This window comes from Tursiops truncatus, chromosome 2 (genome assembly GCF_011762595.2).
Source record: "Tursiops truncatus isolate mTurTru1 chromosome 2, mTurTru1.mat.Y, whole genome shotgun sequence".
Lineage (NCBI taxonomy): Eukaryota > Metazoa > Chordata > Mammalia > Artiodactyla > Delphinidae > Tursiops > Tursiops truncatus.
In genome coordinates this window covers 32,147,025-32,415,162 of record NC_047035.1, presented here as the reverse complement: position 1 = coordinate 32,415,162, position 268,138 = coordinate 32,147,025, and the positions used below count along the sequence as shown (strand labels likewise).

Genomic DNA, 268,138 nt, shown 5'->3' with positions numbered 1-268,138 from the left:
GCACATGCTATGTGACAATTACATTTCTTATTTAGTCTTCACAATAGCGTCATGAGATAGGTACTATTGCTATCCTTATTTTACAGATTAGGAAAGTAAGGCTCAGAGAGGTTAAGCGATCTGCCCAATTTGCACAGCTGTTGATTGGTGGAATTGGTATTCATATGCAGGTCTGAGAGTCTGGGTATTGACACCCAGCCTGGTTCTATGCCCCTAACTGTGGTGCTGTGCTGCTTTGTTGTGTTCCTTGTTCTGCCTCATCCTACCTCTCTACTTACCCTGCTTTTTGAGACCAGGAAGCTTCAACTGGAAAAGTCCTGGTAATTACATATTTCTATCCAAATTGGACTGGACTGGTTTTTTTCACAGACTGAATACACCAAGCAACACAACAGCCCAACAATAAGGGCTGAGGGAATTTACTTAAGGGACACCGTAGCTTCAGCTCTAGCAAAATGAGCTGTTTTGCCACATTCTGAAGTGGCATAAAAATCCTTCAATCAGCCATTGCCCTTGACCCCAAAATTCTACTTGTAGAAAATTATCCTACAGAAATATGTGTTTGTGTGTGAGAAGGTTAGATGTAGAAGGATTTTCACTGCAGCACTGCTTGTAGCAGGGAAATGCTGGGAGCAACCTTCATGTCTATTAATAGGTGATTGGTTATGGTGCATTTAAAAGAATGTAGCCATTTTAAAAATATGGTGGTGACATGCTATGGAAGTGGCTGTAGAAATCAGCATTCTCCTCTCTTTTCTTGGAAATCAATCAAAAACAATAAGAAAAGTGGAGGGGAAAACCCACAGACAATATTTTTTGGTGAAACTCAGGGACAAATATAATTTGCAGACTGTAAAATATGTAAAAAGGCCTGCCAAATTGCCTGATATGAGGCAGAAATCCCAAAAAAGGAAGTGAAGGAAGAGGGATGAAATGTGACATGCAGGAGGGCTCAGAGGGCACAGAGGTGAGACAGCTCCAGAAATATCTACACCTCCTAAAGTTGGAGGATGCAGCCTCAAGCAGCTATGGGAACTGGGTGAGCAAAGCTGAAAGCAGAAACCAAATGTCTAGGTTCACACCACCAGTGGAGGTGGGTGTTTCGGTTATCCATTGCTGTGTAATGAACTTAGTGACTTTTTTTTTTTTTTAACATCTTTATTGGGGTATAATTGCTTTACAGTGGTGTGTTAGTTTCTGCTTTATAACAAAGTGAATCAGTTATACATATGACTTATTTTTGTTTTTTCTTTTTTTCGGCCTCACGGCATGTGGGATCTTAGTTCCCCAACCAGGGATCGAACCCATGCCCCCTGCATTGGAAGCACATAGTCTTAACCACTGGACTGCCAGAGAAGCCCCCAGACTTAGTGACTTAGTTAGAACAACAAGTTACTATTATCTTTCGCAGTTGTGGGATGTGACAGGCTCAGCTGGTGGCTTTTGCTGGGGTCTCCTCACACGGTTCCTGTCAGATGGTGCCTAAAGATGAGTCATCTGAAGTCTCCTTCACTCACGTGTCTGGTGCCTCGGTTTGTCAGGCCTCTCCCTCCACGCGGCCTCACTATGCAGCCAGCTTGGGTTTCCTCAGACATAGTGGTCTCAGGATGGTCAGACTTCTTCTGTGGTAGCCGACTTCCCCCAGAGCAATACCTCCGAGTGGCCTGGGCCAAAGCTGAAAGGCATATTATGAGCTAGTTTGGAAGCTACCCAATGTCACTTTCACCACATTCTATTTGTCAAGCAAATTACTAAGACGTCCCAGATTCGAAGGATGGGAGGAATAGATTCCACCCCTGAATGGATCAGCAAAGAATTGTGGCCATCTTTAATCCTACATGTGGGGCTGCACAAAGAATCACATGGATGGGCAGTAGTCATAAAAAGCAGGCCTGTGTCTGTGGCTGATGGAGGTGGGGAAAACCAGCTAGCCTGGAAGGCTACCCTGGCCCCTTCTGCAGGAGCCTCAGGCAAATATCTGGCCCATTCAATGAGTAATATACAGCATCAAACTAAAGTCAAAGAGGAAAAGACTAGCAAGAGTTTCCAACAACTAAAGAATACTCACCAGGAAATGTTGCCACAGAGCAGATGAAAACTGTCCAAACATTATGCCACTGAATTTTTTTTTTATTTATTTTAATTAATTAATTTATTTTGGCTGCACCGGGTCTTAGTTTGGGTACGAGAGATCTTCTTTGCGGCATGCGGAATCTCTTAGCAGCAGCATGCAGACTTCTTAGTTGTGGCATGCAAACTCTTAGTTGTGGCATGCATGCGGGATCTAATTCCCCGACCAGGGATCAAACCCGGGCCCCCTGCATTGGGAGCGCAGAGTCTTACCCACTGGACCACCAGGAAAGTCCCTATGCCATTGAATTTTAAAAAGTGAATGCAGTAATTTCTTCTATGAAGGAGGACTACAAAACAGAAGTACGAGAACACAATTATTTTTTAAAACTCATCATTTTGGAACCTCTAATGTAATGGTTAATTCAGGTAAGGATCATCAATAGATACTAAAACCTTTAGGTAAAATGTAATTGGGGAACAGAATATTCATGCAGTGATAGAGTATCACCTTATAGTTTAATTAGTAATTATAGAGGGAAGATACCTACTTTACTTTGGTGAAACCTGGCAGCTAGCCACTTTAACCAAGTGATCAAACTTGGAATTACTAATAGTGAGAAACCCAGACATTATGTGCTTCCTGATGGAATGCAATATCAAATGCACAATATAATTACAGCCAAAACTGTTTAATCTGAATCTAATATCTTTAGACCTAGCTAGCAGTTTATTGGAAATCCAAGTGTTAGAAACACAAATGAACTATAAAGAACTAATCAGACAAATCTAGAATGTGGGGCATTTTACAAAATAACTGGCATGTATTCGCTCTCTCTCTCTCTTTTTTTTTTAAAGGATGGAAGAGGTGGCTTCCGTGGTGGCGCAGCGGTTGAGAATATGCCTGCTAATGCAGGGGACACGGGTTCGAGCCCTGGTCTGGGAGGATCCTACATGCCGTGGAGCAACTAGGCCCGTGAGCCACAGCTACTGAGCCTGCACGTCTGGAGCCTGTGCTTCGCAACAAGAGAGGCCGCAATAGCGAGAGGCCCGCGCATCGCGATGAAGAGTGGCCCCGGCTTGCCACAACTAGAGAAAGCCCTCGCACAGAAACGAAGACCCAACACAGCGAAAATAAATAGGCCAAAATAAAAAAGGATGGAAGAGGTGAGCCTGGGGTGGGAAGTAGGCAGTGCTTTTTTTTTTTTTTTTGGCCTTGCTGAGAGGCCTGTGGGACCTTAGTTCCCTGACCAGGGATTGAACCTGTGCCCCCTGCATTGGAAGCATGGAGTCTTTTTTTTTTTTTTTTTTTGTTGTACGTGGGCCTCTCACTGTTGTGGCCTCTCTGGTTGCGGAGCACAGGCTCCGGACGCGCAGGCTCAGAGGCCATGGCTCACGGGCCTAGCCGCTCCGTGGCATGTGGGATCTTCCCGGACCGGGGCACGAACCCATGTCCCCTGCATCGGCAGGCGGACTCTCAACCACTGCGCCACCAGGGAAGCCTGAAGCATGGAGTCTTAACCACTGGACCGTCAGGGAAGTCCAAGGCAGTGCTTCTTATGTGACAGTTCTGCACTGCTTCCACACATAAGTTCAGCTTCCAAACTTCTATTGTTTTTATTGAAAGGCATGTACTCTTTTTTTTTTTTTAGTATTAGTTTTTTTTTTTTTATACTGCGGGTTCTTATTAGTCATCAATTTTATACACATCAGTGTATACATGTCAATCCCAATCGCCCAATTCAGAAAGGCATGTACTCCTAAATGAGTAATTGTTGTAACAGAAGTTGGGGGTCTGTTCTACATTAAAAGAGGCTAAAGAGGCATAGCAACCAATGCAGTATATGACTGAACACTGGATTTAAAGAATATCTAAAAACATTTTGGGGGTAGTAGAGAAATTTGAATATGGACTATATAATAGATTATATTATGGAATAATTATTAAATTAGTATTGTGGTTATATAGGAGAATGTTCTTGTTTTAGGGGATGTAGGATGATGTTTTTATGGATGAAGTGTCATGATGTATGCAATTCATTTTAAAATGGTTTCTAAAAAGTGTTTGTGTATTGTGTGTATGGAGAGAGCAAAAGCAGATATGGCAAAAATGACAACAACTGGTGAGTCTATGTGAAGGACATATGGACGCTTATTGTATTATTCTTCCAATGTGTTTGTCAGCTTGCAATTTTTCAAAATAAAAAGTTGAAGAGAAAAAGAACACAGGAAAAGAGATGGTGAGATAACCGGAGGAGATGAAGCATGGGCTGGCTGGCAGAGCTCAGGAAAAAATAAGTATCAGAGAGATAAAAATGAAATGGAAGAAATACAAATAATAGGCAATTAAGAAAACCATAATAAGGGACACAGAGGAGAGAAATGAGAACGGCACACAAAATAGAATGGAAATGAAGATTTAAAAAAAGAGTATAGAGAAAATGATAGATATAGAATACAGGAAAAGAAGATTTAATATTATTTATATAATTGGAGTTTCTCTAGAAGAAAACCAAAACAATGGAACATATCAAATAGGAACATGATTTTTGAAAATATAGAAGACTTTAATTTATATCCTGTATCAGGACAAATTAACCCAGAAGAGTTAACTTAGAGATAATGTCCTAGTAAAGTTGTTAGACTTCAAAGATGATCAATCAAGCAAAATGATCAAGTCTCTTATAGGGGAGAAAAATCGAGCTTGCCTCAGAGTTCTCTACAGCAACATTCACTGCCAGAAGATGGTGATGCAATACTTAAAAGATCTTCAAGGACAAAGTGTTACCCAAGGACTTCATATCCAGCCAAATTACCCTTCAACTGTAAAGACTACAGATAGTCTTGAACGTGAAAGAATTCAGCGAATATCAATTTTCTGAATGTTTCTTAAGGAAATAACCAGAGGATGAATGTCAGCCAACTAAGAGATAATTGAGGAAATTATGGAAAAAGCAAGTTTTGAATACATTGACTGTGGACTAATGCTAAAATAATTCTACACATTAGGGGGATTGAAAAGGATGTAAAAATGATGTGTCCTGAGAATATATAAACACTGTAATTAGCGAATACTTGCAGAGGAAGTGAGAGAGTAGGTGAAAAGTAGAAAAAGTTTACTGATTGCCACACCTTTAATAACTGGGAGTCAAAAAACATTCCTTAAAGCTGACAAACCAAGTAATAAAATAGCACTTTTAAATACAAAGATAAACTCTGAGAAAGATATTATTGACTAAAACCCACCAGGAGAGGAGAGGAAGGAAAGAAGAGGAAATGTGCTTACTTTGTTTTTAAATTGTTCATAGTAAGGAACTAATAGACATTTGTTAAATAATAGAAAACTAGAGGTATTAAAGTTTTCATTGTAAAAGTAACTTCCGAAAACTTCCAAAATTTGAGAATTGCTCACAGCAACAAGGACAAAGACTACATGGTAAAAGATTTTTAAAAACTGTCAAAATACAAAGTATAGTATAATATTCACATGATAGAACTAAGGCTAACATATGTGACTTATCAATAAATGTTTAAATAGGCTTAACTCACCTATTGAAAGAAAAAATAATTCAGACTGTATTCCTAGGCAAAACCGACCTTATGCTGTTATCAAGCAAATGACCCATCTAGGACAAAGTGTTTTCCAAAAGCCTGAAAATAAAAGTATGTATAACGCTGCATGAGGCAAATGCAAAGAAAAGAAAACCCAAGTCCTAACCTCAATATCGCATCAGGTGAAGATGAAGAGAGGCACTTTATAACATTCAAAGATGCAATTCACAATGAGGTTATAACAGTTATGAATGCCCGTGTACCAAATAACAAAGCACAATATTCATAAAGCTAAAATTACAGGAGATACGGAAGAAACAGACAAGCAAATCAAGAGTGGGAGACTTTAATTCACCTCTCTCAATCAGTGATCTAGATTACCTAGAAAAAATAAATTGGGATGTAGAAGGCCAAAATACCATATCTGAAGAAACACATACAGGTTCACAATTTCTTATCCAAAGCCCTCTGTAATTTTTCAAAGTTTGGAAAGGTGATATAGTACATATATCATACATTATATAACATCCCAACTGGGGTTTGGAGCAGTACCATAATCAAACGCATTGATATTTCTGTAGTAAATCATATGATGAGTTAAATAAAGACTATAAATCGCCTCATACCAGTTCATTATAGGGTTTGCTGTCAAAAGAATGAGAAAAAAACGTTCAGATTTCAGAGCATTTTGATTTAGGATGTGCAGAGTTGGGAAAGCGAATCTGTATTTGATTCTGTAACCGAGCGAGGGCTTGTGTGCTTGAGGCTCAGAAAGCCAAACCCTGACAGCAGGTGTTTGCAGCAAAGTAAGGAATTTTTTTTTTTTTTTTTTTTTTTGCAGGGCACTAAGCAAGGAGTGGGAGACAAGTATCAGACCCGCTCCATCTTGGTCTTTGAGTTAGGGATGTTTTAAAGGGGAAGAACAAAGAAACTGGAACTAATCATCGTCTTGTGACATTTCTGTGATATTTCTTAATCGTGGTTTCGGCAGTCAGGATGTCTTTGGTTTACAATTCTCTGGGCAGCTGGTCCATGGCTTGAGGTGTCTGTGAGCTCATCTTGCCCTGGAGAAACAACCTGAGTTTGTACATTAATGGTGATATCTATAATAGCAATTTTAGTACATTAACGATGTTATCAACCACAGCAATCTCAGTCATCTGACTCTGGTTGATTAGTGTTTAGTTAGCACCGGATTGAGGTCAGAGAGGACAAGAAAGGGATTGAGGCCAGAGGAGACAAGCAAGGAAATAAAGTTTTGGATAGAGAGAGTAATCGTAAACTCAATAAGGTAATCCGGTTCTGCGGGGCTCAGTTTCAATTCCATATAGGGGAAACTTTTCACCTGTAGCTGTCTAAAAAAGGAATGAAGTATCTTGAAGTGCCTGTCACGGGGCTGGGGGCAGGTGGGTAGGTGAGGTTCAGGCAGAGAGGACCATTTTTCATGAGACTCAAGTATCAAGTATCAATCCAAACAGAGACTCTAGGGTTAGACTGGTTGGGGGAGGGGAATATGTTAGAGAAGGGGGATGAACAGAAGGGGTTCATACCGTTGTAAGTATCGCCTGTTAGTTGTAAGTCTGTTGTGGTTAAAGCAAAATGGTACCTGCTCAGTGTTGTAACATGTGGTTGGGAAATGTGTATACACTAGGCAAGCACTATCTTTCAAACACTCTCAGAGGACTGATCTCATTACAGAGTAAATATGAAATGTGCTGAAAGGTACATGTGGGGTGCTGAAAGAAACAGCTATCTGGTCCTCGTGTTTCCTGGAGTAGAGATACCACTGGAGAGAGTGATACCACTCCTGGAGTATTTCTGGACACTTTCTAGTCAACAAAACACATCTGTAACTGTCTGAACTGGGGGCTTCATAGCTGGGGCCACAGCAAATTTTCAGGTAGTCAAGTGACACTGATAATCAAGGATGTGGCCCACCTCTGTGAGCTCAGAGGTCACGTGGATGCCCTTGAGAGGAGGCAGTGGTGGGTGGAGGGCATTAGGCCTTTGATGGACCGTGATTGGCTGACTTGATGATTATGAGCTAGAACTGGGGGATGAGGAAGACAGCTCCCAGTGTCTTACAACTTTTACCGAAGAAGTTCTTCCATGATCCTCCCAGAATTGCTCAGGCTGTGATTACCGTCACGCTCCGTATGGATCCTACACCACTCAGCCCGGAAAATGGTGAGGTTGGTTGAGTGGAGTTTAGCTTCACCTCCTGAAGCACTCTTACCTACATGTAAATGTAAGCAAATATTCCGTGGCCGGGAGAGAGCAAAGTGCATGGGAGACTAAAGTTCCCTGGGGGCAGAGAAACATGGACCCAGAGGGTCAGCAGTTCTTTATAACACTGATTTCTGTTCAGCTTACACAAAATTACACAAGGCGCACAGGTGGATTTTAGAGTAGGCAGAAAGTGACGATAAGCACGGAGAAGAAAATAAAAATCTCACCACCTGCAACGAGCATGGTTAATATTTCAGTCTGGTGGCTTCCAGCTGGGTTCCTGGAGGACCCAGGATTCTGTGGAGGTGCTTTTAAGACTCCATAAATGCTAGTTAGAATTTAATAAAAGACTGAGAAAAATGACCACATAAAAGTTGCAGTAAGCAAACATACAGCAATAACCTCGTGGGGACCACCAACATAGGGATATGTGCATCTCTCTGCTGGCTCTGGGCATTCACTCACACTTTGTCATAGACGTGCCCCTGTCGGCAGGCTGGAGCCTGGTGGGAAGGTGCACCCATGGGAAATCCCACAGGAGCACAGGCAGCTCACGGTGCAGGTCCGGATTAAAGGCCTCCAGGCTCAGGCCCTTCCCTTTCGCATGTGGATGTTCATCTTTCAGGGAAGTCACGGCTTTGCAGCAAAAGGTGAATTTGTAACACATCCTGATGCTGTTGCTGTTGTTGTTGTAAAATGATACGATGGATCATTTTAGCATCGGTCTTTTATGTTTATTATTGAGGCATGGTAAATATCTTTGAACAGAAATAACTTTTTATAAGTGGCAGGATGATAGTGCTGAATGTTAACCTTCCCCATCCCTAAACCCACACAGTCCTACATCCTGAGGTACTGCCCCTGCCTGGCCTTTAGAGGAGGATTTCAGAAATGCAGAGAGAAAGAAGCAAGGGAATACTCAGCTTTTTATTTGAAACTGAGAGAGGAGTCTTGATCGCTTTCAAGACCAAGGTCTGAACAACAGTCTCAGAGGATCTGGGAGTGGGAGGAAAGAGAATCAGAGAGGAAGCCAGAGAGAAATGAAGCCCCTTGGAAAGGGGTTGCATCTTGTCCCCCCAACCCACTCAGGGTCACGACCCCAGGTTGGGGATGGTCATCTGAATAAATCTGGGGGCTCTGGGGGCAGAGAGGACCTGTGATCTTTCCTGGGCGGGGCCTGGGGGAATCCACTGTGATCTAGGCAGCCCCCTGCCTGCTGTGGGCACAGAACCCAGGTTTAGAAAAGTAATTCTGAATGAAGGCTGCCAAGGGACCCTGTATCCTCATCGGGGTGGCAGGCCAACCCCAAACCCTGCTGGTTCTTGTCTATTTCTAGTGTGATCTGACCCTCCAACCTCCTGTGAAAACCCCTCTTTTCTTCTACCCCGCCCCCATTTTTGTTTAAGACCATCAGAGTTTTTTTTTTTTTTTTTTTTTTTTTTCTGTGGTTTTCAGTCAGGCACTCTGGACCACACAAGATGCAAAACATTGTTATATTGGATTCCCCTTGTTGGGGGTAGGGGATGGTGGGGGGAGAGATACAGCACACAGGGCCTTAGAGGTTATTGTCAGGGCTCTCTTTCTTGATCTGGGGGATGCATACTGAAGTAGGTATTTTACTGTTCATTATATACATGCAGTCTGTTCGGTGCAATGCTAGGTCACACTACCAGCCCTGACAGCCATTTGAAATCAGCTGAAATGCTGAACTCAAACAATCATGGCATAGTATTATCATAGATTTATTATCTACATTTTAAATCCTTCAATTTGCCTCTCAGAAAGTTGCCCAATTAGGAATATTGTAAAAGAAAACAGAAGAGGGAAGACATATAGGAAAGTTGGAAACATTTTGTCTACAAAGTCAGAAAGAAGATGCTTAAGCATTTTTGGACATTGTTTTATATCTGTGTGCTTGTAAATGATCTCTTTCCTTGGTTACGTGTGAATCATTAGAGCTTTACATGAGTACTTGGAGGAGATTTCTCACTTGAGCGTAAGGAATGATACAATTTCTGTTTTTATTAAATAGAGAATCCCTACTCCAACTAAAAATATGTTAAAACAGGTTGAGGGGTCGCCAAGTTATCATCAACTGCCAGGAACCCAGATGTCCCCATCTGATTATGGGAAGGAGTGCGGGTGTGTTGGTCACCCTTACATTCCCCGTAACCCCTAGAGCGCTGTTAAATACATGTATGCTGCAACTGCAATCGTATTGCAATGTATAAATGTATCAGCTCAAAATGTTTTACACCTTAAACTTACAGAATGTTCCATGTCAATCATATCTCAATTTTTTAAAAGATGCTTTGTGCGTGCTAGATCTCATTCTGTCATTTTTACCAGAAAAAGCAAACGAATACAAAATTTTAGCTGCCCTTACCAATGCTGCCACCAGATGGCAGCAAGTCACCTCTGATGGGATTGCCCTACACCTAGGACTGCTGGGGCTTGGGGACCAGGGAGTAAACAGGGGTGTGTGTAGAGGCCATGAAAGGGGTACGGATGGCATTTTGTTTGTTTGTTTGTTTTATTTTGTTTTTGTTTTGGGCCATGCCACGTGGCTTGCGGAATCTTTTTAAAATGTTTTATATTTTTAATTTTTACTTTTTATTGACGTAGAGTTGATTTACAATGTTGTGTCAGTTCCTGCTGTACAGCTAAGTGATTCAGTTATACATATATATATATGTGTGTGTGTATATATATGTTCTTTTTAATATTCTTTTTATTATGGTTTATCACAGGATATTGAATATAGCTCCCTGTGCTATATAGGAGGACTTTGTTGTTTATCCATTCTAGTTTGCATCTGCTAACCAACCCCAAACTTCCAATCTATCCCTCCCCCGCCCCCTCTCCCCCTTGGCAACCACAAATCTGTTCTCTATGTCTGTGAGTCTGTTTCTGTTTTGTAGATATGTTCATTTGTGTCATATTTTAGATTCCACATACAAGTGATATCATATGGTATTTGTCTTTCTCTTTCTGACTTACTTTACTTAGTATGATAATCTCAAAAGGCATTTTTAAATGCATAAGTTTAATCTGTGACATATCTATAGTTATTGGCTACCAGTTTCTTGAGACCCAGTGGAAACTTCCCAAGCCCTGATGGAGATGGCCAGCCAGGTACCACTGGCTCTGAGCCATGTCTCCAGGTGGCCCCTAATTTCTGCCAGGGGAAAGCTGCATTTGAGGAAAGACCTTGATTTCCTTTAGATCAAGAAAATTTCTGGGCTTCCCTGGTGGCGCAGTGGTTGAGAGTCCGCCTGCCGATGCAGGGGACACGGGTTCGTGCCCCGGTCCGCGAAGATCCCACATGCCGCGGAGTGGCTGGGCCCGTGAGCCATGGCCGCTGCGCTTGCGCGTCCAGAGCCGGTGCTCTGCAACGGGAGAGGCCACAGCAGTGAGAGGCCCGCGTACCACAAAAAAAAGAAAATTTCTGATTGTACGAGGTTATCTCCTGCTTTATGCTTCTGGGCTTATCGCGTCTTGAGGATCTTAGAAGCAAACGGGTGATGCTTGCGGGATCTTAGTTCTCCAACCAGGGGTCGAACCCGGGCCCCAGGCAGTGAGAGTGCTGAGTCCTAACCACTGGACAGCCAGGGAATTCCCAGGATGGTGTTTTGATATAGGAAATTCTTTGTAGAAAAGGCAAAAACCTGTTAGAAGTATAACTCAGCCTTACACAATTCGCAGCGTCTTACAGCACTATGTATAAACAACTTTTTTGTTCATTAGCCTAATTTAAGACTATTTTTCTACACATCCATATTTCCTCTTCATCTTTTATGCACAGTAGTTCTGAAATATCATAAGCTTCTCTTGCTTTCATGGTTTAAATATTCTCTTCCAAATTCCAACACTTTTAATTGATTTGTAAAAAGACCATGAAGAATTCAAAATTGGCTTCCTTTCCCATTTAAGAAGCACCTATAACCTTTGTGGAAGACGTACTTTGTGTGAGGCATTTTACATATCAAGTTCCTTTTATTTCTCACAACAGCACTGTGAAATATTTACCATTAACCCCATTACACAAATGAGAAAACTGAGGCACAGGGAGATTTAAAGATTGGTCCCATAACCAGTCAGTGGAAGGGCTGGGGGGCTGAACCCCAAACCTGTCGGCCTCCACACTCACGCTTGTCTCATAAGGTTTTTCCACATCAGCACTGCTAACACTTTGGGCTGGATAATTCTTTGTTGGCAGGGCTAGGGGTGGGGGCAGTGTGGTCGTTATCCTGGTTATGGCAGGATGTTTAACAGCACTGCTGGCCTCTACCCACTAGATGCCAGCAACGCCCCTCTCCCGACTTGTGCCAACCAGCAATGTCTGCAACATCGTCAAATGGCCTCCGGGAGGCAAAGCTGTCACCAGTTGAGAACCACTGATGAACTGGAGGCTTTGGCTGGGCTTCTGGGTGCTGCCTTAGAGCAGGGAGACAGGGCTCTGCCAGGTGCTGGCTGTTCGAGAGTCCTGCTCTGGCTGCCTTCCAGCTGCTGCCCTCCCCACAGGGTAAGGAGTCCACGGAGCCAAGGAGACATGCCCCCCTGGAGCAACCCCACCCTTCTGGACCATGTTCTATTGTCCAGGGCCCATGAGGACTTACTTCTAGTTCTCCCGGCAGATGGAGTGTGCAAGCCTACCCCCGAGAGGTGGCCCAGCATGTTGGCTGAGTGGGGAGCAAGGCATCCTAGACGTGCCAACTGTGTGTTTTGGACACAAACATGCACACAAGGCTCCTCCGATGAAGGATGGTGGTGAAGGTGGGAGAAGGGTGGTGGGCTATGGGCAGGGGCCTCCCCTGGAATCTTGTGCAATCAGCCTGCAGATGTTTGGGTGGCCTTTCCAGACCCCAGCTGCTGGTGTAGCTGGCGGGCGGTGTGGTCGTAGGTCACACATTTTTGACCCATCAGCTTGAAGACCTCAGAATCACCATATTTGCCAACAGAAAAGGGCTCTTAGGCTCCAGGCTTTCTCCTGAATTACATTTTCTGTAGAGAAATTTTCACTGTATTTCTTCCTCACTTGGTGGTCACTTCTCACCAAGAAACAGCGTTTTTCTCCTGTAAAAGCAGAAAGGAGTCAAACCAACAAAGACACACAGAGAGGTGGGGCTCAGCTGGGCCGTCTCACCCACAGCAGGCTCCTAGCGGGTACAGCCAGCTCTGCAGAGGAGAGATGATGGCTTGGAATGATGGCCCTGCCCCAGTTCCCCCAAAATGGATCTATCTTGAGGAATTCACACTGAGATGACCTCCAGGTATACTTGGTCACAATTAATACAGGGGTGGGAATGTTTTATCTCATTTGGAATTACTTAAAGTACAAAGCCTACCTATAATCCCCATGAATGGATATTTATAATGTTTTCAGTTAAATTTTTTTATTGAGATATAATTGACACGCATTATATTAGTTTTAGGCGTACAACACGATATTTGTGTATATTGTGAAATGATAAGTCTTGTTAACGTCTGTCACCATACCCAGTTACAGAATTTCTTTTTCTTGTGATGAGAACTTTTAAGATTTATTTTCTTAACAAGTTTCAAATATGCAATACAGTGTTATTAACTATGGTCACCATGCTGTACGTTACATCCCCATGACTTATTTTATAACTAGAAGTTTGTACCTTTTGGCCCCTTTCACCCATTTTTCCCACTTCCCACCCCCCAGCTCTGGCAACCACCAGTCTGTTCTCTGTATCTGTGAGCTGTTTTCAGTGTTTTTAACATTATAAATAATACATGTCTGTCAGTGGAGGACTGGTTATTCATTTATAGTATATCCACAGGCTGGAAACCAAGGCAACCATTACAACCAGTGACAAGGTTTAAAAGACCAGCTGAGATTCATTTCTTCATTTACCCATATAACAGATATATTCTGAGCACACAGTATGTGCTGGTGCTGGGTTAAGCACTAAATAATAAAGAAATACATGTTTTAACTTGCAAAGATGTCCATAATAGAAGAGTAAATTAAAAAACTCCAGCTCACAGTGTATAATAAAATCACATATATGCTATCATGTATTTGTATAACCATAATAGTAACCATTTACTGAATGCTGAGATCCATTATGCCTGAAATACTAGGCTAAGAACTCAGACATGATAATTACATTTAATCCTCATATGTATGAGGACTGTATTATCCTATCCATTTTACAAAAGAGATAGCTGAGGCTTTAGAAGGTTAAGTAGCAGGGCTAAGGTCCTCCGTACAACCTTAAGCTGTAGAGTTGGGATCAGTTCTGACTAAAGAGCCTGAAATCTCTGCCACTGTGCTTTATAGCTTTCTCAGAAATGTACACACACGTAAGATGATCCAGTAAGACCGTCGAAAGAAGTAATCTGTGCTGTTTAGGATCATGGGCAAATTGCAGATTACACTTCCTTTCTATATTTAAATGAATTATATAATAAATTTGTCAAGTTCCAGAAAGAAATTTGGGATTTGGATTAAGATTGCATTTAATTTATAGAATACTGTGGATAGAATTACCATATATAACAGTCAGAATTCCTATCTAGGATTATGGTGAACTTTCCCATATATATTCAAGTTATTTCTGCCCTACACTTAAATTAGGTGTGATAATTTAAAGTGCCTGGACCTCACATCTTTCCTGTTAAGTTTAATCCTAGGTAATTCATGGTTTCTGTTGCTGCTTTAAAATGGACTTTCCCTCCAGTTTCCTTTTCTAACTGGGTATTTCTGTTCTATGTCAAGGTAACTGATTCTTAGGTGTTAATTTTCCATTCAGCCACTGTATCGACCATCTTATTTTTTAAATTGATGTGAAATTCATATAAAATTAACCATTTTAAAGTGAACAATTCAGTGACATTTAGCACATTTACAGTGTTGTGCAACGCCCACTTCTGTCTAGTTCCAAAACATTTAATCACCCTGAAATCAACCCCCATGCCCATTAAGCTATTATTCCCCATGAACCATATTATTTTTTTGAATTGATTTTTAGGAACTGGGCTGTGAAACCCATGGATGTCCTAGGCTACTTGTCATTGCCACCTGGTGGAGGTGGTAGTGATGGTGCTGTGACGAGAGAGGCTGTGGATCTCCTTGTCTCCTAAAGTGTGCAAAACCCCACAGATGTGGAATTTTTTCCATTACAGAACCTCACTCGGATTCCAACCTTCCCTCCTTACAGCTGGCCCTCCCCAGTGCCAAGATAAAGCTGAAGCCCTGCTGACCTGCTTCCTGGGCTCTGCACTGCCTCTCCTGTCAGGACTAACTCCTCAAACTCCATGGAAAGCCCTGGACATGTGGTTTGGGATGCGCCAGGTCAGGAAATGAAACGGACCTAACGTTTCTCCAAGTCTTAGACTCAGCTCTAGGCCCATTCTAAGTCTGCTTGAAAATAAATTGTTCAAGAGAGTCACACTGAAATGACCCTCAGACCTCCTTTGGCCAGTCACAAGCCTGGGTCTTGCTGCCAAGGATAATCAGTGCTTCCGCACGGCTGGAGCCGAGCTACGTGCTGCCAGGATGGCCAAGAAGCCCTGGGGGCTTGGTGAAGGTGGAGGTTTGGGAGTGAGGGCAAATGCCTGGAAAGCCTGTTCGGTTCGTGATTGTCAACACTCAGGGAATATTTGCATGATGTCTCATTTGTATAAACTGAAATTTATTCTTCATTAAATCTCCCACATTCTTTAAAAAAATTATGTTTAATGACACAAATAATACATGAAAACCTTCCAATGTTTTTACTGTTATTGTAAGTCTGTTTCCTATTCGACGTTTCATCCATCACTGGGTCCAGGTTGCTGTGTGTGTGTGTGTGTGTGTGTGTGTGTGTGTGTGTGTGTATTGATCTGGGTGCCATGCCCGGTGCTAGGCTGAAGATATTAAGACAATGTTTTTAATGAGCTTCTTTTGGGAGGACTAGATTCCCAACTCCCTTGGCTTCCACCTCCATCCCATGTGACTTCTCTCTCTTTCTTCACATGCAGCCACAGCTGAGGTTGTGGGACTGGATTAATTACATCGAGCAGAGATGAGGTATGAGGTGAAGTAGGCTCACAAATGAAGAATCAGCTCCCAGTGGATCCCAGTAGTGCCGGGAAACTTGTGACTCTTAGCGAGTGTGTGGAGACCCTGCGCTCTCTCAGCCCCTGCCTTGGGGTTTGGTGTCTGTTACAGACTGAATGTCTGTGTCACCCCCAAATTCATATGCTGAAACCCTACCTACCCCCAAAGTGATGATATTAGGAAGAGGGGCCTTTGGGAGGTGATTAGAATTAGATGCGGTCATGAGGATGGAGCCTCATGAATGGGATTAGTGCCCTTTAAGAGTCATTAGAGAGATGGTTTCCTGTCCCTGCTTTCCACCGTGTGAGGATACAAAGAGAAGCTGGCAGTCTGTAAGCCAGGGGAGGACTTTCACCAGAACTCAGCTGTGATCTCAGACTTCCAGCCTCCAGAACTGTGAGAAATACATTTCTGCTGTTTATAAGCCGCCCAGTCTACAGTATTTCTGTGTTCATAGCTCAAATGGACTAGGACGGTATCTAATGCTGGTATTCCAGCAGTACCATGGGTTTGCATCTAGGCAGCAGTGGGTGAAGACCCCTTCTGGGTGGGGCAGGAGACTGATCCTAGAAGACCTTCTAGATTACGCCTGGACTGGCTGGTTCAGTTTTCCTTTCCATCCCCTTCCTGGAGTAACCTCAGAGTCTATGCTGATGGCCCCTCTACCTGCTGGTCTCACAATTCCTACCTAACCTCTCCCATCCCCTCACTTGCTCTCTTTTTCAGTTGTGTATTTTCTTCGTGGATAATTTAACTTAAATTTTCTGAGAGGTTTAATGTGTTGAGTAAATTAAGCATTCAATAATTTGCCAATGATCTTACTGTATTGAGGGAATAAATATCAATGGTAAAATTTTCGGTCATAGAAAATACAGTGAAACAAGGTTTAAAGTGGAATCAAGCAACAGAGAGCTGCCACGGAGGCAAAATGATCCACAAAGGTGAGCATTGGAACCCAGGACTCAGGTCATGAGATCTCAGTTACACCTGTTACCTCATATGTTATGTCTAGAGTTCTACCTATATGTAAGTCAACAGAAAAACTTTGTGCCGGCCTTTGTAACTACCATGGCCAGTAGAGTATGGGGGAAAAGATGCTATGTGACATCTGAGGCTGGTTCTTGAAAATGCCATGAACATTTATTGGTATGTTTCTTTATATTTTTCTTGCAAATGTTATAGTTTCTTCCTTATGAATGTGGTTGTTGTATATTAATAACTTTATATCTTCATGGTGAATTATAGGCTTTAGCATCATACAATGCTCCTCTTTGTCCCTTTTAATGTCACTCCTCTTGTTTTTTACATTTATGTATTCCCTGCATACCTTTGTCCATTTAAAAATTGTTAACCCATCTGAATTTCTTTGTTTTAGGTGTGTCCTTTGCACATAGCGTCCGTAGGTTTTCATTTTGCTTTGTTGGCCAATCTAAAAATCTTTTCCTTTTCACATGTGAGTTAAAAGAAAAATGATATGATCAATATGTTTGGCTCATTTCTGTCATATTATTATGACATATGTCACATATCTCTTTTATCTTTCATATGTTTTGTCATATAACTTTCACTATGCAGACTTTTACATTCTCTCTTTTTTTTTTTTTGCAGTACGCGGGCCTCTCACTGCCGTGGCCTCTCCCGCTGCGGAGGACAGGCTCCGGACGCACAGGCTCAGCGGCCATGGCTCACGGGTCTAGCCGCTCTGCGGCATGTGGGATCTTCCCGGACCAGGGCACGAACCCGTGTCCCCTAGCATCTCAACCACTGCGCCACCAGGGAAGCCCCCAAATAGTACTCATAAGGCAATCAGCATGCTTATTCAACTTTTCATACCCACTCTCCATTCTTATCCAGTTTGATAGTTGCATTTTATTTACATTGTCAGAGCATGTAAGCATCACATGCTATCCTGTCTCACTTATAACCATCATTTGGTCTTAATTTTACAGGTAAATATACATTTAGTGCCTACCACCAGTGCTCATGTGGGTATCTTTTCAGTCTTTTTGTTTGTTTGTTTTCTAAAACTAATTTTCTAGTAGATTCCTTAGGAAAGGATCATGGAAAAATATTCCTGAGTTCTTGCATGTTATCAAAAGTTTTACCTGTGGCCTTTATACTTGAAGGTCAGTTTGGCTGGATATAAAATCCACAGCTCACACTTTCTTTTCCTGAGTGTCTTAAATATGTTATTCCGTTGTATTTTGGTAAAAAGCATCACTGTCAGAAGGTCTGATGACAACCTCATTTTCTTTCCCTTGTAAGTGATTTGGTCTTTTTGCCTGGATGTTCAAACAATCCTCTTTTTTTTTTGTGGGGGGCTTGTCATGTGACTTGCAGGATCTTAGTTCCCCAACCAGGGATTGAACTTGTGCCCTTGGCAGTGAAAGCACTGAGTCCTAACCACTGGACCACCAAGGAATTCCCAAACAATCCTTTTCTGTTACTACTATTTTTTTTTTTTTTAAAGCGAGTTGAGCATTTTTGGAGAAAGTGTTGAGTCAAAAGAGTTTTGTAGCTTCTTGGTTCTAGAGCTCCTTCTTCTGTTCTTGCAAAGTGATAAAAAATATGGTCTGGCATTTTCTAGCGTTTCCTCTACTTCACTCTCCTACTTTTATCTGACTTTATCCTTTGCTCCTATTGTCCAGTCCTGTTCTATTTGGATACTATTTCCAGCACCTCCTCTTCAGTGTGGGGCTTCCTCTGGAAAGAAGTTTTGGCTTGTTAGTTTTGAGAGTTCACAGGGCCCAGCCTGCTCTAGCATCACCAGCCAACACTGCATTGTGGTGCCCTTGTCCTGACCTGTGAATGGGTCCTGCAGAAGACCCTCTAGGTTTCAGCTACTCATCTAAGATCGACTTGCTTCATTTTCCAGTGAATTTTTAGGATTTGGGGGTACGTAGTGGTTTGGGGGGTACCTTGTCACTTAATACTGTTGTAGATGTTGTCTGGGGCCTCTGACTTTGCTCTCCTGAAAACTCCATCTGTGTATGGGAGATTAAAAAACTGTGCCCCTGCCACTGTTTTCTCCGAATCCATTCTTACCCCCACTTTTTAATAATAAACTGTATATTTGAAGACAGTTTTAGATTTACAAAAATATTGTAAAGATAGTACAGAGAGTTCCCATATATTCTGCCTCTGGGTTTTTCCTCTTATTAACATCTTACATTAGTACAGTACATTCATTATAATTAATGAACCAATATTGATGCATTATTATTCATTGAAGTCCATATTTTATTCAGATTTCCTCACTTTTTACTAACGTCGTCTCCTGTCCCAGGACCCCATCTAGGACACCACATTACCTTTAGTCGTCACACCTCTTCACGCTTCCCTTGGCTGTGGTGGTGTCTCAGACTTTCCTTGTTTTCGAGGAGTATCGGTCAGGTATTTTGTAGAATGTCCCTCAAGTGGATTTGTCTGATGTTTTTTCTCATGATTAGACTGAGTTTACGGGTTTGGGGAGGAAGACCCCAGAGGTAACATGCCATTCTCTTCCCATAGTAGCAAGGGTACAGGCTGCCTCAGTTTCCTCGCTCGTTCTGATTCCTCGGCCCAGCTTAGAGAATACAAGATTTATTAAAATTGCATAATATCCCAGAGGTAGAAAGTGGCAGAATCCAGGAATCCAACCCAAACTCAGCCTGCTTTACCTTGGAGCCTGTACCCTTAACCACTCTGCCATGCCGGTTCTAGGAATTAAGTCATTAACTTAGCAAAGGCCTCACACCACCGTCTCTTTCTAGTTCCTGCACTGTGCCCTCTCCCCAGAGCCCCTCTCATCCAGGGGACATGCCTCCCCTCCTGTCCTTGCTTTATTCCACTCTTCCTCCCTACCCAGGGGCCAGGCCATTTCTCCCTTGCCCACCTCCCCCCATCAAGCTGCCAAGAGGCCCAGTGATGAATGGGAAGGGAAAGCGGAAGGGGAGGGAGGCGGGGAGGAGGAAGAGGGGGAGGAGGGGGTGCGGAGCAGGCAGAGTGGGATGGAGGGGGGGCCAGAGTGGCAGAGCCACAAACTCTAATTTAATCACAGGGCCCATGCTCAATTTAACAGACACAAGGGCTCAGAATGGGGTCCCTGTGTGACGGAGGGGCAATCAGCCCGCTGCGGTTCCTGGGAAAGCATTAATTGCGGATGACAATGTGTAAACAGTGGGGATGAATGGAGCGTGCAGGTGTGAGCGGCTGGGGCCAGCGGGGTTGTTTTCACACGAGCTGCAGCCCCTCCACTGCTGACCTGCTCCCCAGAACAGGATTAGTGGCAGCAGTTGGGGACCGTTGAGAGTGCTGGAGTTTGGCACAGAGCAAGTGGCTGAGAGCAGAGGGGAAGCGGGGGAGGGTCTGGGAGGGCAGAGGCCTGGGACGCGCGCGCGCGCGCGCACACACATGCACACACGCCTGACCTACCCCCCAGCCAAGGCACCGGCTCTCTGCAAAGCAAGGCTGACCTTTAAGTAACAGCTGAAGGTGTCAGGGCCCGTCCACCGGGCCTGGGAAGCTGGAGAGAGGCCCCTGAGGTCTTGAGGCCTGAGGGTCTGAGGGCCCGGAGGTGTCTTGGGGAAGACCAGGCAGTGCTGGGGCCTCGGAGCAGCTGGGCCCTCCTGAACCAGCATGAAGACGCCCAGAACATCTGGGTGGGAAAGCAGGGGTGCTGTGTGGAATTGGAGAGTTGCTGAGAAACAAGTCCAGAAAAGCCTTGATATTCAAACATCTTTCATCTCAGGATCCCAGAGCTCCTTTCCAAAGCTGTCTCCACTTGACAAAGGTAAAAAAACGTAAATTCCCAGAGTGTGCAGGATGGGGGTGGGTTCTCTGTCTGGCCACACCTGGCTCCTGGAATCTGCCTGCTCCACGTAGAGCAAGCACCTCAAGATTTTAACTCATAATATCCTATAACAATAATAGCGCTCTTTGTTACTATTATGGATTCTGCTTAGTGAGCTATGCACCAGGCCTTCTGCTAAACACTACTTCTATAAACCTCTGGGTCTGCTTCATGGACAGCTTCCGATGTGTCTCTGGTCTTCCCAGTTCTGTTGTGACTTTCTGGGGCCAAAAGCAATGCCCCCCATTTCTCTCGTCTCTCCCACAATTTCTAGAACTCAGCTGGGCCCTCAGGAATCCCAGGAGTGCTTCAGCCTTTACCCGGTAGGCACTGGAGGTCCATGGCCTGTTTCGGGTAATTGTCATTGGGTTTCGGATGACCCTGGCCACTGTGATGACTGAGAGGATGGAGGAATGACTTGGAGGAAGACAGGATGCAACAATTATTTTGTGAAGAAACTGTGAGCCCAGTTCCACCAGGAGCTTCTGCAGCCTTCACCAGGGTGTCTATCCAGAGAAAACTATAATTCGAAAAGATACACGCACCCCAATGTTCATCGCAGCACTATTTACAACAGCCAAGACATGGAAGCAACCTAAATGCCCATTGACAGTTGAATGGATAAAGAAGATGTGGTGTATATATACAATGGAATATTACTCAGCCATAAAAAGGAACGAAGTTGAGTTATTTGAATGAGATGGATGGACATAGAGTCTGTTATACAGAGTGAAGTAAGTCAGAAAGAGAAAAACAAATACTGCATGCTAATGCATATACATGGAATCTAAAAAAACAGTACTGATGAACCTAGTGGCAGGGCAGGAATAAAGACACAGACATAGAGAACGGACTTGAGGACACAGGAAGGGAAGTGTAAGCTGGGACGAAGTGAGAGAGTGGCATGGACATATATACACTACCGAATATAAAATAGATAGCTAGTGGGGAGCAGCCACATAGCACAGGGAGATCAGCTCGGTGCTTTGTGACCACCTGGAGGGGTGGGATAGGGAGGGTGGGAGGGAGGGAGACGCAAGAGGGAGGAGATATGGGGATATATGTATACATGTAGCTGGTTCACTTTGTTGTACGGCAGAAACTAACACAACATTGTAAAGCAATTATACTCCAATAAAGATGTGGAAAAAAAAAAAAACCCAACACAGTGAGATACGACTACATACCTACTAGAATGGCCAAATTTTTTTAAAAAAGATGATACAAGTAGTGGTGAGACAGTGGAGTAACAGCAACTCTCATACATTGCTGATGGGATAGCACAAGGGCACAAGTCATCTTGAAAAACACTGCAGCAATTTCTTAAAAAGTTAAAGACACAGTTATCATTCAGCCCAGCAATCCTACTCCCAAGAGAATTTAAAGTATTTACCCAAGGGAATTAAAATATATGTCCAAACAAAAGTCTGTAAGTGAACGTTCAAAGCAGCTTTATTTGTAATAACCAAAAACTGGACACCCAAAGGTCCATCCACTGGTAAATGGATAAACAAATTACAGTACGTCCATCCATACAATGGAATGTTCCTTAGCAATATAAAGGAATGAACTCTTGATACATGCAGCAACATGTATGCGTCTCAAAAGCATGATGCTAAGAGAAATAAGGCCAGCTCAAAAGGCTACATATGGCATAATTACAATACATTATATGACATTCTAGAAAAAAGAAGACTGTAAGGGCCGAAATCAGATCAGTAGCTGTCAGGAGATGGGGGTGGGAGAAGGGGCTTGACTACAGAGCAGCACAAGGGAACTTCTTGGAGTGATTAAAATATTCTATATTTTGATGAGGATGGTGGTTACATGACTGTGTGCATTTGTCAAAATTCATCAAACTGCGTCCCTATAAAGAGCAAATTTTACTGTGAATAAATTATTGTACCTCAATAAATCTGAATTTAAAAGAACAAAAAAAGATGTGGTACATATATACAACGTATATAAAAAAGAATGAAGTAATGCCATTTGCAACAACATGGAAGACCCGGAGATTATCGTACTAAGTGACGTGAGCCAGACAGAGACGAATATCATATGACGTCACTTATATGTGGAACACCCTCACTCCACACATGATGTACGTGAACTTATTTACAAAACAGAACTAGACCCATAGACATAGAAACAAACTTACAGTTATCAAAGGGGAAAGGGGGGTGGATAAATTAGGAGTTTGGGATTAAGATATACACACTACTATATATAAAATAGATAACCAACAAGGACCTACTGTATAGCACAGGAATCTCTACTCAGTATTTTGTAATAACCTATAAGGGGAAAGAATCTGAAAAAGAATATATATATATATAGATGGGAATCACTGTGCTCTGCACCTGAAGCTAACATTTACATTTACGCGACATTGTAAATCAACTACACTTCAGTAAAAACAAAGGAGTTGCAACAAACCAGATGGGGGTGAGGACAGATGAGGCAGTGGCATTGTGGAGGAGCAGGCAGCATTGACGGACATGGAGGAGATGAATTCCCAGGACTCCAGGGCTGGTTGGCTATGGGGTGTGACAGCCCAGGGCGCTGGTTTGAGTGACTGGCAGGGCATACAGACTGAAGTGTGGGTTCATAGTGCAAGATAATGAGTTGGGTGTAGAATGACTTCCTTTCTGATGATTACTGTGGGCTCAAGGTGGGTGAGCATGAACTGAAAGCCAAAAAAGAGTCCCATGGGCATTTCCTGGAGGACAGTCAGCATGCTGGGTCCCCACATCTCCTTTCAGTCGAGAGCCCTGGACCAGGCTGAGTCCCCAGCAGGAAGGTTTCCTGCCTGGGAATGCCAACCTCATCCTGAACACCTGCTGGGTGGCAGCCAGTAACTGGGGAGCCAGAGCAGGGTGAATTGATTATACAAACTGACGACAGGCCAGAAGAGGAAAAGAAAATCAAGCTGGCTCTAAAATATCTCATGTATAACCGAAGGAATAACACACGCAGATGTGAATTGAGTTCAGGACCTTGAACCTGCGCTTTTTTCAGGTAGACTGTGCCCTCCCTCCCCACCTGTTTGTTTTTATTTCCTTTTTTAGAGAAAGAGATGAATTATTTTTTTCCCCTGCAAGACACCTGAAGTGAAGTGACTTTCCAGCCAAAGGAAGGTCACTGGTAATCCAGGCCTAAAATACTGGGTGTGAGAAGCTGGGTACTGAGCCCTATCTGTATTTTGGGGTCATTTTCCTATTTTAGTTTTTAAATAATGGTTTCTGGTATAGTGGTTCTGGAGTCAGAGCTGGGATCAGATCCCAGCTCTATCACTTGCCAGCTGTGTGATTTTGGGCAAGACTTAAGCACTCTCTGCCTTAGTTTCCCCACCTATAAAATAGGAATAGTAATACCTACTGCATGGCCCTACCGTGAGGACCACGGGAGTTCATGCACATACTTGCTGAGGAGTGTGTCTGGCTCATCCTAAGTATCACTAAATATTATTATGACAACGGGGGGTTTCTCAGCTTTTCCTGCTTCAGCCCAAGAAGGGCTCTTCTCGGGGACCCTTCTGGCTTTTCTGCTCCATCGGTCCCTGTACAGATGGTGCATCAGCTTCTGGGGCCCTCAAGATGAAGTCCTAAAAGGAGGTCAGGGCGGTCTAGGAATTCATCATTCCCACTCTCATGTGAGATGGTTTAGCTCCGTGGGCCAGACTTGAGCAGTGGTTCCTCCATGTTGAGATTTATTAAATCAGATTTAAAAATAAAAACTGATAGATGGATATAGAGTATTTACTATCTGGGGAAGTGGGAATATTAAAGAAAGAATAATCATCATTTCATGCAGGGACATTTTAGCACCGAAAATGTTGAAAGGGAACTTTGGACATTGATGAGTTTTGACCACAAAGCAACCATTTACCTGCTTTAGGTAACAGCCCCTATTTTGGTATGTCCATCTCTCCCCAACAATCAGCCCCTGACTCAGAGCTGAAGCCTGGGACAGGTGTAAGCCCATCAGGGCTTCTCTCACTTCGGGCCCCAGCAATGCGGCTCAACCAGATGCAGTGAGGCACAGAGACTGACCAGCATTCTGGGGAAGAAGCAGCTGCTCCTTTCTGCTGAGCTCTGACCTGAGAGTACCCGGCGTGGAGGTGGTGCCGCCATATTGCTAGCTTGGGAGCCTGAGGCCAACGGGCAGGAAGGCAGAGTCAAAAGGTGGGCATGTTATTGGAGCTCCAAGTCCAGCCACGCCTGAAGCCTCTGGATTTTTGTTTGAATATAACCTTTTTGATTTTAAAATAGTTTTAGATTTACAGAAGCATTGTGAAAACAGTACAGAGAATTCCCATAGATGCCATACCCAGTTTCTCGTATTATTAACATCTTACATTAGTGTGGCACATTTACCTCAATTAATGAACTGATATTGGTACATTATTATTGAATGAAGTCCATATTTTATTCACGTTTTCTTAGTCTTCCCTAATGCCCTTTTCTGTTTCAGGGGCCTTACTTAAGGAATGGTTATATTTATTCTTTAAACACTCTTTCAAAAAACCTTAAGGATGCCTCACTTTACAATGGCTGGACACTGTCAAATTATTCTTTTATCGCCCTTTCCATACTGTTCCTTTTGGAAGGAAGTCAGTATGTGCAGCCCATGCTTAAGGAGTGGGGATTTGTGTTGCTTCTTTTTGAGGATGGAGTATCTACATAAATTATTTGGAATTCTTCTGTATGGGAGATTTCTCTTCTCCCCCATTTATGTATTCATCATTTATTTATATAAGTATGGACTCTTGCATATTCATATTAGACTTTGGGATAGAATCCAGTGCTACTTTATTTGTTTTGTTGCTCAGACTACTCCAGCTTTGAGCACTGGGAGGGTCTCTCAGTTGGCTTCCATCATTGTGGTCACCTGGGCTTTTCAGTGACACGAGCTATCAATTTCTATTTAGTCCAAGTCTTTTTAGTCTTTTTATACTTTTTAAGTCAGTTTAAGAGAAGGTTTCTGTCGCTTATAACCACAAGATTCTTTTTCTTTTCCCCACTCAGAACCTTGATATGTTTATTTAATTAATTTATTTATTTATTGGGGTATAGTTGCTTTACATGCTGTATCAGTTTCTGCTGTACAGCAAAGTGAATCAGCCATACATATACATATATGCCCTCTCTTTTGGATTTCCTTCCTATTTAGGTCACCACAGAGCACCGAGTAGAGTTCCCTGTGCTATACAGTAGGTTCTCATTAGTTATCTATTTTATACACAGTAGTGTGTATATGCCAAGCCCAATCTCAATCTCACAGTTCATCACCCCCCTTCCCCTTGGTATCCATACGTTTGTTCTCTACGTCTAGCGTCTCTATTTCTGCTTTGCAAATAAGATCATCTATAACCACCAGATTCTTCACAAATCTTAAGAGAGAGTGCTCAGATTGTATTACTTGTTGAACATTTCACATGTTGCCAATCTTTCTCTTATGTCAATGCAGCTGAATGACCATTTTACCCTGGAAAGAACCCTTGGGCTGTGGCGACCACTTCGCTGAGCACTGTGATAATAGCAGGAGGCTTGGGAGACCGGGGCCGTGTGTGGTTCAAGTTTCAGCCTCGTGCTCATAGACAAGTCACGTAACCTCTGAGTTAGAAAAGGGGCACAGAGATGAGAGGGGATTAAGTGACATCACACCGTTGTGGTGTCATCTGGAGGCCAAGACTGTACCCCTCATCTGCTGAACTGGCTGCTGGGGAGTATGAATGAGGCTCCCCCAAACTAGGCTGCCAGATGAAATACAGGACATCCTGCCAGCTGTGAATTTCAGACAAGTAATGAAGAAGTTTTAGTACAAGTATGTCCCAAATATTGCACAAGTATATTGTGTATAAGCACAATATAGTTATACTAAAAAAAGTATTCACTGTTTATCTGAAATTCAAAGTTAATTGTGTGTCCTGGGCCCCTGCCCCAAATGCCCTCCCATGTTTAGACTCCTCAGGGCGTGTACTCCAGGAAGGTAACTCTGCAACTTCAACTTGACCACATGGCTCAAGCTATGTGGTGTCCTGGGAAGTGTAAGCCTTTGTCAGACTCTTATGAGTTCAAATCTCACTACCCCCTGCGTTGAGCAAGCTGCTTGACAATTCTGAGCTCAGTTTCCGTACTCCATCGTGCAATGGGCTGATACTTCATGGATGCCATTATAAGACTTTATAGGGTTTCTTTTTCTCTTTATATATATATATATATATATTTAATTAATTAATTTATTTATTTTTGGTGTGTTGGGTCTTCGTTGTTGCACATGGGCTTTCTCTAGTTGCGGCGAGCAGGGGCTACTCTTCGTTGTGGTGTGCGGGCTTCTCATTGCGGTGGCTTCTCTTGTTGTGGAGCACAGGCTGCAGGCGTGCGGGCTTCAGTAATTGTGGCATGCGGGCTCAGTAGTTGTGGCTTGCGGGTTCTAGAGCACAGGCTCAGTAGTTGCGGCGCACGGGCTTAGTGGCTCCACGGCATGTGAGATCTTCCCGGACCAGGGATTGAACCTGTGTCCTCTGCATTGGCAGGTGGATTCTTAACCACTGCACCACCGGGGAAGTCCCTTTATAGGGTTTCTGTGTGGATTAAATGGTCTGACATTTAGTGGGCACTCAGTCAATGGTGGCTGCTATTGATGTTACTCTCATCTGGACAAGCGAACAGAAAGTCCTGAGAAGGCAAGAGAGGAGATTCAAGGTCATGGCAAGTCAGCCTCCTCATTCCTAACCTGTCCCCCTTCTCTGAGCCAGAGGGCATGCCGAATCCCAGAGGCAGAGGCTAGGGGTGCAGATGCGGTGAGGCTGCTCTGTGAGAACTTCTCTGGGGCCTGGGCTCTGTGCTGGAGCTCTGCATTCCATCGGGGTCCAGCTTTCCAAGACATTGGGATCCTCCAGGTGGTGCTGGGCTTGAGGCTGAAGGCAGGAGCCTGTGCTGATAGGGTTTGCAAGGGACTAGTCCTGGGGGACAAAAGAGGAAACTGCTTCCTGGGGAAAGCTGAACTTTCTTTTCATAAGCAGGGCAGGTACACAATAATGAGGATAGCTAAATTTACTGAGCACTTAGTATGTGCCAGGTACTGTTTTAGGCACTTTTATTTCCAGTTCTTTTTTTTTTTTATCAGCTTTGAAATTTATTTTTAAAGGTGTTTTGCAGTATGCTGTATTATGATTATTTCCAATTTTTTTGAATTTTATTTTATTTTTTTAATATACCAGGTTGTTTATTAGCTATCTTTTTTTTTTTTTTTTAAAGAAGATGTTGGGGGTAGGAGTTTATTAGTTTATTTATTTTTGCTGTGTTGGGTCTTCGTTTCTCTGTGAGGGCTTTCTCTAGTTGTGGCAAGCGGGGGCCACTCTTAATCACGGTGCGTGGGCCTCTCACTATCGCGGCCTCTCTTGTTTCCGAGCACAGGCTCCAGACGCGCAGGCTCAGTAGTTGTGGCTCACGGGACTAGTTGCTCCACGGCATGTGGGACCTTCCCAGACCAGGGCTCGAACCCGTGTGCCCTGCATTAGCAGGCAGATTCTCAACCACTGCGCCACCAGGGAAGCCCTTAGCTATCTATTTTATACATATTAGTGTATATATGTCAATCAGAATCTCCCAATTCATACCCTCACCCCACTTGCCCCCTTGGTGTCCATACGATTGTTCTCTACATCTGTGTCTCTATTTCTGCCTTGCAAACTGGTTCATCTGTACCATTTTTCTAGATTCCACATATATGTGTTAATACAGGATATTTGTTCTTCTCTTTCTGACTAACTTCACTCTGTATGACAGTCTCTAGGTCCATCCACATCTCTAAAAATGACCCAGTTTCGTTCCTTTTTATGGCTGAGTAATATTTCATTGTATATATGTACCACATCTTCTTTATCCATTTGTCTGTTGATGGGCATTTAGGTTGCTTCCATGACCTGGTTATTGTAAATAGAGCTGCAGTGAACATTGGGGTGCATGTGTCTGTTTGAATTATGGTTTTCTCAGGGTATATGTTCAGTAGTGGGATTGCTGGGTCATATGGTAATTCTATTTTTAGTTTTTTTAAGGAATCTCCATACGGTTCTCCACAGTGGCTGTATCAATTTACATTCCCACCAACAGTGCAAGAGGGTTCCCTTTTCTCCACACCCTCTCTAGCACTTGTTGTTTGTAGATTTTCTGATGATGGCCATTCTGACCAGTGTGAGATGATACTTCATTGTAGTTTTGATTTGCATTTCTCTAATAATTCGTGATGTTGAGCAGCTTTTCATGTGTTTCTCGGCCATCTGTATGTCTTCTTTGGTCTATTTAGATCTTCTGCCCATTTTTCAATTGGGTTTTTTTTTTTTTTAACTATTGAGCTGCACGAGCTGTTTATATATTTTGGAGATTAATCCTTTGTCCATTGATTCGTTTGCAAATATTTTCTCCCATTCTGAGGGTTGTCTTTTTGCTTTGTTTATAGTTTCCCTGGCTGTCAAAAGCTTTGAAGTTTCATTAGGTCCCATTTGTTTATTTTTGTTTTTATTTCCATTACTCTAGGAGCTGGGTCAAAAAAGATCTTGCTGTGATTTATGACAAAGAGTGTTCTTCCTATATTTTTCTCTAAGAGTTTTATAGTGCCCGGTCTTACATTTAGGTCTTTAATCCATTTTGAGTTTATTTTTGTGTGTGGTGTTAAGGAGTGCTCTAATTTCATTCTTTTACATGTAGCTGTCCAGTTTTCCCAGTACCACTTATTGAAGAGACTGTCTTTTCTCTATTGTATATCCTTGCCTCCTTTGTCATAGATTAGTTGACCATAGGTGCATGGGTTTATCTCTGGGCTTTCTATGCTGTTCCATTGATCTATATTTCTGTTTTTGTGCCAGTACCATATTGTCTTGATTACTGTAGCTTTGTAGTGTAGTCTGAAGTCAGGAAATCTGATTCCTCCAGTTCTGTTTATTTCCCTTGGCTATTTGTGGTCTTTTGTGTCTCCATACAAATTTTAAGATTTTTTGTTCTAGTTCTGTAAAAAATGCCATTGGTAATTTGATAGGGATTGCGTTGAATCTGTAGATTGCTTTGGGTAGTAGAGTCATTTTCACAATATTGATTCTTCCAATCCAAGAACATGGTATATCTCTCTATCTGTTTGTGTCATCTTTGATTTCTTTCATCAGTGTCTTATAGTTTTCTGCATACAGGTCTTTTGTCTCCCTAGGTAGGTTTATTCCTAGGTATTTTATTCTTTTTGTTGCAATGGTGAATGGGATTGTTTCCTTAATTTCTCTTTCTGATCTTTCATTGTTGGTGTATAGGAATGCAAGAGATTTCTGTGCATTAATTTTGTATCCTGCAACTTTACCAAATTCATTGTTTAGCTCTAGTATTTTTCTGGTAGCATCTTTAGGATTCTCTATGTATAGTATCACGTCATCTGCAAACAGTGACAGTTTTACTTCTTCTTTACCAATTTGTATTCCTTTTATTTCTTTTTCTTCTCTGATTGCCATGGCTAAAACTTCCAAAACCATGTTGAATAATAGTGGTGAGAGTGGACATCCTTGTCTTGTTCCTGATCTTAGAGGAAATGCTTTCAGTTTTTCACCATTGAGAATGATGTTGCTGTGGGTTTGTCATATATGACCTTTATTATGTTGAGGTATGTTCCCTCTATGCCCACTTTCTAGAGAGTTTTTATCATAAATGATTGGGTGTTGAATTTTGTCAAAAGCTTTTTCTGCATCTATTGAGATGATCATATGGTTTTTATTCTTCAATTTGTTAATATGGTGTATCACATTGATTGATTTGCATATACTGAAGAATCCTTGCATCCCTGGGATAAATCCCACTCGATCATGGTGTATGATCCTTTTGATGTGCTGTTGGATTCTTTTTGCTAGTGTTTTGTTGAGGATTTTTGTATCTATATTCATCAGTGATATTGGTCTGTAATTTTCTTTTTTTGCAGTAACTTTATCTGGTTTTGGTATCAGGGTGATGGTGGCCTCAGAGAATGAGTTTGGGAGTGTTCCTTCCTCTGCAATTTTTTGGAAAAGTTTGAGAAGTATGGGTGTTAGCTCTTCTCTAAATGTGTCATAGAATTCACCTGTGAAGCCATCTGGTCCTGGACTTTTGTTTATTGGGAGATTTTTAATCACAGTTTCTATTTCATTACTTGTGATTAGTCTCTGCATATTTTCAATTTCTTCCTGGTTCAGTCTTGGAAGGTTATACCTTTCTAAGAATTTGTCCATTTCTTCCAGGTTATCCATTTTATTGGCATAGAGTTGCTTGTAGTCAACTCTTAGGATGCTTTATACTTCTGTGGTGTCTGCTGTAACTTCTCCTTTTTCATTTCTAATTTTATTGAGTCCTCTCCCTCTTTTTCTTGATGAGTCTGGCTAAAGTTTTATCAATTTTATTTATCTTCTCAAAGAACCAGTTTTTAGTTTTCTTCATCTTTGCTATTGTTTTCTTTGTTTCTATTTCATTTATTTGTGCTCTGATCTTTATGATTTCTTTCCTTCTACTAACTGTGGGTTTTGTTTGTTCTTCTTTCTCTAGTTACTTTAGGTGTAAGGTTAGATTGTTTATTTGAGATTTTTCTTGTTTCTTGAGGTAGGATTGTGTTGCTATAAACTTCCCTCTTAGACCTGCTTTTGCTGCATCCCATAGGTTTTGGATGGTCGTGTTTTCATTGTCATTTGTCTCTAATTAGTTTTTGATTTCCTCTTTGACTTCTTCAGTGATCTCTTGGTTATTTAGTAATGTATTATTTAGCCTCCATGTGTTTGTGTTTTTTACATTTTTTCCCCTGTAATTGACTTCTAATCTCATAGTGTTGTGGTCGGAAAAGATGCTTGATATAATTTCAATTTTCTTAAATTTACCAAGTTTGATTTGTGACTCAAGATGTGATCTATCCTGGAGAATGTTTCATGTGCACTTGAGAAGAAATTGTAATCTGCTGTTTTTGGATGGAATTCCTATAAATATCAATTAAATCTATCTGGTCTATTGTGTCATTTAAAGTTTGTGTTTCCTTATTAATTTTCTGTCTGGATGATCTGTCCATTGGTGTAAGTGAGGAGTTAAAGTCCCCCACTATTACTCTGTTACTGTTGATTTCCTTTTTTATAGCTGTTAGCAGGTGCCTTATGTATTGAGGGGCTCCTATGTTGGGTACATATATATTTATAATTGTTGTATCTTCTTCTTGCATTGATCCCTTGATCATTAAGTAGTGTCCTTCCTTGTCTCTTGTAACAGTCTTTATTTTAAAGTCTATTTTATCTGACATGAGTATTGCTACTCCAGTTTTCCTTTGATTTCCATTTACATGGAAAATCTTTTTCCTTCCCCTCACTTTCAGTCTGTATGTGTCCCTAGGTCTGAAGTGGGTCTCTTGTAGACAGCATATATATAGGTCTTGTTTTTGTATCCATTCAGCAAGCCTGTGTCTTTTGGTTGGAGCATTTAATCCATTCACATTTAGGGTAATTATCGATATGTATGTTTCTATTACCATTTTCTTAGTTTTTATGGGTTTGTTTTTGTAGGTCCTTTTCTTCTCTTGTGTTTCCCACTTAGAGAAGTTCCTTTAGCATTTGTTGTAGAGCTGGTTTGGTGGTGCTGAATTCTCTTAGCTTTTGCTTGTCTGTAAAGCTTTTGATTTCTCCATTGAATCTGAATGAGATCCTTACCAGGTAGAGTAATCTTGGCTGTACGTTCTTCCCTTTCATCCCTTTAATATGTCATGCCACTCCCTTCTGGCTTGTAGAGTTTCTGCTGAGAAATCAGCTGTTAACCTTATGGGAGTTCCCTTTTATGTTGTCGTTTTTCCTTTGTTGCTTTTAATAATTTTTCTTTGTCTTTAATTTTTGTCAGTTTGATTACTATGTGTCTCAGCGTGTTTCTCCTTGGTTTTATCCTGCCTGGGACTTTCTATGCTTCCTGGACTTGGGTGGCTATTTCCTTTCCCATGTTAGGGAAGTTTTTGACTATAACCTCTTCAAATATTTTCTCAGGTCCTTTTTCTCTCTCTTCTCCTTCTGCAACCTCTATAATGTAAACGGTGTTGTGTTTAATATTGTCCCAGAGGTCTCTTAGGCTGTCTTCATTTCTTTTCATTCTTTTTTCTTTATTCTCTTCAATGGCAGTGAATTCCACCAGTCTGTCTTCCAGGTCACTTATCTGCCTCATTTATTCTGATATTGATTCCTTCTAGTGTATTTTTCATTTCAGTTATTTTATTGTTCATCTCTGTTTGTTTGTTCTTTAATTCTTCTAGGTGTTTGCTCTTCAATTCTTCTAGGTCTTTGTTAAACATTTCTTGCATCTTCTCGATCTTTGCCTCCATTCTTTTTCTGAGGTCCTGGATCATCTTCACTATTATTATTCTGAATTGTTTTTCTGGAAGGTTTCCTATCTCCACTTCATTTAGTTGTTTTTCTGGGGTTTTACCTTGTTCCTTCATCTAGTACATAGTCCTCTGCCTTTTCATTTTGTCTGTCTTTCTGTGAATATGGTTTTTGTTCCACAGACTGCAGGATTGTCGATCTTCTTGCTGTCTGCCCTCTGGCTGATGAGGCTATCTAAGAGGCTTGTTTATCTAAGAGGCAAGCTTCCTGATGGGAGGGACTGGTGGTGGGTAGAGCTAAGTGTTGCTCTGGTGGGTAGTGCTCAGTAAAACTTCAATCTGCTTGTCTACTGTTGGGTGGGGTTGAGTTCCCTCCCTGTTCGTTGTTTGGCTTGAGGTGACCAAGCACTGGAGGCTATAGGCTCTTTGGTGGGGCTAATGGCGTACTCTGGGAGGGCTCATGCTAAGGAGTACTTCCCAGAACTTCTGCTGCCAGTGTCCTTGTACCTGTGGTGAGCCACAGCCATCCCCTGCCTCTGCAGGAGACCCTCCAACACTAGCAGGTAGGTCTGGTTCAGTCTACTATGGGGTGACTGCTCCTTCCCCCTGGGTCCTGATGTGCATACTACTTTGTTTGTGCCCTCCAAGAGTGGAGTCTTTGTTTCCTCCAGTGCTGTCGAAGTCCTGCAATGAAATCCCTCTAGCCTTCAAAGTCTGATTCTCTGGGATTTCCCCCTCCCGTTGCTGGACCCCCAGGTTGGGAAGCCTGACGTGGGGCCCAGAACCTTCACTTCAGTGGGTGGACTTCTGGGGTATAATTATTCTCCAGTTTGTGAGTCACCCATCCAGCAGTTATGGGATTTGATTTTATTGTGATTGCGCCCCTCCTACTGTCTCACTACAGCTTCTCCTTTGTCTTTGGATGTGGGGTATCTTTTTTGGTGAGTTCCAGTGTCTTCCTGTTGATGACTGTTCAGCAGTTAGTTGTGATTTTGCTGTTCTCACAAGAGGGAGTGAGAGCACATCCTTCTACTCTGCCATCTTGAACCAATCCCAATTTCCCTGTTTTACTGAGATATAATTGACATAATATTGTACTCGTCCAAGCTGTACTACATAATGATTTAATAATTGTATCTATTTCAAAATGAGCACCACAGTAAGTTCAGTTAACATCCATCACCTCCCAGTTACTATTTTTTTTCTTGTGATGAGAACTTTTGATATTTATTCTCTTAGCAACTTTCAAATCTACAACACAGTGTTGTTAACTAGAGTCACCATGCTGTCCATTACGTCCCCAGAACTTATTCATCTTATAACTGGAGTTTATACCTTTTGATTTGTTTCACCCATTTTACCCACCCCCTCCCTCTGGTAACCACCGATTTCTCCTCTTATCTATGAGTTTCTTTGTTTGTTTTTAGATTCCACAAATAAGTGAAATCATATTTGTATTTGTCTTTCTCTGTCTGATTTATTTCAGTTAACAGAATACCCTCAAGGTCCATCCATGTTGTTGAAAATGACAAGATTTCATTCTTTTTTACGGCTGAATAACATTCCATAGTAAAGGTTGTTTTCATGTCTTGGCTATTGTAAATAATGCTGCAATAAACATCGGAGGGCATATAACATTATCCTGTTCTTATCTTCCTTTGGGTATATACCCAAAAGTGGGATTCTTGGATCACAGGGTAGTTTTAATTTTTTTAAGGAACCGCCATATTGTTTTCCATAGTGGCTGCACCAATTTACATTCCCACAACGGTGTGCAAGGGTTTCCTTTTCTCCACACCCTCACTAGAATGTGTTATCGGTTGTCTTTTTGATAATAGCTATTCTAACAGATGTGAGGTGTTATGTACTTTTTATGTATGACTTCATTTAATCCTCACAACTTCCTATTTTATTGGTGGAGAAACTGAGGCACAAAAGAATTAGGAAACTTGCCCAAGGTTACACACTTAGTAAATGGGACAGCCTGGCAGCTGTGTCCTAGCCACACTCTGTGCCCTGTAAGCCACAGGGTGAAGCTTGCCCTACATTCCCCTGCCAGCCCCACTAGCTTGGTGGGAGCTGGGCCTCAGTTAACAAGGAGGGATGTCTAGGTGCTAGCCATCCGGGAAGCCGGTTGCATATCTTGTTTCATTTAGTTCTCACAACTGCCCTCTGAGGTCAGTAGGATTGTATCTTTATTGTGTAACTGAGGACTCTGTGGTTTATACAACTTTCTTGGGGCCATGACTTCACACGTGAATTTCCAACTTGGAGGTGTCAGGGAGGGGAGGAGGAGGCCAGTGATGACCTTTCCCCTTCGCGCCAGCCCTCAGAAGAGGTGGAAGAACGTTCCTTATGCCTTTGATTTAGAGTGGGGCATGGGGTTTCGTTCCACTGTCAACTTAGGAAGCCACTTGAAGATTCTATTAAAAGAAAATTGCCTTGTAATTTATAATAGTGTGTGTGTGGGGGAAAGAAACCAAAAGACAAACCCCAAGCAAAGAGGAAAACAATTTAAATGATCAACAATGGGGGAACCCCTTCACTCAATTATGGTACAAGCCCTTGATGGTGTATTTTGCAGCCATTTAAAAATATTTTCAAAGACTATTAACATAGGAAAATGCTCCAGATAAAGTAGAAGCAGGAGATAAAAACTTTCTACCACATACCTGAGTAAACGATGATAAAGTTATATGTGACTTATTTTTTTTTCTGATACATTTACTTCTAATCTTTTTTTTTACATTTTATTTTTTTAATTTATTTTTTTACATCTTTATTAGACTATAATTGCTTTACAATGGTGTGTTAGTTTCTGCTTTATAACAAAGTGAATCAGTTATACATATACATATGTTCCCATATCTCTTCCCTCTTGCGTCTCCCTCCCACCCTCCCTATCCCACCGCTCCAGGCGGTCACAAAGCACCGAGCTGATCTCCCTGTGCTATGCGGCTGCTTCCCACTAGCTATCTGTTTTACCTTTGGTAGTGTAAATATGTCCATGCCTCTTATATGTGACTTATTACACACAGAAAAAGGCCAGGAGAAAAGACACTGTAATATCGATAGTGGTTCTCTCCCCGCTGTGAAATTAGCAGCAATTAAAAATCTTTAAATTATATTCTTATGTACTTGCCACATATTTTACAACACAGAGACCACTGGAGTTGAAAGGCATCCAGGTGGCATCCAACCACGGCATTTTAAAGGTGGGGAAACTGAGGCCCGAGCCTGGGAAGGTGGTTCAGGCTGGCGGGGAAGCCAGGCTCCTTGCCCTGAGGCCCTGCCCGGAGGGGGTCAGCCTGCACCTCCAACTCGCCGGATGGGGGCGACTGCGTGGGGCGCCCCCTCCAAGGGGGAGGGATGGAGCACAGGGGAGGGGAGGAGCGAGGGGAGAAGGTGGGTGGGGGCCCGCTGGAAGCGAAGATGGGGGACCTTTCAAAAAATGGAAACCAGATGAGCCGTTCAAAGGGGAGCACATTCTCCACGGCGCGCTCCTTTGTTGAGAGCGTGTGAGGCGGTGGCAGCTGCGCGCCTCACCCCCGGCCCACGGCCCGATGGGGCGGACACGGATAACTGCATTAGACGCACTCAGCTCTTTTCAATAAAACGCTCTTGTTGGCGGCACAATAGGGGGAACGAGGCAGCAACCCCAGGCCGGGCCCGGGGTGCCCTGCCCTCCCCGCGGAGAGCCCAGAGAGCTCTCATTTTTCAGGGCTCTGCTAATTGACGTTTGGTCGCTGTGGGTTCAAAAGAAAAGGCCGAACTCAAGTCCACTTCCACCGGAAATGAGGCCGCCCTCCCCGCCCCCCCCTTGGGTCAGTCTCTGGGGGCGCAGCTGGGGGCCACAGTGCAGCTGGCCACAGGCGGCGTGGGAGACGCGCACCCTGCAGAATCCTTTCCCCAGTGTTGCTTTGATCGGAAGATCAGGTGTCCAGAAGGTGTCTCCCCAAGGGCTTGGGCGCCCCGCCTTCTAGTTTCTGTGGGAGAAATACATCTGGAGAAGGGGGCTGGTGACAGCTGCGAGTGTAAAAGACAGTTTCGAGGCTGGAAGACTTCATTAGAGTTCACCAAATGCCACATTCTTTTAGTGATTCTAATAAAGATAGCCCAGAACATTCTTTATAAGTTAAAAAAAAAAAAAAAAAAAACAAAGAATGAGTACAATGCTTTATCTAGGAGTGAGGTATTTACCATCCCTGTTTTACAGATGTGGAAACCAAGAGGTTGTTGACTTGCTAAAATTGCAATTAGGAAATGGCCGAGCTGGAGTTTGAACCCAGGTCTGTTGACTTTAAGGCAGCGTTTCTCAACCCTGGCACCATTGACATTTGGGCCTTGATAGCTCTTTGTTGGGGGACTGTCCAGTGCACTGCAGCACCCCTGGCCTCCACCTTCTAGATGCCAGTAGCACCCCTTCCTGGTCATGGCAACCAAAATGTCTCCAGACATTGCCAAATATCACCTAGGGGGCAAATTCACCCCCTGTTGAGGGCAATGTCTTAAAGCAACCCCTGCGTGCTGCACATCCTGGTATGCTGGTTTACGTTGGGCTCAGTATTTCGTCTTTTGGGGAAACCGATTGGACCAGCAATGTGGGATTCTCTTCATAAAGATCAGCTGTGTGGTTTGCAGATGGTATGGCAGAAGAAGAGTTGGCTGAATCAGACAAAGGCCAAACTGTCTGGACACCAGAACCCAAAGCTATGTTGAGTGCTGGGGGTATTTTGAATTGGGTGTCTGTCTGTCTGTCTGTCTGGAGTGGCCCTCAGACCCTTCAACTGTTCTCTCCATTTTTCTCTGCCAAGACAGTTCCACAGAGGGTGAGCCAACCTCCCGCCTCCATTCACTCTGTCAAAGAGCAAACGTAGCCTTGTCCACTAGAAGGGCTAAAATTTTAGGGAATGCAGTCTGTGAAGGCAGCATGGAGGAAGGTGACATTACCCGTGCAACACAGAGCCTGAGCTTTACTGTGAAATAAGAGGACCTTGTTGTGGGCAGCCAGCTGCTCTGTTGGCTCACGATGATGGGAAGGGGCTTGAATCTGACTTTTGTAAGTAAGTGCTCACAACATTTCTAGCTGCAACTTACGTGTGACCCTTCCTCCACTTCCTCGTCCTGCTGTGGCCCGCTGCTCCTTTAGCTTACTCAGTGGTTCCACTCCCCAGTCCCCAGAGCTGCTTGGGTCACTCCAAAGCCAACCCCAGGCTCTAGGGCCATACTGAACTGAGGCCTGTTTCAGTCCAACTGCCTCCTTCTCACTTAAAGTTGATTGATAACTGAGCTCCATCATATTTGTTTTTCCAGTTCTGACCTTCCTACCACCCAAATGGCTGTGTTGACTTTTTACTGGAAATGCCATTTACAAAAGACCCTCTGGGAGGAGTGTCAGGTCCACAGGGAAGTCAGAGACATCAGGGCCTACCAGCCTTTACCCTTGTCCCCAGTACCCTCCCGGGCTGCAGTTCATGGGGGGGCGGGGGGCGGGTGGCTCAGAGACTCGGGGATGGGGTCTTATCTTTTTTGATGGAGCCCCCTCAAGAAAGCATAGAGGATAAGGACTCAGAAGAGTTAAAAAAGAACAGACATCTGGATAGAAAGGAAGTGGAAGATTGGGATAGTAACGAGCAATCAACATTTCAGATAATGAAGGGTTAGTACTTTCAATAATTGAAGTTTGTATCTTGCTCTTCCTCTAACATGCCCATATGCCTTTGGGGCAAGCATAAAAACGTGTAAGCTGTCCCTCAGGATTGGTTCCAGGACACCCCCCACCACACCAAAATCCACAGATGCTCCAGTCCCCTATAGAAAGTGGTGTACTATTTGCATGCAAACTACTCACATCTTCCCGTACACTTTATACTTTAAACCATCTCTAGATTACTTATAATACCTAATACAATGTAAATGCTACGTACATAGTTGCCAGTGCAGCAAATTCAAGTTTTGCTTTTTGGACTTTTCTGGAATTAAAAAAATATATATTTTTGATCTGCAGTTGGTGGACTCTGTGGATACAGAGGGGGCAGACTGTGTGTGCATCTCTCACACACACACACACACACACACACACACACACACACACATCCTTAGTTTAGTTTGGCCCAGGACTCACATCTTTTCTGTTTCCCCTCTTAGCCAATAATACAGATTCGGTGGCCACAATTTCCTTCTGAAAGGACCATGTTGAAGAAGGAAGACACGAAAATGAGTGTCTGTGCGCCTCCACCATAGGTAACTGCTTTTCTCTGCTCATTCCCCCTCCCCTGGGTGGCTCACACTGGCCGCCCTTTTGCTGAGATAATTTGCACTCTCCACCTTCATTAGTTGCAACCCCATCCTGCCTGGGACAAAAAATAGGGCCAAACTGTTCAAAAGAACACATGGAGACCCCATTAATGCGGGCCCTAATTGTGCCAATTCAACCCCCTCAAGAACTCTAATTAAAACCTGTCTTGTGCGGGGCACTGAATGGCTACACAGCTGTTATTTCAGACAATCCCATGACAGAGCTATGAAAAAAAAAGGGCTGCAGATGCAAATTTTGGGTGGTGGTTGTTATGCAAAGGGTCAGTGGAAGAGGATTAAGACAGGGGTGCAGTGGGTCTGGGGACCTTGAAAAAGTCTTCTCTGTCAGGTCACAGTTTGAAATCCAAAGACCTTTAGCTTTTCCCGCTGGCTTCCCCCTCCTTTTTCTCCCCCCAGGGCAGGAACACCTGCACACTGACTAGAAGGGGCCATGACCACCAGACACATGGATACCACAAGTTGACTGAAACATATGAAAGAAAAGGAAAAAAACAAAAAACCAAAAACCCAGCCAACAAAATCACACACCCAAACCCCAGAAAGAGCTTTTTTCTCTGCTTCCACCCTTGTCTGTTAGGACCCAGCTGCACTTTGCTGGGCACCGTAAATAACTCTGTAATTACATTAATTGGTTGCATATTTGTTGACACTGAAGGAGCAGCCCTTGAGGTTGGGGGAGGCGGGTTCTGACTGCCACTTAACACTCTCCGCCTCTGCCCTCCCTCCAGGTCTGATCTCTAGCCACCCCGGTGGGTTTTTCTGGATGGAGGGAAGCAGTGGCTGCCAGGCCCATTTCTGAACGAGCTTTGACAGCCCCCAGTCACACTTATCTGCTGGCTGTCCCTGGATCTGTTTGTCAATCCACTGGGTTTAGAAGTTACATCCCACTGTGGGAGAACTGAGAGATGGGTTCCTGGCAACACTCGACAGGGTTTAATTCCCTTTGGGGGCAGGGGGTGTGGTGGGCTTATTGTTTGGATCAAATGAGAACTGGCTAGACCTTTGTCTGAATCCCCAAACCCATCTTGGATGCTTCCAACGGCTTGGCCCACACTATGGAGTCTCTTGAATTCCATTCCTTGGGAAGCAACAGAATCTTAGTTACCTCATTCACTCTACCTCAGTCAGTGCGCAAGAGCAGGAGAGTTTGGTTTTGATTTGAAAACCAGCTCTCTGTTATCAGGGAGGATTTCACAGAGTGCGGAGGAGAGCAAGGTACTGAGCGCCAGCTAGCAGTTGAAAGTTGGCTGCGGACCAGAAACTCGGGACTCATTCTCCTTCTGCCAGAACCAGAATGGGAGGAATTCCTCTGGGGTCCTGGCCTGGGGCTGGAGGGTGAGTGAGAGTACATGTGACACCCTGAGGATGTGTGTCTTGGAAGTGGCCCTGCTGAGTGATTGGAGCCATCCTTGGAAGGAGAGACTGTGTCTGTCTTATTCATCACTGTATCCCTACAGTGGCCAGCATGAGCCCAGCACACAGGAGGCTCTCAGCTAACCCTGGACGGATGGATGAAGATCTGAAGTCTGGTTTCCTGGTGCTCTGTGCTCTTAAGAAGGAGGGAATTACATCAGTCTGAAGTCATATGGTTTACTTTTACATGGCATGATGGAAAGCGCATAGGCTTTCGAGCTAGCAGACCATAACTTTAAAATCCCCACTTTTCAGAGACATTGTAAGGATAAATAAGGTCAGGTAAGTAAACACAACAAAAATTACTTCCTTTTCCTCTCTCTGTGAAGCCAGCGACCAGAAGAACTTTCTGAATCGAGGTCTCTGATTTCCTCACTGTAAAATAAGGATAATGTGGTCCTGAAAATTAACAAAAGGGAAATCAGGCTTGAGAACCTGAAAGGCAGGCCAACCTGGTCTCCAGGCACACTCTCACCATTAGGTCTTTGTATTTGCCGTTTTCTCCCCCCGGAATGCTCTTCCCCCAGATCTCTGCAGGGCTCTGCCCCTCACTCCTTCAGGCCTCTGCTCAAATGTCACCCATTCAGAGTGTTCTCCCTCTAGCACCCTACCCAAAATAGCACCCCTCTTGCCCGTCACTCTCTAGCTCCCTTACTGCTTTATTTTTCCTTGTGGTGCTTATCACCCCTGTCATATTACATATTAGTTGTTTTGTTTGTTTTCAATCTTCTCATTACATTCTTAGTTTTATGAGAATAAGAACTTGTTTTGTTCATTGCTGTATCCATGGTACTTAGAACAGTGCCTGGCACCTAATAGGTGCTCAGTCTTTATTGAATGAATGGATGAGGGGATCAGTCTCTGATCACCTACCAGGAAGAAAATACTTGGCCCTAAATATTTGCTGGGTCAAGTTATTTCATGAGAAATGCATCGTAAGAAGGTGGTGCTTCTCTTCTTGGTTTCCAATCTGGGGTTCCTAGAGCAGGGGTAAGGTCACGGCCTTTGGAGTCAGGTAGCTCTGCATTCAAATCTTGGCTCCAACCCTCAACAGTAATTCGAACCTGGGATATCACCCAGCACCTCTGAGTCTCAGTTTCCTCCTCTGAAGATAGTAATAATAGTCCCATAGGGCTGTGGGGTGAATTGAGAAAATGTTTGAAAGTGTTTATGACGATTCTTGGCACAAAGTATGTGTACAACATATGGGGTACCATTGTCGTCATGGTCATCTTCATTATCTTGACGCTGAGATGCTTCATAACTGCGAGTGGGGCTGGTCTAAGGCCTGGCAGTACCGTGCGGTACTGCAGTGTAGACTGCTATTTCGAAATCCTCTCCCCCACTAGTCACACTTAGGAGGACGCACCAGGCCGTGTTTTGTTGCCTCTATTCCTCTGTTCTCTTATTTTTAAAACTTGCACTTGGTTGCCAGTCACTCAGTCACGTAGGTGCAGAGGGACCATAAATTCCTCCCCGAGTTTGTTCCCTCCAGCTTGGACAGCTGGTGCAGAAGGTCCCAAATGGTATTTGGGCCATTATCACCTTGACAAGAAATTTGATTCCTCTTCAAACAAGAACAGTTTTCTGTCCAAGGCTGGAGTAAATGCCCATCCCTCCAAAGAGGCCAAACAGATGAGTCAGAAGCAGACAAATCTGTTATTTTTCAGTGTCCCTGGGAGGTTATGAGTGGGCATACCCTCATTCCTCACCGGCCACCAAGAGCTGGTCTCAGGTGTGGGCCGAGGAGAGGGTCTGCTCCAGGGGCTGTCAACCTGTCAGTCCGTGTTTGGACCTATGGCTTTTCTGGGACATGTCAGCATTTCCCCACTCAGTTCCTTATGTACCCATTCACTCTGTATTCAACTATACTGCACGAATAGATATGTACGTTTACGTGCACATAAGGAAACACACGTTATACATGCAAACCCTAGTCACTCCCTTCTTTTGGAGAGCTGGAAACAGTGTGGGTTTTGGAATTATCTAGACCTCAACTTCAAATCCTAGCTTTGCCATATAGTAGATTTGTGACCCAGGTCAAGTCACTTACTCTCCCTAGAAGTGGAACTGGTTGAAAGGTCCTAGATGGAAAATCCAATGCAGTTCCACCCGTGTGAACACTTCATACATTAAAAGGAGCTCTCCTTATTTCTCCTGGCAGGAGAGGTGGGGCTGCAAAATCTAAGCAAAAACTGGGTTCCTGGGGAGGGGAAGAGGGGAGGGGAAGGGGACATGTACTGTGGAGAAGGGAGGGACCTACTGGGTGTGGAGAGTGGGGATAAAAGAGCAGTGGAGAATCATTCCCCAGAGCAAGCCTCCGCCCCCACTCCGGCTCACCCTGTGAGGCTGGGGTCGGCGGCCCAGCTGTGCCCAAGGGCACTAAGTGCTGCTCACCCCAGACAGCATGGCCCTTCGTGGTGTGCAGACCCCAGTGCAAGACATGACCTTGGCTCAGCTCTCAAACAGGGCGTGCTGAGCAGCAGCAAGTGGATTGAGGAGTAGAGAAAGATTCCTATTACGGAGACACTGGAGCATCAAAGAACTTTATTGATAAGGAGATTGCAGTTGTTGCTCAAAGGTGGCCCCAAGACAGTCTTCTGGACAGTCGGAAGAGAAGAGTAGAACTTCTGTTTGTAGTCTTCCTAAAGACAAGAAACCCAAGTCCTTATTAATGTTCAATCACAGAGTGGCTCTTATTCCCTCCATCAGTCCATACATCAGATGCTTTGCGCCATGCCGGCTGTGTGAGTGGAAAGCTATGTATCAGGAGGGAGTGCCCTCATCCTTTTCCATGCTTCCAGCATGCTGTGATATATTATAGTATGCTTGAGCCTGTTAATAATCATTTACGAAGTATAATATTTAGCTTGAACTAAAAGCTACCCTCACAAAGTAGACAGGCAGCCTTAAAAGATTCCTGCAAAAGAAAACTATTTTAAAGATAACATTAATAATCTAATATGGTTTTGCAAGCAAAAACAAACAGCGACAATGGCTGAGCTGAGACTTCTCTAGCTTTTCTTATAAATTCTTCTTTTCAGCCATATTACGAGGTAAAAACAATGATCTGGCAAGAAATCAGTGACAAAAAACAAATGGAAATTATCTTAAGTCTACTTGAAAAATGGATTTAAGCAACAGTGAAGAGTCTTGTCCTAAGAAAATATTTTGCCTTGAAATATTAGTGAGTGATAAATTGAAGCCATTATGGTTAATAAAACGTAAGAATACCATCGATTTCACATTTATTTTATCGTTTAAAATTCTCTGTATGTTGTGTCTGGAATATATCAGTACAAACAGTACAGTACAACTAGAAATACGTATAGTGGGAATGAATGCTCAAAATGTTTTTACTGAGAGAGGCATACAATAAAAAAAGTTTGGAGCCCACCCATCCAGACTGCCCTTCTGGTTGTAGAGATGAAGTAATTGAGGGGAAAGAAATCAAGCCATGTGTTCAGGCTCTCACTGTAAGCTAGTCCTGGGTACCACGTAGGCACTCGGTCTCTGGTGAGTGCCTGTCTAGAGCTTTTTAGTTGTATGGGATTTTGTTGTTCTTAAGGATATAGCACCTCACAGCTACTTACTATGCAATCGGGGAAAGAGTGTAGGGTGTTTTGTTCTCTCTGCAGTTCAGCTACATCTATAAAAAATGAGGTGGTGCCACTGACCGGATTGTGTCCAGAAAATGTCACCTCAAGAATAAGGACCTTTAATGGTAACACGTGCACGCTCATAACCAATATACAAGTTATATTTAATTCATATCTATTAAAGACTTTAAATGCTGTTGTCCTGTAACTCTTGGTAGGTAGTGTATATTCTATTTATTTATTTATTTTTGGCTGCGTTGGGTCTTCATTGCTGCGCGCAGGCTTTCTCTAGTTGCGGCAAGCGGGGGCTGCTCTTCGTTGTGGTGCGCGGGCTTCTCATTGTGGTGGCTTCTGCACGGGCTTTAGGCATGCGGGCTTCCATAGTTGTGGTGCACGGGCTTCCATAGTTGTGGCGCACGGGCTTAGTTGCTCCGCGGCATGTGGGATCTTCCCAGACCAGCGTTCGAACCCATGTCCCCTGCACTGGCAGGCGGATTCTTAACCACTGAGCCACCAGGGAAGCCCAGGTAGTGTATATTCTAGAATGCAATAAAATCGAATTTCTTTAGACACTTTCCATTCACCAAGTATTTGGAAATATTCCATTCATCAGGGTTTTGAGTGATGGGACTGCTGTTCCTCCTTTGGGGAAGAAAGAGAAAATTTTACTGGAGCTCAGAAAAGTGCTGGGCACTGAGAGGAAGAGGCTGCTGCGAGTGAGCTGGACAGAAGGTATGAAAGGGAGGTGTGGGTGGCAGCACAGCATGGAGGGAGAGAGAAGAGTGAGTCTAGGAAGAGACAGCTAAGCATGGTGGAGGAGCAAGGTGGAGAGGGGCCGGGAAAGGGTGGGGAGGGGGACCCTGGGGAGGGAGGGCCACTGTAGTGGGCTCACTACACTCCCGGCTTCTATTAATCCAATTAAAGTGTTGAAAATCAGATCACATGTGAAGCTTTTAACATGTCATTATGTCATGGGAGGGGGTGTGTGGAGGAGGGAAGTAGGAAGCACCAGAAATCGTCACATGGGGATGGGAAGGGCTCCGGTCCTCTCGAGGACACTCAAGCCTGTGTGACGCTGGGCCTCTGGTCTCCTCCCTCAGGTACCTCTGCCCTCTCTTTCTTTCCTTTAACCTCTGACCGTCCCATTCTGTGGGTAGGGCGCTTGGCAGAAAGGGTATTGGTGTTGCTGATGACGACACTGGGTCCCAAAGGCAAAGGAGAAAGGAGTAAGATACCAATGCCTGCTACCATATATTGAACCCCCATCTGCTTCAGGACTTGGTGTGAGAAAAATAGCTCAGGAACCCCAAGCACGCAGAAATGTCCCTTCTGATCCTGGGAAAACATCACAGGAAAGAGAAAAGGTTCACTCAGGTGGGAAGGGCAGCTCTCCTTTCCCTCGGCGGCTCCCCTTCCATACTTTATGCAGGCGACTAAAAAACATGTACAGGCCAGACTTGACGCCTGGCACTGTGCTAGCTGCCGGGGCTCCAGCCCTGTGCTTGCAGCATCCTGTTGGGTGAGACAGACCGTGACCAAGTGAGCAGACACGTTCCTTCAGATTGTCCTGCGTGGGACGAAGGAGATAACCCAATCACACATCTCACTGGTTTCCGGTCTTGCTTCACGGCCTCCCTAGTTGGAGAGCAGACAGAGGGCCAAGCTGGGGCAGTGGTCCCAGGTCACCCAGTGAGCTGGTGGAGCCCGGATGAGAACCCAAACTATGCCTCCTTTAGGTTCCCCCTCGGACCCCGGATTTCCCTCCAAATTAAGTTTGTTGTGTGGTAAATAAATCTGGTAAATTAAAAAAAGTCGAGAGGGAAGTCACATCTGGCCACGTTCAGTGTGGTGCCCTGATCTTTCCAGGGAACTGGCCTCTGCGCCCTCCTGGGTCTGATGGAGGGATGGAGCAGGGCCGTGGTGAGGTGAACGAGACCCTGGTCACCGGGTGGGCTCTTCCCCTTGAACTCCCTGCTCCAGGCTCCCTTCCCCTTCTGCGTGAGGGTGGGGCACCCTCCCCGCCGCATGCATGGGGTTTAATCTCTGCCAGGCCTCCGAACGCTGGGCCTGCTGCTGTGTGGTCTTCCACACTGATGTGCCCCTGCAGCTGGAACTAGTGAGGAGGGAGGGGATTGCGAGCTTAAAACCCTGGCGCTTCTCAAAACAAAATGAATGACTCCAGCTTTTAATCAGTTTAGGGCTGAGGCCGGGGAATTGCATTTGGTTTTACATCGACAAAGCCCTTTTTTAGGTCTCTGCTGAAATTTCAGAGGAATCTTCAACTGCCTTTTCTGCAAGTGGCCACAGCAGCCTGGGCAGGAGATGCTGGGGCTGGTTCAAGCTGGCCCTGTGGGGAGGAGGCCAGACCCTGGGGCCCAGGGTGGTGATTTGGCCTTTATCAATGGGGCCCCTCTGTCTGCAGTGCCCTCTGGTATGCGTGATCGCCCCTCCTGATCTCCGAAGCCAGGAGAAGCACAGGTTTTGGGACCGTGGCTGTCACTTTGACAGGTGGGCGCCTTCAAAAGTGGGGCTGTACATTTAAGTTTTTGTGTGTGTGTGTGGTACGCGGGCCTCCCACTGTTGTGGCCTCTCCCGTTGCGGAGCACAGGCTCCGGACGCGCAGGCTCAGCGGCCATGGCTCACGGGCCCAGCCGCTCCGCGGCATGTGGGATCTTCCCGGACTGGGGCACGAACCCGTGTCCCCCGCATCGGCAGGCGGACTCTCAACCACTGCGCCACCAGGGAAGCCCCTGTACATTTAAGTTTTAAAAACGAATTTCTATGTTAAGACTGTTAGAAGAGCTTGCTATTTATCAGAACTCAGCTCAGTGAAAGAATATATTTGTAAAACAAAGAATCCTGTTCCATTTTCTGCTCTCCCACCCACGGCCCTGTCCAGATTTTTAGATACCAGGATGTTCTAGGATCTGTAATCGTGGTAAACTGACTTAGTGTAAAGTAGTGAAGGATGAGTGGTACCCCTGGCCTAGGGTTGCTACATTTAGCAAATAAAAATACAGGAAGCTCAGTTGAATTTGAATGTCTGCTAAACAATGAGTAAATGTTTAGTATTAGTATGTCCCTTGCAATAAAACGGTTATACAGTATTTGGGACATACTTATTGCGTTGTTTATCTGACATTCACGTTTAACAGGGCAGCTTGTATTTTTCTGGCAGCTCTGGTCTGGTCCTCTTTCACATGAAGCCCTGCAGAGCTTTTTCCCTCCTGATCTCTTCTAGGGCCTCTTCTTTATATCCTGTGGTGCTTCTGGGACTTCGGCCTCCCTGGGGCCCTGTTGTCCCTCTACCTTTTGGTGTGGTTGTAATCCCCTCACGTCTTAGTCTGGGGTTTCTCTACTCATCTCCTCCTTGTTCAGTCCTACTTGTAGGCATTGGGCTGGTCAAGATTCAGTCACTGGTCTTGAGGACTAAAGCCAGTAATGGCAATTTAGTAAGCCCGTACTATGTGCCGGCACTGTCAGCTGTTTTACCGATGTTAATCCCTTTAGCCCTCACAATAAAACTACAAGGAAGGCATTCGTGTGTGTGTGCATGTGTGTGTGGTAACAAATATATATAACATAAAATTTACCTTTTTAAAGAAATTGAGGTATAATGGGCACACAACATTGTATTAGTTTCAGGTGTATAACATAATGATTTGATATTTGTGTGTGTTGTGAAATGATCGCTACAGCAAGTCTAGTTAACATCTGTCACCATACATAGCTATGGAATATTTTCTTCTTGGGATGAGAACTTTTAAGATCTACTCTCTTAGCAACTTTCAAATATACAGTACGGTATTATTAACTATAGTTGCCTTGCTGTACCTTACATCCTCGTGACTTATTTATTTTATAAATGGAGGTTTTTATCTTTTGACTCCTTTTACCCATTTACCCACGCCCAACCACCCATCCCTGGCAACCACCCATCTGTTCTCTGTATCTATAAGCTTGACTTTGTTCTTGTTGTTGTTTTAGATTCCACATATAAGTGAGATCGTATGGTAAGTCAGTTTTTGCATCTGACTTATTTCACTTAGCATAATGCCCTCAAGGTCCATCCATGTTGTCCCCATATGTCAAGATTTCATTCTTTTTTTATGGCTGCATAGTATTCCACTGTATATAAAATTTACCATTTTGACCATTTTTAGGTATATAGTTCAGTGGCATTAAGTATATTCACCTTGTTGTGTACCCATTACCATCATTTATCTCCCAAACTTTTTCATCTTCTCAAACTGAAACTTTGTACCCACTAAACAGTACTTCCCATTTCCCCTTCCTCCAGCCCCTATTTTCTGTCCATGAATTTGACTATTCTAGATACCTCATATAAGTGGAATCATCCAATATGTGTCCTTTTGTGTCCAACTTATTTCACTTAGCACAATGTCTTTAAGATATACCCATATTGTAGCTTGTGTCAGAATCTCTTACCTTTTTAAAGTAGAATAATCTTCCACTGTATGTACACATACCACACTTTGTTTATCCATTCATTTGTCGATGGACCTTAGGCTATTAAACCTTTTGGCTACTGTAAATCAGGCTTCTCTGAACACGGGTGTACAAATATCTGTTCAAGTCCTTGCTTTTGCTTCTTTGGGGTATATGGCCAGAAGTGGAATTGCTGAGTCATATGGTAATTCTATGTTTAATTTTTTGAGGAACCGCCGTACTGTTTCACACAGCAGTTGCATCATTGTACATTCCTAGCAGCAACGCACAGGGTACCAGTTTCTCCACGTTGTTCCCAATGCTTATTTTCTGTCTTTTTTAAAAAAATAATGGCCATCCTGATGGGTGTCAACAAGGAAGGCACTTTTAATTACAATATCACAAATGAGGAAACTGAGGCTCAGAGAGGTAGAATGACTTGTCTGTGGTCAACCAGCAAGTCACAGAGATGGAATTTGAACCAAGGTTTGTCTAACTCCCAAATTGGGACTCTTAACTGTTATATTTCCTGCCTCTAATACATGCTTCCAAATGCAAGTTTTTCTGTCTCTGTGCAGATGTCTAATTGTGCAAGACATCTGGTAAAAGCACAGACGTAGGAATGAAATACGTCCAAGAAGTTTTCACATGTTCTTATTGAAAATACACCTCTCACTTGGGAAAACGGTAATAGCAAATAATTTCTCCTTAATCTGCATTTCATCCTAGTTAATTTTCAAATAATTTTTTCAATTTGGCCGCCCCATAGCCCCTTACCTCAATGTCATCTGGCCATTTAAATGGCCTAACAGGTGTGATTGAGCATGGATTTTGACTTTGGAGGGGGTAAGGTGGAGAAGCCAGAACATAGAAGATACGGACTCCAACCTCAAGATGTTTGTGATCTAACTGGCCAGAGAGATGCGGCCACCTGAGAGGCATTATCCAGCAGCACAGACACAGGGCCACAGGAAGTGGTGGGCTGCTGGGAGGATGAAATTCGGGAGGGCTGGGGCTGATTGCAGTGACCTTGTGGACAGACAGGGAGTGCTCCTGGCCGAGGGCAGGCTGCCTCCTTGGCTGGGTGCAAAGCCTGGGGTGATTCCAGACAGTTCATACTACAGAAGGTGGCTATGGTTGGTGTTGCCCTACTTTTCTAGACCCTTCCTGAGTGTACAGAGGCCATCACTCCCAGGTTGCACCATTAGCTTTGAACATAGGTCCCATGGAGACTACATGGCTCCTGTCTCTGGCGCCAGCCGGGCTGTTCGACTGCCTCATAGGAAAAGCTCCATCTGGTTTTCCAGTTCTTCCAACACAGACTAGTGGTGATGAGCATGGGCTTTGGGGTCAGACATGTTCAGGTTGAAAACAACTCTGCCTCTGTAGCTGTGTAACCACAGGAAAATGTCTCAGCCTCTCTGAGTTTCAGTTCCCTCCTCTGAAACATGGGAATTATATCAGGGATAGTAATGTTGTCATGAAGATGAAATGAGATGTCTGTAAATTGCTTGGTATATCGTAAAAGTCATTAGAATGCATACACATGTAAAGTGGAAAAAACCCACTAGATTTATATTTATTTCTCCCTGTTGTTGGACAGTTTTGTCACTAGCTACATCATCACGGCCAACCTCAGTGGGAGGAAGAGGCCAGCTGACTTGTGGAAGAGGAGAGAAGATGGTCTAGGTGAGGATGGAGGCTGACTTCTCTTCTGATCTTGCTGCTGGTGCAGGTGCTGAGATGGGCTGCTGCCTTCTCCCCGCCCCTAGCCACACACAAGCCACTGGGCCTCCCCTAAGACCTGAGCCCTGGGGCCCAGCTCTCTGCCTGTCCTGGTTCTCTCACACAGCCACCCCAGGGTGGGAACAGCTCCAGGAGATTTGTGAGTCAGAAAGGTCCCAGCCCTGTCACTGCCCAGACACAGAACGAGGGTCCCTCTACCTCTCCAGTGGCCAAATTCCTCTAAAGGAGCAAAGCTGCTTATAGCACGAGAAAGGGCTTGCTATTCTCTTTTTCCCAGGACACGATGCCTACTGACCCTTCATTTACATGACTAAAGGGGACTGGAGTGACTCTTCGGAAACGAGGCTATCTATTTTGAGGTGGGCGCCTGCACCCCAAGCTAGCTGGCAAATTACCTTGCTAGAGAAGATGAAAACCACAGAGCATTCTACCACAGTGCACGATTTTATTTATTACTCCCAGCAGCTCTGTGAAGACTTTACGATCCCTCTTTGGTAGAGAGGGAAATTGAACTCCGAGGGGCCTGGATTGGAATCCAAGTCCTCCGTCTCCACCCTCAGGACTATCCCACTGCCCTAGGCAGTTTCTTAAATGAGATCAGACTGTCCCTCTGCCACCCCGGGAGCCCATTCCAACTTTCTGTTAAACGGAGAAAGCATTTCTGATGGTTTTAGACAGCTCCTTATTCTAAAGACCTCTAAAAGCATTCTTTCTCCTAAACTGCAGTCTACCGTCATTAACTAGTCTCCTCTCTGGCTTGCTGGCATCAGCCCACTCTGCTCTGTTCTGCGCGAGGCCTCCAGGTAGAGCAAGAAGAGCCCTGCGATGGATGTCTGGAGCTGCAGCTATTCTATCGTGATGCGGTTTCAACTTGTGTTTTGGTTTAGATTCTCCAAATGGCATATTCTTTTTTGCTTCCCCCCAATGGCAGGTTCTAAAACAAGGAATTTCAGTGCAAGTAGTTTATGTGGAGGGGATCCAAGGGAGCACAGTAAGGCGGTGGGGAAGTACAACAGGGAAAGGAAAAAGGACAATTAATGGTTCATTAATGAGAGGGCTGCTGCTGTGGGCAACTAGGGCTTAATCCTGTTGGGGGCCCACTGAGAGACTGTGGGACACACCTCAGAAGGACACACCTTGCTGGGGGGTGGTGAGGAAGTTGGGGAATTTACCCACTAATTCTGGTTCCGCATTGGTTGAGGGTTGCACCTGGGGGGTGGGTGGGGGGCTATTATCTTCCAGACACTTCCAGCTGCTCTCTACAAAGGATGAGCTGGTACCTATAGCCAAAGGAAACCCTCAGGCAGAAGTCAAGGGGATGTGGGTCGGACATGAATAGTATCTGCTTCAGGTCCTGTCACTGGTGCCACTTCTCCCAAATCTACTGGGTTAGTTATATTAATACCATCCAGGTTCCACTGGATCCAATTTTGTTGATTTTCTTAAAGCACTTGTATCTTTTATAAAGCATTTCTTGTAAGTATCTTTTCTTGACTTTTATTCTTTTAAAGATATCTTCCAAAGCACAAAGATAAAATTAACTTATTTTTAAAAGAATAAAACTCATTCTATCTTGCAATTATGATATGGGTACATGGGAACTCTTTTATAAATGTAAGATACATTATGAGATCTTAGTGATCTTATTTTTTCTTATGTTGTGAAACATTTTATCATCCTAGGACTTATCTTACCATTACTCATCAGTTATTCCCAACTATGCTGAAAAAGACTAAAAATAATACGAAAACTGAAGAATGATGGAATTACCTAGAAGAATTGTGCAATATTATCAGAAATCATCAGCATTTTATCATCCTTCAGGTTTCTTAATTCACTGCCTAAAGTATTACATCATCTTCCAAGAAGATATAAAAGACTGGAGATACCATCTTTGTGGCCTGCACTTACCTTTCATTGGAAACAACTGAAAATTCTAACTTTTCATTTTCTACTTATACAGGCAACAAGAAAAAAATTGATAGAGGAAGAGGCTTCAAAATTATTACATAAATCAAAAGATGAATGCAAAGAGACAGTAGCATTCTAGAATATAAGCAAATGATAGTGAAATTGATTATGTAAGAGAAATCTTAGCCTCTGAATCTTTAGATGATAATATCCTAGATGATTTTTCCCAAACTCAATTATCAGTGAATTAAGAATATATTTTAAGGACAAAAAGGAAATATGGTACTTTCATCCATTTATTCACTCAATAAGATAGACTTAATTACACAATATTTTATGACAAGAGCCTGAACCTTCCTATTTTGCAAAAAAGACGTATGATGTTATTCATTAATCTTCTAGATTTTTGTACACCAAAATTTACTTGTAGTGTTTTTTTAAATGGACAAACGTTGAAGGCAGGTGTCTATGCAAAGAATAAATAGATGATGTAGGAATGAAAATATTAATTGGATTGAAGATTTTAAATTATGTTTCTGAGCCTGGAAATGAAAATGTTTTGCAATTAGGGAGCAAAGAAGATGGCCATACTCTCTTCAACAAAATTATGAGCCACCAAAACTTTCAAAAGTACTGTTTTGATGATGCAAATGCAGACAGAAGAACCATAAGGAATGATAAGCTAGACCAATTAGAGATACATTTGAAATCTGGAATCAGTATTTACAAGATGAATATGTTCCAGGCTCGTGACATTTGATGGTTTCAGTCAAAATTTGTTGTCTATTTCAGGTATGTTACCTTCAAAACTAGGAATATATGGAATACAATTTTGGGTTTATTATATTTAAATTCTTGTTAACAGTTCTGACAGAGTTGTTTTTCACTATCTGTGGTCATCAGTCTCCAAGACGGCTCCCACTGAGCCCCGCCTCCTGGTATTTACGCCCCTAAAGTCCCTTCCACATTGTACCAGGTTGGCCTGTGTGACCAATAGAATATGGCAGAAGTGATGGTACGGCACTCTGGAGATTAGGTTATCAAAGACTGTGGCTTCCATCTTGGGCTCTTTCTCTTGCTCTGGGGAGAAGCCAGCTACCTTGTGAGGACCCATGTGGAGAAAAATGGAGGTATCATGCCAATAGCCAGTGAGGAACTGAGGCCTGCTAACAACTGTGGGAGTGAACTTGGAGGTGGGTCTTCCAGCCTTAGATGACTGTAACACTGGCTGCTAGGTTAACTGAAACAAGAACCAGCTACATAATTGATGGGGTCCAGTGTAAAATGAAAATGGGAGTTCTTTGTTAAAAACTTATTATAAATTCAGCAACCACAGGATATTAAGCTAAATGTGGAACCTTTTTTTTTTTTTTTTGGCGGTAGGCGGGCCTCTCACTGCTGTGGCCTCTCCCGCTGCGGAGCACAGGCTCCGGACGCGCAGGCTCAGTGGCCATGGCTCACGGGTCCAGCCGCTCCGCGGCATGTGGGATCCTCCCAGACCGGGGCACGAACCCGTGTCCCCTGCATCGGCAGGCGGACTCTCAACCACTGCGCCACAAGGGAAGCCCTAAATGTGGAACTTTTTATGACTGCACAGCTTGCACGCTTATGACGCCGGCCCTGGCTGTGACCTCAGAGACCCTGAGCCAGAACTACCCAGCTGAGTCCCTCCCAGACTCCTGACCCATAGAAACTATGAGATAATGTTTGTTGTTTTAAACTAAGTTTCGGGGGTAAGTTGTTACATAGCAATAGATAGCTAATACACTATCCCTTTATTCCTACCTCTGTAAATTATTTGTAAAATGACTTAAAAATATAAAACGTAAAATGAGTCCATCAGACTCAGATGGTAAGTGGTGGTAACTATCTTTTCTGGGATACTGAGAGTTAAAGGGATAAGAGTGACCTAGTTGAAAATTTACTGCTATGTTTTCTCTTGCCTCCGTGCCTTTGCTCGTGCTGTTTGCTATGCCCAGAATGCTCCCCTCCCCCAATCTTTGTACAGCTTAAACCATACATCTTTTAAATCTAAACTTAAACATCACAACCTCAGGAAAGTTGACTCTCCAGACTGAGTTAGGTGCCTTTTTTTTTTTTTTTTTTTTTTTTTTTTTTCGGTACGCGGGCCTCTCACTGTTGTGTCCTTTCCCATTGCGGAGCACAGGCTCCGGATGCGCAGGCTCAGCGGCCATGGCTCACGGGCCCAGCCGCTCCGCGGCATGTGGGATCTTCCCGGACCGGGGCACGAACCCGCGTCCCCTGCATCGGCAGGCGGACTCTCAACCACTGTGCCACCAGGGAAGCCCTAGGATGCCAAAACTTTTGATGTGCAAGCCAAATTTCAAGACTACCCTTGGTAAAGTAATCTACGTGGTTAAGCCTCAGTCCTTCATCTGCACAATGGGACTAATAATACTGACTTCATATGCTGAGCCTGAGGGATGAGATCATGTAGGGAAAGTGCTTAGCAAAAAATTCAGCTCTTGATGGAATAAGGTGGATTGGGCTCAAGTTCCGATTCTGCTATTTGTTTCTGGCTGAGTTATGTAACCTCCCCAAGTTTCCGTTTCTTCATTAACAAAATGGGGGAAATGATGGTACCTACCTTGTAGAGTAAATGCAAGAGTGTGTGTTAAAGTCTTTGTGTTACTGCTGTATTAGTAATTTTGAAACCAGGTCACAGAAAAGTAGCCAGGTGAAAAGAGAGATTTCCCTATAGGTGGATGAGGGAGGGAAAGAAACAGAAACAGAAGAATACAGCCAAGAATATTTTCACAAAGATAGCATTATTCCCGATGGTCCTAATTGACTGCTGGTCTCTTCAGGGGGCTTCTTTCTTGCCACCTTGGCACTACGTGGCTTGAGCTTCATCCAAGTATGTTCTCAGATCCTCCCACTTGAAGGTGCCTAAGAGAGGGAAATACCAGAAGTAAATTTTTGTGGCATCAAGAGTCTGCATGTCTGGCCCTAAGGTTATTAATGTTTTGAGCATGAGGGAGCTAGATGTGCAGAGCTAGAGGAAAGCCACAACTAAACACTCTGGACTGCATTGCATTGTCCATGGTTCCTTCGCTTGGCAGCTCAAGATATGTTAATGATGATCATGATGTTGATGATGTTATGTTAACAAGGATGGCCCCTACTGCCAGATGGCCCCAGGATTTTCTCCTTCCTTGGTAACATAAACCCGGATTTTCAGCTGGATACATGTGGCCACCTTGAATTAAGAATACAATTTTTTTTTTTTTTTTGGCGGTACGCGGGCCTCTCACTGTTGTGGCCTCTCCCGTTGCGGAGCACAGGCTCCGGACGCACAGGCCCAGTGGCCACGGCTCACGGGCCCAGCCGCTCCGCACTATGTGGGATCTTCCCGGACCTGGGCACGAACCTGTGTCCCCTGCATTGGCAGGCGGACCCTCAACCACTGCGCCACCAGGGAAGCCCAAGAATACAATTTTTTTAGCCTTATTTGTAGCTAGATGTGGTCATGTCACTAAGTTCTAACCAATGAGATACAGTGAAATGTGACTGCTGGGAGTTATCCTTAAAGAGACGGGCATGCTATTCTTTTCCCCTTTTTCCTCCCTGCGGGCCAGAAAACAGATGTGATGGATAGAGCTTGAGCAGCCATCTTGGACTATGAGGGAGAAGCTGCTTATTAAGAATGACAGACTGATACTAGAAGGAGCCTAGGTTAGAGAGCGCTATCCTAGACTTTGAAGGGAGTTTGTGTGCAAAAGAGATAAATAATCTTCTAAATTGTTTGTCATTCTAATTATTTTTGTCATGTATATATATATATATTTTCAGCTTTATTGAGGTATAACTGACAAAATTGTAAGATATTTAAAGTGTACAATATAATATGTATACATTATGAGAGGATTCCCCCCAACGAGTTAATTAACACATCCATCACCTCACATATTTACTTTTGTTTGTGTATCAGTTGTCATGTATATTTAAAGTGTAAGGACTGACCTTGGTAAGATTAACTTCTGTGGGTCAATCTCACCTGCATAATGGCACTAATAATAACTACCTCAGCCCAATGTTGGTGTTACAGCAAGTTGTCCTAAATTCAGAAACAGACCCCAGGATTCTTGATGTCCCAGGCTTCTGAGCTCAGTAGTATACTTGAAAAGAGTCCTGAACTTTAGACATCACTCACCTTTCTCTGTCCGTAGTGGTGTCACAGGTGAAGCAAGTATGAATCAAGGTATGTTTATATTATAGAAGCACTTTTTTCCAAAGCACTATTAAAGACCTACCTTCCTGAAACCTTCCCTGCCCATTAGGTTTATAGTGGGTCCCTGCTCTCTGAGTCCCCAAAACACACTGCAGTCTTTGTTCTTAAATACGGTCTCCAGGTATCTGTTTGCTGTGTCTTAAATTAGATTATAACCTCTCAGAGGGCAGGGTGTACATCCGAAGATCTCATAATAATGAGCATTGTGCTGGGCACAGAAGGAGATTCATCAAAATGCTTGTTAAAATGAATAGAAAGATTCGACTCTGAATATGAGACAAGACTCCTGGAGTGGGGCTTCCCTGGTGGCGCAGTGGCTGAGAGTCCGCCTGCAGATGCAGGGGACGCGGGTTCGTGCCCCGGTCCAGGAAGATCCCACATGCCGCGGAGCGGCTGGGCCCGTGAGCCATGGCCGCTGAGCCTGCGCGTCCGGAGCCTGTGCTCTGCAGCAGGAGAGGCCACAGCAGTGAGAGGCCCGCGTACCGCAAAAAAAAAAAAAAAAAAAAAAAAAGACTCCTGGACTATACAAAAACATATATTGAAATGGGCGTTCCTAGCTAGTACTAAATATTTGAGGCCCTCAGACCTCAGTATGGGATATAAAGTATTATTTTTCTTCACTGAAATATCCCCTTGCAAACAGAAGTCCCACAGGACAAGGAGCATGGCTGAAACTGGACAGACCAGATGCCAGGAGAGATAGATTTATTTTTGGACCATAAGCTTGGCCTCCAGGGAAAGAAGGAACTTGTCAATTTCACTTTTTTGCTTGGATCAGACGATTGAGCCTGGCAGAGAGACACTCTTTGGGACTAGTAGTTCTCTGGAATTTCTAACCTTCTCCGGGCTTGGGAGGAGTTGGGAGAAGAAAATGCATCATTTGAATGATGGCCATGGTTACGGCAGGCCTCGCATGCCAACCAGAGGGAAAGAAAATACTTGCTGAGCAAAGTAACTGGAAAGCAGTTACTCATATTTTAAACTAGGCTACATGGTTGAAATCCAGAATAATGTAGACTTTTGGACCAGCGACTACTTGGAAATAAGCTTTCTGGCTGGAGAGCAGCCTCTGGTGTTGTGGATGGAAAGGACTATTGCAGTGTCTTTTCCCTCGGTGCTTTGCGCTGCCAGATGCTGGGGGGCGGCATCTCAAGCATTTACTTACTCCAATAGATGTCTCAATAATTCCAGCAACAGAAAGGAGTTGACCACTTTGATGGGGGTGCATGTGGCCATGTGGTAGAATCAGGACAAGCCCGTCAGACTGCTGAGCCTGATAGTGACATTTTCATCCCTCCAAGACCCTGGTGGAGGAGCACTTAGGCGGACACAGGGAAATTGATGTAAGTGCTTCACAAGGCACAGGCGAAATGGACAAGTCCAGCTGGGCAAATTCCCAGGATGCCAGATCATAAGGGCTGTTTCCAGGAAGGGCTGACCCTTGCTGGAAGGGCTGACCCTTGCTTTTCCCTGAAGCTCAGTGACGCTAAGAATCTCAGCTCCCTTGCAGGCCACTGAAAAAATTCCCAGTAAGCACACAGGAACTGTTGAACCCTACAGCGTTTGCGATTGCAATTATCAGATGATGGAGGAAGAATTAGACTCTGAAAATCTGGGCTTGAATCTTCCCTGTCATTTACCAGCCAAATGAGGCCAGGCAAGTCCCAATCGCATGGAGTATCCGTTTACTTACCTGTCAAGTTGGATCTCTCTGTCTACTTCACAGGATCGTTCTGAGGATAAAATGAGATGAGGCATTTGTCCTGCCCTCTTCATATGCCAGATGGTGATATTTATAACTTAGTCATTCTAAGGGCTTTATATACTCCATCTCCTTCAATCCTGAGAACACCTCATAAGGTGGACACTATTTTTATCCCCATTTTACAGACAGGAAAACTGGACCCCAGATTAAGTAAAGTGACTGATGCAAGGTTACACCACTAGGTGGCAGACCCAGGATTTGAACCCATCCTGACTGGCTCCAGAGAGCATGTCAGACTGTTGCACTATTTCCCAGCAGAGGAAGACAGGCGATTCTCTTAGAGCAGTTCTTCATTTTTGTTTGGAGAACAACCAGTACTTTGTTATTGTTTCAGCATCCAGTCAGGGCTTTCTGATCTGAGGGCGCTGGGGAAGGTTGAAGCCTTTGAAGCAGAGTGTGGTGATTCAGGTCTGCTTTTTGGAAGGATGGCTAGCTGCCTGGTGGAGGCTGGATGGCAGACAAGGGGAGTGGGCAAAAGTGAGTGCAGGAGTTGGGGGAGAAGCTTGTTTATACAATCCAGGAGAGACGCAGTAAGGGAAAGGAGTTAACCTTTGTCTGGACCTCTCAAGCCCACGGGGAGAGGAGTTAAATTCTGCCACTGCTTCCAGGCTGGCTGGAGAAAAGTATCCCTCCCCTTGAAGTGAGTGGTCCATAGCAATGAAAATAAACACTAAGGGCTGTATTCCACATAAGAAGGTAAACCATGGTTCTCTTGGGTTGAATGCAGCAGACCACCTGGTTCCGTTGAGAAGCTGGTGTGATGTGTCTGTGACCATTCCCAAGATGAACCCCTGGGGACTGCCCTGGGCAGAGCCTTTCAACATCCTACGGGCACTCAGGAGAGGTCTCCCTCCCTCCTCTGACCCATCTCTGGGGTCTTTGCACCCACAGACTACCCCTCCTACCAATGCTTTTTCCTCTCTCTCCCCCCACCAGCAAACCAGCTCCCCTCTAACCTCTCCTCCCAGGGCTCCTAGGCCACAGAGAGGCTGCCTGTTGGCCCTCCAGTTCCAGGCAGGGAGCCAGGACGCTTGGGTTCTAATCCCAGATCCACCACAGGGCCACGGGTCGGCATCATCCCATACCCACAGCGGCCCTCCCCAGCAAGGAGATGCCCAGCACGTGTTTTCTCTCTCTTCTCGACTCTGCTCCCGGGGCAGCCGCTGTAGGACTTAAGTGTGTCACCCGCTGGAATCTTGTTTGCAAGCAGCGAATGCGCCTAATCCCCACGCCCAACCCCGGTCACAGCCAGCGCTCTGTGCAGATGACCTGGCGACTTCCCAGTTGTTCTTGGTGTTGATGCAGCCAGGAGGCAGATTTCTGAACCCCTTTGCGCCCTAGTACCCTCATCTGAAAAAACGAGGCGAGGAGTGTTTTCCCTGCCTATTTCATCCGGCTGACGAGTCACGTACTCGTGCAGAAAACTGTACATGCTTAAGGTGTTATCATTAGCCGGGCGGGCATTCTGGTAGGTTCAGGCTGCTGGAGCTCTCGGAGGCTTCACCAGACCCAAGGGCCAAGAGGAAGTTCCTCTTTATCCCGCTCTCTCCTGGAGCCCACTTCGGCCAAGCCACCGAGAGTCGTTCCTCAGTGGGGACGACCGCGAGCCGCCCCTCTTTCCTCTCTCCCATTGGCTTTCACCTGCCAGAGGGGCGGCTGCCACGGGCCTCTCTGCCCGTCAGTCAGGGCCGTCGGGCTCCGCCCCACCCCTCCCGGGGGTTTATAACGGGAATTCCCATGGCTCAGCTCTGGCGTCCAACCTGCTGCCGCCGCGGCCCGGCCGAGCGGAGAGCACCACACGCAGAGCACACGCTCGCGCTCAGCTCCCCTCCGGGGCGGTTCATGAGCGCGCGCTACGACCGCAGCCTCCGCGAGCCCGCGCCGCACCGCCGCGGCCCGCCGTCGCCAGGGCCCCCCGGGGGAAGGAAGGCAGGAAGGCCGGCGCGGCCGTGCGCCCCGTGGAGCCCGCCACCCCTGTCCGCAGCCGGCTGCCCGGCCCGTCTGGCACCATGCTGCCCGCGCGCTGCGCCCGCCTGCTCGCGCCCCACTTGCTGCTCGTGCTGGTGCAGCTGTCCCCGGCTCGCGGCCACCGCACCACGGGCCCCAGGGTAAGTGAGCCCCCAGCCGCGCGCCCACCTGCGGAAGGAGACCCAGGTCGCTGACCCTCCTCCTGGTGGTGTGGTGGGGGGAGGTGGCGGAGAGGGGGAAGGGAGGCGTCAGACCTCGTCCCCCTCCTCACCTACTACCCAGTCCCCCGTGGGCTTCTCGGCGAAGTTGCTGAAATAAAAATTTCTCCCATTGTTCCCCCCGCCCCCCACTCACCCATTCTTTCTTGCAGCACCGATTCTGCCCGCTCCCTCCTGCCCTCCTCCCCCGCTGTCACTGGTGCGTTCTCTCTCCCAGTCTCTTCTCCCAGGGCCTTTTGCTCCAAGACCCTTAGAGGTGCCTTCCGCCTCCGAGGTGCCTCATGCTGCTCGCGGTCCCGGAGCGCTGGTGCTCTTGGCAGGCGGCGGTGGGGGGCAGCTCTGCCTCCAGGGTTTTAGGTTACCCGAGAGCCACACAAGGACCTTGTGTTGTTGCTGTTTTAAAAAGCGATCGCTGCTCGTAAAACCCGCAGCAGATAATTTTAATGCTCCCTCCCGCTAGGCACAGCGGCGGAGGAGGGGTAGAGGTGGAGGCTGGGGAGAGCTGGTGGAGAGGAGCTGGCAGTGTTCAAGGGTCTCTTCCCCTGCGTTCGGGCGCGGGAGGTTGAACTACTTGTTGAACCTTGGTCTGATTGGAGTTCCTGAACGATGTGAAACGTGCCAGTTCTGTGCACAGGACAGGCTGTTCAAGGCATTCTAAAACCTCCCGGAACCGACAGCATTGTGTGCATTGCTGGGCTAGGTTATTGCTCCCATGCGCCCAATCGGTCTCATGAAGGATTCCACTGGCTTGAAGAGTGTCCTCTTAAACCACTTAGGTGTTCATTTGATCAAATTTATCCAGGCAACCTCTGGCCGCGGAGTAACGTATGTCAGGGCAGTTGTCTATGGAGATAGCTGCTCGCCTCCGCCAGGCAGTGGCAGAGTCCATGTGGAAGTAGCTGGGATCTTTGTGAACAGGTGGGCTCCTGAACCAACTCACGCTTTCCTGGGTATTGTTCGGCCTAGCCTGTTGCCACCTGTTCTGACTGCAGGTTCTTTATTCATAGCTCTTGCTACCACGAGAGTCATCTTTATAGCTGTCGTGTGTGTGGGAAAAGCCTTGCAAAGCTTGATGAGCCGTAATGACCGCCCAGGTGCTGGCTGATTACATCCGAGCCCGGCTATCACTGTGAGATCAGATTTGCAGCCACTTAGGAAAGAAAAGTGTTTGTCCCCGTGTTGGGCCGGCCCTTGCTTTTATGACCAGATGTGCAACAGCAGCAGTTAAAGTGCGGCCGATTAGATCCAGGGCGTGTCATAAATCCTCGACAGCAGGCGTTCCCGAAGCTGGGGCAAGTCAGGGCTCCAGGAGTGACTTTTATGAATGCAGATGAGCATGCCTTTTAAATGAAGCTGCTTGGTTTGATATTAGGACTCACAGCTCTTAAGCTCTGAGGTCAGGAGAGCCATGGCGTTCCCTTCAATAATTAGGAACAGTCAAGACAAGAGACGCAGACCAGAGCACCCCAACTGAAATCTGTATGCCCGCCCACATGAGAGGCCCGGAGACAAATGGCGGGGGGCTCATTTGCTGCCGGGCGGGTCTAGCGTCTCAAGCCATATGGCTCTCCTTCCTTGCCTCCTGAATCTGGGGGAAGCAGCTCTTAGGGGCAAGCTAGGGACTTCAGGGGAAAATAGAGACATTGGTTCGTTTTCCCTCCAGCTTCTTTAGTTCATTAATTTGACAGAAATGGTGGAACACAAACAGGAACTGTAAATAGGCTTGTGTGTCCCAGCTTGCATTTCCTCTCTCTCTCTCCTTTCCTCGCTCTTTCACACACACACACACACACACACACACACACACTTAGAAAGCACCAAGAGGAAGCTACCGTCTTGAGTGTGTGGTTACCTGGATGCATGTATAGGCCCCATTGAAAGCCACCACTTATGAGTTCTTGAGCCGGGCACTTTCCATGATCACTTATGTTTATAAGAACAAGAAGATGGGTCTTTTTAGTGTCATTTTGCAAGTGAGACTTAGGGAGGCTAAAAGCCTTGCTTGAAACACTCATGGTGCAGCCACAGCAGTGGGAGCCAAATCCCAGTTTATACGGATGTGCAGGTCGTGTGCTTTCCATACCACCCAGAAGCTGCGGGGAGTGTTCATCCGACTAGTCATGCCGTTCCTGTTAAATGGGCATCAGGCGAGTCTGTAAGAAAGCATTACTGATACTTTTGGGTGTCTGTATCACTAAAGGGTGATGTCTTTGAGTTTCAACCTATTCCAGAAGACTGCAGTTCTCTTCTCTGTCTTCTTGGTGGCCTCAGAAATGTGGCCCTGGTTGTGAATGGCAGTGTCACAGGAGGAGCAGAAACATCTGGCTGTTGCAGTATTCCCTTGGGCAGCCCTGGGTCTCTTCTGCTAATCTTTTGAGTGACAGAGGCTTAAGGATTGGCATCTTTTCTAGCTGGCTTTCTAGGAAACCGAGAGCATGCCCTTTCGGTTTAACTTTATCTGGCTCACTAATTGAGCTCCCCCGAGGCCTAGACCCCAATCCTTGCCCCTTTATTTGTTTCCTGCCTTCATAAAATGCCTGACATTTGTTTGACTCTGGAAACCAGCAGCTATCAAGTGTCAGATTGGAGGCTATTATGTAGGAAGCACCTGATTTCTTGGCCTCTCAGCTCCGAGCAGCCGCGTGGCTACCTGGGATGCTGGTCAGGAGCCTTTTAATTACGGAGGAGGCAGCCATTTCTTTAATCCTGCACACTTTACTGAAAATCTTTCTGGGGAGGATTGAATGGGGGAGGGGCTCTGCCAGGCTGATGGAGTCTGACTAATGCCTGTCTTTGTCTAAACCTCTGTCTGCCCGGCAGACTGGGAGCTGGGTGAGGGCAGGAATCGTGCCCGTCTTGTCCATCGGTGTATCCCCAGAGCTCAGCACAGGGCCTGGCACTTGTGAAATGAACAAATAAATGCAGATAATGCATGTTTAACAGTGATTCACAGGTTCCACCTTCCTGGTGCAGGACTGGAGGCAGGAAAGCGCGTCCGGAGCCTGTGCTCCGCAACAGGAGAGGCCACAACAGTGAGAGGCCCGCGTACCATAAAAAAAAAAAAAAAAAAAAAAAAAGTTTGAGAAATAAGAGAAAAGGTCAAGAAGTCTAAGAAATTTTATTTCTTAATTGTTTTAGCTATATTCTTTAACTGTCCTCTCTCCTCTCACATACTTGATTCATCCTTTAAAACCTAGTTCTAGCATCACTCTGTGGGAACTTTCCTGCAAAAAACCATTTTGGTTAGAATCAATCACTCTCACCTTCGTACAACTTCGGTATCTCTTTCACTTGTCTTCCAGCTTTTGCTAATTCTTCTACAGTGAGCATCTTGAGATCAGACCAGCATCTTCATCTTCTCAGCTCTAACTTGCCCCTTCGGCACTCCATGCATAATTCTGTCTTGTTAAGTGAACAAGCTCACAACCTCTTGAGGGCAGAATAGAGATGTTATTTGTCAGTGTGCTGGTCACACTGCAAAGCGTTCTGTAAATATTTATTGAAATGAATTCGACTGTACTGTGATGTCCATGCTGGACTCCCTGCTCTCATTTAAATGTGAAATTGGTTACTTAACAAACTATTATTTTTTTTCCATTTTAGGCTTTTGTTCCTTGTTTAAAAATAAGCATGTGGAGGGGTGGAGGAGGAGAGACTGAGCAAGCGGACTTGGATGGGGGAACAGGCTTTGACTCCACCTAAACCCTTTTTAAAAAATCTTGCGTTTGCCAACTGTGAAGCAGCTTGTAGACAGTTCCCTCCTATTTGACTAACCTGTCTCAGTGTCTGGACCAGGGTGTGTCCTTGTGTCTGCAGAGATGCCTTTCTTATTGTCTGTGTTCAGGACAGAAAGCTTTTTTTTTCCACATGGGGGTTTTAGCTGAGGGGCTACTCAAGGTGTTAGACCAAGAATTTCATTTAAATATTTTGATAGAGCTGACATGTGAAATTTAAAGAAATAAAACTGAGGAAGACAGGAAGAGGAGACAATCATCTTAGAAACTCTAGGAAATTCAATCAAATGGAAAACACTTTGATATTATCTCATTATCTCCTAAAGTTGAACATTCACTTTTTTTTTTTTTTTTTTTTTTTGGCCGCCCCTCTTGGCTTGTGGGATCTTAGTTCCCCGACCAGGGGTCGAACCTGAGCTCTTGGCAGAGAAAGCACGGAGTCTTAACCACTGGACTGTCAGGAATTCTTAACCACTGGAGCGTCAGGAAATTCCCGAACATTCACATTTCTTACAGCCCAGGGATTCCACTCCTAGGTGTATATGCCCAAGAGAAACTTATGTCCAGAAGGAGACATATGCAACCGTGTTCACACTATCACAAGCCTGGAAAGAGCTCAAATACCCATCAGTAGGAGGGTAGATAATAAATTGTGATGTATTCACACAATGGAGAATTATAGTCAGTCAAAACAAATGAACAACAGTGACATGCAAAAATATGGACGCATCTGGGTAATATGATATTAAGTAAAAGAAATGCACTGAAAGATGCAGCGTGACATCTTTTATAAATTTATAAATAGCTAAAGTTAAATAAAAACACTTTTAGGAATACATATAGCTGCAAGAAAACTATATGAAAAGAAAAACAAGGTACACAGGATCGGGGGAGGTTAGGGTGAAGCAGAGGGTTGGATTGGCCAGGAAAATCATATGGTTAGTGTAAGTTAGTATCAATACTTTATCTTCTTTTTTTGGGGGGGCGTGAGTTTGGAAGTATTTGTCCATTGGTAAAGATCAATAGCTTATTTAATAAAAAATAAGAGTGGCTCCTGCTTAGACCAATGTTGAGTGTGTCACGAGCCAAAGATTATGTTTAATTCCATTCTTTGCACCTGAGGTCAGGCAAACACAAATTCCCTTTGTAGAGACTCCTTTCTTGCCTCCTCTGCTCCCTCCTCCCCCTTTCCAGATGTGCATCTTAGAAAATACCACGTTGGGGAGTGATGATTGGTTTTTCTTTGAATTCTTGGCTGGTTAGACCAGGGGCCCCAACCCCGGGCGGAGGAGGACTGGTAGGGGTCCGTGGCCTGTTAGGAACCTGGCCGCACAGCAGGAGGTGAGCGGCGAGTGAGCGAGTGACGCTTATCTGCCACTCCCCATTGCTCCCCGTCGCTCGCCTTACCGCCTGACCCATCCCCGCCCCCCATCCGTCCGTGGAAAAATTGTCTTCCACGAAACCGGTCCCTGGTCCCAAAAAGCTTGGGGACCGCTGGGTTATACCCAGAGCCGGCCCAGGCTCCGGCGTAAATATCTACATCAGCTGGCCAATAAGCTCATTTGTAAAGCTGAGCCCGCGGTAGGCAGTCTTCTCTCTCCCTTGCTCAGGGGGATCAGCCCTGTACATCTGAGTCCCCAGCCCTGCAGAGTAGAAAAGTTCACCAGCTGACGCTTGGGCCAGAAGCCTTATTTGCCAGCGGGGGTGGGGGAGGCGTGTTTCGGACTGATCGCTGCCTTCATTCCAACCTCCTCCCTCGCCTGCCCTGGCAGAGGCTGGGGAGGGGAGCATGGCCCCGCTTAGCAGGTACAGGGCACCCTTTCTCTCCCGACCACATAGAGATCTATTGTTTAAGCAGCCAAGTTCCTGGCATTGCTGGGGGGTGGGTATGTCCATGTGGAGGGCCCCTTCCTCCTGAGCTTGTCACCGCGGAGCAGTTTGGGAGAGGACAAGGGTTAAGCTGCGGATGGGAAATCGATCGGAGCTGCTTGTGAGGCATGCCAAACAGGGTTAGCATTGTACATATGTGCCGTGCAGGAACCCTGAGTCACTGAGGGGATAGGAGAACTGGATCTCCACCAACACTCCCAACGGCCTCACAGAGACGCCAAAGCGACATAGGTCAGTATAGCAATTAATTGGATTTCCTTCTGCACCTGACGTCATTCTAAACTCAATCGCTAGATCACAAATTAATCTTACCTTTGGCAGACATCTAAGCACGTTAGGTGTGGAGCTCTATGTACTTCCCAGCCGTTGCCTTGGTTGATGTCGGCCTCCTTTTTCTGGAGCCAAAGCAGGGCAGCCTCTACAAAGCAGGAAAGGCCACTCAGAAGAGCTGGAGCCTCAGAAGAGCCCCTGCCACCATCACGGAGGACCGGGATGGAGCCAGGTTCTGGGAGATAATGTGTCAGGTGCTTTGAAACCTGACAAATACTCTGCAAATGTGAGCGACTGTGTCCCTTCCCCTAAAAACCATTTCTCACTGCAGCATTGATCTGATTCCGTTAGATAAGGGCCAAATTTTTTTTTTGTTTGTTTGTTTGTTTTCAAGTATTGGCAGTGGAGAAAAACTGGACCCACTTCCCAGAATGGTTCATTTTTAGGACTAGATAACATCTCTAAGACAGCGCTGGGAGTTAAAAATATTTTGGGGGCATGTTTATCATGCATCTCTTCTTGAAAAATTCTGCAAAGGCCCAGGGGAGAGGACACAAAAGCAGTAACAAGTAAGAGGGTGAGGTGGGCAGTGTTATAAAAGGACATTGAGCCTGCTTTCAGGTGCACAGTGCCCCTGACTGGCTCAAAAACAATGACTCCAACGACTCCCCTTCGTCAGTGGTGCTGTCCGATAGACCTTTTCGCTAGGATGGAAATGTTCTACATCTGCATTGTCCAATATTAGACACATGTGGCTATTGAAGGGTTTTTTGTGGGTTTGTTTGTTTGTTTTTGTGGGGTTTTTTGCTATTGAATTTTAAATGTGGTAAGTAAAACTGAGGAACTGACTTTTGAACTTAATTTGATTTCAATTAAGGGTAAATGTTAATAGCCACGTGTAGCTAGTGGCTGTCATACTGGACAGTGTCAGTCTCTCACTGAGGTGCCCAGCCTCTCACTGTATATCCCCACCCTCATGTGCCCCAGACTTTGGTTGCACTGAACTGCATTGCATTTCCTGACCTCTCCTTCCCTCCTCATCTCTGTCTGTCCGAATCCCGCTCATCATTCAAAAGCCTCCACACAGTCCTCCCAGCCTCGCCCCAGGAAGGGTTCTCTCACCCACTGTGCTTTGCTTACCCCTAGGGTAGTGCGTGTCCCCATCTGCCCTGTGTTCTAGCTGACCGTAGAGGGAGGGTAGTGGGGCAGCCTCAGCACAGGCTTTGGAGGTAGACAGATCCAAGTTTGAGTCTGTCTCTGCCACTGTGAGCCTGGGCTAATAACTTAACCTGTTGGGTCCTTGGTTCCCTAGTTTGTCCAATGGAAGGCATAGTGTCTATGTTCCAGGGTGGAGGAGGATGAAGTGGGAAGTCTTAGCTTCCTATTCCTGTTGTAACACGTAGCACAAACCTAGTGGCTTAAGCAACACAAATTTTTGGAGGTCTGAAGTCTAAGACAGATCTCACTGGGTTAAATAATCAGCAGAGCTGAGTTCCCTTCTGGAGGCTTCAGGGGAGAATCCATTTTCGTGCCTTTTCCAGCTTCTAGAAACTGCCTGCATGCCTTGGCTTGTAGCCCCTGTTCACCTTCAAAGCCAGCAATAGCTGGTCAAGTCTTTTTCATGCTTCCATCTCTCTGGTTCTGACTCTTCCGCTTCTCTCTTCTCCACTTAAGGACCTTGTGATTTCTGACCCCTGGGCTACCAGGAGAGCCCAGACTGTTCTCCTTATTTTAAGCTCAGCTGATTAGCAACCTTAATTCCTCCTTGCCATATACTGTAGCACTACTAGGATTAGGACATGGGCATCATTCGGGGGGCCATTATTTTGCCTACCACATTCATTAAGGGTCTGATACAGTGCCTGGCTCATAGAGGGTGCTTGATAAGTGGGAGCCATTATTATGACCTTCATCTATGAGTTTCTTTCGTTTTAGCCTGGGAGTCTTGCAATGGTGGTGTTGCTTAATTTTCTTTATAGACTCCATCCTGTTCAAGAACAGGTGCTTAGTAAATATTTATTGAATAAAAGAATTTTTGGTAAATGTAGATTATTTCTTTCCTTGTAAAGAAATATTACACAGTAAAAAGAAGTAAAATGCAACCCAAAATACATAATCCCCTTTGTGCAAAAAAAAAAAAGTTGGCTTATGATTTTTTACGGAACTAGACCAAAAAAATCTTAAAATTTGTATGAAGACACAAAAGACCCCGAATAGCCAAAGCAGTCTTGAGGGAAAAAAAATGGAGCTGGAGGAATCAGACTCCTTGACTTCAGACTATACTACAAAGCTACAGTAATCAAGACAATATGGTACTGGCACAAAACCAGAAACATAAATCAATGGAACAAGATAGAAAGCCCAGAGATAAACCCATGCACCTATGGTCAACAAATCTATGACAAAGGCGGCAAGGATATACAATGGAGAAAAGACAGTCTCTTCAATAAGTGGTGCTGGGAAAACTGGACAGCTACATGTAAAAGAATGAAATTAGAACACTCCCTAACGCCATACACAAAAATAAACTCAAAATGGATTAGAGACCTAAATGTAAGACCAGACACTATAAAACTCTTAGAGGAAAACATAGGAAGAACACTCTTTGACATAAATCAAAGCAAGATCTTTTTTGATCCACTTCCTAGAGTAATGGTAATAAACACAAAAATAAACAAATGGGACCTAATGAAACTTAAAAGATTTTGCACAGCAAAGGAAACCATAAACAAGACAAAAAGACAACCCTCAGAATGGGAGAAAATATTTGCAAATGAATCAATGGACAAAGGATTAATCTCCAAAATATATAAACAGCTCATGCAGCTCAATATAAAAAAAAAACCAACCCAATCGAAAACTGGGCAGAAGACCTAAATAGACATTTCTCCAAAGAAGACATACAGATGGCCAAGAAACACATGAAAAGCTGCTCAACATCACTAATTATTAGAGAAATGCAAATCAAAACTACAATGAGGTATCACCTCACACCAGTTAGAATGGGCATCATCAGAAAATCTACAAACAACAAATGCTGGAGAGGGTGTGGAGAAAAGGGAACCTGCTTGCACTGTTGGTGGGAATGTAAATTGATACAGCCACTATGGAGAACCGTATGGAGGTTCCTTAAAAAAATAAAAATAGAATTACCATATGATCCAGCAATCCCACTACTGGGCATATACTCAGAGAAAACCATAATTCAAAAAGACACATGCACCCCAATGTTCATTGCAGCACTATTTACAATAGCCAGGTCATGGAAGCAACCTAAATGCCCATCACCAGACGAATGGATAAAGAAGATGTGGTACGTATATACAATGGGATATTAGCCATAAAAAGGAACGAAATTGGGTCATTTGTTGAGACGTGGATGGATCTAGAGACTGTCATACAGAGTGAAGTAAGTCAGAAAGAGGAAAACAAATATTGTATATTAACGCATATATGTGGAACCTAGAAAAATGATACAGATGAACTGGTTTGCAGTGCAGAAATTGAGACACAGATGTAGAGAACAAACGTATGGACACAAAGGCGGGGAAGTGGTGTGGGGTTGAAGGTGGTGGTGTGATGAGTTGGGCGATTGGGATTGACATGTATACACCGATGTGTATAAAATTGATGACTAATAAGAACCTGCTGTATAAAAAAATAAATAAAATTAAATTTAAAAAAAAAACCAATACTAAACTTTCTTTGGGTTATTTGTATGGAAATATGTTAATATAAATGTTTCAGACATTACATGAAATTCCTAAAAATCTTATATGTTCTGGTATAATGTTATAAGTCATAATTCTAGTTATTATTTTAAAATGTGTATCTCAGAAATAACTAAATTTCTTGTCAATTGCATTATTATGAACTTTCATCAAATCTTTAACCGTGGTCATTTTTAAGTCTTTTGTCATTTACAGACAGTTCTGGGTGTACTCTGATGCTTTTGCAAAAATGTTCCTATAAAAGGGTTTCATCTTCAAGGAATTCATGGAAAAGACTCTGACAAGTACATGTTTCTGGTAACTGACTATACTGCTGAACTGAATGAATAAGCATTTTCAGAACTCTAATGGAAAACTGATGAATTTATAAAAGTGCTAACAAAAGATCAAGATAAAAAAAATTAATTACATGGGACTGAGTGAACTGATGAGGATGATTATAATTTTTGTGACTTTCTGTTTGAATAAAAAAATTGATGACTAATAAGAACCTGCTGTATAAAAAAATAAATAAAATTAAATTAAAAAAAGTTGGCTTATGTATAGAAAAATTGTGTGGATTATATGTCATGCTGTTAATGGTGTTCATCGGGGGATATTCCATTTCTATAAGATGCGTCTTAGTAATTAAAATAATTTTGTTTACAATGAGCATATTTTAATCTTAGAGGAAAATAATGAAGATTAAAACATGCATGATTTAAAGAAATCCCCAAAGCTGTCTCAATCCAGCCCAATCCCCATCTACATAAGACACAGCCAGCTCGTGTTCGTGTTGGGTTGATTTTTAGGGTTAGTAACTATTAGTACCAGGCCTCCGACTCAATTTCTGCATGCTTTGAACTCAGTCTGCTTTAAAGGAGAGTTTTCAATTAACCTCAGCAGGATGTAACTGTAAAAAATGCATTTATTGATGCTGGTGGGAATATAAATGAGTCCAATCACTTTGTAGAATTACAGTTGAAGTTGCACACACTCTTTGAGCTTGTAATTCCACTCCAGCATATACCCTAGAGTAACGCACTGACATGTATACTAAGAGACATGTTTAAGGATGTTCACAGCAGCAATTTTTGGTAGTAGCAAACATTGTAAACCAGCTAACTGTCCGTCAACAGGAGATGAGAAATAGAAATTTTGGTATATTCAAATAATGGAATATTACACGGTGCTGAAACTGACTAATATAAAGCACCACTCATTATTATGGATCAATTTCATAATCAAAATGCGGGGTGAAAAAAGGCAAATTGTAGAATACATATGTTATGCTGCTATTTATATGAAGGATGAAAGCATGTGACAACTATACGTATTTTATTTAGGGGTGCAAACATATGTAAAAAATGTATGAAGGGTTTTCCCTGGTGGCTCAGTGGTTGAGAGTCCGCCTGCCGATGCAGGGGACACGGGTTCGTGCCCCGGTCCGGGAAGATCCCACATGCCGCGGAGCGGCTGGGCCCGTGAGCCATGGCCGCTGAGCCTGCGCATCCGGAGCCTGTGCTCCGCAACGGGAGAGGCCACAAGTAGTGAGACGCCCGCGTACCGCAAAAAAAAAAAAAAAAAAAAATTCTGAAAATTGAGGGCGATGGTAACTCTGAAGTTCAGGTTATAGTGGTTACCTAGGGTGCGAGGGCAGGAGGGAGAGGAGCATCGGTTGGAATGTTTTAGGTTTTTAAAATGGAAGGTGAGTGCACAGATATTTAAATTCCTTTTTGTATGTATTACATAATACATCATAACATTTTCCATAAAAGATAAAAATGCATTTGGATAGATCACAGCAAAGTTTTAAGAGCAAATAATAAAAGTGTTGCTTCTGCACGGGGTCGTCTGCTCCAAGCCTCTGATCATATTTTTTCTTTCCCCTGAAGACAATGCTCAGGGCCATTCAACCAAACTTGTGACCCCATTGCCTCAAGTGCTGGCTACCTCCCTCCTGCCCTCGTGAGGCCCTAAGGTCATGCCTCCTCCCCTGAGCTCCAGGTGGGCCAGGTGGGTGCAGGTGCAGTGTCCTTCTTCCACCCCTGCCTGGTGGGACCTCTGCTCTTTTTGCTGTATTTGCTCTCCCTTGATAATTAGAGCTGAGGTTGATCATTTTCTCAAATTTATTGGCCATTAGTTAGGGTTGCCAGAGTTGGCAGATGAAAAGTAGGATTGCCTAAATTGTAAATTGCGTAAATTGGAATTTAGATAAACAACAAGTAGTGTTTTAGAATAAGTATGGCCCAAATTATTTGTTACTTATCAGAAATTCACATTTAACTGGGTATCCTATATTGTATCTGGCAGTCCTACATTAGTTCCTTTTCTTCCGGGAATCATCTGTCCTGAATTTTGGCTGATTTTTCAAACAGGAGTGGTAGTTTTTTTTTTTTTCACCTCACAGACTGACTTGGGAAGAGGTTTTTTGTTTTTTTAAATACTAGATATTAATCTGTTTTGCTGTCATGTCTGGCAAATGCCTTTCATTATGAAAAGACACTGGTTTCAATCTTCTGAAGTTTACATCTTTGCGTAACTAATCTGTCCTTATGGTTTCTGTCTTTGGTGTCAGGATGAGAAAGGTCTCTCCCTGCTAAGGTTATGGAAATTAAGGTGAATAAGTTTATGAAGGCTCAGACTGCACAAGCAGCAACAAATACACTACACAGGTCAGACACTGATTTAATGTTTGATATGAATTTATATAGTATTTTCTGCGAATTAAACTTCTTAATGTAACCCTGTGGGAGGAGTGCTTGTCCTGTGTTTCAGAAATTCTCAATAACATTTGGAAAGAAGATGTGTCAACCAGAAGTATTCTGTCAAGGTAATTACTTGGGGAAATTTATATAGAAAGTGTTACTTTGAGTAAACAGGCTTTCTTGGAAATGACACTAGGACTTTGGCAAAGAGCTTAGACTCTCCTTCATCTTTGGGTCCTTTCCCTTCATTAAAAAAAACCTTTCTTTGTTATGAAAACTTCCAAATATATACAAAAAAGCAGAGATTAGCATTAGTGAATTCTTATGGAACCCTCACACAGTTCCAACAACAGCTCGATTCTTCCACCCGTCCTCTAGTCCCCTGATCATATTATTTTGAAGCAAGTTCAGACATTATATCTTATCATCCATAAATATTTTCATATATATCTCTAAAAGAAAAAGACATTAAAAAACACCTAACCACAAAACCACATCACAACCAAAGAATATTAACAACCATCCCTTAATACAGGGATTACAATGTAGAATTCAATCAACAGTCAAATCTCCCTGATTATGTCTCAGATCAAGATCCACTTAAGGTCCACGTATTGGCTTCTCTGTATCTTAATCCTCTTTTAATCCACGAGTTTCCTCTCCACCTCCTTTTAACTTTGTAATTTATTTGTTGAATAAACAGGTGTTCTAGGATTTTCCACACTAACTTTTGCTGATTACATTTCCATAGAGTTGTGTAACATGTTCCTGGAAAATGATAGTGAGATCCGGAGGCTTGATTAGATGTAGGTTTTATATTTTTTCGGGCAAGTATGTTTCATGGCAGTTGGTGTGTACTTCCATCAGGAGGCACATAACATTTGTGATATTAGCACCCAGCGATGGTCATTTTGGGACCCATTAATTTGTTAGCTGTTGTCACTGATTTTTTTTTTTTTTTTTTTTAGGTACGCGGGCCTCTCACTGTTGCGGCCTCTCCCGTTGCGGAGCACAGGCTCCGGACGCGCAGGCTCAGCGGCCATGGCTCACGGGCCCAGCCGCTCCGCGGCATGTGGGATCTTCCCGGACCGGGGCACGAACCCGTGTCCCCTGCATCGGCAGGCAGACTCTCAAGCACTGCGCCACCAGGGAAGCCCTGTCACTGATTTTTAAACAAGTAATAGGTGATACTGAAAAGCACTTCTACCTTTTGTGTGGCATTGCCGTCTTTCGGTCTCTGTGTTGGCATGGAGGGGTACAGAGGAAGGGGGCCTGGGGGCCAATGTTCCCTTCTCAGCATTGGCCTCCCAGTGGGGAGGCTGCACGTGACCCCAGCACTGTGAGAGAAACTCTGCCTGAATTCTTGGTTGGTGGCCTAGGAAGGGAGTCTCCTTGGTTTCTGGTGGAAATAGTTAAGAGCATGAGGGAGCTGGTTTTACTCTCTGGTGCTAATCGGGAGGCCTTTGAAGTGTAACTGTAGATCAGCTTTGTGTGTGATCTTTGGTACGTACACATTAGTTGGGAATTTATCTTGTAAGAAACAGATACCATGTTTTGAACTGGCTTATCCAATGAAGGGGATTCATTGGCTCAAGTAATAGAAGGTACAGATACAAAGTAGGTTTCAGGATTGGTTTGATTTGGTGACTTAACGGTGTTATCAAACACTCAGAGCATTTATGTCTCTTCCCTCTGCCTTTTTGTGGTGTCTGTTTAATCTGAAGCCTAGCTTTTCCTGGTGGCAGAATTGCTGCAGTGGTTCCACGCTTCATAGCTAAACATCACACTTTCTAGGGGAGGGAAGAGAGAATTGGCTTCCAGTCACCCTTTCCTAGATACTCTCAGAAAACTTTGGCTCTTAGCTTATTGATCTAAGTTGAATCAAATGCCCATTTTTAACCAACCCCTTTGGCCAGGAGAGTGTCATGCTGTGAGTGACGTAGGCCTAGATTCCTTAGACTGATCTCTGTGCAGGGTAGGAAAGAAGATACCCATTTCTGGAGCTGGCAGTCAGGTTATTTTTCCTACCTCCTCCTGACCACATGGCTGTATAAGGAAGGGTGGAAAGGATGATGGGGCAACAAGCACAGTATCCATCTGGGGATCTGTCACATTCGTAGCCCAGCAGAGTGGTGGGTGGGACGTGTGGTGAGAAGCGTGCAGACATTCATGGTCAGAGCCCAGAGAGGGAGCTCTCCTGTTACTGTGTGACCAGTTCCCTCATCATTACAGGAAGGATTACAGGAAGAATTACAGGAAGAATACAGGAAGAATAAGTGACCTCCAAGGGGACCACCAGTGCAGGCATCCCAAGGTTAGGAGCTGATAAGAAAAAGCGAACGTAGGAAAAGTTTGGATACTTTCAGAGTAGAATCGGCCGAATGAAGATGATTCCAGAGGGCCCCCAACATGAAGAGAACATGACCACATAGTCCCATAATTGGAAGGAATCTCAGGGGTCCTTCATTTTACATTAGGTAAGGACTGTCCTGAGTCCACACAGCTAACTGGTGGCAGAGCCGGAGCCAGAACCCAGGTCTCCACTCTCCATTGCTCTGTCCCTGACTTTTCCATTCAAAGATGTCCTGGAGAACTTGGGAAAGTGGCAAAAATCTGGCCAAGGGGAGGAAATAGCCTGAATTTTAGGAGAAGATTATATTTCTGAGTTGCTTTTGGCCAATTCACCAATGTACAGTGGTTGGAACATGTGGCCAAAAAACTCAGGACATGCAGAATCTTCACCATCCATGTTATTATACCTTCCATTTCGTAGGGTTCTGGTTTCTCAGTCTCTAAAAGACATGGATTCCGGTTTCTGCAAATTCTGAAGGTTTCAGTTAAGAAATGTGCAGCTGAGCAAATAGAACAAGTAACCCGCGATAGATACAGTTTGAAGCGAAGGTAGATCTTGGCGTAAGACTCTCCATGCTTGTCAATAGCAATGCAATCAGTGCAGACGTGCCCAAATTAAATGGCAAGCGGTCTGGAGCACAGGGAATGTGTATTTTGGTTGGCACAATATTTTCCTGGGAGACCTTTTCAAATCAATACTCAATTTGAGGGTTGAAGTGGAAACCCTTTATGTTTGTTGAAGAGCGTCTGAAAATGCCCAGGGCTCTCCTTCTGTGGATGGTTTTTCCCTGCCTCTTGGGGCAGATTCACATCTGCACTGGCCCAGGCAGCCTGAAGTCAGGAGCTACACAGAGGACAAGATGCATCATTTCCATCCTTCTCATCTTTTCCTTTGCTTTGAGGATCACGTGCCCTCTCCTAGTGGTGTGTTATTGTACTTTCTTCTGCCGTCAAGAGAGAGGCTTAGAAAAAGACTGGGCCCACATCTGTTGCTGATTCGCAGTTTGTATCTCTTCTTTCATTAAAGCTGCATTTACCTGGAGAATGAAATGCACCTTCCGTCTCACTGTTGGGTGATGGGAGAAGTCTGAGCTGCTACCATTTGAGGCTTTCTTGCCCATCCAGAGTCGGTGCAGAGTAGTGGTTTGGGGGCCAGAGAGACCTAAGATTAAGCTACTTTCTGCTGGCTCTGCTGCTTTCTAGCTGTTGTGTCCTTGGGCAAATTAACTAACCTCTAAGCTTCAGCTTCCTTATCTGTAATTTGAAGATATTATGTACCTCATTGGGTCATTGTGGAGCTTAAATGAAGTAATGGCAGGAGGCTCAGTAAATGTTAACTATTCATAAAAAGAACAGAGGTAACAAGAAAGATGACTCCTATGAGAACCAAACTTTTTTTCCTATAGTTTTCCCCCTTGGAATTAAAGCTCAAAAGCTCATCAATATGTGGAAGATGTCTAATTTGTGGTTCTGTTTCCTTTTGTTTAAAACAAAGCTAGTTTTTTTGTGTGCAATAAATCAAATATCTCCCTCCTCTTATGCCTTTACCATGAGGTCAGGAGGACCCCCTCATGGAAACGTGTGGAGGAAAGATGCTCTTCGGCGAGGTCTTCCTCCATAGGCCATGTGGCCATGTCTTCTCCAGACAACTGTACACTGTCTCCTTCCTGAAGTCTTCTTTCATTTTCTTTCTTTCCTGGCATGGTAGGTTGCTGGTAAGAGGTGACCAGAAGGCCCTCCTCATTATTTCTGAGCTCAGGGTCATAAGGGTCAGGCTGCCCAGTGACTGCCCAGTACGTGCCCAGATCTGGTCCCCAGGCAAATTCCATGGAGCTAGAGGAGCAGCGCCTGGTTTTTCTAGGCCTCCTCCTCCGCTCACTGGATGCCTAGCTTTCCCTTACCTGGAGTTGGAAAGCCAGTCCCATCAGAGCCTGTGGGTGGGCCTGCATCTGATCTCCAGGCTGCTTTTACAGCATTTCAGAAACTGTTAGCATGTTGCTGTTAGCATGACTTCCTGGAGGGCTCTTTCCAGATAAGGCGGCTTTTGCCAACCACACGCACTTTTTTCCATCTAAATACTTTTAATTGCTGTATTTAGACCATTGACATTTAAAGTGATTATTGATATCTTTGAATTAATATCTCCCATATTTGCTACTGTTTTCTATTTGTTGTTCATGTTCTTTGTTCCTATTTTTGTCTTCCACTTTTTTTTCTGCTCTTGTGTTTTTAATTGAGCATTTTACATGATTTCATTTTCTCTCCTCTCTTAGAATATCAACTCTCTCTCTCTGTCTGTCTGTATATATATATATATATATTTTTTTTTTTTTTTAACTTTTTTTGTAGGTGCACTAGAATTTGCAATATACGTTTACAACTAATTCAAGTCCACTTTCAAATAACACCATACTGCTTCATGGGTGGTGCAAGTACCTTATATAATAACAAAGTATTCCTAATTCCTCCCTCCTGTCCCTTGTATCATTGCTGTCATTCACTTCACTTATACATAAGCTATCATCATTGAATACATTGTTGCTATTATTATTTTGAACAAATTGTTATCTGTTAGATCAAATAAGAAAAATAAAAATTTTTATTACTTCTTTAATGCTACTCCTTTCTTCATATAGATCCAAGTTTCTGACTTAAGTAATCTTCTTTCTCTCTGAAGACCTTCTTTTATTATTTCTTATAAGGCAACAAATTCCCTCAGTTTTTGTCTGAGAAAGCCTACTTCTTCTTCATTTTTGAAGGATAATTTTGTAGGATACAGAATTCTAGGTTGATTTATTTTTTTTCCTCTCAACACTTTAAATATTTCATTTCACTGTCTTCTCACTTGGATGGTTTCTGAGGAGAACCCCAATGTAATTGTTATCTTTGCTTTTTTATAGGTGAGGTGTTTATTTCTTCTGGCTTTTTAGAAGATTTTTTTTCTTTATCTTTGATTTTCTGCACTCTGAATATGAAATGCTTAGGTGTAGTTTTTGGAATTTATCTTGCTTGGTGTTCCCTGAGCTTCCTAGACCTGTGGTTTGGTGTCTGATGTTTATTTGGGGAAAATTCTCAATTTTTGTTTCTTCAAATATTTCTTCTGTTCTGTCTTTTTTCTCCTTCTGATATTCCCATTACATGCATGTTATGCCTTTTGTAGTTGTCCAATAATTCTTGGATATTATGTTCTTTTTTTTTTTTTAGTCTTTTTTTTCTTTGCTTTTCAGTTTTCTGTTTGAAGTGTCTATTGCTATATCCTCAAGCTCAGAGATTCTTTCCTCAGTTGTGTCCAGTCCATTAATAATCCCATCAAAGGTGTTCTTAATTTCTGTTACAGTGTTTATCTCTAGCATTTCTTTGGGATTCTTTCTTAAAAGTTCCACTTCTCTCCTTACATTACCCATCTATTCTTGCATATTGTCTGCTTCTTCCATTAGAGCCCTTAGCATACTAATCATAGTTTTTAAAAAGTTCCTGAGCTGATAATTCGAACATCTCTGCCATATCTGCGTCTGGTTCCAGTGGTTGCTCTGTCTCTTCAAATTATGCTTTTTCCGTTTCAGTAAGCCTTGTAATTTTTAATTGAAAGTCAGACCTGATGTACTGGGTAGAAATGATTGTAAATAAATAGACCTTTAGTGGTATGGTGGTGAGGTGCAGGGGCCAGGGAAGTGTTCTACAGTCCTATGATTAGGGCTCAGTCTTTTAGTGAGCCTGGGCCTCTGGACTGTGAACTTCACAAGTGCTTCTCAGTGTGTTCCTCTCCTTAGGTGGGTAGGATGGCTAGAAGGGGCTGGAATTGGGTATTTCTCTTCCGCCAGGTTGGTTAGGCTCTGATAAAACCCCAATGAGTTAGGCCCTGGTGAAACAGTTTCTCTGGAGGGCCGGCCTCGTTCACAGCATGAACAGAATGCTCTGGCTGTTTCAAAAAGGCTGCTTCTCCTCCTGCCGGAAGCATGAAGGGATTTTTCTCTGATGTTTGTTGTGAGACCCTGGGACATATTCTTGCCTGTCCCCAACACCCAAAGGCTCTCCCCTTGTATTACGTGTGAAAAACCTGATAACCAGGTATTCCCCAGAGCTAAAGCAAGTCGGTTGTGCATCACAGTGTAGATTGCTTGCCCATACCTGTCCTAACCAAGGCTGGTTGGGCTCATGACCATATAACCCCAATAGCTTGGTCCAACTCATGGAGCGTTGAATTTTGCCAGTTCTGAGGAGCTGAGACCCAGCAGATAAGAATCTTGTTACATCCTGTAGATGTGCAGTTCTTAAAGAGTATATTTCCTAAAGTATAGTCTGTAGCTCACCTGAGATGCTGCAGGGTCCAGGAATCTGCATTTCTAAAAAGTACCACAGGTGATTCTCATGCATACTCTAGTTTGAGGCTTCTTTAGGCTAAAATTTTAGAAAGGAATAAATGGACTGGAATCCATGGCTTAGGCAACCTGTGACTTAAAAGAACATAAACAAATATAAGTTCCATTTGCTCTTGCCAGGAGTTACTTACATATATCAAGACAAGCTCCCTGGAAGGAAGGGAGCTTCTTGAAGTCTCTGGCCTCTACACTCCCAAGTGTTATGTTCATGTTTGAGGGTAGAGGAGCATCTTGTTTGGGGTTTGGAGACGTTCCTGTACTGGCATGAACTTGAGAATCTTATCTGGGCAGCAGTTCTAAAAGGTTAGTGTCCCATTCCGTGGAAGACAAGTCTTAAGGGCCACATGCACCTGCCTTACCACATGATAAAATTTAAAACGAAGATTGCTTTTTCCAGTTCCTTGTCCCGTACTCAGGAGAAGTCCATGAAGATGAAAAGATGAAAGCTCCAGGGTAGATTAGTACAGCAGAGTCCAAGAGCTTCCAAAGAGACAGACTGGTTGGATTTCTCCATGACCGTCTTTGCTCCCTGTACCCGAGGGCTTTGGATCTGAGCACAGCTGTAGTTAGGGAGGGGTATTTTGATTCATTCTCTCATTCATTTATTCATTCATGAGTTGGCCCTTGATGGGACCGTGGGAGGCAAAGGGGAGATCGTGTTTGCATCTGATCCAGAAAAACCACTGAGTTAAAAGACAAAGCATTCTGCTTCCTACTAGGGAGGGGCATCTTTGGGAGCAATGTGACAAATGCCCAAGAAAGGACATCTTTTGCCAGATGGAAGAATTGTGCAAGTGCATGGCGCCAAAGGCTTTGTCTGACGTCTTTGTTTTTCAGATGTGCAACAAGTCATTCAGTGGTTCACATACTACCCCACTGGGAAACGGGCACTTTTCAGCTGGCCTGGTTGCATGATGCATTGGGAGAGAGCCATTCACTGTATTCTGTGGGGAGTCTGCCCTGTGACCTACTGAGAAGCCTATTGTAGTAAACATCTGAGGTTTTGGTCTGCTTAATATCTACTCGCTCTTTCCTGGTAATAGAATCTCTACCTTCTTCTGGGAGAAACCTCTCCCTTACTCTCAGTCCCCATCATCGAAGTGCACTGATCCCCCCTCCCAGTTGCTGGGTGCGGGTGTGACCTGGGCTTGGTCAATGAGTGTGTGCTCTCTCTCGGGTCAGGGATGGTCACGAGACCCAAGCTGGGCCCATGAATTCAATTCTGGGACTTTTCGTTGCAACTGTTGGGGAAGAGAAACTCTTGGTTGGGCTGGGACACTGTGAGGATGTAGGCCTAGAGTGGTTGGTGGTCACTTGGTCCTGACGAATGAACAGCTTGCCGGAGAATAAAGCCAGCACAGAGCAAAACAAACCTGAGAGATGAAAGAGACAGATTTCTGATAATATGTTGTGAGCATCTGGATACAGCTAGGCTTAAAGCTCCCCTGTTTCTCCCATTTATATGTGCCAGTAACTTTCTGTGGTGGCTAAAGCATGGCCACAGTTTTTTTGTGGCTCCTTCCATTAAGAGGTGGAGCCTATGACCTCACCTCTTGAATCTGGGCTGGCCTGTGTCTTGCCTTGACTCATAGAATGTGTTGAGAGCAACCCTGTGTGAGCTCTGGAGACTGGGCCTCAAGGGGCCTTGCAGCTTCTGCCTTCACCCTCTTGGACTTTTGCCCTGAGGCCACCATGTAAGAAAGTCAGTCTTTCTTACATGAGCGGCCATGTGCAGGAGAACAGGAGTGCTCCAGCCAACTGCTGGTACCAATTGTCCACCATGTCAGGAAGGCCAGCTTGGACCTTCCAGCCTAATGGGCATGCCAGCTGAATACAACTGCATGAGTGAAACTAGCAGAGGAAGATCCCAGTCAGCCCACAGAATCATAAATTATTTCAAGCCACTAAATCTTGGAGTGGTTTGTTATACATCAATAAATAGCTCATATACTTTTTTGGCTTAAGTCAGTTTGATGTTAGTTGCTGTCATTTTCAACAGAGACTGATTTGCAACAGTTCTGACTGACGTAGTTATGTCATAAACTAAGCTTTACAAGAAATGAACTTTTGTGGAACTTCTTCCCACCTCTGCCGTCGAGGCAGTGAAATCAGCTGTCTCCGTTTAGATCTTCACTTGTTAGGTGTGTGCGTGAACTCACTTGTTGGTGGAATGCATTTCTTGCTCGTGTTAGGAAACTTATCTGAATGATAAGTGCCACTGTCTCCAAAAGGACAGATTTCTCCAGCACATGCACCTGAGGGGAGACCACTCAACAACTCTTTGAGTCCTTCGTGGAACAGAGAAAAACTATCCCCACTGTGCCGTTTCTGGATTCCTGACCCACAGAATCTGTGAGCATGGCAAAATTGTTGCTTTAAGTTACTGAGTTTTAGAGTGTTATGGATTGAATGTTTGTGTCCCCCACCCCACATTCATATGTTGAAATCCTAACCCCTCAATGTGATGGTATTAGGAGGCGGGGTGGCCTTTGGGAAGTGATTAGGTCATGAGGGTGGAGCCCTCATGAATGGGATTAGTGCCCTGATAAAAGAGACCCCAGTGAACTCTCTTGCCCCTTCTGCTATGTGGGAACATAGTGAGAAGATGCCATCTAGGAGGCAGGAGTTGGGTCCTCACCAGACACAGAATCTGCCGGTAAGGACAATGTGCCACTAATTCAGTGACAGTCAGTAAAAATGAGGGTGGATAAGACAGAAACAGAAGAGAAGAGTTAAGAACGAACCTAAATAGAAAGTAGGTAAGTTGTGGCATAGACCTGTGGCACAATCTATAAAAATTGTGCTTTGTTTTTGACATGGATAAGTTCACAATGGATTTAGTGTGGGAAAAAATGGAGGTCCATCCATTGTATATAGTATTGTAGAGTCCCATTTTGTAAATGATAGATATGCACAGAAAAAGAATACACATTAAAATGTTGATAGTTTCCTCTGAGTGGGGGAGTCATGGAGATTTTCGTTTTCCTTGTTTAAAAGGAAGTTGCAGTTCTTGTGTATAAAAACAGTTAATAGAAATGGAGCCGCCACTGAAGCTGCATGTCTGTTCGTTGCCAACGTGAATGTTGACCGATAGGATTGCACAGTTATCTACAGGCAGGAAGGTAAGGGCTGGCTGTCGCCTTTCCTGACGTTTTGTCCCCTCGCATGAAGCCGTGTTACACCTTCTTGCTGGCTGCTGCTCAGAGGATGGTGGGAACCAGGACAGACTGGCCACAGGACAGGCTGTGTTTAAATGCAGAGAAGGAAAGAACACAGCTAGACCCCTGAGAGTTTGCTAGCCAGACTGGGAGGGCCTGGGCCTCAGCATCCTTTCTGCCCTCTGTCTCATCTGGCCTTTCTCCCGGTTCTTTGAAAAATATGTGTATCTTGGCTGCTTCTCTAACTCTGACGGTGCCTTGGGTTCTGCGGGTGGCACGCTGGCCTTCCAGTGCCCTCCGACATTCTTCCTGTTAGAGTTGGGGGCTGGAAGAGGGGACCATTTTGGTCTATTGCAGTAACCTCCTCAGGTACAGTTAGGACTTGGGGCGGGCTGGGCTTGAAACGGTGCAGGGGAGTGGTTTTTTCGGTTTTCTTTCTCTTTCCTTCCCCCTTTTCTCCTGTTCATCTGAGGTATTGGTGTGTGTGTGTGTGTGTGTGTGTGTGTGTGTGTGTGTGGATTTTGTGGGAGAATTTTATTTGGGAGAATTCAACTCTCCGGACTGTTTCTTTGAAGTGCCCCTCTCTTCTACCTCTCTGTCCCCCAGCACTTTATACACTCACCTCTGCTGAAGCCCTCAATGGTGATGGATTGGTTTGTTTGCTGTAATTTGTCTTTTTGCCTCACTAGACTGTGGGCTCCTTGAGGGCAGGAACCCCATTCCCAACTACGTCAAAAGAACTCAGAAGACAAGAGACCTGTCTTCAGTTTCTATATTTCCAGGCTCAACATTGTATCGGGTGCTGAATAACCACCTATTGGTAACGGTACCAACCAGCATTTCATCCTAAGTGTGTGAGTTTCTTGTAAGTCTGAATCATAGTGCATGTTTACTCTGTATGCTGCGTAATTTAACTAGTGTGTGAAACATTACCTTATGATCTGAACAGGTAATAAACTCCATCTGATAGCAGGGATTGGGTCATGCCCTTCTCTATTTGTTGGAAACTTCTCTAAGCAAATGCATGTCTCTGTTGGACTTCACATTGATTTTATAGACTGATACATTGAATTCCAACTTAGGAAATTCCCCTTGCTGTGTCTAGGTGGTGGAAAGTGTGCCTGGGGAGAAAGACAGCTTTCATTTCAGAGTGTAGCATTGGGGTAACATGATTTCTGGTGAGGGTTTGTGTAAGTTTTTCAAAATTGTGACTGTATCTTTCATGAATGTTCATTCTCTTATTTTTGTGAAGAGCTATTTTCCATTGGAAAACAATTTTGGGTTTTAAGTTATGCTGTGTAAAAGGTTTCCAGAAAATGTCAGGGCGTTTTCCAAGAGTACCCTAGGAGGTAGGAGCAGTTAAAATACATTTAAAAATCTGTGTTCTCATGGACCTTAGCCATTTAATTTGTTTTTCATTGATTCTTGGGCCAAAAGGAATTCTACCTGGGTGTGAATGAGGATGGGGGGATCGAGAGACCAGAGGTTTATTGGTCTAACACTCCCTAGGAAGGGACCCACGTGATTATTAGTCAAGGTGACACATCACTAATTATTAGAGAAATGCAAATCAAAACTACAATGAGGTACCACCTCACGCTGGTAAGGATGGACATCATTAAAAACAAATGCTGGAGAGGGTGTGGAGAAAAGAGAACCCTCCAACACTGTTCGTTGGAATGTAAGTTGGTGCAACCACTGTGGAAAACAGTATGGAGGCGTCTCAGAAAACTAAAAATAGAATTACCATACGATCTAGAAATCCCACTCCTGGGTGTATATCCAGACAAAACTATAACTCAAAGAGATACATGCGCCCCTATGTTCATAGCAGCATGAGTTACAATAGCCAGGACATGGAGACAACCTAAGTGTCCATCGACAGATGAATGGATAAAGAAGATGTGGCACATATATACAATGGAATACTACTCAACCATAAAAAAGAACGAAATAATGCCATTTGCAGCAACATGGATGCAAATAGAGATTATCATACTAAGTTGAGTAAGTCAGAAAGAGAAAGGCAAATACCATATTATATCACTTATGTGTGGAATCTAAAATGAACCTATCTATGAAACAGACACATAATCACGGATGTAGAGAATAGACTTGTGGTTACCAAAGGGGATGGGGGTGGGAGAGGGATGGATTGGGAGTCTGGGCTTAGCAGATGCAAACTGGTATATATAGAATGGATAAACAGCAAGGTCCTACTGTATAGCACAGGGAACTATATTCAATATCCTGTGATAAATCATAATGGAAAAGAATATGGAAAAGAATGTATATATATGTATAACTGAGTCACTTTGCTGTACAGTAGTAATTAACACAACATTGTAAGTCAACTATACTTCAATTTTTAAAAAAAGGGGACACAACTGGAGACCAAGTTTCTTTTTCTTCCCTCACATATCAGTTACCCCTTTGAACTGGGTTCCCTGACTTGGAGCAGATGGTTTCCTCCTGGCCTCTGATCATTTGCCTCTGCTTTCTGTGTTAGCGATGTTTTCAGGTTGACGTGGGTTAATTCCAGATAGAGGCAATTACCTGGGGGAAAGCATTCTTAAGTGTGATGAGCACGTTTTATGAGTCAAGTCTATGTTAGATGTTTTACATAGACTCTCATTTACTTCTGTCAACAGTCCTGCAGAGGGGACCAGTTATCCCCACTGATAAGTGCGCAAGCTAAGGTTTGAGAAAAGTGCTCCGGCCCTAGGAAGAGACTGGACTTGAATCCAAGTCTGTCTATTACCAAGCCCTTGTGTTTTCCAACACACGACTCTGCCTTCATAGCACATCAGAGCGGGCTTCAGGTTACCAAGCATAGGTGGGTGGAAAGAAACAGTTGGGAAGAAATCTTTCTGTGAAGGTTTTGACTGTATTTCAAGCATGTAGGGTGGAGTTTATGATGGCCAGGCAGGAGGCCTGAAGCTGGCGAGCTACTCTGGCACCTTTTGCCCACAAGACAGGCTCTGTTTATTTCATGCCAGCTAATGTGGAGGGCGCCATAAATGATTTATGTTCGAAGGGTTTCTTTTTTTGGTTGACAAAAGTACCCCTATTGCAATAAGTCTCGGATACTCAATTTTTAGTAAACCAGGCTTAGTAGCTGCATAAGGTTAAGAGAGACACACTGTGTTTATACAGAGGAGGTGTCTAGTCAAGTGTGCCCCTGGTCGGAATCCCTCCTTAGCTGATGGATTTTCCATGGCTTGACTCTCACGGCTTAACCCTGGACATTCAAAGTTTTAGGGTACAGTGTCCTCTGGGAGGTCATCAAGGAAAACTGTTAGGAAGCCTGAAGCTGGGGGACTCCAGTGGGAGTGGGTCTGTTGTCTATATTATTACCAGGGGGTTTCCAAGGATTGAGACCGTTATGAGCTATAGATTTAACTGACATATTGAACTGTATCCAGACTCCACGTTACCCTGGGCAGATCCTCAAGTCCTGGCAGTTGGGCAGCTGCAAAGGCCAGTAGCAGGGAGTCACCATGGAACTTGTTGCTAATGTTTATGCAGTGGCTTGTATGGGGCCGCATACAATATGGCTATTGTTCTGAGTTTCAGGGGTGCCAGTTAGTGGCTGGTGTTAAAATGTGTCCAGGATTTGGCAGAGGATCCTCTCTGCCTACCACTGTATTAGATGCGGGGGAGGGGACGTCCAGACGGTGTCTGGGGTGGGGACTGGGGATAGAATAGGTTGGGGCGGACGTTGAGGCTGGAGCTAAGGAGAACATCCCAGGAAAGCCATGCCCAGACCTATTTTCCTGAAGGGCATTCATTTAAATTTTTTTAAAATTTATTTTAAAATTTACGTAGAGTAAATGAAACGCTTTTTGGTGTACAGTTCTATGACTTTTTGGCAAATACACAGGGTTGTGTAACCACCACAATACAGATACAGAGCAGTGCTACCAGCCCCCAGAATTCTCTCATGTTGCTCCTTTTAATCGACCCATCCTCCTTTAACCTTTGACAACCGCTGATCTGTTTTCTGTCCCTGTAGTTTTGCCTTTTCCAGAATATCCTATAAATGGAATGATGTGGTCTTTTGAGCCTGGCTCCTTTCATGTATTATTATAGTGCATTTGAGATTCATCCATGTTATTGCGTGTATCAATAGTTTGTTCCTTTTTATTGCTGAGTATATATCATGGTTTGTTTATCCACTCACTACTTGAAGGACATTTGGGTTGTTTCCAGTTTGGGGCCATTTTGAACAAAGCTGCTAGAAACATCCACGTACAGGTTTTTGTATGCACATGAGTTTTCACTTCTAAGAGTGGGATTGCTGGGTCATAGGGTAAGTGTATATCTTACTTTATGAGAAGCTGTCAAACATTTTTCCAGAGTGGCTGCACCATTTCGTATTCCCATCATCAGTGTATGAGGGTTCTAGTTGCTCTGTGTCCTCGTCAGCACTTGGTATTGTCATGATTTTTTATTTATTTGTATTTGTTTTCAGCATTCTAGTAGGTATGTGGCATCTCATTGTGGTTTTAACTTGCATTTCTATTTAAATGTTTTGGATATTGCTTCCAAATGAGGTTACAGTTTTCAGGATTGAAAGAGGTAAACAGCACAATTATAGTAAATTGCATTTTATGTGTGGAAAAAGCCCATTCATTTGTCAAGTGTATATATTTAAAATGTAATACAATTTTGGTAACCTTGTTTCAGTATATCTTTATATTTTGATATACCCTGAGCCTCTAGTGTTTAGGAGTGGTGTCTGGCTGCAATTAACAGAGACTCAACTATTGTCAAGGCTTCTTTATATCTGGATTTATTCACTCACATAAAGGAACTCCAGATGTTTGGTGGTTCGACATCATTAGGGACCCAGGTTCTTCTATCTTTCTATACCATCATCTTTACACTGTGGCTTCCTTTTGCAAGGTCACAAGACGGTTTCTAGAGTTCTGGCTATAGCCTTACCTTCTAGGCAGAAGAGTAGGAATGGGAAAAGGCTCTTTCAGCTTTTTCTCCTTGACTTATCCCTTCCCTGTTAAGAGAATTTAAAAAAAAAAGAGTTGTGTGTCTTTTTCTCGAATAACTGTTTTTACATTTGAACCTAAAGTTAGAACAGAAAAGCTCAAGTTTACTACAGAGTCATGAATAAGATCTTCATGAGATGAGCACAGTAGACCAATGTGGACATATTCAGGGTTTTTTCTCAACCAGTGGTTCCCAAAGTGTGGTCCCTGAACCAGCAGCACCAGTATCACCTGGGACCTTGTGAGAAATGTAAACTTGGGCCCCACCCCAGACCTATTGAATCAGATACTCTCAGTGCTGGGCCCAGTAATCTGTTGTTTTTTTTAAAAGATTTAATTATTTATTTATTTTTGGGTGCGTTGGGTCTTCGTTGCTGCACACAGGCTTTCTCTAGTCGTGGCGAGCAGGGGCTACTCTTCATTGCGGTGTGTGGGCTTCTCATTGCAGTGGCTTCTCTTGTTGCGGAGCACGGGCTCTAGGCACACAGCTTCAGTAGTTGTGGCTCACGGGCTTAGTTGCTCTGCGGCATGTGGGATCTTCCGGACCAGGGCTCGAACCTGTGTCCCCTGCCCTGGCAGGTGCATTCTTAACCACTGCGCCACCAGGGAAATCCCCCAGTAATCTGTTTTTAACAAGTCCCAGAAGAGGTTCTGATGCATGGTAAAGTTTGCAAACCATTGCTCTAAATCAGAGGTAGGCAAACTTTTGGGTAAAGGACCAGATAGTAACTATTTTAGGCTTGCGGGCCACAGGGTCTCTGCTACTCAACTCTGCTAATTGTAGTGTGAGAGCAGCTACAGACAATAAGTCAAAGAGTGGGTGTGGCTGTGTTATAAAGTCAATACAGCTTTGCATTCACAAAAACAGGGAGCTGGACCAGATGTGTCCCCCGGAGGAGTTTGCTGACCTCTGCAAAAACTACGACGCCTTCAGGGTAGTCAGCCTTGCTGTTCCTTGCCTCTTCTATGCGTTGACAGATGTGAAATGCTCCTAAACAGCCAGTCAGAAGTGGGAGGCACCAGAAGGAAGAAGGAAGAAAAAACAAAACAGGGCTGCCTGGGTCTGGTGAAGTAGCTGCTGTCATAAGACAAGGCTCCCTCTTGAGGGGCCCAGTGACTAGAATGTCTTGGTCCATCTGTAAGTCTTACCCTGTTTCCAACTGGAATGCTCACTGGACACTGATGCTCACTGATGAGACCCTTCTGTTCTCACTGAAATTTGTTCCCATTTATCCCAAGGGCTACCTGGCAGTCCTGTTCTGTGTCTCTAGCCCATTCAATCTCCCTTTGTTCTAGAAGACTAGTCCACACATTCTCCCCTCAACCTCCAGCACATCCACCTCCCTCCTCATCCTCAGGTCATGGCCTTGCTTCTTCTTTCACTGAGAAAATATAGGCAAGAGAAAAGAACCTCTGCGGTCTGCCATTCCTACATCTCCAGACCTGGAGGCCATGCCCATCCCCAGAGGCTCCATCTGTCCTCCCATCACGGCGGATGAACTGCCCTTGCATCTCTCCCAGGCAGGCCCTCCGCTCTGGCACTAGATCTCATCTCCCTGCACTTATGAGGACATCATTTTAGCGTTTGCCTCCCTGTGTTCTCTATCACTATTTCTCCTCCTCTCTACTGGACCATTTCCTCCATGTCCACCCTGCTATAATTTCTCCCATGTGTCCTTCTTGCTACTACCCTGTTTCTCTGCTGCCCTTGACAGCAAAACTCTCTGGAAGGGTTGTCTATTCACACTTTCCCCAAGTCCTTGCCTCTGTCTTCATTTTGAACTCACACCTATCAAGCTTCCCTCTTCACCTCTTCTTTGAGACTTGTCAATGTCACATTGACCTCCAGGCTGGCTAATTCCACGGTCGGTTCAGTCCCCATCTTACTGGGCTTTCAGCAGCACTTGACACACCTGTTCTCTGCCTCCCTCATGATACACTCAGTTCTCATCTTACCTTCCCGGATGTTCCCCATCCGTCTCATCTCCAGTTCTTCCTCATCCCCTGGTTCCGCCTCTGAGTACTGGAGCTCCTCAGGGCTCGGCCCTTGGAACGCCTCTGTATCTATACTCGTTCCTTTGCTGATCTCATCTAATTGGAGAGTTTAAACAGCATCCGTATGCAGAGCGATCTCAAACCTATGTCTCTAGTCTGGATATAGCCATACACCCACGTCCTACTCAACGAATCTCCACGTGGATGTCTAACAGGTATCTGAAACTAATAGTGACCAAAACCAAATTCCAGATTTTTCCCACCACCCCACCAAACAAACCCATTTACCCTGTCCTCTTCCAAACTCAATCAGTGACAAAGCCATCTTCACACTTGTGACAAAACCATTGGAGTCATCCTTGATCTTTCTCTTTCTCTCACCCCCCAAATAATATCCGTCAGCAGATTTTATTGACTCTAAAGTGTGTCCAGAATCCACCCACTTCTTACCTCCTCTGCCACTTTACCCCGGTGCACGCCTATTACTCTTAACAGGATGACTGCGATAGCTGCCATGTGGTCTCCTTTCTTCAGCCTTTGCCCCTCTTCACTGTCAACACAGCAGCAGAGTGAACCTTCTGTGACCAGAATCGGCTCAGTCACTGCTCTGCTTCCCATCTTCCCATCTTACAGCGGCTTCCAAAGCCCCGTGGGATTTGCTCTCTGCTGCCTCTCTGATCTGACCTCCTGGTGCTGCCCCTTTGCTCCAGCTGCTACGGCCTCCTCGCTGCTCCCTGAATACTCCAGGTACACTCTCTCCTCAGGGCCTTTGCACTTGCCATGCCCTCGGTGTGAAATGGTCTCCTTCCAGAAAACCACAGGGCTCACTCATTCAGTTTCTTCGGGCCTCTGCTCGTGTGTCACCTTCGCAGAGATTCTTCCCTGACCAACCTGTGGCTAAGAACTGACATCCTGTGTCTGGCTTTGTTTTTCTCCCTAGCAACCTCCATACCTGTTAGATTAGAGATTTACTTGTTTATTAGCTATGTCCTTCCACTAGAATGAAAGCCCAATAAGGGCAGCGACCCAGTGCCTAGAACAGTGCCTGAGATCTAGAACATGCTGGCAGCATGTGGAACGAATGGTTTCACTTCTCAGACTTAAACTGCATTATTATAGGGCAGTGACCTTCAAACTTTTAAAAAGCAAGATAATTCTTCTTCCAAAAATTTTGGAAGGAACTTCAATCTGCAGGACAGATATCAGTGATATTTGATTGGTTCGAAGTTATCTGATTTTTATCTTGTTTTTGTTGTCTTTTTGTAAAGTGTTGAGAAAGTCTGGATTTACATTGCAGTAGCAGAATGCTTTTGAGTTAAACTGACCCAAAAGTATGAAGGAAGGATAGTAAGATACTTTTTATTTCAAATTACTAGTAGCATTTAACAGCTGTTCATTCTCCCCGCCTCCCCCCATACGTCAGCCAGGGAAGAAGTATCCAGGTTTGTAATAGAGTCTCAAACTGTCAACAGCGGGCTGTTATTATGACGTGTTAAGTTACACATTCGTGGGTTCTCAAGCAATTGACCCAAACGCTTTGAGGAGAATACTTGCTGAGTACATGTGCCTGTGCATTTGACCTAGTGCACATGTGCTGATGGAGTGACCTTTACTTGTTTCTAGAATTTCACGTGAACAGACATGTGCAGCCTGAATGAAAACAAAACACAGACCCATAGTTTCTTAATCAATGAATGACACATTTAGGAAGCATCTAAATATTGCACAGCAATAACCTGGGAGAAGTTCTGTGACTGAACGTTGTGCGAAAGCCTCGTGTACAGCGTGAGACAGCACGCTTGCAGTCTTCTGTGTGTTAACATTTGGACTGCAACACATCAGCCCGTTTAAAGAATGCTTAACACAGCTGTACTCTTCTGACTTACTCTCTTTCTTAACCCTCTTTTTTAAAACGGCAAACACTGTTTTTCTGGTTTCTACATGAACAAAATCCTCTGAGCAAAGTGCAGTAGGCCAGTGAACTTGGATGTCTTTTCCAAAGGGCTTTTAGGGACGATTCCAAAGTCTAAGCACACAGTAGACGCTCAGTTAATGAACGTTAGATGTTGAATGAACACAACGGAAGTCAGAAGGAGAGACAACATGAAGTGTCCTCTTTAAAGGACAAAACCTTACCTCACCTTCCTTCATGCCTGTAGGATGTGGTTTTGACCATGAACCCTAGCGTCAGACTGGTTGGATTCCATTCCTGGCTCCATCACTTACCAGCTGATGACCTTGGCCAGCGAACAGAACTTCTCTGTGCCTCAGTTTCTTCAACTTTAAGTTCTGTAAAAAAATACGTGTCCCACAGAACTGTTTTGAGAGTTAAATGAATTAACACATTAAATACCTAGAACGATGCCTCGCAATACAAAATGTTTGTTTTTCTTATTATTACTATTATTATTCTGAGAGGTAACACTTTTCATAGCTGCCCAGCTGGCAAAGACCGTGGGATATTGAGAACAAAGTTTCTCTGTCCCTTCCGACATGTAGCATTTTGTGGTGTTTTGCGTAATTCTCAGGGCACCAAACACACCCAGGCAAATGATACAGGGATGAGGACGCGTCCTCTTTCCATTAACGTGGATATCAAGGGGGTGGTGATTGTGGTGCCTTTGATTCCTGCTTCTCTAGGGTTTAAGCTGTATGTTTTCTTTGCTGCTGCCTCTGGGGGCCACACCCTTGGGGTGGAGCAGTGCCGACTTAGGGCTATTTTTATAGAAGGGGGTAGAATCTTTTTTCTCATGGAGCCGGCTTTCCATTGGGAAACCCTGTTGCTGCCTGGTACAGCCAGGTCAGGCCCATGGGAAGAACTGGACTAAGCAACTCTCTCCCATCCTGGGGCAGAGTGGACGCTCAGAAACCCATGTGTTCCTACGGGCTGAAGAGTGACACCCAGCCCCCTGGTGTGGCCCTCCCAGCCCCTTCCTCCCATGTTGGACTCTGCCTCCCAGCATTTCACGTCCCTTGTCCAGCTTGTGTTCCAGCCCATGGGGGGAGTCACTGTTCCCCACACATACCCTGAAAGCTTCGCGTTATGTACTTTCAAAAATGATGATGATTATTATTTCAACCACAGCAGTTATTACTGCTAATACTTACGGAGACCTAGAAGGTGCCGGGCACATGCAGTATCCTCACAGACCTATGATGGACATACAGAGGAAACTGGGCTCTTAAACTTGACCTAAACCCAAGAGCACTTGGCTTGTGAATGTGAAACTGGCCTTCAAGCTCTTATGGCAACTTCAGATTTCATGCTCTTAACCCACCATTGTCAGACTGAAGTTGGGCTCGGATGGACCTAAGACCCACAGGGAGTTCTACTTCATGCCGTCTCCTGGCTTTGAGGAAACCAGTGGAAACCTGCCAGAAGTAGATTTGTCAAAAAGTGTGTTTTTATTATATAATTATTCAACATAAATTTGGAGGATTAGCCAACATAGAATTAACACAACCATCTGGACTCAACTGTCCTATTAAGACAACACACAGACACACACACACAGACACACAGACACACACACACACACTCCTGGAGTGGAGGTAAGACGCAAACATCATACCTTAAGACCAGCATGGGTGCCTGCCGTACCCACCGTCTCCTGGGCGGTGTGGGTGGGCTTCCTCTCTCCGTAGTGGCTGCCAACGCTGTGGCTGTAGAATGGATTCATTCTGAAGGATCGCATCAGAGCGAGGCCCAGAGCCCTGATATTCTGTTGTGGGAAACTCCTTTCATGACTGGTGTCTCCAGGGCTTTGCTGTGATTGACTCTTTGTGAATGAATGAACCCTAATGTGCTGATGAGATTAGTGCCCAGGCCGGCTCTGTCCTTGACACCCACCTGGCTATAGGTTTTACCAATATGCAAATTAGGCAGGTGCCGATGAGAAGGGGGGTCCTTCCCTGGGAGCCTGCGGCCCCCGTGTTAAACATTGGTTCATTGATTGAACCAATGATTGACAGCTGTTGCCACAACTGGGTCTTAGAGTCGTAACTCAGATGCTCATGCATCATGGCCTCTTCCTGCTGTATCAAACTATTTGCTCCACCCCAAACGCCATTGCTCTGTCCTTCCAACCTTATTCTAACGTTCGCCCAGCACATTCGCTTCTGCTCTGTGCCAGGCTCAGCCCCAGGTGGGGATGCAATGATGATGGCGAAACAGACGTGGCCCTCAGTCGTGGAGTTGCTGTCTAAGTCAGGGATGCAATAGAGTAATCACAGAAACAAAATACAGCTTGCGCGTGGTGAGAGCTACAGAGGAGAGCTGCTTGGCCCCAGAACTTTGACCCTATCTGGAGCGTCAGAGGGGCAGGAGGGCTTCCCTGAGGATGCGCTGCTCCAGGTGAGGTCTGGAGCGGGGGGGTGGACTTGCTCAGTGAGGGGAGGGGAGGGGAGCGCTCTAGGCCAAGGGCAGGCACGGGGAAAGGTTTGGAGGCTGGAGGTGGCCTGTTGCAATTCCACCCACCCTTTAAACCAGTTCACAGTCACCATGCAGATGGGGAGCCCTGCTCTGTGCTTTTTAACACTGGGTTCCTTAGGGTGTTCGACACACCCTAGGTCCTTTGAGACAATTCCTAGGGGCTGAGAGCCCACACTTCGTTGCCGGGAATGGGCCCTGAGCTACCCCTTTCACACCAGCTTCCTGCCGCAGGGCTGGCCAGATGCCTCCTGAGCTCTGCTTCCAGCCTGAGTCACAGCTTGGAGAGGCCAGGGGCAGCGGGGGAAGTGAGCTTAACTCTGCGGCCCGCAGCGCCACAGCCTTCTGCCTTGGTCACTCCATTGTGGGTGAGATCTTGCAGGCTTGGGGGGAGAAGGAGTGGCCTGAACAGCCCCTCGCATCTCACGCAGTGTGCCTGGACTTTCCCAGGTCACGAAGCTCACAGCCTGCCCTGTTTTCCATTTCCACTTACTCACCGCAAAATTTAGAGCGATGCGTTCTTCTCTGTTCTGGGCCAAGTTTCCCAGTAGAGCAGAAGGAGACATCAATTCATTCAACAAACATTTATTGCACACCCCTGATGCGTCATGTTCCGGGTCTCTGGGCTCTGGGTCCCGGGGCCTCAGAGGTGAACACGCTCCACCCGCTGTCCTCTTGGGCTCCCATCCTGGTGACAGTGCCAAAACCCTCCCCCTCTCTGGACTTGTCTGCGAGGTGGGTGAATGAAATCCCATGTCTTTGCAGGGCTTTGTATTCTGGGAAGGGAGACGGCTGACATAAATCCCAGGAGAATCTTATTAGTTTTCTGTTTCCAACGAAAGAGCATTCCCAGGGGCTGGGCTGGGGCCCTAACTTGGGTGGTCTCACTGCGTCGTCTAGCTGGAAAGTGAACCAATGCTTCTCATGTGTTTCTTTCCTTTTATAAAACGCTCCGTCAGTCTTGAAGGCTCCAGTACTTTGTGGTGAAAACCAGAAACATCAGGCTAGGCATCAGAATGGGGAAAAACGGGGGCCGAGGGAAGAAGGCCTCCTCTCTACCCCAGGATCCCTGAAGTGCGCCTGGTGAATTGGGCTGGTCGTGGTCATGGGATGCCCCACCAGGCATACTGCTCCTATCTGCCCGACCCCCTCCCTCCCGGGACCCAGTGCTCTGTTGCAGAATCAGGCAGTGCCCAGCGCAGAGCGACTCCATTAGCTCATCAGATGTCAGGACGCAGAGTGCAGGCTTCCGGGTGGGACTCCCTTTGTACCGGCTGTGCTGTCCTGGATGAGTAATTTAACCTCTGCAGCTTTTTCGTTCGTAAGATATAAGTGCAAATACGACAAGCTGTACAAATAGACTGAAAAAGGCACTTCATGTCCTTCGCACGGGCCTGGCATAAAGTCAGCGAACTCGATAGACAGAGGTGGATGTGGCTACCTGCTTCTTCTACTCTTCTTAACATGCTTCAGGCTGTCAAGGTTCTGCACATCACCATGTGCTCAGGCACTGTACGTGCTGTTGCTGGAAATGCTGGAGTAGGGCCCGGGGTTAGCTGAGCCCTGCCTGCTGCAGGAACAGGCTTTTCTGGGGGAAATCATGGCTCAGGTTGACCTCCTGCTGTTGCCTTGGACCCTTGCTGTTGGGTGGAATGTGTTCTCTGCACCCTTGATGCTCAAAGTGTGGTCCCCAGCCAGCATCACTGTCATCCCCTAGAGGCTTATTAGAAATGCAGCATTCTGGGTCCCCTCCAGACCCACTCAATGAGAATCTGCATGTTTATTAGCTCCCAGGTGATGCATATCCCTTAAAGGTTGAGAAGCACTGCTCGACATTGTTTCAGCTCATGGGCATAGAGGGCTCACTCTGTTTTTGGTGTGTGGAGGAGAGGGTACCTCTGAGAAGAGGAGGGGAGTGGAATGAGCAGATGAGATAACTGAAAGCCAACAGAACTTGACCCATGACTTTCTGCATCCCCTCAGTTGTCACACTGAACCTTGCTTACCTGCTGGCTCTCTCCTCCCCTAGGTGAGCTCCCGGGGCAGGGTCTGTAGTCTTTTGTTTTGTTTTGTTTTTGCGGTATGCAGACCTCTCACTGTTGTGGCCTCTCCCGTTGCGTAGCACAGGCTCTGGACGCGCAGGCTCAGCGGCCATGGCTCACGGGCCCAGCTCGCTCCGCGGCACGTGGGATCCTCGCGGACCGGGGTACGAACCCGCGTCCCATGCATCAGCAGGCAGACTCTCCACCACTGCGCCACCAGGGAAGCCCAGGGTCTGTAGTCTTTACACCCGCCACACTGGCTCACTGCCTGGCTCACTGTGGGATTCAATAAATGTTTGAGTGAACACAGCAATTCTATTTCCACGGAAATGTAGTTTCCTCTCCTTGGTTCTGAAACCTGGGTGCAGATGGTGGGTGTGGTGGAAGCGTATGGGGACTTAGTGTGTACTAGAAGGAGCGAGAGACTTGCTGGCCCTCCTGTGATCTCGCTGGGTTTTCCTTGTCAGTCTCCGTGGCTGCCTCCTCCCACTCTGCCCCTTCTCGGTGTGGGGTTGCCCCAGGCCTTGGTCCTGGACCCTCTGTCTCCAGCTATATTCTTTCCCCCGATGATCTCATCGAAGCCCATGGCTTTACATCTGTGCCCTGATGACTCTCAAGTTTCCATCTCTAGCCCTCACCCCCAGACTCCTATGGGACGTCTTTGTTTAGGCCTTGTCTTAGTTGTGTTCCCTGGTTTCAGACAGAGCCTGAGACAGGGATTCTGGCGCAGGATTTATTGAGAACATGCTCTCTGAGGAAAGGGAGTGAGGGAAGCAGGATAGGGCGGGGAAGAGGCTAAGCAAGGACGTGGTGCCACTCCCTTACACGTGGAATCTGAGAAAGTCAAACTCATAGGAACAGAGAGAAGAGTGGTGGTGGGGTTGGGGGAGGGTGGGGAAGGTGGGGAGATGTTGATCAAAGGGTACAAACTTCCAGTTATAGGAGGAATAAATTCTAGGGATCTACTGTACAGTATGGTGACTATAGTTAATAATAATGTGCTGCATACTTGAAAGCTGTTGGGAGAGTAGATCTTAAGTGTTCTCACCACACAGAAAAGGTAACTACGTGAGGTGATGGATGTGTTAATTACCTTGATTGTAGTAATCATTCCACAATATATATCTTTTCTGAAACATCATGTAGTATACCTTAAATATATACAACTTTTGTCAATAATACTTCAGTAAAGCAGGGAAAAACTGATATGGTGCCAGGAGATATCTGGCTTTGGCCTGAACTACTGGATGGGTTTTTTCTTAACCACCCACATCTGGTTCATCAGCAAATCCTGTTGCACTGCATCCCATCTGCAATGACTTCTTGCTCTCTCCACTTACACCATCCTGCTCTGAACTGATATCCCCATCTCTTGGGCCTGGATACCCTCAATAACCTCACTATTTTTTTTTTTTTTTTTGCGGTACGCGGGCCTCTCACTGCTGTGGCCTCTCCCGCTGCGGAGCACAGGCTCCGGACACGCAGGCTCAGTGGCCATGGCTCACGGGCCCAGCCGCTCCGCGGCATGTGGGATCTTCCCGGACCGGGGCACGAACCTGCGTCCCCTGCATCGGCAGGCGGACTCTCAGCCACTGCACCACCAGGGAAGCCCGATAACCTCTCTATTGATCCCCTTGCTTCTTATCCTTCTTCACATAGCAGCTGGGGTGAATCTTTTTAAAATTTTTTTAAAGACTATTTTTTAGAGCAGTTTTAGATTTTGAGCAAAATTAAAAGGAAGATACCGAGATTTCCCATATACTCCCTGCCCTGACGTATGCACAGCCTCCCCTATTATAAGTTTCCCCCACCAGAGTGAGACATTTATTACAATTGATGAGTGGACATTGACGCATCATTACTACCCAAGGTCTGTTGTTTATATCAAGGTTCACTCTTGGTGTTGTACTTTGGGTTTGGACAAATGTTTAATGACATGTGTCCATTATCATATTTTGATACGAAGTATTTTCACTGCCCCAAAAATCCTCTGTCCTCTGCCCATTCATCCCTGTCCTGCAACTCCTGGCAACCACTGATCCTTTTTCTGTCTCCATCGTTTTGCCTTTTCCAGAATGTCCTATAGTTGGAATCATACAGTGTGTGGCCTTTTCAGATCGGCTTCTTTTGCTTAGTAACATGCATTTATGTTTCTTCCATGTCTTTTTATGATACCTCATTTCTCTTTAATGGTGAATAATATTCCATTCTCTGGATGTACCGCAGTTTATTTATCCATTCACCTACTGTTTCCAAGTTTGGGCAATGATGAATACAGCTGCTACAAACATTCATGTGCAGGTTTTTGTGTGGACATAAGTTTTCATCTCCTGTGGGTAAATACCAAGGAGCATGATTGCTGTATTGTATAGTAAGAATATACTTAGTTTTGTTAGAAATCACCAGAGTGTCTTCCAAAGTAACTGTACCATTTTGCATTCTCACCAGCAGCCGGCAAGAGTTCCTGTTGCTCCACATCCTCACCAGCATTTGATGTCAGCGTTCCAAGTTTTGGCCATTCTAATGGCACGTAGTGGTATCTCATTGTCGTTTTAATTTGCATCTTTTCATGTACTTATTTGCCATCTGTATATCTTCTTTGGTGAGATGTCTGTTAAGGTCTTTGGTCTACTTTTTTTTTTTTTGCGGTACGCGGGCCTCTCACTGTTGTGGCCTCTCCCGTTGCGGAGCACAGGCTCCGGACGCGCAGGCTCAGCGGCCATGGCTCACGGGCCCAGCCGCTCCGTGGCATGTGGGATCCTCCCGGCCCGGGGCACGAACCCGTGTCCCCTGCATCGGCAGGCGGACTCCCAACCACTGTGCCACCAGGGAAGCCCTGGTCTACTTTTTAATTGGATTGCTTTGTTTTCTTATTAGGGGTGAATCTTTTAAAAAAAAGTTTATCAAATCACATCATCTCCTTGTGTAAAACCTTTCAATGCCTTTCTACGGCACTTGGGATGAAATTCAAACTCCTCAACCTGGGCTGTGTTGAGTCCTACATAATCTGACTGTTGCCCCCCTCTCCCCTCCCCCACCATCTCCCACCTCCTGCATCAGCTAGGATATGGTAAGGTAGGTAAGGTGGGATGTGTCTCTTGTGTTTGTGCATCTTTTCTCCTCTACTAGACTGGGAGGCTCTTGAGGGGAGGAGCCCTGGTCTTCCCCAGATTTTGTGTGGGCAGCACATTCTTGACATGTAAGTCTGTGCTCAAATGTCATCCACCCTCCAGTCTTGCCTTGACCACGTGACCCAGTCACTTGCTGTACCATCAGCTGTTTTATTTTCTGCAGAGAACAAATTCCTGGCTGAAGGAGTATGTCCATTGCTTAGTGTACGTGTCTGTCTGTCTCAGCCCCCTAAGATGTGAAGCCCATGAGAGCAGGGGCCTGCTGTGTATTTTGCCCACCACCGTATCCTCAGCACTAACAACAGTGCCGGGCACACACTAGGTTCAAGTATGTGTTGACGGAATGACTGAACACTGGGAGGAGTGAACCAAGAGACATGAGGGCTGCGAGCTCTCTGGGAATCTATCTCCAGGGGCCCATTTAAGGTCAGGCAGCTCTATCCAGAAAGTTCATTGTAGGTTAGAAGTTGTTCTTTTTCCAGCTTTCTTCTTATCAAAATAAGCAGAGAAGGGAACGCAACCCAGTTTCCTGCTTATACCTCAGACCACCAGGAAAGACAGATGGATCTGGAAAGAATCTGAGCACACACAGAAAGGGTGTCCTGGCTCCTCCCAAGTGAAGACATACCTCCCCAGGGATGGCTCAAAGGGGCTTGTCTCAGGGACCCTCTGGCACTGAGGCCTAGGAGGTGGTTAACATCACAGCCTTTTTGAATTTTTTTCCCATCTCCCGACTTGGTATTACCAAAACCCTGACAACGTCTGGAAGTCGCACGTCCAGAGAACAAACACACATGAACTACGTTCTCCAAATGCCAGCTTTGTTTGAAGAGCAAGAAACAGGACTTTTCTGATGGGAGAGCCTTAGGGTCGTAATGAAGCTAAGCCGGCCAGGCCTCTGAATTGTGTTCTGAGGAGAAGTTCCAGAAGGAGAGGCCTCGGTCCTAGGACCAGTCAAGCCCCTGAAGACTAGGTTGGATTTCAGTATTGGATTTTGTGCCAGGGGCTCAGGGAGGACTGAGCCAGCCTCCCTGCTTCGAGCTGCGGGTCAGGCCCTGGGGCAGGAAAGGTCCTTTTTCCTCTGAGAGCATGGGGAAGGGGAAGTGGAAAAAATAGGGCTCCAGTGGCCGGGCAGCGGATGCAGGAGAGATTTGGAGTCCTTCTCTTGCTGTATCTCTCTCTCGTGACCTCCAATCCTAGAGGCTCTGCCGAGGACAGATGGCTTTTTCTTTTGAGGCAGCTGAGCCCCGCTCTGTCCCGCAGCCAGCACCTTTGACCAAGCCTGTCCAACTGCCCCCAAACCAGCGTGCTCTCTTCACACGTTCTGCTCCTCCAGGGGGCGTAGTCGGGGACCACGTCTGCCTTGCTAACTATTGTAGCCCCTTGAGCAGAATGACGCATAGGCGTCAAGCATTCCTGGATGTTGAATGGTGGGAAATACGTTGGAGGAAGAAGACCTCACTGAAAGCTCTGTTCTAGCCCTTCTTTCCGTGGTGACCTTGAGGAAGTTGCTTGACCTCTCTGAACCTCCGTTAATCTCTGCCAGGTTGCTGTGAGAGCCTGAAGGTGGTTATGGTGGTGACAAGAACAATGGTGAACATTTACTGAGAGCTGTCTGACGCCAGGCATGATTTTACACGTCTTCACTCGCATTTTATTTCACTTAAGAAGTATCCTGATGTGGTGGTTCTATTATCACGTGCATTTTACAGATGTGGACTACGGCACAGGTACCTTAAACACCACGTCCAAGGCCACAGACCAGAGCTAGGGATTGAACCCACGCCTGTATTTCACACAGCCAGTTGAGGTAGTACGTGCAGGACGTGCTTTGGCAAGTGCTGGCCAACTTCCGGTTGCTTTGGTATTACATATCCAAGGAGGCCTCGCAGGGTCCAGGCCTTGGGTTTGGTCTTGGAGGTCATTGACAGCTGAGCATGTGCCGTGTGTGTGCTGGGCCTGATAAACGCCAGGCAGGAAGGGCTCTGCAATCACTTGAGAGTGAGAGGGGGCCGGCAGGATAAGGAGCTGGACTCAGTAAGGTGGTAAGCGGAAACCTCTTCCCTGTGCCAGGGAACCTCAGGGGAGGTGCAGGATTGCTCAGGGCCAGGCTGCTTCTACAGCCATTGCTCTGGTTTTCTGGACGGAGGCTGGAAGGGCCTGGTCCTTCTTGCTCGCAGCTGAACCAAGCAGTTGGCAGGACTGCTCAGCCAGCAGGAGCTCCAAGCCACCTTGGCCAGGGGGAGTGGAGCAGAGTTCCTTTCTGTCCTGTAACATGAGGTTAAGAGAGAGCCCTTGATGAAACGAGAAGGGGATTAAACAGAGGCAGGGGTGAGTGTGGGGAAGAGAAGGTGACCAGGAACCGGGCAATGAAGTCAAGGAGGGCTGCCGGGCCTGGTGCAGTGGGATTCCTGCCAGAGTAAATGCCTTGAGTAAATGCAGGAGGCTTCAGACCCGAGACCCAGATGGGAGAAGAGACTTACCCAGGGCCAGGCCTGGAGGAATGTCTGTGGCTGGCACCCAGGTCGGGAAGCAGGAGGTCAGGTTGACCTCGAATAGGCCTCCTCTCCGGGAAGCAGGCTTTATCGTGCCCGTGTGCAGCGCTGATTCTTTTTGAGATGTTCCTCATCTGTATCAGAGATGATTTTTCTTGGCAAGCTGCAACTTTTTCAGAAAGCAAGACTGCAGTCTCCTCATAGCCTGGGTCAGGGTAATCCCCTGTTTGTTTCTGCAGGCTCAGTGTGTTTGAGGCCAGAGCCAGAGCCAGCCAGGGGTGAGGGTCCAGCCCAGGCCAGACAGCTTTGTAGCTGGATTTACAAACTCCAGGGCGGCTCCAGCTCTGGATCCTTCTGATCTTTGGTGCATGTAGTCTGGCTGGGTCTTGGGTTTTCTATGTGCCCTACTTTGTGGTGCTCCTTGGTGGGCCCTTTTTCTGCTTCCTGGGACCTTTATTTCAGAGTGCAAGTGAAATAAGAACCTGCCTCACGTAACACCTTGGGAGGAAAATCTAGATTAATTCATTTTGCCCAATTCATGTGTGCATCTGGGTAGAGTGATTTACATTACATATATTCAGAGCCCAAATAGTTAAACCACGCATATAGATGCATCCTATGCTTGCATTTATTCTTGTTTTCCACCTTTATCATAAACTCTCCAAGAGCGAGTCAGGAAACATAGCTCTTGAACCAACAAGTGGTAGATGGTGTGAGTGCTGGGATACTTGACGAGGACAGAAGCGTTTCTGGACAGGGAACCATCCTCTGGAAGTCCCTCTACACTGGAGAAACAACTCTCTGGAGGGTCTGGATCTCTCAGGAAGACCTCTTTCAGGGACAGGAGCCTCTTCAGGAGAGACAGGTTCTCAATGATCACAGGAAGAGGCCATTTTGGGGCCAGCATCCGCCACATCTGAGGTTCCTGGAGGCTCTATGCTGACCCTTAGCAGAGCAAGAGGAAGGAGCCAGCTGGAGCCACCCATGTGCTGAAGTCTTTCTTTTCAATTCCCTACTCCCTATGCCTCCCCGGTCCTGTTTTGGTCTGAGGGCAGTGGGGTGGTCCTAATAGACATAGCTACTGTTTATCAAGCGTCTACAGTGTGCCAGGCATGTGCTGAGTGCTTTATACGCATCATTTCACAGGTTCTTGTGACAAATCCATGGAAGGGTGTTATTCTTATTTTACAGATGAAGCAACTGAGGCTCAGAGAGGTTAAGTGACTGTGCCAAGGTCACACAGCAAGTGAGTGGTGGAGCTGGGTTTTGAAATTCTGCTCTGCCTGATTCTAAAGGCCATGCTCTTAAATATTGTGCTGCACTGGCCACAGAAATGCCTGAGAAACAGAGTGCCTTCTGGGATATTGGGGTGAGTGTTTTAGAGAGATGTTCTGGAAACCATTTGAGAGTTAAGTCTGGGACACAGGGCACTGAATCTTGGAGGCTTTAGGAACCTGAGCTCCCAGAGAGGGAGGGCTGAGAGAAGTGATCTCCAGGGGAAACTACAAGCCAATCAAGAGCTTCTTGGGTCTGGATTAAACACAGGTGGGGCTTCTTAGTAGTACTAATTGGGAATTTGGCTAGACTCTGTGGGGCTTGTTTCTCAGTGTGGACACGGAAGGTGACAGGCCCAGGGGTGTTGGGCGGGTGAAGGAGGAGAAAAGTCTTTTTACAAGGAAACCTCTTTGAGGTATCTGGACCGAGCTGGACACAGTCTGTCTTTTGGAGGTTCGACCAGGGTCTGGTGCAGAACTTGACAAGGGCCCACTCAGCTCCGCACCCACAGTGATCCTCCTCTAAGGAGGTCGGTGGGCGTGGGGTGGGTGGCCAGGGGATGTCGCAGGCCCTGAGAGAGGAGCCCGACCCCCAAGTCCACCTTAGAGACTGGGCTGCGACATCCACACATGCTTCTGCTGCCCTTGCTTCTGGATCGTTCCTGGCTCTGTTCTATCTTCTCCCTCCCACCTCCCCTTGGCCCCTGGCGACAGACACCCCTGGCAGAAGGCTTCCCACCTCTGCAAGTCTCCAGTGGGTCCCGAGAGGCAGCTGCTGGGCCGCCTCACTCAAGAAGCGCGTGTCGCACTGGCCTTGTACCGAGGACATTTCTGAGAGCAGACGGATGTGTCCTTGGGGCGAGGGTCAGGGGATACCCAGTCGTCTTTTGTGGGACATTAAATTGCCTGAACCAAACTGCGGCTTTGGGGAAGGTGTCTTTTTCCCTTTGGTGGCCGACAGGGTGCAGAGTAACACCACCCAGCCACTTCCAAAGACTTCAGGGTGGGAGCCAGCAGCTGGGTCCCCGGGCTAGCGTTTGGAGGGCCTGAGGTCTGACGAGGGTCCCCCAGGACACTAGAGAATGAGTCAAGGGCCGGAGTTGCTGGCCTCCGGGGTTGGGCTTTGGAACGGTAACTCTGGAGTTACCGTTCTGCGGTTTGGGGGAGGGGGTTAGGGTTTTTTTTTTGTTTCTTTTCTTTTTTTTCTTTGCTTTGCGTTAGGATGCTCTGATCTGGCTTATTTTTGTTTTTGTTTTTGGGGTTTTTTTTTTGCGATACGCTGGCCTCTCACTGTTGTGGCCTCTCCCGTTGCAGAGCACAGGCTCCGGACGTGCAGGCTCAGCGGCCATGGCTGACGGGCCCAGCCGCTCTGCAGCATGTGGGATCTTCCCGGACCGGGGCATGAACCCGTGTCCCCATCGGCAGGCGGACTCTCAACCACTGCGCCACCAGGGAAGCCCTGCTCTGACTTTTTTGATATGAACACAAAGTGCTAGATGCGCTTGTTGACTTCCAGCAAATGGGATGGGGGAAATATAGCAGTTCTTGGTAAATTCCTTTATAATAATGGTTTGATTTTTTTATTTCGAGAGAATCTTCTTTTCCAATGTATGCTTTTTTCCTTTTTGCCCGGGCGGCCTTGGAGGGACCGTTCCAAGAGGAGCCTGGCTGGAGAGAGGGCACTTGTGAAGCTTGCTCCTGACAAGCTTACACATCCTCCAGCGCCTGAAGCAGCTCTTGGCCTGGAGCGGGGGAGGCAGGAGGTGACCCAGTTGCATCGCATTTACTGAAGTGGGCTGGAAGCAGCAGATGGTGATAGCCATTTCCAGAATCTCGCTCTACACCGTCTCCCGAACTGATTCTTTCTTTCCATCCCCCTTGCCACTGGGTAGCCCAGATCCCTGTCAGCACCTCGGGTCTGGTTTTCTGCCAGTGCCTCTTAACGGTCCATTTTGCATTTATTCTCTTTCCCCTTAAGTCTCTTCTACCCACAGTGGCCAGAATGACTAGCTGAAAATACCATTTTTATGAAATGACTTTCCTGCCCAAGCCTCCCAGGGTTCCTTCCGGCCCGTAGGACCGAGGGAGCCCGCCCCGTCCTCACACAGACATTCTGCTGCAGCCCCTTTGGTGTCTCCTCTGTCCCCTGCACATGCCTGGTCCTTTTGCTCAAGGTGCTCTGCCTTCCTTCTCTCAGCCGTGAGCACAGATCACATCTGCCCTCCAAGGAGGTGCCCACGTCCTCTGCTCTGTGTGCAGTCCCCTCAGCTGCCCCAGCTTGTACCTCTCCTCACCCTGTAGCCCGCTTGCCATCACTGGTCTTGGCAGTTAGGGGATGAGGCAGGCAGGGTCTGGTGCCTTCCTGTTTGTCCATCTTTTCTCCTCAACCAGAGCACTGGCTTCTGGAAGGAAGGAGCCAGATCAGGTTCTCTTGTAGCCTGGGGTGGCCCTGGGTCAGGCCTCTAAGGGCGTACTTGAGAAATAATTGTTGGATTAATCAATAAGAAATATTAACCAATAAGAAATATCGCAGTTTAAAAAGCTTAAACTGCAGTGTGAGGGATTTATTTATTTATTTTTAATATTTGTTTTTTTAAAATTTATTTATCTATTTGGTCGCACCAGGTCTTAGGTGTGACCGTGGGCTTCTTAGTTGCAGCATGCATGTGGAATCTACTTCCCTGACTGGGGATCGAACCCAGGCCCCCTGCGTCAGGAGCCCAGCGTCTTAACCACTGCGCCACCAGGGAAGTCCTGTGAGGGATTTAGATTAGATTTAAGGAAGGCTTTCTAGACGGCAGTTAGATGTTTCAGATGTTTCGAAACGATGACTGGGGAAGACTGTAGCAGTACTAGGTCTTATAACGTTTACGAAAAATAAGAGAAAATTCTCCTGCGAAATGTCGTCAGGGTATGTGGTGGCAGTAGTGGCAGCAGCAAAAGGGGGTGAAGAAGAAAACGGCCATGTCCGATCGTAAGCCTCCTGTTTACAGAGGCTCTCTGCCTCTTCACTGCCCGCTTCTTGACATCGGCTCAGGGCTTTCTTGGCTTTTCCCTCTTGTTACCCAGCCTTGGTGTGGCTGTAAGTGAATTGGATTCAAGGGGTGGGGAGAGAAGGGGAGAGGAGGCCGGTGGGGGGCAAAACCTGGCCAGGGCCAAAGCCTCAGAGCCATTTGCATGTTCTGGGCGTCCCCAACCAAACAGTGGCTTTGCCATCCTGTCCCCTGAAACGTGAGCTGTTCATCAGCCAGCAGCCAGGTGTGCAGCCGTTGGAAGGTGCTGGCATGCTCAAAGGAATGGAAACACCACTCTTCACCACTATCCCCGCATTTCCCCAAACTCAAGTTGGCCACCAGGGAAGTGGGAGGGCTTTGGTTTGCCAGAGATGTGTGGAACCACGGGTTTAGCTCCTCAACAGTCAGAGCCTCTCAAAGGGCCTATTTGAGGAGTAGGTGTGACGTATTTTGCAGTAGAATGCATGCCTGCCAAGCTAGAACAGGCTGTGCCCCAGGGGTGACCTTCCTTTGCTGTTCGGGCTGCTTTCGGAGCACACTTTCAGACTACTGCCTGCTCCCCCTGTCCCCAACCCCGTGCTCCCCTGTCTCCCCACGGGTGGGCTGGGGGGCACTGAGGGAAGGGAGTGGGAGACGGCAAAAACAAAGGAGTCAGGAGGAAAGGGGTAGTGGGAGCCAGAGGAGCCTTTTGGTACCCATTTGGGTTATAGACGTAGCATCGTTCACATGGGTGCAGCCCTTTTTCCCTGCTCGCAACGGCCAGATTAGGTGCGTCCAGTGGGCCTCTGCTGCTCTGTTCATTCAAGGGCCGTTCTGTAGGTCTGGGGACTGACCCTTCTGCTTTGGGAACCCCTGGGCCTGAAGATGAGAGATGCTGGCTGGCAGGGCCGTGTCGGTTGTCTCCTGGTGACCGCAGGAGCTGGGATGGGGAGGATGGAGGGAGGGGGCAAAGGTGCTCTGTCAGGCGGGGCTGAAAGATTTGGGGAGACGGGGATATTGGTTCTCCTACTGTCACCTTCTGTTCACCCCACAAGGAGTTCTGAGCGATTGTGAGATGAGCCACATAAGACCAGACCAGCCTAGGGCAGCAGTTCTGAGACTTCTTGGATACATGGCACTCTTACATTAAGTCACACCATATTTTAGTGTGTATAGGGGGACACACATATTACGATGTACAAAGTGAGACTTTAGAAGTGATATGCTTCTCTGACATTCATGTTGCCACAAAGCTGTACCCTCTGCGCAAGCAAAAAACGTACAGTTTTGTTGCAACATGAATGTTTAAGTTTTTATCGTACTCTTCAAGCCAGTGACCCTTACTGGAAAGAATGAGGTCTAACTAGAGTGTTTGGAGGAGTAGTATTTACTTGTTGTGGGAGTCAGATGGCAATTGTGGGTTTGTAGTAATATTATTCTCCCATTGAAAACTATTCATTGTTGCCCTCTCCATAAAGACATTTTGATTATAGTTAGTAATTGTGGCACTGTTCTTTAACTTGAAACTTTTTGGAACTTAAATATTTTCCACTTCTTTTTGCCGTGGTTCTGGATGATACTGCTGTGAGTTGAAAATCACTGTACTATAAAATTAGAAAGAAATGCACTCACACAAATGGAAAATACAAAGAAAATGGGCAATTTCACAAAATATCCAAAGTTTACCTTTGTTTGCCTAACAGTCCCCAAGGGTCTTTAGTGAGAACATGTGAAACTCAGAATGCAGTTTGAACAACCCTGATTTAGTTGGTAATAGAAGTAATAATATAGTAGTAGCTAAGATTTATCAAGAACTTTTAAGATACCAACCTACTTTTTTTTTTTTTTGCGGTACACAGGCCTCGCACTGTTGTGGCCTCTCCCGTTGCAGAGCACAGGCTCCAGATGCGCAGGCTCAGCGGCCGTGGCTCACGGGCCCAGCCGCTCCGCGGCATGTGGGATCTTCCCGGACCGGGTCACGAACCCGTGTCCCCTGCATCGGCAGGCGGACTCTCAACCACTGCACCACCAGGGAAGCCTACCAACCTACTCTTTTATTCTCAGTTCTACTTTTGATAGAACTGCTACATTTCCAGTCTTAACAGATGAGGAAACTGAGACTCATACAGTATCTTGACCGAAGTCCACAGTCCAGGGACTGGATCCCGGGACTCAAAGTCTCTGCCTTTAACACCTGCATTTTCTGCCGGGTACAGAGCACTTTCCAAATAGAACCTTCTTTGCTGTGTCCTGTGAAAGGCTCAGATCTGGTTGCTATTACAAATGTCACAGCTGCCTGACAGTTGGGGTATTGAGTTAGTTTGTCATCCATCTTCTCCCCGACTCATAAAGAAGGACAACCCCCTTTCCCCACATCAGAAATAGAATGGCATTGACTCTGAACTTTACCCCCGTTATTTTCACCTGACTGTGTCAGAGAGCAGCTCCCTGAGAGAGACAGAGCAGCCCCCAATCCAGCTGGAGGAGCTGGGAAGATGGGACTGAGCTAGACCACAGGGGTGGGAAGTGTGGGGTACTGGGAAAAGTGCCTCTGGGGACCAGCTGTTGCGGCCTGTGAAGGATCCAGAGTCTTTGTTTAGTCCTACTCTTCCTCACTGCCCTCCTGTCCCATCCTTTTATAAGGGGGTGGGTGGGACGCAGTGAGACTGTGGTGACAGGGTATTAGAAGTCTACGTCTTCTTTACTCAGTTATGTGTGAGGACATAGCCACGTCAGATTGCATTTTTCGGACTGCTGAGCATTTATGTAGACCAAGGTTAGATCAGGTAACTCTTGTGGGTCCTCAAACGGTTCTCTGGTCCTTGCTGGCTGTGATATTATGGAGTCATAGCTGTGGGCTTGGATTCTGACTGTGTAACCTTGAGCAGTTGCTTAACTTCTCCGAGCCTCAGTTTCCTCACCTGCCAAGTAGGATGCGAAGTATTATCTCTTGGGTTGTCAGGGTCACTGAAAATAATTTACGCAAGATGCCTTGCACTGTGCCTCGCACACAGAAGTCAATACAACAAATGAGAACCCCCTCTCTCTTTTTCCCTGCAAGTTATTTCTGTTATGGCCCCATCCCCTCCAACTTTCCCTTAGAGTGCTTTGAAATTTTAGCTGTGCAATTAGGTGTTTTATAGCCTAGGTTAGATAAATATAGTCTTCTTTTTTGGAACTTCCACACTAAAATATAGGGTTTTTAGGCAGTTTTCTGGTGGATACTGAGACCCCAACAGATTTACATCTGGCATGGAGAATCTATTTAAAGTAAAGATGCTTCGACTTTAAGCATCTTCTTCAGAAATGTTTTTTAAATGCGTTAAGACTTGGGAGGACACACTCTATTCAGGTAAAAAGGGGCAGTTGGGAAATTGTCTTTTTCTGCTTTCCCTACGAAGAACAGTTTCCTCAAGTGCTCCAGCACGTTACCTTAGCCCTGTCTTTTTGGAGGCCAGGCTGGGAGGCAGTCCCCCCTGGATCTTGACACTGTCTGACCCTGAGCAACGTCAGGACTTGGTCTGGGGCCCTCATGAGTCCCTCTAATAGCCAGTTTTCTGGGCTCTCTTTAGGCCCGATCTGTTTCTCTGGATAAGCTCAGGAATGGCACTGTCTTCTGTGTGTGGGATCAGCCGTGTTAGGGTTCAGACCAAGAAGAACCTTTCCCGAGGAGTCTGTTACGTATGGGTGGCATGTCCTACTTTGGCTTATTCCGACTCTGAAACCTGTGCCTGGGTCTCGACTCTGTAGGGCTTGGGGGTACCTAGGATCTAGAAGAACATTATCTGTGTGTGAACTGTGAGCAGGAGGGTTGTAGAGACTCAGCACAGCCCTCGAGGGCAGGGACCATGTCACTGTGGCCCTCACTGTGCCCAGTGCCCAGCACCAAGCCGGATCCATAGAAAGGTTAGTAAATATTTATCCCATGAATGAATGCGGCAATTTGTGGAGCCAGGATACAGAACTACTTTGCAAGTTTTTATTCATTTTGCAAGGAAGGAAATGCAAGGACATTTTTGTTCTAAAAGGCATCTTGCAGGAATGATGGGAGAGCAGATGGTCCTCTCTTTCCCTCCCATACCTGAAGCCACAGCTGCTTGTCCCCCCAAGGCCTCATTTTTAGCCATGGATTTTCACTCCTCCCCCATCCCCACAGATGACAGCATACTCACCACCCGTCATCACCCTGCAGTGTGATGGTTGATGCCAGCTACATGTGTGCCTTTGGAAGGCTGCTGAAGGCTGCTGGCAAACCCTGTCACTGCATCGCTTTGGACTGGAAGATTAGAGTTCATGCCGATGGGTGAGATTCAGAGTTCCTTCAGTCGGGAAGGCTGGAGACTGGCTGGGCCACCTGAGCTGAAGCAGGAGATGCCGTGGTGACAAGGCTGTTGCCTGGAGGGATGCTGCTCTGGGATCATCCGGCCCAGCATGACACCCCGTGGCAAGGATGCTGAGTTGTTCTGTGTCTTCTTTACGAGAGCTGTGTGTGTGGCGCAGAACAGGAAATCTGATCAGACGCCAGGAGATAAAGAAGCCCAGAGGAAGGCACCCTGCCCTCCCACTCCCAGCTAGGGCAAGTTTCTCCCAGTGCCTGGCCTGGGTGGACCTCTGGCTCTCAGGCTTTGATGATCCTGAAGTGACACCAGAGCTTGGGCTAGAGTTTTGAAGGCAACTTTGCTTAAGGGGCAGGCCTGGGTCAGTGGAGTTTTGTGTGTGCTTCCCTTTCAAACTCCCTTGAAGCAAGCATATTGTAGGAACCTTGGAAAATAAAGAAAAGTGAAAAGGAAAATACCAGTCAAACACATCTATATTCCCAGCATTCGGAGATAGCCACTGTTAACATTTTGGTGTATTTCCTTCTATCTTTTGTCCTCTCTCTTTCTCTCTGTCTCTCTGGAGTGGAAGGAAGATATACCTGAGTACACTTGTGTACATGTATGTATTATGTATATGCATGTGTGTGTGTGTGTGTATATATACATGCATGTTTATCTATCTCTCTAGTATTATCTATCTGCACACACATATATATGTTTGATATTCTACTTTGGTTTTATTTCACTTTATACTGTGAGCATTTCCTTGGCCTTGAGACGGCCCTTGGGGCCTGGATTAACAGTCTTCATGCGCAGTCTTTGTGGGCACTGTACCTCACAGCACAAAGGAGGAGTCCCATTCCCTGGGAGTGGGCGGGCTTGCTCTGTGGGCCCTGCAGGCTCTGCTGAGTAAATCTAGCCTGCCCCTTGCTGCCTCGTTTCCACAGGATTGCTTACCTGATGGGATCTGCTAAGTGCAAAGGTAGATGTCCTCTCAATCAGGTCACCTCATCCAACATTTGAGGGAGATCTGAACTTGAGGGTTATAAATGTCTGGACTAAAAGAAAAAGGTCCTCACAAGTCAAATACAAGTTTTTATCCTTAAAAGAAAGACTTTCTCTGTGCCCGAGACCTAAAAGGGTTGGAAAACGGAAGAACCATTCTTTCGGTCTCTCTCTCTCAGGAATGGGCTTGTTCTGGGTTTCCACTCAAGACCATCCCTGCCTGTAGAATTTGACATGGTTTTATTGACTTTTCCTTGGCCCAGTTTGGGCAGGATTTCTCTCCTGCCCAGAACAGCCTCAGACTTGTGTGAAGTAAGATGTGAGGCCGGGCTCTGGACAGCAGTAATTAATCCTTGTCTGAGCTACGCAGTGGGGATTTTCAGCCCGAGACAATGTGACAGCATCAGGTTTAACGTGGCACATGGCAGTCCCACATGGGCCCACCTCTTTCTTCTCTTTTGTCTGTAAGTGACTTTAAAGGCATTGGGTGTGTGTGTCTATGCTTGTGCGTTTGGTGTTTGGTGATCTGGAGGCCAGCATACTGCTGCAGCAGGATCTCAAGATGACAGTGGAAAGAGCAATAAAAGGAAACACACAGTTTAAGCACACACAGCCCCGACATAATTCGATGACATAGCAAGACTGGGATTTCCTCTTCTGTTTGTTTTAGTCTGTACTTGCTCAGCTCTCATCCCCAGGGCTTAGTGCTGTAAGGGAGTGGATTTCCTCAAGTGCTGTGGATAAAACGTTTCTTCCTCTGTTATCTCCCTTGTCAATATAAATTGCTCCACTGTGTAAGTAGAGACGAAGATGCGCCTGTGTGTATATGCCATCGTATCTGGCCCAAGCGAAATGGGCATTAAAATGACATTTTCCTCCGCGATAATCCCGTGACATTGAAAGTATACCAGTTTCTCCATTTAGTTATCGTGGAGCCATGGAATAATTCCCAGGGGCTGGGAGGGTGTAATACTCCTGCCTCTCCTTCCCGTTATGTTTATACTTTGTGTGGAAGCCTTTTATCTTGGGTGGGCTGTGGTGAGGCTCTTTGGGGCCCTTCTGTGGTGATAAGGGGAGCAGTAAGTGGAAAAGGCTGGAGGACTCACTGCAGAATAGGCAAGTGGACAAATATCTTCTAAGGGCAGAAAACTAACAGCAGCAGCATCAAGAATCCCAAGTGGCGGATGGTGAGGGCTAAAGGTGGCCCTCTAGCAAGATGAGGAAGGGAACGCGGCCAAGATGAGGGTCTGTTTTTCAGGTTAAGGGGTTCAGTCCCAAAGGGGGCTTTGGGGCCTCTCCACCACACAGGATGCTGCGGGCTCTCGGTGTGAGGGGTGTGGACAGGAAACATGCTGGTTGGGGATCTCACCTGCACAACTCACCCATTGTCAGGGGGAGGGGACCAGGAGTGTCTGATCGTGACCTCTCTGGGTGCAGGAGTGTCTGATCGTGACCTCTCTGGGTGCTGTGGGGTTCAGTAAACAGTGTCCATTCCCCTCCTATGGGGAACATTTGGTGGTGTTGAAGGACTTACAGCTGACAGCACAGAGCAAATCCACAAGGAGAGGAAAACAAAGACTTCCAGAGTCATTGTTTTTGCACGTAACTTAGCTAGCAGCTTTCTCCCCTAATGTTCTTCACTCTGCACTCTCGAACCAGAGGTGGTAATTGCGCCCCGCAAAAGATTACTTGCTAAGGGCTCTTAGTAAGTGCGAGTGTGTGCACACACATGTGCGTGTGTCCGTACAGTGGACACACTCAGGTCTTAGCTCACGAACAGGTTCAGCTGCCCAGCCCTTTCATTTGGGGGACTACCCGACTCCCACCCCTCTGTTCTGGGCTGTGTGTTAGTCGCTTTATTTTAGCCACATAATGAGGTACTGAGGCATTTTGTTGACCAGCCTGGGAGCCTGACAACCATATCCAGTGTTGCCATTTTGGAAACTGGATTTCTGGATGCTCAGCTGGCCTTTGCAAATTCTCCTTAAGTTCAGGCTGCTTGTTTTGACTTCGGCAGCCTGCTAAGTGGGCCTGCACTCCTTCTAGCGTCTTTCTTAGAACTGGTATTTCCAGGTCTCTTCTGTCTGTTGAGGACAAAATGGTGACACATTGACCTTTCCTCCCAAATTGCAATGACTACAAGACCCTCATCTACTCAAACGGCAATTCCTCTCAGTCCCTTCTTTGGGGTGCTTTACATATTTCCACAAAGTAGTCATAATTTTACCCTTTGCCCAGAGGAACCTCATTGCTGGCAGTGCCCATAATGAGAAGGCCCGAGTCTGTGCCAGTGGAACTATCTCCGGCAGCTGCCAGAGTTGTTGGTTCAGTTGCCAGAGCAGGGCTGGGTTTCAGGCAGAGATGGGGAAAGGTCCTGCCTCATTTCCGTGTCTCTTTGTCACCTAGGCCCTGAAATAGCTGTGTGTATGCCTAGAATCTCTCAACGAGATCTGGAACCTCTTGAACACACCCTTTTCAGATTCTGCATCTCCTACTTTTCCCAGAATCTCACCCAGCCTCCTGTGAAAACAGTTCTGTTTGTGGACCTTGTCCTTCCAGCCAGAGGGTCTCAGTCACTGCCCAGCACCCAGCTGGATCAGGACCAAGCCCAGTCATCTCTCACCATAGTCATTACCCCCAATCCTGACCAGTCTCCTTACTCATTCCCCTGGTTATAAACCAAATGTCACACATCACAAGGCATAAAATGCTACTAGTGAGGGTGGGACTGAGGATGGTGGGGCAGGGCCAGGATGTGCAGGGGTCGTGTCTGGGCCCCATCGCCACGAGCCAGGATGCTCAGTGACGTGTGAGATAGCTCCGTTCTTAGTAATACCCACTGGAAACTTGAAGCATGTCCCTGGGCAGAGCCTGTGGGAGTGTCCAAGGATAACCTTGTAAGGAACCACTAGCCTTGGTGGAATAAATTGCTCTTGCCAGGTAGAGAGATAGTGCTAATTTAGCAAACACTGACTGCCAGACGTGTGTGTCATTGAGATGAATTGGCACTTAGAGCAAAACAGGTACTTAGGAACACCTTCGCTGTCCTCTTTGCTTTGCATCCCAAGTCTGAGTTCTCTTGTAATCCACCATCTCTTGGGTGTACCCTGAGTACAAGACCACTTTGTTGTTCCTTGTTAATATCATCAACGTAACCTTTATTTTTTTCTGGGGCTAATGGGCTGAGAGAACTGAAAAAAAAAATCTGGGTCCTGGAGAGCACTCTGTTTATTTGATTTGGAGAGCAAGGTGTTTTTATTTACACTGGTGGCAGAGTTTGAGGGATGCGGGGTGGGGGGATGGGCCAGTGACTTTCTCTATGCCCTCGCTTCCTGAGTTCCACTGGCTAGAATTTAGTGACTGGGGTCTTGCAAGCGGGAAACAAAAATAAATGCTTTGTGCCTCTGATCAGAAGGCTTGTCGCCCTGTCGGTGATCGAGGAGGGCTAAAACCTAAACGGTTTTTAAGCCAAGGGATTCCGCTCGTTCAAAGAAATATTTTCATCTCTACCTGTTCTCCGTGTCTCCTTCTTCCTTGCCGACACGTGTGCTTGTGGCATCCCCCTGCCCCGACCCCCCGGCCTTTCCCTTCCTAGCCTCGTGGAAGTCCCTCCGGGCTGTGATGGAGAACACAGAGCATCTCCACCGGGCCGCAGTCCCACTCCCCACAGACAGCTATTTGGTTCTTGGTGCTTTTATCTCACCCAGTTGTCTCACGCAGCCACTTCCTTGGCTCATGTAGGCCCCCTCTTCTCGAAATTCCTCCTGCCTTTATGTTCAGCTATAGTAACCCCCTAATCAGTCTCTCTGTTGTCTTTCACATCCCTGCCAGAGGTTTCTAAAGCTCACGTCTGATCTTGTCTTTTACTTTTTTCACTGGCTTCCAATTCTTTAAGGAAACAAAAGGCAAATGGGAGTTTTAAGACCCTCCATGATCTCACCCCAAACCTGGCCCTAAAGCCTTATGGCTTCCATAAATGGTCATTTCAAAACTATCTTTCGAATTTGCTTCTTTACTTTTGTGTACCTGTTGCTGTTGCTTAGAATGCCCTTAACAACCCTTCCTGCTTGTCGAAATCCTTTACCACCCAGTCACGGCCCCTTTTCTGAGAAATCCTCCTGCATCCTTGCAGTCTGCATTAACCTCTCGCTCTGACCCCTCAGAACATGGGGCCAGCTGCTCTGTCCCCAACACTCAGCATAGGTGCTCAGTTATTCTTTGCTGAATGGATGCCTCTTTTTCCTTCCTCTCCTCTCTCTCTTAAAGAGTTAGCCATCTTACATCTTGGACTTCCTGGCATCCCATTTTCAAATAGTCTGTTTGTGACTTAGGCTTTGATTCCTGGTTGCTGGTTTTGAAAATGATGTCCTGATGGAGTTAGCTGTACACATGTCCGTCTTGGCAACCGGATCCACTTTTGGGGGCAGGGCCTTTGTTCTTGTTTATTTTCATAACCCCCAATGCACATAGCCTGATGCCTGGTCATTGAAGGGGGTGGGAGGAGAAATCTCCAGAAACCTCTTTGTGTACCTATGGGAGGTCTGATGTTTTTCTTTAGTTTTGTGCTTTTCTCTTTTTTGTTTATTGAGATAGGATTTATACGTAGTACACTTCACCTTTTTTTTTTTTTTTTTTTTTTTTTTTTTTTTTGCGGTACGCGGGCCTCTCACTGTCGTGGCCTCTCCCGTTGCGGAGCACAGGCTCTGGAGGCGCAGGCTCAGCAGCCATGGCTCACGGGCCCAGCCACTCCGCGGCATGTGGGATCTTCCCGGACCGGGGCACGAACCCATGTCCCCTGCATCGGCAGGCGGACTCTCAACCACTGTGCCACCAGGGAAGCCCCACTTCACCTTTTAAAGGTGTACACTTTGATGGTTTTTAACAAATTTTTGCAGTTCCATCACCACCATCATAATCAAGATAGAGGCTACTTCCACCTCTCCCATTCTCTCATACTTCTCCCCCTACCTCCAGTCCCCGGCAATCACAGACCTGATTTCTATCCGTATAGTTTTGCCTTTTCCAGATTGTCACATAAATGGACCCAGACAGTATGTAGCTTTTTGAGTCTGGCTCCTTTCACTTGGAAGAATGCTTCATATTTTGGAAATCTGATGACCTGGGCCCTAACCCACACTTGATCTGTGCCCGCCTTTCTAATAGGCTGGCATGGGGCATGGTTTGGGGGTGTGGACAGGGTCTGTGTGAGTTAGAAGCTTTACCTTTGCAGCCTTGTTAGTGCCTCTTTCCATCCAGGGTCCCAGCTGCTATGTCAAACCCACTGACCCTCCCCCACCCCTCCCCCACAACGGCACCTGATGTAAGACAGCCTTGTCCCCTGGGTCCTGCTCCATCATTCCTGTACTGTGGGGGGCGCAGTGGAGGAGGGAAACTGGGTGGACAGGCTGGGGTGACCACGAAATTCCTCCCTTGGGGAGGGGGTGGGGCTGGGGTGACAGGGGTCAGGCCTCTCCTGGCTAAAGCAACAGAAGTGGTTCCAGCTGCCAAACAGCTGGAGGGGGACGTCTGCTTTCCCTCAGCAGCGTGAAAAGCCCTTTAATCGGGCGTGCTGTTGTCAGGCCTCGCTCGTGGAGGTGTGGAGAAGAAGAGCAGACGCCGCTGATACTGCAGACCTCCCCTTCCCTTTGACCTCCCTTATCTCCCCTCCTCCATCTCCGGGAGCCCCACTCTGAGGCCGGCCCTGATCGAGGCCCTCCTTTGCACCTGTGTAAATGCCGTGGCTCTGGGGTCAGGGAAGGGTGAGAGCGAGCTGGCAGAAATGGGGATGTGGATTTTCAGGGCAGATGATGGATTAGATAGAGGGTGGGTGAGTGATGTTCTCATGTGAAACGGCTCCTTGTTCCCAAAGACGCGGTCCTTGGAGAAAAAGGCCAAAGTCTGGTTGTGAGGATGGTGAATCCGGTGACGGGAGGCGGACAGTGCCTGATTGGAGAGTGAGCGGCCGAGCTGCATGCAGCTAGACGTCTGGAACGTGGTTCTCGACTTTTTTTTTTTTTTTTTGCGGTACGCGGGCCTCTCACTGTTGTGGCCTTTCCCGTTGCGGAGCACAGGCTCCGGACGCGCAGGCTCAGTGGCCATGGCTCACGGGCACAGCCGCTCCGCGGCTCGTGGGATCTTCCCGGACCGGGGCACGAACCCGTGTCCCGTGCATCGGCAGGCGGACTCTCAACCACTGCACCACCAGGGAAGCCCCTGGTTCTCGACTTTTTGTTCCAGGCACTGCTATTCCCCCTTTCAAGAGCAGATGTACCTCCCAGAAATGCTATTTAGTGCCTGAGGTCTAAAAACTTGAGCTGGACTTGGACTTACAAACATAACGGGGAAAAAAAAAATCCCTCCTTGTGGAAAGCTCCCTTTGCTTGCCGAGTCCTCCTCCTCTGCTGTCCACCAGAGGGGCCGCCGCCAAGACCCCAGCCACTGATGCCAGAGCTAACAACAGACAGCCCCCAGCTCCACCCTCCGGGGCTCAGCGCTCGCCATCCTGCCTTGAAGGAGGCAGTGAGGTGTAGCAGAAAGAATCTGGGCCACTGAGTCAGACTGAGAGGCGTGGTCTACCACTTACTAGCTCAACCTGGCCAAGCCTCAGTTTACTCTTCATTCATTCACTCAATAGATATTTATTGCATCTATTGGGCGAGGCCCCTGCTGGGCACTGGGGATCCAGCAGGGTAACACCCAGCAGATTGTGGTTCCTGCCTGCAGGGAGCTTTCAGCTTAGTGGGGAGGAGGGGCAAGGAACATATAATTAAATAGTTGGTTATTTAATTACAATCGTGACCCAGGCCACAGTGGAAAGTGCAGGGTGTGTGGAGGCTTATCACAGGGTCCTGACTTAGCAGAGAAGTCAAATGCCCTGAGGAAGCGGCATCTGCACTGAGACTGAAGGATGAATAGGAGTTTATGAGGTGGAAGCACAGTCCAGGGAAAAGGGCCCACACGTGCCAAATCCCGAGGCAGGAAGGAACAGCACGAGGGGGCCAAGGATTTCCACCCAGTTCGGGGGGCTGGCACTGGGGGCCTTGACCGTGCCCGTTACCTACTCAGCAGGCACACGGGGTAGGGCTCCTCCTTCTCTTCCTTCCAAGTAGACATTAGCAGATTGGGTTGGGACACTCACCATTATTTATAACATTGATTCTATGGAAAAAATAAATTCAGGGTGTCAAAAATATGATTAATAAATGAATCAGGCTGTTGTTCTTACTCAAGTACGTGCATATGGTAGCTCAGAAAAACCAGAGTGCTAATCACATTGGCTGTTAAATTGTCAGAGTTTCCTGCCTTAACATAACTCACTTCAGGCTTCGCAACCTTGGGCATCTCAGCTGACTGCCAGACTTATGGGTGACATGACTTATCTGCAGGGTGGTGGAAAGCCTTCCAAGGCTTTGTGAGGAAAATTCTCAGGCTAAGGCCAGTTTCACTGGGAATGAATTCTAGGGACAATTACTGATGATATCTTATGATGATACTGTGGGTATATGGTTACTGTCTCAGCCGCTCAGCTACATTCTCTTCAGTGACTCAGGGATGTTTTTTTCCTTTCCTTAAATTCAAGGGGAAAATCCAATGGTTAATGTATGGCTTTCTTTATCTGATAGATTTTTCTTAAAAGAAAAAAAAAAGGGACCCAACAGCTTCCATTATTCTATGCATTTGAGAGTGTTAAGCTTTTGGTGGTGGTTGGACAAAGAATATCTCTTTTTATAGTAAGTGATAGAAAAAGGATATCTTTTAGGTAAGGTTTGATATTCACCCATTCATTCTTCAAACATGTATTGAACAACTGCATTGGATCAGGCACTGGGTTAGGCCCTGTGTATATAAAGAAGAATAAGACACAGTCTTTTCTAGACATGTACCTACATAAATGATAATGAAGTATATCAAGGGTTTTGATAGGCATATGAACACAAGGCAGCAGGAACTCCAAGGAAGTTAACAGTAGTGTTTAAAACATGAAAGCATTTGCTTCTTAGGATGATGACTTCAGTGGCGGTGTGGAATTGGAACTTGGGAGAAAGTTTGGTGGCAAAAAGTCAAACATCTATACATGAGATTTAGGATTGAAAGAAGTCATCATGGATAAAAGAAGAAAACCTGCTGGAGAGAGAGGCCCAGCCAGGCTCCCTGCCACTTCAGGCACTCCAACTAGGCACCAGTGCCTGAAGTCACAGTGTATGCTCCAGGCCCCAGCCATGCTCCCAGATGAATGCAGCCTGGTTGTTATCTCAGCTGAAACCATGTGGATCAGAAGAACCTCCCAGCTGAGCCCAGCCAACCCATAGAATTGGGAGAAACGATGAATAGTTTGAAGCCACTAAGTATGGGGGTGGTTTGTTTTCCAGCAATTGATGAGTGAAACAAAAAAGTTAAAAGCGAGTAGCCGAAGCTGTGTTACGAATGAATTTATTTTTAAAAAAACCCTCAAATTATTTGAGTTTGGCCTGTGATTTTTAGTCTGATATCATAAAGGGAATGCCACTTGCTCCTCCAACTTGTGGACCTCACACTTCCAAACCATTGCCCTGGTTGTAGAGTACAGTTCCTGCCCCCTCTTCTATACCTGGGAAAAATATAGATATAGGCATGTTTCCAGCAAGATGCCTTTTTAGAATTTTAGTTGCTGGTGAAATCAGCATGGTACAGGTGGAAGTTAAGGCTGTGAAACCAACTCCCTATTATAAAGAATTGAACATCTCCTCCCAGATGGAACCTTAGGCTGCCTCTGTTGTTCCCTCTATTGTCATGGAAACTTGGCAGTCTGTCAAACCTAACACAGCTTGTGGTACTGGAGTGGTCTCCCTGAGCAAAAGCTGTGGCAGGGTTTACATTCTACTCTTCTGGAACCTGAGGGCAAGGATCAACGTGTGCGCATTTCAGACAGAAGGGACTGTAGGTCTAACATTGATTTCATTTACCCCCATCTCTTCTCTGGTGAACACAGCCCCCATCGGCAGCTTACTTTTCCGGTAGGAAGGATGGATTGTTTTTATGTATTTCAAGTGCTTGTCCTACTTTACAAATGCGAGCAGAACACAAAATGCTGTGTGTTTGCTTTGGAATCGCTCACTCCCCAAGGAGAGAGGGAGGGAATAGGAACCGTTTGCAAATGCACAATTGTCCCGGCCCCTTTTGTTTGGTTTCTGTATTACACAATCATACTTAACATAATTATTTTGTTTTTGTTGTCTTTTGGTGAGGAAGAAGGAAGGGAATGGATGTGAGGATTTTTATGAAAATACTATTTCCTCCCCAGAGGGAAATGGTTTAGCGTCTGCCTCGTCGGGGAGACAGCTTGCCTCTGCCCAGCACCAAAAATTTCCACCAACTCTGATTGCTCTTGAGCCCACAACAGACTTCTGTGGCCCGGGGGTTCAGTTCCAGCAGGGTGACTCAGACCCTTCAAGCTTTGTCTGTGGGCCGAGAGAAATGACCCAGTCATGGGAGGTCCTGGGTACTTGCAGCCTGTCCCTCTTGTCTCCAGAAGAGAAGAAAAATCTGTCTTTGTGACTGCAGGTGGACTGTGTTGAACTCCTGGGATGTTCTGCTGTTGAAACCCATAATAACGAATTCATGATTTCATGTCCAGTTTCCAAATGCAGATATTATCGCAGGATCTGCTTCTTGGTCCAGTCTGTCGTAGCTTGGCTCAACTAGGAGAAACTCCAGTGAGAGTGAGCCATTCTCTCCCCACCGCCTCCGCCCCTCCCCACAATAGCTGTGCTCTTCAGTCTGGCAGCCACTAGCCACATATGGCTAGGCAAAGTTAAGTTAACTAAATGCAACTAAAGATTTAGTCCTTCAGTTGCATTAGCTACGATTTAGTGCTTCATAGCCACACGTGGCTTGTGGCTTCCACACTGGATGGCACAGATATAGAACATGTCCAGCACTGCAGAAAGTTCTTTTGGACTCTGTGGCTTTGTAGCATTGCTGAGTCCCAAGTATGAAATCTTCTCTTGGTCCTGTGGTATCCTGTTCCCTTGCCGCACGATCGATGTCAGGTTGCTTGTTCTCTCCACCCTAGAGTGCAAGCTTGTTGAGGGCAGGACTATGCTGGCTGTGTTCTGCTTCCCATGCCTTGCATGCAGGGGGCATCGTAGTGCTTGCTTGTTAAGTATAAAAGTGGATCAGTGGATGGCTGAACAAGCAGTGTTTGTGGACCCAAGTAATGCCCTAGGGTCCCTGGAGGTTTGGGTGAACCTATTAGGGCATAGTCATTAATGGACAAAGAAGATGTGGTGTATATATATATATACATATATATACATATATACATATATATAATGGAATACTACTCAGCCATAAAAAAGAATGAGACGTTGCCACTTGCAACAGCATGGATGGACTTGGAGGGTATTACACTTAGTGAAATAAGTCAGGCAGAGAAAGACAAATACTGTATGACATCACTTATATGTGGAATCTAAAAAATACAACAGACTAGTGAATATAACAGAAAAGAAACAGACTCACAGATATAGAGAACAAACTAGTGGTTACCAGTGGGGAGAGGGAAGGGGAGAGGGGTAAGATAGGGGTAAAGGATTAAGAGGTAAAGACAGCTATGTATAAAATAAATAAGCTGCACAATATAGCCTTATAAATAAGGCTATATTGTACAGCACAGGGAATATAGACAATATTTTGTGATAACTATAAATGGAGTATAATCTTGAAAAATTGTGTATCACTGATTGTACACCAGAAGCTTATTCAAAATGGTAAATCAACTATACCTCAATTAAAAAAAAAAAAAACCTCCATTTTATAGAACTCATTGTCTTTTTTGGTTCCTAAAATAGATAAAAATTAGTCACCACAGATGATTGGAGATGGTCTTTAGCAACGGTCCTGGACTGTTTCAGAACTTTTTCCCTTGGCCTTGGGGGCCAGTCATTTCTAGATGGACCCTTTTGGGAGCTCTTCTGAAGCTGGAAGGATCTCCATGTGTGGAGACAGGTGGGGCTTCTTCTGAAGCTGCCTTTAACCTGTCTGTCTCCACGCAGTGTTCCCCTAGTTATGAAGCTGGTCTCCGGCAGAGCTGCCATGGCATCTCTGTTGGCCCAGGGCAGACCATTTCCAAACCAAATTTATGGCCTGTTCTTCAACACCACAGGGATGCCTGCAGCTCCCCTCTCCCATGAGCTGTGAAGAGACAACAGGGCAACCTCTTTGAGTTTGAAAAGAAACCGTGTCTTCCACAATTCCTCTTTTTTGAAGGTGAACAAAGCTGTATGAGGAGCTTCTCACAGTAGGTTTAAAGTGCCTGGAGGGCAGGGCTGTCTTATCTGATCTTCAGCAGTTGGTGTCTCACATGGAGTAGGCTCTTGGTAAACAGTTTTTGACTTGGGAATCCAGTTGTTTGTTTGTTTGTTGTTTTTCCATTAGAGTTTATTACAAGATATTGAATATAGTTCCCTGTGCTATACAGTAGGACCTTGTTTTTTTGCTTTTTATATAGTAGTTCGTATCTGCTAATCCCAAACCGAATCCAATTTTGCAATTGGGTCAGAGTTTCTGTTTGCAGTGTTACTCTGTGATAATTCAAGGCAGTTCAGTGTAGTGGTTAGGAGCGTGGCTCTGGAGCCAGGCCCTGGGTGTCAAGTTCAGCACTGACGCACACTTAGCGTACCCTGCCTCCTAGGGCTATTGGGAAGGTTAAATTAGTTAACGTATCGTAAGTGACGTATGATTATCAGCACTTATTATTATCACTCTTCAGACTTAAGGTCTGGCAACCAGATCCCTCTGTGACCAAGGATGAGTTCCTTGATTTTCCCAGGTGTTAGAAGATACGGGTATTTCTCTCCTTGTGTGATCGTGAGAACAAAGGGCATGCTGTTCCCTGGCTCCTGGGGATTGACATGGCAAAATAACTAACAAATAGGTCTTAAAAGCAGGGTCTGACTTCATGTAAGTAGCCCTGACTTCCACGGACCAGGAGAGAGTAGCGTGACAGCAGTGTCTTGATCTGTTCTTGGACAGCTTTGAGGCTACTGGTTGGCCTGCAAGCCAGAGTGTGAGAACACTGATCCCAGCCTCTGGCCGGCGCCTGCTGCTCACCAGGCAGAACTACAGAGCCAGGTCTGGCTGCATTTCTAGGCTGCAGACAGATGAGGAATGAGTCTGAGGGAAGAAGAGAGACTTCTAGTCCAGCTTTGCTGGTTGCAGCCACCTGGGTCCTGTGCGCATCCAGGTGCCCACAGCCGGGGCTTCCAAGCCTGCATCATTCAGCTGGACCTTTGGGTCCCAAGTTTTCCCTGGTGCCCAGTGGGTCGGAGGCTTAGAGGGCTGTAGTGGCAGAGGGGCCTGGGTTGGGGATGGAGAGAGAAGAGACTCACCTCTCAGCCTCGGAGATAACTTACGTTCTGAAGTGGAGCTAGGGCAAGAAGCTGTGGCCCACCTCTGCCCACCATGTAATGTGAGAGGGAGGGGAAAAGCTTAGAAAGGGAGATGGGGGGTGGGGTAGGGGAGTGGCCCAGTGATCCCCGGGGATGGCAGGAGCCTGGGAGACCAGGCCTGTCACGTCACACCAGCTGGTTTGGAGGTAAATGCTGTGTGGGAAAGGCTGCTTCAGGGATGCGTTCATCCCACAAATAATCAAGTACTGCAGCATTGTGCTGGATGCTGGAGATGTATTCACGGACAGAAGAGACAGAATCCTTGTCTTCTTGGAGCTCAGAGTGGGGGATTCCATTGCTAATCAAATCACAAAATCAATTCATCATCAAACTATGTTATGAGCCCTGAAGGAAAAGTGTGGGGTGGGTGAGAGGTTATTAGAGGGGGACCTGTCCTCACCTGTGAGAGTCAGGGAGAACCTCCCAGATGAACCCAAATCTGAGCAGGGGTGGGAGGAAAGGGAGAAGGAACAGTGTGTCTAAAGGCCCAGGGGTAGGAGCAAATGTAGCCCATTTGGGAACTGGAAAGTAGGCCAGTGTGCCCGACCAGCAGGGAGCAAGGTGGGGACAGAACAGGAAGAGCTGAGGCCAGAGAAGGGGCCCCAGTGTCAGATCTGCCAGGCCAGGAGACCATGTGAAGGTCCCCAGGGACAGAGGGGCACCACTCAAGGGTTTTAAGCAGGGGCAGCCTGAGGGAAGTTGATCCTGTGCAGGGGTGAGTTGTGGATTGTATTGTCCAGTTATTGTTTTCCAGCTGTATTCTGCAGTTGTTAACAGGGCTTCACTGGGAAAGGGGTTCATGGTCAAATAAGTTTGGGAGATACATAATCACATATGCTCTTGATCTGGTTATCTATTGCTGTGTAACAAACCACTCGAAACTTAATGCCTTGCTGTACGCCTGAAACATTATAAATCAACTGTACTTCAATAGAAAAAAATTTTTTTAACTTAATGGCTTAAAACAACAACTTATTAACTCTCACGGTTCTGGCGAGTTGACTGGGCTCAGCTGGGCGGGTCTTGCTCAGGGTCTCTCAAGCAGTTACTCCTTTTCATCTCTGTTAGTTGCAGTCAGATGATTGCTGAGGTTAGACTCATCTGAAGGCTTCCTCACTCACATGTCTCTGTGCCCGTGTTGGTTGGGCATTTCTCTCTCCATTTGGTTTCGCCTCATGTTAGCTTGGGCTTCCTCCTAGCATGGCAGTCTCAGTGTTGTTGGGCTTCTTACATGGTGGCTGGTTTCCCCCAGAGTGAGTGTTGCAAGAGGCCCGGGAAGAAACTGCAAGGCTTCATGTAACCTTGCTCAAAAGTCCCAGAACATCACTGCCACAGCATTTTATTGGTCAAGCAAGTTACTGAGGCTGGCCCAGATTCAAAGGAGGGAAATTAGACTCCACAGCTCAACAGGAAGAGTAGCAAATACTTTGCAGCTATGTATCTTTAATCTGCTATACCTCTTGGAGATTCATAATGCGTACGAATGTACCAAAGGTGTCTGGGAAGTCCTGCAGTAAAGAAAACTGTTTAACTCCGCATTTCACAATCTGATGATGATGATATATTAAGTCAGGAAATTCCTTTCTCATAGAAAATTGCTTAACTTGTATTCTGCCAGAGAGCAGTGGGCAGAATGGAAAGGTGATAGATTTGGGGGCTCAGTACTACTTTCTAATCAATAAAACTTTCCAAAGATGGAAAGTAGAGATTGCTAGTGAGTTCCTGGTTTGGGGAGGTACCCAAATAGAGCCAAGTGCAGAGACCGTCAGCATGGACCAGGAGACCAACTGTCCCGATGGTGAAAGCTTGGATTTGACCTCTGACCAATCTAGGTTCAAATTCACCACTTAGAGCTGTGTAAAAGCCGGCAAGTTACCTCTCCCTAGCCTTCCGTTTCCTTACCTACAAAGTAGGTATTTCCTATTCCATAGGGTTGTGAGGATTAATGAGACCCTGTATGTGAATTACTGAGCACAGGATGCCTTCCTTGGTTAGAGTTTGTGGCTGCTTAGTTTCCTACCACTTCTAGGGCTTAATAACTTTCGGTTTATTCTGGACTTGCTTCCCAAGGGCAAACGAGTATTGTAAGTCATGGACTCATCCTTACTTTTCTTGCAAAAGTAACCTCTGTACCCTTTCACTTTTTTTCCAACCTAGTTTCTCATAAGTGACCGTGACCCTCAGTGCAACCTCCACTGCTCCAGGACTCAACCCAAACCTATCTGTGCCTCTGACGGCAGGTCCTACGAGTCCATGTGTGAGTACCAGCGAGCCAAGTGCCGAGACCCAACCCTGGGTGTGGTACATCGAGGTAGATGCAAAGGTGAGTGTGCACATGCCCAGCAGAGGAGAGATACCTGAGCACCATGCTCCCTGCATGGGGCACTCCCCATAGGGAGAGCTCAGAATGAGTCTATATTCATTTCACTTGCCAACCTCTCCCCATGTCCTTTCCACCGGGCAATGTGGGAAGGAGGACTGGCCCAGTGAAGGATGAGTACTTTTCTGGCTTTTACACACCGCCACCAGGGCTTAGAGAGATGTGCTATTTGGCTAGTGCTTTTATTTTTTATTATTATTATTTTTTTTGTAGAGGTGCTTAAAATGGCAAGACATTGTGGCTGGCTCCTAAATAGGGATTCCACATTGTTGGCCAACAGATGTATTTTGTTTGGTCAGCTCACATGTTTAAAAATATTTAAAACATTTGAGACAGCATTTAAAAGTTGGGAAATTCAACCTAAAAGTCTGGATTTTTGTACTTCCCATAAAAAATTGGAAGCTCTGGTGATGTTACTGAGTTCCCTCCTTCAAGGCAAACATGTGGCTGGAGCTGAGTAGTAGCTACGTCCTCCCGTTTTCCAGTTTGCCACAGTCCTCAGCACTCCCTATGGTGTTGCCAAGCTGAATGCCGTTCTTCACACGCCCAGCCCCTTCTCTAATTTATATCACTTTCCTACGCCCTGTAGGTATGTGAGTTTGTGACCCCTGGACTGGTCAGAGCTATTATAGGAATTGTGGGAGGCTAAGCCAGCTGCTCTCGAATTCTGATTTCCCAAAGAAAGTGCTTGCAGTTCTTGAACTACAAAACATCTTTGAGACTCCTTGGGCTTGCGTGTTTTTGAATAAACCCAGTGAAAAATAATAGAAGCAGAACATTTTTTTCCCTAGGAGGGCCTGGGGATACTTGGGAGAAAAAGAATAAACAGACCTTCGTATAAATATGACCACCCCCCACCCAACTTTTCTGAGTACCACTAAGAGGAAGGTGAGGCCACGTGGCACTCACCAGCCCCTGCCCTTGTGCCCTTGGAACAGCCAGCTGGCTGTGTGTGGGCCCCCTGCACGGCAGAGTGCTTTTCCCCCAGCATTTCTAGAACCAGCAGCTGCTTTGTCCATGGCTCCTGTGTGGGATCCAAGCGAATCTCAAATGCACTCCTCCCTCTTTTAGACGCTGGCCAGAGCAAGTGTCGCCTGGAGCGGGCTCAGGCCCTCGAGCAAGCCAAGAAACCCCAGGAGGCGGTGTTTGTCCCGGAGTGCAGCGAGGATGGCTCCTTTACCCAGGTAGGCCTTGGCCACGTCTCTCAGGCCTGGGTCCTGGGCTGAGGCTGGGGGGAAGGGCCTGGGAGCAGGAGGGCCCTGAGAGCCTCGCTTTCTGGAAACAGCTGAGGACTCTCTGACACCCTCCATGTTGCTTTCTGGGGCCGGCCTCCCCCTCCTGGGCCCCATGCCACCCCTTGCCAGCTGGCAGTGGGTCCTGAAAGGCTCATGCAGGTACGAGCCAGGAAACTGGCATTGCTTGGTCCCCATCCTCCCTGCTGGCCGTCTTCATTTTTCTCTTCTGTCAAATGTAGGCTGATTATTTTTTCTTATCCTCGCCAGTTTCCATTGGCAACCCCCGTATTCCCTTCACTGTTTATTACGACCCGTTTTATATGCCCCTCCTTCCCGCCCCCAAACCTCTAACAAAGCTCTGCTCCCTTTGAGTGTAAAGTGTCTGGGGGTTGTGGAGTGTGAGTGCATGTGTGGGTGTGTGGTATCTGTGTGTGTGTGTGTGTGTGTGTGTATCTGTGTGTGCGTATGGTGTATGTTGTGTGGTGTGTGATATTGTGTGCATGTGTTGTGTGGTTTCTGTGTGTGTGTGAGGGTTGTCTGTGTGTGTGTGTGTGCGTGTGTGTGTGCGGTGTATGTGTGTGTTGTGTGGTATCTGTGCATGTGTGTCTGTGTGTGTGTTGTGTGGTTTCCGTGTGTGGGCGGGGTTGTCTGTGTATGTGAGTGCCTGTGTATGTGTGTGTGGTATATGCGTGTGATATGTGGTATCTGTGTGTGTGTGTGGTGTCTGCATGTGAGTGCATGTACACTCGTGTGTGCATACACTCAGATTCTAAAATTTCCTTTCAGGCAGTCCTACCTCTGATCCTGTATGATCTGCTGGATAGAGCTTGTGTAAAAGTAATGCTGGCTATGTTGAAGTTGGCACAGACTGAAACACGGGCAGCATGGGACAAGGGGTGGTAAAGCTTTCAGGCTGCAGGTGGGGACACAGTCTAGGGGTGGAGGTGGCTCTAAGAAAGTGGGGAGGACCACTGGACAAGGGTGGGTCAGCACTTGCTTGGGACGGGCCTGGTGCCCAGACTCCCTCTGTGGAGTGGAGTAGTGTCCAGGGACTACTACCTGAGGGCTGGAAGCAGAGGCCTCAGGACTTACACAGCTTCCCAGTAATCCTGAGTCTTGGGGCAAAGGCTGTAGGCTGGCCTCTGGTCCACTGGGTTTCAGGTTTCATTTCGGGGCTGGGCCCAGGGGATTGCTGATTTCAGACCGAGGGCAGGTGGAAGTGGAAATGGGAGGGGTGGTGAGGTCGGGACTCCGTATTTTTTAAAGTTTCCCCGCTGATTCGAGTGTTCAGCCAGTTAGCCATAAAAAGAAACGAAACTGAGTTATTTGTAGTGAGGTGGATGGACCTAGAGTCTGTCATACAGAGTGAAGTAAGTCAGAAAGAGAAAAACAAATACCGCATGCTAACACATATATATGGAATCTAAAAAAACAGTCATGAAGAACCTAGGGGCAGGATGGGAATAAAGACACAGACCTACTGGAGAATGGACTTGAGGATATGGGGAGGGGGAAGGTGTAAGCTGGCACAAAGTGAGAGAGTGGCATGGACATATATACACTACCAAACGTAAGGTAGATAGCTAGTGGGAAGCAGCCGCATAGCACAGGGAGATCAGCTCGGTGCTTTGTGACCACCTGGAGGGGTGGGATAGGGAGGGTGGGAGGGAGGGAGACGCAAGAGGGAAGAGATATGAAAACGTATGTATATGTATAACTGATTCACTTTGTTATAAAGCAGAAAGTAACACACCATTGTAAAGCAATTATGCTCCAATAAAGATGTTTAAAAATAATAATAATCCATAAATAAAATTAAAAGACAACCAATAAAGTAGAGTTTTAAAAAAGAAAAAAAAAAAAGTGTTCAGCCAGGATCGAGAACCACAGGGTTAAGCTGACCTTGGCTGCCCGCCCTGTGAGAGGTGCTTTTATTCATTTTCTCACTTAAGTCTCACCACAAGCCTGCCAGGTAGGTGTTAGCGTCCTCATTTACAGAAGATGCAATCACAGCGGGTCGCAGAGTGGCCAGGGAGCTGGGAGTCCAACTCAAGCCCTCAATACTCTTGCTGTTCTCTGAACTGGCAGCTTTAAAGGAGGCTCTGAGTGCTCGCTTCGGCAGCACGTGTACTAAAATCGGAACGATACAGAGAAGACGAGCATGGCCAGGGGTGACACGCAAATTCGTGAAGCGTCCCATGTTTTATCGTGACTCCACCCCGTCTCAAAATTCTCCCAGAAATGTGACTCTTTAATGTGTAGCTATCATAATAAATAAAATAAACGTATGGTGCAAAATTTTAGATGAAATGTATAAAAATATTAAAATTCATATCTATATAAAAAACAAATATGTACTAAAATTCCATTCTGAGAGGTTTAATCAAGTTCTCTCCTTTAACTTGAATATTATACTGGTTTGTTTCTTTTCTATAGAAATAAAAATGCCTATTAAAAAAAAACAAAGGAGGCTCTGAGGTGGAGACTGGAGGAAGGCAGTCTAGTGCAGTGGTTAGCACACTGCTCCTGGAGCTAGATGGCCTGGGCATGCATGCACGCACCACCTCAGGCGCGTCGCTGAACTTCCCTGGGTCACAGTACCCTTATGTGAAAAATGGAGACTGTGATCTCCATTATCGTCCTATGTGGTAATAATTATTATTATATTATATGTGTTACATGTTACTATTATTATTACTATTATTGAGTATTACTGTAGCTTACCTCATAGGGTTGTGATGAGGATTAAATGAGTTAACACATGTAAAATCTTTGGAACACATAAATGCTATATGGGTATCTGTCATTATCATCATCATTATCCCCATCTCTACTCTGGTTCTACTGCTCAAATCTTCCCAAGATGTTACAGATGATGTCACCTAAGGAAAAGAAAGTCTTTTGTCGAACCTTCCCCCCCATCAATTCTTTATCATTTTTTCTAGTGAAAAGAGTGCAGGTGATCTTTGTGCTGAGAATTCATGTATGCGGGAGAAAATCAAACCCCTCACAGCTGAGTTTGGGGCTGAGACGGGGGTAATAAGGAGGAGGCGGAATCCTTTTTTTCCCCTTTCTCTAGACCTCTGTAATTCTGAGTGTGTTACTTATGAGAACGGTTGACCCCTGCCCCCTTGGTTCTGAAGCGTTTGCTGCCTCGTGACAGACAGCCGCTGGCCAGCTTTTGTTTCGGTGAGGCCAGGCTGGACCAGGTGGTGTTTGCCGGGGAGGGGAACTTCCAGATTAGTCCAGGCAGAATTGCTAAGTGAGGGGGCCCCTGAAGTGCAGCAAAGGGTGGATAGACAGTCAAGAGCCCCCTCATTTGTTTGACACGCTAAGCACTGCCATGTGTCTGCAGGCTCGAGGCTGGATCACCCCGGTGGGCAGCCAGGAAGCCAGACAGCTGGTCAGTCCCCGTTACAGGGATTGAAATGGATGTGCCTTTCCCCTTGATCAAAGACACTGCAATAACTTCACAAAATGAGTGTGCCTCTTTGAGTGTGCTTCAGTTGTACTGACAGGCTGCCAAAAGGCTAGGAGAAACAAAATGCTTTTCTCCCTCCTCCAGCCTCCACTGTCTCTTAGCTGGACTTCTTTGTTTTTGTTTCTTTTTTAAGACCAAAACCCAGAGAGCAGATACATTGTTTTAATATTGTTTAGAATATTGACATGCATGCATCCTGGTGTTAATAACATATTTTAGTCCTGTGAATTATTACTCAGTAACATGTTCTTGAAGTTTACGGAGGGAGTGAGAGCACCCTAATGGGACTGGGTTTGTCTGGCATGGGACACAGCTTGGGACCACATGACTGGGTTGCCTTTAATGGGGTTCATGTGGGATGCAATGGTCTCTGTTCTCTAATTTGTTTCCCCTTGACAGCTTCCCTCGATACCCCCCAGCCCAACTCACACAGCAGAGTGGTAAACATTACATTAGGTTTTTAAAAACCTTGATATCTAGTCCACATCTCAGACCATTAAGTCAAATTCTGGGAGAGGCACCCAGACATGGTTATTATTTCAAGCTCCCAGGTGATGCCAGGGTTCGGTCCAAGTTGTGAATGACCTGCTGTTGTAAGGGCTTCATCACTCCTGTTCTTGGTTGTGTCACTGGAATGTGGAGTTAAGGCTTTTTGCTGACCTGTTGAGTAAGGTTGGGAGCTACTGCTTTTGTCCTTTGGTGTGGTCCTATCTGTTTTCCCTTCTGGGTATCAGGAATGTAACTCCTGACATCTGGTCTACCGAGTCCTCTGCCAAGCTGTTTTCTGCTGCCCAATATGCTGAACTGAAGTCAGAGCCGTAGTAGCGATTTCAGCAGTGAAGGGTATGGGATCACCACCACCAGGATGTTGGCTAGAGCTTGTCAAGCTTATGCAGCACTGAATAATAATGATGGCAACTCTTTATCGAGTGCTATTTGGTACCAGGCACTGAGTTTTACACCCATTAATCTTTACTAGGACCTTTTGAGGTAGTTATTAATACCCTTATTTATACTGGAAAACTGAGTTTCAGAGGGGTTGAATAACATGTTCAAGGTCACTAAGGATTTGTGCCTAATTTCAAGGCCTGTGCTCTTGACTTTTTTATGCTACAGAAGTGTCCTTGATGCATATGTAATTCATTTTCATTACCATTGTTATTCCAGAAGTCCCCTCTCTGATGCTGTTGACCAATCAATCAAGCAGACATTAAAAAAAAAACTCCTTTTGCTTATGGAAATTTTCAAACATACAAAAAAGTAGAAATAATAGTATAATGAACTCCATGTACCTACCTGTCACCCAGATTCAACAATGATTAACATGTGGCTGATTCTGTTTCATCTTTACCCTATTTTCATCTCCCACCCCACACTGGATTGCTTCAAAGCAGGTCCCAGACACAATATTTTTTCATCTCAGACATTTTGGAGCTCTGCTACGTTCTGGGTTGTGAGCTAGTTGGCTATGGTGGAGTCAAGAAATGTCACGGTCTGTGCCTTCAAGGAGCTTACATGCAGAAAAGATATGAGAACATGTTGAAGTAGCTAGTTAGTATACAAGACCCTAAATGTACAACGGGGTATATTTCAAATGCCCACTTACAGGTCAGTAATTTGGAATTCTGAGTGATTTTATTGCTGAGAAAATATATACAAATTAAAAATTTCTGAACATAAAAAATGCCTTAAACAAAGCAAAAAGGCAAATGACGTATTTTAGCCTTAATGACAAAAGGCTAATATTAGACAAAAAACTCTTACAAACCAGGAAGAAAAAGATCCTAGTAGAAAATTGGGCAAGAGATATCAATAAGCAGGTCACACAATAATAACAAATAGACAATAAGTGACTATGAATGATATTTTCCTTAGTAATTAAAGAAATACAAATAAAAATAACGATGTGTCATTTTGCTTACCAAATTGTTCACACTTGGAAAAGAGATAGTAATATTCAGGCCTGGGTGAAGGGAAAAGGCTACCTCCACACTGTACTTGAAAAGGTAAATTGGCACTGACATCTTATGAGATAATTTTGCAATATGGGTCAAAAGTCCTTAATTGTGCCCACATCTTGAGCCTGAAATTTCACTTCTAGGAATATATTCTAAAGAAATAATTAAAGATACGTGCAAATATTTAGCCACAAGGATTTCCATCAAAGTTCTGCTTATAGTTGCAAAAATTTGGAAGCAATCTAAGTATCCACAATAGAGAAGCACTTAAACAAGTTACGGCATAGCCATACTTTGCAGCTAGTAGAGTGACGTGTTGTGGATGCTTATTTTACATAGTGTGTGTATATATGTATATTAGAGACTTAATCAAATAATCAAAAGAGAAATATTTTCATTTTTTTCTAAATAGAAAAGCTATATACACTTTGTAAAAAAAATTCCGACAATACAGATGTACGTAGGTAGAAAGGTAAAGTCAGTGATTTCATCTCTTTGAAGTAGTAACAATTAAGTCTATAACCCACTAGTTTTTTTTTTTCTTTGTGTACTTATCATTATTTAGGACAAAAATGATAAAATGTCATATATCGTTTTCTAATGCTTTCTTATACTAATTATATTGTGGACTTATTTCCAGGTTAATTACACATAACTCGACCTCATTTTTTTTAATGGCTGCATTATATTCCATTGTATGAATGTACCATGAATTCTGGAAATTTGGGGGTTAAATTTATGGAAGTTGAATAGGGGGTCAAAAGGACATGCACTTCTTAAGGCATTTGATACATACTCCCAAATTGCCTTCTAGTGTTGAGCAATAATGTGGCCGATTAGCGGTTGTTACCAAATACATTCCCAGTCCATTTTAATTTTTTTGTGTAGATGGATTGTAGTTCTAATAATACTGTACAATATAAAACACCATTCATAATGTCACTGCTACATGAAAAAATGTACTATGTTTCCCACTTTGAGCCCCATGTTCCAGAAACAGCCTTTCTTGATATAGCTCTGTTTGGCACCCACGCTTTCCCCATTTTTCCTCATTCTTTTTTTTTTTTTTTAAACATCTTTATTGGAGTATAATTGCTTTACAGTGGTATGTTAGTTTCTGCTTTATAACAAAGTGAATCATTTATACATATACATATGTTTCCATATCTCTTCCCTCTTGCGTCTCCCTCCCTCCCACCCTCCCTATCCCACTCCTCCAGGCGGTCACAAAGCACCGAGCTGATTTCCCTGTGCTATGCGGCTACTTCCCACTAGCTATCTACCTTACGTTTGGTAGTGTATATATGTCCATGCCTCTCTCTCGCTTTGTCACAGCTTACCCTTCCCCCTCCCTGTATCCTCAAGTCCATTCTCTAGTAGGTCTGTGTCTTTATTCCTGTCTTACCCCTAGGTTCTTCATGACATTTATTTTTTTCTTTCCATATATATGTGTTAATATACGGTATTTGTGTTTCTCTTTCTGACTTACTTCACTCTGTATGACAGACTCTAGGTCTATCCACCTCATTACAAATAGCTCAATTTCGTTTCTTTTTATGGCTGAGTAATATTCCATTGTATATATGCACCACATCTTCTTTATCCATTCATCCAATGATGGACACTTAGGTTGTTTCCATCTCTGGGCTATTGTAAATAGAGCTGCAATGAACATTTTGGTACATGACTCTTTTTGAATTATGGTTTTCTCAGTGTATATGCCCAGTAGTGGGAATGCTGGGTCGTATGGTAGTTCTATCTGTAGTTTTTTAAGGAACCTCCATACTGTTCTCCATAGTGGCTGTATCAATTTACAATCCCACCAGCAGTGCAAGAGTGTTCCGTTTTCTGCACACCCTCTCCAGCATTTATTATTTGTAGATTTTTTTGATGATGGCCATTCTGACTGGTGTGAAATGATATCTCACTGTAGGTTTGTTTGCATTTCTCTAATGATTAGTGATGTTGAGCATTCTTTCATGTGTTTGTTGGCAGTCTGTATATCTTCTTTGGAGAAATGTCTATTTAGGTCTTCTACCCATTTTTGGATTGGGTTGTTTGTTTTTTTGATATTGAGCTGCCTGAGCTGCTTGTAAATTTTGGAGATTTATCCTTTGTCAGTTGCTTCGTTTGCAAATATTTTCTCCCATTCTGAGCGTTGTCCTTTCGTCTTGTTTATGGTTTCCTTTGCTGTGCAAAAGCTTTTAAGTTTCATTAGGTCCCATTTGTTTATTTTTGTTTCCATTTCTGTAGGAGGTGGGTCAAAAAGGATCTTGCTGTGATTTATGTCATAGAGTGTTCTTCCTATGTTTTCCTCTAAGAGTTTTATGGTGTCTGACCTTACATTTAGGTCTTTAATCCATTTTGAGTTTATTTTTGTGTATGGTGTTAGGGAGTGTTCTAACTTCATTCTTTTACATGTAGCTGTCCAACTTTCCCAGCACCACTTATTGAAGAGGCTGTCTTTTCTCCATTGTATATTCTTGCCCCCTTTATCAAAGGTAAGGTGACCATATGTGCGTGGGTTTATATCTGGGCTTCCTGTCCTCTTCCATTGATATATATTTATGTTTTTGTGCCAGTACCATACTGTCTTGATTACTGTAGCTTTGTAATATAATCTGAAGTCAGGGAGCATGATTCCTCCAGCTCCGTTTTTCTTTCTCAAGATTGCTTTGGCTATTCAGGGTCTTTTGTGTTTCCATACAAATTGTGAAATTTTTTGTTCCAGTTCTGTGAAATATGCCATTGGTAGTTTGATAGGGATTGCATTGAATCTGTAGTTTGCTTTGGGTAGTATAGTCGTTTTCACAATGTTCATTCTTTCAACCCAAGAACATGGTATATCTCTCCATCTGTTTGTATCATCTTTAATTTCTTTCACCAGTGTCTTATAATTTTCTGCATACAGGTCTTTTGTCTTCTTAAGTAGGGTTATTCCTAGGTATTTTATTCCCTTTGTTGCAGTGGTAAATGGGAGTGTTTCCTTAATTCCACTTTCATATTTTTTATCATTAGTGTATAGGAATGCAAGAGATTTCTGTGCATTAATTTTGTATCCTGCTACTACTTTACCAGATTCATTCATTAGCTCTAGTAGTTTTCTGGTGGCATCTTTAGGATTCTTTATGTATAGTATAATGTCATCTGCAAACAGTGACAGTTTACCTCTTCTGGTTTGGATTCATTTTATTTCTTTTTCATCTGTAATTGCTTTGGCTAAAACTTCCAAAACTGTGTTGAATAATAGTGGTGAGAGTGGGCGACCTTGTCTTGTTCCTGATCTTAGTGGAAATGGTTTCAGTTTTTCACCTTTGAGAATGATGTTGGCTGTGGGTTTGTCATATATGGCCTTTATTATGTTGAAGTAAGTTCCCTTTATGCCCACTTCTGGAGGGATTTTATCATAAATGGGTGTTGAATTTTGTCAAAAACATTTTCTGCATCTATTGAGATGATCATATGGTTTTTATCGTTCAATTTGTTAATATGGTGTATCACACTGATTGATTTGCATATATTGCAGAATCCCTGCATTCCTGGGATAGACCCCACTTGATCATGGTGTATGATCCTTTTAATGTGCTGTTGGATTCTGTTTGCTAGTATTTTCTTGAGGATTTTGCATTGATGTTCATCAGTGATAATGGCCTGTAGTTCTCTTTTTTTCTGACAACTTTGTCTGCTTTTGGTATCAGGGTGATGGTGCCCTCATAGAATGAATTTGGGAGTGTTAACCCCTCTGCTATATTTTGGAAGAGTTTGACAAGGATAGGTGTTAGCTCTTCTCTAAATGTTTGATAGAATTCACCTGTGAAGCCATCTGGTCCTGGGCTTTTGTTTGTTGGAAGATTTTTAATCATAGTTTCAATTTCAGTGCTTGTGATTGGTCTGTTTATATCTTCTATTTCTTCCTGGTTCAGTCTCAGAAGGTTGTGCTTTTTTAAGAATTTGTCCATCTCCTCCAGGTTGTCCATTTTATTGGCATATAGTTGCTTATAGTATAATCTCTTATGATCCTTTGTATTTCTGCAGTGTCAGTTGTTACTTCTCCTTTTTCATTTCTAATTCTATTGATTTGAGTCTTCTCCCTTTTTTTCTTGATGAGTCTGGCTAATGGTCTATCGATTTTGTTTGTCTTCTCAAAGAACCAACTTTTAGTTTTATTGATCTTTGCTATCATTTCCTGCATTTCTTTTCCATTTATTTCTGTTTTTTTTTTTTTTGTGGTACACGGGCCTCTCACTGCCACGGCCCCTCCCATTGTCAAGCACAGGCTCCGGACGCGCAGGCTTAGCAGCCATGGCCCACTGGCCCAGCCGCTCCGCGGCACGTGGAATCCCCCCGGACCGGGGCACGAACCCACTTCCCCCACATCGGCAGGCGGACTCTCAACCACTGCGCCACCAGGGAAGCCCTCCATTTATTTCTGATCTGATCTTTATGGTTTCTTTCCTTCTGCTACCTTTGGGGTTTTTTTGTTCTTCTTTCTCTAATTGCTTTAGGTGTAAGGTTAGGTTGTTTATTTGAGATGTTTCTTGTTTCATAAGGAAGGATTGTATTGCTATAAACTTACCTCATAGACCTACTTGTGTTGCATCCCATAGGTTTTGGGTCATCGTGTTTTCATTGTCATTTGTTTCTAGGTATTTTTTGATTTCCTCTTTGATTTCTTCAGTGATCTCTTGGTTATTTAGTAATGTATTATTTAGCCTCCACGTGTTTGTATTTTTTAAAGTTTTATTCCTGTAATTGATATCTAGTCTCATAGAGTTGTAGTCAGAAAAGATACTTGATATGATTTCAATTTTCTTAAATTTATCAAGGCTTGATTTGTGACCCAGGATATGGTATATCCTGAAGAATGTTCCATGAGCACTTAAAAAGAAAGTGTATCCTGTTGTTTTTGGATGGAATGTCCTATAAATATCAGTTAAGTCCATCTTGTTCAATGTATCACCTAAAGCTTGTGTTTCCTTATTTATTTTCATTTTGGAGGATCTACCCATTGGTGAAAGTGGGGTGTTAAAGTCCCCTACTATGATTGTATTACTGTCGATTTCCTCTTTTATGGCTGTTAGCATTTGCCTTATGTATTGCAGTGCTCCTTTGTTGGGGGCATAATTATTTACAATTGTTATATCTTCTTCTTGGATTGATCCCTTGATAATTACGTAGTGTCCTTCTCTGTCTCTTGTAATAGTCTTTGTTTTAAAGTCTATTTTGTCTGATATGAGAATTGCTACACCAGCATTATTTTGATTTCCATTTGCATGGAATATCTTTTTCCATCCCCTCACTTTCAGTCTGTATGTGTCTCTAGCTCTGAAGTGGATCTCTTGTAGAGAGCATACATATGGGCCTTGTTTTTGTATCCCTTCAGCCAGTCTATGTCTTTTGGCTGGAGCATTTAATCCATTTACATTTAAGGTAGTTATTGATATGTATGTTCCCATTAATACTTTCTTTTCTTTTCCTTTTTTTTTTTTTTTTTTTGCGGTACGCGGGCCTCTCACTGCTGTGGCCTCTCCCGTTGCGGAGCACAGGCTCCGGATGTGCAAGCTCAGCGGCCATGGCTCACGGGCCCAGCCACTCTGTGGCATGTGGGATCTTCCTGGTCCGGGGCACGAACCCGTGTCCCCTGCATCGGTAGGCGGACTCTCAACCACTGCGCCACCAGGGAAGCCCTCTTTTTTTTTTTTTAACATCTTTATTGGAGTATAATTGCTTTATAATGGTGTGTTAGTTTCTGCTTTATAACAAAGTAAATCAGTTTTACATATACATGTATCCCCATATCTCTTCCCTCTTGCATCTCCCTCACTCCAATCCTACCCATCCCACACCTCTAGGTGGTCACAAAGCACAGAGCTGATCTCCCTGTGCTATGCGGTTGCTTCCCACTAGCTATCTATTTTATATTTGGTAGTGTATATATATCTATGCCACTCTCTGACTTTTTCCCACCTTACTCTTCCCATTCCCCACATCCTCAAGTCCATTCTCTAGTAGCTCTGTGTCATTATTCCCATCTTGCTCCTAGGTTCTTCATGACCTTTTTTTTTTTTTTAAGATTCCATATATACGTGTTAGCATACGGTATTTGTTTTTCTCTTTCTGACTTACTTCACTCTGTATGACAGACTCTAGATCCTTCCACCTCACTACAAATAACTCTATTTTGTTTCTTTTTATGGCTGGGTAATATTCCATTGTATATATGTGCCGCATGTTCTTTATTCATTCATCTGTCGATGGACACTTAGGTTGCTTCCATGTCCTGGCTATTGTAAATAGAGCTGCAATGAGCATTGTGGTACATGACTCTTTTTGAATTATGGTTTTCTCAGGGTGTATGCCCAGTAGTGGGATTCCTGTGTCGTATGGTAGTTCTATTTGTAGTTTTTTAAGGAAGCTCCATACTGTTCTCCATAGTGGCTGTATCAATTTACAATCCCACCAACAGTGGAAGAGGGTTCCCTTTTCTCCACACCCTCTCCAGCATTTATTATTTGTAGATTTTTTGATGTTGACCATTCTGACTTGTGTGAAATGATATCTCACTGTAGGTTTGTTTGCGTTTCTCTAATGATTAATGATGTTGAGCATTCTTTCATGTGTTTGTTGGCAATCTGTATATCTTCTTTGGAGAAATGTCTATTTAGGTCTTCTGCCCATTTTTGGATTGGGTTGTTTGTTTTTTTGATATTGAGCTGCCTGAGCTGCTTGTAAATTTTGGAGATTTATCCTTTGTCAGTTGCTTCGTTTGCAAATATTTTCTCCCATTCCGAAGGCTGTCTTTTCGTCTTGTTTATGGTTTCCTTTGCTGTGCAAAAGCTTTTAAGTTTCATTAGGTCCCATTTGTTTATTTTTGTTTTTATTTCCATTTCTCTACAAGGTTGGTCAAAAAGGATCTTGCTGTGATTTATATCATAGAGTGTTCTGCCTATGTTTTCCTCTAAGAGTTTTATGGTGTCTGGCCTTACATTTAGGTCTTTAATCCATTTTGAGCTTATTTTTGTGTATGGTGTTAGAGAGTGTTCTAATTTCATTCTTTTACATGTAGCTGTCCAACTTTCCCAGCACCACTTATTGAAGAGGCTGTCTTTTCTCCATTGTATATTCTTGCCTCCTTTATCAAAGATAAAGTGACTATATGTGTGTGGGTTTATATCTGGGCTTCCTGTCCTCTTCCGTTGATATATATTTATGTTTTTGTGCCAAGTACCATACTGTCTTGATTACTTTAGCTTTGTAGTATAATCTGAAGTCAGGGAGCATGAATCCTCTAGCTCCGTTTTTCTTTCTCAGTATTGCTTTGGCTATTTGGGGTCTTTTGTGTTTCCATACAAATTGTGAAATTTTTTATTCTAGTTCTGTGAAATATGCCATTGGTAGTTTGATAGGGATTGCATTGAATCTGTAGATTGCTTTGGGTAGTATAGTCATTTTCACAATGTTCATTCTTTCAGCCCAAGAACATGGTATATCTCTCCATCTATTTGTATCATCTTTAATTTCTTTCATCAGTTTCTTATAATTTTCTGCATACAGGTCTTTTGTCTTCTTAGGTAGGTTTATTCCTAGGTATTTTATTCTTTTTGTTGCAGTGGTAAATGGGAGTGTTTCCTTAATTTCACTTTCAGATTTTTCATAATTAGTGTATAGAAATGCAAGAAATTTCTGTGCATTAATTTTGTATCCTGCTACTTTACCAAATTCATTCATTAGCTGTAGTAGTTGTCTGGTAACATCTTTAGGATTCTCTGTGTATAGTATCATGTCATCTGCAAACAGTGACAGCTTTACTTTTTCTTTTCTGATTTGGATTCGTTTTATTTCTTTTTCTTCTCTGATTGCTGTGGCTAAAACCTCCAACACTATGTTGAATAATAGTAGTGAGAGTGGGCAACCTTGTCTTGTTCCTGATCTTAGTGGAAATGGTTTCAGTTTTTCAGCATTGAGTATGATGTTGGCTGTGGGTTTGTCATATATGGCCTTTATTATGTTGAGGTAAGTTCCCTCTATGCCTACTTTCTGGAAGGTTTTTATCATAAATGGGTGTTGAATTTTGTTGAAAGCTTTCTCTGCATCTATTGAGATGATCATATGGTTTTTATCCTTCAATTTGTTAATATGGTGTATCACATTGATTGATTTGCATATATTGCAGAATCCCTGCATTCCTGGGATAAACCCCACTTGATCATGGTGTATGATCCTTTTAATGTGCTGTTGGATTCTGTTTGCTAGTGTTTTGTTGAGGATTTTTGCATCATGTTCATCAGTGATATTGGCCTGTAGTTTTCTTTCTTTGTGACATCTTTGTCTGGTTTTGGCATCAGGGTGATGGTGGCCTCATAGAATGAGTTTGGGGGTGTTCCTCCCTCTGCTCTATTTTGGAAGAGTTTGAGAAGGATAGGTGTTAGCTCTTCTCTAGATGTTTGATAGAATTCACCTGTGAAGCCATCTGGTCCTGGACTTTTGTTTGTTGGAAGATTTTTAATCACAGTTTCAATTTCAGTGCTTGTGATTGGTGTGTTTATATTTTCTATTTCTTTCTGGTTCAATCTTGGAAGGTTGTGCATTTCTAAGGATTTGTCCATTCCTTCCCGGTTGTCCATTTTATTGGCATATTGTTGCTTGTAGTAATCTCTCATGATCCTTTGTATTTCTGCAGTGTCAGTTGTTACTTCTCCTTTTTCATTTCTAATTCTATTGATTTGAATCTTCTCCCTTTTTCTCTTGATGAGTCTGGCTAATGGTTTATCAATTTTTTTGTATCTTTTCAAAGAATCAGGTTTTAGTTTTAGTGATCTTTGCTATCGTTTCCTTCACTTGTTTTTCATTTATTTCTGATCTGATCTTTATGATTTCTTTCCTTCTGCTAACTTTGGTGTTTCTTTGTTCTTCTTTCTCTAATTGCTTTAGGTGTAAGGGTAGGTTGTTTATTTGAGATGTTTCTTGTTTCTTAACGTATGATTGTATTGCTATAAACTTCCCTCTTCGAACTGCTCTTTTTGCATCCCATAAGTTTTGGATCATTGTGTTTTGATTGTCATTTGTTTCTAGGTATTTTTTGATTTCCTCTTTGATTTCTTCAGTGATCTCTTGGTTATTTAGTAGTGTATTGTTTAGTCTCCATGTGTTTGTATTTTTTTTACAGATTTTTTCCTGTAATTGATATCTAGTCTCATAGCAATATCTAGTCTCATAGCATTGTGGTCAGAAAAGATACTTGATACGATTTCAATTTTCTTAAATTTACCAAGGCTTGATTTGTGACCCAGGATATGATCTATCCTGGAGAATGTTCCATGAATGAGCACTTGAGAATGTTCCTGGAGAACGTTCCAAGAATGAGCACTTGAGAAGAAAGTGTATTCTGTTGTTTTTGGATGGAATGTCCTATAAATATCAATTAAGTCTATCTTGTTTAATGTATCATTTAAAGCTTGTGTTTCCTTATTTATTTTCATTTTGGATGATCTGTCCATTGGTGAAAGTGTGGTGTTAAAGTCCCCTACTATGATTGTGTTACTGTCGATTTCCCCTTTTATGGCTGTTAGTATTTGCCTTATGTATTGAGGCGCTCCTATGTTGGGTGCATTAATATTTACAATTGTTATATCTTCTTCTTGGATTGATCCCTTGATCATTATGTAGTGTTCTTCTTTATCTCTTGTAATAGTCTTTGTTTTAAAATCTATTTTGTCTGATACAAGAATGGCTACTCCAGCATTATTTTGATTTCCATTTGCATGGAATATCTTTTTCCATCCCCTCACTTTCAGTTTGTATGTGTCCTGAGGTGTGAGGTGGGTCTCTTGTAGACAGCATACATACGGGTCTTATTTTTGTATCCATTCAGCCAGTCTAAGTCTTTTGATTGGAGCATTTAATCCACTTACATTCAAGGTAGTTATCGATATGTATGTTCCTATTACCATTTTGCTAATTGTTTTGGGATTGTTATTGTAGGTCTTTTCCTTCTCTTGTGTTTCCTGCCTAGAGAAGTTCCTTTAGCATTTGTTGTAAAGCTGGTTTGGTGGTGCTGAATTTTCTTAGCTTTTGCTTGTCTGTAAAGGTTTTAATTTCTCTGTCGAATCTGAATGAGGTTCTTACTGGGTAGTGTAATCTTGGTTGTAGGTTTTTCCCTTTCATCACTTTAAATATGTCCTGCCACTGCCTTTTGGCTTGTAGAGTTTCTGCTGAAAGATTAGCTGTTAACCTTATGGGGATTCCCTTGTGTGTTATTTGTTGTTTTTCCCTTGCTGCTTTTAATATGTTTTCTTTGTATTTAATTTTTGATAGTTTGATTAATATGTGTCTTGGTTTGTTTCTCCTTGGATTTATCCTGTATGGGACTCTCTGCGCTTCCTAGACTTGATTGACCATTTCCTTTCCCATATTAGGGAAGTTTTCAACTATAATCTCTTCAAATATTTTCTCAGTCCCTTTCTCTTTCTCTTCTTTTTCTGGTACCCCTATAATTCAAATGTTGGTGTGTTTAATGCTGTCCTAGAGGTCTCTGAGACTGTCTTCAATTCTTTTCATTCTTTTTTGTTGTTGTTTTTTGCCATTTAATATAATGTGTTTTATTTAATATAATGTGTTTTATTTATTTTATTTTATAATAAAAAGTTTGGTTTTTATTTTTAAACCACCATAAGCAAAGTTAAAAGACAAACTGGGAAAAACAATGTACATCTCGTATTATGAACAGAAAACTAACATCCACCAAATGTAACAATTAGCTCCTAGAAACTGCTAAAATTATCAAGAAGCCAGTAGGAAAATGAATTGCCACAGAGTTCCTGGCCCTTCAACAAATTAAAAGACTCACTCTTGGAAAGATAATGGCAGGTTTTATAAACCTGAATGGTCTCTTGAAAGATTTCTCTTGAAAATCTAGGTCCGATCCTTTTTACTTTCTGGCTTAAAACCTGCCAAGTGCTGCCCATCTACTCAGGTGTGTGTGTGTGTGTGTGTTTTATCGATGAGTTATCATTCTGTCCTGATCTGTTAGCTGTGTATGGTTTTTTCTTCCATCAAAATCACTTGTAAGGATATAGTGAAACTGAAGCACCTACCTCTTGTCCTTCCCTGCCACTAGCTGTGCAATATTTCATCCTTTAATGAAAAACCGCAGCTGATTAATGCATCAGGTTGTTACAGTTGTTCAGTGATATGAACTAACCTAACACGTTTGTGCCTGCCTGACATGAATACGTCCTGAGACAACACAACTCTAGAAGTGGTTTCATAATAGTGACTTTCAACATTACTCACTTTGCCTCTTCAAACTTCCCCACCTAACAAAGTTGGAATCATGCAGACCAGAGAAGTATTAAGGAGGGAGGAACAGCTGGGGTGGGGGGCAATCTGTGAAGGAAGAAGGCCTGAGATAATGCAGCCACATCAAAGAACAGCTGTGCTCATTGCCTTGCTTCTGTGGTGGCAGGTCAGGGAGCCCCGGGCTCCACTGCTTGAGTTTCTCCTGCAGCCCCTGGAGCTGGCTTCGACCCCAGTCGATGCGGATCTGAAGGCTGGCCATGTCTGCAGCCAGCTGCAGACCCTCCCAGAAGCTGGCTTGAGCTTGCTATAGACTGTGAGGAGCCAGGATTCTAAACCAGTTCAGAGGGTCCTGGGGAACTGGGGAGCGGTCTGGCTCTGGGGTCCTCGTGAGGCCCTTGTGCCTGTGCAGAACTGCCTTGTGGGGTCCCACGTCCTCTGGAGTCTGGGTGCCGGCTCTCACATTCAGAACCTCTGGAGTCCGTCCTGGGCCTCGCTGGTGCAGACATGGACCTGGGGCTCCATGTGGGAGGCATACTGCAGAGGCCCTACCGACTTGGCACCCATGGTGCAGTGAGCTTTGGAGAGTGAGAGCCAGCCCTCCACCCGGGCATTCAGTGCCACCCGCTTTGCCTCCAGTTCCTCCAGGTCCCTGATCAGCTGCAGTAGAAGCGAGTCCAGCTTGGCTCACAGATACCGCGCCACCATGGGCTCTGTACACATTCCTCTTTTCATTCTTTTTTCTTTATTCTGCTCTGTGGTAGTTATTTCCACTATTTTATCTTCCAGGTCACTTATCTGTTCTTCTGCCTCAGTTATTCTTCTATTAATTCCTTCTAGAGAATTTTTAATTTCATTTATTGTGTTGTTCATCATTTTTTGTTTCCTCTTTAGTTCTTCTAGGTCCTTATTAAACGTTTCTTGTTTTTTCTCCATTCTATTTCCAAGATTTTGGATCATCTTGACTATCATTACTCTGAATTCTTTTTCAGGTAGACTGCCTATTTCCCCCTCATTTGTTTGGTCTGATGGGTTTTACCTTGCTCCTTCATCTGCTGTGTGTTTCTGTCTTTGTATTTTGCTTAACTTAATATGTTTGGGGTCTCCTTTTCACAGGCTGCAGGTTCGTAGTTCCCGTTGTTTTTGGTGTCTGCCCCCAGTGGGTAAGGTTGGTTCAGTGGGTTGTGCAGGCTTCCTGATGTAGGGGACTAGTGCCTGTGTTCTGGTGGATGAGGCTGGATTTTGTCTTTCTGGTGGGCAGGACCGAGTCCAGTGTTGTGTTTTGGGGTGTCTGTGAACTTACTATGATTTTAGGCAGCCTCTCTGCTAATGCGTGGGGGTTGTGTTCCTGTCTTGCTAGTTGTTTGGCATAGGGTGTCCAGCACTATAGCCTGCTGGTTGTTGAGTCAAGCTGGGTCTTAGTGTTGAGATGGAGATCTCTGGAAAAGCTTTTGCCATTTGATATTACATGCAGCTGGGAGGTCTCTGGTGGACCAATGTCCTGATCTTGGCTCTCCCACCTCAGAGGCTCAGGCCTGACACCCAGCCGGAGCACCAAGGCTCTGTCAGCCACACGGCTCAGAAGAAAAGGGAGAAAAAGAAAAAATAAATACATAAATAAAATAAAGTTATTAAAATAAAAAAATTATTATTAAAAATTAAAAAGTAATACAAAAAAAAAGAAAAAAGAAAGAAGAAAACAATTAAACCAAAAAACCAATCCACCAATAATAACAAGCGCTAAAAACTATACTGAAAAAAAAGGAAGCTGCCGTTTCTTGGTGGCTGCAGCAGCAGCCTTAGCATTTCATGCCCGTCTCTGGGGTCTTTGCTGATAGCCACAGCTCGCGCTCGTCTTTGGAGCTTTTTAGGTGGTGCTCTGAATCCCCTCTCCTCGTGAACCACAAAACAAGGGTCTCTTGCCTCTTAGGCAGTTCCAGACTTTTTCCTGGACTCCCTCCCAGCTAGCTGTGGTGCACTAGCCCCCTTCAGGCTGTGTTCACGCAGCCAACCCCAGTCTTCTCCCTGGGATCCGACCGAAGCCCAAGCCTCAGCTCCCAGCCCCGACCTGTCCCGGCGGGTGAGCAGACAAGCCTCTTGGGCTGGTGAGTGCTGGCCGGCACCGATCCTCTGTGCGGGAATCTCTCCGCTTTGCCCTCCGCACCCCTGTTGCTGTGCTCTCCTCCGCGGCTCCGAGGCTCCCCGCCTCCGCCACCCGCAGTCTCCACCCGCGAAGGAGCTTCCTAGTGTGTGGAAACCTTTCCTCCTTCACAGCTCCCTCCCAGAGGTGCAGGTCCCGTCCCTATTCTTCTGTCTCTGTTTATTCTTTTTTCTTTTGCCCTACCCAGGTACGTGGGGGAGTTTCTTGCCTTTTGGGAAGTCTGAGGTCTTCTGCCAGCGTTCAGTAGGTGTTCTGTAGGAGTTGTTCCACGTGTAGATGTATTTCTGATGTATTTGTGAGGAGGAAGGTGATCTTCACATCTTACTCCTCCGCCATCTTGAGGGTACCCCCATTGGATATTTTTAAAAAGTAAAAACGTATTTGATATCTTCCCCCTGAAATGGAAATAGAAGTGAATGAACAAGAGGTGTCATATTTGCTGTTTACAAAACCTGGGGCATTTTAGGCACCAAATCGGAGGGCAGAAGTCAAGAAAGTAAAGTTTTTTGTGTCTCTGAAGCCCTAACACTAAGATTTTAAAAAATACCTTTATGTGTGTGGTGGAGGGGATGGTGTTCGCACTTTTTGGAAAATACAAAAAATGTTTTTCATCATGTATTTGGAAAAATGGTCCTAACACTGACAATTAGGTACGAGTTCATAAATTTCCACCTTACTCTTAACCAGCGAAAGTTCAACTTAGGGCACAGTTGTAAAATCACAGAACTTTTGGGTCACAGGGGACCTCAGATGTATCTGGTTCATCTCCTTCCTCTCCCTGACCCACCACATCCAGGGACAATCTCTCACCAAGCAGTCCTCTATCTTCTGCTTGATTGCCACCAAAGACAGGAAACTTATTACCACCAATGACAACATAATGCATTTTGGGACAATTTAGTTGGAAATTCCTTCCCTACATTGACTGGAAAGTTGTAATTTCCAACAGCTGACCCCCATTCTAGCTAAGGAACTTACAGATTCCATAGAAATCACACTTCCCACAGAAAGATATGAAGACAGACACCATTATGTCCTTGTGAAATCCTGTCTTATAGCCAACAAATATTTCTTTTCACCCTGGCAAAGATCTTTAGTTCTATAGCTCATTCCCATATCACAGGGTTTTATGTCTCTCTTTCCTCCTGGCCTCTTTCCTCTTAATTCAGTTTGCTAAGGTGCCCCTTATAGAGTGTCCTTCCCCAAACTGGACACAGTATTTCAGACGCGGTCATAAACAGCTTGGGGAAGAATGGGATTATCTCTTGTTCTAAACACACTACTGCTTGACTAATATCACGTTGGCAACCACATTACACCATCGACTCATAAAAACCATAGTCAACAAGGACTCCCACATTTAGGAGGATTTGAAATTGAGGGATTATCTTCCTTCCTTGCATCTTCTCCATTGAAATCTGGAGGACGAGGCAAATACTCTAAAAGGAAAATCCCTCATTCCCCAGCAGACAGTCCTCCCTAGACTTGGCATAGAGCAGGAGACAGTGTCTACAGCCAGCAAGAATAGCAGTGCTTTTAAGTTACAACCTACATCCTCTCTGTAAAACGGAAGGGGAAAGGGATGAAATCTGCTTGTGCTGAGTACATACTCTACACATGACACTATTTTAGATGCTTTATATATCTTGTCTCATTTTGTCTTCTCAGTAACCTTCAAGGTAGACACCATTAGCCTTATTTCATAAATAGGCTCAGAGAGGTTAAGTGACTTTGCCAAAGTTACACAGAGATGGTATTTAAACCCAGCTAATTTTGACTCCAAAGCCATGTTTTTTTTCTTCTGCATCCTGTTGCTTCTCAGCAAGACCTGACTAAAGATGAGGGGGAAGTTTGTGGGATAACCTCTTCTAAACAGAGGGAGAAACAGCTCATGCTAGCCAGACCAAAAGGATTACACCATCCCTCCTGTCTCCCCTGCTCGTCTCACTGCAATCAAACTTTCTTCCATGTGTGAAATCACCCAGAAGATTTAATGCCACGAATCACTAGACCCATGAATTAAAAGACCACATGTCATCAGAACAACGGGAACAGAAAAACTTTGGAGAGAAGTATTGTCCCAAGGCCCCTTGCTCCCAAATTCCCACCTAGAAAAGTATTTGTTTCTTGAGTAGTTCATGATAAATGCCAGAAAGGATAGAGTGACGAAGTGTCTTTTAAAACACTGGTTCTTGGAGTGTGGTCCCCGAACCAGCAGCAGCATCCCTTGGGGACTTCTTAGAAATGCATGTCACCCAGATGACCCCAGAACTAATGAATCCAGAAATTCTGTGGGTGGGGCCCAGGAATCTGTTTTCATAAGCCCTCCAGGTAAATCTTACTGTGAATGCAATAAACAATGTTCTCCTGCAGCTTCTGATGGAGAGAGAGGTTCTAGGGGGATGAGTGGCAACCTCAGATGGCCCAGGGACTCAGTCATCCAGCCAGGGTACATGGCACCCATGGAAAAACAATTTCTTAGAGGTCCTATAGAGTATGCAGACAAAAGGAAAATGTGCCTGCTAAAAATACTGCCCTGAAACAAAGTTATTGGGTGGATCTACTGCAAGATGCTTAACTATCACTGTGCATTAGCTTAATCCAAAAAACCTACTAACCGATTTGGAGCAACTGAAAGATTATAAAGAAAAAAAAAAAAAAAGGTCTCATACTCCCACTGCCAAGGAGAGTTAGAGAAATAGCCACATGCCTTCTGCTTTTAGTTTAACTTTTTCCCACTAGGAGATGTTCCGGTACATGATAGTAGTCATTTCATTACAAGTTTGGTAGTTGCTAGAAGAATGCTGAATCAAGCCTGTCCCTTTGCATATGGTTCACATTTTTCTATTTTACAAAAGAAGTGCAAAGAAAAGGGGTGGGAATGGGGTGATGTAGCCGCAGGGTAGAGGTGCCTTGGAGGGGATCCCAGTTGTCAATGAAGGTCTAAGGCAATTCAGGATGGATTTCTTAATAGATAGGGCATGAGAAAGCATTACAGAAAAGGAGGTGGGGATTTGCCAGAGGAAAATTGTTTCAAAAAAGAGTAAACTAAATGAAAGCCTGATACCTGGATAGTGAGAAAGTATGACTGGGAAAAGCAGAGAAATATAGCAAGGCCCTGCACTTCATTATACTGCTTTTTGTTTTCTTTTTCTTTCTTTTTTTTTTGAAAAAAATCATGTTTCAGAAAACACTAGTACTACCACGGAATGCTCCCTGTGTTACCAAACCAAACTTGGGTCCATTTGCCCTCACCCATGTGCAGCAAAGCCAATCCACTGATACCAGGTTATGGTGAAGGAAAGTAGAGCATTTATTGCAGGGTGCCAAGCAAAGAGAATGGGCAGCTCACGCTCAAAAGACCTGAACTCCCTGACAGCTTTCAAGGAAGGGTTTTTAAAGGCAACATTTGGGGTGAGGCTTGCAGCTCATGGACTTTCTTCTCATTGGTTGGTGGTGAGGTAACAGGGTGATGTTTCAGGATCTTAATCAGCAACTTTCTGGTTCCAACCAGTCTGGGGTCCACATGCTTCTATTCAGCTTGTAGTCACCATCCTCTGCGGAACAACTCAAAGACTTGTGTCAGATTGTTATGTATATCCCTTGAGGAGGAACTAGGACTCTGTTTTACTATCACTGAAGTATTGTTTAAGCTATCATTACTTTTCTTGCCTGACTGCTTTTCCCTTATTTCTGTACTCTCTCACTTCCCTAATTAGTAACTGCTTGAGTCTGCTCTTTGGAACTCAGAGAAGGCCTAGGAGACTAAAGCCTTTAGTTTAGTGTAGTTTTCTACAAATAAGAAATGGGGCTTTGGTACCTGGAAGGGCCCCGCAGGGTCCTGCTTGGTTTCCCCCTTTTCTTTGATACTCCTCAATCCTGAGGGGAACAAGGGTGGGACAAGAAAGGGAATAACGCTTTAGATAGAGAGGTTAAAAATAATAAACTCAGTGTTAGGGGGATTCGGTTTCACCCACACAAAGTTAAGGGAGGGTCCCACAGTTAATTGAGTTATGGATTGCTGCAAATGATATCTTCCTCTCAGAGCTGAATCATGAACTGATTTAAGGCTCTGAGAAGTTCTGCAGTCAAGAAATCTTTTAATTTTATTTGACCCAATATTCCAAAGTTATTTCGGTAGAGAACCCTTTCATCTCCAATAATTCCCAGTCACACCCAATAGGACACCAACTGTATTCATCACTGTATCAAAGTGACAGACATAAAGGTGGAGGAAGAGCAGCTTCACATTCCAGGAGAAGGGAAGGAAGTGGGCACACGCAAGGGAGACCGTTCTCCTAGGGAAGCTGGTAGGAAAACCAGCAAAAGTCCAACAACAAAGAAGCTACTTTAGGATGCAAGATCCGACCCCTGTCTGAGAAGCCCCCCAAGAACAGCCAGAAGAAAGCAGTCTGGCCGGGGGGCACAGCAGAGGCCCGCATGCTATTGTCCGAACTACTCCAGATATGGCCTCTCACTCAAACTGGAGCAAAAGACTCTTGATTTGAATATTTATCTTACCTCCTCTCCCTCTCCCCCAAGAGAGTTCCATCTGCCAGAGAATTACAGGGCACAAAGACAGTTCCCTCAGACACCAGCACTGGGACCCAGGCCTTTCTTCATCTCCCTTCTAGGTCTGGGGGGGTACTTCTGTCTGCCAGGACTAGGTTCTGGCCATGATGCTACCTCTCTTGTCTCTGGGTCTCAGTTTCCTCATTTGTAAAGCGTTTGGATGAGACTGGTGATCCCTAAGGCTTTTTCCAGCTCTGTCAATTCTGAAATGTTATGAGAGCTTGGAGATCGGTATCTGAATTCCTGTGCTGTTACGAACTAGCTGTAACATTTGAACAAGTAACCTCTGCTCCCTGTACCTCTCCTAGGAAAGATTTGCACACTGGGTGACCTTGAGACCCAAAAGAGATAATGTGTCTGTCATGGTGGTGATTGGAAAGTCATTGTGAATGTAGAAGGTGTTGTTTTCCATTTGGGGCGTGGCACCTGAGTGATCCTTGTCTCTGTACATGGTCCATTGTCTCCCTTTTTCCTCCAAAGCCCCATTGGCTTTGCCCTGTGAGCTGGTGTTTGCTCTGTTCTCCTCTGCTCATCAGTCACTCAACTGCACTCACTGGGAGTGCTGGCCTCCCGCGTTCTTCCAGGTGTCTACAAGTTGACCTAATGTAACAGGCTTAAAATAATTTCAGATTTGCCTTAATTTGGACAGAAAGGTTGACCTGAAGTACACCGCTGGGCTGTTTTTGCAAAGGGCTTCTTGCCCAAAATATTTAAGTATATGAGTCAGAGATGAAATTTACCTACCTAAGAACACACTGTTTTTAAAGCACCTTTAGGAGTACCAGATATATATGCACAGCGTAGTTACAGTACAACCAGAGAGTAACCTCACTTAGGTTGATGTAAAAACACTTTTTGTCTCTTAAGGAAGACCCATCAATTTACCTTTTAGCCTTCCCAGAATATTCCAGAGTGGGGTAGGCACAAATGCCATGGTTTGTATCTGTACCTTTGTGGCTAGAACACCCCTGAGATTTGAACACTGCACTAGATGCTAGACACTAGAAATAGTCAGTTGCCTTGTCAGCTCCTCTTGGCCCATAGATTAAGTCTGAGAGTTGATTAGTTTGAGGCTGGTGTGTGGGCTGCGGGACAGAGATAGAGCAAAGGGGATTACTTACTAATTTAAAAGAATAAATACATTTGCAAGGGAGAAGGTGAAACTAGGTAGGATTTACCTCTTGATCACGTATATATAAACCATCGATTCCATAGAATTTACATCCTGATTGCTTTTCTGCAAGAAACCTGACTTCTCTCATCTGACAGTAACAGAACTATTTCTATATGAAAACAAGCTTCCCCTTCCTTTACTCAAGCTTGTTCACACTTTTTGCTGATTTCAGATCACCCCTTCCCTTGGGGCTGGTCAGAATAGAATGTTCTTTAGTTTCTACCAGAGAATCTGTGCTTTTTTTGAGTGTACAGAGAGTTGGCTAAAAAATAACATAATTATAATAAAAATAAATAGCTAAGTTTAACTGGGCACTTACCATGTGAACTGAGTGCTTTATTTACATTATGTAGTTTAATCCTCCCAGCAACTGAGTGAGGGAGGTATTATTATCTCCCCCTTTTTAAATAGTCATGGACAGGCTGAAGCTTGGTTTGACTGCGAACCTTTCCAAAGCTGCAGAGGGCTGGAAAGTTCAGTGGTTCAGTTAAAATGAAGTGGCAGAGCTGTTCAGTTAAGGAAGGTGGGCTGCAGTCTGACTCCGTGACCATTGCTTTCCGTCTCTTCGTAACTTCTTTTTCTTCAAGAAGACATCTTGGAAACTCCCCAAGACAACTTACAAACAACCTCTCAATTGAGAACCATGGGTCCATTCACTCAGTGCTCCTTCAGCAAAGGGAAGTGACCTTGCTGGGCACTCCCAGCACTTCCTGCAGGCAGAGACCCTGCCTCCATCCTCTGGGTCTTCTTTTGTTCACTGTTGTTCCTTCTCCTGCAGCACACCTGGGGCAGGTGTGCCCATAACGGTGGATTCCAAGCCTCAGAGGAACATGGCAACAATTCCTCATTCAATTCCAGTTATAAAATGCTGAAGGACTTGGAAGCAGCTTTCAGCCTGAGGATTTTGTCATCTGGAGCCTGTTCCTTGGAGCCTGGCCTGAGGAAAATGCCGAGGGCCCTGGGGAGAAAGGGCCCGTGTTTGGGCCTGTGGGCCTGGCTGGGGGCTGGGAGGCAGTGGCCCCGAGCCCATACGGATGCAGTGGGCGCTCTCAGTGAGCATGTGGCCCTTGGGACCTTCTGAGCTGCGAGGTCAGATTAAATCCGCCAAAACAAAGCTTTGGTCTCAGTCTCTTCCGCAGGCATGTGCTCTGTCCCCAGCAGGCTTGGCTGGGACTCTGCAGGCCCAGGAGGAGGGGCGCTCTGTGCAGCCTCGGAGCTGGACTTGGGTGGGGTACCATCCTCACGGAAAGGGAGGCTGGCCTTGGCCGTGGGAGCCAAGGGGCCCGGGGGTGAGTCGGTGTGGCCACCTGGCCCCAGAGACAGGCTTCCCCAGAGGTGATTATTGGCCAAGGAGGAAGAAGCAGCAAGCCAGGCCCCATTAAAATGCTGCCACTGGCAAGGAGACCTCCCTCAGAGCCATCCCCTGTGGGCTGGACAGAATCTGAAGGGGCGAACTCCAAGTTTCCAGCAGTACTTCCCACCTGAACCTCTGGGGGTTCCCAGGGGAGCTCTGGCCCGCTAGGAGGCCGGCTTGCCGGGTGTTTCTGACACAGCCGAGAGCAATCATTGCCGCAGCCATCCTGCATCCGGCCACCGGCCCGTGCCAGGCACTGGACTCACACTGTTTTCATTGTCAGAGCCCTTCAGGCTTGGCGCTGTTATCCCCATTTTATAGATGGGGCTCAGAGAGCTAAGTAACATGGCAGCTCGTAACTGGCTGGATGAGGATTCAAACCCAGGTCTGTCTGGGTTTCTTTCCACTCCACCCTTAGGCTTCCTCAGAAGGTAGCACTAACCTGCCTTAGGACATTGACCTTGGGTGAGAATCTGGGGTAGGAACCATGGCCACGGGGTTAGGGATTGTCTCCGCGAGAGGAAGCAGGAGTGAAACATGGTCCTGGGGTAAAGGCATTGACTACAGTTTCCCTGCATGGACAGTAGAGGTAAATAAAAACACTCAGTTTTTACTGGTAGGAACAAGATGCCCTACATCTTGTTCTTATCCTGATTTCTATGGGTAGGTCTCAATGAAGCAACTAGTTTTGGGGGAAGCTGCGATGTTTGGTACCCACACGAGAGCAGAAGCCTTTTCTGTAGCTTTTCTGTCTTGCTGATGACTTCTGGATTTTACCCAGGCTGTCAAATCTCTCCTTTACCCCTGTACCCCTTGTATCCCTCACCACTTGGTTTGTATGCTGTTATTGTCTATCCTCAATTCTAATGTGTCCTTGATCCCAAGAGGCACCTTTTCCGCACAATTTAATGCCTGCACAATTGGCACACATCTCGTAATTGAGGTCTACATTTAATGTGGCAGGGCTGTTTAAATTGTTGTTATATTTTTAGAATGGATGGAGACCAAGAATTTAGGAAATATGGTAATTCATGCATTTATTCAACTCATCAAATGCCTACAATAAACGTCAGGCATTGCGCTAGATGCTTGGAATATAGAAATAGCCGGTATTCAGTCCCTTGCCTTAGGGAGGTCACAGTCTAATGGGGGAGATAGACTAGACAGATCAGCAGTTAAGCTCATTGTAATAAGGGCTCTGAATTTGGGGAACCAGGGTGTGTGGAGGGTCGGAGGAAGGAGGGAGAGGAGGTGGGGAGGCTGGGGGCACCTTAAGGAGAAGGTGCATCATGAATGGGGTGGGAAGACAGAGGGTTTGGGAGTGTGCTGGGATGGGTTGGGGAATAGTATTCTGGGCAGATTGACCAGTTGGAGCAAACAAAAGTTCAGAATCATGAGACACTAGGATGTGTTTGTGAGCCTCAGAGGCTCATTCCAGCTTGTGGCTGGAATGGTGGGTGTGGAGACCTGGGAGTAGAATGAGGCTGTGGGGATAGGCAGGGGGCAGATCATGGGGGCCCTCAAGCTCGTGCAAATCGGCATCATCTCCATCCTGAGTACAATGGCCAGTCATCGAGGGGTTTTACGCAGGGGGATGATGCCCTGATTTGTGTAGAAAGTGGGTGGGAAAAGGATGGTGGGGCAGGGTGGAGGACGTGGACAGAACGACAGCTATTGAGAGAGAAAGGAGAGTTACTCCGAATGAAGCCAAAAGCCTCATTCTTATTTACTGTTCCCAGGCAGCGTGGACCTGATCACGGAGACTTGAGGAAGATCACACAGTGGTGCAGCAGGGCATCTAGAACTAGAATCTGCAGGCACAAGTGGCCTTGTTTTTACCTTAACCCCATCACATGTGCCCTTTTCTCAAGAAAGCCATGTGATCAATAGGCAGGCTGACTGTAGGAACGGATGCTGGGAAAAGCTAGAAAAAGAAGAAAAGCTTTTCCCTTGTCTCTGCTTCTTACAGAAGGGTCATATCAACCTACAGTGGTGACATTCCAACTTGTACTTGCCAAATTAGTTCACCAATCAATTTTTTACAAATGGATGGAATACACAGCGGACGTATCCGAGTACGGTATAAGAGATTAAACATAAAATGTCGTAAGGAAACAGTAAATTGCTATGGTTGCTCCTGGGGGGTCACACAGAAAATGTAATCAACGTTGTCTGGCCAGCCTTCTAGGGACACTCGGGGGAGGGATGCTGGGTGAGAGGTAGAAGGAGTTCTCCGCTATGCTGGGGATGCTTTGAAGGAGGTAGGAGGTGATTGTGGATACTGTGACCCAAGACTTACGGTTCTTTTCCCCTTCCCACTTCCCCGAACAGGTGCAGTGCCACACTTACACGGGGTACTGCTGGTGTGTCACCCCAGATGGGAAGCCCATCAGTGGCTCTTCTGTGCAGAATAAAACTCCTGTATGTTCAGGTACCGTAGGGAAGGGCGGGAAGAAAGAAAAGGGTGGGAGAGGGACCCCTTGGATGGTCTCCTGAATCTTGTGGGTGCACTTTTGAAAGATTGGTGGTGGTTATGAGCCCTCTTCCAGGTCAGGGAGGAGTCTACCCAAACATGCTTGCTCTGTTGTCAGCTGGGTGATAGGGTCAGTGTATGTCTGTGTGTATGTATTTATTTTGAGTTTAAGTTTCTGGTTCAGTGCTCTTTTCTCAAGCATCGGCCATAACCTCTAGAAAGCATGGCATATAAGTTTGTACCTTGTGTGCTCTTGGTTGGTAGTGGCCCTGGGTGCACACTTTATTGAGATAAATTTCAAGACTGTGTTGGAGTTCAACATCAAAGGCTGTGACAACCAATTAGGGATGTCTTTCACGGGTGCAGGAGAGGAGAGTGGTGGTCTACGTTGCCATATGTTTGCAACCCCTGAACAATGTAACGTATGGTGATGGAAAACATTCATAACCGCGGCCCTCAAATCTGGCTGTCATCAGCAGTGCCTAGGGAATTCAAAAAGAACCCAGGTGTGGAGGCTTCTCCTTCCGTGTTCGGATCCATGGAGACTTGGAGTCCACATGTTTAGGAAGCTTCTCAGGTGGTTCTCATGATGAGACAAGTTAGGGAACCACTGCTTTGTAACAACCCTCTGGGTGAGTCCATAGGAAAAATTAAGTCCTTTTTATTTCCAACTTCATAGGCATAGAGAAATTTTGTTCTTAGTTTTGTGGGATTGTGCATTACGGATTTAGGCAAGCTTCCCACTTCCCACTTCCATTCAGATGGGAAGGGACTTCAAGACACTCCCTTAATTCACTATGCAGCTCAGCCCACGTTAACAAAAAAAAGCCTATCCCATCCACCAGCTGCTTCCTATTTCTCTGTAATCTGTGTATATGAGATTTTATTTATTTACTTATTTTTAAGTTTTAAGTGCAAGCAAAGTATAAAACATTCTTCTAAAACCTCTGGGAAATTCCAAAGGCAGTCCTGCTGTCCTAACGTTTTCCTTTTTTCCCCAAATTTATTCATTTTTCAACCAGCCCTGCTATATAAGGGGAAAAGTGAGTGGAAAGGGCAGTAAGTATCTCCATTAGGAAACCAAAATGTGCAGCCAAAAAGGAAAGTTTACTTTATTTGTGGTTTACATGGAAACTGGAAACCTTAATTGAGCTTGGTGTGGGGAGGGGGAGGAACGAGGCCTCCTTGCAAATGACCTGGAAAGTTTCATTTAAAGCAAACAAATGTGCTAGAAACAAGTCATGCAGGGAAATATAATTGAATTCGCACAAAGCTAGTATACGGAGAAGGGGTTGGATACGGACTGCGATGTGTTTCTCCTCTTTTGTCGCGGGGACTTCCACAGATGCCCTGGTGTGCCTCGGCTGGCTGTGCCCTGCATGTGCGGGGTTGGGTGTCACGGGAAAGGCAGGTGCAACAGGGTCAGGACCGTCGGATGGCGGCACAGGGCATCCGAGCACGTGCAGGGCAAAGCGTTTGGCCAACCCCCCAGACTGCCCCCTCCTTGAGGAACACGCTGCATCTAGAAAATTGCTTCCATGCCTCAGACTATTTTGGCCCATTCATTACAATTGGGCCAACAATTTTCTACTTAATGCAGATGGAAAATCGCCGATTTCCTGCCCTAACCAGCGAGGGATGTCAGTCATTGCATTTGCAGCGAGAGGGGTTTTCTTTGCAGTTGGCCCCCCTGGCTGGATAGGGCTCAGAACATGGAGTTGGTGGGAAGTGGAGGTGAGGGGCAGTCCGTGGAATGTTCAACAAAGGAGTTATGTGGTTGTGGAATTTTGTAAAAATCTGGTCAAGACTATTGCCAGGGAGCCTGGAAATCATTGTTCATCTCAACAGTGCTGTGATACCGGTGACATTGATGTTAAACAAACACCAGTCGCATGTGTGTCTGTACTCACTTTGTATATAATGTTCCTAGATGTGTATACAATATATATATACATAACCACATGCTCATAACATCAGGCTTTACCAACTCTTTGAAAGAAACCAATCGCGACGCATTCTGAATGTCTGTGTTTTTGTTTCCCCTCTCACCCAAGGTTCAGTCACCGATAAGCCCGTGAGCCAGGGTAACTCAGGAAGGAAAGGTGAGTGGAGTTTCACGCTTTATCTGAATGTTTGCTTCTAAAGCCAGTCCAAGCAGGCATTCTTAGACAAGATGGAAGGAGCCTGGGGCGAAAGCTAAAAGTGCCCTGCAGAAAATTCCCATTCTTATTCTGTGTTTCCTCCCAGAAGCCCGGAGGTAAGTAAGGCTCGTACGGTGGTGGGGACCAAGCTCCCAGAATTTCTGAGAGAGGTGAGCAAGTGCAGTGCACAGAGCTGGCAGGGACCCTGAGACTCTTGGTTCCTGGGAAGTTCAGTCAATAAGCTACCAGTGTAGCCAGCATTAAACAGAAAAGCACAACGAAGGCAGGGATGCCCAAGTCTGCCCTGACTCTTTTATTTTGGAAACCCATCTGAACATTTTCTCCTCCTTGATTTTCCTTGATAATTGTCCCAGCACATCCAGATTCTTTTCACTAAGACTAGATGCTTCATGGGCAGGTGACTTATGCAGCTGTTATCTTGAAATTCTTAATTATTTTCCTTTGAACTTGGGTTTTGTAAGTATAGTCCAGTGGGACAAAGAAGTGTGTGTGTGAGCAGAAGAGACACGTGTACTATGCCTACCTGCTGCAGCCTCATTGGCAGAGGGCTCTTGTGATGCAGGCTACAGGGCTTCCATAGTACACTTAGAATTTTCATTTTTCATTACCTAGAACAACACTAAATAGCAAATTAAGAAACATCGTGACAAGTCAGGAGAGAGACTGTGGAAGAGAGGATAAGGCTTGATATCTTAGTGTCTTTTGTGGCACCTTTTTCCCTGCTTTTTGAACAAAAGGCTCTGCATTTTCACTTGGCACTGGGCCCTGCAAATTGTGCAGCTGGCCCGACTAGGGCATCTGTCTGAGCGCTGTTTAGTGGACCAGCCAACATGAGGAATAGGTCCTTGGGATGGGGTGACCATACTTTCCAGTGTGCTGACACTAGGCTTCACCGCTTCTTACTTCTAGGACAGCATACACACTGGTAGTTGCATGGAAAACAGGTATCAGTTTTAGTGTCCATGCAAGCACTTCAGAAGCCCCATTTTGTGTCCTCGGGTGAAACTCAGACTGGAGGTGTCGACTGAGTTTGAGCCCTCCCACCTGAATCTGGGCCTTGGGCACTTCAGGCTCGTAAGAACCCACGTGGAGAGCTGGGCACGCAAGGATCAGTGTGGGATGTACAGGCTTATCCTCCACCGCGGTCACAGGGAGACCAAGGCCAAGCCTTGGACCTTGCCCCAAGTGCTTATTCCTTGGGGACCAGAACAGGAGGCAGAGTCCCACTGCCTGAACGCAGGAGCCGAGAGTCTGGAGAACATGCTGTCGCTGCATGCTGTGCCTCCAAGAAGACATGGAAGTGGAGCTTGGTGATACCACCACCCACTAGAAACCACGGACCAAGCGACCCTACGGGCTGCTCCCCTTCCAGCGAGCAGGAACGAGTAAGTGCGTGAAAGAAGGGAGCAAGCACCTTTCCAGGTCCTTCCAAGCACAGGGGGAGACAGCCTCAAGTGTTGGTAGTTCCCTCCTAGGAGGGAAAGGAGGAGAGGGGATGAACGTTTCTTTCTGCAAAGATCTGAAATCATCAACACTGTGAGTGGCGTGTCTGCCTGTAATTTATTGGGGTTGGAAAAGGGAGCTGCCTTCAGTTTTGCTTGTTGCAACTGAAGTCTTCAGGAGCATAGCCTTTATTCCTGGGCATGAGGTCCTGGTGGTAGGGAAAAAAAAGAGCAATCATGCAAAACGGACCACCCAGACTTTCCCCACCAAAGGGAACGGAGTGCACGATGCTGAATGAGGCACCTGCAGCAAGAAGGGCCAACCAGAGGGTTTTGGTTCTTCAACTGCACAGAGAAGTACTTCCCCGCTTGTCCTTTCCAGTTGGTTGTGGCTTTGTACCCTGTGGATAACAGTAAGAACTAGACCTGTGGTCACGGCGGGCTCTTGCTGATCCAGTTGGAAGAAGGCGGGGGAATGCAATTCCTCCAAGGATGATGCAGGGAACAGGGGGGTAGAGTCTGAAGCCGCGTGTCAGGGGGATAAGTTTCCAGCAGTTTCTAGCTCTTTGCTCCCTTACCCCGGGGGGTTCCTCCCTCCTAGATGGTTGTGTGGAGGCTTCCTTTTTGGTGCAAAGGGCTGGCAGAGGGGTGGGGGAGATGCTAGGGCTGACTCGCCCCTGGACACTTGACTTCCGCCCAGTGGCCTCTCTTTCCTTCTACTTCAGAGGGTCCACAGAGGTGTTGAATCTCTTCTGTTTGTCTGCCATGGGCAGTGCAGTGAAAAGCAGGTTCGGGCCACCTGTAGGAAGGGCCACCTGAAGCCACACCTGTCCAGGAAGCTGGGGTTTGAATGGGACCAGGGTGCGAGAGGGCATTTATAATATCCTGTGTCGGCCCCGCCGAGGTCCCTTTTTCAGCTGCCGCTTAAGAATGGAATGTGCTCCGGAGGGCAGCAGGTGGGAGGACACAAAGGGCCGTTGTCTGAGCTCATGCCCACATGTGGGGTCTCCTAGAAGGCATCTCCCTGGAGCCGGAGCTTGCAGCCCAAGACCTGCCCAGAAGGATGCTAGGCCCGGAGGATGGCCAGAACGGGGGCGAGGCCGGGGGTCTGGGTGTGTGTGTTGGGGGGTTGGTGGTGGGGGGGAGGAACGGACCCAGCTCCTTCTTTCCCCACCCTCTTGCCTTTTGAACATGCTCCACGGATGGGGCTTGGAGGGATCAGTTCTCTCCACCGGGTTGGAATGAAAAGGCGTATTGTGCGATGGAGGGTCTGGTTGCCAGCCAGGAATCAGTCCTCCAAAGGAGAGGAGGAGAAAAAGGAGAAAGGCAGAGCGGGAGGAGACTGGGGGAAGAGGCCCAGGGAGATAGCGGGAGGCAGGGGAGAGGGAGAGAGGCCAGGCGGTAGCAGGTCACAGCCGTCTGGCTCGCAAGGAGGTCTGGGTCGCTCCTGATCCTGGGTCCACAGGTGTGGGCCTGAGGGGAGAAGTGGGGGACGGAGGGAGGGAGGTCCGGTTATCTTACCCAGATGCATGTGCTCCGGGAGGGGAGGAGGGTCAGAACTTCAGACTATTTACTTAATCCCTTGGAATGTCCTTGCCTCGCTCTGTTCTTTGGGCCCCTTGTGTTTCACAGACTCCTTTATGGGCACATGTGTGGTAATTAACACATGCAGGGTAGGTCCCGGGCCATGTGTTTGAGTTTCAAATATCCATTGATCTGGGGCACTCCCATCCTGCTGCCCCTCCCTTCTCCGTCGATCCTCGCCCTTGGAGAGAGATGGAAGGAGTATGTGTGTGTTTTGGGGGGTGGAGGGCACACGTGCATCCACATGTGTTTTATTGATGCTACAGAGGAATATCAGAAGAGAGGAAAGGACCCCCAGCAGCCCCTTGAGCTCTGACGATCTGCTGCTAAAACAGTCGAAAGCTGCAGAAGTTGAGAGACAGAAAGGAATTTTGGGTTTCCATTGAAGCAGGAAAGTGGATGGGAAGCAAAATATGTTTAGAGATGGTGGTTTTACCCTGAGAAGCTTTTCCTGGCGCCCCAAGGCTTGTGGATTTTCCTGAGGTGCCTCTTTTAGGGGTCTTGATGCTAACAAGTGTGGGTGAGTTGGGGGGTTTCCAGGATAACCAAATACAAAGTCAGGGGCTGGTCCTGAGCTTCATTACTTATGAGGTGTGGAAGGGAAGTTCTCAGCCTCCAGTGGGGTGTCGGTGGGGCGGGTGAAGAATGATTAAATGGGAGAATAGCGGGAGAGCGCTTGGGCAATGATTTCTGGCAGCTCTCTGGGAACTTTTTCTCCCGAGCGCCCAGGACCTTATAGATCCCAGGGTGATGCTTCGATAGGTGGCAAATGAAAACTTAGGGTTATTGGGAGTTTTCTGCAATTTTCTCTTTTCCTGCTTCTTAGAGGTCTGGGAGTGAGCAGTGTAAGGAAAATGAGTGAAGAATAAAAACAATAGCAAACTGCTTACACTTTCTGCATGGGCTTCTGTGTTTGTCAAACCAATCTTGGAGAGAAGCGAAACTTCCAAAATCCAGCCTACCTTTAATTTGCTGAAACTTCTTTTAGTCCCCCACTGGCTACTCCGTAGTCTGTGTTCCGAGTCAAGAGTGAGTCACAGTTATTTCTCCAAGGTCCCTCTCTGGGTCTCAGTTTTTAGAATCTCTCCTGACGTCTGGTCTACAGGTTGGTGCCAACTTGGAGACCTTTGTCACTCAAGGGACGGAGCTAGCGGCACTCTCACTCAGGGCTGAGGGAGGTGCTTAGGGCAGGGATGGTGGATGGCGGGTCTCCCAGATGAAGAGGACCAAGCAGCCTCTAGCCTCCACCCTCATGGTGGTTAAGCACACCTGCAGGAGGTTTACTTCATTGCCTCAAGCCTGGCTGAGGTGTGCCAGGCTGGATATCTCAGAGCATTCTACACGTGGAGCGTCACCCCTGTTCACGTGAATGTAACCTCTTCCCAGCTACCTCTTTTTTCTCTTCCCCCAGCACAGGGGGGGAGGCTGGATCCGTAACTGATCTGTCAGCCTTGCCATCAGATAGCTCAAGTCCATTACCTACCAGCCTGGGCTGGATTTATTTTCTTTCTTTTTTTAAATATATGTATATATATATATATATATATATATATATTTGACATCTTTATTGGATATAATTGCTTTACAATGGTGTGTTGGTTTCTGCTGTATAACAAAGTGAATCAGCTATACATATACATAGATCCCCGTATCTCTTCCCTCTTGCGTCTTCCTCCCTCCCACCCTCCCTATCCCACCCCTCTAGGTGGTCACAAAGCACCGAGCTGATCTCCCTGTGCTGTGCGGCTGCTTCTGGGCTGGATTTGAATGGAGCTGGGTCTGTGGGTTGGCCTCGGCTCACACTGGAATTCCCTGTGGAGAAGCATTCATTCTGATACGTGCCTACTACAAACTGTGCCTAAGCAGCTCCAGGCCCACGAGAGGTGGCTCTTTTCCTCTCTGCATGCACGTTACTGCTGCTTTCTGGCGTCTGAGCCACCCTGGACCAAGCCTGGCTTATCACGATATCAGCTTTGAAGAGATGGGTTGTAGAAGGAGTGTGCGCGAGGGTGCTTGAGTGTTCATGCATGTACCACATCTCCCTCTACCCACGCTTAATTACTGCCCCAGCAGGGCTCCGTCTACGCATCCCCCGCCCTCCATCTCAGCCCCTATTCTGTGGTCTCCAAAAGAAAGTTTATGCATGGAGGATGCTAAACGAAGAGTGTGGATCCTTGCCGTATCCTGATTTCCAAGGACTAGAGAGGAGATGGGGTTTAGTGATCTGGAAAAGCCTTCTAGCCATGGATTCTAATGAGTCCCTGGCGTTGTTAGTAACCATTCGTGTTTTCGTACTTGGCTCTTTTATTCTTTCATTCAACACATTTTCACTGAGACCTTACTAAGTGCCAGCTTTGGTCGTTACTGAGGATCCAGTGACAAGTGAAACGATAAGAGCCCTCGCCCCGTGGAGCTCACATTCTAATGGTTCTTAGCCTCTTCTTGTAGAGGGTATCGTCGGGTGGAGGTGAAGCCTCCCAGAGGGGCACAGACCTCTAGATGCTGGGATGCTTGGAAGCAGGGGAGGGAAGGCAGGTGGCGCCTGCAAACGCCCTGGTCGGCAGCTCCCACGGCCAGAGCCTCTAAGGAAAGACCCTTGGAGGAGGTTGCCTGGGATGAGCATGGCCCACCGGCAAGTTCTTGATTCCTATGCCTGGTACCTTTGTGGTGCCCCCAAAGTCCAGGTGAGACAGCCCAGAGCTTGGCAGGCCACTGAGAGTATGTCCATTTGCTCACTGTTCCTCGGATGAATGAGTTCACTTCCAGCTGTGGCCCAGCAAGCTGGAGGGAGCCAGCGATTGCAGCCTGTGGGTGGACAGGCCTCACGGCCACATCCGAACTACTTCTCCAGCTCTAAGCGCCACGTAGCTCCTGTGGTCAAGGCCGAGGAATTGTCACTCTTCGGTCCTGTTGCACCCGTTGAAAGAAAGCCATGAGTTTCAAGGGCTGTTTATTCTAAAATTGATGTGGAAAGGCAATGGAACTAGAGGAGCTAAAACAATTTTCAAAAAGAAAAAGAAAGTGGGAGGAATCACTCTATGTGATTTTTTTTAAACCAAGAGATCTTTAGTGTTTTATTCCCTTCATGACCCTTTATGAATTTTCAGTCCATGCTTCCGTTTGATCATCTGAACAGATGTGGTGACTCCACAGCTTTTTCAATGTTTATTTTATTTCTTTTTGTTTTTTAATGACTTAGTTTTAAATTTAAGAAGAAGGTACAGAAATTTTCCATATACCGCCTGCTGCCACACATGTGCAGCCTCCCTCACCATCAATATCCGCCCCCAGAGTGAGTACATTTGTTACAACTGATCAACCTAAATTGACACATCATTATAACCCAAAGTTCACAGTTTATATTAGGATTCACTCTGGGTGTTGTACACTCTGTGGAACGGACACATATGTAGTGATATCCACCATTATAGTATCATACAGAGTATTTTCACTGTCCTATTGACCTAGAGATCAACGGAACAGAAAAGAGAACCCAGAAGTAGGCCTACACAAGCATGGCAAACAGATTTTTGACAAAGGTGCAAAAGAAATTCAGCGGAGGAAGGATAGTCCTTTCAACAAATGGTGCTGTAGCAATTGGGCTTCCACAGACAAAAACAAAAACAACTCCCCAAGACCTTCCCTAAATCCCACACCTTATACACAAACCAACTCAAAGTGGATCTTGGACTTAAATATAAAATCTAAAGCTATTAAAACTTTTAGAAGAAAACATAGGAGAAAATCTTCAGAACTTACAGCTAGTGAACCTTGAGCTTTGGTGTGAGAACATCAAACACGTGATCCAAAAATTTTAAAAATTGATAAATTGGACTTAATCAAAATTAAAAACTTGCTCTTGAAAAGATCTTGTTAAGAGAATTAAAAAACTACAGACTGGGAGAAAATACTTACAAACCACCTATCTGACATAGGACGTGTGTAGAAGATACAGAGAATGCTAAAAAACTTAACAGTTGAAAAACAATTTAATTTAAACATGGGCAAAATAAATGAATAGGCATCTCACCAAAGCACATATGCAGAGGGCAAATAAATACACAAAAAGGTGTTCAACATCATTAGCTATAAGAAAGTGCAAATTAACCAACAAGGGCCTACTATATAGCACAGGGAACTCTACCCAATATGATGTAATAACCTATAAGGGAAAAGAATCTGAGAAAGAATATATATATATATATATATATATACACACATATATACGTATATAAAAAACTGAATTGTGCTGTACACCTGAAACTTCCATGATATTGTAAATCACTATACTTCAACAAAAAAATTTTTAAGTGCAAATTAAGACCATGATAAGATATCACTACACACCTATTAGAAGAGCTAAAATAAAAATAATGACAATACCAAATGTTAATGAGGCTGCAGACGAACTGGATCTTTCATACATTGTTGGTAAGAATGTAATTTGATACAGCCACTCTGAAAAATACTTTGGAAGTTTCTTAAAAAACGAAGCAACAAAACATATGCTTACCATATACCCTAGCAATTGCACTCCTGAGCATTTATTCCAGAGAAATGAAAACTTATGTCCACACAAAAACCTGTACACAGATAGTCACAGCAGCTTTATCTGTAATGGCCAAGGGTGGAAACAACCCAAGTGTCCTTCAATGGGTGAAACAAACTGAGGTGCGTCCACACCATGGAATACTACTCGGTAATGAAAAGGAACACACCATTGACACATGCAGCAACAACTGGGTGGATTTCAAGGGCATTATGCAAAGTGAAAAAGTCCGACCTCCAAAGGTTGTATACTGCATGATTCCATTTATATAACATTGCAGAAATGACAAAATTATAGAGATGGAGAAAGGATTAGTGGTTGCCAGGGGTGAAAGACGGGGTGGAGGAGAGGAAGTGTGATTATAAAAGGGTAGCACTTGGGAGATCTTTGTAGTGATGGGCTATTTCTATATTTTGATGGTGGTGGTGGTTGCATGAATCTGCACATGGATAGAATTGCATAGAACGACACACCACCCACCCACCCACCCACAGACAAATAAGTACATGCAAAAACTGGTGGAATGTGCATAAGGTCCCTGGATTATACCAATATCAATTTCCTGATTCTGATATTATACTATTATGATGTTATCCGTATAATTATGTTAACTATAAGGATGCTATCACTGGGGGACACTGGGTGAAGGGTACATGGGGCCTCTTTGTTTGCAACTACCTGTTGCAAAATCATTTGTATAATCATTTCAAAATAAAGAGTTTTTAAAAAATTAGCCCCGTCTCTGGGTGAACCCAGCCCTGAACCAACTCTGCTGCTGCCAGTGCCACCTCTCCCCTACTTCTCCTCCGCTTTGTCACCACGCCCCCTTCTTCCATCTCTGGTCTACCTTTTTCACCAGCCTCTTGTTTCCGTTCTTACACAAGAAAATGTGGAGCTTGACGGTATGGGCAACTGCTTGCAAAAAGACAGCTTTAAGCTTTTTTTGGGAAGGAGTGTGCAAGTGGGTAGATGGCATGTAAAAGATTCATCTCTTGCTCTGGAAAGGACCCGAAGTACCCAGATAACTTGTGTTCTCCAAGGTCAGAATCAAGACAGCTCACAGTATATTTTTGAGCCTCGCTGGTCATGGGACATACATCTCAGGAAAGGTTGAGGTTAACTAACATTCCATCCTCCTCCTGGTATGATTCAGGCCAGGTTCTTAAGGGACATTTTTGCAAACAGGCACCACTGTCTCCCTGGGAGGCCCAGAATAAGTCATCTTGACTTTCACACTGGGTCCCTGAGTCGCATGCTGAGGGGGATGTGGCTCTGGCATAAATGTGGTCCCTTCAAAAGCAAGAACCTTCCAGCACTTCTACCAGGCTGAAGCGTATCGCCATGTCTTGGTAAAAGACGGCCAATGGCAGCCTAAATGAATGCAAGAGGGAGGGTGGCCGGTGATGGACATGGTTTGGGCAAAGCCCAAGAATTAAAGGGGACTTGGGATCATTGAGAGACCTTCCGAGTCTCAGGACGGGGGTGGTGGTTTCTTTTTCTGTCATTCTCCAATGTTCCTCAGTCTCAGAGACCCCAAGAGATGCCATTAATACAGATTCCTCCTCTGGCCCCTTTGACACATTTGCTTTTGAAGGACCTGGAAGAGAAAGCTCTTTGTATGTGGTCAGAATAAACTCATTGTACACCCAAACAATTAACTCCTCAATGGACTTGCCAGCCCCTTGAAAGGCCCGGCCCTGCTTCCTTGGACCTCTTGGGCTCTATTCAGTCCCATAAGCACACCAATGTTTTGGGGGTTTTGTTTTGTTTTGTTTGTTATTCTGAAAAGTCTTTCCCTGAGAATAGTCAGAGCCGGTCAACATTGTCCTCAGCCCCGCATTTATCTCCACTCGCCAGCGAATGTCAATCAGGAATCAAAAAGCCAAACAGAGGAGGCTTTGAACGGTGTCATCAGGGGTCGAAGTGACTTCCAGCTGTCTGTGCGTGGGCCAGGCCTTCTCGCAGGGCAAAGAATTGTGCTGTCACACAAACCCACTGTCTGGATAGGCTCGAAGAGCCCGTGCGGGGGCTGCGGCTTTCTGGGGCTGCACCTGCAAGGAGAGGCGTGGTTGGGGGCTGGGGGATCTCGTGCGGCCAGACGCCCCGCTCTGGGCCTGGGTGGTTTCCAGCGCCGCTTGCTCACTGCCTCTGGAGCCTTGAGCAAATCACTTTCTTGCGCTGAAACTCAATCTCTTTTTATCTGCCTGGTGACTTCCTCTGCCCTGGCCGGTGGTGAGAATAGATGAAGAAAGCCACCTGCCAGAAACTCTGAGTGTTGCAAAATGTGGTAACACTTATTATTGTTGATCTTGACATCATCCTTGAGAAATTCTCTCAGATTTGCCTTTTTTTTTTTTAATGTTTCCTAATTTACTTTTTTCTCCCTGTAAAAGAAATGGTCATCTTTGAATCGGGTTTTTTCAGTATTCTATGTTCTTCTCGGTCTGAAAGAGTATTATGGTATCAAAGAGAAAGAAAGTCTTACTATTTGAGGTCTAAAAGAATCACCAAGATTAAACATACACACACATGAAATCATCATATGCACTCATGTAAATTGAGATTCAGATATAGTTTTCTTTAAGATATACAGGAGAGTCTCCCCCCAAATTAAGGATTGCTCAGATAATCTAGCTACTGCCACCTGACGATTTACCTGTGATGACTTTGGTACTCCATCCCCGCTTTGTTTTAAAAACTTTATTAAGGTATAATTACATACCATAAAATTTACCCATTGTAAATGTACAAGTTAATGAATTTGGTACCGTTATAGAGACGTGCGGTCATTACCAGAGAACATTTCCATCACCCCCAAAGAAACCTTGTACCCATTTATAGTTATACCCCACTCCCTCCTCCAGGCAACCGTGTATCTGCTTTCTGTCTCTATAGATTTATCTTTCCTAGGCATTTCATATGAATGGAATCAAACAATACGTAGAATTTGCACATGGCTTCTTTCATTTAGTATAATGTTTTTGAAGTTCAGCTATATTATTACGCATATCAGTAATTCATTCCTTTTAATTGCTAAGTAATATTCCATTGTATGGGTAGATCACAATTTGGTTATCTCTTCACCAGTAGACGAACATTTGGATTGTTTCCAGTTCAAGGGTATTACGAATCATGCTGCTATCAGTGTTTGTATACATGTCTTTGGGTGGATAGGTCTTTATTTTTCTTAGATAGATTCCCAGGAGTGGAATTTCTGGATTGAATGGTAAGTTTGTGTTTAACTTTTTAAAGAATTTGCCAGACTCTTTTCCATCATGGCTACCAGTTTTACATTCCCATCAGCAAGGAGTGAGGGTTTGAGTTTCTCCACGTCCTTGTCTCTTGATAGTGTCTATTTAAAAAATTTTAGCCATTCTAGTAGGTATGTGGTGGTATCTCACTGTGGTTTTAATTTGTGGTTTCCTAACAACTAAAGATATTGAGCATCTTTTCATGTATTTATTAGCTGTCCGTGCGTCTTTGAAATGTCTATTAAAATATTTTACCCATTTTAAAATCAGGCTGTTTGTCTTCTTATTGAGCTGTAAGGTTTACTTTACTTTTTATTTTTAAAACTTTATAGAATTTTAATTCTACAAATCCAGTTTTAAAAGCAAGCAGTTGGATAAGATGATTTAACACTCGATGATTTAATACCTTCTTTAAGAGGCCTTTAGAGTCTTTTACAGCTACCCAGTGTCCTGAGGCTAGGAGTGCAGCCATCCTTCACTTTTAGAAGAGGATATCACTGCCCAGAGAAGAAAAGTGAGGGGTTCAGGTTACCCAACTTAGTTGGTTGCAAAGCCGGTATCTGCACTGTGACCCCACTGGAGACCGGGAGGCCAGGGGCACATGCGGAAGCTTTTCTCTCTCCCCCGGGCCCAGTGTAGGTACTGGTGTCGCCCCAGGGCTTGCCAGGAAGCAGGCCTGATGTGGACCTTGGACCCAGGCCTTGGACCTGTGTTTGGTAGAAGGGTGCGCTTGTTTGCTGGGTTGGATGCCAGGTGCCCAGGTGCCCGGAGATGATGGTCAGAGGGTCCTATTGGCTTTGGCTTGGCTGCCCATCCTTGGGGCATGCTGGATTTCACAGGTGGCTCTCCTGGCAGCAGGGCACTTTGTCTCTTCTCACTTCGTAAAGATTTCCAGCTAGGGCCTCCACGGTGGCAGTGCAGCTGTGTGTCTTCACCCTCGGTGACCCTACCCTGCAGGAAGATTCACTCCCTGCACGTGGCTTCATGCTATGTGGGCTTCTGGGCCTGCATCTGGGCAATTGTGGAGGTCCTCGACTTCCCCGGGGAGACTGGAAACCCTCCTTCCTCTCCTTGAGCAGCAGATTTCTTTACTGATTGCTGGACCAGATGGGCAGTCCCAGACTCTCATGTGGACGATGGGAGAAGTAAACAGAGTATTTTCTGTCGTCCTGCTCCAGAGGGAGATACAGCTCTTGGAGTACGGGAGGATCTCAATTGAATATTAAAATATCTCATAAGCCATTTTTCACTTGGCTTGTCATCGCCGTCCCTCTGAGAATGTTTGATTTCTCACTTTCCCTTTGTTCCCTTTAAGACTCCTGACATGAAGCCGCCCTGTGTGGAGGGGCTGAGCACACTGTGCAGGTCTATTTAGACTGTGAACTCTGCATCCGGCAGCAGCAACCAAATGTGCATTGCAGCTGCCAAAAAACTTCATTCAGTGGTTCACTGAATTCAATGGAAAGAGGTGTTAATAGAGTCAGGGAAGTGATGCCATTTTTAAAAATGACACTGTGTGGCTCTGCTCTGTGTTTCTTCTCCCTCAATGACTTCCAGATCAAACGTACACAGTTTGGCATCAAAAGGTGGCTCTTCTGGATCCCAGTTTGAGGCAAATAAGATATTCAGCCTCATTACTCCTCTCCTCCTGCCACGTCTCACGTCTGCGGGTGATTGTCGGATAGGTCAGGATCACCCTGGCCGCTGCGGGAGTTGGGTCTTACGTTGGCACATGAGAATTATAGCAGGGTCAGGTGTCACACAACTGCCAAGTTGCTGGCCTCAGCCTCAAGCGAGGGTTAGGGTCTCCATAGCTATTGAATCTTAAGATCCCAGAGGTGGGGTGTTGGCGTAAGAAAGGGATCAGGACTCTGTTCTTTCTCTCTCCCATGATAAGATGCAGGGAACTCTGCCGAGAGTTCTGGGAGCTCCAAATGGTGAAGGCTGTCATTATCGATGATCTGACTGGCGTTGCAGGCTATATGAGAACTTGCATTCTCCATAGTTAATGCTTGGAGAATAGAGCGTTCAGTCCTAAAAGATCTCTGGGGGTCTTGGGAAGAAGGGATTGTGTAACCACGGTGTCCGAGACCACGGTGCTCTTCTTCCCTCCCCCTCCCAAGGGAGAAAACAGAAAAATCTCGGAAGTATGTGTTCTCAACACAGGTAAAGATGCCTGCTCCCAGCTTTCACCAAGGAGGTGGAAATTGGTTCTTAGGGCACAAAAGAGCACTTGCTCTTTTTCCATATAAAGCACAGATATACATACAGTACACAAACAGGTATGCAATGTATCTTTGTTATTAACATTTCACTAGGAAATTAATTAGGAGAAAAAGTCTAAAAATACTATTTAGATGGGCAATAAAAAAAAAAGGTTGAGAAACATTGTTCAAAATTAAGCTTTTGGAATCTTGATGAACATAATTCAGAGTCCTGAAAGGTAAATAAAGTCTGAACTTACTCTGATCCGTAGAGGTTTTTGGTCTACAGAGAGAGCTGCCAACACTACTAGGACCATAAGTATTAGAACTTTGTTACTGAGAACTCCCTGCTCCTATCATCTGTGTTAGAAATTTCAAAGCAAACCCAGGGTGCAATTACTCATGTTTTCTCCCATTTTGTTTGCCCCCACCTCTCTTTGGGAATTGGGGTGCATGCTGTTTCAAGAGTTCAAAGTGTTCTAAGGATTCCCCATTCTTTGTAGTTCAGCATGCTGGAGAGAGAAATGTCCTTCTTACCTTCACTTTGCTTTTAGATGAGGATGGAGAAATAGCTGGGACTTCGGGAGGAAATGGCACCATGTTGTCTTGTTTTCCTTAAGCTCTTCAGTGAAGGCCACTGAAAAGGTACCGGCTAGTACCTTTTGCAAGAGGGCAGGAAGGAGCTGGGGACATCAGAATTTGATGCCACAAGTGTGCCAACATCTCCTAACACTTCTGGCCAAAACTCAGGGCTGCTGGTGAAGATAGCGCTCCCAGCTCTCCTGAGGAAAGAGCGAGGGCTGACGGAGTCACGCTGGTACAGAGTTATGAGAAGGGGCCCTCCAGAGCCATGACAACTTGGGTCCCTTCCCTGGAATGGCAAGCACACACCTGGATTGTCTTACTGTTGGTGTCTGTCTGTGATTCTCTTTTCCTTCTTGTTCTTTTCTTCTTTCTTTTCCTTGTCTTTGGTCTGTTCACTGGGACTTGGCCGGGCCATGTGCAAACCCCAACCATTCAATAGTGCTGGAGAGTAGATAGTATTTACCTCAATAATGGTAGTCTCTTTTCGATTCTTTTTAACCCTCAATTCAGATGACGGGTCTAAGCCGACACCCACGATGGAGACCCAGCCGGTGTTCGATGGAGACGGTAAGCTCTTGTATTACTTCAGATTCGAATTCTCCCACCCGTTTTCGGATTTGGGGAGGTCTTTCCTTCGGTTGTGTGTTTAAGCTTTACTATTATTGTTTTTTTTCTTTTTTAATTTGTATTTTTCCCAGTTTAAGCCAGGTTGTTTTAACCTTTAAAAAAATGCAAACCCTCCCAGGAACTAGTACACCCTCCACTTCTGGAAAGGCCCTCTCTTCTCGCCAGGCTTCCTGCCTGGCTCTAACGTCCAATAATAACACAGCCTGGATGGACTCCGCGGGCTGCCAAGACCAAGGAGCCGGGGCTGAGAAAGACAGGCCGGCAGCATCCCTTTTCTAAATGAATCAGCACTTAACAAGTTCCTGTAGTGCTCTGTGCCCAGCATTGTGGGAGGCCTCTGGGGGACAAAGGAGAAGTAGACGAGATGGAAGCCCTTGCTCTCAAGAGATCGGCAACTATAGGAGAAATTTCTGTATGGAGCTCTATGGTCTCAGTTGTTTGTTTTCTGTAATAGACACGTATGGAAGAAAGAGATCACAGTGGTATGGGAAAAGATTCTGTGAAGAGAGGGAACGTGAGCTGGATTTTGAAAATGTGGGAGAGGAATCAGGGTGTTCCAGGCAGGGGCACTGGCGTGGGCAAAGGAGAGAATATGGTGGAGATGGGATATAGTGAGGAAAGTAGCAGGAAAGAGACTGATGTATGGAGCTGGTCTGGCTGAGTCGTAGGGACCTTGAGAGTTGAGTCGAGACATTTGGGAGAGGAGAAATTCTAGGTCAAGAGAAATAGTGGTGGTTGGTGGCAAAATAGAGGTTGGATATCTCTGGAGGTATGAGGAACGGACAGGAGGAGCTTGGGTGCAGAAGACTGGCTTTGATTTGAGTTTGAGCTGCTCAGGGCCTACATTCTTCCGTGTACTTTGCTAAGTACTCCAGGCTCCCATGAGGAGGGGCAGGAAACTCGGCAGAGTGCGGTTTCTAGAAAGTCTGACAATGAGTTGTGGAGCTCAGTGCAATATATGGCAACCTTTCAGCAGCTTTCAGCCGAGTACATCCAGGCTTGGATCCTAAGACTGGACAGTGAGACAGAGGAATAAAAAGAAATGATGCCACTGGTTGGTTCTGTGGCTAAGGATGTCTCTAGCCCAGGCTCAGCTTTAGATAGAAACGTGAAATATCCTTTGCAACTGGTCATGGAGTGGAACATATGTGTGTGTTCATGCCTAGAAGTTAAAATGTTTCTGTGATCCACAAATGTCCTAGATCATTGGTAAGTCTGGGACCCTGGAGGATTGACTGGGGAGGGGGGAGTGGAATGGAGACCATGTCAGCTTGGAAGACCTTCCCAACACACTCATGGAAGATCTTGTCACTCTACAGTGTGTTCAGGGTCATCCTCAGACTTCCATGGCACCTGTCCACTGGGTGACCCCACCCCTGGAGAGCCTGGAGGCACGCTGGAACTCTCTGGATGGAGGAATTCAGCCTCTGTTCGATGAGAAACTATTAGAAAGGGGATTGAAGCACACATTAGACCCATTACTTTCTTCCCCATGTGAAGCAGAATCTCAGCAAGTTAAAACCTGCTGCGGCTCAGCTGTTTCCTCTAAAATGGTCTCTGTGGTTTCTTTGGCATTCGTTTGTTGATTTACCCCCTTTAAATCTTCTTCCAGGGAAGCAGCTGAGAAAGGCTTGGCTTGGCGCGTGTTCCTCACCTCCTGGGATAATATTTTTATTCCTGGATGGAGTGGCTCAGTGCCTCTGGACTCTGACCACTCGGCTTCCCAGCACAGGAGGCCCTGGTTGGCTCCTATGAGCTGATGGGGAGATGATCTTCCATAGAAAGGAAGCAAGAGGGTGTTGGGACAAAGTGGATATGGGATGAGGGAGATGGCTCAAGCCTTGATGCCTCAGGCTTTTAGAAAAGCTGTTAAAAAGTCTGGGGGTTACACTCCAAGTTACATACTCTCTTTGCCCAGACATTATTTTCTCTCTCCTTCTTTTTTCAGAAATCACAGCTCCCACTCTCTGGATTAAGCACTTGGTAATCAAGGACTCCAAACTGAACAATACCAATGTAAGAAATTCAGGTAAATAATCTGCCTTGGATTATGTATTGATATGTACTTGATCTGTCCACGGGTGCTGTATGGTTGCTTCGTGACTATCACTGTGTGGGCTTGGGCAAGTCATTTAACAAGTTTGGCCTTCAGTTTTTTCCACAGCTGTAAAATGCGGAGATGAGATGGGATTATTCCCTTCCAACTTTGTCTTCAATTAATAGTTTAGGGATCGTCTTTCATGAGTAGCTGATCCTTTTAGCTAAAAAAAAGTTTGATGGTATGTTTTAATATTTTAATTGACTTTCTATATGCCATGCAGAAGAATTTGAAAGAAGAATGGCTGGGCATAGAGAAGTTGGACTTCAAACCTTAAGAGCCTTGGATCTATGTGTTTTTAAGGCTCTAAATAGCTGCCTCCAATCTTACCTTTCCTGGTTTGATCTTTTGAGGGTCTTGTGAGTGTTCAGGTTTTGGTACTGGGTGAACCCTTGTAGAAAGGTGGTAATTTCTGAAGAGTGGTCAGATTAGAGTTCATTTACCATCAATGAAGACCAAAGTTGATAAAGTTCATTTACCATCAAAAAAGACCAGATGTCCATCGACAGGAAAATGTATTAACAGATCCAATCTGTATCTCTGTCCGGGGTGGGGATCATCCTTCTTTCAGCCTCAGACTTCGTTGTGAGAAACGCTACTTGGCGTATTTACGCCTGGTTGTTGAATTTAGCCATATCATCGTTTCCTGATAGACAGCAAGGACTGTAAACTAAAGATACATCCCTTTCACCTGGCAGGCAGGGTTTTGCATGACCATTAATGAACGAGTGTGCTGTCCTTGCCCCCCTTTTGGTTTATCTATATAGTATGCCAGCCTTGTCCTAAAGGTCATGGGGACTGGAGTGCACGGAATGGTTTAGACCATGAGGTGAAGTCACATAGCCCTGGGTGATTTTTTCTGCTGAGTACCTCGGCATGTGTCTGGTTCCCTGCTTGATAGAAGCTGGAGGAGGTGTGGGATGCTGGGGTGGGAAGGAGCCCATGTGACGTCCCGTGGGCCAGAGTCTTTGACAGAACAGTGCCATGGTTAAAACACAGGCTTTGGAATCAGCAAACAGGGGTTCTCGTTCTGGCTCCAACACTTAGTAAGTGACCCAGTCAAGTTACATGCCTGCCCCACCCCTGCCCCGGCCACGCCCACAGAGCCTCAGTTCTCAGCCAGGATCATAATCTCTCCCTTAAAGGACGGTGAGTAAAGATTAACTGAGTTAGTCTGTATGGTACTTAACCAATGTCTGGCTAAGTGATAAATAGTATGTGCATGATAAATTGTAGGTACAATTGTATTTATTATTATCATCATCATTGGTAGGGAAAATGGGACTATTAATGATACTTCTTCTAGTGAGAATTCTTCAATCGAGAAAGCATTTGTGATTGTCACCCTAAGCAAAAACATCTATTAGGAAGCTTCTTAGATCCTTCCTCCACTCTCCCTTCACTGTTAGGCAAATATGATAAGTCAAAGAGAAGTGGTTTTGGTGCCTGTGGTATCTGGAAGTGATATCTGCAAAAGGTCCCCGCATTCCCTGAGCCCCCAGCAGGTCTGCAGAGCCCCAGTAGGAGGCTCAATTCTCATACGGTGACCAAGGGGTAGAGAAGAGGGAGAGCTCTCTCTGAAATTACACAGCACCTTTTGCCTGAAGCATTCGTTTGACATTTAGCAACTGCTTCCATGATCTTTTTCCGCCTACCAGTGGTTAATTTCTCTACCCAAGTTATACTCTGTGAAGGCAAGGGCTTTACTGCCTGTCTGTTATATCTATTAGCAAATCTAGCTCAACGTGTTTGCTTTGGAGAAGGATGAGGAGAAAAGATCATCATCAGTAAAGTCAGAATCATCAGTGTCATCATAGCTAGTCCGTATCAGTTATGTGTTATCTCATTTGAGTGTCACCATAACCCTATAAGTATTGTTATTATCCCCATGTTACAGATGAAGAGTCAAAGGATGAGAGAGAGGAAGTAACTTGTCCTGGGTCACAGCTAGTAAGTGGTGGGGCTGGAGAAAATGATTTATCTTTGGGAATAGAGCGCCTATCTTCTTGGGCTGCATTCTCTGTGTATAGTAAAGAGGCAGTGTCAAGTTTGGTGATGTTTCTTCCGCTCAAGTCCTTCCCCTTCCCACTCATTCTTCCCCTGTGTAGTTTCCAATTGCATGAGTATGGGATCATATTGAAAAATGGTTTCCAGGCAGGTACAATCCCCTTCCTTTTGTGAGAGGCACCCAGCCACCTTTATTTTTTCCTGGTTTGCCCCAGTTATGTCTGTAAGTTTAGCGTATAGGACAGGATAGTTGGAGGAGAGCTAAAGGTTCCCTGGGAGTAACTGAGACCAGCAATCATTATCAGAGGTTGATACCATAGGCATTTTCTAATAAACTAGGGACGTTCTCCATCATGATCAGGTGGTAAAACTGACTGAGTGCCTGTCAACCTTTTTGATGTAATTAGGTGTGAGGGACACTGTATCACATAGGCATGTAACAGAGGTTGGCAAATGGCCGCTTGCCTGATTTTGCAAACAAAGTTGTCTTGGAACACAGCCATGTCCATTTCTTTACATACTGTCTATGGCTGTTTCCATGCTGCGACCATCGAGTTGAAGAGTTGTGACAGAGACCGTCTGGCCTGCAAAGCCTAAAATATGATCTGATCCTTTACAGAAAAAAAGTTTGCTGGCCCCGTTATATAAGATTGAAGTAGAAGCATTTGGGTGGGAGCGTGTGTAGGGGGGTGTGTCTTTCTCAGGTTTTGGGGCCCCTTTCCTAGAAGTAGGGACTGTGCCTCCTGAGATGTTTCCTGACATGCCTGGGGAAGCCTGCATCAGCGCAAAACTCTTTAGGCAGCTCACGTTGCACTTTCTGCTCTCACGTGAGCTTTAACATCCTGTCCTGTGTGTGCTCTCACAAGTGGGTTGCCCAGGAAGCATCCTGAGGCTTGGCCTTCATAGGTGGGGGGTAGGGAATCTTTCGTACGTAGATGAGATCAACCACGTAATGGTAGAAGCCTGGGCTTTGGTATCAGGCAAACCTATAGACCTGGCTTCTGATGCTTGCTCCCCACTGAGAGGCTGGGTTACCTTGAGAAAGTTAATTAACTACCCCGAGCTTTGATTTCCTTACTTATTAGTTAAAATCATTAATGCCTTGCAGAATTTTTCTGAGAATTTAATGTATCTAAAATGCCTGGCACATAGTAGGTGTACGTGAATTATTGAAAACAAACTCAGTGGAATATCCTGATGTATTGTGCTAGCCACTTTTCACATGATCTCACTTGGTCTGATGAGAAGTCAGTAGACTTGTATGTTAACTTGGGTCCGGGCGGCTGGTTCTGGTATGGACTAGAGCCTCTGAGTCAGGCCCCTGGGACACTTTCCCATTAGAGTTTAATGAAAGATTCTGGGTCCAGGAGAGCTTCTGCCCTTGCCTCTGGGGAGGTTGGAGTGGGGCTCTGAGAGCCAACTGAGTGAGAGCTCTTCTTCTCAGCTTTCTCTCTCTCAGAGGCAAAAAGGCATCCCAGTTTCTTTTACACCCCAAACATCCTTTTTTCACACTCAGACCCTGTGACGCCAGGTTTGTCTTCTGGCCTGGGGACTGTTGATGTTGGAAAGGTTCCACTGGGCAGCTGAAGTGTTGCAATAACATGACACACATGCCTGCAGACTTATCCTGTCTCCTTCCCTCCTCCTGGAGGTTTTGGCCCTCGTTTTTAAGGCTTTGTCATGTGTTCATCATGGTCAGTGTCTCCTTCTGAGTATGTAGCAGGGTCAGCGGCAGCAGGTTTGCCTGTTGGACTTCTGTTTGATTCTCGCCTCCATTGTACCAGGACTTCTTCTTGCAACCTGGCAGACAGCACACCTGGCGGCGAACATCCTAGAATTTGAGAGACAGCATCTTCTCCTATGCAAGCTGGCCAGAGACTCTGTTCTGCTTTTATAAGAAAACAGGAACTCTTGCTGAGTTTTTGGTATCAGGGGCTAGTGACAAAGGCATTTCTCAATATAACTAGAATTTCAAAACATTGTAATCATCTATAATACATCTTAGAGAAGAGAGTAAAGAGATTAAGGAAATGACAATAATTAGGCTTCATCTCATCCTTCATCCGTATCTTACTGCTTTGGATTTTACTACATGCCGGCACCTTCCCACAGCTGTGATTGATAGAAGTCTTGTTTTTTCTCTCTTTCTGTATGACAAAACTCTGTGCTTTCTCCTCTGGGAAAAGGCCATCTCCCAGGAAATGTGGTCGCGTGAGCCTTCACTCTTTTCTTATCGCATACCATGCCCTCAAGGCATGTACGAAGGCCCCTTGCCTCTGTCTCCGCCTGGTTCCCTCCTGTGGCCACCCTGAGGTCACTGGACTTCCCTTCTTCCCCCCCATTTCTTTCTTTCCTTTCTCTCCATCTTTTCTAGTTCACTTCCTTCACGATCTGATCTGGGACTCCAAGAAGCCCTAGAACCTGGCCCTGTGGGTTAAATCCAAAAGGACCACGGCTTTCCTTCCTTACCTCCTTGCCCAGCAGACCCTCCTTCTGTAGATCTGTGAATGCAGCGGCTGGTGGTAACTCTGCTCCCTGCAAACAAGCCATCAGCGGGGACACAAGGTGGAGATGCATTTCTTATAAGTTCTGCCATGACAGTGACCCCTGTCCCCCTGGTAAGTGAGAGTGTTTGCCTCTCTCACCATCTACATCACAAGGAAGCTGTTTACAGGCTCCTGTCCTGACCTGCCAGGCTCGGATCGGCGCTCTTCTAGGCCTGCTTTCTGGGCCCATTGGTCACATTTTGTATGCTCCTCCCTCACCTGGAAGCTCCTGCTGGATTGGCTGCTGCTAGGACTGGGATTTGGGGTCACAGAGGCAACAGCACCTCCTGGCTGGATCCCCCACCCCCCAAACCAGTGCTCTTGGCCTGCCCAGAAACCGCGGGGTGATGTAATAACCTTAGGCCTGGAAAAATAAACAGTTCTCAGGGAAACCAGCGGTAGCTGTTGTAAGCAAATACCTCACAGCCACCTGGAACCTCACACACAACGTGGCTGGAAGGAAGAACGAGTCATCCACGAACGTTAGCCGCCGCGGATGGGGCTGGGCTCGTGTGCATTTAAAATACCTGTATAAAAACAGATCCTTGGTGTTTATGTCTATCACTGGCCTTCTGGACGTCTGCCCATCTATCTTATGCAGGTGTCTTGGTCCACCAGGGCCAGTAGAATAGAGTCGGGGACAGGCATGGGTGGCCATCCCTATGGCTTTCTCCCTGGCAACAAAGGCCTTTCTCAAGTTCTCCCTTTGCCAGGAGGAGCTGAAACACGTCTGGAGGCCTCAGAGAGCCTGGCTCCACAGTCCATCTTAACCTGGTTTTAAAATTAGTTTTCCCTGTGGCCTTGCTCCTGCACCCCATGTTGTCTGCTTGGAACACAGAGGTGCAGTGGTGGCTGGGGGGGTCTGGAACTTGCTCCACCAGCAAAGATTTTATTGAGTATGTATGCTTTGTGGCGTTAAGGGCAAACCCACCACATCCCAATGTTCTCCTTTGGCCTCTGCTGCTAAAAAGACCTAACTGAAGGCCCTGCCGAGGTATTGTAATCGGCTTCTGCCACTTTGCTAGAAGGCAACTACTATCGCTGCTTTGGTCCGAGGGTCCTCATTCTGTGTTTATTTGTAAAATGGCTTTGAAAGTAAACAGGGTATATATCTTACTAACACACTCACATGTGCAACATTATTGTTTGGGGGATGAAGTGTGAAGTTATGATACTTTATTTGACACATTAAAATATATCTCTTCCATCTCCCCGCCTTGGCCCGTGACCCCTCCTTCCTTCTCGCCTGAATTTTTATTTGCTAGCTCTTGTCCTTAAAGGACAGAGCTTATCAGGTCAAGGTCAACAAAGTTACTGAGAAAAACTAGAAAGACGCCAGCTTGCCACTTCTCAGTACTTGTCCCTGCGAAACCACTCTGAAGCGTTTCGTATTCTTTTTGGTGGAAGGGTCATATGAGCTCACTTAATGGCATGAGTCAGTAGAGGTGGAGCCTTTTCTAAAATTTGAGTGGATGTGAGTCAGTGATGCTTTGGGGGAAAAGTTTGGAAAAAAATGCCTATATACTATATTGGGACAATCCATCCTAGAAGAAATATCTTGTTTTCCTCCACTTCTCCGTTTCTGTCTGTGTGGGAAGGACGAGGTCACTGCTTCAGACAACAGTGAACAGTGCATGGCCATTTTAGGTGCCCCAGGGAGAAATTATTTAGACAGGCTGGTTGGTTTGTAATTGTCCCTTACACCCCCTCACCCACTACACTTCATCCCAACACTGTGCCCTATTTACAGAGCCCCCTGCAAACGTTCCTGTGAGTGGGTGCTTCGGGGACGTGGGGCAGGCGTTGTTAGTTTTGTTCTGGGGGGAGCCTCTGAGCCACAGACGGCTGGACACAGTATGACCGTGGAGAGGGGTGCCAGGCATGGGGGCGAATCTGAAGGCCCCCAGCAGCCTTGCGCCTCACTCAGCCACTTGCTGGTGCTTGGGCTCCCCTGGGGTGGGGGAGGCTGAGCTGGATCCCCCTCTGAGCCGTGGGGAAGCTCTGGGCTATGGGAACCGTAGCCTCCAGTACCACCGCTTCATTTTATTTTTTATTTTTTACATCTTATTTTTACATTTTATTTTTTACATCTTTATTGGAGTGTAATTGCTTTACAATGGTGTGTTAGTTTCTGCTGCATAACAAAGTGAATCAGCTATACGTATACATATATCCCCATATCCCCTCCCTCTTGCATCTCCCTCCTACCCTCCCTATCCCACCCCTCTAATTGGCCACAAAGCACCGAGCTGATCTCCCCGTGCTATGCGGCTGCTTCCCACTAGCTATCTATTTTATATGTCCACGCCACTCTCTCGCTTCGTCCCAGCTTACCCTTCCCCCTCCCCGTGTCCTCAAGTCCATTCTCTACGTCTGCGTCTTTATTCCTGTCCTGCCCCTAGGTTCGTCAGAACCATTTTCTCTTTTTTTTTTAGATTCCATATATATGTGTTAGCATACGGTATTTGTTTTTCTCTTTCTGACTTACTTCACTCTCTATGACTGACTCTAGGTCCATCCGCCTCACTACAAATAACTCAATTTCGTTTCCTTTTATGGCTGAGTAATATTCCATTGTATATATGTGCCCCATCTTCTTTATCCATTCATCTGTCGATGGACACTTAGGTTGCTTCCATGTCCTGGCTATTGTAAATAGTGCTGCAATGAACATTGTGGTACATGACTCTTTTTGAATTATGGTTTTCTCAGGGTATATGCCCAGTAGTGGGATTGCTGGGTCATATGGTAGTTCTATTTTTAGTTTTTTTAAGGAACCTCCATACTGTTCTCCATAGTGGCTGTATCAATTTACATTGCCACCAACAGTGCAAGAGGGTTCCCTTTTCTCCACACCCTCTCCAGCATTTATTGTTTGTAGATTTTTTGATGCTGGCCATTCTGACCGGTGTGAGGTGATAGCTCATTGTAGTTTTGATTTGCATTTCTCTAATGATTAGTGATGTTGAGCATCCTTTCGTGTGTTTGTTGGCAATCTGTATATCTTCTTTGGAGAAATGTCTATTTAGATCTTCTGCCCATTTTTGGATTGTGTTGTCTGTTTTTTTAATATTGAGCTGCATGAGCTGCTTGTATATTTTGGAGATTAATCCTTTGTCTGTTGATTCATTTGCAAATATTTTCTCCCATTCTGAGGGTTGTCTTTTCGTCTAGTTTATGCTTTCCTTTGCTGTGCAGAAGCTTTTAAGTTTCATTAGGTCCCATTTGTTTATTTTTGTTTTTATTTCCATTTCTCTGCAAGGTGGGTCAAAAAGGATCTTGCTGTGATTTATGTCATAGAGTGTTCTTCCTATGTTTTCCTCTAAGAGTTTTATGGTATCTGACCTTACATTTAGGTCTTTAATCCATTTTGAGTTTATTTTTGTGTATGGTGTTAGGAATTGTTCTAATTTCATTCTTTTACATGTAGCTGTCCAGTTTTCCCAGCACTACTTATTGAAGAGGCTGTCTTTTCTCCATCGTATATTCTTGCATCCTTTGTCAAAGGTGAGGTGACCATATGTGCCACCACTTCATTTTAAATGAGGAAAAGGAGCCTGGACTAGCAAGGACCTTGCCCAGGGCCACAGGCCCATCAATAGCTCTCGTGTGCCAAGGCCTCTACTTGGTGCTAAGGGGGCCAAGGAAAGAAACAGAAGGAGCATCTAAGGAAGGATCTGACCATCAGGCAGTGGTGTGTCAAAGACAGGGGCGGAGGCGCGGTCCACCCCAGAGGGGAGGGATATTCTCTCACAGACATTGTTTTGAGTTGCTGACATAGTGATCTTTGAAAGTAGACTGGTTCTTAGTTATGTTATTATTTTTTTAGGTAAACTAAAGACAGTGTGCCCCTCATTGCCTGTACCTAGAGCAGGTCATCCCTGCAGTCCACCTGAGAGACTGGTCATTCACGGGGATGGGTCAGGAAGGCCGGGTTTGCTGTACATTGACTGAGGACACTGCTACCCTAGACCAGCTAATAACCTACCACTTATCAACTAACTGTGGCCCTGGGTTCAATGCTTTACATATACTATTGTGTTTCATCCTCACAATGGCCCTGTGAGGCCTGTGCTGTGGTTACCCTACCTTTACAGGGACTTGAGAGCTAAAGTAAACAGAGCTAACAAGCGGTGGAGGCTGATCCATCTGGCCCCAAGCCCGCGCTCTTGATCACCGAGCTCTTCTGCCTCTATTCTGATCGTTGTTGACTTCCGTGAGCAGTGACAGAAACTCCCACGTGCCAGGCCTGGGCTGGAGTGTGCAGGGGCAGGAGTGCTAGGCGCTTACTCTTGTTCTCAGCCTTGGCGAGGAAGCCCAGGTATCCCCATCTCACCCTGACTCCTGTTCCTAGAAGCTCTTCCCTCTGACCGCTGGAGTTCCCCCTGGTGTTTGGGAACAGCCATCGACTGAGCTTTCACACCATCCTCATTTCTCCCATGACCAGAGCTGAACAGCATCTCTTCACTTGGCCAGTGAGCTCATCAGAAGGGGTGCCCTTCTCCAGACGCGTGGTCCAAGGTCCCTTTGTAGGTTAAGATTGGGTGATGATGTTATCTTTTTCACATCATTTGCCTGCCTACTGTATGGGGAAAAGGGCCTTCAGATTAAATTAAATGGAGAAACACATTCCGGTGGAAGAGGTGACATTGTAAATTTGTGCATATTCCGTTTCTGTTCTCACTCCCTCCGCCCCTACTTGATGCACACCTGAGCACAAGTTCAAGGACTGACTTTGTTCTGTTTATCAGGGAGTCTGCCTCTTCCCTGCCCTGACAGGACCTCTGTTTTCTTGACCATTGTCTGTTCCAAAGGGAGCCCTGAGGAATGGTTCTTTGAGGTCCCCTCCTCTTCAGGGTTTTCTCAGAGTCCCTGGAGGACTCTGAGACTTGGGGATTGGTGATGGCCAAGTGGCCGCTTGGTGCCAGACATGACGGGAGGGCAGAAAAGCAGTGTTCCAGGGGATGGGTGCTGAACCCCGTGTGGTCAAATGAACAGAAAGGGCTGTTCAGTGATGTCCTGTGAATCACTCCCCAAGATCATGCACTCTGCAGCATCTCCTCCTTGGAGACCACGTGTCCAGTCCCTGGGCCAAGCCCTCAAAAAGAGGGGAGTCAGTGCCTTCAGGCTGGGTCCCCCTGGTCCCTCCTTTTGCTCCTGCAGTCTCCTCTTCGGCCAGATTCTCTGCAACTGTCCCGACAGCGCACGCCGCTCACGCCGACCCAGAGGCTCCCGAGGCAGGAGCCGTGTGATTTCTTACGCCTCTGGAATTTCATGTTGTGATTCAGGAAAAGTTGTTTTTAACAGAAGCCTTGTTATTTTGGGTTATCCTTCAGCATTTCATTCATTTTTGATAAGAGGCTAAGTGGGTGTGAGGTATTTGAAGGGGCTTCAGGGTAACTGTAGCCGACACAACGCTAGTGTTTCCCTTAATATTCTTGGCCCAGTGGGATGATTCCTTTTGCAACGAAACACAGATAAGCTCCTCTTGTTTTTCAGGCGGGTAACTGTGTATTGATTTTTCCCTTAAGAAAATCTAGTGCCGGATGGTCTGAGGATTGAATGTGGCATTTCCCAGGATGAGTCAAAGGGACACATTTTCTTTTTCTGGCCTCTGTGGTCTCATCCCCCATGACTTGGCCTTGACTCAGAGGTGGGTGGTCCCACCCTGAAGTGTCAGAGGCTAGAACAGAATCCTGTGGCTCGAGATGGAACAGCAGAGATTCAGCAATAGAGGGGTTCTTGGGCTAAATACTCTGTGGATCCTTTATACCCAAGACCCTGTGGTTCTCCTATGAGTGAGGCGCCGCAGGTCAGGGATGGGTGTGGGGAAGGATCAGGAAGTACGCGATAGCTTGCAGTCTTGTTAAGTCCTGGTGCTAAGGGTGAGGGGTCCAGGAGGGGAACAGATACTCAGACTCAGCAGAGAGAGGCTTTGCTCTAGGTGGGACCCCCCAGGGAAAGCTTTGGGGATGGAGGAGGCCCGGAATGAGGGTAAGTTAAGATCTTGTGGTTAGTTCTTTCTTCTTGCTACGTCTGACAAAACTTTTCTGACCTCTCCAGAGCCTGCCATGGTACCAGCGTACACCCAGTACCAGCCTGTGTGAGAGCCTGGGGCCAGGAAGGCCCCTGACCCCCTCTGCATCCTCTCTGTTGGCCTTATCTCCTCTGTTACTCAGGATCCCACGTTAGATCTGAGACGCCAGGAGTACCATCCTCTCTCAGGACATTGCCCTCAGCCCTGTCAGCATCCCACTTCCCTTGTCTGTAGTATAGGCAATGCTTAGTCAGGGCAGCCCGAGAAGCTGCCCTTAATTAGCAACTGAGCCGCCACTCAGAGAAGAGCCTCTGGTTCTTTCTCTGGGAAGATGGCATCATTCATCAAGGCATCTTCCCAATTCATGTCTCTATGACCTATGACTCTTCTCAGCTTCTCTGTGTATGGTTTTCTGTAAGATTGGGCTTTTTTCTTGGTCTCATTTTTCATAGGGACCTAGTGATGGTTAATTTTAGGGGCCAACTTGGCTGGGCCACAGTAGCCAGTTTGGTCAAACACTAGTGTAGACGTTGCTGCAAAGGTATTATTTTAGATGTGATTAACATTTATAATCAATTGACTTGAAGTAAAGCAGATGACCCTCTGTGATGTGGGTGGGCCACATCCAATCAGCTGAAGGCCTTAAGAGCAAAACCTGAGATTTCTTGAAGAAGGAATTCTGCCTCCAGACTGTAACATAGAAATCCTGCCTGAGTTTCTAGCCTGCTGGCTTGACCTGTTGATTTTGGACTTGAGACTGCCCCATCACTCTTACCTGAATTTCCAGCTTGCCAGCCTGGAGCCAATTCCTTAAAATAAATCTCTCGCTCTCTCTCTCTTTTTTTTTTTTGCTCTACGCGGGCCTCTCACTGTTGTGGCCTCTCCCGTTGCGGAGCACAGGCTCCGGACGCTCAGGCTCAGCAGCCACGGCTCACGGGCCCAGCCACTCCGCGGCTGGATCTTCCCGGACAGGAGCACGAACCCGTGTCCCCTGCATCGGCAGGCGGACTCTCAACCACTGCGCCACCAGGGAAGCCCTCTCTCTCTCTCCATATACATCCATACCCATATATATATATTTTAAATCTATCTACCATCTATCTATCTATCTATCATCTATCTATCTATCTATCATCTATCTATTTTTTTCTGTTGGTTCAGTTTCTCTGGAGAACCCTGACTGCTAGTGATCCTCTCTGACTACTGCCTTTTCTCTCCTCCCGTCTCCCCTGGCCTCCATCACCATAAGGTTCCGCTGCTCTTTCTCCCAAGAGTTCAAGATATGACTGGCTCACCAGGACCTGCTCACTCAGGTGTTGGGTTACCCAGCATCCCAGCTTTTTTGTCTGCTCCTTCCTGCAGCAGCTCCTCCTCTGGAAGGCCGCAGCCAGAAAGAAAGACCAGTCCAAGGACCTGAAACTCAAATCTTTTAATGTTTATGTTTGTTGGACATTTTTTTTTCTAAAGTGAAGAAGAAAAAAGAAACAGATGATAAAGTAGAAAAAGTTCCAGAAACAAAGGATAAACTGTGGGCTAAAATCAAAATTGGGAATTAGCTGAGGGTTGAGGTTGTCCACGCTCTCCTTTGCTCCTAATTACCACAGGTCACTGAGGGCACAGAGGCAGGGGCTGGCCGTAGCAGACGGGGCTGTCCTCCACGCTCCTCCTGTCTTGGCTGGACGCCTGAGAACCCGGGCCCTGGGCCTGCACACAGGGTTTGTGTTGTCTGGCTCAGCCCGGTCTCCCTCTCCCCGGTCCCCCTCCCTGCCCACTCCCACCCGGACTTAGCCCTGCTTTGCTCGGCTGCCGTGTGATTGTTGGGATAGAGGGCTGTGTGCTTTCCGGTGGCAAGGGCTGGACCACGTTCTCATTCCTTCCACAGGCTACTTTTCTGTTGTGTTTCTTCTCTCGGGCAGTCAGAGATTGGTGAGTGAGATTTAAACCATCCACTGCCAGGTGGGGAGTGAACCGGCTCTCACTGGTTCTGGGAACAGGATTAGAGGGGCTGGGTGTGCATGGGTGTGTAAGAATGTGTGGCTAGGTATTCCCGTGTCGCCCTGGGCAGCCCTGATATTTCCCTGTCCCCCCGCTGTGTATGTCTTCCAAGTATTTACAGATGGTCCCGGGCCATTCTCATAGTTATCAGGCCAGACCTTCTAATCTTGTCATCTTCCCCTGAACTTCCCTGAGCAGAGGCTGAATGTTTTAGAACAGTGAGTATCCACTTCTGGGGAGCTTCCTCTCTGAACCAGTGGTCATGAAGAGGCCCTTGAAATAGATCCCCTGGCTTGCATTCTGGAAGGTGCCTTCTTGGTATCTGGAAAATCTGATAGTTGTGAATTTTAAGATTCATTTGGGAGGTGACTGAGAAGGGCAGAGGGTTACAGTGGCCCTAAGGATGAGGCTGGCTTCTGGGTCCTCAGATACAGAATAAGCTTATGCCCCCTGGTATGTACCGATTAGTATTCGCATGAGGTCTGGAGAAGCACTGAAGGAATAATTGGTCGATTGATTGATTGATTGGCTGAAGGGTCTGAGAGGGCTGCAGAAATACTTACGGGGTAAATTGATAAAGAGTTGAGCAAGTCTAAGTGTCTCGGTTATCTATTGCTGCGTAACAGACCACCCAGAAATATAGTGGCTCACAACAAGAATAATTTATTCTTTCTAATGTGTCTGTGGATTGGCTGGGTGGTTCCTTGACTGATTCTACCTGCACTGACTCCTGGACTTGTCCAGCTGGAGGGTCAGCTGGGCTGGGGTGTCCAAGATGACTTCACGCACACACCCGGAAGTTGGTGCTGGCAGTGGGCTGAGCCGCTCTGGTTTTCTTCCATGTGGCCTTTCATCCTCCTGGAGGCTGGACTGACTTTCTTATGTGGTGGTCTCAGGGTGGATTCCAAGAAAGGGAAAGTGGAAGCTATAAGGCCTCTTCAGGCCGAGGTCTGGAAACCACACACTGTCACCCCCGTCCTTTCCATTGGTCAAAGCAAATCAGAGTCAGCAGGGAGGGGTTTACCCTGAATACAGGGAGGTGCAATTCACTGGTACCATTTTGTAACGATCTACCACACCAAGTAAAAGAAAAACAGAGGTTAGATTAAAAATCAGGTTAGCACATGGCAGTGAGAGCTGATATTAAAGAGAGGTAAAGACCATGGCCTGGGAGCAGACTGCCTGGGCTGGAATCCAGGCTCTGCCACTTCCTAGTTGTTGACCTTGAGGAAATCACACAGCCAGTCTGCTCAGTGAGGATAATAATAACACTTTTCTTAGAGGCCTGTGATGAGTTTGAAGTGAGCTAGTGGAAGTGCTCAGTACAGAGCTGGGCACACCATAAATGCTCAGGTAGCTGTTAGCCATTATTATTCATGTGACTGTCTGTAAATGGTGGGTGAGTTACAAACCTGGCCTTAGGTGTTCCAGTTCCGAGGCAAAGAGGGAAAAATACGAGGGTGCAAGGTTTGGAGTGTGCTTAGGCTGAGAAAGTCGTTGGTTCAGAAGAAGCAGTGCTGTTTCACATGGATAAGTACATGTTTTTACACATCTGCTTTCAAATGCAGCAGATCTGGGGCGTCTACAAAGCGACTGGCCTGGCGGATCTTCACGCCATAAAAATAAATGTATTTTTCCCCGAAAGCAAATAATTAGAGACAGTAACCTCTGTCTAGAGTTCAGCAAGACAGGCTTGACCGTCAGAAGCCCTTGACTGGGGCCCCAGCCCTCCTGTCTCCGGGGTGAGTGAACTTGGGAAAATTCATGAATCCCTCCACGACTCAGCTTCCTTGTCTACAAAATGGGCATAATAACGGTGCCTACTTCACACAGACAAAGAGATTCGGCAAGTAAAGCCCCTAGTCTGTCGCCTGCCTGGCTCCTGCTCCTCCATGAATATTTGCTTTGACTATTAGTAGTATAAAGAGGCTCTTAGGGGAGATTTTTGTCTCTGTCGGAAGACAAACTCTCTGTGTTTTCTTCACAAACAGTTGGTGCTGTGATTATAAACCTTTCCTGTCTCTTTCTTAGAGGAGCACTTGAACTTGCAGGGATCGTCATAAAGTAATAAGCAAGCAGATGAAGACAAGAAACCCTGCATTTCACCTTCTCTCCAATTCCACGCTAACCCCCAGTTTTTCCAAATTATCGAGCGTCACCGTTTGTATGGTTTGTAGTATCCTCCGTGGAACTCCGTGCAACCTCTATGGAAGCGGGCTACAAACCTTTCAGAACAGCCTTCAAGGACTTCCAGAAATCTGTCGACAGGCCCCAAACCACAGGTTCCCACCTCTCCTCGGCTGGCTGGTCTCCACATGCCCGCAGTTTCAGGATCCCCAATGCTGTGAAGTCAGGTCCATCATTTGCTCTGTCCCTGGGGAAGCTTTCTCCACCTCTGTTCGCATCTCGCTTTCTATCTGATTTATGGCTTTAGAATGTTGGCCTGGAAGATCTTAATTTAAAGCCTCTGTCAGACGTTGTTACACGAACGCGGTGCCGGTAAAAAGCTGTTTTCCTTTGGTTTTTCTCCTCTGTCACTTTTTCTGTGGCATGAACTATGAGGTAGGAAAAGAAAGTTACCAACTTGGGGTTGGGAGAGCTATTGAAAAACTCTTGCGTAATCCCCTGGAAGGTGCCAGGCTCCATTCCAGCCAGGGGCCGAACTCAAAATTCTGGGTCTTCAGGCCAGGTCTCCCCATGGACCCCCCTCTTCCAATCAGTTTATGTCTCTTTCCTAAGCTGCCTCTTAGGGGCAGTTCTGGTGGTAGTTATAATTGGGCTCAGAATCTCGAGTCTAGTGCCTGTCAACTGTTTTAAACTGCTGTTCCTCTAGCTAAGGAGATTCTGTTTAGTTTCACTGTGTTTGCGTTATGAAAACAATAGTTCTTTTCTTTTTGCATTTTCCAGATCAGTATTATATTTTAATAGCAAATGTACTATTCATACCTGTCCCCTGACTCTCAGATATTTTTATGCGCTTAAGGGAATATTCCCTCACCCTGCAATGAGAATTTTTTCAGCATTTTTCCTCAGAGTGAGACAAAAATCATTTCCCATCATCTGACTTCCCTCTAAGACAGCATGGAGCTGCCATGCGTCTCTGTGTGCACCTACAATCTGCTTCAACATCTGTCCGGTTCATATGTGTATCATTACCAGAGTCGTTATTTCAAAGGGTTTGGCTCCTTCAGAGCTGAGCTTCTGTATTTTCATCGTTTGTGCTGTTGTTCAGTGAGGAGGATGAATCTCCACATTGCTGATACCAAACTCCTGGCTCTCGGAATGGTATTTTTGTAAAACACTGTGAAAATATCATGGGATACCCAAGACGATTCCTGTCATCTTCTTCAAGGGGAAAGTTGCGGAATAGTGTTCATGAAAGAAATAAAGTGATAATAAAGTAAATAAATAAAGAGATAAATACGTAGATCAAAAAAGTGATAGTACAGGTATATGATGTGGTCCCTTTTATTGTTAAAAAACCCCCAGTGGGCTTCCCTGGTGGCGCAGTGGTTGAGAGTCCGCCTGCCGATGCAGGGGATGTGGGTTCGTGCCCCGGTCTGGGAAGATCCCACATGCCGCGGAGCGGCTGGGCCCGTGAGCCACGGCCGCAGAGCCCGCGCGTCCAGAGCCTGTGCTCCGCAACGGGAGAGGCCGCAACAATGAGAGGCCCGCGTACCGCCAAAAAAAAACCAAAAAAACAAAAAACAGTAGATGTATGCATATGTATTTATGTATGTGTACATGGAAAAGAAGAGGTCCAGGGCAAGTAGTGTTTAACTTTGGTGGAATTAGGGTTTTTTCAAATTTTTCTTTATAACAAGAAAAGGAACCTAATGCTATTTATTTATTTATTTATTTTAATGCTATTTATTTTTAATAGCTAAAAAGAAAAAAGAAAAAAAAATCCCCACAGAATCAACAAAAAAACAAGAAAGGGAAGTCAGGCAGGTTAACTGGTCAGGGGTCGTGTGGGTCTGAGGCCCCCAGGCCTGGCACAGGACACCGTGCACTGCCTCAGCCTGGGCCTGACTCTGGAGAAACCAGGTTTGGCTGTTCAGAGACGTTGACATAGTTTGTGAGGCCGCTGAGTACAGACACCTTCCCGCGGGCCTGTTTCTCTCTCGCACTGGATGGAAGCAGTGTTGTGTAATCAGCTCAGCTCCGTTCAGCCCTGCTGGAGGCCTGGAAGGGAGTGGGTTTGGGCCTTGTTTCTGCTCCCCTTGGGTGCCGAGCACCAGAGCATCTCCCTGCCCTGAGGACAGTGGCCTGGCCCTGTCCTGCTGCGTCTGGGCTTGGGAGAGTGTCCACACACACGGGCGTTCCTGCATCAGCTGTCAGCTCGCCGGGCAGCCAGGCTCCTGCCCCCGCCTCTAGGGGGCCGCAGGGAGGTTCTGGGCCTCCAGCCCCTCACTAAGGGCTGGTGTGGGAGACACAGCTCCCTTTGGTGATTCACCAGCCAGCCATCAGTTCCCTAGGGCCAGGCCAGGTCCTGGCAGGGAAGGCACAGGAGTGGGAATCACCACAGGCTGTGTCTTCTCTTGCAGAGAAAGTTCACTCTTGTGACCAGGAGAGACAGAGCGCCCTGGAAGAGGCCCGGCAGAATCCCCGCGAGGGCATTGTCATCCCCGAGTGTGCCCCCGGGGGGCTCTATAAGCCAGTGCAGTGCCACCAATCCACTGGCTACTGCTGGTGTGTGCTGGTGGACACGGGGCGTCCGCTGCCTGGGACCTCCACACGGTAAGTCCCCCAGAGCCCGTCCTGCCCCTCACCCCTCAGGTGAAGCCTGGGGTAGGAGAGCCAGCTTCCTGTTACGCTGTCACCTCACATCTCCTGGCTTTATTGTCCTGGCCTGGTGGGCGTCGAGGCACTAGGGGAGCAGCATCTCTGCTTGTGGGCAGATGAGGTCCCAGTATCCTGGATTCTGGTCACAGGTCTGGCCTTTCCTAGCTGGGCAACCTTGGGAAAGTAGGTAACCTCTCTGAACCTCAGTTCACCAGTGAGAAGGTGATTGCCCTGCCTGAGTCACTAGGTTCTATGGATCAAAAAGATCCTGTGTGCAGACATAAGGTAACAGCGCTCTACTAGACTGACTAAGATGACATGCCTGAACATGTCTCTGTGGGAACACTGACGCTGGGATTGCCTTGTAGCTGCTGGACAGTCCAGGAGATATTCTGCTGCCAGCTCTGGGAGATCTAGGCTTCGAGACCACACAGATCATTGCTGGGAGTAGGAGCTGAAATCAGCTCAGTTTCCAGCCCCTCCTCACCCCCTGCATCTCTCTCTTCTCAGCTACGTGATGCCCAGTTGTGAGAGCGACGCCAGGGCCAAGAGTGCGGAGGTGGACGACCCCTTCAAGGACAGGGAGCTGCCAGGTGGGAGACGACACTACCCCTTGCTGGTGCCTTCACCTCTTCCTGTTCCTCCAGCCCCTCATCATGCAGAAGCAGCGCCCTCCTCTGGGTCTGCTTCCCCATCCGTAAGGTGGAGCGGGGACACTGGGCAGGGGCGTCGCAGGAGCCATGGGATCTGCATCCAGTCTGGGATGTGTTCCTAATTAGTCCTGTGCTCTTGAGCACACTGTTTCTCCTCCTTGCTTTTACCTTTTTATCTTTAAAATGTAGTCACTGGGTTAAAATCGTACCCTTAAAAGCTCTACAGCTCTTTCTCTAAGGGTGACTGGGAAAATGATCTGGGGGCCGTGGACCCTTTTCCCCAGGGCTGCAAAGAGAAGACAGCTCACAGGGAAAGGCTGTCCTGAGGGGCAATGATTCCTGGTGGCCCAGAACTGTCACTGGGGTATGACACAAGGCTCGCAGGCAGGGCTCACCTCTAAATGGCTGCTGGGCTGGGTTTGTCTTATTTATAGTGTTCTCTACCAGTGAGTTACAATAAGAGTACTAAATATTGATGGCCCAGAACACTGTAGTCTTAATCAGCACAGATGCAGGTCAGTGCTGGTGGGAGCTGGGCCTACTATTCCCCATCAGGACTCCGAAGGAGGACTGAAAACAGAGGCTCCTGAAAGTCTAGGGGTTCCCAAGTGAGGTTTGTAGGTCACTCTGTCATGAGAATGGAGTCGTAGAGACCAGGGTCCCTCCTTCTAGCCATCTCTTCAACAAATGTCCCTTGAGATTCCCCTATGTGCCAGGCGCTGGGTTCGTCTAATGATCAAAACCGAAGTGAAGCTTGTCTAGTGGGGGAGACAGTATACAAATAAATGAATCCAAACAGAGATAAAAGGTGGTGACAGGTACTCTGAAGGGAAAGAGTGAGGTGCTGGGAGAAGGACAGGAAGAATCTGTGGTTTCTCTGAGAAGGTAGCATTTAACCGGAGACCTAGGGGATTTGCAGAGAGCAGAGAATGAAATACTTGCTGCGGAGAGGAGGATCGTAGGCAGTGTTGAGGGCCCATTTGGGGCTGGTAGTCATGAATTTGCAGGAAAACCGTCTCTCCAGTTGCGTGGTGGTGTTTACGCTAGCACTATTCAGCTATGGGGGTGTAGACTTGGAGAAGGCATATCGGTGAGAAGGTTCATCCACGCTTGGGGTTTTGCTGGAATCACACAGTGCGGAATAGAGAGACAAAGGGTTTGAGAGTACTTATAAGGGAGGGTTGATAATTATAATCTAAGCTGGTTGAGGAGAGATGTGAGAAAAGGAGGACGTTCTTGGATAGGTAAACAGGTAGATCTACTAGAGGCAACTTTGACCTTGGAGTTCTCTGCATTCCTTGTGCCCCTTCAGCACCTGGTCCTTGCTGCTAGAGTCGCTCCGTCCTCCTGTACCAGAACTAGCTTGAGTTCCCCAGTAGACTATGAACTTTACAAGGGGAAGAACCGTGTGTATAATATCCCTAACATTTAGCATAGTGCCTGAGTTGATACTCAGCAAAAGATTTGAGGAATGGAAGAACATGGAGAGCATTATTATCCGTTTGGTCGATTGGTCCCTTGCGGGCTGTGGGTAGAGGAACTATGGAGGTTTACGAGAATCATCTGAGCTGTGGACAATTCCCAAAGTGGATTTAGCTGGACAGGAAGGACTTGGAGAGGTTGAGGAAACAGTGGTAGTTGAGGAAGCTGTTTACTTGATCATTTACCTGGCATCTGCCTTCAAGTCTCACTTTGTCTTTCAGGCTGTCCAGAAGGGAAGAAAATGGAATTTATCACCAGCCTGCTGGATGCTCTCACCACTGATATGGTGCAGGCCATTAACTCAGCAGCGCCCACTGGAGGTGGGAGGTGAGAATGTGAGCGGGACTCAGGCCCAGTGGGACCACGGGGCCCCTGACTTTTCAGATGCTGCGGGTCCCTGGGAGAGTGGGGAGGGGTGGGTAGAACAAGAGCTGGAAGTTGATCCTCTTCCTGAAACCGCGTAGCTGTGACTTTGTCTCACCTTCCACCCCAAATCTCGCCGCCCCTCTCCCCTTTCTAGTCTTTGGGAGTTGCTTTTCTCTAGCTTGTAGTTACCTGATTATAGGCAAGTCCGGGAGTGTCTGGAGACTTCCAGCGCTTCAGTCTCAGAAATGGATGCATTGGAGTGAGTCCAGAATGGCAGGAAGGGGGGTGGGCATACGATGGGAACAGGGATGGCAGGGAGGGAGTCCAGAGCATTTGGTGGTTTTCTTCTTTTCTGAGAAGGCAGGAGCCGCGTGCCAGTTTGGCTTCCTGAGAATCCCAAGGACTCTGGGCAGTGGGATTGGACACTGCCAGAGCCAAGTCCAGCTTAGTTCAGGAGCTGATATGCTGACCGAGGCAGTCCTGACCCGAGGCCGAAAGGTACACGCTCCCCAGCGACCAGCATCGCCGGCGCTCACTAATTTGGACCCATTGGGTCCGTTGATCGGAGCACGCATGCATTCATCTGTCCTCTGCTCAGAACTATTGAACGTGCATGGCACGCCAAGCACTGGGCTAAGGACTGGGAATCCAAGGATGCGAGGCATGTCTCTGCCTTCAAAGAATGCAGCCTAATGGGGATACTAGGCTGTAGAAAGATACAAACTGTGTGGTAAGTGCTAGAACCGAGGTGAAAGAACAGAGAAGCGTTTGCTAATTTAGTCTGGAGGAGTCAGAGAAGGCTTCCCGGAGGAGGTGATACTGAGATTTGAAGGATAGGTAGGACTCAGCTAGTAAAAGAAGGGAAACCATTCCAGGAAAAAGGAAAGAACATTGTGACCCCAGGAAAGTGCACGTCCGAAGTTCAGTATGGCTGAGCTGGGGTGGATGGAGGAGGGGGTGGAGGAGATGACAGTGGTGGTAGATGACACAGAGGATGCAGGTCCCAAAGGGCCTGTGAGATGTGCTTCCCATTATGAAGCCAGAGCGGGAGGCACGGCTGGCGTAGGGAGAGTTCTGGCTCCTTAGCAACGGGAAGTACCATGTGCTTGGCAGGGATGGGCAGCCTGACTCTCAGCTTACGTGGCTCACCAAGGAGGGAGCGCTAGTCCCTCTGCATCTCCCCAGAGGGCAAGGAGTGCCACCACGAGACAGGCCCAGGCCCCCAGGCTGGTGGAAGGGCCCCAGCGTGACTGCATCAGCACAACAGCAGGGCGTGTATCTGGGGTGGGCACCAGGACTCCCAACACAGCTGTCAGTGGTTCTGTGTCCCAAGGCAGACTAGGACAGCAATCCTGAAAACCCACTTTTATGTCACATCACAGTGAGTGCAGTGGCCGCCTTGTGGGTTGCCACTCTAGGAAACTGCTCGTCCAGGGAGCTTGCTCTCAGCAACCCCCATGGTCCTGTGAGCTCTGAGGCTGGTTTCTGGCCCTGCTCTATTTCACTCACCCTGTGGAAGGGTCCAGGCCTCCCCTGGGAGGAGCACAGCAATAAGTCTGAAAAGATGGAGACAGGGTCTGACAGGTCAGCAGATGAGAACTGCCCAGAGGCAGCCCATGGTGCTCAGCAACTGGAAGTCTAAAATCGAGAGGGCTGTGTCCGAACCTCCAGGAAGAGGGAGAGGAAATTATGAAAAGGCATATTCAGTATTATATGCCTTTTTGTGATTTATGCTTGGAATGTGAAAACATACCTGTTGTTTCATGCAGAAATGGGAATGAGCTATTTATGGTTTTTAGAAGAGAGGGAAAAAGAAACGAGAAAGGGGCATGGCTTTAACAATTCCAGGTCTGGGTGCTTTCCACCCACAAATCCCCAGGGCTGCTGGCTCTGACCCACTGCTCAGGGAGCCTGCCTGGTGCTTCTACTTGGGTTCTAAGGAGACAGGACTTCACCCTCCATCCCATTTGCTTCTGCGGGAGCGCAGCCCTTGAGCCCGGCCTGGCCTCGGATCCAGGCAGCCTTCAGTGCCAGGGAAAGGACCAAACCCAGCTAGGTCCTGGGCCGGGAGGCCAAAATCACAGGTGGGCCCGCTGCCAGGGCAAGTTCGGATGGACACTTGACCCTCAGATAGCAGGCTGAAGGCATTTTTACAGAAAATAAAAACTAAGAAGTTCGTAAATGCTTTTAATCCCAGTGTGTCATTAGGGAAGGGAGTTTTTGTTGCTGTGGTTTCCAAAAACCTCTTTTAGGTATGATATAATGTTGGGAGAAATTTAAAAAAAAATTCTTTCCTAAACATGTTTTTCATTTCAAGCTCATGTGAGCCTGACCATGTTTGGTTTTGATGAGAATGAAAGGTTTGAACTGCATTTGGTAATTGTGTTACCTGGAGGGTAGACTTGTAATCAAAAGACAGACAAGATGTATCAAGAAATAGTTTAGAAATCAAGGAAGTGGGAGTGGGCCTGCAGAGAGAAGGAGAAAGAATCAGTTATGCAGGGAGGTGGCTGGCCAGGGTTACCGGTTTTACTGAGTTTAAATCCCTCTCAGGTCTCCCTAATATATTTTGAAAAAGCAAAAAGCCCGAACTCTGACCACGAACTGGCTGTGCAGGATGGTCTTGCTGGCGCTCACCCTTCTCTCATATGCTGCTCCCTCCTGTCATTATGTCCCAGCCACTGGTCCTTCTCAGGTCCTCAAACAGGCCAAGCTCTTGCCTGCCCCAGGGCCTCCATGCCAGGTGCTCCTTCAGCCTGGAATGTGAGTCTCCCATCCTCCCGTGACTGGCCCCACTGCTCCATTTAAATATCATCTTCTCAATGACCATCCAAACTAAAGGAGCAGCCCTGTCACCCTCTATCACAACACCACTTTTTTTTTTTTTTTTTTTTGCGGTACGCAGGCCTCTCACTGCTGTGGCCTCTCCCGTTGCGGAGCACAGGCTCTGGACGCGCAGACTCAGCGGGCCCAGCCGCTCCGCGGCATGTGGGATCTTCCCAGACCGGGGCACGAACCCGTGTCCCCTGCATCGGCAGGCAGACTCTAAACCACTGCGCCACCAGGGAAGCCCACAACACCGCTTTTTAATTCTCAGCCTAGTGCTTATCCCTATCTGATGTTTTGCTGGCTTGTTTATTTGTATCTGTCTCCGCTACCCAATGAAAATTGAACTCAACGAGGGAAGGAGCGTTTTCTGCCTTCTTCCCTGCTGTATTCCTAGAACTCAGGATAGTGCCTGGCACACAGTAGGTGCTCAGTAAATATTTGTTAAATGAATAAATAGCCAGAAGGATGGGTGGATAGATGGATGGATCCCTGTTAGATACAGAGAGGGATGTCTCAATAAGGCCTCTTTTTCTTGGCACACGTCAGAGGCTCCAGCAACGACTTCAAGACTAATTATGAGGCCAGATCTAGCCCTGAAGTTCACTGTAATGCTTCTTTGTCACCAGGGCCTTACAGCGCCCTGGCTGGGACCAAGGGACTTGGGCACCCTGTGGACAGCCCCTGGTCAGGCAGCCTTCTACAGTGGGAGAGCCAAGGCACAGGGCAGCACATCTGGAGCAGGGCTGGCGAAGAGAATTATGGAATCCAGGGTCCCTGAGGTTTGGGCCTTGGCTGTGAATTCAGGTAGAATTGAGGTTGCAAGCGCAAGGTCAAAGAAGCCACAGCTGATCCCTCCTGCGTCCTCTCAGGGTGTGGCAGTTAAAGCTGGACACCAGCTGGGGCCAGCGGGGAACAGTCCCATTTGGGGACAGTGAGAAGAAGGGACCAGGAGGATGTTTGGGCTGAGCAGAAAAGAGGTGTCTTCCCCCCAAACCACCACCTGTCAGGCTTGGAGATTTTAGCTTTGCACAAACTCTTACATCTTACCCGTGGCGTAAGCTCTGTCCTGGGTTCTGGGGACATACAGGGATGAGGGCATGGTTCCGGGCTGGAGGAGCTCCTGGGAGAAGAGCTATGTAATCACGTGAGTGCGCTGTAAAGCCAATGTGACAACAGAGGCAGATGAAGTCCTGCAGGGACTCAGGGGAGGGAGGGCGTGTGAGAGAAGGCTTTCCACAGGAGGGGACATTTAGGCCACATCTTCACTGACGAGTGAGAAAATGCCACGACCTAGATGGACCAGGAATAAGGGTATCCCAGCAGAGGGACCCTGGGGGTAGCGAGGTACAAACGAGGTAGGGTCTGTGGAAGGAATTGTGAGGAGTAAGGTTTAAGCTTGGGAGGCAGGCTGTGGACAGGTGGGAGATGAGGCCGTAGAGCTGGGCAGAGCCCAGATCATGCTGGGTCTTGTGATTTGCGCCAGAGAGGGCCACAGGGAGGCGTGTGACTAGATGGGCCTTCCTACGGAAGCCAGACGGGGGGAGGGGAGCTAAATGGGGCAGGAAGGTTACAGCCCACACCAGAGGGAACGGTGGTGAGAATGTGGACTAAAGCTGTGGCAGATGGGATGATTTACTGAAGCTTTAGTAATGAAATCAATAGGATTTGAAGACTTGCTGGATGTAGGGAGTGGAAGAGGGAGATATCTACTTCCTTTTCTGGTCTTCTAGCCTGATTTAGGGGGAAAGCAGTGCTGCCCAAATCTAAAAATAGGCAAAGTAGAATGGGGTATCCATGGAAACATCTGTGGCTAGTGCCTGGGAGGGGGTGGCCTGCAGGTATCATTAGATGAGAGCTGTTCTCAGTGAAGGTTGCTAGATCATTGAATTATGCTCTTTTTTTTTTTTTTTTTTTTTGCGGTACGTGGGCCTCTCACTGCTTTGGCCTCTCCCGTTGCGGAGCACAGGCTCCGTACGCGCAGGCCCAGCGGCCATGGCTCAGGGGCCCAGCCGCTCCGCGGCATGTGGGATCCTCCCGGACCAGGGCACGAACCCGCGTCCCCTGCATCGGCAGGCGGACCCTCAACCACTGCGCCACCAGGGAAGCCCTGAATTATGCTCTTGGTCCTTCCCGCTCCAGAAGGCAGAGTTCCGCCCCCGGCCCCTCACCCCACTGGCTACATCAGCCTCCCCATCAGCATTTATCAGTCCCAAAGGGGGAGTTCTGAGATCCTAGCTGGCAGAGCCTTCTAGAGCAGGGGAACCCTCTCCTTTCTCCACTCCACCCTAGAAAAAGTCAACGTTGAGAGGAGCTGGGCTGGGCCGCGCGAGCCTCGCTGCCCCTCCCGTGGTCCTGCAAGAAGAGACCGTGGGTCTGAGGCTTCCTCCTTCCTGCCCAGTGCGGTGACTTGTTGATGTTCTCACAAGGAGGAGGCTGGAATGCGGCTGACTTGGCGTTTCCCAACTCCACCCCCCCGCACAGCTGGCAGGGCCCGGACCCCGCTCCAGATGGCGCTCAGTTGGCCTGCTTGGCTTGGCCCGTGCCTCCAGGCCAGCCCACCTCACCTTGTTTAAAACTGCTTGGGACAGCGGAATTGGGCCCAAGATCTTGGCCAGCGCCAGTTTCCTTGTGGTAAAAGGGGCTGACTCTCCAGCTGTGCGTTGCGGCCGAGGCCCGGCGGGCTGAGGCTGCAGGAGCGACACCGAGAGGGCTGCAGGGGAAGGGTGGCACCTGCCGCCTCTTAATTTGGGAGGAGACTCGGCGGGGCCCGGCCAGTCCAGGGAGGGACCTGGCTCTAGTGGTTTTCCTCATCCCTGGAGACGGGAGGCAACAGGACGGCCACCAAAACAGCCCAGAGGCGGGGCTGACGCCAGCCTTGCACTGTGTCTCTCCACACCTTATCCGAGGAAACCTGGATCCTCTACACACCCATAAGCCCTTTTAATGCAAGTGGAATTGTGTCTGTAGGCAGGCCCGTAGCAAGGACCTGGGCATCGCCGTTAAGTGATCTTAAAGAACCGTCACACTCTCTAACGTAGGGTCCCCAGCCCTGGCCTGATGAGCAGCTCTGAATTCCAGCGGTTCTGATCCCAATTCTGTGAGCCTATGTGAGAGAGAGGCCGGGAGTCTGATGCCAGTGTAACCCTAGAACTGGGAGTGCCAGTTGCCAGTGTTTTTAAAGGATCCTGCTAGAAAGCTGTCAGAGCTGGAGGGCTCGGTGGGCTGTGGCTTTGAGGTCAGGGGTGAATTGTGAGGAGTCCAGCTGTGATGGAAAGGACTCCAGCACAGACTGCTTGAGAGGTTCCTGGAGACTCAGGGAGGCTCTCTTGCCCCACCCCATCCAGCACTCCCCTGGGAAAACCTTAGCTTCTCCTTGGTTAACAGACTTCTCATGTCTTCTTTCACATGTGCCCACCACTGGTTTGGCTAAATCAGGACTCCTGATAGATGTCAGGCTTAACTAGTTCTTGCATGAAGCATGGTAGTTTGGGGACTCGAGGCCGCTGTGAAGCCAGAAACCTCATTTTCAGCGTTTTGAGCCAGATGCCTTCAGTAGTTTTCTTTTTTCTCGTATGCTTTGTTGGAAGCATTAAAACTACCCCCAAGCCCCTCCCAGTTACTGTCTTTTGTCTCACCCGATCTTCTTCCAGAAGGTTCAGACTTATTCTTCGGGGGTCATGGCTGGAGTCTCCTTCCCTCTAGATGAGGGTTCTTAACTTGAGTCCGTGACCTTGGATGAGGTTTAGGGAGTCCATTAAGCCCCTAAAATCTGCAGAGTTCTGGGTGCATGTGCATTTTAGAGAGAGGGGCTATGGCTTTGTTTACGTTTGCTGAGGGTCCATGATCCCACCCCACTGCCCCGCACCCTCGCTAAGAAATTCTTGCCTTAAATGTACTTGGCGCTTGGCCTAGACAAAGCCTTGGCTTCCAGAGTAGGACCCTAGCGCTGCCTAGCTACACATGTGGAGCCTGGCTCTGATGTTTGGGGAGGGGGTAGCATGGGATTCTGGAAGTCAAAGGATTTCAGAAGCAGAGTGCCTCACGCCAGCTGGGGACGGGGGCGGGGAGAGGCAGGCCCACAGGGCAGGCTGCCGGTTGGGGAAGTGCTATAGGGAGGCAGAGGCACTGCTTGCAGGGCCCTCGGGGGACGTCTGCTGGGACGTGTCCTCGGCTGCGGGGTATGGGGGACATACGGGGGGGTAGCAGGCAGAAAGCATGGGCGCTCTGGGCTGGGGAGCTCCTGCTGGGAGTGAGGACGGCAGGAACACAGTTCTCCAGACAAGGAGGCGGGGAAGGGAGGAAAAACGGAGCAGCCCCCAAATGACAGTCACTCTCTGGCATAAGAGGAAACACTTAGAGGCTGTAGCGCGGGAGAAGAGCTGCTTCTTGCTGCAGCCTAGCCCAAGGGAAGGTGCGGGGAGCTCCAGCAGCAGAGTCGCTGAGAACTGGGCGGGCAGGCGGGAGCCCAGGAACACGTGTTGGAGGCAGCAGGCCTCTCCTGGCTGGGCGTCTAGGCGGGATGACCTCATCCCTTCCCGTCTCAGCAAGTGAGGTTTTATTATTCCAGCCTCTAGGTAGACATTACGCTATGCTGAGCCTAAAGGTTAAAGGAGGAGCTGCCTTCGCGGGGGCGTTCTCGTGGCCCCCTCACGGGAGGGGCCGAGGGGGAAGGCCCTCCCCTGGCCGCCTTAGAAAGCCTGGGTGGGAATAGCTGGAGTGTCTCCCCTGGGTCCCTCCCGGCTCTCCTCCCGCAGCTGGGTCCTCCCTCGCGTGTAGGAGAAGGCGAGGGCAGGCAGGGTGCCCTGCGAGGGAGCTGGCCACCCTCCCTGCTGCTCCACGAGCATCCTGATAGAGAATTTTCTGGGGCCCGCCTGGTATACCCTGCAGGCTCGAGAGTGAATGTTGCAGTGCAAGTAGAGGAAGCTTAAAACCACCAAAGAACCATGTACTGGCAGAGAAAACAGTCTGAGCCATGCCTGTTTGAAAGCCCTTCCAAGCCTGGTTTCTATGACAGACCTAGCAGATTCCCCAAGGGCCAGAAGCAGACGGTCCCTCACACCTTCCCCAGGTGCTCCCTGCGCCAGACCTGTCAAGATGAGGTCCTGCTGGCAGATCCACTAATTGTGCTCTCTTGGAATTGGTCCAGGGTGCCCAGGGGGACCTGCCCAAGACTGCAATCCACTTAATTAGGAGTGGGCATTCAACAGGGCTGCTTGGCTTTTTTTTGGTAATGAAACATCTTTTTCCCTAAATGGTGAGGCCACTTGGGGGTTGGGGTAGCGGAGGGAGTTTGCTGGCTCATTCACAGCAAAGGTGTCAGGGATGGTCCCCTCCCTCCCGGAAAGCTCGGCAAACCCTAGAGAAGAACCCCAAGGCACTGGGAAGTGCCTTGAATATTTTTCTTGCCAGGTACAGCTTCAGAGTGTGCTGGCAGGCACTGAATCCCTGGTGTAGGACCCCTGTGTGACAGCGAGCCCCTCTGCCCATGCTTCTCACCCATGGTCGTCACGTAGTCTGTCCCAGTGCCCTGCAGACTAAGTATTTGAACGTGTGGACCTCCCAACCTCAGCCTTAGTCCCCCAACCAAGGGAAAGTTACCCAGGGCTTTAAACAAAAGGGCCTTGACCACATCCAGTCCGTGCCAAGCCCCGGCAGCAGGAACCATGGGACTCGTGTGACTCTGTTCTCCTGGCCAGAGACCCCAGTCACCCCCTCTAGAAGAGACGCATCACTGGCTTCAAAAGTTTCAGCTAGCACCCTGAATCCTTTTGGGGTGAGATGAGGCATGAGTAAATGAGATTGATGGGTGGGCCTTGTGTACGTTACACGTGTAGGCATTGCTGCTGTCACGTTACGGTCGCCACGCATACGTAGGCTGTGCTAGATGCGGTCACCGCTGTGCATCTCGACGCCGGGAAGCTTTCTTGGTTACTGTAGCCCAGTGCTTCTTAGCAGAATCCCCTGGGGGTTGTAGTTAACATGTGGCTTCCTGGGTCCACCCTGGGCCTCCTGTCTTAAAACCTCTATGTGGACAGACTCACGCTTAGTAGGTCTGGACTTGCCAGCTGTAGAACCTCTGTTTGCGTCCATCTCAATTGCCTTCTTTCCTCAATCCTTACCGCACTTGATACCTGATAGGGACGGCCCACAGGAACTTCACACTGACCCGTTGCTGCTCGGTTTCACTTTCTTGGCTCTGTTTCGCGAAGACAGCAGTTTGAAGCCAGGGGCTCTGCCTCCTGCTTTGGAAGCCCTCCCAGGACCTGGACTGGCACTGGGTGGGTGGTGCAGGCTCTGAGCACCCTTTCCCATAGTGACGTTCCTTTGGATGCCAAGTTCACGTGTAACGGGCAGCTTGTGTGGCAGCAACACCAGGCTGGGAGAAGGACAGTTTGGATCCCTGTGGTTTCTCAGGTGAATTATATCCAGCCGATATGTCTTGAGCATCCGTCTTGTATGAGAACGTTGCTGGCTGTGGCGGAGGGGGTGGCGGGCTCACCTACCTGGGGACCTCGAAGAACGAAGTGTCCAGTCTTGCGGCTCAAAGTTGGAAAGGATGGCTTGATTCGGCTGCAGGCTCATGGGGGCTGGGAGGGCTTGGGCTCAGATAAGCCGTTTCTGCCCGGCTGCCGGCAGCCCTGGCGTCTGAGCACGTGGGAGGGAACTGAGGCTGGGCTGGTGGCTCCTGCAGGATCCTGAGCGGTGTGCTTGGGGATGGGGGTGTCTGCCCGTGGCCCAGGTTCTCAGAGCCAGACCCCAGCCACACCCTGGAGGAGCGAGTGGTGCACTGGTACTTCAGCCAGCTGGACAGCAACAGCAGCGACGACATTAACAAGAGGGAAATGAAGCCCTTCAAGCGCTACGTGAAGAAGAAAGCCAAGCCCAAGAAATGTGCCCGGCGTTTCACTGACTACTGTGACCTGAACAAGGACAAGGTCATCTCACTTGCCGAGCTGAAGGGCTGCCTGGGTGTCAGCAAAGAAGGTGAGTGCTCGCCTATGCTCCTGGCCCACTAGGACTTGCCCCGCCCGGGCCCGGGGGCCGAGGGCTCCCCCAGTAGATGAGGTCCCAGGTGCATGTTTATTCAGCTACTTACTGGGAGTGTGTTATGCTTCACGCTAGATGCCTGATATAGTGGAGGAATGGATGGATAAGGTCCCTATCCTTCCACAGTCTATGGAGGAGACATACTAAAGTACTTACATACCTTGTGGTAAGTGCTATGAGGGTGTATTAGGATAGGCCAGGCTGCGGTGACAAGTAGAACCACACGTGTAATGGCTCAGCTCAGCACAGTGAGTATTAGTTCATCTTGCCCGTATAGTAGTTCACCACGATTCCAGGTCCTAGGGGGGTGTGTGTGTGTATGGTGTATGCAGGGGAAGGAATAGGAGTGGGGATTGCTTCGTGTGCAGTCACTGAGATTCAGGCTGAGAATGACTCTGCCGTCTTTATTACGTGGCATCCAGGGTCACCCTGGGGCTCTTCTCCCTTCCCAGCCAGCCAGATGGCGTAAAGCCTGGAGCAGTGCCTGTGGTGGGGGGTTGACGGGCCAGTCCTGGAAGTGACACACATCACCTCTCCTATTTCACTGGCTTGAACTCGGTCACTAGACCACACCCCACAGTAAGGAAGGCTGGGAACCCAAGAAGAGGAGGAGAGTGTGAATTCTGGTGGACACCTAATGATCTCTGTCACAGTGGAGCAAGTGCAGAGTATTGTAGGAACCTACGTAGGGCACCCCCATCCGCTCAGGGGCAGACGGGCTTGGAAAACTTTGGGAAGGAGGTGATGTCTAGACCAGGGGTCAGCCAACTGTGGCCCATGGGCCCAATCTAGTCCACGGCCTGTTTCTGTACAGCCTGTGAGCTGAGTGGTTTTTCTATTTTTAAAGGGATGTAATTTTCAAAAATGAAGCATATACAACCGAGACTATTGTATATTGTACATGACCACCAAAGCTAAAATACTTACCAGCTTGTCCTTTACGGATAAGTTTTCTGCCCCTGCTCTACAGCAATCCCTGAGCAATGAGTAAGAGGGGGCCAAGCAGAAAGATCAGGGGAGGGAAGGGTGTTCTGAGCTGAGGCAAATGAAGAGTGAAGCTGCAGAGGTGAGGGAGGAGAGCTCTAGAGGAGCTGAAGGAGGTCAGTGTGACTGAGATGCGTGTTTGAAGATGGAAGGGGAGGGGAAGGGGTAGGAGGCAAGGTGAGAGAGTTTCAGCTCTACAAGGGCGGTGGGGAAGCTGTTGAAGGGATTCAGTCAGAGACACAAGAGCGTCAGTTTTGCTTAAAAATTATTCTGGTGCAGTGTGGGAAATGGATTGGGGATAAGCAAGGCAGAGCCCCCGGTAGGAGGCTGTGGCTGTCCAGACAGGAGGTGATGGAGGCCTGAGTTATGAAAAACCCCGTAGGGGATGCAGAGTAGTGGGTAGAGGTGACTAGGTAGACCTGCAGGCCCTGGTGACTGAGTGCATAGAGGGATGAAGGTTGGTTTGGGCAACTGGACAGTGGGTCCATTCACTGAGATGGGCAACGTGGGAGGAAGAGCCGAGCGGGTGCAGGGGGACAGGGAGGGTGACGAGGATGGCTTGGATGTGTCAAGTTGGATGCACCCAAAGAATTAGAGGGTCTGTAGTGCCAGTGAAAGGTCTGGGCTGAAGATACCAATGCGGGTGGTGCTGACTTATTTGAAATGGAAGCTTGGGAAATGCTGAGATTGCCTTGGAGGAAACATGAGGGCTTTTCCTCGTTCTAACCCTTGTTTGACAGTGTAAACCCAAAAGGTAGCTGGGGAAGTGGCTGAGTTACCATGAGGTACCCAGTCTCGGGACCTGCCCGCTCCATCACTGGGTTCTGGCCTTTGTTCTGGGGCGTGTGGCCCTGGGTGAGTGACCCCTGTCTGATGAGGATGCCTCTCTGTGTTCCCACGACTCTGAGTCCCCAGGACCCTGCCTTGGCCACAGACTCGTTCTTTCACCCAAGTACAAACTACTCAGCCATCCCGGGTTTCAGTGTTTTCATCGGGAAGATGGAAATAATCATAATATCCACCTCATAGGGCTGTTGTGCTGATTCACTGGGACAGTGAGTCAAAGCAGTTGTCATAGTGCCTGAGACATTGAAGGAACTCTGTGGAAGTTCAATATTACTATTCTCCTCCGTAAGATTATTGCCGCTGTCAGAAGCCTTATCACACTGCATTTGCAGTTCAGTTCCTGATTCTCCCCTGCAGCTCCCCTGTAGCTGTGGGTGTGCCTTCTCAATTTCTAACCTCAGGCAGAGTACACGGCGCCCAGTAACAGTGCAGTAGATCCTTGTCAAATGATGAAGGGATAGGAGAGGGATTGTCCTGTATGGTGACATTACGCTTTGGCATTTGGAATCTGTGCCCATTTCTCAGAGCACAGCCTGAGGGCCAGTATTGGAAAGAGACTACCCAGTGTTAGTATAGACCCCAGGCCCACCCAGGAGCACTTCTGGGCTCAGTGGGGTTGGAATCACAGAGCTCTGTAGCCCCTCTGCCCTCAGCCCCCTTCCTGTGCTGGTAGTTCAGGTCTGTGCAGCACACAGCGGCCAAGGGGAGGCTGAGTGTGGTGACCTCGGGTCCACCGAGCTCAAGGAGGCCTCCCGGCTGTCCTCTGAAGCTTTGTGGGGCACCAGGTGCACAGAACCCAGAGGAAGCATCCAGGCCTGACACTTACTAGCTCTGTAATCTTTAGCAAGCTACCCAAACTCTCTGAGCCTCAATTTCCTCATCTGCAAAATGGAGACGATAGCATCTGCCTCACAGATTTGGTGTGGTTTAACAAGCTGGTGCCTGTGAAGGACTTAGCTCAGTACGTGGTTAGTGGTGAATGCACAAAAGAAATTAGGAGTAGTAGAGTAACGCACCCCCAGGCTGCCGGCAGCTTCGCAGGGTCCCTCTCCTGTGCGGAGCAGCAGAAAAGCCACTTGGGTAGATGGTATGTAGGGAATGGAGCAGATGTTGGTCATCTGGTGTTGTGCAGCGCCCTCTGGTGGGCTGAAAGGGGCTTGCACACCAAGTTGGGGGCAGAAGTCGGGTGTGGGGAAGACACAGAGTTTGGGGGTGAATGTAGCTTTGGGTGTGAGGGACTGAATTTTCGGGAAATGCCCCATGAACACAGGCATTTTTACCAACCGGATTGCTCACTGGGGAGCTAAATTCTCTGCACAGTGTTCTCAGGGCTGGTCTTTCTTAACTGGCCCTTCCCAGCATATAAAGCACCATCATCAGGATTACTGTCACCACCCTGTGAAGCAGGCAGGCTGGAGCCGAGTTCTTCCATTGAAAAAAGTTGCCAGCTCTCCCGATGAATTGCCCAAGGATGGAGCTGCTCCGGGCTCGGACCTTTTCTCTCCCCTGCCTTCCTTGGTAGTTAAGAGCATGATTCTGGAAGCAGACAGGTCTGAGTTTGCTTCACCACGTAAAAGCTATGCCATCTCCAAGCCTCAGTTTCATCCTCATAAGATGGGGATAATTTGATTGATTTATTAGAACCACATACAGTTGCTCTGAGGAGGAAGCAATATTTGGGTGAAGGGATTCGTGCGGTAAGCCTTCAGGGTGAGAGCTGGTTACCGCTGGCTGTATGTTTTCTCTCCTGAGTCTCAGCCTGGTGGGTGGGACTATCTGAGGTCCTCTGTACGTGTAGATCCTGTCACCCCTGAGAGAAGCAGCTGCTGGCTGGAGCAGATGAAAGGTGGGATTCAGGGCCTGGCAACCTGGCTCACCTCCCACCCGCCTGCCTTCGGCTTGTCCCGCTATCTTTCCAAGTTTGTTTTCTCATCCGTGACATTGGATATACCAGTATCTACCCCTCACCCCACCCCACCCTGTGTTCTGTCTTTTTTCTCAGGGCTTAAGGAATGTTAGTGTCAGTTGGGGGCGGTTGAGCTGAGGGTGGGCGTGTATCCCCACAGCACGTTACACTCCTCCAAGCGCTGAGGGTGGGCGTGTATCCCCGCAGCACGTTACACTCCTCCAAGCCCTTTCTCCGTGGCTTCAGTTGATTCTCCCTGTGAGAGGCACAGCAGAAGCAGCGCAGCTGTGGTCCTAATTCCTGCTCCACAGTCTGCCCCAGAGGGGTTAAGGGCCGTGCACAAAATCACACAGCCTCCAGGGCCCACGTGGAGCTGGCCCAGCTCTTGGTGTGCCTGCCGTGCAGCTCCCCGCTCCTCCCTTAGGAGATCTGGGCCCTGCAGAGCCTCCCAAACCGATCGGCACCCTATGGGGCGGTGGGTGTTCGCAGAACAAGCCTTGGACCTCCGTTAAGCTCCTCAGCTGCTCTGAGCATCAGTTTCTGGATTTGTTAAGTGAAGGGGCTGGACCAGATGATGGCTAAGATTCCTTCCACCTGACCTTCTGCGACTGGGAGAGCCAGGACCCAAGAAGGTTATGCAAATGTCCATCAGCACTAAAGCCCCTCTCAGCTAGTGAGGGGGCCCTGGCCTTAGGGAAGAAGGACTGTGTTTAAAGGTGTTGGCTAACAAGGGGTATACCCGGGTAGAACAGGAAGCCTGGCCACACAATCTCTGGCTCTTCCCCAAGTGCCCTCTTCATTCTGGGCGCTAGAGGGGCCAGGGGCCCAGGTATAGAAGAAGCCCTACCAGTTCTCTGGGTCAAGGCCACTCAAGCATCCTAAGTTCCTGTTTTGGCATCTTCCCCCAGGGAAAATGATCAGGCAAAAACCCATTCAGTAAGTTGCCTTCTTTCTGGGGTCCTTTCTATGGGCCCCCTGATGCAGCTTCGGTAGTGCAGCGGAGTGTTGGGATTGGCCAAGTTACTTGGACTCCCATGTTCGATTTGTTTGCTGAGGACACAAGAGAAAGATTAGTTAGTGCTACAAGGATCCTACCATTCCCACCTATAAACGAGCACCTACCACTTCCGCCCCAGCCCCAGGTTGAAAGGCTGGCATCCGGGAGTAGGATGGTTTGTACAGAGTGCACGCCCCCCAACTGTGTTTACTGGGCAAAACCTAGTTCTCTGGAATGGCAGCCTCATTTTGTTGCCACTGTGATGCCTCGTGGTGGCAAAGATGGGCTGGTGAAACATGGGCTTGTCTGCAAGTCCAGGTTACCTGTGTCCCACGCAGCCCCGTATTTAACAGCAGGTAGAAAAGCCTGCTCCGGTGAGGAAATGGACATGTGTAGCTGGATTGCTCGTAAACCCAACCCTAACGTCTCACTTATACCTCCCTTCTCAGTAGGACGCCTCGTCTAAGGAGCAGAAAACCAAAGGGCAGGTGGAGAGACCAGGGAGGCAGGATGGATCACCAGACACCTGACCTTGGATGCTGCCCACAGCCCAGCCACATCCCATGTAACATGAGTGGTGCCCACCGTGTTTGCACTTTTAATAACTCTTACTTGTGTGTTTTCTTTTTGGTTTCATTTTTAAACACCAATATCTAATACCACGGTGGGAAAAGGAAAGGGAAGAAAGACTGTTTGTTCTCTTCTATTGTTAAGGTTTTGGATCTGCTACTGACAACGTTTAGGGTTCTGAGGGGGTGAGGGTCTTGTTGGGACTGAGAAGAAAGAGATTTATATACTGTATATAAATATATATGTAAATTGTATAGTTCTTTTGTACAGCCATTGGCACTGCTGTCTGTTTATTCCCCTCCCTGTTCCTGCTCTGGGCTGTGAGGGCTCTGGACCCACGGGCCAGCTTTCTGGAACCCAGAACTCCATCCCCAGCCCGCTTGGATTCTGTTTGGAGAACGACCCCTGTGGTTAGAGCGCAGACTCCATTAGTTCTTTCCTAGTGGGAGGAGGGCACCGCCTCCTGCTGTGTCTGTCAGAGCTGGCAAGTCACTTGGCAGTTGACCCTCTCAAGGGAGGCTGGGTGTGGGACAATGTGAGGGGCCCCTGAAGGGAGGGCTCCCGTGCCCATGTGTTCCTGCCATCCGGATCCCCAGGTGGCCCTGACCCCGTGGGTGCACAGTGTCCTGGTGGCCCACTGAGCAAATTGTCCTCCAAGGATTTGCGTGAGGGTCAGTTGAAACACTTCCACCCATGTTTAGCATCTCCTCCACGTAACGCATGAGAAGGGAGCCAAAGAAGGAAAAGACACACAGAGGGGCCTTTTATTTAGTAGCTGTTTAGTATCTGAGCAGCGGAGGGAAGAGGACAGAAGGCCTGCCCTGGTGAGTGCAGCACCCACAGGAGGCTTCTCACCTCCTGCAAACCCACGAATGAGGCTTCCTGAGACAGCTCCCAGGGCCAAGGTCAGACTAGGCTTTTACTTCCACTCTCCTCTATCTCCCCTTGCCATCCTCTGGTCATCATAAGCCTGAGGGAAGAGTTGTGTTGGTCACCTTGTTGGAAACTCAGCCTTTTTTTCCCAAAACTCAGTACTGAGGTTCTTCCTTTTCCCTTAAATGCTCTTAAAGGCTTCCAGGCTTGAGGCCAATTCCAGAGCAGAGCTCATCTCGGGCCTCCCACTTCTGCCCTCGCCTAGAAGTGCAGAGATAATAACCCAGCTATGGGGAAATCCAGGCCTAGCTTTCCACAGACGTTTTACTGTGATTCCAGCGTGGAATCCAATGTGCTGGGCAGCCTTCGGGTCAGATGCCAGCTTCTTCTGCCCGGGTGACCATGCCTATCTGACAGTCATCAAAGAGCAACACGTGGCACTTAGCCCCCCTTCCATGAGCAGGCGTGGCAGCAGTGAGGGAGGCTGGGTAGTAGCCCAGGACTGGTGCCCCTATGGCTTGCTTTTGGAAATCTGGCCACATCTCATGCATCTCGTACCCCATCCCGGTATCCCATCCTCTGACTGAAGAAGGTTCTTGCTGTCTGGGTGAAAGTCCCAGAGGTTGTGTTAGGGTGACTGGAGGCCCCATCCCAGCACGGTAAGGTGGAAGGGGAGCCCTAGCCCATTAGTTTGGACCAGAAAGCTCAGCGTGCTGGAACCGGATGGACTTTCCAGGAGACCCCAGTCCCCTACTCTGGCCAGGAGGAAGCACCTCCTTGTAGAAAATCAGACTCTCCCCTGGGCATCTTCTCTCTCACACATATGTGGAGGCTGTGTTCTGTGGTTTTCCTTTGTGAGGAGGGAGGGAGACTATTTGTAGCTTGTTTTATAAAAAATAAAAATGAGTCAATCTTGGTGGCTGTTGCCTCTTTCTTTGGGTGGCTTCCTCTGATGGAAAGGTTTCATTTCCTTAAAAGGCTAGTTGTTTTCTGTGGCCCGGGTGCCCTCCACTCTGACCTTGGGAAGTCTGAGGTGCTAGATGGGAAAGGAACCCCAAAGTGGCCGATAGGTGGCGCCACACTTTGCGGTTAGGACGTCGATGCCCTGGGCCCTCACCTGCAGTGTTGGTGCCCTCTTTGTAATTCTCCCTCTTGCCCTCACAAGGAAGGTAGGGGATGTTGGTGGTGGTGCTTTTGGGGCAGGGCTGGGGGTAGCCCATTCTGTGGCTTCAGGCTGGGGGGAGTGGGCGTTGTGGCCATCATCCTTATCACAAGACCCCAGGCTGGAAAGCAGCCGTAGACAGGGAGCAGGCCCCTATGAGGGTCACACCGTCCGTGCCCCACTTTTGTGGGACACATGTTCAGGTCACATATTCAGGTCGAGGCTGCTGGCCTGCTTGGCATTGCTGGAGGCCTTCAGCGTGGACATCGCAGCAGAGATGAGGCTCTAGATTGTGTCTGTTGTTATGGGGCGTCTTTTCCCTTTGTATCCCACCCCTGCCCACACGCAGCTGTCCCTGGATGTGGCTTCCTCACCAGTCTCTTTTTGTCACCTCTGTTCCCTTGTCCTTTGCAGGTGAACAGATGATAACGCCCCTGAGAAATTCTCCCCTAGCCTCCTTCAGCTTTTTCCCGGGAAAGGATGTCAGCCTTTGAATGGGGTCATATAGGTCCCCCTTCTCTAGTGCTGACACTGAGCTGCTCTGTCCACGGGCCCTGAAATACTTAATACTCACTCCAGCCCAGTGCTACTGGCGTCATCAATCCCATTTCACAGGTGTGGACACAGACTTGGGAGCTCGGTGACTTGCTGGGTTCCACCCAGCTGGGAAAGGCAGAGCTGGGTGTCACCCTAAGATCTTCCTCTCCAGGTCTGGAGCTCTGCCCACTGCCCAGATGCCTTCCTGGAGGGGCTAGAACAACAGCTTTCTCCCTCCTTAACCCCGGGTGGCTGCATTCAGCTGTGAGTACACTTTTTTCTCTGCATAGTTTAGAGTCTTATTAAAAACCACTAATTTGTAGAGGTCTCTCATGGGCTTCAGGGATTTGGGGAAGAGAAATAAGGGAGGTATTTGCCCATGCAGGACCTCATTGGGAGACTTGGGGTTGACCTAGCCTCCAGTAGAGAGATCCAGGCTGATGTGAGAAGGGGGCAGAGCCAGCCTGCAGCCCCACTCAGCCTTCCTCTGCTTTCTCCAGAGACAGGAGGGCCATTCCCAGTAGCGGTCAAGGAGAAGTGAACGGTAGGTCCATCCTGTTTCTTCCTTCACCAAAAGTCTCCTGAGCCATGCTTGGCCTCTGTGGGGAGGGGAAGACTGGGGACGTTGTCAAGAGATGACTTGGGACTTCCCTGGCGGTCCAGTGGTTAAGACTCTGCAGTTCCAATGCAGGAGGCGCAGGTTTGACCCCTGGTCAGGGAACTAAGATCCCAAATGCCGCACAGCACGACCAGAAAGAAAGAAAAAAAAAAAAAAAAGAGAGAGAGGTGACTGCTGCTGGGGCCAGGCATCTTGCCAGGGCCCCTCAGATGCCATCAGAGGAGGGGCTTCCAGGCTGGTACTCACCCCTGGTTCCCCAGGGGATCTGGGTGGGATGGGAAGCTGGCAGCACCAGAGCCCTTGTAGAAAAAACCCAGAGAGAGAGCCAGCCTGCTCATCCGGCCATTTACTCCCAAGTTCCTGAATGACCCACAGGTGTGCCCACCAAGGAGGCTGAGGAGCTTCCCGGCAACCTGATCTTCTGGTCTGTGGCATTTGACTTTTTTTTTTTTACTTGTACAAGCGGTGACAGGTGAAACTTGACCTTTTTCATGCAGTACCACCAACTCAAGCCCTCATTCCTATGGCCTGGATCACGACTCTCCTTTCTGTGAGTTTCCTGAATCAATACAGGGAAGCGTCATGACCTTGGTTATATGCCTGCCAATGAATGCCTGTGCTAGGTGTGTGACACAGGTCTGGCTCATCCCTTACACTCTTCTATGTCACCCCAGCCAACACCTCATCGGTGTAGCCTCATCCCTCCCACTGTCTGCATTGCTTCCCTTCTTCCCTCAGCTTTGCTTCCCTTCTTCCCTCAGCTGCTCTGTGAAGGTCCTCTTGCCTGGGGTCTTCGTAGCAAAGCTTTGTACTACAGCTAATGGTGCCCCATCCTGTATGTGACACACCCAACCAGGGCAACCTTGTTCATCCACACGCTTGGTGGTGGAGGGGCACTGAATACTTGGATGTGGTGTCTTCACTGGTTGATGGGCACATTGGTGAATTACCCATAAGAATCAGGAGAGACCAGGATGAGATGCAGTAACATACATCCCCCGCACCCTTAAATCACAAAGCTATTCTTCTCCCTCCTGGAACATATCCATCATACGTCAGCAGGGGGCGCTGCTCTTCATCAGGGACCCAGGTTGAGGGCGGCTCCATTCTCCATGCTCTCGGAGGCAAAAAAAAAAAAAAAAGCGGGAGGGGGCAGGGAGAACATGCTAAATTGTACCCTTGTTCTTAAAGTTTCCATCTGGAAGTGACGTCACTTTGTTCACATCTCAATGACTACAGCAAGTCGCATGGTCCCATCTAGCTCAAAGGCAGTTGGTGAGTGGCCAGAAGGAGAATTAGAAATATTTGGTGAACAGCTCTGATGACTATCACAATGTAGATTATCTTTGTGTTTTCCATATTGATGAAAAAAGCTGCAATTTTTACGTTGTCCAAGAATAAAAAGACTTGCTTTTCACAGTTTACATGGTGCATTTTACGTCTATTATTTCTGACAGATCTATCCCATTTACGGTAATTACCGTTCTCCCCGTCGTTGGAAAAGCAGAGGGTGAATGCACCTTCCCTCCTGTGAGCTCCCCCCACCCCACCTGGGAGCTAAGTCTCAGGTAACTGAGGCCCTGGAGTAACTAGCCATGCCCCCAGTGCTTGAGAACTTGGTGGGGCGTCAAGTAACGCTGGGTGAAAGCAGTTGGGGAATAGCGGTACCCTGGGGTACAGATGTGAAACTTTCCCTCTGCAGTCATCGCTTTCACTGTGCTCCTCTGCATATCCTCCTTCCTCCGTGTAGGGGATCCCTTAGGACAACTTGGGCAGTTCCCATAACTTCCTGGTTACTTCAGGTATTTACAAGCTCAGTTCCAGCCAATGACAAAGCTTCAGTCTCCAGCTTGATTTAGATACTCCTCCCCTCCTTGCCCTGGCACAGTCGTTAACTGGCTTGGAGGAGAGAGCAGTGGGGCTTCGGTCAGGCTCTGAGACAATGCGTCCTCCACTTTATCCTGATGCAGCTCTCCTGAGATGATGGGGTAGGGAAGAGGGAAAGGAACACCGTGGCGGCCTCCTAACAGACAACAGTTGTGGTCCTCTCCATTCATTGTAGCAGCTTCTCAGGTTAGCGCTACTTGCCCTCTCTGTAGCAGATGCTCAAATACTGGTCCTCGTATGGAGCCCACGCCGGGTGTGGGTAGGGCCCCCCACTGCACAGGGCCTTTATGTGGGAAGTCCAGCTCTGGCTTGACCTTTTCCACACTTCCCTACAGCAATATACCCCGTGTCCACTTTGCTCCGAGGACCCTGCCTTGGGTTTTGTACCTGAATTATGGCTCGCACCTGGCTCCCTGCTGGGGTGTCCATTCACCCGTGGGAGACTTACACATCCTTCCTGTACCAGTTGATGGGGTGCAGGTCGACCCTCAATGGCTCCTCTCGGCTCTGCATCTCTCCCTCTTCTCCCCTCCCTGCTTCACTAGGTAGAGGGCACTGATCAGCAAATCTGCTGCGTCACAGATGCCCAGTTGGGAAAGGAGATGTCAGGCCAGCAGCCAGCTTAAATCCCCACGGACAATTCTCTCAGAGCCTCCCTGATTTTTCAGCTTCAAGGAGGGGAGGAAGCCACCCAGAGTTTCTTGTCTCTCTCCTTCCGCTCTCTCCCCCCAACCTTCTTTTATAGAATGGGATGGGGAAGGGTGGTTAGTTACAAAGCTATTTCAAGTATCATGCCCTCTTTGGGGAGGGTATCAGGCCCTAGCTGTTGTTCTTTATGATATGGGATACTTTGCATCTCTTTTTTCTTCATTTTGGGTCCTTATCACCAATTCCGGGAAAGTAGAAAATGTTCTCCCCTCAAAGTCCTATTATGGTGGGTTTAGTGATAGATTCAAGGGAAGATGATCCCAGAGAGAATCTCCCAGTAGCTCCAACTCCAGGCCCAGGGACCTTCCGGCTCCCACCATCTCAGAGCCCTAATGGGCCTGCCGTCCTAGACAACTTTGCCCTCGGGGCGTCAACCCCAGGACCAGGTAAGACTCCAGGTGACCCACTCACCTCCACTCCTCCCACAGGCCTCTGTGCTGTATAAATACATCTCCTAAATTCCCATGAGTGGCCCATTTCTGTTATTCTTTAACCCCCTGTGATACTGACCCAGAGGAAGGAGTTGGAGCTTTTTAAGGGGAGTACTTTTAGACATGTGCTATGTAGCTGCAAACAGAAACCCCAGGTTTTTCAGTCCCCCATCCTTTCCACCGCCCAGTGTTTAGCAACTCTCTTCTCTAAGCATCCCTCCTCCCCATTAAAGACACGAACTCTGCTTTCTGAGGGGTCACCCTTGAGACCCAGGTCGAGCCATGCGGGGCAGAGCTGACTCCAGAGTATTTAATTTGACCCCATTGAACCTAGGTCCCTTTAAAATCCTTGGCCGGATGTGGAATGGCCTGGTGGAGACCAGGACCCAGCAGAGCTCAGTGACCAGAGGAGGTCTACTGACTTGAGGCAGGAGGTTTGGGAAAGCTTTGCAGCATTCTCCTTGGGGAGGGTAGTGGGGAGTCAGCGGGAGATGGTGGGGAGGACCCCTGGGAGGCAGCAGGAGCCCAGCTGAGGTGAGATGTCAGGGTCTGTGTAGACCTTAGTGCACCTGGTGTTGTAAATTTCCCAGGGTCCTGGACTTAGAGTCAGAAGGTCAGCTTTTCATCCTGGTTCAGCCACTGGGCTACCTTTGGCTTCAGGTAACTCCCTTCACTTTTCACAGACAGATCCTTTCTGTCTGGGCTCTTTGCTCTTCTGTGCACAGCTAAACAGGTCCTGCACTGCAGGAGGTTTGTGCGTTTCAGGGGATGAGGAAGCACACCAAATGGGAAGACACGCTGAGGGTCCAGAGCGTGAAGCGGGGCCGGTGCAGAATGGGGAGATGAAACAAATGCACCTTTAGGGAGTGGGACAGGAGTTAGAAAGCCTCCTTGGAGGGGATCCACATTATGGGGCTGTGATTGGCAGCAAAGGAAGAAAAAATACGAGAAGATGTGTATGCTTTAGAGAGGAAAGAAAATGCAGACAGACCAAGAGGTAAAGCGATGTGCAGGGGGAGGGGGAAGAGAGACAAGAGGGAAATCAGGAGCGGCTGAGAGAGCCGTGGGGAAGGGTCAAGGCTGATTAAACAGCCAAGATGTGGAGAAAGGACAGCCTCTTCAGTAAGTGGTGCTGGGGACACTGGACAGCTACATGTAAGAGTATGAGATTAGATCACTCCCTAACACCACACACAAAAATAAGCTCAAAATGGATTAGAGACCTAAATGTAAGGCCAGACACTATCAAACTCTTAGAGGAAAACATAGGCAGGACACTCTATGACATAAATCACAGCAAGATCCTTTTGGACCCACCTCCTAGAGAAATGGAAATAAAAACAAAAATAAACAAATGGGACCTAATGAAACTTCAAAGCTTCTGCACAGCAAAGGAAACCATAAACAAGACCAAAAGACAGCCCTCAGAATGGGAGAAAATATTTGCAAATGAAGCAACTGACAAAGGATTAATCTCCAAAATTTATAAGCAGCTCATGCAGCTCAATAACAAAAAAACAAACAACCCAATCCAAAAATGGGCAGAAGACCTAAATAGACATTTCTCCAAAGAAGATATACAGATTGCCAACAAACACATGAAAGAATGCTCAACATCATTAATCATTAGAGAAATGCAAATCAAACCTACAATGAGATATCATCTCACACCAGTCAGAATGGCCATCATCAAAAAATCTAGAAACAACAAATGCTGGAGAAAGTGTGGAGAAAAGGGAACACTCTTGCACTGCTGGTGGGAATGTGAATTGGTACAGCCACTATGCAGAACAGTATGGAGGTTCCTTAAAAAACTACAAATAGAACGACCATATGACCCAGCAATCCCACTACTGGGCATATACCCTGAGAAAACCATAATTCAAAAAGAGTCATGTACCAAAATGTTCACTGCAGCTCTATTTACAATAGCCAGGAGATGGAAACAACCTAAGTGTCCATCATCGGATGAATGGATAAAGAAGATGTGGCATATATATACAATGGAATATTACTCAGCCATAAAAAGAAATGAAATTGAGCTATTTGTAATGAGGTGGATAGACCTAGAGTCTGTCATACAGAGTGAAGTAAGTCAGAAAGAGAAAGACAAATACCGTATGCTAACACATATATATGGAATTTAAGAAAAAAAAATGTCATGAAGAACCTAGGGGTAAGACAGGAATAAAGACACAGACCTACTAGAGAATGGACTTGAGGATATGGGGAGGGGGAAGGGTACGCTGTGACAAAGCGAGAGGGAGGCATGGACATATATACACTACCAAACGTAAGGTAGATAGCTAGCGGGAAGCAGCCGCATAGCACAGGGAGATCAGCTTGGTGCTTTGTGACCACCTAGAGGGATGGGATAGGGAGGGTGGGAGGGAGGGAGACGCAAGAGGGAAGAGATATGAGAACATATGTATGTGTATAACTGATTCACTTTGTTATAAAGCAGAAACTAACACACCATTGTAAAGCAATTCTACTCCAATAAAGATGTAAAAAAAAAAAAAAAGAGCCAGGATAGGCTGAGTTCGGGGGGGGGGGGGGAACTATGGTGGGGAGGGGACGTGTGAGAGGAATGAAAGGCCTGGGGGAGGGGTGGAGGAAGACGGGTTGGGAAGAATGAGACACCTCAAACTGGAAAAACAAACTAGAAGTTGGCTGAGGTGTCTCTGCTGGGTTGCTGGTGTTTGAGGTTTTCACACTGGTGACTAAGGAGGGCTGCAGGGCAGCGTGTGGCTATTTTAAGTAATTTCAGAATAGACTCTCAGGAGAATGGCAACTGCTCTGGAAATCTGCTAGAGAGATCGTTCCAGACTCAGCTCAGGTCTCTGCTGAATCCAGGCTCCTGGACACTTCCACTTGGGTGTCCCACAAGCCCCAAAAACTCAATATAACTAAAACTGGGCACGCCATCTCCACCCACCTCTCCTCAGTGCCAGGCACACCAGCCAGCCACTGCCCCAAGCCTGGGACCCCAGAGCCCTGCTTGCTTCCTCCCTACAATGTCCTCCCTTCCTTGTCCATCCAGTCCGTTGCCGTGTCCTGTGAACTCCCCCTCTTAATTCTCTCTCCCCTGGGACCTCCTCTCCCCGCCCCCCCCCCCCCCCCCACTGCCACCATTCCATCTGCTTCCTTCAGTGGTCGATAGTTGTAAATGGTCTCTGGTCTCCCCTCCATCCACTCCCCACCTCAACCATCCTCCACGACACAGACAGCTCAGACTGAGCTAATGAAAAGGCAAATCAGATCATGTTACCCTCCTGCTCAAAGTCCCTCAGTGGGGGGATACTGAATTGTGTCTCGTCCACAAATTCATACGTTGAAGCCCTAACTTCCAATGTGACTATATTTGGAGATGGGCCCTTTAAGGAGGTAATCAAGGTTAGAAGAGGTCATAAAGGTGAGGCCCTGATCCAATAGGACTGGTGTCCTCATAAGAAGAGGAAGAGATACCGGAGATCTCTCTCTGTGCCCAGAGAAAAGGTCATTTGAAGACACAGTGAGAAGGTGACCGTCTGTAAGTCAGGAAGAGACACCTCCCCAGAAACCGACCCTGTCAGCACCTTGATCATAGACTTCTAACTTCCAGCACTGTGAGAAAATAAATTTCTGTTGTTTAAGCCACCCAGTCTGTGTTATTTTGTTATGGCAGCCTGAGCAGACTAATACAATAGATTTGGAGATGAATATAGTTGCCTTAGTTTAGCCCACAAAGCTAAATTTCTTGATCTGGTTGTGATCTTCAACCACTCCTCCCATACACACTCTCCTGAAAATTGTGCACATCTCATTGTTGTGATGCTGGCACGACACACTGGTGTACGTCCAGTTAAGCCCTGCTGCTTTCACATTCAGTCCACTCTTCAATCGTGTACATTACACCACTCCGTGCCCCACGCTGTTCAGTGCCTTCACTTCTCATGCCTTCTCCTGGGGCAACGATATCAATACTAACATAAATAATGAGAAATCTACTAGGCAGTGAGATGCATAGATTATATCAGTTATATATTTTAATCCCCCAAACTCTAGAGGAGGTAAAAGTACTTAATTATGTAATGGACTGAAAAACATGAGACTTCAGCACCTTAGATGACATAGCCAGGGTCACTCTGCTGGTGATATGACAGCAGAACTTGAACCCAGGTCTCCACAAATAAGCCGCCGTCTTCTCTCCATCACTTCTCCATACAGCGTTGCCAAACTGCCTGGGATGTGTGTCCTCACGTGTCTTCCTTGTATAGCTAATTATGTCTTGTCCTTCTAAACTTGGCTCACCCAGTCTGACTCTTGCTGCTTCCTCCTGAATTCTCCTAAACCACCCTGATCGTACCCTAGCTATGCCCCTGAGCTTTCAGGAGGAATACAATGAAATCTGCAGTCACTATTTTAGCATCTTTTCTTAATTTGTCACTGGGGAGTGGTCAATGAAAATCCTTGAGTTGGTGAAAAGATTTTGCTTGTTTGATATTTTAAAATTACAATGAGGTATTACCTCACATTGATCAGAATGGCCATCATCAAAAAGTCTATGAATAATAAATGCTGGAGAGGGTATGGAGAAAAGGGAACCCTCCTACCCTGTTAGTGGGAATTAAATTGGTGCAGCCACTATGGAGAACAGTATGGCGGTTCCTTAAAAAACTGAAGATAGAGTTATCGTATGATCCAGCGATCCCACTCCTGGGCATATGTCTGGACAAAACTATAATTTGAAAAGACACACGAACCCCTATGTTCATAGCAGCACTATTTACAATAGCCAAGACATGGAAGCAACCTAAATGTCCATCGACAGATGAATGGGTAGAGATGATGCGGTATGTATACACAATGGAATACTACTCAGCCATAAAAAGAATGAAATAATGCCATTTGCAGCAACGTGGATGGACCTAGAGATTATCCTACTAAGTGCAGTAAGTCAGACAAAGACAAATATCATACGCTATCACTTATATGGGGAATCTTAAAAAATGATACAAATGAACTTGCTTACAAAACAGAAATAGACTCACAGACATAGAAAACAAACTTAAGGGATTTGGCCATAGTGTTTCTGCTAACATCTTTCACGATCTCAGAGTGCCTTATCTATTGCCATGATATCTTTTTAACACAGCCTTTCATCAGAGGCACTGGTCTTAGCACATTTCTTATCACTCAAAGGTGGCTGTCTTGACATAATATTGGAATGACCTCTTGCAGGCTCAATTATAGCACCAGTTAGGAGATAATACCTTGTGAGGTTGGGATGCTATCCCACCGAATGCAGTGTATGCTTTAAATTGGGGGCCAGTATACAGTGCTGACTTCTTCTAGACAGGATGCATAGGTCTGAGGATCAAGGAGTAGAGGTGGGGTGACCCCTCTCATCATTATGCCCAATAATCCTCTTGAAGAATTTTACTTTTTGCCCCTACAACCTTGGGCTCAGTAGGTCTGGAGGTCGTAATGCCTCACGGAGAAATGCCTCCACCAGGGAACACAGTTATGGTTCTGATGATTTAGAAGCTGAACATACTCTGTAGCCATTTTGGATTATTTATGCCAAGAAGCTAACAGGCAGAAGAGATCACTGAGCTGGGCAGGGAGATTATCCCAGTTACTTAGGGGGGAACTGGGCTGCTACACAATGAGAGTTAGAAGGACTGTGTTTGGAACCTCGGGATTCATTGGGGCTGCCTTTTCATACTCCATTTCCTGAGGGTGCTGATCAATGAAAACCTGGAGCAATGCACCAAGAATTCAAATTCTGTGGGATGAAGTTTTGAGTATTCACACCAGGTATTCACACCACTTCATCCAGCTGAAGTGCTAGCTGAGAGTAATGGGACATGGAATGTTTGGGGAAAGATGACAGCATGACATAGTAGAAGGTGTGTGTGCAGCGACTACCATTTACTAGTAGTAGCAATTCTGTACTAAGTCTTACTCTGTAAGACAGGTGTAATATTTTTTGGTGACCAACCATCCCTATTTCCCAGGACTGAGGGGTTTCCTAAAATATGTGAATTTCAGTGCTAAACCCAGGAAAGTCCTGGAGAAACCAAGACAAGTCATCCTATTTATGCTCCTAACTTTCTTCTTCAACACTATGAAAGTAAACAATGCTTGTCTTACACACCCAACAGGTGCATATTCAGTTAATAAGCAGTGACTTTGAAATCTGGTGGACCTATGTAGTTAAGTCCTGCTCTGCCACTCACTTGCAGGATAACCTTGGCCAGACCACGTGGCTTCTCCCAAGGCTTCACCTCCTTCTGCAAGCCCTCAGGTATTTCTGTCCACCATGACCAACTTTACTATTAGCATGAAAGACTCTATATGGGCTGTTGTCCCTTTCTTTGTCACTCTTTCTTTGATGCCAGACGTATCTGCCCCACTTCTCCAATGTTCCAAGGGGCTTGCTTGACCTGGGGGTCTTGGTGCCCCTTGGCCATCCCTCTAAATCTTAACCTCTGTGCCCCATGCAGTCTGAGGAGCTAGAGACCTGTTCCTGCTACAGAAGCAAGACCATGGAGAGCTTCTCTCCACTTCCGTGGAGCCTGCCTGGACCAACATATAGAGGGACGGTATGTTGGATGAAGTGGCCTGAGGCCGTCCATCACCACCACCCCACCCTGAATACTGACAGTCCCCTGGAACATGTCAGACCCTGATAGCACCAGCTGTAAGGGATTTTACCACAAAACATTAATGTGAGATGAAAGGAATATTTCCAGAGTACATGCTAGGTATAGGGCACTATGGTAACTGCCTTGAAAAATCGTTCATTTAACCTTTGCAACAGCTGTATGTCTGGATTGGAGAAACTGAGGCTAAGGGAGGTTAAAGTACTTGTTTAAAAATCCCATGAAAGGTAAAAGTGGTATAACTGGGATTCAAACCTCACAGAATACTGGAGGTTAGCACCAACACGTGGAAGGCCAAAATGCAAAACCCAGACCTTGACCCCATAGCAGGTGTCACATGCATAAATGGCTCCAGGGACCAGGAGGTCCTGTGAATGAAAGTGGCAGGCTGGGTAGGGACTCTGGTGAATCGAGAACATAAAGCCCGTCTACATGGGGTGACCACTGATCAGCTCCATTGGAGCGTTGCCATGAGGGAAAGCCCACGCAGTATGGCCAGAGAAGCCCAAATCCAGAATTTTACACAAAATGTTTGTTTTAAAACACTGACAAGCCTGCTGCCTCGTGTAGAAGAAAGTCACCTGCTGACTGGGACCATTCTCACTGGATTATTACGTGAGTGAGAAATGCACTTTTCATTTTGCTCAGCCCTGACATACTGGGGTTTCTTTATTATAGCAGCTAACATTGCTCTAAGTAATAACTGAGTCAAGGGGATGGGAACGCTGCAGCTATGCCAGGAAAAAAATGCTGAAAATGACATGTGCACCACGGCTGGCCGTGTCTTTTTCACGCTAATAGGCCGTGGAGCCAATGGATTGCAAATGGACATCTGCTGTGCTCCGTCTAATGAGGTTGACGGGCAGTTTGATTACACACACACGCACATGCACACACACACACTGCTCTTGTATATATATTCTAGCATCTCAGTGTTAAAGGTAGAAGTAATGGGCTTCAGAGGCCATCTATTAAAATCTTATTTGTAGTTCAGGAAGCTGAGAGGAGGTGGCCTGGCTCAAGTCCACAGAACTAGTCAGGGGTGGCATCTCGACTAGTATCAGGTCCTCAGATTCCTCTTCCTCATTCTCTGTGGTTCATCCCAGCTTCTCTCTTGACAAAGCCTAACATCTGGATAACCCAGAAATGACCCACAAAAGGGGGAAGATGGGGAGGAATCGATTTCTTGATTCTGCATCTACCGTTTCATCGGCTGAAGGGCGTTTTTCATGATCAACTTTGTGGCTGGCAAAAAATTGAGTCTTCCAGCCACGTCCTTCTCCCGGACTGCTTTTTTGGTGTTGTTTTGTGTCCTTTGGGACGCTATCCTCTAGCCGTGACAACTCTTGTTAACCCATGACCCCACCAGCCCCTGATTCACCCCTGTGCCTTCGAGCATGCCGTTTCTTCTCGAATGTTCTTCACCACCAAGCCCCCTCAACAAGTTAAATCACTACTTATTCTCCCTTCAAGATCCTACCTAACTGTCCCATTCTCTGTGAAGCCTTCTTCAATTCTTGCAGGCTGAGTCAGTGTTTCTTTCTGTCATGTCCCTGTGATGCCCTGTCTATGCCATTCTTTGACCACTCATGGCACAGAACCGTAATTGTTCTTCACACCTTGATGGCTCATGTGCTTCATAGCCTTCTTCCCGTCACTTAGCTTTCGGAAAGGGTGACAGTACAAACAACGTGGTCGCCACCCTCCTCTCCTTACCTGAGTTGTTCGGACCAGGAGTGGACACAGGACACAAAGTAATCAGGCCGCGGCACCCCAACCCCTTTGACACAGCCTTCTACAAGGGTTCTGCCTTTGGGGACTGGCCCTTTGGGGATGGAAAATTGGCCACATTTTCTCCATTGAACCCGCACTCAGATTTAAAAAGGGACGCTCTAGTTCTTTGTGGGGAACAGAGCTGTGAGGTCATGGCAGAGTGTCAGGGCTGGTGGCAGTGCCGGCCACGTGCAAGAGCACGTTGGGAGGGGGAGGACGTGGACAGGCCTGACAGGCAGAAGGAGGAAAGACGGGGGACACCTTGAGGTTTCAGGGAGGTGGAACGTGGCCTTGCTTCCTGAGGGCTTTCAGGCCCCCGTGGCCTGCCGTGCTCCTGCCTTGGGTTCCGCAGTATCGCCCCCGCCCCCTTCATTTCTTGAACTAGCTTAATGGGTTTCTTCTTCTTGTAACCAAAAGAGCCTTGGTTAAAAGACGTTCTACCGGCCTCTCTGGACTGTGAGTTTCTTGAGGTCAGGAACTCTGTCTTACTCTTCACGGTAGCACCAAAATGTAGCTCAGGGCACACAGGGTGCTCAAAATACATTTGTTGAAAGAGTCATGAATAAATGAATGAATGAATGTGCCTACTGGTAATTAATACAGGGCGCTGTTTGTCCAGCTGGAATCTTGCCCTACCAGGCCGTTCTAATACAAAACGCTCTTTCCCCTTTAATCATCACAGCTCCACCTCTTACGTCCTCCAGCGTCTTAAAGTCCAGACTTTGACAGGTCGCATTGTCCTGAAGCATTTTTTGCTTTAAAAATCCTGGGTCTGGCACATTGGCATCTGAGGACCTGACGGACACAAATAGGAGACACAAACAGGAGAAGACACTTTCACCTCAACCCCTTCAGCTCCAGAAGGAACCCAAGGTGACCCCCTAGACCTTTTCCTGAGGCAACATGGGGAGAAGCAAGCTGTCTTTAGAGAGATATAAGTATAGCTTTTATTTTTTTTTTTAAACCAACCCAACATTTCCACTGGCAACTGTCAACATAGCTTATGACATGAACACTGTTTCTTTTTCAGCTATTTTTTCTTAAAAAATGTGTTTAAAATTAAACAGGTGTTTTTTAATTTCTTCTTTTCCCTTAAAAAATGTATTTATGTCAATGCAGAAAGCCTAAAGGTCTGTGGGCAGTCTTTTGGTGATTTCATATGTGTGGTTATTTGTGTGTGTGTGTGTGCGCGCACGTGTGTAAGTGTGTGCGTGTGTGTTTGTGTTTTAAAGCCAGGTTCTTTCAAAATTTGTTGGGAAAAGGTCTGTAGGGCACGCCAATCTCTCTATAAACCCAGGCTCCGCGGGGTTACGGCAGCTTAGATTCCTCCTACTGGGGCAAGAAATAGCCCACAGCCTGGAAAAAGAGCTTCAAGAGGTTTAAAAACAAGCAGGAATGTGGGAGAGATGAGGAATTCCAGTTCCTGTCTTGTGAAAATACTTTCAAATGTGACCAGAGAGTCCAGGAGAGGTGGAAGGAGGCCCTCATTTCCTTATAAAACTCTAAGTTTTTGCATTAAATCAAGAGACACAGTCAGAGCTCTTAGTCTGGTGCATTAGGAAGTGAGGGTGTGGTAAAGCTGACATTTCTCAGAAGCACTGACATTTTACATATAATCTTTTCCCTTAAAGATCTCACTAGGTGGACATCGCATCTCTCCTGCCTCAGATATGAAGCCAAAGATGTTCTAGAAGGCATACAGCCCTTCTGTTCCCCTAGCTGCCCTATGTCATCATATCCCATTCCTATTTTTGTCCCCTATCTCCCGTTAGGTGGGTCTTCCTGCAGAAGGGTAAACATATAGACGTTGACACAACGAGACAGAATTTGAAAGGCTCGGGCAGGGAAGAGAAAAATGGCTTCTTGTTTTAAACTGGATTTCGACAGAAGCTTGATAGAAAGCTGTGCTCCAGCCATAGCCCCAGTTCTTTAGCGCGCTGCCTGGGTGTGCAAACGTACTGCCACCCAAATGCCACCAGTCCGTTCAAGAATGAAGAGGATAAAAGGAAAGGGGGAAAAGGACCTCGATGGAGCAAGAGACGGCTGTTACCCAGTGCAAGTGGGAGAGGGTGTGTCTGAAAGTTCACGCTTCTACCCATCGGCTCAGACCCTGAGTTCCTTCACAGCACCGTTGTCACTAACCTCAGAGAGAAAAGACAAGATGAACAAACAAATGATGAGCAAAGCCTGATGGGAAAATGAAAGCCACCACGATAATGATGGCAATGAAAAGAGAACCCACGCCAGCCACGTGGATAGGACTCGCTCTCGAGCCTCGCCAGTGGAGTCAGAGAATGGGGATGTATCACATTGGACAGACAGGAGAAGCCCTGCCCCCGAGGAAAGCAGAAGCAAAGGAATAATCAGAAGAAGGTGGTATGGAAGGTGGCGAAAGGGTCTGACTATGTGATGGGTCAGGGACATCGCGGGAAGATGGGCTGGAGTTGGATTTGTCACCATTGTTGGTTTGTATTGAATTAAATACTTTGTGAAATGGGTATCTCCTCCGTCCTGCTGGATTGCTTAAGACTCTGCCCTTTCAGTTCACCGCCAGGGCCTAGGCGGGGGAAGTTCCCGGGGCTCGGGTCCTGACGCGGCCTCTCCAGGGCTGCTGCGGCTCAGAACCCCTTGATGTAGCAGTAGGCCTCCAGCGTGGCGAAGAGTATGTAGAGAAGCCACAGGCTCACAAACAGCGAAGTCGTGGCCAGCTTGCAGCCACGAGGGCCGCCCAGCTCCCCGCCCAGGTGGGGCCGCCGGCGGTACAGGAGCACGCTGACGCACACAAACGCGAAGATGGTGAAGAGGGTGACAGAGAAGGCCAGCGTGCCCGCGGACACGTGGAACTCCTGTCCCTGCAGGGCCCAGTAGATGGCGGCCACGGACCAGGCCAGGCCGATGCCCAGGAAGACGTTGACGGCGTTGCTGCCCGTGACATTGCCAATGGAGGCATCTGCGTACACGTCCTGGACAGCGGCTGCTTTGCTGGCAAACGTATCTGAAAAGAGGCAGACAGACAAGAGCTGGTGGGAGGCTGGGGCGCGGAGGGCCTACCTTTGAGGGTGTCCAGTAAGGCAGCTGGGGCCATCAGGCTGAGCCTGGGAATGACAGGTGGGGGGTTGGGGGCTACCCCCAGCTCTGCCATTAATAAGCTGTGAGGCCTTGGATGGGTCACCTTACTTCTCTGGGCTACCCGTTCCTCATCTGCCTGCGTCTGAAAGATTCCCAAGGTTTTTTTTTTTCTGGTCCTGGTATTTACTGAATGGGTTTATGGTTCTCCTTTGACTACTTTTGCAGTAAGGGGAGTTTGCTTTCCCATAATATCTCCCCAGGGAACCTTGACATCCAGGGAAGCTTCTTACAGTTAAGTGCCTGATTGCACCTGTCACACGGGGCATCTACTTACGTAACAGACTGTGATTGAGCCCATGGGCTTAGCATTGCGCTTGGTGCTGGATTTATGGGGACAGAGGACATGCTGGGGAACCATGATGGGGAGATACAAGGGCAGCTGTGGACTCAAGGAAGACAGGGCTCTGCCTTCGCAGTTAATATACAGAGCACAGGGCCTTGCAGGCTGTTTGACATCCCTTTAGATGTCAGCATGAACTGTAAGCACTGGAAGGACTGCCAGCCACCCTTTTATCTGACAAGTTAGGAAAAATAAGGTTCAAGGAATCTACTCAAGGTAAGTTATCAGGAGATTTGACCTGAAAACCCTCATGTTAAGAGCCCTTTCCATAGCGTCACCCTACAACCAAGGAGCCTCAGCCAAAGCCACACGTCAGCTGAGTGGACCACAGGATAACCTTCAAGCCCCTCATGCTGCCAGCTGTTCTCTGGACGCATTGCAAGGACTTGGATGTGCCCCAAACGCTCCCTTGCCCGGCTTCTCCTGGCTTGCCTCCTTGTTGCCAATTTTCTCCCAGAGAAAACCTCTTGCCTTTTCTCGCCTATGACCTTGCTTTAAAAATTTTTTTTAACCTCTGATTCTCTGCAATTTCTTCCCACATCTGTTCCTTTTACCCACATCTGCTCCATCCCCTCTGACAGCTCCAGTCCCCCGAGGCCCTGGAGCACAGAGATAAATCCCATCCCCTCTGATTGACAGCTCCAGTCCCCCGAGGCCCTGGAGCACAGAGATAAATCGCACGTGGAGATTTATAAACTCCACATGGAGAGGGAAGCACGTCTGTCTTGTTTCCCATTGTTGTCCCAGCAACCGGCACAAGACTGTATCAGGCTCAGTAAACATTTGTCTAATGAATAAATAAAGGCATGCTTGTTCCTCTTCATCTTTAGGTGTTTATAAGAAAAAAAAAGAATATGTAATTCATCAGATGAAAGGACAAGAGCTTGCGAAGCTCCTTCACCTGTCCTGCTGGGAGACACTTTGTACTCACAGGCGTCCTAAGCAGAGGAGGCTGCTGGGCATTTCTCCAGCACATCTTCAAGCAGGCTAACCTGCAGCCAGAGGGGAGTGGCCTATTCATCTGACGTGGAGGTTAAGAAACTGGCCACTTAACTTAAGCAGGTAACTTAACCTCTGGGGCCCCACTTGACAGATGAGGATAATAACACTCTTATTGAATAAGGTTTGGGTGAGCATTACAGGGCTAAAACAGGTGAGCTGCTTAGCACACACACTTCCTGGCACATCAAAAGTGCTCAAGAAATGTTAGCTATCATTCTTAATAGTGGCAGTGACCCCTTTGACCGACTTCTGCGCACCTAAGGGGCAGAGGCTCTGTTAAGCTCAGATCTGAGATGGTAAGGAAGATAACGAGGCAAAGTGTGTAGGGGTCACTTGAACCAGGTAATATCCTCTTCGCAAATGCAAGCACCCCTCACTCTCACCTGGCACAGAGGTGCCGAACGCCACAAAGACAACAGCCGTGACCGAGTCCTTGAGGCCAATGGTGCAGCCGAAGTGGGAGGCCAGGTCCCCGATGATGGCTGTGAGCATGCCGATGATGAGAATGGAGACAACAAAGCAGGCCCAGCCGTGGCAGTACTCTGTGGGGGGCACGCAGGCAAAAAGCACCTTCCAGAAGACCGTTAGGAAGTGCATGACGTAGTCAAAGCAGGAGGGCAGCCTCTCCTCACCTGACTCATCCTCGTCTTCGTCCCCTGCTGCAGGCGAGACAAACAGGCCCGGGAAAGGACAGTGGGGTCAGATCCCCATTCATGAGAAAGTCCAGTCCAACCCCCATCGTAAGCATCACTGGCTGCACGGAGACTCCAGCTCTCTCCCGGGCAGCTGGCGCGGGCACCAGAAATCGGGCGGGAAATTGAAAACGAGTTGGGGTGCCCCCCTGGTCAGTTTGAATGCAGGGCACCCAGGGAGAGTGGGTGAGAGAGGACAGGGGAGTAGGAAAGGGAAGAGAAAGAGATGAAGAGAAAGGATGAGAGAACCTGAGAGGGACAGGGCAGTGGGGGAGAGAGGGAGGAGGATGGAGCAGGCACGGGGTTGCCTAGGTGAAGGAGAGTGAAATCAGCTGGGTTTCCACTCTTCACTGGACACCCGTGGGGCTCCTCTAATCTTCCTGACGTGACTGCTGCAATAACCTCGTGGTTCTGGTCATTTTCCATCCCCAGCAGGACAGCTTTCATTCCAGATCATGTGGGCATCCCGGGGAGACAGTGCCATCCTCCAAATATCCCGTGGGATGGAGCAGGGATGGGCCTGGTTTGTCCTTGCCAGGAAATGTGGGCAGAGTTGCCCATTCAGCAGTCCAGGAGGAGAGGACGTGCTGGCGCCCCGTCAAAGGCAACCTCTGTCATGTTTTGACATAACCGGTGGCAGCAGGAGTCAGGACACTTGGGTTCCAACTGCAGCTGCGCTCTGAAGAGAATCTGGAACCTGGGGTCAATCATCTTTGGTTTCTGAATCTCGGCTCCCTCATTTGAAAAAGGAGGGCGTTAGATTATGTGCCTGATATTCCGCTTATTGCCTCTATAGGGGCAAAGAAAGGTCCTCAGAGGTGGGATTGGGAGTATCTGAAGCAGGTGATAGGAAAAGAGGGGCAGCAAACGCAGCAGCAGTGGCCCTCTCTTCCTGGCTGTACTTTGGCTCTGGTGCTGGGACCTCAGGGATGTGACCCCGTGGGTTGATATGACAACAAAGCTTCATGAAAAGAGACAAGGCCAGGAGTGCGGGGCAGTCCAGGAGGCCTCCGTGGTGCTAAGAGGCAATGCTGTGAGTGCTGGCAAGACCCCTCCCACCCCCATGCCAACCCGCATGCAGGCCTCTGGGATGCTAGCCTGTGCTGTGGGTCCCCACTGAGGAAACCTGTCACTCACTGCCGAGGAGAGGTCTGAAATCATCCAGGGCAGGGGTTTGTCAGTCAATGCAAGGTTTTTACAAACCCCAGACCCCCACATCTCTAAATCAGAAAAGGAAGACCAAATTAATAAGAGGACGGAATGATGAAAAAGAGAATTTCTTAAGTTCCTGTTCAGTACCAGACTGTGCCACTTTCTACTCTCTTTGCTGAGAAAGGTGGCAATAGTTCCCTTTTTGGTTGAGGAAGTCAAAGTACGGAGAGGATAGCTTGTCCCAGTTCACACAGTAGAACCAGGGTTTGAAACCAGAGATAGCCATGCTCTTCTAGTTACCCCATAGTTCTCTTCCAAAGTGACTCAGTGAAAAGGCAAACATCTAGGGTTAGAGCTGGGAAGACTGGCCACAGGGCCCTCCCAGAGACTGGTGAGTTGTTGACATGGATGTGTTCTTGCTTCCCTGGAGCTGCCTGTGCCCATCTTGTGACCCTCTTACCTGCACTGACAGTGATGGCCTCCATGAACTGGTCCCTCCAGGAATGGGTCCCCACAACCAAGGCCAGGTTTGTCTTCCTGATCAGCTTGTCCACGGTAGTCTGTCAGGAAGATTAAAACTTGGAACCATGAGGTTAGAATGCTCAGAACCATTGTAGAGTCTGGTACTTCATGGGAATGAAAGCTACCCTGTACTCCAGGGGGCTCCACGTGAGTTCTGAAAGTTATGCATGGAATGGCCTTAGGGGGTATCTTCTGGCATAGTCCTTTTCTTCAGTTGTGACTGCTGACATTGGACATTTAGAGCAATACAACAGAGAATAACACTAATGATGTCGGTAAACCTAGCCTGGAGTAGTGAATTTTAGTATATTTGTTTTAAAAATACAATTAAATAGTGATGATACATTTAGGAGCTTTATAGCTCATTTATTCCATAGGCTATGTTATGTTTCCTCACAATATTCCTAAGATACACATGGCCAGCACTGTTTGCTCCACTTTACAAATGGGAATACTGAGGCTGGGATAAGTGAGTTGTTCAGTTTCAACTTCACGTTTTCAGTGGTGACATTGGAACAAGACTCCAGGTCTTCTACCTCCCACCTCATTACTTTATTATTCAATTACATCTCACGTATGGCCTGACCTTGAATTCATAGGACTCTTCAATGATGACCTCTAGTTTGGGGTGTTCACCCAATATTGGCTTTCCCATTTCTGCTATCCTCTTGGCTTCCTCTTCCTCCACAGTCAGCTTCCTGTCTGTCACCTCTGCAACAAAGCAAAATCAGACTAGCTTTAGCTCATTGGCCATTCCCTGGAAGTCTAAAGCTCAGGGTATTAGGCATGGGCAGTGGGCATACAGCAAATAGCTCTTGAGGATGAGGACTTTGTGTACTTTTTAGTGCCTTTTTCTATAACGTGCTAAACACTTTATGATCATCAGACCATGAGAGTGTTCCTTGCAGGCCTGGGCTAAACGTTCCTCTTTTGATTTGATACCTGGGTGGGCAATCTGACCCAAGGATCTTCTGAGAAATAACACCAAGTGAAGTCCCAAGGCGTTTGGTGAGATATCGAAGAGCTGGGAACCAAAGCCAAATCTCTTGACCTTTAACAATTTTGAACTGTTGGGCATGACTGGTCAACTACTTCATATAAGAGTTCTTGGGGGTCAGAAGCACATTTTCACCCAAAGGGAATGTCCACTGGTTCCCATTAACATCTGTCTCCAACACTCTTGGGAGTGTTCTCCTCTATAAAGGAGGAAGAAGGGATATTTCCAGGAATATCTACATTTCATACTAGTGACTATTATCCTCACCATGAGAAACTTGGAAGATTTCCCCCCAAACTTCATGATTTCCAAATGAAAGATCCCCAGGATTTCTAAGGAACCAGGCACATTTCTTCTGAAACACAAATACTTGTTCAAAAACAAAACAAAAGGAAGCTCTTCCTCTATTTCATTTTGAGGCATCCCCTGTCACCCCTCAGCATCTTAACTCAATCACCGGTGGTCCCTTCTCATGCTGAACAGTTAGACATTTTTTGCACTTCAGCTGGTGAGTCCATTTTAAGACCACTTCACCATGAAGACACGTTTTCTAGATTAAAGTGGAATAGAGATTGTATTTTTATTCCCCTTTGATTAGAAAATTGCTCTTGGCGTCCTGTTTCTTTCAGAGCTCGTTTAAACATCTTTCCAGCCGAGTCCACATTCTTACATGCAATTAATTCTTTTATTTGGCTCTTTGATTGCTTTCATTCCACACAGTGAATCTCCTGGGGGGAATTCTCTAGTCCTTGAAGAATCTCAAGGACAAAATGGGTCAGAGGCCAAGAAGGTCTTCTCTTCTTTTTATCTTGGGAATTTGTGAAGCTTGGGGAGGGGTGAGACTTGAGCTCTCGAGGTTGCAAGGAAAAGAATTCACTGGAAAGATGATAAGCCAAGCAGAGAGTCTGTTTTCTATATGAATTTCTGAGTTGTCTTGAATGAAACTGGTAAGAGAGTATGCGGAGGATTCCTGAGCTGGCTGTTCTACTCAGCGCTTCTGGCACCGAACACAGAAGGCAATCCCAAAACGCTGGGGAGCTGTCCGTGGTGCTGTCCTCCCTTTCGTGTTGGTGACCACTTTAGGAAACAATTATTTCTCAACGATCAATGTCCTCCTGTACATTTCTATGCAGACACCCCCTAGCAGCCCGACTTCATTTAGTCCATATGAGCCTCTTATTAGTTAATTCTGAATATAAGTCTGGCTATGAAGTCAGTGATCCTAGAAGCCAGACTGCAAGCCACTCTGAATAAAAGTCTTTGGAAAAAGATGTATACGTAGATTCTTTAAAAGCATGGGTACGCTTTTCCTCTACTTGTAGCTTTTGGCACCATATCGCAATGCCTATCCTAGTAGTGACAGTATTATTCCACTCCTCCCTCCCCGACTCTCCCTTGTCATATTTTACATGTGCCACAAGAACTTTATACCGATGTAATGAGCTCTCCAGTGACTTATAAATGTACCTGTCTAACCCCTTGTCTAGCTATCAATCTAGCACTATATCCATCTGGCAGGATATTGATCTAGCCACTGACCTGTCTACCCCTGTGGTGACAGTCAGTTTTTCCTTCTAGCTCTCTGCAGAAATCTCTTTGACAAATAACCAATCCTCTATCTTTTGATCTCCCACAGCCCCACAGTACCCCACAGAGGTACTCTCTCGCTCTCTGTCTATATATATATATATATATATATCTGTTAATTGATTGATTCACATGCCTTTAAATCAACTCTGATTTAGTATCTGGATTTGGTATCAATTCCTGCCTTTTTCTACTTCTGTAATTATCATTCCTTTACATTCAAATAGTTAATTTCTTGAGAGAGTCATAAGTCTCAAACCTAAAAGACCATAATTATTCTGATCACTTGTTTATGTAACTCCTCTGAATTTCAAGTGTAGAGAATAAATGACAGGTGATATCTTGATATTCAGACTGACTAAACAAACTCTTGGGTCTAGGAGAAGGAGGAGGAAGGGGAAAAAGAGAGAATGAGACTATTAATAGGATGGAAGATTAAACAGATATTGGAAGAGGAAAGAGCTTGCCAGGTAAGACTGGAATAGATTGCCATGAATGTTCTACAGACATCCTCAGAAGGAAATGGGGCGATGCAGCCAGTGCTCTAACTCCCAGGTCCCTGAGCTTGGTGATGTATTTCAGATTGAACATATTTTCTCTCCGTCTTTCATCACCAGGCATTGTGAATCATGTTTGCTTGGCCACCTGGGAAAATCCAAACAAGGAGTTGAGATTTCCAGTGAATTTAAAGTCTAACCAAGGGCTCCTAAACTGCAGGTGTACAGATTGAAAGATCTAGGAAATGACACCTTCTTTTCCTGTTTTAGCTTCTACTGGTATCTGTGCCAATGTGTTAAAAGTATAATGAAGTTTAAATTAAATCACAACCTTTGGTATGTGCATATGTGTGTGGCTGGTGGAGGGGTAGAGGCAAGCATTGGAACAAAAAAGCCCAAATGTCTCCTCAGGCGAGAAGATGAGTGAAGTGGAGAACACCCAATGCTCTGACATTGAAACCCTGGGAGAAGAGTGGAATATATGGGGTTGGAGATAGTCATTATCCTATTGATATAAGAGGAAGCAAGAGGCCAGGTGAGCTGGAGTAATTTTTTCCATAAAGGGAAAATGTAGGGGTTTACCTACATATATCTTTTATTTTGGTTTGAGACTCCAAGGAGGTAAATGTCCTTACTATGTATACTGCCCCTTCCTCAAACTCAGTGTACAGCCAGCCTATGGTGACTGAGTACCAATGAATTCTGTAAGATGGTTTGCCTCTCAAATGACCTTAAAATTTTTATACATTCAAAGAACTAATGAAGTATAAAATGTTATCTTAACATATGTTGAGACATCTTTTATAGCTCACTCTGCCTGCACCAAGAGTTACAGTATTGCCGATATGCTGGAAATGCATTCCTAACTGCTCACAAAGTTGGACATTGTCTATGATTTGATTCCACTGATGCAAGCATACTCTCAAAGTAGATGTGTTTCCTACAACAGGCTCTAGACTCTGCGTGAGAATATCTCCAACATAAATTCCCCTGAATTTCTATACACAATCAGATCATTGCCCACCCCCACCCCGCCATAATATTCTAATTCTTCTTGTTGTTCATGGCACATGTGACTTCAAGGATGAATGACTAATGAACCAAAGTTCTAGAAATTTAGGTCTCTGCTGTGATGAAATGGAAGATCTTCAGGATCAATAAAATACCAGATTCCTTAAAAATTGCTTTTCATGTTCTCACAGCAGCTCCTGATTATTTCTCCCTGGACCCCTTAAGATCAAAGTATTTTCTTTCTCATCCCATCATGATCCTATTAGGAGAGTCAGCTCTGACTCTCATCTTCTCTTGCCCCACAGCATGAGATGACAGAGGAATTAAGGCTCAGGAGAAGTCTATGACCCACCATTTCTTTGGTAAGTTTTAATTCTCTTCCTGGTCTCAGAGAGGACCAGCTATGCCTTTACTCACATCCACTAAAATGGTGCTCAAGGAATGATCTACCTCCTCACAATTACTTCAGGTAGGGAAATATCTCCAAGTCCTTAGGAGAACTTGTTAGGTTAAGTTGGGCCCACAGTTCCTAGTAAATAAATCAAAGGACATTGGTCTTAAACTAAATAATGACACTGGCAAGAAGCAGAAAAAGGGGGGAAGACTCCCCTTACCTGGAGACAACAGGAGCGCTGTTTGCAAATGGGTACCAGACAGGGGAAGAAAGAAAAAGAAAGAGCATTAAGGTCCCATCTTAAAAGTGTCCCCAGGCTTTGTGGTTGCAGTAGCACGAGGAAAGCAGTGAGCTTAGTAGATGAGAACTTTGCAGGCACATGCAAAAGGCAGCAATTGGAGCATGCACAGCAGCAGCAACTGCAGCAAGGGGCGTGAACTACTGGAGAGACTGCTGAGCACCAGGGGCCTGCAGCTGCAAACTTTCCTCACACCTTCCCTGCAGCTCTGAGGGCCAGGGATAGAGGCATGAGGATGGGGGAACCAAGCGGGTGGAGAAGAGACAGAGTTGGTCATTTGTGGTCTTCTATGGGATCAGGTTATCACATCCATTCTGTAAAGGAGTGAGAAGCCAGTTATCTTGAAAACTGTATAGGTTGCAACCTGACCCAGCTCTGAGTACCCCTAAAAGAATGACCTTGTGAAAAGGTAAATCCTGCAAAATGTTTTCCTTGAATAGTGTGTTATTTTAGAGAGATAGCCTGGAGGTTGGAGGCCATGGACTCCTCCCATTCTGTATCACCTGTACCTACAAAGTCACTGCAAAGTCATTGTAATTAGTAGATGCTCATTAGAGATTTACTGTTGGTCACCTATTTTGGCAAATGTATTTTTCATAGATCCTGTGGAGCTGCATCTCTGGATGGTGTTTTGTTTCAGAAAGGACAGGCTAAGTCAGAGTCCAGATATTCTGGACCAGGGAGACTGTCATACTGAAAGCTATTGGTAGATGGAGATGACAAATACAAGGTCCCTGCATGGCCTGGGAACCATGGTTTGGTTAAAGATGTACCCAGCACAGGTCATCCCTAGCCCCTGAGTTTTCACTTATGCTAAACTCTCTTAGATTTCAAGATCCAAAAATTAAAACATTCTTGTAACATACCACATTTTCACCTTGATGGTGTCTTAGTGCGGCACCTCACTCCATGGTTCTTGTCAAATAAAAGCCTGAGAACATCCTGTTACATACTCCTGGTGCAGCTGGCGACTGAGGGAGATTGCTGAGGAAGGAGTGGGGCAGGGGGTGGGGGAAAGTGTCTGTAGATTGTTTTTTCTAAAAATCTCTAAGAATGCCACTCAGGTCTGTAATCCCATATTCACAGCCACTGAAAACACATATGGATCCAGAATCTTTATGGTACATAAGCAGGGAGAACAGCAGTTGACTTTTTCTGGTTTCTCCCATATGGAATTCCAAGGGGTAATGGATCAGTGGATCTCCTTACTACACTGAGATGATAGATAGATAGATAATAGATAGGTGATAGATAGATAGATAGATAGCAAGAGAACTTGTTCATTCTGCTCCTTCTATGAATCTGGACAGAAGAACCCCTCCTGCACCCCAGGTTCCAGTGGAAACTAGAGATCCAAACACATTAGTGTATCCAGGGAGGCCAAGGGGCAGCTCTTCCAGAAAGATCCCTGCTGCCCTGGTTTTTACTCAGACATCCCTCCCAACACCAGGATCATCTTTAGCACTGTGAGAGGGCTTTAAGTCAGCTGACCTGCACCATTTGCTGGTCATGTCTACACGAATCTGAGACTTTCCACTTAGCAGTTACGGATGGATCAGTGAGATCCAGGTAGACCAACTCTTAGTGACATGATATCTCCAGGGTGTTTTTCCTACTGTTGCTGATGAGAGAAGCTGGAGCTGAACTTTCCCCTGCATTGATCCCCAGGGTCGGGTGAGAGTCATTTATCCCTGCTCAGACATCCCAGGGACAAGCAGGAAGCAGCATAGCTCTGAGTATTTGGAAGCATTTGGGCAGCTCGTTAGGGTGAGCCCATGGATGTGGTAAGAGGGGGAGCAAACAGGCCTCATTCCTGGCGGAGAGAGCTTTCCTTTCCCACCTGAGGCTTCCAAGGTCCAGACCCAGGCCTCACATCCTTGACCATGCTGCTCAGAGTTGCTCTCAGCTGTCCACTGCTAGAACCCAGGGCTCCCTCTATTGCAAGGCAACTGTGTTTCCTATTCATCCTCCCTTATTCCCTCCCCCAACTTGTCCAGAGCATTTAATCTCACCTCTGAAGTCTGTTTTGTTTGCCAAGAATAGAATCTCCTATTTCAAATATAGTCCTTTACCTTTTTTTGTAATGCAATTGTCATTTTGACCATGCACACACTATACTATGTTGTACTGAATGCCTAAGACTCTCCCATGTAGCAGTGATAATGAAAAGCAATTTCTGCTGTGTAGTTTCTCACTCTGAGAACAGCAGGACATTCTGGAAATCAGGATGGGGTTTCATTTGACTCTGAATCTAGACAATCAACTTTTATGACCTTTCAACTTGTGCTCTAATGCCAAAATATGAGGAGATCTGAAGAAACTGAAAATGAACCCTATAGACAATAGAAACTGACAGAAGACTGACACCTTTCCTATTGGCACCTTCCATCTTGGCATCTTGGTCACTGGGAAGATCTGGAGTCATAGCACACCAATAGCTCGATAAAATCCTTATTTTCTCACCTACTCCCTTCCCCAGGACTGGGCTCCACCAGGACTCTGCTGGCATCTCCTTGGACAGAAAATCCAATGCAGTAAAATGGGGTCCTCAAATGAGGAGTAGCCACAGGCATTCATGTTTGGCCAAGTCTCTTGAAGACCGCAGGTTTATCTTAGGTCACTCTCTGTCCAGCTGTTGAATGGGGTTTATTGGCGAGGCAGAAAAGAAGAGTCTCTTTACTGGTAGAATAAAGTCATGGATGGACTTCCAACCCATTCTTCTTGCCTGGAGAAGACTGCCTTCTTTTTAGCTACCCTGTGCGATCCTTTGTCCTGCTTTCATTTGCACATAAGTAGCTGGGACTGTGGAAATTGACGACACTAGTTTACAATGGCCTTAGGTGTCTGCTACGTCCATCCAATCATGAAGATGTGCATTAAATGCACAAGGGAGATGAGAATGAAGTAGGGCAGGTGTTGAGACAATTTCTGAAAATATTCTGGGTGGCAGGAACACAATCTGGGAAGCAAGGGAACTGGAGATTTTCTCTTTTCTTCCAGCACTCTTTGGCAATCAGACTCATGGCAACATCTTCTTAGGTGGCCAACAAGAGGATGAATAATGGAAGGCAGAGAGGGCTTCTGCCTCTCCAACAGCAGGTGTAAAACCAGTGTGGGCACAGAACTGGTCAGGTCTGGAGAGAGAGTCCCCAGAAGACAAGGGGAACTGAACAATCATTCGTGTCTGAGAAGAAGACCTGGGCATGAGCCTTTGGGAGCATAGTCGCCGAATCTCTTAGATTTGTCCTTGAGTGAGAGGCTTCATCCTGCTCTTTGCCACGTGACTATGAAGTAGCTGCAGAATCATCACCTTTTTTGACAAACAAGTAGGTCTCACCGTTCTATCCTTCATGAGGTTCCAGCAGCACATCTCTCCTGAAGGGGAGTGTGAATAACCTCCTCTTGATATTTCCCAAGAGGACTCTTACCCACATATATTCCTCCAACACTTTCAAAGTCGTAGCTTCTAATCATTTTCTTCAAGGGAAGAAATCTTTCCTTACTACTACCTTGGTTGCAATGTAATCGGTCCCTTAGGCAGGTATCCCAAGATGCAGGGCCTGAGGAAAGGAGGAGAGGAGGCCACGTCTCTGGTGTGGGATGAGGGTTATCTCAAGACCTGGGTGATACGCTCATTTGCAGATGTCAAGCCAAGGCAGACTTCTGTGAACCGTCCAACACCTGTTTCTCAGAGATCAACAACAAGCAAGCCCTTCTACTGGAGTCCCTTCCATTGGAAAACCTGTAAGACCATACTCTGGGCCTGCCCAATGTCAATCCTTTTCCAGGACCCTCCGGCTAAGGAGATTTCCATACCTGGAGTTAACTACTTTCCTTTTGCAGACTCAATTTTCTGCTTTCGGGACTGCATTATCCTAAAGTAGTCTGAATAAAGTACCCTACCTTGGGCTAGAACAGAGGTAGAGTGGGATGGGGTGGGATGTCAAGGGAAGGATGAACAGCTCAGGATTCCAGATTGCACGACTAGCTCAGAAGGCAGCTTTCTCTCAGAGAGCTCTCAGAAGTGTGGCCTCTGACAATTGGTATACCTTTCCATGTTTTGCTCTACCCAACTGTGAAATAGCCAGATAAAACACTTACCTCCATGAAGGACAAAGGGGCCCATGGGCCACTCTGCAAGTGAATAACCTGCCAAGCACTCAACGGAGGTTGGGAGATGCAGCAGAAGACTCAAAGCATCATGGCAAGACGGGCTCCAGCCCCCATCCCAGACCCTCCCCCATTCAATCCAGGCTAGAGAGTGAGGGGTGGAAGGGGAACAAGGCAGGGAAGGGGCAGAGGCATGCATCGCATTACATTCCTTTCTTTATCTTCTCCTCCCCACCCACCAAGGAGTTTGCACATTTACAGGTGACTCTGTGCGTATGGTGGGGGGCTGTGAGGATGGGGAGGGCAGGGGACATTGGTAATCAGGTAATTGGAGCACAAGGCAGAAGTAACTCATTAGGGTCATGAGGGGTTGAGGCTGCAGTGTGTCCAAAAGGTGAAAAAGGAGGACGTGGAAATAAGCTATGGCTAAGAAGGCAGAGATGATACCGAAACAGGGTAAGAGCGAGAATACAGGAGGGAAAAGAATAAAACAAGTCCATTGGTCAAAAGGAGGAAGGAGGAAAAGGAAAGAAAAGGGGGGAGAAAAAAACATAGTTTCTTTTTGTTGTTGTTGCTTTTCAACTTGTTTAAATTTTTTCTTTCTTTTTCTTGTTTTATTTTGTTTTGTTTTGTTTTTAAGAATCTCACACCTGATAGTCCACGTTCCATCCATTTCGGTTCACCAAGGACAATGAAGAAATTCTCTTGCCTTTCGTATTCCTCCTCATCTACTATTTTAACCCTTACGGTTTTCCTGTAGGGACAACAAGAGAGAGAGTGTCGACTGGGTCGGTAGATTGGTTGGTCACCCGGAGCCCAGCCTTTAAAATCATTCCCCATCACTCCTGGCACATGCAGCTCAGTGCTGCCATGGTGGCTTTTGACAGGACTTGGTGGATTGAATTGCTCTTGTGTCAAAAATGGCCTTAGCTTTTCTTATCTCCTTGGTCATAGTTGTCCTTACAGGTGAGAGGGAAAGGGAGCCAGGAGGCAAGGAAAAGTTGGCAAAGGAAGGGATCCAGAAGGACAGGAGGGAAATGGGAAGGAAAAAGGGGGCTGAAGGTGGGGAGGAGTCATTTTCGATCCTGCTGACGGTTAGTAGGAAGTGAGTTGGGCAGCACATTCCACTGGGTGTCACATGGTAATTGGCATTTCTTTGGGCAGTAGGTGAACTGCTGGCCCATCGGGGGTGACCCAGGGCTCTTCTACAACAGGAAATATGTCAACAGTATCTATCTAGGGTTTTTTTTCCCTTCCTTGTGTCTATTCCCACTTGTTATGTGGGCCTCAGAAAGAAAATCTTAAAAGGAAAGTATTTATGAGGTAGGGAAACCAGAGAGAGAGAGAGAGAAGGGAAGGAAAGAAGGCAGAATTCTATTATCTTTCTCATTCTTTATCTCACAGGGCTTTGGTGGTGGGAAGTAAAATAAATATGTATTAACCACGATAGGATGTAGTATTCCTTTAATATTTACAGCTGATGCACTCCTGAAAAATGTGGTAAAAATGATGTAAATCATCAATTCTAAATCATCTTTGGACTTCTATCATATAGCGGTGATGTGTACCAAGGCCGGCTTAAATGCTGACTACCAAGGGTCTGGTGGACATGATAATGGAGGTTTCTGTTCATTTCTGGGTATCTCAACAAAGCACAGTGTCTTTTAATAAAACCAAATCATACGGGGAAGCAAAGTTTTCTTGAAAATCACTTCCTTCCAGAGACTGGCCTGAGGCTGGCTCAGGTCCGTTGTCTTTGGCAAAGTTGCCATGTGGGCCTGGGTCTCCCTGTGTGGCTTCTCCTGTTCCTTCAGGGAACCACAGTGGTGTCAACGGGTCCTAAGAGTGAGCCCTAATTGTTATTTTCTGCTTTTTTTTTTTGGTTTTGTTTGTTTTATTTTTGTGGGGTTTTTTCTTTTCTCTCTCTCTCTCTCTCTCTCTCTCTCTCTCTCTCTCTCTCTCTCTCTCTTTTTCTTCTTTTTTGGCCTGGGACCTAAATGCTCTCTAAAGGGCAAAAAAGTGCTAACAAACATAGCCTAAAAAGTCTCATCAGAGCCTCTGATGTTCCTGTTCCATTCTGAAGACAGGCTCAGTTTTGTGCATTTGTGGTGTGTGTGTGTGTGTGTGTGTGTGTATGTGTGTGTGTGTGTGACCTTCTGGGCACTTTTTGGACACCTTTCCACACCTTGCTCATTGGACAAAAGACAAAGCTCACTGATTGTCGAGAAGCATTTTCTGGGACTCTCTCTTGCCCTAGATATGGTACTCGAGGGCTGTCTAAGGGATATGAGCCTGGCCTGTCTTTCCACTGCAGGGACTCTGCTGTGCGATGGGAAGGGGGTGCTTGCTCTGTGACCATGGGCATGGTCTGGAGGAGCACGATCGACAGCTCCCCCTTCCACAGTATGATCCATCCAGAAGAGGATTTTCTGACTGCCTATTGGAGGCTGGGGTGTATGGGGCCATTCAAATCAAAGGCAAAAGCTGCGACTGAGAAGTCCTGTGACTTCTTGGGGAAGCCTCACCTCAGGTCAGAATTCTCTCTCCCACTCTTCTAACTGCCTTCACACCTAGATGCCCTGCAGAGGGAAGACAGAAGACAGCAGGTAGGCCTTTGACCTAGACCTAGAACTCAAACCTGTACTTTCAGCTCAGTCAAGGTCAGGGAGAGAAAAACACACTTGCTAGCAGGGATTCCTAAAGCCTGTCTTGGGGAATGGGATGAACCACAAACAGAACCCCAATACAAATACATTGATTGTCAACATCCAGAGACTATCAGCTTAGCCCTGAGAAGAGCTGTGCCACAGATCTCTGTGCTGAGAGCTGGGCCAGTTTCCCAGGGCTGCCCTTCTGCCTGGGATTGCACTATCTTTTTCTTCCTTGTATCCTAAACCACTCAGGAGGAGCAGAGAGCCTCATATATGATACTCTCAGGGCTGTGGCTGGTGGTTTTTTCTCTCTCGCTTTTGCTCCCTTGCGTTTTTTTCCCCATATCCATCTCCCCATCCTACAAAAAACTGCCATGGGGTCTTGAGCATCCCCCTTCCAATACCATGTGACAGGCTGGCAGGTGCTAGGACAGAGCTGGGTGCAGAGAGGATAGAGGGAGAGGGAGGGGGGAAAGAGAGAAACAGAAAAGAAACAAGGGACAGTGAACCAGAGAGGCAGAAGAAAGGGGAAGAGAAGGAGACAAACGGATTGGAGAAAGGAGGAAACAGAAGAGGAGAGGAGAGTGTTAACGTTAGTGTGCAGGACAGGGTGCTACACCTTTCTGAAAACTCATATCCACCATGGGGGGGCCCATCATCTCAATGAAGTAATTCTTGTTTTTCTCATGCGCCTCATGATCAATTACCTTGATGTGAATTATTTTGCTGTGGATGGAAAAATAAGTATCATAAACAAGGAGCAGAGTGGGAGGCCAGCCAGCCAGGATAAGAAACGGAAAGAGAAAGAAACAGTGAAAAGATCTAGAAAAGTCAAAGTTTGCCCCAACACCGTAGGGACACGGAGGAGAGTGGCCACCCCAGGTCCCCTTCCAGCCCCACTGGGCTCCTCCTGGGCTTCGTGTGGCTTTATGACATGATCAGACTGGAGCTCAGGCTTTGAAGTCAATGGATCTAGGTTCTAATCCTGGATATGCTCGGTGATCTTGGACGAATTATTTCCCTGAGACACAAAGGGGTTGAATAATGTGTAAATTACACCATCTCAGGGCAGTTGCGAGAGCTACGAAATAATATACGTAAAAAGGCTCAGGCATTCAGGTTCTCCTAAAGCATTTGCTTCCTTACTCTCTCTTGCTTCTGGGGCAAGGGGGAATTTAAAACATTTTTTTTTTCTTTTGAAATTAGCTGATACCGACTTGAAAGTTGTATTTTATAGAAAGGGCAGCGTGGGGTGGGGGGGCGCTGCAGTTGGAGCCTGTCCCTTTCTCTGTGGTGGTGGCTATCACAGGGAAGCCAGGAGGGCCATTTGGCTCAAGTCACACCTTCTGGTAATTCACAGCAGGCATCGAACACTACCGACCTGATCTCCAAATGAGCTTCTGCACTCAGAGGAACACACTGGCTGGATCACAGGAACTCTAGGGCTCTCTGAACTATGATTAGTTCATAAATCCTACAATGATCTTGTGACTAGCACAATTATGTTTTTTCTTTGTGTTAAAAGGAGTTGTTCTGTTAATTTAAACATTGAAAATTATAAACCAAGCCAGGAACCCTGTTTTGCATTTCTTTACTTTAGAAAAATGTATTACTAGGAGCTTTAAAAACAGAGGTGGACCTGAGCTTCTCCCAGCCTTTGTTAGATGAGGGGGACATTTCCGGATCAGACCCCGGACAAGATGTTTAAAGGTCTCTCCCAGAGGGTGTGAGACATTGCCGGACGGGGGTGGGCATGGAGCTGAGGCTCCCCTCAGCGGTGGGAAAGAAGGGGCCACGCAGAAGCCCTGTTCAGCTGCCCACGGGCACGCACCCTTTCGCACACGGATGCCCCGAGCGAGGCCTGCCCTTTGTTGAGAAGACCAAGGCCTTCCGCTCCAGCCTTTATTCTTTCGTATAAAGTAGGAATATTGCTACATTCTGACTTGGAACAAACTCTCAGCTCTCCCGTGTTTCCCAAGTCACCGTTAGAGCTTTGCATGTCGACAGAGCTTCTGTCGGCCACACTGTCGATCCTGTAGAACAAGATGTGGGTCCGTCGCTCCTGAAGTGAATGTAAGAGCAGTTACTAACCCACCCAGCTCCCGCCACCCCAGGGCTTCAAAAACAGACTCCAAACCCTCCTCACTTGCTACACCCACCCCCAGTCACAGGAAAACCTGCTGGTCACCAGAGATCGTGTGAGTGTCCCGCCTCTGAAAGGCCACAATACTTTGGCCTTCCCTCCTCCAGGACCATGGCATTGGGTTGGGAGACTGCGACCTGGGATCAAACCCAGCCCCCTCCTGGGCCTCAGGCAGCATGCTAAAGCTCGCCAAGTCTCATTTGTAAAGTGGAATACTAATACCTCTTCATAGCGTTCTTAATTGAGAAAATGCATGCAAAGCACTTGGCAAGGTGTACGTTTCCTCGTAAATATTTAATAAATAGCAACTATCATTACTAAGGGTAATATGACCCCAGTCTGGTGGTTTGAGAGTAACATGTAAAGAAATCTTTTCATCTCCAGTCACGGCGTCAGAGAATAAAAGGAAATCAAGCAATAGAACTGGTGACCCAAGAGGTGGTACAGGCTGGAAATAGATGTCAGGTCAAGAAAGAATTGGATAAACCAGGATGGGAGATCCCAAATGGGTTCTTAGAGGGGCTTGGCATGTTAAAGGTGGTAGCATGGAGACAGACGCTTATATTCTCCCCAAATCTGGTTTTGTGCCCCTGTCAGTGACAAGCTCTGGGTTGGACACACCCCACGTCAGACACAGCACGGCTTGTGCTTGTTTGATTTTTAGTGAACAGATAAACAGAAGGAGAGAAGCCACTGACAACTTGGTTGAAGACAGGGAAATGAGGCCAGGCATTAAGCAGTGGCAAGAGAAACTTAGGTGAGCTAGGTGGAACCCCCAGCTGGAGGGCATCATGCGTGGGGGAGGTGCGGTGTGAGCCTCCCTCCCTGAGGTGGCTCGTGCGGAAGGCACCACATCTGTTTGGGCTTAGGGTGTTACCTTGCCCGGAGAAACCCGAGAAAGTTCGCAGTTCTGCTCAAACCACACGTGAGGCCACAAGAACATTTAAATTTATTAAGAGTCACCAGCCAGGTCTCGCGTTCTCTTTCCAAACATGTTCTCCCCCATTTCAGTCGATGATACCATCATCTATCCAAACCCAGAATCACCCAAATCCTTCCTCTCCCTCATCCCTCCCCATCACCAGCCCGACACCCATCTCTGACCCTAAAACATTTAATGCGCCCATTCTGCTATCAAGACCTAGATCAAAGCACTATTACCTCTCCCTTGGACTTCACAACAGCCTCCTAAGAGGTTTTCCTGCTCCTGACTCTGCCCTCTTCCTTAAATCCCTTCCCTAAATGACAACCAGGGTTATCTATTGAAAATAAAATCCAGGTCCTATCACGCCTCATTAATTGGAATAAATACAAAGTCTTTACCACTGCCTATAGGATCTTGTATAACCCAACTTAATTCATCACGTGGTCCATGCTTATCCTCGTCCTTTTGGTTGTCTCATAAACATTCCTTCCTCGGTGTGGCCTTCCATGGCCACGTTATCTCTTTGGGTCTCCCTCCCCACCATGCCCATCTCTCCAACCTGGGTCACCTTCTATCATGTTCCATCATGTTATTTCCTCAGCTCATTCCCTTCAGTGCACCGATCACAGCCCAAAGTCAGCTGGGTAGGTTATTAACTTACTTGTTTACAGCCTGTCTGTCCACATTACAGTGTAAGCTCCCTGAGGACAGGAGCATGTCTTTCTTACTTGCCACTATAGTCCTAGTGCCTGGTGTAGAGGAGGCCCTCAATCATATCTTCCCAAGTGACTTGCTAGTGGCGAATTTCTAACGCATTAGAAATTCACAAAATTTCTAATTTCATGAAATGAATCTGAAATTCATGAAATTAATCATGAAGCTGAAACTTCATGAAATAACTCTACTCTGCCTTTTCACAGTAAAAATGTAACTTATTAGGAACAAAAAATATACTGAAGGCTACTTTGATGGAATGACTAAGCATTCTCAGTGGCACAAAGAGGCCAGAAGCCCAAATGTCATTGAACTACACCCTCAGCGTACTTAACCTACTCTATTTGTCCAGTCTTCAGGAGCTCTCTCCAACAGCAAGCCGGGATCTAACTCATGGGTTTAGGCTAGGGCTTTTGAGCCCCGTATCTCTCCTATTCCCAATTCCTCCTTCTGCCCAGTGGCAGTTACTAAATGGTCATGGGGTCAGACCATCCCAAGCAGCTGCTCCTAAGAGCCAGTAATGCTTTCAGAGGCTCTAGGCCTGCACCTGCCTCTCCTCCGAGCCTTCTGTGGAAGGAGGTTCCAAAGCATGCAGCGTTCCCAGCTAAGACCTAACTGTGCTGCCTGGAAAAGATGCCCCCAGGAGCTCGCCCACCAGCAACCTGGAAGGGATTAGGAAACACGTTTGTGGGCTTCCTGGCTGGCCTCTCAGAACATTCCTTTCTACGAGGACACCCAATTCCAAATCAGGACTTGTGAATTTCACTTTACACAAGGAAGGAATCTAATGTAATATATGCATTTACGCTGCCTTCAGCACCATGAGAACCTTCTTATTTCATCCTTACTTCAGCCACGTAAACTAGGTATTATTCCTTCCACTTTAAATAGGAGGAAACGGAAACTAACACACCATTGTAAAGCAATTATACTCCAATAAAGATGTTAAAAAAAATAAATAAATAAAGATGAGAAAACAGATGCTCAGAGAGGTTAAGTAACTTTCCCAGAGTCACACAGCTAGTAAACAGCAGAGTTGGGATTTTGGCATATGTCCCCTATTATTCCTATAGCTTATTTTGTACAAGCGGGTGGGTAAACTCTGGCTGCCATTCCCAAGCTGTGGCCACAGTAAGAACCCTAGAATTCTCCCATTTAAACTCAGGCAGCATAGGCAGGTAATAAAGGGATCTGCCTCTGCTTTGCGATGTGAGTAGCTGGCTTCTTAACCCTTTGGCCCTTCCTTGCTGGAAATAATCTCTAAAGAATCTCTGACTTGGTGACCTCTTCCCTCCTGATTTCCACTAAATTACTCTTCACCCCATCAACAAAGGTTCCTTTTCATCATTTCTAAATTTATCCCGAGTGTTCCAGGCCACCTAATGCTCACAAAGCTTCCTTGACCTGGGGCTGTGGGACGGAGCTGGCAGCAGAACTGTCAGCCTTTCTGTGGGAGCTTCCAGAAGGCTCACATCCGTGTTGGGTTCTTCTTTTAGTCCTTTTTATCTCCCTAGTTGGTGCCAGCAGCCCCCATCTCTTGCTTTGTCAAGTTTCTGGCTTTGAACCAGGGCTGAAAAAGCCCTCCCACCTCCAATCGCAGCCTGACAACCCAACACTGACCCTCCCCCGACCCCAACCAAGGTCTGGGGAAAAAGCTCCACATCTCACGAGAAGGCTTAGGATGCTTTCGCTGATCTTTCTCTTGAACATAGGTGTGGCATAGGGTCCCCGAAAACAGCGCTTCTCAAACATTGGTGTGCATATGTTTTCCCTGGGAATCTTGTTAAAATGTAAATTCTGATTAGGTAGGTCTGGTGTGGGGCCTGAAAGTCTGCATTTCTAACAAGTAACCTGGGTATTCCTATGCTGCTGGTCCAGGGCCCAGCACTTTTGGGGGGATTCTCTCTGACTCTACTAAAAACTTAGGGAAAAGGAGGCAGCTACTCAAAAACGACTGCCAGTCAGGGAGAGGGGGGCTGGAATCAAAGTGCAGCATTTCAGCCAAAGACTGGAGTTAGGTCCATTCTGACACTACATTTTGAGAGGGAAATTGGAGCGCACCCAGAACAGGGAGACTAAGATGATGAAGAGTCTAGAAACCATGTTTCAAATGAATTGACTAATATTTATATCTTTTTTTTTTTTTTTTTTTTTTTTTTGGTACGTGGGCCTCTCACTGTTGTGGCCTCTCCCGTTGCGGAGCACAGGCTCCGGATGCCCGGGCTCAGCGGCCATGGCTCACGGGCCCAGCCGCTCCGCGGCATGTGGGATCTTCCCGGACCGGGGCACGAACCCGTGTCCCCTGCATCGGCAGGCAGACCCTCAACCACTGCGCCACCAGGGAAGCCCTATCTGACTGCTATTTAATAGTGCTTCCTTTATGCCAGGCACTGTTCTATTCTGGCACTTTAGTTATATTAAATAATTCAATCTTCACAACAAACCCATAAGGTAGGTACATGTCAGGCAAGATGCATACATCACCTCATTTAGTTAGTCTTCACCATAACCCATGTAGGTAGGTACTGTTTTTATCCCCATTTTATAGATGAGGAAACAGAGGCCCAGAAAAGTTGAGACTAGCCCAAGGTCACAGGTAAATGAGCGGCAGAGCTGGAATTTGAACTCAGACAGTGTGGCTCTAAAGACTGAGCTTCTAACTGGGATGTGATATGTGAATCCGGAGGAGAGATGTCTCCTGAGGGAGATGGCGCCCACTCCAAATGGTTCTGGGGCTGTCACAAGTGGTTCGTCCAAAGGACTGAGTCCATTGAAGGGGAGGCAGAATTCAACTCTACCACCTACCATTACATCCAAGAGATGAACTGATTTAAAAGGGAGTTATCTCCCCTTTCCTGGTGGCTAGGGTGATGACCATGCATGAAAGAGGCTGTGGAAAGGATTCTGCGTGCTACAGGAGATCAAGGAGATGACCTGTAAAGAAAGGTCGACACCCAGTGGTATGCTGGTAAACGTACTCATTGGAAAAAAAAAAAGGAGCCCTGATTTGGGGTGATGCCTTCCATGGTGTAAATACTGCCACTATAGTCAATTTTAAGGTACTAATAGTTTGAACAACCAGCTTGCAAAAATCTTCAACACTTAACAATCAGGTCTCATGAACTGGTAGGAGCCAGTTCCAGCTGACCACTGACAGTGTCAGCTTCTGCCAACACGTTCGAGAGAGGTGTTGAGAAAAGGTAGTTCTGATCGACTTACAAATTATTTTAGCACATGCTAGTGTTTGCTTAAAATGGGTAGCTATCTGAATGAGCTTGTTCAAACAGGCCTTTGGGGGAAAAAAAAAAGGCTCAAAGATTTGGCTTTTAAAAGGAATGTGGGTGGGTGACGAGGCTGTGGTAGATTGAATTTCTAAAATGTCCCCTCTTAGGTGGAGCCACTGCCAGTGGCTGTGGACTGCGCCCTCGGCTCCACTTGCATGATGGTCCTTGTTGTGGTTTGGTTTTATTCTGAGGAAAATATCCTGCGGTAAATTTTAGTCGACTGCAGCTAATTTGTTTTAGAGGAATTTTGTTGAAAAGAAAAAGATCATTCTGAACTTTGCAATGACCCCTTATACATTTTCTGAAAACGAAAATGATCAGCCATGTGAAAAGGTTTTTCAAGGAGGATGTCTGCATTTTATGAAAAGCCAGAAGTTATTACAGGAAAGCAGTTGCTGAATCTTTCAAAAATACTTGATCATGCACAAACTGTAAGAATTTTTTCTCTTAAACTGGAAATAAATCTATATCTGGGGCTTCCCTGGTGGCGCAGTGGTTGAGAGTCTGCCTGCCGATGCAGGGGACGCGGGTTCGTGCCCCGGTCCGGGAAGATCCCACATGCCGCGGAGCGGCTGGGCCCTTGAGCCATGGCCGCTGAGCCTGCGCGTCCGGAGCCTGTGCTCCTCAACAGGCCACAGCAGTGAGAGGCCCGCGTACCACAAAAAAAAAAAAAAATCTATATCTGTTAGAAACAATGTAGCCAAAAGATGTGAATCTGAAGAATTTTGTTGCCAATACTTTATAGCAAGTATAGGAACCAAAGTGATTTGAGTTTGTAAAAGTGCAAAATAGTATGAACAAAATTTGCACTCTACCAGATTTGAACATCTAGTGAGATTCACATTCATACTAAGTTTTTAGCATTGTGTTCTTCTGCATTCATTTTTTACTTTTATTATAGGTTCAAAACCAATAAAAAAAAGTCCCATCTTACACAACATTGTAAATCAACTATACTTCAATGAAAAAATAAATAAAATAAAATGTCCCATCAAAGATGTTCTGCCCTAATCCCTGGAGCCTGTGAATATGATACCACCTCCATAATGTTATGTGATATGTTATGTTATACAATACAGTTGACCTTAAAATAGGGAGATTATCCAGGTGGGCCTGACCTAATCACAGGGGTCCTTAAAAGCAGAGAGCTTTTTTTCTGGCTGAAGAAGAGGAAGCCAGAGGGATTCATGCATGAATCCCTTTGAAGCATGAGAAGGACTCAATGTGCTGTTTCTGGTTTCAAGATGGAGGGCATCACATGAGGAGGAATGCAGGCAGCCTCAAGGAGCAGAGTGGTCCCTGGATGACAGACAGCAAGGATGGGGGCCCTTAGACCCAAAGCCAAAAGAAATTGGATTCTGCCAACGCCCTGAATGAGCTTGGAAGCAGACACTTCCCCAGTTTCCAGATAAGAGCCCAGCCACCCAAACTTTGATTTCAGCCTCGCGAGACCCTGAGCAGAGAACTCAGCCATGGCCATGCCTGGACTTCTGAGCTATAGAACTGTGAGATAGGTATTGTGTTACATCTCTAAGTTTATGACACATTGTTTCACAGCAATAGGCAACTAATATGAAAGGTTTTTAAAATTTTATAAAGTCAGGAACTGAGCCAGATAATCTCTTAGAACTGTCTTGCAGTGTCTATTTTGTAATCAGACTATGTCGTCCTGATGGCGGGGCCACTGTTAGGCTCTAAGGCGCCTTTGTGAAAAACTGAGAAAAGATACAGCCCTGGAGATACACAGCTTGGTGAGGAGAGAGCGCCTTCCTCCGGCTTGCAGAGCAGCATGTCAGGGCACTGGGCTTGGTGTGGAGAGTGCTGGCTAGATTTTCAGCCTCTACTTAAGGGTCTTTATGCAGTGCACAACCTGTACCACTGTACATGGCAGTCCTGCTTGGCAGACTTTTGCCTGATTCATTAAGCCACACACGTGCCTGAACCAACAAGAATATGGGAGGCAGAGACATGGATTTCATTGAAGAACTTTCTGCAACCTGGGGGAGTGGCCAGGGAGGTACAGAGTGGGAGGGAAGGATATCTGGGTCTGTAAGGAGGAGCGTGCACAAATGACTTTGCTGCTTTGGCATCTATTCTGGATCCTTCTGATGAGCCCGCTGCTGCTTGCAACTTCTCCATACCTACGACTAGCTGTGCCGATCGGGGAAAACCCACAAGGATGTGGCTTCCCCTAGGCAAAATGCAGGAACATTCTGTCTCCACTGACAATTAAGACCCGACCGCTGGGCAAGTCGAGGGGTGCGCACCCACATATCTGAGGACTTGACGTGCATTCTGTCCATTTGGGAATGTCTGGGCTCATCTCTGGGCACCGTAACTCATGACCGATTCCTTTGCTCTCCTAATCCCCACTTTTCCCACACCTGAAGAGCGAGCCTCTTACCCGTGGCTAAAGGGAAAAGGACATCTGAAATGACTGTATGATTATGAACCTAAGGCTTCAGGGTATGGTCAGAGGCAAAATGGTGCCAAAAATCCCAAAGGGGCCACTCATTCTGTTTCCCAAAGTTCAGGGCAAAATGAGGAAAAATTTTAATTTCTTAGGTCTTCTGAATAGGCAGCCTTTCTTTTGAAGGCTGTCATGCCTCACAGAGCAGCTCTACAGGGTAGAAAAGATTTGAAATCACACATTTTTATCTCTCTACCTTTTCATAGAGGATAAAGACTGGACCCTTCATTCCAGGAATTAGATGCTCTCTGTAACGTCCATCCATACATCCACCCACACACCCACTCATTATTGATCAAAAGCCTGTTCCCACTCTCATGGAGCTTATAGTCTAGTGGTATGAACATTTACAGAAAGCACCCTTTTGCCCCTGACCTTTGCTTTTATGGCATTTCCGTGGCATAGGAGGCAATATTAAGAAATGTAGTGCCTCAGTGGAGGGCATCAGCTTACGTTCCTCAGGCAGCTCAAGTCCGTCTTGCTTTGAGTATACCGCAAACCTCAAGGAGGCTCCTAAGCTTGACTATTTCTCACGGCCACCACGCAAAGATAAAAGTCTCTTGTGTGCACTTGCTCACACACATGGGAAAGAGTGTGTTCCTCCATCGTCTAACTACAATGTCTCTGCTAGGAGAAGAGTGCTCTTCAAATCACAATAAAGATTTCTCCCCCTCTTTGCTGCCCTGTGGTGGGGAGTGCTTCATATTCCTGATTGTGTGTGTGTGTGTGCATATGAGTGGGGCTATGACGGGGTGGGGTGAGGGTAAGGAACGTTCCACTGTACACTAGAGGGAGAATCTGGCCTTCTTGAAAGTAATCTCTGTAGGGGCCTTGCTTAGTTATCCTCAAAGGGGAATTAAATTTCCAATCCCCGTGGCAGTGGACATGTGTGGGTCTCAGTTCCATATGTGACTCAGTTACCTACAGGCCTATTTGGGTTCCAAGTGTGCCCTGCCTCACCCCAAGAGAGTGGGGTGGAGAGAGAGGACGATTCACAGCTCCAATCCTCTTCCTCTTCTAAGTCAACAGGGGGAGTAAAAAAAAAAAAAAAAAACCCACCGATGATCTGGGAATAAACCACTTCTGCGTCTTGAAATTGATAAATCCCTTTCTTGGAAAGGTAGTGAGAATAATCTAGAAAATCATTTTTTTAACAGTGTGTCTGCTCCAGGTCCGAAGAGAACAAGTGACTGGTTATCCGATTCATGGCTTTGGAGATACTGGGTCTCACTGTCTTGTTTTCTCTCTCTGCTGGGGATCTCATTTTTTCAGAATGATTTTGATCCAAGCAGAAAGGAGAGAAGTTTGTACTGTAAAGATGTGAAAATTCAGGTCCAAGAAAAAGCTTCTAAAAATTAGAAAGAGAGAAGAGCTGGCTCCTCAGGACCTGAGTCAAACCCAGTCAAAGCTCTGCTTTCCACCTCACATCCCTGTGCACTCGAGCGCTTATAAAGCCCATCCTTCTGGTGGATAATTTCTAGAGATCCCAGTGAATAGCAAGTCCAGGAAAGATGACTGTTCCAGGTCTGGGTAGAGAAACTCCTCCAATTAGTGACTTAAGTACATGGAAGATGAGCTGATTCTACAAGCGTTTTGTTGACTGAATCGATCCAGTACTAAGCTAAGGCAGAGCTGCAGCATTCCATCCGTTCACGTAGAGAGCCACAGGAATGCTGGCCCTGGGGCTGTGCGATGCAGTGGCCCTGGATGAGAGGAGAGCATCCAGGTTACCTGTCAACCATTGTCACCATTTTTGGTGCATTGCATTGTGCGTCCCAAAAGGGTTGTCAGAAATTTCTGCCTATAAGACTTTTTTTAAAAAAAGACTAGCTGACTTTTTAATTTTATTTTGGCCGTGCAGCATGCGGGATCTCAGTTCCCCTACCAGGGATCGAACCCGTGCCCCCTGCAGTGGAAGTGCAGAGTCCTAACCACTGGACAACCTGGGAATTCCCTGCCTGTGAGATGTCTAAATGACTTGTTTTCCAGTTCAGGGTTCTTCCCTTCTTCTACCTGCCAAAAAGCAAATTCTTGTTTTGCACCACCTAGAAAGAAGGCGGGGCCCAGGCTCTCAAAGGGTTGGAGTCGGCAGGGCTGAGTCCTGGCCCCAGCTCAGGGCAGCAGTGCTGAGCACTGTACCCTCCACTCCAACGTGAGGACCTAGCCTATTGCTAACTGGTGATCTTGGCAGGAACATAGTAGGCAAACTTCTCGAGGAATAGAGTCTAAAATCTGCAGGTGAGCTTTTCCCAAGGGTGAGGGGAATGGAAATCCTATTTGCTTTGTGTTAAAGGTCTGAAGTGCTGCTAATGGTCAATACAAGAGGCTGATACAGAATCGTGTAACAGATCCAGGGCTAGAACCAGGATGAGGCAAGCAAGGGAGAGGTGCAAAAGTTAAGGGTCCACCAGGCAACTCAGTAATCAAGATAAGTAATATTTTATTGCAACATTTTAAAAAAATAAGAATTAATGTAAAAAATCCGTAATGAACAAAATACCAAAATTATAAATAAAGACAGGACCCACCCTGTACTTGCATGACTCACCTCACCCGAATCCTAATTCATTCCAGGGGTCATTTGGTGCCTTGTGGGATAACGGAGAGGGTGTTAGGCTTGGAAGCAAACGACGGGAGTTTGAATTCTGCTGCTGCTTCTTATTTGCTGTCTTCTCCTAAGGCATTCACCCTCTCTGCGCCTATACAGGAGGCCTTATTTCTCTCTTGGGATTTTTGTGGATAATGACATGAGCAAAAAAGCACAACCCTTGCTTTTGGAAACTACAGGTCTCACTCAAATGTGTGTGCATGTGTGTGTGTGTGTGTGTGTGTGTGTGTGTGTGTGTGTGTGTGTGTAATGTGTAGGGCTCCTACTTCACCCTCTGGAACTACCCACTTAGGCCTCTCGGGAAGCCACCCAACTTCCTCAGCCTTTCAGAGTCCATCCTTCATCACTGCTCCCCCATCACCTGTGTCTATGCACCAGAGGAAGCCCCTGTCCTCTTGAGACAGGCCTGATCTCTACTTTGAACTCCCTAATCTTAGGCAAAAGGGAGGAGACTGGGAGGGCAGAATGTCTTCTCTGAAGACACTGCTTTTGAACCGTCCTCTGGACAGTGGCAGCCAGTTCTCTGTGGTCCTAGCTTCTGCCCCCTGCCCTTGTCAGGCATGGTCCAGCTCTCCCTGCTGCCACACACCCCGCTCAAACCACTGTCACCATTGGCCAGGACCCTTGCAATAGCCACCTAACCCAAACTGGCTCCCTGCTTCCATTCCTCTTGCCAAATTAGAGTCCATTCTCTGCTCAACAACCACGGGGCTTTTAAAAAATTTTTAAAGAAAATCATAACATGCCACTCCTCTGTACTTAAACCCTTAGTGGGTTCCCAGTGCACTTAGAATAAAATTAAACCTGCATAATCGAGCCCTGAGTTCTAAAACCTCCGCATACTCAGAATCATCAAGAGGGCTTGATGAAACACAGAATACTGGGCCCCATCCCCATTGTTTCCGATTCAAGAGGTCTCGCGGTAGTGCCCGAGAATTTGCATTTCGAACAAGTTTCCGGCGACACTGACGCTGCAGGCTCCAGAACCACCCTGAGGACCTTAAGGGGTCTGCAGAGCTCAGCCTGGCTTGCCCCCAGCTTACCTCCTACCACTCTTCATCCACTCTGCCCAAGCTGTGCTCACCTCCTTTTCATTTTCTCAAATGCATCAACCTCACTCCTGCTTCAGTGCCTTTGCACTGTTTCCTCTGGCTGGGACTTTCCTCCTCCTTCACCAGGGCCTTTTTAATATTTTTTATTATGTTTTTAGCTTGAATTTAAAAAAAAGTTTTATTGGAGTATAGTTGATTTACAATGTTGTGTTAGTTTCTGCTGTACAGCAAAGTGAATCAGTTATACATATATCCACTCTTTATTAGATTCTTTTCCATTTAGGTCATTTCAGAGTATTGAGTAGAGTTCACTGGGCTATACAGTAGGTACTTATTAGTTATCTATTTTATTTTTAACATCTTTATTGGAGTATAATTGCTTTACAATGGTGTGTTAGTTTCTGCTTTATAACAAAGTAAATCATCTATACATATACATATATCCCCAAATCCCCTCCCTCTGGCGTCTCCCTCCCACCCTCCCTGTCTCACCCCTCTAGGTGGACACAAAGCACCGAGCTGATCTCCCTGTGCTACGCGGCTGCTTCCCACTAGCTCTCTATTTTACATTTGGTAGTGTATATATGTCAATGTCCAGGGCCTTTTTAAATGTCTCAGTTTACCTGTTACTTCTTTGTTCACCCAATCCGATTGGCTCTGCAACTACTCTCCATCCAATCACCCTGTTCCGTTTTTATCTTCTTTACATATTTGTTTTATCTGTGTACAGTCCGTTTTCCCCAGCAGAGTGTAAGCTCCATGAGAGCAGAAACCATGACTGTCTCATTTACCAGTGCCTGAACAGTCTCTGGCACATAGGAGGTACCTCCCATATATATTTGTTCAAGGAATGAATGAATGATTAATGAAAACTACTGAGTGGCGGAGCGAGGATTTGAGCTGGGGACTGACTGCAGAGCCTGCACTTAACTCTTAACAAGTGATTATACTGGAAGCAGTGCCGGCGCTGGCCTCCCTGACTCCATTCCTGCCCATATTACTCCCTTCAGAGCATTGTTATTGGGCTACACTTATGAAAAGATCACTTTAATCGCTCCCCTTTCCCTTCCCAAACCAATCTAAACTCCTTTGGCCTTCAAAACATGCATGAATGGAGTCCCCTTTGGCTGGAACCTGACTCTGCTGTCACTTCAGTAATTCAGTCATGACTTTAGTGAAGTGTTAATATGCTCCATTGTTCCTTCCTGAGACCCATGCCAGGAAAACAATTTTCTGTTCCATCATTTAGTGGTTAAGAGCATGAGCCCTAGGGTCAGAGATACCTGGACTCAGTCCTTAAGAGTTTTAGGACTTTTCTCCCAAGGCAATAGAAATAAAAGCAAAAATAAACAAATGGGACCTAATCAAATTTATAAGCTTTTGCAAAGCAAAGGAAACTATAAACAAAATGAAAAGATGACCTATGGACTGAGAGAAACTATTTTCAAATGATGGGACCGACAAGGGCTTAATTTCCAAAATATACTAACAGCTCATACAACTCAATAACCAAAAAACAAACAACCCAATCAAAAAATGGACAGAAGACTTAAATAGACATTTCTCCACAGAAGACATACAGATGGCCAATGCGCACATGAAAAGACGCTCAACATCGCTAATTATCAGAGAAATGCAAATCAAAACAACAATGAGGTACCATTTCACACTGGTAAGAATGGCCATCATTAAAAAAGTCTACAAACAATAAATGCCGAAGAGGGTGTGGAGAAAAGGGAACCATCCTACACTGTTGGTGAGAATGTAAATTGGTGCAGCCACTATGGAAAGCAATACGGAGATTTCTCAAAAAACTAAAAATAGAGTTGTCATATGATCCACCCATCCCATCCCTGGGCATATATCCAGACAAAACTATAATTCAAAAAGATACATGCAGGGACTTCCCTGGTGGTCCAGTGGGTAAGACTCCTCGCCCCCAATGCAGGGGGCCGGCGTTTGATCCCTGGTGGAGGGACTAGATCCTGCATGCATGCCGCAACTAAGAAGTCCGCATGCGGCAACTAAGACCTGGCACAACCTAAATAAATAAATAAATATTCAAAGATACATGCAGCCGAATGTTTATAGCAGCACTGTTTACAATAGCCAAGACACAGAAGCAATCCAAATGTCCATCGACAGATGAATCGATAAAGAAGATGTGGTGCATATATACAATGGAATATTACTGAGCCATAAAAGGAATGAAATAATGCCATTTGCAGCAACATGGATGGACCTAGAGATTATCATACTAAGTGAAGTCAGTCAGAAAGAGAAAGATATATACCATATGATATCACATATATAGAATCTAAAATATGACACAAATGAACTTATTTATGAAACAGAAACAGACTCATAGATATAGAAAACAAAGGTGGTAAGGGAGGGATAAATTAGAAGTTTGGGATGAGTGGATACAAACTATTATATATAAAATAGATAAACAACAAGGTCCTACTGTATAGCAAAGGCAACTATATTCAATATCCTGTAATAAATCATAATGGAAAAAATATGAAAAAGAACATATATACACATGTATATATGTCTGTACATATGTCTATGTCTCTGTCTCTATAGATCTGAATCACTTTGCTGTACACCAGAAACTAACACAACATTGTAAATAGACTATACTTTAATAAAAATTTAAAAATATATAATTAAAATAAATAAGATAAAGCAAAGTTAACATATGGGAGAAAAAGAGATTTAGGACTTTTGGCAAATGGCTTAATCTCTGTGAGCTTTGGTTTCCTTATCTGAAGACGGGTGCAATAATAAAATCTACCTCATAGGGGTTCTGAGAGGATTAACTGGGGCGATGCAAGTAAAACTCATAGTATAGTCATTGGCATGTGATAAGCAGCCAGAAATTTCGCTTAATTTGATGATGGTCTATTGTTACGACTCGAGCAACCAGTGAAGGGATTATTCCTTCCCTAGTTTCCAGGATAGGGTCAGAAGAGGGTGAGATGACTGGGAGTTTGACAAGTGTTGGTTTCGCTCCAGGCGGAGCATTTTCTGAACCCCATGGTCTGGCCTGAGGAAGAATTACAAAGGGGTGTGTATGCCTGGAGAGGGCTTGTGTTTCCTCAACATCATTCCTCACTTTCCTATCACCGTATATGGACCTTAGCCTGTCTTAGGAAGTCTGTTTGGAAATGAGGATCATCTTTCCTCTGCACTTGCCGCCCCAATTTTAGCCGCATGCCTGTCAGAATGTAACCTTCCCTATTATCCAACCCTGCTCTTGGTTCTCTCCTGGGACAGGAGTTGGGAGAGAGATTGCAGAGGTGGTTCATTTGCATATTTTAATCCCATTGGTTAGAGAAGGGCCTTGAGGGGTCCTGTTTGATGTCCACGGGGGAATGTTAGGAAGAAGCAATGGTACCAGTTTGTCCTACTGAAGGCTTCTTGACCTTGGAGGAGGAGAAGTTCTCCATGGGAGGTCAAGTAGCTGGAGGCAGCATTTGAATTCACTTCCTTCCAGCCCAATCCTAGCTGCTCCTGTTGACAGATAAACCCCCCAAGTCTCCACTCATCCACACCTTTTTCTGTTCCCAGAGACGGAAGAATCTGATTTCATGGTTGCAATCAGTGCCAATTCCTCGAGCTCCTTTCCCGGCCTGGCCCCACTTCCGTGACTTCTCCTGAGCTGTGCTCCCTTTCTCTGTTGGCCTAACTGGGTGAGGTGGGGGAAGAGAGTCTGTTTCCCTTTCCTGACACATCTATCTGCCCTTCCTCCAACTGCCACCTCTCCCCCCTGTTCGGGACCAGAAGGTTTGCAGGCAATACTCATCTCCAGCATGACATATGCATCCTCCTGTCCTAGTGGTGGAAATAAAATGAGCTTGGGAGAACCTGGGTTCACAGAGGGAGAGGAGCAGCGGGCAAGAGTCAGCCCTGCACGGCCCTGGAGCCCTCAGTTAAAAGCATGTTTCTTTGGGCTTTTCTGGTGGCGCAGTGGTTGAGAGTCCGCCTGCCGATGCAGGGGACGCGGGTTCGTGCCCCGGTCCGGGAAGATCCCACATGCCGCGGAGTGGCTGAGCCCGTGAGCCACGGCCGCTGAGCCTGCGCGTCCGGAGCCTGAGCTCCACAACGGGAGAGGCCACAGCAGTGAGAGGCCCGCGTACCGCAAAAAACAAACAAACAAAAAAACATGTTTGTACTGCACATCTGTGGGCTGCTGACTTTCTGATGACATTCAGGGTGCGCAAGTCAGGCGGAGTCGTTCACCTGAAACGGAAGGCGGTGACACTCCGGGGTGATAGAAGAAAACCTAACGACAATGACAGTAATGTAATACATTTGAAATTCTACATCTGCCCGGAGGGCCTTTAATCAAGGTTTCAAAGCACATTTCCCAGATCTTGCCCATTCATCTGTACCACATTCCTGGGAAAGAGCTGGCAGGTAGGTAGCAGAGCGCTATAAAAAAAGTACTGTATCATTACCTTTGATGCGAGCCCTACCTATTTAGACAGCATTACTCTGAAGAGCTAAAGGGCTCCGCACACATTATATTATCTAATTCTAACTCATTCATAGAGCATCCCCCATATTTGCTGCCTTGCAGGTAGTTTGGAAAAGCTTTGGATCCACAGAAACTTACAACTCTCTAAAGCCTCCTCCCTCCTCTCCCGTTCCTGCTTAATTCAAGGCACTTCCCAATGCTGCCCCTGGCAGCCCTAAGCAGCCAATAGCACAGCCTGACTCACCTTGTTTACAGTAACACACACTTGGTTTCATGTAAGTGATGCCACGGGTTGGAAGAAGAAGAAATAATCCATTGCCTTACTGTCAGATTTCAACCGGGTCTTGGTTGCTGGGTTTTGAAAGCCGCATCTGTCTGGCTGTCAGATGGACCTCATGATCATTATGAAGAGACAGGGCAGGGAATGGGTCTGCAGGGTACACTGGTCACATGGGCTCATGGTTGAAGCTAAGTTATTAGTGCCTCACCTTGAAAACGGACATCCTCTTGAAGACTGATTAAGTGGATTTCTTTCATTTGTAACAGCATCTGTATTTCCCTTACACTGACACCAGGAGGGGGCCGATGTACTTCTGTTCTGTACTTATACATGTCACAGCTGTAAAGAATCACTCAAGTGTGTAATTATTTCCTGATTTGTCTTTTCCCCTGTCCTAAGCTCTATGAGGGCTGGGGCTGTATTTTTTCTAATCGTCTCCATATCTCCAGAGCTGAGCACATGTCAGATGCTTCATAAAAATATTTCTTGAATGAACGGAGGAGTGATGGCATAAATCACAGTGAGCATTCTTTGGTTTAGGGCTTCTAATCATGCCCTTTTTTACAGGCTTACTTTCCTTTTAGGGCATCAGAACAGCTTCCGCACCCACGCCACATCATCATGCACCCTGGGAAACTCTCACCAACACTCCCCTCTTCATTCTCCCCTGTCTTCAAGGAACACACAGGGACTGCTTAGGTAGAAGGCATATATTTGCTCTCTTCTCCTTATCCCTCACCCTACTAGGCTGAATCTCATCCATTGACTTAGTTGAACTCTAGCCTCAGCTTATTTATATGATCATCTCAAAAAGCCCGAGTCCCCAGCAAAATCTCTCGCCTGCATCTAATATATGGTATGGTGGGGAAACACATAAACTTTGGGGTCTCAAAGACATGAGTGAAAATCTGAGCTCTAATGCTTACAGCTGTGTGACCTTGGCCAAGTTCCTAACCTCTCTGAGCTTCTGTGTCTTCAGCAGTAACATGGAGGTGATACCGTCCACATCAGGGGGTGTGGGGCAAATGAGAAGACACAGGCAGCAGCCTCAGTGGATGGCTGTTCCCTTTCCTTCCCTTCTATCCTCCCCCTTCCTTGACTTATCCTCCCTCCTGGCTGCCGCTTATCCTTCGGATGCTTCTAGCTGTCACCCCCTACGTTTCAGGCTCCGTGCTAGAGGTGCTGGGACTCCGACTATATTTATATGCCTTAGCTCTTTTATTTTTTACACCACTGTGTTGCTATGGTGATGGTGAGGAAGGAAGTAGGCAGGACAGCCCGAAAGGAAAGATGAAGCTTAGCCACGAAGATCGGTGGCTCTGGTTGGGGATTTCTCCCGGTGAGCTGATGCTCTCCAGGACCCCTACCTGTGCATTCCATCAGGAGGTGCTGCAAGGAGACGAGAGGAGTCTCTGCCTAGGAAAGGTCTTAAGAAAAGAGGAGATAAAGAGGAATAACTGCTGAAAACTGCTCACCCCGCTGGCCCAGCCACAGCCTCAGCTCCTGGAGCCTTCCTCAAATGATTTCTCTATCAATCGAGTCAGGAGGCAGCAGATGGGGTTGGTGGAGGAGTGACATCAGTGACGTTGGAGTTCGGAAGATGTTCAGACCACACTCCTTCCCAAGAAGAAAGTCCCCTCTCTTATTGCTGAACCTGGGGAAACTCTTGTCCTCAGCTCTGAGGGTTTGGAGGAAGAAACAGCAGAATCCAGGGAAGCCACAGCACGGCCCAGGCTCACACACCATGGACGCAGTACAGAAGGAAACCAAAGTCAAACAAGGGCAGAAAGGAAGAGAAATTTCTTTTATTCGTGTGAAGAACTCCATATATCTACTGGATTTGAATGTGGGCATGGTAGGCTCCAAGATGATGAAAAAAACCTGCCATGTAGAACAATCCAGTGTTCCTAAAGCTGTTACTCATACGTGATATCACTGGATCCTCAAAATGGCCTGATGAGGTAGGATTATCTTTTTATGAGGAAAGGACACAGAGAGGTTGGCAACTTGCCCAATGTCACACAGCTGGTAAATGGCAGAGCAGGGATTTGAATTGAGGCCACCTGAACTCCAGCCAGTTGGTGAACCCTGGGTTCTAGCCTATGAATTTGTCATCAGGGTCCAGATGAGGCCACAGCCATTGTCTGACCTTGGTGGGGTCACCGTTGTGTTTAACAGAGCGGAAGGCCACCCAAGGAAGTTCTGGGTGGGGCAGAGGAGAAGGGTACCGTACTCAAGAGCACATGAGAGAGGTTGATCTGGGGAAAAATCCTAAAGAAGTATGTAAGAGTTGGCTGAAGATACATTTATTGGCCAAGCACAAAGTCTGGAGAAATACGCAGGGAAATAATGCTCGACTGCTCAGTCATTGAAGCATTGAGAGAATTACATGACAAAGGATGGAGGTTCTGATGATGCTGTTGAGGGGGCAGTCAGTGTTGGATTAAGATTTTTAGCTCTCCTCCATTCTGAAGACCTTATGATGCCCCCTCCCCTATAAGTAACAGCTTCCTCTGGGCCAGACACCGTGCTTTATACAAATAACTCATTAATCCTTCCCAGAGCCCTATGAGGTACACACTATTAGCATTTCTAGTTTACGGGTGAGGAAACTGAAACTGTTAGGAGTTAGGTAATTTTGCACAAGGTTAGCCAGCTAGTAAGTGGTCTGATGCTAGGGTCTATGTGTACTCTAACCCCAAACTAACCCATAAAATAAATATAAGAAGTTCAATTATGTTCCCATAAGATTTTTTTCTTTTTTTGGTATTTTTTTCTTTTCTGTTTTTTTCTTTATTTATTTAGTGTGATAAGATTTTTTTTTAAATCTCAAATTATTTCATTTTTTTCCTAATTTTTTTGGGGATGACTCCACTTAGCTGATGCTTTTGGGTGATCCAGTATTGGGTAAATGAAGGAATATCTCCAAGAGGGTTCTTTTCCCAATTTTCTCCCTTGCTGTTTCCTGCGCTTTCAGCAGATTGCATTGTAAAGTTGTCTCTACAAAAATTTATTTTAAAAAAGCCCAACACCAAAGACTGCACCACATTTATTCTGTAAGTCCTACCTCTAAGTTAGAGCCGAGGTTCCATCTCCTCCAGAAACCTTCCCCAGTGACTCAGCCTGCAGGGCCTCTCCCTCCTCAAATCTGGTCCCATGTCCACTCCGTAGCAACCATTTGGCACCCAGCACCTACACAACCTCTGCCTTCTCACATCCTTACTGTCCTGTGAGCCTCATGGGGGGGCACAGCCATGTTGTATCCCTCTGCTTCTCCAGCATTTGGCGGAGTGAGGCTACCCTGAACCATGGAGCATTCATACAGGAGCAGAAAGTTGAACCAGAGGGAAATCAGAACTGAAGGAGGCCAAGGAATTGTGGGCACAGAGGGAGGTGAGAATGGGCAGCCTGAATTCACCTCCTGTGCAATTACAATATGGGTAGAAACACTCTTGAATACATTCCTCCCTTTTCCCTTTGTATACGTCCATTGGAGCATAACCTGCTCTGCTTATCACTTGTCCTGGGGCCATGGAGAATAGGTAGGGAGGGAGAGGGGAACAGGGGCAGGAAGGGGACATGATCTAGCCATAACTCGTGATGCCAGCCCATGGTCCAAAGGAAGTTGGCTGATCTGGTTCTAAAGCTTTCATAAATTCAGATTTGACATGACTAGTTTCCTCTGTTCCATTTTGGAGACTGACCTGGGTCCTCTCCCCAGCATCTCCCTCAGATTCTGGCCACATGTAGAGTAAATGGTTTTCTCCAAGAATCTAGCCATCAAGCATGGGGCCCTCTGATTGACATTTCTTCTCTCTGGATAGCCCTTTACAGTTTATGAAATGCTCTCCCACACATGACCATTCAAGAGTTTGCCAAACACACTGGGGGTGTGGGCGGGGCAGTTATCAGGGACCCCATTCTGTTTATTGTTGAGAATGGAATTATGGGGTTAGCTATTGGGCATCTTGGTCTATTTCCTCTTTTCCAAAGGAAAAAAAAAATCCTATTGGAAAGGCAGCTGGCAAGCATCTAAAGTTTTTGAGAAGAAAGAGAAAGAGGAACCATAATTAATTATAGCGCCAGTCAGCAGACAACTGACCATGTTCTGTGCTCCTAGTTGCCTAGTACCAACTTCTAATACCTGAAAGTAGGGAAAGCCAATCCCTTTGTATTTGCATTGGGCATTTCGGTTTAGAGAGTTATTTCATTTTAGCCTCACAACAGCCCAGGGAAGTCCATGCAGTTATAATCACACATTTGAGGGGTGTGGCTACTGAGACCTGGGGCAGAGATAGGATCTGCCTGAGGTCACACAGCTGGTAAATGATACTGCCTGGGTTAGGCTCGCATCTTCAGAAACAAGGTCAATCCTCTTTTCAATACTCTATTCTGCCTCCCAGCCTGTGAGTTTACTCAATCCACACTTAGGCATTCTGAAGGTAACGGAAGCAGTGTACGAAGAGGGTCCATTTCCATGGACTGGGCATATCACAATATAGGAAAGAAGAGCAGAGATCTTGCAGTTAGACTGACCTAAGTTTGAATCACACCTCTGCCACTTATAGCCAGATAACAGTGGGGAAATCACCTGTTTAAAGGTGATTTTCTTGTCTGTAAAAGGACAGCATGAGGATTAAGTGATACCTCCTCCTGCAAACTGCTTAGCACAGATTCCTCAATATATACTCACTGCTGCTGTGATCGTCGACGGCAACAGTGACATTAATCACTGGATCTGTTTGAACTAAAGATCCTGAATAAGATCATATCATAGTGGTTATTTTCCAAGATGGAGGTGTGAACCCACCTAAGAAGATGCTTAGGCATCTTCTCTATTTCACAAACTTCCCTATCGTGTTTTGAAAAAGTGGCTGTAAAGTTGCTTTTTTTTTTTTTTTTTACCAAACCCTCCATTAAGAGTAGTTTCAATGCTGTTGTTGTCAACCTTCTGGGTCTTGAGGATAGAAATCCGGTGGGTGGGTGGTTATCTTATCTTTTCACCCTGATGGTCATTATTCAGCCAAGCTTAACACACTTCTGCCTTTTCATTTTTCCCTCACACGCTTATCTAGTCAAGTTTCTGAAGAGGCAAACTTGTCACTGAAGTGATCAGACAGAACACTTAGCATTTTTCTCACACACATGCTTTCAAAGTACTTTTCCATTTCTCTCCAGCATTCAGTGTCTAGAGGGAAAGTGGTGTCCAGGAGCGTGGCATTAAGAGAGGAGAACACGGAATATTTCTGGAATTGCTAATGCCTCACGGGGACTCAGAAAATATTCACTGAGGAAGCGGAGAAATAGAGTTGGGGAGAGAAATTAGGGACCTGCCTCAGGTCACGAAACTGGATTGCAGGACTTCCCTGGTGGAGCAATGGTTACGAATCCACCTGCCAATGCAGGGGACACAGGTTCGAGCCCTGGTCCAGGAAGATCCCACATGTCACAGAGCAACTAAGCCCATGTGCCAGAACTACTGAGCCTGTACTCTAGAGCCTGCAAGTCGCAACTACTGAGCCCACGTGTCACAACTACTGAAGCCTGTGCGCCTAGAGCCCATGCTCTGCAACAAGAGAAGCCACCGCAATGAGAAGCCTGTGCACTACAACGAAGAGTAGCCCCGTTCACCTCAACTAGAGAAAGCCCACGTGCAGCAACGAAGACCCAATGCAGCCAAAAATAAATAAATTTACATAAAAAAGCCAAAAACTGGATTTCAGGGTCTGAAGAGCCTTAAGTCTCCTGATTTCTAGAATTCTGTTTCCCAAAGGGCACTTGAAATTCTTGACACGAGAGACACAGGGCAGTGGAGCTGTCAAGTACAACGATGGAGGAAGAAGATGCCAAGGATATCATCACGTGCCGTTTACAAGGTGTGAGGGAAGGGAAGAGAAGGATAGACAAAGTGTATCATACACGAGGGATGGGAAAATATGAGTGCCTTCCTGGACTTCAGAAATTCAATGCCATTTCTAATAGTTATTGAGTGTCTATGGGCAAAGTACGTGACAGGCATTGGGGGCTGAAGGAGTTACAAACATGAGTAAGATGTTTTTTACTTCAAGGAGCTTGGCATGACACAGATTACAAATGTTGAGAACTAGTGACCTAGAAACTCTCACGGCCAAATTCCCAGCTTACAGATTCATGTCTGTGGCAATGTCTCCTGAGCTGTAGTCTTGGGAAGGGGAGTGGACTGGCATCTCATTTTCCACGCACACCAAAACAAAACACACAGCACATATGTAAAACCATATAGTGATAATAATGATAATATTAAAACATGTACAAGCAAATCATCAGTTTCTCTCCTACGTATTCTCCTCAGGCTCTTTCGGTGTTGACACTGAAGGTGAAATACTGATCTGATTTCTCCTGGATAACAACGTTTGCAGTTTATGTTGATGACTATTTAGTGTGTATGATGCTCCTGAAGCCCTTCTCTCACCTTTAACCTACCCACCGCCCCGGCTGCACCGACCCACATTGACTGAGGCCCTACAACGTTCTCAGTACTATGGTCGACACCTCGAAAACATCAGGCATCTTCATAAGATGCTATGCTACACGGAGATGAATAAAACTGTTTCTCTGATCTTCAAGAATTCACAGTTCAATGGGGAAGGCAGACACATAAGCAGATATTTATACTTCAAACTCAGTCTGATTTATGAAACTGGGAAACACCTCAAAGACTTTGGAGTTCTTATTTATTATCGCCTTTTAGAGACAATAAAACTCAGGCACAGGGAGGTTAAGTCACTTGCCTAAGGTCACACAGCTTAAACGACAGGTAGAATTTGAACTGAGGTAGTCTAGGTCTACAGTCCTTGCCCTTAACCACCAGGCTATACCGACTGTCAAATGAGATGGTAAAAATTGCTTTTCAGTGAAACAGAAGAGATTATGAGCTCTGTCATCCACGGTCACCTTTGGGTCTCTCTGGTAACTCTCAACCAGCATTTATCAATTTCTTGAGTGCTCCTTATGTGCCAGACACTGTGCTAAGTGCTTTCAACACATCTCATTTAACCCTCATTACAGCCCAATGAGCCAGGTACTAGCGCTATGCCCTGTTATGGACTGAATGTTTGCGTCCCCCTAAAATTCTGGAGTTTCAAGAAAGTAGGATAAGTTTTTCGAGTTCCCTCAGCCTAAGATCAGCCATGCCAAGCCCTTCACTCTGGGAACGTGCGTGTGTCCACCTCTTGCTGAGAGAATCGGATTCCATAAACCAGACCCCCTACTACATAGAGCCAGTGCCAAAGTACGAGTACTGGAGGGAAGAGTCCGGGGGATCAGTAGATGAACCCCTTGCAGTTCCAAAGGTCCTCACTGACTAGAGTCTGGGGGTTACCAATGACATCACCTTCCATAGGGACCATTATCCAAAGCACAGTCCTCACTATCTTTGACAATTATTCAAGAAAACAGAAATTCTCCAAGGATCTCTAG

The 268,138-nt window shown here is 46.3% G+C and overlaps 2 protein-coding genes, 1 long non-coding RNA gene, 1 other non-coding gene and 2 pseudogenes across 6 annotated transcripts; 2 read left to right on the top strand and 4 right to left on the bottom strand.

The window, feature by feature from the left end:
- Positions 1–55,310: 55,310 nt before the first annotated feature.
- On the bottom strand, positions 55,311–58,646 carry LOC141277824 (uncharacterized). Its single transcript, XR_012329680.1, has 2 exons — positions 58,486–58,646; positions 55,311–55,450 (listed from the first exon to the last, which is right to left on the bottom strand). It is a non-coding gene; the product is annotated as an uncharacterized lncRNA (long non-coding RNA).
- A 1,559-nt stretch (positions 58,647–60,205) lies between these two features.
- Positions 60,206–211,485, top strand: SMOC1 (SPARC related modular calcium binding 1). Of its 3 annotated transcripts, none has more exons than XM_033850995.2 (12): positions 60,206–60,665; positions 126,219–126,384; positions 127,513–127,625; positions 156,003–156,102; positions 158,199–158,246; positions 172,399–172,488; positions 174,497–174,577; positions 191,779–191,971; positions 192,527–192,609; positions 194,373–194,478; positions 204,086–204,330; positions 209,579–211,485. In XM_033850995.2, the coding sequence occupies exons 1-12, from the start codon at positions 60,567–60,569 to the stop codon at positions 209,590–209,592; spliced, it is 1,338 nt and encodes a 445-aa protein (XP_033706886.1). In that variant the 5' UTR covers positions 60,206–60,566; the 3' UTR covers positions 209,593–211,485. The 3 variants fall into 3 exon arrangements, with proteins under 3 accessions (XP_033706886.1, XP_033706885.1, XP_033706887.1); XM_033850994.2 differs by having other exon boundaries at positions 60,209–60,665; positions 209,576–211,485; XM_033850996.2 differs by having other exon boundaries at positions 60,211–60,665; positions 172,432–172,488; positions 209,576–211,485.
- On the bottom strand, positions 105,994–106,066 carry TRNAR-CCU (transfer RNA arginine (anticodon CCU)). Its single transcript has one exon. It is a non-coding gene; the product is annotated as a tRNA-Arg (tRNA).
- Positions 129,783–129,882, top strand: LOC117311287 (U6 spliceosomal RNA; annotated as a pseudogene).
- Positions 144,466–145,118, bottom strand: LOC101337253 (coiled-coil domain-containing protein 115 pseudogene; annotated as a pseudogene).
- A 15,320-nt stretch (positions 211,486–226,805) lies between the features above and the next one.
- LOC101320559 (sodium/calcium exchanger 3) lies at positions 226,806–240,083 on the bottom strand. The gene is made up of 5 exons (XM_073798981.1): positions 240,059–240,083; positions 231,760–231,884; positions 231,112–231,211; positions 229,191–229,466; positions 226,806–227,331 (listed from the first exon to the last, which is right to left on the bottom strand). Exons 1-5 carry the CDS (start codon positions 240,081–240,083, stop codon positions 226,955–226,957), a joined length of 903 nt encoding a protein of 300 aa, XP_073655082.1. The 3' UTR covers positions 226,806–226,954.
- Positions 240,084–268,138: the final 28,055 nt, after the last annotated feature.

Bases quoted from the DNA above. Each gene is read 5' to 3' on its own strand.
- LOC101320559 (XM_073798981.1), bottom strand. From the start codon at position 240,083: ATGGGCCCCTTTGTCCTTCATGGAG. The intron at 231,885-240,058 runs GTAAGTGTTTTA...GCTTTGTTGCAG, and splicing joins CCCCTTTGTCCTTCATGGAG to AGGTGACAGACAGGAAGCTG. The intron at 229,467-231,111 runs GTAAGAGGGTCA...TCTCGCCTGCAG, and splicing joins GGCCATCACTGTCAGTGCAG to CAGGGGACGAAGACGAGGAT.
- SMOC1 (XM_033850994.2), top strand. From the start codon at position 60,567: ATGCTGCCCGCGCGCTGCGCCCGCCTGCTCGCGCCCCACTTGCTGCTC. The intron at 60,666-126,218 runs GTAAGTGAGCCC...TTTCCAACCTAG, and splicing joins ACCGCACCACGGGCCCCAGG to TTTCTCATAAGTGACCGTGA. The intron at 172,489-174,496 runs GTAAGCTCTTGT...TTCTTTTTTCAG, and splicing joins GCCGGTGTTCGATGGAGACG to AAATCACAGCTCCCACTCTC.